The sequence below is a fragment of the Castor canadensis genome, chromosome X (assembly GCF_047511655.1).
Source record: "Castor canadensis chromosome X, mCasCan1.hap1v2, whole genome shotgun sequence".
Classification (NCBI taxonomy): Eukaryota; Metazoa; Chordata; class Mammalia; order Rodentia; family Castoridae; genus Castor; species Castor canadensis.
Window position 1 is genome coordinate 4,374,832 of NC_133405.1, and position 224,303 is coordinate 4,599,134.

At 43.7% G+C, this 224,303-nt stretch overlaps 2 protein-coding genes across 17 annotated transcripts; one reads left to right on the forward strand and one right to left on the reverse strand.

Annotated features, from left to right (window-relative positions):
* The first annotated feature begins 36,943 nt into the window (after positions 1 to 36,943).
* On the forward strand, positions 36,944 to 131,877 carry Cd99l2 (CD99 molecule like 2). 6 transcript variants are annotated; one of them, XM_074062429.1, is made up of 13 exons: positions 36,944 to 37,186; positions 53,966 to 54,118; positions 84,845 to 84,910; positions 94,892 to 94,956; positions 95,937 to 96,024; positions 108,468 to 108,539; positions 108,662 to 108,748; positions 111,158 to 111,223; positions 123,809 to 123,847; positions 124,646 to 124,765; positions 128,631 to 128,648; positions 129,856 to 129,921; positions 130,869 to 131,877. In XM_074062429.1, exons 1-13 carry the CDS (start codon positions 37,120 to 37,122, stop codon positions 130,931 to 130,933), a joined length of 972 nt encoding a protein of 323 aa, XP_073918530.1. In that variant the 5' UTR covers positions 36,944 to 37,119; the 3' UTR covers positions 130,934 to 131,877. The 6 variants fall into 6 exon arrangements, with proteins under 6 accessions (XP_073918530.1, XP_073918527.1, XP_073918529.1 ...); XM_074062426.1 differs by lacking the exon at positions 53,966 to 54,118 and adding an exon at positions 49,606 to 50,065 and having other exon boundaries at positions 36,948 to 37,186; XM_074062427.1 differs by lacking the exon at positions 53,966 to 54,118 and adding an exon at positions 49,606 to 50,065 and having other exon boundaries at positions 36,964 to 37,186; positions 94,892 to 94,957; positions 95,950 to 96,024; positions 130,869 to 131,876.
* A 2,904-nt stretch (positions 131,878 to 134,781) lies between these two features.
* Positions 134,782 to 214,217, reverse strand: Mtmr1 (myotubularin related protein 1). Of its 11 annotated transcripts, none has more exons than XM_074062415.1 (18): positions 213,904 to 214,216; positions 208,155 to 208,260; positions 197,674 to 197,697; positions 197,067 to 197,093; positions 195,525 to 195,575; positions 191,266 to 191,341; positions 184,915 to 185,009; positions 184,452 to 184,559; positions 181,224 to 181,325; positions 180,836 to 180,919; positions 180,248 to 180,397; positions 179,157 to 179,345; positions 169,603 to 169,788; positions 168,850 to 169,056; positions 152,946 to 153,038; positions 145,089 to 145,202; positions 142,018 to 142,194; positions 134,782 to 137,281 (listed from the first exon to the last, which is right to left on the reverse strand). In XM_074062415.1, the coding sequence occupies exons 1-18, from the start codon at positions 214,059 to 214,061 to the stop codon at positions 137,117 to 137,119; spliced, it is 2,112 nt and encodes a 703-aa protein (XP_073918516.1). In that variant the 5' UTR covers positions 214,062 to 214,216; the 3' UTR covers positions 134,782 to 137,116. The 11 variants fall into 11 exon arrangements, with proteins under 11 accessions (XP_073918516.1, XP_073918515.1, XP_073918524.1 ...); XM_074062414.1 differs by having other exon boundaries at positions 195,522 to 195,575; XM_074062423.1 differs by lacking the exon at positions 180,836 to 180,919 and having other exon boundaries at positions 195,522 to 195,575; positions 213,904 to 214,217.
* Between the last annotated feature and the right edge of the window lie 10,086 nt (positions 214,218 to 224,303).

Here is a 224,303-nt window from a genome sequence, read left to right on the forward strand (position 1 = left end):
TGTGTGAAGTGTGCCCCTGCAAAACCTCGAGCCTGCCCATGGGCTTTGGGCCCCTCAAAGACCAAAACAACCAAGGTCGGGGGCCAGGGCTGCTGCTCCACCTTGTATCCCCATGGCACCTGCCCAGGGCCTCACGCTGAGGGCCTGCCAGGCAATGCGGGCTGAATTGAATCGCTGATAAGTGCAGGCATGCCAATGAGAGTTTGCCTTGGTGGCCAGGCAGCCCCCCTCCCCCGCTGTCCTCCTCAGGGCTCAAGGTCATTCTACACTCCCACCTGCAGGTCAATGAATGGACGGGTCCGGTCCCGCATCAGCTGAGTGGGTTGTGACATGGCTTTCAAAGTCAGCCACGAGTAATCACTGGCCGCTAACGCTGTCTGGAGCGCTCTAGGAGAAGCTGGGTCCATCCAAGGTCCTCTGCCTTCTTCCAGATGTACGAGGTGAGGAAGTGAACAGTACTCTAGACGCTTCTAGTGAGCGGTAGGAGGATAGTGCTACGCAGGGGACAGCAAGACATCTGGCCTGTCACGAGTGCTCCAAGGTGGGCAAAGTGACCTCCAGGAGCGTTCTGGCCGTTTCCAAGAGGATAGAGCAGGAGTCGGGGGTGGGACTCTGGGCTCTGCATGGGAGAGAATTGGGCACCAAAGAGTACCAGGCTAGGTCAAAGCCTGCTCCAGGGTATCACCTGAGCACCCACAGTGATGTGACTCTCTTCGTTGTGGACATACACGCCATGTTACTTCTGGACTTGGCCTCATCTTGCCCTGCAGGAGTTAACGCAGCCCTGTCTGCCTAGCATTCAAGAGGTCCTGGGTTCAATCCCCAGCACCGCAAAAAGGAAAAAAAGAAGACAGAGCCCCTTCATCATGAATTGATTCCAGGGTACTGTAAGGCCCCCTTTTAGGAAAATGAGGACGTTCACCATTCAGCTGAGTGGTGCAAAAGGAAGTCTTGAGGTTGGAACCAACCAGGGACATTTGAATTCTCAAGGCCTCCTGCCAACCAAGGCCACCTTCCTGAAGGCGAGAGCGATGACATTTGAGAATACCTGGGGTTGAATGGGACCCAGGTGGATCAGTGCACAACCAGCTCAGGCTCCCTTCAGGTGGGACAGGTTGGGGATCTTCACAGTGGACAGCCTGGCTTGCCAGGTGGTTAGAACATTCATTGGAGTTTAAGGGCAAAGGTTGCCTTAGCAATCCAGAGGACATGACTACACTTCTGCCTAGAGGTTCTGGGCCAGGACTCCCATGGAAGAACCACTCAGCCAAGGCGAGGAGCTGCCATCCAGGGAGTCTGGGCTCTTGCTTCCCTTCCGTCCTTCTCTTCCTCCTGCTCTGGCCCTTCTGTTTCTGCCCCACGGTCCCACCACCCCAACTGCGCGATCCTCAGGTCTTGGCCTCTGAGCACCATTTTCTGCCCCTTTTTTGTGGCCTCACTGGCTTTTCCCCAAACAGTGCCTCTCCTGCATTCTGCACCGTCTGTGTCCATCAGGTTCCACTGTCACCTTCAGGTCAAAAGAACGTCTGGCCTCCCTCTCTTCCCTGCCTCACCCTCTCCAGTAGTTCTTCCTCCTAGTCTTAGTCTCTGCCTGAGGTTTGGCCATTCTGGAAAACACCAGGCCCCTTCATCCTCACTTCCCTTTGGTGTCTAAGTGCCACACCACAGAGAGAGTTTCCCTGACCTTGGTCATCCCTGAGGCATGCCACCTCCTCCTACCCTGCCACCGCCTTAGTCCCTACACTCCTTCCCTCTTCCTGACCTCTGGCCACAGCATCCTAACTGATCTCTGCCTCCATTCTTGCCCCCCACCCTGCCTGCTTCCCCTCTCCCTCCCACAGTCACTGAACTGCCATTTCATCCAGCTCACACCTTTCAGCGCTCCAGTCACCACCAGGGGACCCACCCCATCCAGCCCCTCACTCCTCTAGGACCTGCTCACCTCCCCATAGTCAGCAGTGGTCCCTGGGCCTCTATCAGTTCCAGTTTGAGAAGCACCAACCCAGAGGAAATACCTCACCCTGCTCCACGGAGAGGAGAAATAAAGCCTATGTCTCTTACCCTGCACAGTGTCATTTGCCACCTTTGCCTAGCCACACACACAGTACAGAGGAGGCACAAACTTTCCCCAAGCCAGGCCTCTGGGCCACACAAAAGGAGCTGGCCAAGGTCTTCCAGGATGGCAAACTGACTGGCACCACCAGTGTTAAGAAGTTCTACGGAGAGGTGCTTCAGTGGATACAGTTGGCAGTTTCAGTGGGGTCACAGCTGAGATGGCCTTTGTGGCCAGGGGATCAGTGCCATATGGGAGAATCTGGCAAAAACAAGTAAGTATGTGGGGGATTAGAAGAACCAGGTTTCTCACCATGGCAAAGGGAAGTGCAAGCGTGCAAAAGCAAGGTACAAGAATAAGCTCTGAGTTCCAATGGTAGGAATTCCTGCCTGTAGGTAAGCGGCTATTTCTTTGCTGTGTCCATACATGGTGGAAGGAGCAAGGGAGTGCTCTGGAACCAAGAGCACTAATCCCATTCATAGGTCTCCCCATCATGAGCCAATTACCACCCAAACACCCCAACATTTAATGCCATCACCTTGGGGGCTATAATTTCAGCATATGAGTTTTGGGGGTACACATTCAGATTATAGCAATGTGTGCGTTTATGTGCACATCACTTCCTAGGTCTGTCACTGAAATGGTCTCGAAACAATGACCCTCCAGTAGCAATGAGCACACCCTGCACAAAGGTCATAGTTTCTAAATAACATTGTCCACTAAAAGGAGCCAAGGGTCCTCAGAGAAATCATTGATTTTCTGGGAGAGTGAAGTTGCAAGATGAATCTGGAACATGTCATACAGCCAAGGAAGTAAGGCCATGTTTAAAGAATGATGGGGCCATGTGAAAAGGACACAGAAACCAGGACAATATGAGCAGCAAAATAAATAGTGAGGGGCTGGAGGTATAGATCGTGGTAGAGTATATCTGTAGAGTGGGCAAGGCCCTGGACTGAGCCTCAGCACAAAAACAAACAAACAAACAAATAAGTCATGATATTAATGAGTTATATACAATCCATGGAGTAAAGTAGAAATTCACGAGCCCATGCAAATATAAACAAAGAAATAAGAGAGAAAGGAAAGCTCTTTCTGCCACAGAATGCCTGCTGACAAATGTAGAAGGAATGATGTCATTGGCAAGCCTGGTGTTGGACAAGAGAGCCTTAGTTTGAGACCACCCTGGGCTACATAGCAAGACCCTGTCTCAAAAAGAAAAGAAGCTGGAGGAGAGGCTCAAGTGGTAGAGTGCTTGCCAAGCAAGTGTGAGGCCCTGAGTTCAAACCCCAGTACTACTTTAAAAAAAAGAAAATGAAGGAAGGAAGGGAGGAAGGGAGAAAGAAAGAGGTCTTAAGGCATGGCTTAAAGGGTGGAGTGCCCACCTAGCAACCCCAGAATCATCAAAAAAAAAAAAGTTGAATGAGGAACAGAGGACCAGATAGCTGTATCTCTCCCAAATACTGTATTAACTACTTCTAAATTAACAAGTACAAATGCCTTATTAATTGACCTTACAGTGGCAAAACCTGGCAAGCAGCATTTTAATCAGTAATCAAAGTTAATGTTATCAGGAATGGGCCAGGTCTGTATCTTATACTTCCTGATATTGAAATTAGGCCATAATTCAGCAGCTTCCCTGTTACTGTGCAAGTGGTTTTTCAGGACGCATGTGCAGACCTTGAGAGCCTGGTGGAATCAACAGTCTCCAATGAGTAGAACCTGAAGAAAAACAGAGCCTTCCAGACCTAGGTTAGAAGCAAGGAATGCTGGGAACGGCTGCAGGACAGGCCAGACTAGAGGTGAGAGCACAAGTTCCATCTGGTTAGGCTTATCAGGTGGAGACTATTCAGCCAGCCCTCTATTTCCTGTTACCCTGGGCTGCTTACATTCCTTTGCAAGGGATTTGAGGTCCCTCCTCCCTCTTTGTTTGTTGACCTAAGATAAAGATTTTTTTAAAAAAACAATATTTATTAGGATATATTAGTTGTGCGGGGGTTTCACTGTGACATTTACACATATGCTTATGACATATCTTTATTAGGTTCGTCCCCTCCATCATTCTCCCTCATCCCCCCTCTGCCTTCTGAGAACAATTTTAATTGTTCTACTTTGATACATGAATACAAAGTACATAACTACATCAACTATATTTCCTCTCCTTCACGCTCTCTGCTTACCTTCCCCCCAAAGCTCTTTCTTTTTGCAAAAGAAGCAAACAAAAAACATCACCATAGTTATTGGCTTCAGCGTGTGCATTGGGCAGCGAGCCCTTGTTCAGTATTAGTCACTCCAGAAGTTCCTAAAGAAACATCAACCAAACCCAAATCAAGGGGCATTCTACAAAATAAGCAGACTGTTCTCTTAAAAACTGTCAAGGTCAAGCTGGGCATGGTGGTGCTCGCCTGTAATCCCAGCTACTCAGGGGGCTGAGGAAGCAGGATTTTGAGTTCAAGGCCCAGCCAGGGCAACAGTGAGATCCTGTCTCAAAGCAAAACAAAAACAAATAAGGAAAGATCCAGAAACTATTACAGATTGAGTGACAACTGCATGCAGCATATGGTCTAGGATTGGAGCCAGGGCCAGAAAGGAAACCAGAAAAAAAAAAAGTTATTGAGCTGGTTTGTGTAGCTCAGTGGTAGAACACTTGCCCAGCATGCACCAGGTCCTGGGTTCTAATCCCCACTACCACCCAAAAAAGTTGTTTGGTGTTTGTGTTTACTCCATTTTTGGACACTCAGAAAAGTGGCCAAATTCCTCCTGCCTCCCCCTCCCCAAAGATATACATGCAGCAGTCCCCAAAATCTGTGGCTGGCTGCAGTGCCTACGTGGCGAAAGAGACCTTGCAGACGTGATTGAGGTTAAGACCCTGCGGGGGGGAAAAGTATCCTGGATTGTTTGGGTGGGCCCAACATAACCACAAAGGGTCCTGGTAAGAGGGTCAGAGTGAGAGATGTGTGACAGGAACAGAGGAGTGATGTGGCTACCAGCCCAGGCATGTTGGCAGTCTCTAGAGGGTAAGGGGGCAAGGAAATGGATCCTCTTTTGAGATTCATTTAGGACCCATGCTTTGAAGGGCCTTCTCACTTGACCCCTCACCCCTAGTAGGCACTCAGGAAAAGTTTGAACTTACCCAGTCAGAGGGGCACTGAGGATAGGAGGGCACAGCAAATGTGAGGCCTCCCAAGTGGGCCTCCTGGGGGTCAGAGAGGGGGATATTTTTTTTTGATATTTCTTTTTTTTTAAATTTTATTATTCATATGTGCATACAAGGCCTGGGTCATTTCTCCCCCCGCCCCCACCCCCTCCCTTACCACCCAATCCGCCCCCTCCCTCTCCCCCCCACCCCCTCAATACCCAGCAGAAACTATTTTGCCCTTATTTCTAATTTTGTTGTAGAGAGAGTATAAGCAATAATAGGAAGGGACAAGGGTTTTTGCTGGTTGAGATAAGGATAGCTATACAGGGCATTGACTCACATTGATTTCCTGTGCGTGCGTGTTACCTTCTAGGTTAATTCTTTTTGATCTAACCTTTTCTCTAGTTCCTGGTCCCCTTTTCCTATTGACCTCAGTTGCTTTTAAGGTATCTGCTTTAGTTTCTCTGCATTAAGGGCAACAAACGCCAGCTAATTTTTTAGGTGTCTTACCTATCCTCACCCCTCCCTTGTGTGCTCTCGCTTTTATCATGTGCTCAAAGTCCAACCCCATTGTTGTGTTTGCCCTTGATCTAATGTCCACATATGAGGGAGAACATACGGTTTTTGGTCTTTTGGGCCAGGCTAACCTCACTCAGAATGATGTTCTCCAATTCCATCCATTTACCAGCGAATGATAACATTTCGTTCTTCTTCATGGCTGCATAAAATTCCATTGTGTATAGATACCACATTTTCTTAATCCATTCGTCAGTGCTGGGGCATCTTGGCTGTTTCCATAACTTGGCTATTGTGAATAGTGCCACAATAAACATGGGTGTGCAGGTCCCTCTGGAGTAACCTGTGTCACAGTCTTTTGGGTACATCCCCAAGAGTGGTATTGATGGATCATATGGTAGATCAATGTTTAGCTTTTTAAGTAGCCTCCAAATTTTTTTCCAGAGTGGTTGTACTAGTCTACATTCCCACCAACAGTGTAAGAGGGCTCCTTTTTCCCCGCATCCTCGCCAACACCTGTTGTTGGTGGTGTTGCTGATGATGGCTATTCTAACAGGGGTGAGGTGGAATCTTAGCGTGGTTTTAATTTGCATTTCCTTTATTGCTAGAGATGGTGAGCATTTTTTCATGTGTTTTTTGGCCATTTGAGTTTCTTCTTTTGAGAAAGTTCTGTTTAGTTCACTTGCCCATTTCTTTATTGCTTCATTAGTTTTGGGAGAATTTAGTTTTTTAAGTTCCCTATATATTCTGGTTATCAGTCCTTTGTCTGATGTATAATTGGCAAATATTTTCTCCCACTCTGTGGGTGTTCTCTTCAGTTTAGAGACCATTTCTTTTGATGAACAGAAGCTTTTTAGTTTTATGAGATCCCATTTATCTATGCTATCTCTTAGTTGCTGTGCTGCTGGGGTTTCATTGAGAAAGTTCTTACCTATACCTACTAATTCCAGAGTATTTCCTACTCTTTCCTGTATCAACTTTAGAGTTTGTGGTCTGATATTAAGATCCTTGGTGAGGGGGATATTTTGATGTCTAGGAAAGGTATCTCAGACCCGAGCTCTCTGTCCATTCAGGAAGCATCTCGAGCCTGCCTTGCTAGCTTCCAGCAGTTCAGACACCTGCTGGGCCCAGGCTGGAGGCCTGCAGGATCTCAAAGCTCCTTGTCAGCGACCCTTGTCCTGCCCTCCTGCCAACATAAGGACGGTCACACGATGCCGAGCTGAAAGGCCCTTCAAGTGACAGTTGAGTCCCCTTTTACAGGGTGAGAGTCCGTGGTCCAGTCCAACCTCTTCACTTCCCAGGAGGGCAAACAAAGCCCCAGTAGGGGAAAAGACTTGCCCAAGATCTCAACCACTCTATGATAGGGCTGGATCAAGAACCCAGACAGCTGGGCTTCTATAGTCACTGCGCTTTGGCTGGCCTGAGCAAAGGAGGGGAAGAAAGGGGACCTCTTGCATCCTTGGGTATATCAGAATGTAGGCAGTGGCTTAAACAGCACTTACAGTAAGGGAAAAGTTCTAAACTGTGATCATGCTGGTGACTGCACAATCTCTTTGGAAAATTCACAATGAAACCTATATTTTTCCCCCGCGGAAACTGCTGGAAGCGAACGTTGTATTGTTTTTGCTTAGGGATGGAGGTGTGATTCAGTGATAGTATACTTGCCTACCATATGCAAGGACCTGGGTTCCCACTAAAAAATAATTTTGTCTGGTGAGGTGTAGGTTTAAGAAACCAGGCCCCAGCTGGGCATGGTGGCACATGCCTGTAATTTCAGTTACTTGGGATGCATAGGTAGGAGGATCAGAGTCCGAGGCTGGCCTGGGCAAAAGTGCAAGACCCTGTATGAAAAATAATTAAAGCAAAAAGGGCTGAGGTTGTGACTCAAGTGGTACATTACTTGCCTAGCAAGGATCAGACCCTGAGTTCAAACTCAAACTGCCAAAAAATAAAAAATAAGAAAGCAACAACCCTTGGCAGCCCACCAGGGACTGCCTGGGGCAGACGTTACCCTGCAAGCCCATAGCAGCCTCCTCTCTACCCTCAAAGAGAGAGAGATGTGACATCAGAAATAGCCAGAATGCCAGCGATACCAGGGAGTGACAGGGATCGGCACTGGCAAGAGGAACAGACTAAGTGCCAGGGACTCCAGAATGGGGAAAGCACTGAGAGTGCCAACCTCTAGGGGAGTGCCCTGCCCCCAGCTGCCTTGAGGGTTCTGCGGCTGGGCCTCCCCTGCTGCCTTCCTGCCAGTCCTCCTTCAACTCAATCCATTACCTTCTGTTTACAGCCTCTTCAGACAGTTTTCCTTGGCTCAGTGCCAAGCCAATTTGAATTAATTTTCCAAGCATGACCCTGTGAGTCACTATATCAAATGCCTTCCAGATAGTTCTCATTGCATCAGTGTGTTTGGCCAGCCATCTGCAGTCACGATGAGATGCCCAGCCCAAAGGAGTGGGCCCAGCACCGGTGACAACAGCCCCAAGAAGGATGCTGGGGCAGGCGGGGCACAGATGGCCTTGTGGCCCCCACACCTTCCTCAGGGAGTGCGTTTGTGGCAAATGAAAGAGGAAGATAAACTGAGGAAGGACTGCTCAATGATTGGTCCTCGTTTTTTTTTTTTAAATCAGTTTTATTGATATAGAATTCATACATCGTTTAAGGTAGACAAGTTTTTTAAAAAATATCTTCACCAGCAGCCCTCACCAGCAATTTTAGAACATTTTTGCCACTCCTCAGAGAAACCTCATACCTTTTAAGCTATGATCCTCCTGTGCCCCTCCCCCCAGCCCTTGGCAGCCACTAATCTTCTTGTAGGCTCTATAAATTTCCCTATTAGGGACTTTTATTTGAATGGAATTGTACATGTGAGCTTCGTTGGTCAGCTTGTAAAAAGGAAAATTCCCAAAGGGGATGGGAAGATGGGGTATTTTAAGGAGAGGAGGGTGGCCAGAAAAGAAAGGAGTGGTCAAGGTGACTGTTGTATGGATCCCCCACCCCAGGTGTGGTCCAGCCTAACACAGCCCCGGCCTGCCCCCAGCAAAGGACCAAGGCCCAGTTCCCTCCAGACCTACCTGTCCCAAAAGGAGAGGAAGGAGAGCTCCCTGTTTCCTTCTTCCTCAAACCCCAAGAGAGGCCCACACTCGCCCTCAGGCACAGGCCCAGCTGGGGACAGCCGCCTGCCTGAAAGCCACCTCTCCCTTTTCTCGAAGAGCCATTTCTGAAGGTGCTGCCACCGTGTTCATTTCCTGTCAGCCTCCCCCATCGTCCCAGGTTGGCTCCTCTCCAGCACACAGGAGCATTGGCAGCTTCCCCACTCAATGCCCCTCGCTGTGGGGTCAATAAAAGCCGGGCTTCTCAGGGCTGCAGGCTCAGAGGTCGTCTGGCCTCTCTGGGACCCACGCGTGGCAGAGCAGCCCGCAGCAGCTATGCTTACCTGGCCAGTGTCCTGCTCCTGGGAAAGTCCTGTAGAACATTCTCCTTACCTCCAGCTGCCCCTGCCTCCCTGTAACTGTTCCTGTGCCTCCTGGATTTACTGCTCAGACCTTCAGGGTGGGGTGGGGGTGGGGAGAAGGTCACTCCATTCCTCCTTCAGAGGGGAAAGAGAAATGAAGACAGATACTGGCCCACCTGAGTCTTCAGAGTTACCAATGACCCCCCATGCTACAACCAGAAGTATACCGGAACTGCCTCCGTTAGTACATTATCTACCTATCTATCCATCTATCCGTCTATCGATCGATCGATCGATCGGTCTATCATCAACCCATCATCTAAGGATCTGTCATCTATCTGTCCATCTGGCAGGAATTAGTTCACGAGATTATGACGCCTGAGCTCCTTGATCTGCGTGTGGCTGCAGCACCAGGAAAGTCAGTGTTGTAATTCAGTCACAGCCAAAAGCCCAACACCAGCAGCACCAATGTTCACGGTAGAAGATGGATGTCTTAGGTCAAACAGAAAGAGATGGATGTTCCACTTCCTCCACATTTTTGTTCTACTAGGGCTCCCCGTGATCGGGGGAAGGTGGAGTTTTATTGCTCAGTTCACCAAGTCAAATGTCATCTCTTCCCGAAACATCCTCGCAGACACACCCACAAGTGATGTTTTACCAGCTATCTGGGCATCCCTTAGCTCAGCCATGTTGATTTGTAAAAGTAACCATTATGGTCACTTGTGCTTTTGATGTCCTATCTAAGAAGACATTGACTACTCCCAGGCTGCCATGACCAGCACCTTTGTTTTCTTCTGAGGGTGCTACAGTTTTAGCTCTTACCCTTGTTTCCTGTTTCTGATCCATTTTGAGTTAACATTTATATGTAGCATGAATGAGGGGGTCAAAATTATTCTTTTGCATGCATACATCCAGTTTTCCTAACATCATTTGTTAAAAAGACTATTCCTTTCCTGTGGAATTGTTGTGGCACACTTGTAGAGAATCAATTAACGTAAGGGTTTACTTCTGAATTCTCAATTCTATTCTTATGCCAGAACCATACCCATGCAATTGCATTCGGGTTATTGAGATGATCTAACAGCAAGGAAGTATCCTTTTAGGATATATCCTTTGAAGCAGGAGGTTTTATTTTTGAGATGGGTATCACTATATTGCCCGGGCTGTTTTTGAATTCCTGGGTTTAAGTGATCCTCCTCAGCCTTCTGAGTAGCTGAGACTACAGGCATGTATCACTGCACCCAGAAAAAATGATTATTTTATTTATTTAGGAAGTACTGGAATTTGAACTCAGGGCTGCACGGTTGCCAGGCAGATGATCTACCTCTTAAGCTGCATCCTCAGCCCTTTTTGTTTTCATTATTTTTCAAATAGGGGCTCATTGTTGATGCCTGGGCAGGCCTGGACTGCTGTCTTCCTGTTTATGCTTCTTGAGTAGTTGGGTAACAGGCACATACCATCAAGCCCACTTGTATTGGTTGAGATGGGGTCTCGAAACGTTTTGCCTGAACTGGCCTCAAACCCCATTCTCCTGATTGCCCCCTCTTGAGTAGCCAGGATTACAGGCATGAGCCACGGCACCCAGCTTAGACATGTTTTTAATTTTGATAAAGTCCTGTTTATTTTTTCTTTGCTTGCTTGTACTTCTATCGTCATATGGAGGAAACCATTGTCCCTGTCACTAAGATTTACTCTTCTATTTTCTTTTAAGACTTTTATAATTTCATAGTTGTTGTTCTCATAAGGGTGGCTGCTTTCATTTACATTTTATTGGGCACAGACTCATTCCCTAAGGCTGTTGTTTCATTTTGAGTTTCCTTTTTTTTTGTTTGTTTTTGTTTTTGTTTTACATGGTGCTGAGATCGATCCCAGGGCCTGGAGCTTGCGAGGCAAGCACTCTACCATTTGAACAAGTTCCCAGCCCTCCACTTGCAGTTTCTGAAAGTGAAGTTCAATCCATGTTCATTTGCTATAACCTAATTGAGAGTTCTGGGGAAAGCAAGGCCTATCAACAGCACCTGAGACTCCTCTGTATGGCACCCACGCACCTTTGAAGGAGGGCCCAAACACAAAGATTTTAATCACCCCAGCCGCAGCCCTGGCCCTTTCAAATGAAGAGATTTTGGTTCTGCAGGGAAGGTGGCTAGTTGAAGGTCACACTGCCACCAGGTTCCCAGCTGGACTCCAGTCCCTGCTTTCTCAATCTAAATCCAGATTCTTCCTAGAAAGTTTCCCATGACACCCATCTGCAGTGAAAGACACAAGAATCAGCCGGAAACAGAAGGCCAAAGGGGAGAGCAGGACAGTAGGTGAGCTCACAGCAGATGGCTCAGGAAGTATCTGTTTGCACTAAGGAATTGACCACAGGAGAAATTACAGGCCTTTTAGAAAAAATAGAAGTCGGGTAGGTTTGTTATAGTGTGGGTACTTCCTGAGAAAGGAGGCCCTTGAAGAAATCATAAAAGAATTGAGATGGTCTCACCTACCTGGAAGGTCTAAGAGGAAATTCATGGTGTTTTCCAGGCTGCAGATACTGCGTTTAGAAGCTGTTGTGCAGTTGCCCTGGACCCAAACAAGAACGAGTGAAATGGGCTGGTCATGGTAGGAAAGATTTCAATGAGATCCAAAGAGATCCTGGAAGCAGGGCTGCTAGTGAAGAAGGTTCTCTAGTAGTCACCTTGAAATAACCCATCCCCTGAGACCCCGTCAGACAGGTCTTCATCTTCTCTGGGGCAGGGACCAGCATTGAGCCAGGGGTTACTGAGCACATAGGATGTGCTGAGCGATGTCCCCAATTCTGATCCCTCTAGGCACCCGAGGCTGTGAGGCACGTGGGCAGGCAGCAGATTTTACCCCGTGGCATGTCCAGATGTGAGGATCATGTACAGAAGACAGAGTCTCCTCCCTCCCCTTGACCTCTCAGTGTCGTCTGCTGGGAGACGCTGCATAAAATACTATCCGAAAGGAACATCATTGCTGTGAATAAAAGCGTTTCAAGATGCACCCTCCCCCACCCGTCCTAATCCCTGGAGCCTCAGACCTGTGACCTGATGTGGCTAAAGGGATGAGATTAAGATGAGTTTAAATTACAGATCTTGAGGAGGAGAGATTATTTGGGGTTTTTCAGGTGGGCTCAAGGTCATCACAAGAGTTCTTGGAGGGTCACAACAGAGAAAGAGATCTGAAAAGACCATACTGGTGGCTTTGAGAAGGCAGAAAAGGGCCAGGAGCCAAGGAATGCCTAGAAAACCTTTCTTCAGATCTGATTCACATCCCATGTGATTTGCCCATTTAATGTTTATAAGCCAGTGATGTCTAGTCCAGTAAGAATCACAGCAGCATCACTACCGTCCCTTTTAGAACATTTTCAGACCTACCCCGAAAAGAAGGCTTCAGCTATCACCCCCCGGCTCATCTCTCCACCTAGTCCCGCAAGCACTGATCTATTTCAGTGTGAAGAGTTTCCTGTCCCCGGCCTTCATAGGAATGAAATCATACAACAAACGCTCTTTCACGACTGCCTGCTTTCTTTTAGGAGAACGTGGTCAAAGGTTCCCACGTGTTGTAGCATGGATCAGTACCTCATTCCTTGTGATATTCCATGGTGTGTATGGACCATAGTTGCTTATCCATTAATCAATCGGTGGCTGTTTGGGTTGTCTCCATCTTTGAGCAGTCAATGGACAATAAAATCAACATAGTAGAGAGCAAAGAGAATTACATTTATTGGGGACTAATTAGGGTTGCAATCCAGGAAAACTGATTTGAGCAATCTTGAAAATATGTTCTGAAGTTTTATAAAATGAAGTCTGCTTTTATAGATTTAAATTTCAAGGGTGGTGGTGGTAACTAAGTCATTTGTCAGTCAGGAATCACGATTGGTGTTGGCAAAAGTTAAGCTGTCTCGTAAGAAAGGGATTGGGAGCAGTCTTGAACTCTGGGTGATTAGGGCAAGGGTCCATCATATGGAAGGCCAGTCCCAAATCCTGGGGTGGGCATGTCTGCAGCCCTTTCAAACGTTCAGCTATGAGCCAGGTGTGGTGGTGCGTGCCTGAGATCCCAGTACTTGGGAGATGGAGGCAGAAGGATCAGGAGTTTGAGGCCAGCCTGGATTTCATAGTGAATTCTGGGCTAGCCTGAGCTACATAGAGAAAGCCTGTCTCAAAAAACAATACCAAACAAAAATGTTCACCTCTGAGTATTTATGAGATCTGATTAACAGTGGCCTCCCAACTCCACTGAAGTGCTCCAAACCAATGTTCCTCCCCTTTGATATTTTCTTTTTGCAGGACTAGTGTACCCAATGCTACAATGACACTCCTGTGCAAGTTTCACTTGATCTCAGCTCTGCCTGCCTGACTCAAGTCAGGCAGGAGATTGTTTCATGGTGTCAGCTAGCATGGCAGCTCCACTGAACCCACTGGCCTGTCCTCAGCTCTGGAGAAGGTGGCTTGTCATCCCAATGTCCTAGCTAGTAGAAGGGAGAGAAACTCAGTTCACTCTGGATGGAAGGGACTGTTACCTCTGCCCCAAGGCAGCAAGATATTGTCAAGAATCTTTAGAAGGAGTGATGGGCTTGAATCATGTCTCTCACAAAGAGATGCTGAAGTCCTAACCTCTGGGACCTATGAATGGGACCTTATTTGGAAATAGGATTTTGCAGATGGAATCAGGTGAAGGTAAGATCACGCTGGAGTAGGGTAGGCCCTAGATCCCATGGTTTTTTTCCTTGTAAGAAAGCCCAATGAAGACACAGCACAAGGACACAGAAACCCACAATGAGGAGGCCACATAAAAACAGAGGGACAGAATGGAGCGATTCAAGCCAAGAGACACCAAGAACTGTCAGAAACCACCAGAAGCTAGGAGAGAGGCTTGGGACACATCCTTCCCTGGGGACTTCAGAGTGAGTGTGACATTTGGTGAACTTTAGGTGGATGAAGAAGCAAACACTGCCCAGACTGTAAGCCAAGCACAGTTGAGGGCACAGAACAGAGAAACTCATAGACAAGCCAAGAGACACCTGGGAAAGAGCCAGGGTGGCCCTGGCCAAGGTAAGACCACAAAGCAGGCTGGGAGTGCAAGTCCGTGTTCTTCCCCTCTTCCCCTTCCCTTCCAATCCTGAGCCTAGGATGGTCCAAGGCAGGGAGAGGTTAGAAGCAAAGGCTTCTGGGAGTTCTCACTTTAACTTTTCTCTAGGACTCTGAGGCTATTCTAAGTTAGCAGGACTTACTTGGAAGGAACTGAAGAACAGAATAGCACATGACTAAATCACCAGATGGGGAGTAGATCCAGCAGAGTAGGGGTGTGTGTGTGTGTGACAGGGTCTGGCTATGTAGCCCAGGCTAAACTCAAATTTGAGTTCCTCCTACCTCAGCCAACCAAGTGCTGGGATTACAGGTGTGACCCACCATGTCTGACTCAGGGTAGGGTTTATAAAACAGTGGAAGTAAGCCAGGCTCAGAAACACAAAAGTCACATGTTTTCTCTCATATGGGGAAGATAGATCCAAAGACAAACATATACACAAAATCAAGCATGATCACATACAAACTCAGTGTAGAACATGTGTGTAACAGTGAACGTACTCTATGGAACTCAGGGAAAGAGGGAAAGGAAAAGAGAACGATAGAGCATCAGTGATATCATAAAACATAAGGTGTGAAAGTGGAGGATATAAGGATGTGTATTGAAAGCTGTTGAAAATGGGGGGGTGGAGGTAAAGTATGGGGAGCCAACAGGTGTATCAAATAAGCTGCGTGTTTGAGTTTGGCACAGTCCCAAACTGCAGAAGGGAACAAGCATAGTTATGCCCAGCAAAACTGCACTCTTGATTGGCCCAGCCTCAGCTGCAGAAGTGGGCAAGATGCAGTACAGCTGTTTTTTCCTTTAATGTTTACGTTTGGAGAGAAGCTGTCACAGGTTCCTCCTGTCCCCAAGGATAGCGGTATCACACCCCATTCCCTCCCCGAGAAATGCCTCTCCACCTCGTGTTGTGACTGTATATAATAAGCTCACTGGAGGTGGAGAGGATTGGTGTGTTTCAATCTGAGCACCCAGGCTACCTGGCCCCAGCTTTATGCACGTTTGGTCTTCTGTCTGTTGTCCTTTCTGCATCTCCCGTCACCCCCAGTTAGATTTCTAGGACAAGCTCATGTGGGACGCAAGAGTAAAGGGATAAGGGAGAGTAATGGAAGGGGTTGAACAGACCAAAGTAAAGCTCACCCACAGAGGGCATGCATTGAGACACCCCTTTGAACAGCAACTCAAATATTAATTATGAAAACCAGGACTGGGAGGGTACTTAGTGAGAAAGGGGGAGGGTAAATGGAGGAGATTTAGGTGAGGGTGTATGGTAGATGGACTTCATATCCTTATATGAAACAGAACTAAGAGACCTCTAGCAGTTGCTTTAAGTGGGGCAGAGAGGGGGCTGATGGCGAGAGATGATGGGGGCAATGTAAATAATGTACAATATAAGTCTACTTGGAATTGTCACTACGAATCCTCCCCTGTATCATGAATATATCCTAATAAAAATTTATTTAAAAAAAAAACTTTTTAGCCAAGTGTGGCGGTACATGCCTGTAATCCCAGCACTCAGGAGGCTGAGGAGGACCAAAAGTTGGAGGACAGCCTGGGTTACCTAGTGAGTCTGAGGCTAGTGAGACCCTGTGTCAAAACAACAAACAAACAAAGAATACGCCTTTTGACCATGTTCTGCCATGACATGCAGGGTCCACGGCACTGTCAGTTGCCCGGGCACAGTTGGGTAGGACAACCTGGCTCACAACCCCAGGCCAAGAGAGCAAACTCCTGTACACTGGGCAAGCAACATGCCTGCTCTGAGGAGCATGGCCGCCTTCCATGTCTCCTGTTATTCCCTGGAACATTCCAGCAAGTCACACAACAGTCGGGGGGCACTGCTTGTAGCAGAACTCAGGGCAGCATACCGTCTTCGGCAAGGAGCATGTGCACACTCTACGCCTGACTCCTGAGCCCAGACCTCGACTGCAGTTGCTACTCAAAGTGGCTCACGTTGGGGCGGTTGTGCTGATTTCTTAGGGCTGCGGTAGCAACTTACCAACAACTTGGGGGCTCAGGGTTTTTGCTTGTTTGTTTTGTTGTTTTGGTGGTACTGGGGTTTGAACTCAGGGCCTTGTGCTTGCTAATCAAGTGCTCTACCACTTGAGCCACGCCTCCAGTCCTTTCAGCTTTAGTTATTTTTTAGGGGCTAGCTTCAGACCATGATCTTCCTACCTATGGCCTCCTGTGTAGCTGAAATTACAGATATGAATCACCAGGCCCAGCTTGTTGGTAGAGATGGGGTCTTGCTAACTTTTTGCATGAACTGATCTCAATCCCTCCAATCTCTGCCTCCTGAGTAGCTGAGATTACAGGTGTGAGCTACTACACCCAGCCAAAAGCATCAGGTATTTCTTCTCTTACAGTTGTAGAAGTCAGAAATACAAAATCAGTTTCACTGCGCCAAAACCAAAGTGTCAGCAAGGCTGCCAGCCTGCAGGAAAACCATTTCCATGCCTCTTCCAGCTTCTAGAGCTCCATTCCCTGCTCATGGCCCTTGTCTCCATCTTCCACATCACCTTCTGTGTGCAGTGCCCTCTGCCTCTCTCTTACGAGAACTTGTGATTCAATTTAGGGCCACCAGGTAATCTGAGGTGATCTTCTTACCTCAGTGGCCTCAGGGGCCTTGCCACACACATTACGTTCATCATTCTGGCTCTTAGGAGCCTGAGGAGGATCTTGAGCTCAAGGCCAGCCTGGGTAGCATATGGAATCCAACCCTGTCTCTAAAACCAAAACCCAGGGCTGGTTGGGTAACTCAAGTGGTAGAGCACTTGCCTCGTAAGCATGAGGCCCTGAGTTCAAACCCCAGTCCCACCAAAAATAAAAAAAAATAAAACCAAAGCCAAAAAGAAACAAAAAATACTCTTAACTAAATCTTCTTCACAAAGGCCCTTTGGCCATCCATGTAAAGTCACACTCACACACTCTGGGGGAGCCATTCTTTGGCCTCCTATAGGAGTAGAGGAGAAACTGTCTGCAGCCTCAACCTTTACCTCCAAATGGCAACCACAGAGACTTGGGGATCTCTTGAGAGGCCCCGTTCTGCCGATCTGACTTACGGTTCACCCAGGTGGATGGGAGCACCACTCCTGGGGCCAACAGCAGCCACCAGTCCCAGGTCCTCTGGGCCATGAGTCAGTGTTGCACTCCTTGATGACTGCCCATTGTTGGGGCCACCTGCTTTCTTTTGCTGAGGTATCATGGCAATTTGCAGCAGGTGGCAGAGCCCTTTAGAGACACAGAAGAGTAGGCCACATCTATCTCCCAAGGAACACCCTGCTCTCAATGCCTGGACTTCTTCCAAGGGCCAAGTGGCGCACCCTGCTGGTCTACCTGACAACTAGAACGAACGAACTGCTCCACATTACGTCCTGATTAACTCTGCTATGGCTCCCAGTTACAGTAGCAAGATCAAGTTCCATGATTCCCATTTGCCTGAAAACATTCTATGATCAGGCCCTGTGGAGGGGCTCAGCTCCATCTCCACCAGCACGTCCCTTTACTCCCTAAAGTCTTTGTTCCCACCTCCCTGGATCATTCTCGTCTCCATGCAGCTGTGACCTTGTTTGTTTGTTGGTGCCATTCGCTCAGGTTGGAGCGTCTGCACCCGCTCCACAAGTTCTCCAAGCGCAGACAGCCTTCAAGGCTCCACTCATGGGAGAGCAGTGAGGAGGTAAGACGTACCTCCTGGGCGTCAGGCCCTGGCTAGATCCTGTAGCAAAGCCTGTAGTCCTTGAAACAACACTGCAAGGTGGGAAGGACCACCCCATGGTCCTGCAGACATGAACGTGAGAGCATGACAGGAAGCAAGTTGCTCAATGCCACATAGCTAGGAGAAGGAGTGTGTGGCCGGCCGAATAGTGACCGAAAGGGTGTCCATGTCCAATCCCCCAAACCCAGTCAATCCTAAATGTAATCCCAAATGTCCTAATGAAAGGGAGGGGCTGGTGGAGTGGCTCAAGTGGTAAGAATACCTGCCTAGCAAGCGTGAGGCCCTGAGTTCAAACCCCAGTGCCACCAAAAGAAAAAAAAAAAAGAGGATGAAATGGGGGCACACGGAGATTAGACACAGCAGAAGAGACAGAGACAGGAAGGTAGAAATGAGAAGTTAAAGTAAGGCGAGGATGGTCCATGAGCCAGGAGTGAGGCAGACTTTAGAGGCTGGGAAAGGCAAGGGGGCCAATTCTCTCTGCCAGCCCCCCAGAAGGAACACAGCTCTGCCGGCACCTTCATTTTAGCCCCAAAAGATGCATCTTTGGCTTCTAGAACTGTAACAGAATCAATGTGTATTTCTTAAACCATTGGGTTTATGGCAATTTTATAAGTGTTGTACAAAACTGATACCGAACTGGACTGTGAACTCCAATGGTCTTGTGGGTCCAGAATTATTTATTCTCTCCATGTGACATCCCAAAGGCCATTTTGTCTAGGATAATTTGCCCCATTACCCTTTCCGAAAGCAATTCTCCCTTCTCTGTCTTTGCATACTGGAGTGTCTTATTCACATAGAAAGCCTGCCTGGCCACACCACCAGAAGGCCTTCAGGAAGGGCCAGGGCTGTGTGCCTATGTCCCAACAACTGAAGAGGGGTTTTCAAGGGTACAACGGCTACATCCAGCCTGGAGGCCTCGTGGACATTGACTGGTCTGAATACCTGGACACCAAGGTTATGTGAGAGATGCTCATTTCTAACACAAAGGGAAATCACACAGCGAGATGCAATTTTTTTTAATGGACATAAAACTCGTATAAGAAGAAATTGGCCTTTTTTGAGATTCTGACACATGCTACAACATGGATGATGTTTGAGGACATAATGCTCAGTGAGATAAGCCAGGCACAAAAGGACAAGTACCAAGCGATGCCACCTCTGTGAGGTCCCTAGAGTAGCCAAATCCATAGAGATAGAAGGTAGAATAGAAATGACCAGGGGCGGGAGCGGTGGGCAATGGGGACTTCAGTGTTTAATGGGGACAGAGTTTCAGTGTGGGAAGGCAAGCAGCTCTGGGAATGGATGGGGGTGCAAATGTCCTTAGGGCCACTGAACTGTGGTTAGAATGGTAGCTTTTAAATTATGTATATTTTGTAGCAATAAAGTTTTTAAAAGACAGCATTCACCATTTAACTGTTTTAAGTGTAACATCAGTGGCTTTTGTACATTCAGAGAATTGGGTGATTACCACCAGAATCAATTTTAGATTTTGTTTTGGTACCTGGGATTGAATCTAGGGTCTTGTGCCTGTTAAGCACACAGTCTACCACTGGCTATACCTCCAAATCCAATTCTAGAATATTTTAGTCATGCCAAAAAGAAACCTTGTTCTCATTATGCAGTCATTCTTCATTGTCCTCTCCCCTCAGCTCTTGACAACCACTAATGGGCCTTCTGTCTCTATGGAATTGCCAATTCCATATGTTTCACATAAACAGAATCACACAATCTGTGGCCTTCTGTGCCTGGCTTCTTTCTTCAAGGTCCATCCATATTGTGCCAGTATGTCCTTCTTTTGTTATGGCTGAATAATACTCCATTGTATGGAAAGACCACATTTTGTTCATCCATCTACTCACCCAACCACCCACCCATCTATCCATCTACCCACCCACCCACCCATCCATCCATCCACCCACTCACCCATCCATCCATCCAACCACCTACCCACCCACCCATTCATCCACCCATCCATTCATCCATCCATCCACCCATCCCTTGATGGGCATTTGGATTGCTTCCATTGTGCCTATTTCCAGTGATGCGATTGTGAACAGTCATGTAAGAGTATTCGTGCAGACAGAAGGGTTCGTTGCCCTTGCTAATTTTTCATTTATTGTGATGCAGCTTGCAATAGAGTGCAGTGTAACCACTCTAGGTCTCTGAGCTGATGGAGGAAAAGGGCAGCCTTGAAACCAGACCCAAAGACAACTGAAAGCATCTCTTTTGAGCTCATACTTCAGTTCTCTCCCCTTCCCAACTGCTAGGGGGATGGTTATGGTGTCACAAAATTGAGAATCAGCTTGTGAAAACTCTGCCCTGCTGCTCCCTTGTATGTGACAATTTGTCCATGTTTGACTAGAAAAGCTATGTACTACCTACTCCTCATCCTAGCGCATTCAGGATTCTCTTTGAAGACATGCCACCCCAGATCAGGGTCTTTCCAAGTGCAATCTGAAACAATGTCTTCCCTTTTACAATGTTTGCCCTTTGAGCTTGTGCTTTTCCAGCCAGGAGTGAGGCTTAGAGAACATTGAGCAAGCTGAATGGTTGGAGTTGGTTCATTCATTTCTGTGCCCATGACTAGCACTGATTCCTGGCCCACAAGTGGAATGCTGACCAGGGTGGGCTCCTCATGGGGTACAGCAGAATTAAAGTCAGTTTATTCTCCCCACTTCTCTCCTCTGACCAGAGGGGCAAGAAAAACCCCATGTCAGAGCAAATCCTCTGATAACCCTTTACTTCTCTAAACCCTTGCAGGTGTTCACTTACTAACATTGAGACAGGCCCTTATCGCTCCTCCAAAGGCTGGGCTGTTGGAAAGCACATCAAGTTTGTTGGGCCAGTGGCTGGTCGCCCCTGCTTCTGTGCTCCCTTCCTTTCCTTCTTTCCCTTACTTCCCTCCTCTCTCCCTTCTTCTTCTTCTGATGGTACTGGGGTTTGAGCTCAGGGCCTCACACTTGCTAGGCGGGCGCTCTACCACTTGAGCCACTCCCCCAGCCTGCCTGGACCTCTTGGTCTTCCTGCCTCAGCCTCTTCAGTGCTGGGATTATAAGTGGGTATCACCACACCTGGCTTTCCTATGGTTTCTTAACTAGTGCAAACTCGCTGCTGAGTCCACACTATTTGGTTTGACTCAGACTTAGCCGGATGACCTGGTACAAGGCAAAAGGCATCCGGGTAGCAGAATAGGTAATGCAGATGGACATACTGTTCACAGCTCTGTGATGGTGCTGAATTCACATGAAGGCCAGAGGCCTGGTTTCTATTGTTGATGCCTTGCTGGGTGACCTTGAACAAGTCTCTCCCCCTTTCTGGGCTGCACACTCTTTATCTGTGGAGGCTAGGATTGACGCAAATGACTCTGAAGGAGCCTCCTGCTCTATTGTGCTGTGCTCAGAAAGGCTCCCGTGTGCCTTTCACAGATCTGAATGAAGGAGTCTGCAAAGGCATGGATGACATTGAAATGGCAGCATTTCATTTTCAAGAGATGAAGGGTGTGTTGAGAAGTGCACTTTAGAATTGTGCTGTCCGGAAGGGGTGGGCTGGGCCCCCACGCAGCAGCTGGGTCCTGGCTTTGATCTGTACCAAATCCCAGGAGAAATTTCCTTGTTCACCATTCATGCAGTTTCTAAAGACACAGCGACACTTCTTTTGACAAGTACAAGCTCCTGGCAGAAGCTCTCACAGCTTTGCTGTCTCAGCTCCCACCCACAGGGCCAGTGTGGAAAGGTGGACAAAAACATCCTGTCTGCTTCAGGTGGGCCACAGGTGGGGTATGGCAGACCCACACAGTGTGCCTCTGGGTTCTGGAGCTCTGCCTTTCCATGCTACCCTGGTGCCAGGCCTGGGGAAAGGGACGGGGGATGGGGCCCCTCCCTGCAGAAGCAGTTCCTCCATAGTGAGGTCATTCTGTCTCCTAGAAAGTTCCACAGCCCTTTACTTGTCCCCTTTATCTGTGTTTTCACAGGTTAAGAACAGACAGGACAGATAAGCCCCCGCTTCCCTGAGTGCCTCCAGGATCCCCCCAGTCACCCCTAAAGTCGTCTTTTCCTTCTGCCTAACTGTTCCCTGCACTCATTCCCTACAGGAAAATGCTGAGCGCACTTTCATATCCCAACCACTGGTCCTTGGAGCAAGTCCAGATTGTCAGTGTCTCAGAAAGGCCACTGGTCCCCAGACAGGACATGTATCCAGGCACTGTGGGCAGACCAGGAGGCCACAGGACAGAACAGGTGTCTCTCTAAGAGGTTAACCATGCAATGTGTCCACGGGTCTTCCAGCTGTGACTCAGGAAGCATCTGGAATGAGGTGGTCATCTCATCTTGTCATGCCTCCTCCCCTACCCACCTTCTTAGCCAAAATACTAATAGTTGAAACAAGACAAAAGGGAAAGCTGTCACTTGTGAAGAGCTTACTCTGTGAACCCTACAACACGCATTTGTCCTCCTGAGAGGAAGATAAGCGCAGGAGTACGCAAGCCAGGCTCCCTAGGTTCCTGTTCTGGCCATGCCACTTATAGGCTAAGTGACCTTGAGCAAGATAATTTATATGCCTCACTTTCCCCCATTGTAAAATAGATATAAAACTTCTGCCTGTGTGTTTTAATCTGCTCAGGATGCTATCACAAAATGCGAAAGTTTGGGTGGCTTAAACAAGAGATTTATTTCTCATAGTTCTAGAGACTGGAAGTCCAAGATCAAGGTAAGAGCACATTTGGTTACCCTGAGGGCCCTCTTTCCAACTTGTAAACACAGGCCTTCTTGACTCATGTAGTTAGAGCAAGCACTTTGGCATCCCTTACAAGGGCACTAATCTTACCATGGGGGCCCCACCTTCATCACCTAGTTACCTCTCAGAGGCCCCACCTCCCAGCACCGTTGCATTCAGAGGCAGGGCTTCAACACAGGAATTTGGGGTGACACAAACATCCAGGCCCTAACACTATCTCATAGCATTTTTTTCTTTTGTTTTTTTGAGATGGGGACTTGCTGTGTGGCCCAGACTGACCCCAAACTGGCCATCTTCCTGCCTCAGCCTCCCAAGTGCTAGGACTACAGGTGTGTGTCCTCATGCACTGCTTCTCATAGAGTCTTGATGAGAACTGAGAAGTTACAGTCCTTAAAACCCGTGTTCAATGTCCATATGCAGGACGTAGTCAATACACACTTACCAAGTGGTTCATTTTTAAAATAGTAGCTTTATTAATATATAATTCAGATACCACATAATTCACTTTTTTGGAGGAGTTGAGGGGGAACAGGGTCCCACTATTTTGCCAAAAGCAGCCTGGAGTTTGCTATGTATTCCAGGCTGGCCTCAAACTCATGATCTTCCTTCCTACCTCTTGAGTGCTGGGATTACAGACATGTGCCACTATACCTGGTTTAATTCTGTCTTTTAAAGTGTATAATTCAATGGGTTTTGAAAGGAATATTTAGAAGGTTGTGCAACCATTACCTATCTAATTCCAGAACATTTTCATCACTCTAAGAAGAAACCAATGCCATCACCTGCTAATCCCCCCTCACGCCCCCAGCACTAGGCAACCATGAGTCTGCTTTCTATCTCTAGGATTTGCTTATGTGGATATTTGGTATGGACAGAACCATGCAATGGGGTCTTTTGTGCTTGTTTTCTTTCAGCTAGCATCATGCTTTCAAAGTTATCTATTTTATGGCATGCATCCTTCTTTTTATTGTCTACTGATATTCCATTGTATGGATAGGCCACATTTTCTTTATCTACTCGGCTTCTGAGCATTTGAGGTGTTTCCACTTTGGCAATTATGAACAAACCTGCTGTGAGATTCATGTACACATCTTTGTGTACATCCCTTCCTCTGTTCCTCCTTTCCTCCCTCCCTCCCTCCTTCCCTTCCTCTGTTCCTCCTTTCCTCCCTCCCTCCCTTATTTCCTTCCTCTGTCCCTTCTTTCTTTCCTTCCTTCCTTCCTTCCTCTTCTTTCTCCTCCTCCTTCTCTTCCCCTTCCTCCTCCTCCTCCTTCTTTCTTCTTCTTCCCCTTCTCCCCTCTTTCCTTTCCCCCCAGTGCTGAGAATTGAGGCCAGGGCCTTCCCCACCTAAGAGGGGAATTTCTGGCTCATACATGAACTCCACAGTGAACTTGAGGAAGCGCAAGCTGTTTGCCACAGTGGCTGTGTCATTTTACATTCCTGCCAGCAGTGTACAAGCACTCTGATGTCTCATTCTCACAGTGCTTGCACTTAGCTATTTGATTACAGCCTCCCAAATAGCATGAAGTAGGACCTTGTCCTGGACTAAGTCTTTCCTTTCCAGGGTCGCTATTGGCTTTGTACAGGGGCTAGGGGGAAGATGGGAGAACTGGGGAGACAAGGCTTTGGAGAGAAGGATTTGTTTGTGGGTGGTCAGCAATAAAGGGGAGAGTTGGTCCAGGAAGGGAGAACTCCCTGGACTGAGCCCCAGAGGCATCAATGTACTCACTTATCAGAAACCCATGAGGGGTGCCAAAGAGTGAGATTTGGGATACCTGGAGCCCCTCTCTCAGTTGCTTGGTGTTCTCTTGAAGACAAGCTAACATTTGTAAGCTGGGGAGTACAAGGAAACAATCCATTACAGGATGACCACTGACTGCCCTAAGGAGCCTGGGTTTGTGGTGACAGCCCTGGAGTAATTCCCATGCATGACAGAGATGGAGAAACTTAGGTGGAAGCAGTAAGCCGATCCTCAGCGAGGTACTTTACCTTAATTCTTTTCTATAGTTCACTGCAAGGTAGTCTTGGAAAAATCCAAAGGTCAAAGGTCAGAGTTTCATGCTCTTCCTTTTCTTTTCTGTTTTTCTCTGTGTTTTTGAGATTGGGTCTTTGCCTGTGCTGAACTCAAACTCACGATCCTCCAGAGTGTTGGAGGTAGCATAAGCATGCACCACCATACCTGGCTCAAAGGTCAGAGTTTCTAAAGGAAATTCCCACAGAAATAGGGATAAGGGACGGTGCTGCTGGCCTCCCTGTGCCCCATGCCCAAGGTCCAGCCCCATGCTGGAGTCTGATGGAAAGAGTGGAGGTGTGGGACCGGCAGAGGAAAGAGTGACCCAAGTACCAGGCGCACCAAAGATTCAAATGTGCCCTCCTCTTCTGCAAGCCAGCTTGGCCAAGTTCATTTCACATGAATCACTGGCATGCACAACTCTGGAGATGGCCAAGGGACACTGTGCCTCTGGCTTCCAGAAACTTTCTTTCTAGGTAAAATTCACCTTCGGGTATTTTTAAATTGATGATTCATTGCTAAACAGACTGGTAATATTTGTTGTCCAAGGGCTCTGAGAAAGAAGTACATGTAGACTTTGGGTTCAAGGAGCATCAGCATTTGAGTACCAGGAAGAAAAGGCTAAGTAGAGGCTCCACAGGCACCAAAACCACAGGAGCAAAGGCAAGGGGCCGTTCAGGACAGTGAGGTCACATGGTGGGCCAGACGAACTGAGACCAGGAAGGCTGAGCTTTGAATGGCAGGCCAAGACATGTGGCTGATCCTGTAGGCAATGAGGAACCAAGGAGACAGTATATCTAAAGGAGGAGATGATTGTGGCTGTGGACGCTTTGAAACGAGTTACCAGTCAGTCAGGAGGGGACAGTGACCTATCTGCTAAGGACCACGATGAAGATGAGTGCTCCTGGGGCTCTGTCAGAGACAGCCCCAGAGTGCATGGAGGCACATGAGGACAAGTGGTACCTGCGGGGCTCTGTTAGACCTGTGCAGACACCGGAAGGAAGGGACAGGAAGCAGAAAGCTGTGATGACAAGCTGGCTGAGGTGAAGGATGATAGAGAAGAAGGAGACATGGGTGTACGGAATCTCTCTTTAGGACTCTGCCTGAGCAGAAGGAAAGGGTATGAACAAGACCTCAGGGAACACTGCAAAGAAAGGCTTCGGAGAGCCTGTGGCCAGTGGGCTGGCTCTGAAGCGATTCCAGTACATTCTAGAGATGCTAGGCAGAGGCAAAGCAAGGCGAGGAGGAAGGAGGTCTGCCGTGAACTGAGCAGGTGGCAGGGCCTAGGAGTCCAGCTAGTGATCCTGCAATCAAGAAAAGCAGCCTTCCATTTTCTCTTGAAAAAATGCTTTCTCTAGAGGATCACATTTTAACAGCTTTTTATGATAGCCAAATATACATAAAATAATATTTATCCTTTTTTTTTGCAGTATTAGGGATTGAACCCAGGGCCAGGCAAGTACTTTACCACTTGAGCTATACTCCCAGTCCAATATTTACCATTTTCACTATATATCAGTGCACAATTCACTGACATTCCACTACTGATGAATAGATTAAGAAAGTGTAGTGTTTATACACAATGAAATTTTATTCAGCCACAACAAAGAACGAAATTTTGCTATTTGCAGGTAAATGGATGGAACTGGAGAACATCATCTTAAGTGAAGTTAGCCATGTTAGAAGGCTAGTGATTGCATATTTGCTTCCATATGTGGAATATAGACAATACGAGTGCAAACAATATTATATAAACATACAAGTATATATAGAACATGTTTCCAAAAGTGGGACTGGTAGAGGAGACTAAGGGAGAAGGAAAAGAAGGACAGAAAGCGAGCGAGTAACAACGAACCCCATCACATCTGTGTAGGAACAAGTCACAACCAAGCACACTGCAAGCTGTTAAACACAACAGGATGGGGAAAGGGTGGGACATGCAGCGCAGGGGCTTACACTGACTTAAGCACAATCATGAACGGGTTATAATGCCAAGGCAAAAATCCCACCGACCAACAAACAGACACCTAAATGATGAAGGAGACGAATGAAACACAGGTCACACTAAGAGAAGGTCACTAACTGGAGGGGGAGAGTAAAAGAACTCCCTGGCGTTAATTGCACTCAGAATGTCGTGTACTTGTAACCACCGTGTATACCAAAAGCCTTTGAATCATTCCCAACACAAACTCTGTATTCAGTAAATAATCACTCCTTGTGTCAGTCAGCTTTTCACCACTGTGTCAGAATACCTAAGATAATAACCCAAGGGGGGAAAGATTGATTTTGGTTCATGGTTTCAGAGGCTTGGTCCATGGAAGGCTGGTTCCATGGTTTCCGGGCCTGTGGGGGAGCATAACCTCATGGCAGAGGGTACAGTGGAGCAGAGCTACTCAACTTCTGATGCCAAGAAGCAGAGAAAAAGGGAAGGAAAGCGTCCAGGGAAGTTATCCTTCAAAGGCATGACCCCACTACCAGCCTACTTCCTCTGACTAGGCTCCAACTCCCAACAGCCCTTTCAGCTATAAACTCATCAATGGATAAAGCCATTGGTGAAGTCAGCACCTTCATGATCCGATCACATCCAATAGCACCACTAGCTGGGGACCAGGCCTTCAACACAAGAGCCTTTGGGGGGACACTTCTTCTAGAAGTTCCCCTTTCCCCCTCTGTCACCCCCCCAGTTACCTCATCCATTTTCTGTGTCTGAACATTTGCCACCAATGTACCATATATAAGTGGAATCACACAATAGATGTCCTTGTGTCATGCTTATTTCGAAATACAAAATGTTTTCAAGGGCCATTTATGTTGTAGCACATATCAAAATAGCATTCGTTTCGGTGGCTGACTAGAGTGCTATGGTGTGTATGTGCTGCATCTTAGTTATCCATCCAGTCGTCAGTGGACACTGAGGTTGTTTCCACTTTTGGCTATTGTGAATAATGTTCTGAGGACCTGGATGTACAAATATCTGTTCAATTTCTTGCTTTATTTTTTGAGACAAGATCTCTCTATGTAGCCTTGGCTGATCTTGAACTCTTGATCCTCTTGTGTCCACCTCTTGGGTGCTGGGATTACAGGCGTCCACCACCATGCCCAGCTTCCCTGCTTTCAACCAGAATCAATTAGAATTGCTAGTAATTGCCCCCTGTGGTAAGTTGAACACTGTCCATTAAAATTCATGCCCACTGGAAATCTCAGAATGTGCCCTTACTTGGAAATAGGGTCTTTGGAGAGGTAATTATCAAAAATGAGATCATACTGGATGAGCATAGGCCCTAAATCCTGTCCTAATAGGAAGACCATGCAAAGACAGAGGCAGAGACCGGAGTGACACACTTAGAGGAAGGAAATGCTTAGCAGGTCTAAGCCCTTCCTTGCAGACTTCTGGTCTACAGAACTGTGGGAGAAGAAATTTCTGTTGTTTTAAGTCTCCAAGTTTGTAGCCCCATCATGGGAGTACTGAAATGATTAAACATCAGACTTGTCAGGTGCTTGTCACAGCACCAGGCTCTTTGCCCAAGGCTTCTGGAGACATTGGGAGTATTCTTTTCTCTGGTGCTCACATCCACAACACAAAGCAGACTCAGCCACCACTTGCCAGTGTGCCCTCTCCAGCCCCTGTACAAGTTTTCTGGGGCCTTGTCAGCTTACACAGCAGGCACCTGGCTCATGTGTCCCGTCAGAGAAAGTGGGGTTGGCTGGGCATGAGTTTGAACCTTGGCATGGCCCTGACTTGTTGGGTGAGCTGGCTAAAGTCACTTTCTCTCTCTGAAGATTTGTCGTGTCCTCTGTAAGACTGTGACAATAATAGAAATGTTACCCTCTTCCTTGGATGCTGGGAGGACTTGACAGGATACAGGGTGCTTCCAGTAGTCAAGTGAAGAACACATTTCAGGCAGGAGAGAGAGCGAGTGTGCAACAGTGCCCACTGCTGCTGAGTGATCAGTAAGGAGAGGACAGAGAAGGGACAAAGACAAAGCTTGTGGCAAAAAGCCAAATGATATTTGTTTCTGTGGGTCATGATAAAGGAGCGGTAGATGACACAAATGCATGGGAGTGGCTCCATGCCACTAAAATTTTATAGACGTTGAAACTGCATGCTGTCATTTTCCCATCTGACAAAGAAAATTCTTCTTCTAAGTTTTCTCAATTCCTCTAAGCTTGTGTTGGGGGGACTAGGCCCACTGGCCTGAGTTTGCCCAGCCATGGTTTCAACCTTTAGACAAACACAGATGGCTTCTCCCATACCAGGCCAAGTACATGCCCTTGGCAGGGGTAAATTTCATAGCTTCCCTGGTCCCCAAGAGAAATGAGAACACGTGTCCATAAGCAAACCTGTGCACACGTGTTCGTAGCGGCACTACTCACAATAGCACCACCTGGAAACAACGCAAATGTCCATCTGTTAACAAGCACACACACAAATGTGGCATATTATACAGGCAAATATTATGCAGCCATAAAAACAAATGAAATCCATGAGACATGATATGACGTGGTGGACTTGACTTGATTGTGCCCCTAACGGTTCATGTACTAGAAGCAGTGTGGCAGTGTTGGGAGGTAGTGGGACCTTTAAGGGATGGATAATTAGGTCATTGGGACACTGCACTTGGAAGAGATTAACAGAATTTTCATGGGACTCTAGTTAGTTTCCATCAGAGAGGTTATAAAAGAGCAAGCCTGACCAGCAAATCTCTCTGGCTCCCTGTCTCACCATGTGCTCTCCTCCACATGTGCTTCTGCCATCATGACGCCATCTGTCATAAGACCTTTTCAGAGACTGAGCCAATAGAGCCACCTGATCTTGGATTTTCAGCCCCTGAAATTGTGAGTTAAATAAACCTCTTTTATTTATGTATTATCCAGCCTCAGGGATTTCATTTTAGCAATAGAAACAGACTAATATGGCAGAACATGGATGGGCCTCAATAACATGATACTCAGTGGAAAAAGCCAGACACAAAGCTGCATGGCATATGATTCCCTTTATGTGAAATGTTTAGAATACACCACTCATACACACACGGAGATTAGAGATTGCAAGGCGCTTGGGGGAGGGGGAAATAACAGTGACTGTTTAGTGGGTAGGGGTGTGATTTTGGGGTGATGGAAATGTTCTGGAGCTAGATAGAGGTGAGGGTCCAAGAACACTGTGAATAAAAAATGCCACTTAATTGTAAACTTTTAAAGGGTGTGTGTCGGTCAGATTTCCATCACTGTGACAAAATACCCGAGCAAAACAACTTTAGGAAGGAAGGATTCATTTTGGCTCAGTTTCAGAGGCTTCAGTCCGTCATGGTGGGGAGAGCACAATGGATCAGAACTGCTCATGTCTTGGGGGACAGAAGGCAGAGGGGGAGAATGGCTATACTAGTGGGCTCTTTCCTTCCTCCCATTTTATTTCATCTAGGTCCCCGGCACACATTCAGGATGGGTCTTTCCCCCTCACTGAGTCCTTTCTGGAAATGCCTTCAAGGATACACCAACAGGAGTGCTTTACTCATCTCGTTGGGGCTGCTCAATCCAGTCAAGTTGACAATCAAGATTAGCTATCATAGGCCCAGTGTGGTGGTGCATATCTATAATCCCAGCTACTTGGGAGGCAGAGACAGGAGGGTCAGGTCCAGGCAAAAGTTATCCAGAACTTCTCTCAAAACTAAGCTTGCTGTAGCAGTACATGTGATTCAGGCCCATGATCCCAGCTACTCTGGAGGTTGGGGTAGAAGGATTGTGGTCCAAGGCCAGCCAGGGCGTGGCTGAAGTTGTAGGGTGCTTGCCTAGCAGATGCAAGGCACTGAGTTCAACCCACCACACACACAAATTTTATATTCCGTGAATTTTACCTTGATTGCTAAAAAAATGCTTCCTTGATGATTCTGTCTCCTTGCTATGGTTGAGAAGCAGGGGACCAGTGGGAGGAGAAAGCAAATTTCACAGAGGTTGCCCTCAAAGCTCCTCTCAAAGCTTGGTGTTAAGACAGGACCAAGCACAGGGTCTGTGGGAGTGGGAAGGAGAGCCTAGAGGCAATGGAACAGTCTGGTATGGCCTGGGGACAGCCGAATGACGACAAGGGAAGCAAGTCCAGACAGGTGGAATGGTGAGGTGAGGAGGAGGTAGCAGGTGGGCAGAAGGAAAGCTAGCAGGTGACCAGTGAGCTAATGTCACACAGGAAGGCAAGGGCTGTCCCACAGCTTGTAGGAGTTTACACGTACTCGGGTGAGATGGATGGAGAGCCTTTGACCAAGATGAAAGGGGCTCTGAGCAAAGGAATGACAGATCTACATATCTTTTAAGAAGCTCCCTCTAGCTGCCAGGCAGAGAACTGGCTAGAGGAGGCAGCTATGTAGCTTTTTTGTGTTTTGAGACTGGGCCTCAAAGACAGGGATGAGGGCATTCACCCAAGACTAGAAGGTGAACTCTCAAGACTTGGTACTGGCACAAGCGGCATCAGGACTGGGCTCAAGGCTGCCCAATCTCTATGTAGCCCAGGCTGCCCTCAAACTCACCATTCTTGCATCTCAGAATCCAGACTTCTGGGATTACAGGCATGTACCACCACACCCAGCCTTAAAAAAATCATTTGGGAACAAATATTTTTTTTGTTACTAATAAGATGCTATAGTCTACATTCATGTTCTATACCTTTTTCTTTCTTTCTTTCTTTTCACCAGGAAGTTTCTTTGCCTGCTTCCACAACCTAAAAAGACTTAATGTGCAGAGCCCAAATGTTGCTTCTGTGGTTTGAGTTTCCCAGATGCTTGAGGGAGACTTCACAGTTAAATAAAGCCTAACTTCGTATTTGGGAGGCAAATGTTAAGTCTTATTCCTAGTGATGTCAGGATTCAGAGTAGAAAATGTTGCCTCAAAAATCTTACCGAGACATATGGTATTTTTGCCAAGTGCTTATGCAAATTCTGTATTATGTCGACTGAACACTAAAAAGAAGCTGCAGAAGAGCCTCTCACATTAGGAAAACACGCAGGTCTCTGAGGTGCTGCCCTGCCTGGCTTGGCACGCAGGCTTCCTGAAGTCGCGGGTGCTCTGCATACAGATTGCCAAAGATCAGGACGGCCTACTCATGGTAATGAGCCCTGAAATGAAGTAGGGACCCTCAGGCTTCTTCTGTCTCCTTCTTCTCCTTCCAGACTGTTGTCATAGGGCCACTGTCGTCCCTCTTGGCACCACTGTGTGGCCCATGGGGTGTTCAGAAAGCCCTTCACCAGCCACATGGGAATCCTCAGAGCAATTCAAAAAGATGTGATGATTTGGGTGTCCTTGGGTGTGGGCATTGCAGTACCAAATTTTCTGGGCAAACGATCCCTGTGGCTGACTGTGAAGCCACTGCTTCTGGCTGGCAACCTCGGGCTGTCGTGTCTCTCTCCAGGGTGACCCGGCAAGCTGCGCCCCACCCCATTCTCTCTCCCACTCTCCCCAGCTTGGCACTCCTGGGTGGCTCTGTCACCTGGAGCAGCCTGTCCTTGCCGTTTCTTTTTTATTTTCAGTTCTGGGGCTCCAACCATGGGATCTCTCACAAGCTAGTAGAGTAACGTTTTCTAAAGCAGACTCTGGGGTTCTCTACGCCAGAGTCCTGACGCTCCTTGGAGAAGGACATTCATGAAATGCCAATAATCTGATCTAGTCACCCTGCGGTGCCACCCCAGTCCGTCTTAAAACTCTTGGTGGTTCAAAGTTGCTTTAGGAAAGTCTAAACTTCACCTAATCTACAAGTGCTGCGTGACCTGGTCTTGACCAAATGAAATTCCTTAAGCCCACACGAGTCGGGTATGGGCCTTTGCCTCAGCTGTTCTCTGGGAACGACTTCCCATGTGCCCGGAGAGCCCACTGTCGCCATCGGTCACTTCTACCCTGGCCCTCCCTCTCGCCAGGACAGAGGCTACTCTTGAACCATCTGTATCCTATGGAGTTCCAATTGTCCACCTTCTGGCCCCGCTGTAAAACACCACTTGTCTGTGAACTTCCTCTTTTCCCATGCTCTGAGAGTCGGACCAGGTCACACACACAGCCCCTCCCTTCTGCAGCCACCACCACCTCCACCCATCCATTCTGCGAATCCAGCCCCCCTAGCCCCAGCCTGTCCCCAGACATGATGCTGATCACTCCTGTAGGCTCCTGTGGCTCCACTGCTAGCTGGTAAAACCCTTCAGCAGCTTCCCTCTGTTCTCAGGAGCGAATCTTTGCCATGGGCACAGCATTCAAAGTCCTGCCTGACCTTGCCACATTACAAAATCCCTGAGAGGAGAGAATTAGACTTCTTCCAGTACAAAAGAGTTCCATTTCGGGGCCTTCTGTTCACCAGGGGTCATGTGCCCCCAATTCCCACATATCAGGGCTCTAGCAGGCTGAGTATTGCTGGGATAGCCCCGGTTCCCATGTTTGTGAATTTCACCAAGTAGATTTCTTTATTTTCTTTAAAAAAAAATTGGGGATCAGCAGGCTTACCAACTTTTTATTTTGGACAGCAAGTACATTAAAGCAAAAAGCTACCATCTTTTCATGAAATAAAGGACTTTTGTATACCAACAAAAGTTCATGATTTCAGAATAAAGGTCAGTGTCCTCTAGTTCTGTCAGGAAAAACTTATAACAACAAGCTTTTTGTTCCTACAAGGCTGGCAAAGCCTTGAGTGCAAAGTCTGGCAAGGGGGGAAAGGAAAGGTTGCAGACAGAGCATGGGGTGCCCCCTCTCCAGATAGCCAAAGCTGTTGGTATTCCCATGGACAGATGGACAGAGGAGCCTTCTTCTCTTGATTGTCCCACACAGTGGGGAGCAGGTGGGACAGGAGGGTGCCCTTCTTCCCAGCCAGGGCCCTGGAGGGGTTAGGCCCAAGGCTGTGGGAGGGTAGGGGAGCAGGCGGGAGAACTGTGGAAGCTCTGAGCACCCCATAAGCTGCTTTATACCCCTGTTGACAAAGGGCGACCCTATGTTGACATGCCTGCCCCATGTGGACTCCTTCTTGGTGCTGGCTCTGAAGGGACAGTGGTGGTGGTAGCAAGAATGGGGAAAGATGGTTTTGACAGGGACAGTGGTGGCTTCTGGACTGGCATCTTTAGCTCTGCTAGGGCAGTGGCACAGCCCTTCCCTGTCCCTGGTGTGCAGGTCCCCTGGGAGGGGCTGATTTGGGCCCTGGGCAAGGGAGGCTTCATGCAGAACACGCCAACAGACAGTATGGAGGAAGAAGATTGTGCAAGGAGGGGTTTTGTGACAGTTGGGAGCACAAACAAGAGCCCTGCCCTGGGGGAGCCATGACACTTTATTCCCTATGGCAGGCTGCCGCACCAGGCACCCTCAGGTAAAAGCTGTGCAGGGCTTCACAACACACTGCCTGTGGAGATGGTGTGTGATGAGGGGCAGAAGGTTGGGGACTGGTGAGACACCAGGCTGACCCTCAGAAGCCTAGTCCTCCCTTGGAAGTCACCCTGTGCCAGAGCTGGGGAAAGGTGGGCATTTGAGGAGAGGGGCTTGTTGGGCCAAAAGCTTTTCCAATTGGTGGCTATGGAGGATCTCGGGGAGATCTAAAAGGTTGAGGACAAGGGGATGGTGAGCAGACAAGGTGGCTGGGCAGGGTATCGGTCCCAGAACTCAGGTACGTTGGCAGGGGGAAGTAGGTGCATACATGTAGGGGGCACCCATCATGGTTTCTCAGTACAGGACAGCCTGCAGGTAAAGCATGTTCATATTTGCTTGCAAGTCAGCCGGGTAGGAACCACCTGATTGAGTTGCTCACCAAGTTCCAGACAGGTCCTCCACCTGGCAGTACCAGCCTCTCAGACTCACATTAACCTAACTTACAGAAGACCAAGAGACCAAGTAGGTTCCAGGTGAGTCATTTTGCAAAGGGAGAGTAACGTCAGAGGACAACTGACCTTGGGCATTTGCAGTGTTTTGATCAGAGTGCTTTTTTCTGTTTTGAGTAGGTGTCAAGTGGCCTGTGGTAGCATTGTCCTCCTCTCCTGGTTCTTGTTCCTGCACCAGAGCAGGTCATCCTTTGTGTTCATCTTCTGTTCTAGGGGAGCATACTTTTTAGGTCCTAAATCATCATCTGTCAATATTCATCCTCACCAGAGTTCAATCTGCTAAAAGGAAGGCCAGCAAACTTTTTCTGCAAAGGGCCCCATAGTGGCACTGGGGGCCCCGGGTCTGTTGCAAACGCTCCACTCCACTGCGATAGGTCAGCAACAGCCACGGAAAATGCAGAAACAAATGGGGGCGTGGCCTTGCTCCCACAAAATTTGAATTTTGTGTTATAACTTTCCAGTGTCACAAAATACTCTCAAGATTTTGCATCCCTTTAAAAATGGAAAGCCTACTCTTGCTCAGAGACTGCACAGACAGGTGAGTGGGCTAGATTGGGCTTTCCAGCTGCAGTGTGTGAACGTCCCCCTAGCTACAGGACAGTCCCATTGTGCACTACACTGTGCAAGCCTTTTGCTGCTGTGTTTTAGGCATCTCTGCTGCCCACTTACCAGTTCCAGTTCCAGCCAGGTGTGACTGTGCTTGTTGACTGAGATGGCCTCAACAGAGAAGGTGCGGGGATGGTGCAGAGCACCTAGACTTAGTGGGAAAGTCGGGGGTATGTCCACAGCCAGGAAGACCATAACCTCCCAACCTCTCAGTGGTATTTTTTTTTAGCTGTTACAAGACTAACAAGTGAGGCTCCCTCCCCTGCCACTGTGTGCCAGGCTGCCCGCCTTCACCATCTCATTACCTCCTGTGGGTCCAGCCAATATCTGAGCCATGTCACATGTTCCTAGCTGGCTCCCAGGCTGGGCTTCCTAGTTAACTCCCCTGCCTCTTTTTGCACCTTGGGATTGGACCCGGCTACCTCCTCCATCTTGAAGAACCCCGACTTACAAATTTCTCCTCCTTAATTATTGAGGTGATGCACAGGGTCATTGGAGGAATTGAAAAGAAGGCTTAAGTGCTGAAATAGGCGACGCGTACGGTGCGAGTTATCAACTCCCAGCTATTTCTGTCACAATGCGCACGCCCTGAAAATCCGCAGATCCGCTCCTGACATGCAGTTTGGTTTCTTGCAGCCCCAGGATTCAGAGCAATGGATGGTAGCTCAGGGGGCGGCGGGAACTACCGAGGGGGGTCCCCAGCGGGGGTACAGGACACTTTGCGGGGGACAAAGTGGCAGTAGCCACCCTCTAAGGAGGATGTGGCCCAGGACAGCTTGTGCCGCATAACGGCAGGGACAGGGTTGACGCTGTCACTCAGGCACTCCGCTTTCTCTTTGTCCTCAAAAGCTGGTCGCAGCTGGGGCTCTTCTTGGCAGTGTTCACTTCAAGGTTGCAGTGGGCATTTTGCTGCTCGCGACAGTGTCGGCGTCTGGTTTCCCCCGCCCAGGAGATGGACTCGGTTTGCGGAGGGAGGTTCACGGGAAAGGACTGCGGAGCGTTTGTTGGTCATGGGGGGCACGTTTTTCAATCGACTCTGCAGATGTGAACTTGCACTTTCAGCGCATTCATCACAGCCCCGGGAGTGCTGACCCTGTCACTAACCCCAAGTCTCCCGGGCTCCTGGCACTGCGGCTCGGGCTGACCCCTCTCGCTGTCGCCTGCCCCGGCGCCCCGGGCCTCGGCCGCGTTCCCTGCAGACATACAGCTGTTTGTCACCGCGGCCAGCCACGAAAACCCTTTGCCTTAGTCCCGGGCAGGGCTCCACGCAGCTTCCTGCGGGGACGGCGGGTGGGGCGCGCTCGGGCCTGGAGAGGACCCTAGGGAACAGCCTTTTGCCAGAGAACTGGGCCAGAAGCGGGAAAGCCCTGTCCAAGGTCACCGAGATGGCAGGACGGGAAGCAGCGGGCTTGTGAGCCGCCTTGGGTCCCGCTCCGGGCTGGGGCGGAGTGGGCACGTGGGTGAAAATCACTGAACTTTGTCGCCGCTGCCGCCTTCTGGCCACTGGCGACTCACTGCCCCCGGCTGCAGAGTCCCCTCCGAGATTCGAAACCCGAGGACCCGGGTGGGAAGGGGTCTGCGGCCCGCGAGCCAGCACGCCATCCAACCCCCGTCACTCAACCCACTGCAAGTCTGCGGGCCCCGCCTCCCCGCAGTAGCCACGCCCTTATCCCCGCCCTCGTCCAGTAACCCGGCCAGACTTTGGCCCCGCCCCCGAGACTGCAGTCTCACCCCGCCCCCCGCCCCCGTCCCCACCCTCCTCCCGCTTCCTGCCGGGCCCGAGCCGAGGCGCCCACAGGCGCCCGCAGTCAAGCGCGCCCCGCCCCCGCCTCGCGCCCTCCCGGGGCCGCGCTTTGCGCGTGCCAGCTCTGGGCGGGGCCCTGCAGTGGTGACAGGGCTCCTCCTCCTTCCCCGCTCCTCCTCCCCTCCCCCTCCCGCCCTCTTGCGCTAACTGTGCTCCTCTGGGGCCTCTCCGCCTGCTCCCAGCCATGGTGGCCTGGCGCTCAGCGATCCTCTTCTGCCTCGCTTTCTCCTTGGCCACCCTGGTCCAGAGAGGTAAGGGGGGCGGGGGACATCCAGGGATCCCGCCCTGTGTGCCTAGGAGTCGCTCTGCGCATGAGTGCCCCAGGCCCTGGCCTGTGGCGGTGGCGGCCAGCGACCCTGCGGTTAGGGACTGAGGACCCGGGTCCACCCGCGGGAGCCAGTCCGCCGAGGTCGGTGTAGTGGGAGAGGAGGGATGGGACTTCTCTTGGTGGTGGGGTACAAACAGGGGAATGGTGCCCGCTAAATCCTGAACAAGCAGATGTCACTCCTGGTGACAACAGCTGCCCCCAGAACTCTGCCTTAGGGAAAACGTTGGAAAAATAAGTCATTTTCAAAATCTGCTGTAAGGCCACCTGCAGCAAAGCACCTGGGGAGCTTCTGGGAGGCTTCCAGCCTCCATTCGTCGGGGACTGGGTGGGGGTAGTGCAGAGGGGGGCTGACATGTAGATCTAACCAGCTCCCTACGTGCTTCTGGTATCTGCTCCTGCTTCCCAGTCTTTGGTCATATTTTGCCTAAGAGGAGGGAGAGGAGGATGAGGGGTAGGAGAAAGAGAAAGATTTCAATGAATCAGGGGAACAAGTTTCTTATACCATGTACAACTCAAAGTGTGGTCCAGGACCCAGACACAGAGGCATCATCTTGGAGCTTGTTAGAAATGCAGCATCTCAGCCCTGCCCCTGACCTACCAGACTGAGTCAGTGTTCTATTTAACGTTTTAATCAGATCCTGGGTAATTTGCAGGCACATTCAAGTTTAAGAAGCATCTTCTTAGAACAAATGCACTCTGTGGTTAAAAATAGGGTCTTAAACATGTACCAGCAGAACCTTCTTATACTTATTTATATCCTATCTCCACCTCAAAAAGAGTTTGAGGAAAACACTGTAATTGAGCACAGAATTGTACTTTGAGCATCCTGACAATTGAAGGCACATCCAGCTAGTGAAAAACATGAGTTAGGAAAAACAGAAGTTTGTCCTAGCACTGAGTTCTAGTAAGATTTATGTCACATTTAAGGAACACTGGAAAATAGTGGACAGTAATAGCCAAGTTAGATTTGCCAAAGATGAAGGAATGCTTTTCACGTGGGTAACCCCTGGAGTTACATTCTACAAAGGTATCAGGCTCTGTTCCAGGAAATGAGGATGCAGAAGTGAAGTCTTTGTGGAGCTGACCTCCTGGCCGAGGTGGAAACAAGCCCTAATGTCAAATCTGGATAATATATTGCTGGTGCTATGAAGAAAAGAAGGCAAGCTGTAGGGATAGGAGTTGTTGAATTTGCTCTTTCATTTTTCCTTTTGTGAATAATTTTTTGTGGGGGTACTGGGATTTGAACTTAGGGCCTCATGCTTGCTAGACAGGCATTCTAGCACTTGAGCCACTCTGCCAGCCCAGGAATAAAATTTTTATTCTGTCTAATATGCATTTGTGGGGAAAAGTATACCATAGTACTCCATTATCTTTGGGGGGGTTATGTTACAAGATATCCAGGGGGATGCCTGAAACTACAGATAATTTTTTGCAGTGCTGGGGATGGGACACAGAACCTTGTGCATGTTAGGCAAGTTTTCTACCACTGAGTGACCCAGCTCAGAAACCACAAATAATACCATGCCTTCTACATACCATGTTTTTTTTTTTTGACCATATATGAGGCAGCAGAGCTAATCTGCCCTCCTATGTTTTTAATTCCCTGTGTGTCCTTTGCATCCCCGTTCTTATATTTTGGAGCCATTATTAAATATAATAAGAATTATTTGGACACAAACGTGGCAGTACCTCCATAGTTGGTCTGATAACGAAAACAGCGGCTGAGTGACGACGTAGTGGGTAGCATATACAGTGTGGATACGCTGGACAAGGGAGTGATCAACATTCCCTTGGAGCAGATGATGCAATATTTGGGCACGTTACTCAAAATGGTGCACAATTTAAAATACAAAATGTCTATTTCTGGAGTTTTGCATTTCCTATTTTCAGTCCATGGTTGACTGTAGATAACTGAAAATGTGTAAGCAAAACCTCATGAAGGGAAGCCATAGATAAAGGGGGGACTCTTGCAATCATTTGATTGAATTGCATCTAATGACAGGGACATTTTGAAAGTGGAATATGAATGTCAAGTCTGAGATTTGTAGTTGATTTAGAAGGTGCTAGAGAGGACTGAGAACCAATGCAACCATTTTATAGATGCAGAAACAGGGAGAGGTGGAGTAACTTACCTCAAGTCACACAGTGACTAATTGGCAGTTAGGGTTTGATCCCAGGCTTCTCTGACTCCAGGGTCACCCTGGCCTCTAAGCACTAGGTAGGCATGAAGCCTTTACCCTGGAGGCTACCCCTTCTCCCACTTAATGGCTTTGGGAAAATGAGTTCTCTAAACTTGTTTGCTCAGTCCATATAGTGTCACATAATTCACAAAGGTGTCTTGAGGGGACCAGGACTGTGTCATTCTTAGATCTGCAGCCTTGCCACCAGCTATCATTTCCTGAGTGCTTGCTGTGTGCCACCTGTATCACATACCTTGTTGTTATTTGCCTCCACAATTTTCCAAGGTAGGTATTATCTCTGCCTTCCAGATGAGAGATCCTGGTCACACAGCTGAGAAGAAATAGAGCCAGGGTTCAACCTGGATAAGACTGCCATTCAGTAATTCTTTTTTGTTTAAATTAAGAAGGCTAGTCCAAAAGAAGCTGAGAAACTCCAGGACCTGGGCAGTAGCAATGTCATAGGTGTTGTGAACATGAACTAAGAAGGCAGGTGCTCAGGGAGGCACCGGCTGGCCCTCCTCGAGCCCTAGGGAATAGGGTCCTGGGTGGGTCTGCCTGAGTCCCGCTTTATTCTTGGCTCTGGTTCTCAAAGTCGGGGGTGACTGAGCAACTCCACCAGGCCCCAGAAAGCTCACAAGACACCAGGGCATGGTTTGGGCAACTGTTGCAGGCTCTGGTGCGGAGATAGGCATTAGACTGCCAAGAGTTTAAAGGGCGGTTGACAAGTCATTCTTGGTCTAATTACAGAGGGGAATTCAGTCACTGCCTATTTTACTGCTTCTGAAAACTTCTGAGGACAGGTGTGTCACCTGTGTGTGCCTACAAAAATGGGAAGGTGCTCTTTTGAGCAGCAGGAAGAAGGATCACAGGATATAGGTGGGGGCTAATTGTAGCGGAGCCTGCATTTCACAAAGGCCTTCCACGTGACAGCTCCTCAGTGCCTCACACACATTAACCCTGTATAACCCACCTGTGAAAGTTAGCACTGTGACCCGCACTGCCTCCCCAAGTCCATAGTGATGTTTTGCAGATAGCCCTGAAAAGTAATGGACCTGTTTCCTAACGTGGAGAATGTGTGTCCAGAGAGCTTGAGGAACCTACTGGAAAGATCACACACAGTCTGTAGTAGGACCGGGTTTGGACTCAGGTTCATCTGAATAACCAAAGCAGGGCACAGGAATGCAGATATCTTCCAGAACCCAAGTGTGCTGGCAACCCACCAAGCACCCACTCCCCACAGATGTCCCGCTACAGCCTGCCCAGTGCACGGTGATGCCCCGCCATGCACGTAACTGCTTGCTGCCAGTTTCCTCTTCTGTGCAGGGGATAACAACACTGTCCACCTCATGGGCTGGTCACTAGGATTACATGAGTAGCACAAAGCACTTAGCACAGTGCCTGGCCCCCTGTGAGCTCTGTCTTAGTGATAGCGCTCAGTACTCATATTTCCCAAGATGCTCCAAGGCACATTTTAAAATGCGTGTTCCAAACCTTGAAAGCATCACTTGTATACAGTTTCCACACTTGGCAAATCCGTTGAGACAGAAAGTGGATTCGTGGTTGCCAGGGAGTGGGAGTGTCTGCTTAGTGGTAAGGGATTCTTTGAGACAATGGAAATATTCTGGAACTAGCTAGAGGTGATGGTTGCACAACTTTGTGAATGTCCTAACAAACACGCACTTGTCCACTTTAAAATGGTGAATTGTATGGTGTGTGAATTGCGTCTCTATTTAAAAAATTCACTATGTCACCTGAGCAAAACAAGCGCGAAGCAGTAGCTGCACGTGATCCTGGCGTGGCCTTGGTCTTCAGGCTCAGCACTGAGTGCCTAGCTAGAATCCAGCGAGGAACCCGTGGGCTGACTCGGGGCATTGGGTCTGTGCTGGAAGAGTCCCACGTGTACCTGCAGGGTTGGTCCCAAGTTATGTTCCAGAATGTGGGAAGCTGAGATCATGGGACCAGGGAGAATTACTCTTTCCTGGATAGTTCTGGGGAAGGGTCACCATTATGTGTGCCAGTTAGTCACAGCACAGGGTGTGGGGACTCTGCTTTTAGTCTTACATACTTTGATTGGTTTTCTCATCCCTCTGATGCGCTGGACACCAGGTAACCATAATGCATTTATTTTTAAGCACATAGAAGCCATTTGAGTCAGCGCATGTGGACACTGAGGAAGGGCTGCAGTTGCCCCGGTAGAGATAATGATAAGGCCTGTTGTGACTCCTCAGAGGGGCTTGAGGGCAAGGAGCTGGGCTTGGGCTTGGTGAGTTTAGGAAAGATACCTGCCAGACACACTGACTTCCTGGTCCCCATTCTGTTCCCTGTTGGTGTTTGTGCTTTTCCTTCTGTCTACTCTTACTTTTGGTACTTTGCATGTTTGTTCCTCTGCTGTTACAAGGTTCCTGATCCCAAACCCAGACTCAGCCCTTCCTGAGGCCTACTCAGAGTTTCCAGAAAAGCAAATCTTGGCTTGCACATAAAACCATAAACACAAATCATTCCTGTAGACAGGTGTACCCCTGCGATGTCCTAGTTCCTGACCTCGGGACGGTAAGCTCCATAGCAAAAGGGAAGTTTGGGAGATACCAGAGGTATTAAGGTTGCTAAGCAGCTGACCTGAAATAATGTTAGCCTGGTCAGGTGTGGTGGTGCATACCTCTAATCGCAGCACTCAGAAGGCTAAGGTAGGAGATTTGAGAGTTAAAGGCCAGGCCAGGCTGGGCTACATAGCAAGACCCTGTCTCAAAAATCAAGGCTTATGTAGCTCAGTGACAGAGCTCTTGCGTAGTATGTGCAAGACCCTAGGGTCTCATCCCCTTATCTATTCATAGTTTGCTAAGAATTTTGGAATTATTAATTCCTTATCAAATATTTCTTCCTTATTAGCATATTATTGTTGTGCTGGGGATACATTGTGACATTTACAAAAGTGCTTACAATATATCTTAGTTAGATTCACCCCTCCCCCCATCTTCCTCCTTTATCCTCCCTCCTGCCACCCTTAGAATAGTTTCAACAGGTCTCATTTTTCCACGTTCATACATGAGTATATAATATTTCTACTATATTAACCTGTCTACACCCTTTTCTTATATCTTCCATCCTCCCACTGGTACCAATCTCTAGACAGGACTTGTTTTGCCTTCCTGTTTTTCATTTTTAAAAAAAGACGTTTTTTTTTTTTGTTTATGATGGTTATACAGGGAGTTTCATTATGACATTTCACGTATATCTATATCATATCCCAAATTGGTTCATCCCTCCATTTTTTCTCCTTTCTACCTTAGTCCCCTTCTTATGGTGATTTCAACAGGTTTGACTGCTCCATATTCATTTTTTTATAGAAAGTGCACCAACCATATTCACCTTGTTTACTTTCTTCATTCAAGTGTTTCTTCTGTGGCAACTGAAAGAGTCACAGGCAGCCAAGTGTGATAGTGTGTGTTGCAGGCCAGCCTGGGCTATATAGCAAAAACTTTTCTCAAAAAACCAAGGGCTGGTGTCTGAAGTTCAGAGGTAGAACACTTGCATAGCATGTGCAAGGCTCTGGTTTTCATCACCAGCACCACCAAAAAAAAAAACAGGTCAGCCTGGCTCATCTAGGTGGACCCAATGTAATCGCATAGGTCCTTTAACTATGGAAGAAGGAGATGGAAGAGTCAGTCAGAACCATTCCATGAAAGAGGGAGATTTGATTGGGGCATTGCTGGCTTTTGGGGGGGGCAGGATTAAAAGGATGAACATGGTCTCTAGAGACTGGAAAGGACAAAAGCACAGCTTCTCCCTTAGAGCTTCCAGAAGGCCAGCTGTGTCAGCACCTGGCTCTTAGCCTAGTGAGACCCAGGTTGGACCTCTGACCTCCAGAACTGTGAGTGTGTTTCTTTTTAAGTGTTCAAATTTTTTGAATTTTGTTACAGCAGAAAGAAGCCACTAAAATAGAAGCTACACATTAGATATCAGTATCTGTAGTTACTTCTGCCTCACTGTGATGAAATACCTGAAGTAAGCAACTGAAGAGGAGTTCTTTATTTTGTTTGATTCACAGTTTCTGAGCATTCAGTCCATGGTTACTTGGCTCCATGTTTCTGGGCCTGTAGTGAAGCAGCAAATCATGGCAGTAAGAGTGTGTGGCAAAGTCTGCTTCCCTCATGGTGGCTGGAAGTGGAGAGGGAACACAGGAAGTGGCCAGATGTAGTCCCCAAAGATAGCCCCCAGTGACTTACTTCCTCCAACTAGGCCCCGCCTACTTTTCATCAGCTGCTAATAATGCCATAATTTTATGAATCACTCATGAGACGACTCCATTGATTAGGTCAGGGCCCTCAGGATCTATTGGTCTCTGGAAACACCCCCCAGAGGTGGGCTTCCCAATCTAGCATTTCTCAGTGCAGTCAATAGACAATCAACATTAGCCATCTCAGCATTCTTTTCATTGTTCACAAAATGAGTATGCAAGTTTCCTTACATTGTTCTAATTTCAGCCATTGCATCAATTGCTAGTATGCTGTATGTTCCAGACTTTGTGCTTTTTTTTTTTTTGTGGGACTGGGGTTTGAACTCAGGGGTTCATGCTTGCAAAGCAGGCATTCTACTGTTAGAGCCACAGCTCCAGTCCTCCATTCAGGATTTTAACATAAATGTTCTTGGTGCAGCAATGGATGTTTACAAGTCTGGTGGAGGGCCTGGGGGGGCAGGAAGATTTCTGTTGCTTGGGTTTGGTTCTGGACTGCTTCATGAACAGACTGGAGCCTATGCTTCACTCTGGAACAGCTCAGACTGTAGGCCACCTGTAGTGGGAGCCCATTGGCTGTCCCTGCTATTTTTCCCAGCGTTTCTCCATCAGTCACTGAGGTTTACACACTTTTGCACTTTTCTGGATAGACGCTGTTGAGCAGTTTCTCAACCACAGTGCTTTGCTTTTTGTTGGTGGTGCTGCTCGGGTTTGAACTCAGTACTCAGGGCTTCATACTTGCTAGGCAGGCACTCTACCAGTTGAGCTAAGCCTCCAGCCCAACCAGGGTACTTTTGAAAACTGGCCTGGGGTAGAGTGTGTAGCTCATTGATAGAGCATGTGCCTGGGGGAGCGAAGCCCTCACTTTCATCCCCAAGACTGAAGGCAAAAAATTAGAAGGAAAAAAAAAAAAAGAAAATTGAGCTGAACAGTTTGTTGGCAAGGGGTAGGATGAATGCTTTCTTGTGCACCGTAGATGTTTGGCAGCATCTCTGGCCTCTATCCAGTAAATGTCAGTCAGTAGCACCCTCCTCCCCAGTCTGCCAACTGAAAATGTCTGCACAGTGCCCAGGGTCTGTTGAAGGGCAGAATCCCTTTGGTTAACCAGCACTGCTGTAGACACACACATACACGCACACACACACACATACACACTTATACATATCTATCAACATCTCACATTTATATCATATCTATATCAATAGAGATAACTCATAGAAACAAAAGCTCTTTGAGGTCCTCAATAATTTTTGAGTATATAAACAGTCCTAAGGCCAAAAATTGCTGCTCTAGGGTTTCTAAATTACACAAGAACATGTAGCATATCATAGTTGTAACACATGTGAGATGTGTCTTTATGTGTGTGTGTGTGTTTGCCGCTGAGGATGGAATCCAGGGCCTCCTGCATGCTAAGCAAGCATCTACGGCCATGCAACACCCCTAGCCCTCGACAGCTATGGTACCACTTCGTAATTACACTGTCTGTTATCAGTGTTCCTTGTGAGTCCATAGAGTTTTCTGTCATCATCACTTTGCCTCAGACAGATGTGTTGGAGGAAATCAAACCCCAGGCATTCTTTGTGGACTAATGTCAGCTCAGCCGACTGTAGGAATCCATCCTAGAGTTCTCAGTGAGCTTTGAGCTCATCCTGGCTAAGCCAGACCGGCCTTCGCTATCTCTTCAGGTTAATTATTTTCAGCCTAGACTTCCACAGCTGGCTCATCTCTGCTTTTTCATGTTGAGCCGTAAGTTTCCATTTAAGGTGGCAACCTTGCCTTCTTAATACATTTGAATTTCCGAGAGCCAATGAAAAGAACTATCCAAAGAATTGCTCAGGCAGCTCACCAAAGAAGAAATCAAATTGGACAATAAACATATGAAAAAATGATCAACCTCATTAGTAACTGGAAAGATGCAAATTAAACTGTAATAGGATAAAATTGCATACCATCTACTAGACTAAAAATTATAATAAAATCTGACAGTACCAAATGCTTACATGATTACAAGAGTAATATGCGCTCTTTGTGGTAAATTTGGAAAATGTAGAAACGTATAGAGAAAACAGAAACCCTATAAGCCAGGGATAGCCCCTTCCCATGTTGGAGTGCAGTGTTTTAGTAATTTTTCCCTATACCTCAGGGATGACCCCATTCACATGTTGGAGTTCAGTGCCTCAGTAACTTTTTCCTATGCAGAAATACTTCAAATTACTGATATCAAACTGTGGATATAGATTTCTTCCTTATTGTGAAATAGATACAGAGAAATGTGTAGTATAAAAGAAGTATAAAGAGAAGTATAAAGCAAAACCTGTCACCACCGAGGCAGAAAATGTTGAGAACACCTGGGTGACCGCATGTTCCCTCCGATCACAGTGTCCATTCTTCCCCCGGAGGTAACCACTATCCTGGTTTTTGTGCATTTTCTTGCTGTGCTCTACCCTTCTACCACCTATGTATGCAGCCCAAAATAATGTCATTTTCTTTCAGTGCTGGGGATGGAACCCAGAGCCCCACAAAAGCTACGCAAGCGCTCTACCCCAACCCTGTTTTGCCTGTCTTTTAACGGTGTAGAAATGAATTCCCATTGTATGTAACCTTCTGGATTTTGCATCTGTATTATATGTGTCTGAGTTACTGATAACTTGTTGTGTGTAGCTGTAAATCTGTTCCCTCTCATTGCTATGTTTTTTTTATTCATATGTGCATACAATGTTTGGGTCATTTCTCCCTCCTTCCCCTGCCCCCTCCCTTACCTGCCCCCTCCCTCTCCCCCCCACCCCCTCACTACCCGGCAGAAACTATTTTGCCCTTATCTCTAATTTTGTTGAAGAGAGAGTATAAGCAATAATAGGAAGGAACAAGGGTTTTTGCTGGTTGAGATAAGGATAGCTATACAGGGAGTTGACTCGCATTAATTTCCTGTGCATGTGTGTTACCTTCTAGGTTAATTCTTTTTAATCTAACCTTTTCTCTAGTTCCTGGCTCCCTTCTCTTATTGGCCTCTGTTGCTTTAAAGTATCTGCTTTAGTTTCTCTGCATTGAGGGCAACAAATGCTAGCTAGTTTTTTAGGTATCTTAACTATCCTCATACCTCCTAAGTGTGTTCTTGCTTTATCATGTGATCAAAGTCCAATCCCCTTGTTGTGTTTACCCTTGATAATGTCTGCATATGAGGGAGAACATACGATTTTTGGTCTTTTGGGCCAAGGTAACCTCACTCAGAATGATGTTCTCCAATTCCATCCATTTACTTGTGAATGATAAGATTTCATTCTTCTTCATGGCTGCATAAAATTCCATTGTGTATAAATACCACATTTTCTTAATTCATTTGTCAGTAGTGGGGCATCTTGGCTGTTTCCATAACTTGGCTATTGTGAATAGTGCTGCAGTAAACATGGGTGTGCAGGTGCCTCTGGAGTAACCTGTGTCACAGTCTTTTGGGTATATCCCCAAGAGTGGCATTGCTGGATCATATGGTAGATCTGTGTTTAGATTTTTAAGAAGCCTCCAAATTTTTTTCCAGAGTGGTTGTACTAGTTTACATTCCCACCAACAGTGTAAGAGGGTTCCTTTTTCCCCACATCCTCGCCAACACCTGTTGTTGGTGGTGTTGCTGATGATGGCTATTCTAACAGGGGTGAGGTGGAATCTTAGCATGGTTTTAATTTTCATTTCCTTTATTGCTAGAGATGGTGAGCATTTTTTCATGTATTTTTTGGCCATTTGAATTTCTTCTTTTGAGAAAGTTCTGTTTAGTTCACTTGCCCATTTCTTTATTGGTTCATTAATTTTGGGAGAATTTAGTTTTTTGAGTTCCCTATATATTCTGGTTATCAGTCCTTTGTCTGATGTGTAGCTGGCAAATATTTTCTCCCACTCTGTGGGTGTTCTCTTCAGTTTAGAGACCATTTCTTTTGATGAACAGAAGCTTTTTAGTTTTATGAAGTCCCATTTATCTATGATATCTCTTACTTGCTGTGCTGCTGGGGTTTCATTGAGAAAGTCTTTGCCTATACCTATTAGTTCCAAAGTATTTCCTACTCTTTCCTGTACCAACTTTAGAGTTTGGGGTCTGGTATTAAGGTCCTTGATCCATTTTGAGTTAATATTGGTATAGGGTGATAAACATGGATCTAGTTTCAGTTTTTTGCAGTCTGCTAACTAGTTTTCCCAGCAGTTTTTCTTGAAGAGGCCGTCTTTTCTCCATCGTATATTCTTAGAGCCTTTGTCAAAGACAAGTTGGTTATAGTTGTGTGGCTTCATATCCAGGTCCTCTATTCTGTTCCACTGGTCTTCATGTCTGTTTTTGTGCCAGTACCATGCTGTTTTTATTGTTACTGCTTTGTAATATAGTTTGAAGTCAGGTATTGTGATACCTCCTGCATTGTTCTTTTGACTGAGTATTGCCTTGGCTATTCGTGGCCGCTTGTGTTTCCATATAAATTTAACAGTAGATTTTTTAATCTCTTTAATGAATGTCATTGGAATTTTGATGGGAATTGCATTAAACATGTAGATTACTTTGGGGAGTATCGACATTTTTACTATGTTGATTCTACCAATCCACGAGCATGGGAGATCTCTCCACTTTCTATAGTCTTCCTCACTCTCTTTCTTCAGAAGTTTATAGTCTTCCTTGTAGAGGTCTTTCACATCCTTTGTTAAGTTTACACTTAGGTATTTGATTTTTTTTGAAGCTATTGTAAATGGAATTGTTTTCATATATTCTTTCTCAGTTTGTTCATTATTAGTTTATAGAAATGCTAATGATTTTTCTATGTTGATTTTTATAGCCTGCTACCTTGCTATAGCTATTGATGATGTCTAGAAGCTTCTGAGTAGAATTTTTTGGGTCTTTAAGGTATAGGATCATGTCATCTGCAAATAGGGATATTTTGACAGTTTCTTTACCTATTTGTATTCCTTTTATTTCTTCTTCTTGCCTAATTGCTCTGGCTAGGAATTCCAGTACTATGTTGAATAGGAGTGGAGATAGTGGTCATCCTTGTCTAGTTCCTGATTTTAGAGGGAATGGTTTCAGTTTTTCTCCGTTAAGTATAATGCTGGCTGTAGGTTTGTCATATATAGCTTTTATAATGTTGAGGTACTTTCCTTCCATTCCTAGTTTTCTCAGAGCTTTTATCATGAAATGGTGTTGGATCTTATCAAAGACTTTTTCTGATCTATTGATGATGATCAAGTGGTTTTTGTGCACATATATTTATTATATATTATGTACATGCATGTATATGTACACATATATGTTTATAATTTTAGTTTGAACTGATACACGTGAAATTGTACTTAGTCATGGAATATTATGTAATGTTTTGACACATGTATACATTGTGCTCTGTTGGAATCAGGATAAGCACATATGTTCCCACACACATCTCTTTATGGTGAAAACATTAGATCTTTTTTTCTAGCTTTTTTTTTCTGTACTGGGGAATTGAACCCAGGGCCTCATGTATGCTAGGCATGTGCTCTACCACTTCAGCCAGTCCCCTAGGCCTCTTCTAGTTTTTTTTAAATGTCATCATCTGTACTTGCTCTGCTTCATTATAGAACACCAGAATGTCATTTTGGTTGTTTTTAATGGGAAGGTTTGTTCAAATAATCTGTCTGTCATTACTAGAAACAAATTGATATGTCTTTACCCTGTTTCTGTATGTAACCTTATATTGCGAGTATTTCCTTAGATGATTAAAGCTGTTTGAATATATGACTTCTGATGAATTTTTAGGTTGACGCTCTTTGCTGTTACACACAACAGCTCATTAAATAGCTTTATACGTGTTTGGTGAAGGGTAATGGCCTCTAGTTACAGGGTAGCAGGGAGTGGTTGGAGAAAATCTAAACCTTACTCAGTGCTCAGCAAATATTAACTCATGTTATCGTTTTTATCACATGTGCACACAGGGTGGCCAAGGGTCAACTGGAGCAGTCCTGCCTGATGACCCTGGCCTGGAGGAGCCAGGTAGAGTCATGGGTAGCAGAGTACTGTTGGGACAAAGTGAACCAATTCAAGAACAAGAGATTGCCAAGACACCCTGTGGTCACACTCCCTGCGCTGGAGCTGGTCCAATCCCAATGAGCACAGTGATGGGAGACTTTTCTATTGCAACATGGTACTGTCCCAGAGTGCAGCAGGACCACGGTGGGATGGCGTGGTTATTTTTGCATCACTGTGACCAGATACCTAACAAACAACTTAAGGGAGGAAAGGTTTACTTTGGATTACAGTTTCTGAGGGTTCAGTTCATGATCGGCTTCACTGATTCTGGGCCTGTTGTGAGGCAGAGTATCATGGTGGCAGAAAGGAAGAGCCAGGGACAAGATAGCCCTCAAGGACCTGCCCTCAGTGATGTACTTCCTCCAGGTAAGTCCCATCTCCTAAGGTTTCCAGAACCTCCCAAATCATGCCACCAGCTGGGCCCAAACCTTCAGCACGTGAGCCTTTTGGGGGAAAGCTTCATATAAAAAGCATAACACCCAGCATGGTCTGTCCCCTCCAGGAAGCATCAGTTGAATGCTGTTTATGTTCTGAGTGCCCGGTGGTGGCAGGCCACTGGAGAGGATGAAGATACTGGTCCTTCTTCTGGGAACTCCCAGTCTGTGGGGCGAGAGTGTGGGCTCTTCTCTGCAAGTTGAGGATTGGCAGGGGTGGGGATAAGACAGGGATTTCTGGAGCTGAATAGAGTCTCTACAGTGACCAAGCTGGGACGGCACCATGTCAGAAAGGAGGAGCAGCACTGAAGTGATGGCAAAGGGCTGCTTAGCAGGCTCAGAAGGTCTGGTGGAGCTGGAAGTCAGGCCAGGACCAGGAAGACAAGGCCAAGACCAGAGAGTGGAATTTCCCCTGCAGGGCAGTTTCTTGTCCAGCATGGGATGAGCTTGCCTTTAGTGAAGTGAGAGAATGGAAGGTGTTGGAGATGAGGAAGAAAGTGAAGGGACCATGGGCATGAAACAGGCCATCATGATCTGGAGTGGAGAGAACTCAGCCACGGCCAGGTAGCTCCACTACTTTTCCCCCACCTATTTTAAATTAGCATATGTTAATTAACAAAATAATGGGTTTCATTATGACATTTTCTCCTATGTAAATTACATACGTTGATCGTATAGCTCTCTTGATGACTAGGAGAGAATATTCTGGAAGCTAGGAGAAAACAGCCCCAAGGAGACAGGAAATGGCCATTGCCTGCAGCCTCAAGAGAGGAAACCCCAACCCCTTCTCAGCGCCTCTCCATACCCCCCGCCCTGTCAAAGCCCTGGCACTCAGTAATCTGCTTTTCAGCAAGCATGGGTGCCCCATTCTAGGCTTACCACATAAATGTAATGCTACACTATGTGGCCTTTTATGGAAGGCGTCTTTCGTGTAGCAGCAGGTTTCAAGGTTCTCTACTTCCTCATCTGGTGGCCAAATTAAATTCCACTGAATGGATAAACAATTCCATTATGCAGTGCTCAGGTGATGGGCATTTGGGTTGTCTCTGCCTTTTGGCTGCTGTGAGCATTTGTGGACAGGTTTTTATGTGGATTACGTTTGGGTAAACTTCATGTACACTTAGGGTTTACTTAGACAGTACCACATCATATGGGAACTGGTAAACTTTGCAAGGAACTGTCAGACTGTTACAAAGCTGCGGTGCCATTTTACAATCCCACGGGCAGTGGGTGAGTGTCTCTCTAAATTCTCACCGAGCCTTGTTCTTTTCCATTTCTCTTTTGATTCCTTCCCAGTAGGGAGAAGGGATAGCTCGCTGTGCTTCTCATTTGCATGTCCCTGGTGACTACGGAAGTTGTTCATTCTGTATCTCAGGACTGCAATGGACTAGGACACGTAGTAGGTGCTTATAAATGCCTGTCAAGAATGGAGCTATGTAAAGTTTCATCTTGAGCCAGTCATGGTGGTATGCACCTGGAATCCCAGTAATTGAGGCTGAGGCAGGAGGACCATGAGTTTGAGGTTAGCCTGGGCTACATAGTAAGACCCCCTCTCAAAAAAATTGTTTTGCCTTATTATTTTGACTTCTTTCACATTGGTAGCTACTTCCTTCTTATTCCTAACTAGGTCCAGTTCTTTTCTCCTTTTTTCTTGGTTAGGTTATTGAGATGATTGGTATCTTTTGGTGAACATTTTTAAAAGAACTCTTAGAAGAAAAGAAGTCAGATTCACTGCATCCTTCATCATGACAGTGTGGAGGGGAAAAGTATGTGATCTAAGTTGTCATTGTCACGAAGAAGCAACATAAAGACATTGTGACAGATGTCAGTTCTTGTACATGAACGTTCATAGCTTTATCTGTAATTGCCAAATACTGGAATGAACCCACATGGCAGTCCCCACAGAATGCGATTCAGCAGTGAAAAGAGACTACCTGTTGATACACACAGATGTATGGTGCAGGAGGAAGGCACATGCTTCCGTTCATGCGATGTTCTTGTAATAACTTCATTATGCACATGGACAACAGATTGGGGGGTGTCTGGGCTAGGGACAGGCACAGGGGCCAGGAGAGAGGAGAGGAGGAGAGAAGTGGGTGTACAAGGTCAGCAAAAGGAGTCCTGGTGGTGCTGTGAACTGTGCTGGTGACGGTCACATGAATCTGCACACGGGATAAATGTGTGGAACTTAATAGCCACCCAGGAAGAAGCACAGTTAAAACTGGGGGAGTCTCCGTCGGACGCATGGTTGTATTGATGTCAGTATCTTGATCGTGATAATATACTATTAGCTTGTATAATATGACCTTTGGGGGAACTGGGTCAAAGTGTATGAGAAGTGTCTTTATGACTTCTTACTCATCTGTGTGGGTCTGTAATTATCTCAATGTTTGGGGTTAAGCTAGGGCCGTAGCTTAGTGGTGGAGTGCTTCCCTAGGATGTACAAGACCATGGGTTCCATCTCTAGGGCTGAAAAACAATTTGGGGTTTAAAAACATAGCCATTTAGAGCTTTGTATCTCTCAGGAATCCTTGTGGAGACAGCTACTTAATAATATAAAACAACCAAGCAAGAGGCAGTTCAAAGCAATGTCCTCAGAGAAAGGGAAGCCGGGAAGGGGATGGTTGGCTGTGAACACTGCAGTGTTTAAGCAGCTCTCTGGCTAATCAGTCAAGTAGACAGAGATGCCAGGCGGGCAGCCATTTTAAGTGAGGGGACCACTTTGGGAGCATGGGATGAACATGAGGGATAGCATTCTGGGGAAGCCAGCATTGAAGAGCTGGTCACATGAGTGAAGGAGACTGAGTGAGACAGGACAAGAGCCAGAGGAGGAAAATGTCATGAGGATTCAGGACAAAGTATTTCAAGGACTCTTACTCAGTGGCATCAGATCCAGAGGCCTCAGCCTGCCATGTACAAATCAGGGTGTGGTGTTCCTCCTGCAAGCTAGCCTCCGCTGTGCTCCCTGGCGTGGTGAATGGTGTCAGCATCGTAGCCTGTTGTGCAAGGGACAGATGTAGCCCATCCTCATCACCCTCTCACCTCTGCGGCCCCTCTTAACTATCCCCACTGTGCCTCACCAATGTGTCTCCTCTCCTTCCCTGGCCATTCTTTGTCGCTGCGGACTCCCTGTGGGCTGTGAGGAGGTAGGCTCTTGCAGCACTAAGGCCACTCTCAGTAGCTTCCTGGTCCTCTGCTCCCTCTTGCCTGCCAGGCAGAGCTGTGACTGCTGCTATGGTCACAGCTTGTTTAAATGTCTCTGCACTAGACTGAGATCAAGAACTCTGGTTTTCTCACTCTTCTGTCTCCCCTAGTACCCAGTGCCTGGTAGACCTTCAATGTTTGGTAGCTAAATCCTGTGGAGCTGACATTCTGCTTCTAGGGCTCTCTAAAGAGCATTCACTGCAGGGTTTCCTTTAAACGAAAGCTCCTTAGATGTTTGCAAATAGAAAGGGACTTGCAGAAATTTGAATCACAGCTGCGGGGCAGGGACTTACATGCTGCTGTTGGAAGTACACCCTGTTTCTTGTTTGTGCAGTCAGGCCCAGACCCTGGTTGGAGGCCAGGTGTATTTATAATGAGCCCAACAACTGACCTGCCTCTCCTCCTTGTCTCGCCCTTGTCACAAACTTTCTTTCCTTCCTTCCTTCCTTCCTCCCTTCCTTCCTCCCTCCCTCCCTTCCTTCCTTCCTTCCTTCTTTCCTTCCTTCCTTCCTTCCTTCCTTCTTTCCTCCCTTCCTCCCTCCCTTCCTCCCTCCCTCCCTCCCTCCCTCCTTCCCTCCCTTCCTTCCTTCCGTCCTTCCTTCTTCCCTTCCTTCTCTATTTTTGACAGGGTCTCACTATGTAGCTCAGGCTGGCCTGAAACTTGCAGTCCTCCTGCTTCCATCTCCTGAGTGCTGGGATTACATATGTGCACCACCATGCCTGGATCCTGGGTTTCCTTTGAGGGGAGGTGTCCAGCTTCTCTGCAGTGAGGGTGCAGCAGGTAATAAGGGGAACAGTTCCTTAGTTACTCTCCTGAGTTCCCCTCCTTCCCCTCCTTTTCTCCTCCCCCCAGTGGAGGGGTGGTAGAGGGTCTCCAGCCTCCACACCTCTTGGTAAGGGGTTGTGCCTGAGCTTGACCCCTTTCCATATCTTTTCTTGTTATTTTTTGTATTGGATACATGTCCTCTTTAAAAATGGGTGGGGAGCACTGACAATTTTGTAATGTTACATCCTTTTGTCTCTAAACTGGCGTGTCTTTTCATTTGTTCTTTTGTGTTTTTTCATAGTGATTTAGTTCTTTCTTCACCCATATCTAGTCCAGCTCTTTAGTATAGTTACATACTGTAAAATGCTCACATGTTCCCATATTCAGTCATGTTCTTTGGTAGTGTGCTCAAATTTTTATTCCCATGGTTCTAGAATGGTTTTTTAGTATTCTTTTATTGAGGCGTAATTCACATATGGTAATATGTGAAGGTATTAAGATCGTTAGGTTCAATCAGCTTTGATGAGTGCCTATCAAGACAGAGCATTTTTATCATTCCAGAAAGTTCCCTTACACCATTTCCCCCTGCTCTTGTCTAAGCAATCAGTGAATTTCATAGAAGTGACACCATACCGTATTATTTCCTTTTTTTTTTTTTGTGATAAAGTCTTTTGTGGTTTTGGGGGGCAGTACTGGGGTTTGAACTCAGGGCTCTCTACACTGAGCCACACCCTCAGCCCCTTTTTGCTTTAGTTTTTTTCCAGATAGGGTCTCAAGTTTTTGCTTGGGGCCAACCTTGAACTATGATCCTCCTACTTCCACCTCCCATGTAGCTAGGATTATAGGTGTGAGCTCTACACCCCATTATCCCCCTTTGTTGCTGAGCCATGTTCCTGATGCTGGATGTTTGGGTTGTGCTCAGTTTAGAGCTATTGAAAATCAAGCAGCTGCGCATATTCGTGTACACAGTTTTGTATGGGTACAAGTTTTCATTTCTCTTGGATGAAGCCTAGGAGTGACATTGCTGTCTCACGGGGTCTGAATATGCCTAACTTTGAAGAAACTGCTGAGTTTTCCAAGGTGGTTGTGTCATTTTATACTCCCACCAGCAACAGATGAAATTTTTATTCCTCCGTCTTACCCAATATTTGGTGGGTCACAGCTCCCCTGGCTTTGATTTTTCTCTTGCGCTGATATCACCTGTGCTCATTTTTCTGGAAGGTCATCTTAATCTTTGGATGGCCTATGTCCTGCCAAACGCCTCCTGCAGGAGGCGTCATCCTTAGGAATGAGGCTTCTCCCTTTCTGATGTTTTCCAGGGCCTTCGAGAGACAGGAGCTACAGATGCAAGATAGCAAGTCAGGACAGCTTCCAGTGTGGTGTGAAAGCTTTGATTCCCTGTCCCTACTTCTTTTATTCTGCATTGTTTTCAAAGCAGCAAATAACAAAAGTGTTGGTTCCTGGTTCCTCCAAGCCATCCGATCAAAGAATATTAACCTTTCAGCTTAAGCTTTACTGCACGTCCAAGAATAACTTATTTACGAGGAAATGGGACTGTTGACATTTTACATGATTTTAAATGTTAAAGATCTTTTTGTGGCCACGTGGGACTGAATGGAGAGTCTGTGTGAGACATAGGGTGGGAGGAAGGGGTGGAAATTGTTGCTGGGTCCCCCATGCTCAGCCCCCAGCCAGAGCGCCAGATGGGTGCAAGTAGTACCATCTCTCCTTGCTTTGCCCCACTCTTCCTGAAAGTGTGTGTGCTCTTCCCTGCTTGTTAGTCTTCAGGAAAATAACTGATTGATACATTTTCTTCTCTCCCAGAGCAGTGCAGGTCCCGTAAAGGACTGTTAGGCTGGTAGGATTGGGGATATGGTACAGTGGACAGGCCTGTACAAGGCCTGTCACAGCCCTTGTTGAAGGAGGCACAGGTGTAGGGGTTGATGTCTTTCTGGTGGTACTAGTGCCAGGGAAGGGGGAAATAGGTGGCAAGGACGTCTGTTGTGAGCAGGCATTAGAACATGCTTCATCAATAAAACCTGTCATTTTGGGCTCTGTCATATTGCCTAGGTTATCTTGTTAATAGCTATGACAGTGGCACAGAGCAGGACACAGATTTGCATGGTGCCAAACTTCTGGGAAGCAATTTCATAAGCTAGGGGGCCCTGCCTCATTTTGCTCCCACCTCTGAAAGTATGACTCAAAATCTTTGGACTCCAATTTGTCCACCTGTCATTGGCTGTCTGTTAATCTGTCAGAGATGTGTTGCAGAAACACACATATGCTTTTGGACAGGTATATTCCAGCCTGGGAGGGAAGCACAGCCTGTACACTTGTTGACTTTAAATGTCTTTTTTCAGCAGAACTTATCATTGCCAGAGAAGCGGGGGTGGGGGTGGGCAGAGCAGGGAAGAAACCTAATTATGCAAATTTTGATCTTAAAGCTTTATTCATATGTTTCCTGGCAGGCTGTTCTTTAATCTCAAGAGCAAGATTGCTCAGAATTACCATATATTCTAGTTAATTGCATTAAAATTATAGCAAAGGTTGTTTTTGCTATAATCAAGAGTGATTTTGATTAATACTTAGGAAATCAAATGCCTCACGAGCAGTGGGAATGAGAACAACCTTCTCAGTCAGCCGTCCATCCTTTTCCTTCCTCCCCTTCTTCTAAAAGGCCAAAAATACAAACATATTTGAAAGGATTTTTAAAAATCTGTTTGCTTAGATGGATAGTCATTTTGAAAGGCATTGTCAAAGAAGGAGCCTGATTATTTTCCTCTCTCCCCTGTGTGAGGGCTTTAGACTAGGTCTTTACTGCGGAAGGCAGAGAGAGGGCCTGCCCGGAGGTCTTGGACAGAGACAGGAGCACATGCCCTCCAGGCTGGTGGTGGACTGGCCAACATTCAGGGCTCTCTGAGGGTCTTTTCTATTGGATCAGTAGAGCACGTGGGGCAGATGCCCTGGCAGAGAAGAACACATATGAGAAGGCTTTCTTGCAGAAATGAGGTACAATCCAGACGGAGATGGACTAGAGAGTGAGGTCTGTGCGCAGTGCTTAGGCAAAGGTCGGAGTGGGAAGCGCGATTAAGTGGAGTTGACTGGCTGCTCTGCTAGGCTGGTTGTGGGTGGCGAGGGAAAGGAGAGGACTCAGGTAGTGGGCATGTCTGGCATGCACAGCAGGCACTGGAGGTGTGGTTCCCCGCAGGAGGTGATGGTTCCTCCAGGTCTCCTGGTGCACGCGCTCACTCTCAGAGCGACATTCCAGGAGGTTCTTAGGTGGGGCACAGAACCCCCGCTTTCCTCCCAGTGATGAGAGAGGCCCCACTCCACAAGGAGAGGCGTTTCACATGACCAGCGCCCACCCAGGGCGCTTCAGGACGAGCTCAGTCCAGAAACGTTCAGTGACTGTCATGAAGAGTCTCACTCACTTGACTGTGAGAAAGGGCCTCCATGGGTCCTATTTAAAGGAATGAAGTCATCATAGGAAACCACCTACACCCCGGATTATCTGCCCCCTAAAACCCAGGCCGAGATGGTAGAGTGAAGTATGTCCAGGGAGCTACCGAGCTTTTGGGGTTTTTATCGGTGCGTGGGGTTGAACTCAGGGCTTTGCCTGTGGTAGGCAAGCTCTCTACCACTGAGCATAGTATATTCCTAGTCCTAGCCTTAAAAATAGATATGTTAGATTTATAGGAAAACTGTGAAAATGGACTGAATTCTCACATACCCCCTCAGCTTCCTCTGTTAGTGACATCTCACAGTAACATAGCACACTTGTTACAATCAATAAGCCACTATTGATGCATACTATTAATTGAAGTCCATATGTTATTCAGATGTCCTGAGTTTTCCTGTAATGTCCCTTTCCTTCTCCTGGATCCCATCCCCTACCTGGGCATTTTTAAAGAAGTAACGGGCTGAACGGTTAAGAACTCCAGTACTGGAGTTCCTCGTGTCTTTGGGTTCTGCATACATAGCTGGAATTGGTTTCCTTAAGTTAAGCTTTCTTTTCTTTTTCGATGGAATTTCACTCTGTAGGCCCCACACTGCTGGGTTCCAGTGATCCTCCTGCCTCAGCTTCCTGAGTAGCTGTGACTAGAGGTGTGTGCCACCACACCCAGCTTCTAAATTAGGTTTTTAAAACAATTTCTGAAATTTCAATATAGAGGTTTTGTCATCTTTTCCCTGTTGCTATTATATTTGATTGAGTTTGAGGTGACTCAATTCTGTTTCCAAGTCAGTCCAAGGAAAAGTGTGTTCCTGCTTGGGATGGGAGAACCTGTTTCCTGAGGCCACCGTGTTAGGGAAGCCTTGTTTGCTTCTTAACCTTTCCCTTTCAGCAATCTGCAGAGAGTGGAATTCATCTCCTTCTCAGCTTCTAGCCCACCATCACCATGGTGAGTGTACAAGGTCCCTTTGCCATTTTGTTTTCTTAGTTTCTATCCCCTTCCATTCTCTAACCCCTCCCCCAATTAAGCACCCATTCTTGTTTGTTCCAATTTTTTTGCCCTGTGGTGAAGTGCGCATAACATAAAGCTTACTATCTTTACTGTTTACAGGTGTACAGTTCCATGGTATTAAGTACCTTCTGTTGCTGTGAAGTATTTGTTCTTGATACATGCCATTAAGCCTGCACATATCCCTCTGAAGTATGTAGAGAAGACATGGGACTTACGCAAATGGTACCGTGCCCTTCTGTTTCTTGCCACTTGATTCAGGAGTAGGTTTTGTAGCTCCTCCCCACATTGCCACACCTGCTTTGCTTCCAACTGCCCTGAGGTATGCATGTTTGTTTGTAAGTGCTCAGCATTGGGCCCTCACTGCTCTGCCAGTCCTAGGCAGCCACCCAAGCTGTCTCTTTGTTCCTCACCCCACTGCTGGCCAGCAGTAATCTTAACTGTCCCTCAAAAGCTCACCTGTTGTAGACTTGGTCCCCAGCTCATGGCGCTAGTAGGTGATGGTGGAAATTCTAGGAGGTGGGGCCTAGATGGAGGAAGTAGGTCACTAGGAGCATTCCTTTGTATTTGTCCCTGACTCCTGGCTTGCTCTCTCTTTGCTTCTTAGCCACTGTAAGGTGAGCAGTGTTCCTTCACCACACCCTTCTGCCATGGTATTTTGCCTCACCACAAACCCAAAGCAATGAGGCTAAGTCACTATGGGCAGAAACCTCCAAAAACATGAGACAAAACCAGTCTTTCCTCCTTTAACTTGCTTATCCCAGGTATGTTTTGTCACAGTGTCAGGAAGCCACTAACATAGTAAGCAACCTCCTGTGTGCCCAGGAGTGGGATTTGCAGTCATGAGGTAACATATGAATCCTTGTGAGTGTTGCCAGGTGGTTTCTAGAGTGTCTATCCTGGCTCCTGCTCCCACCAGCAGGGCTCATGGATTGTCATGTTCCCATGTCCGTCCCAAATCTTGCCCCTACTCATCTTTCTAATTGTTGCCCTCACAACTGGTATACAGTCTTATCTCCTTGCACTGTGCCACCACAGTGCCCATCTGTGGTGCCCTTCATAGTGCTTTCTGTACAGTGATGTCTTGTTATCTCCTAGTCTGAGTATTCTGCTCAAATCATGGTGCCATTTGCCCCCTGTCCTCCTCCTTTCCAAACTGCGTTCTTCCTGCTTTAGAAACATCTCTTAAAGTCACAACTTCTAGGAAGCCTTACTGGATTAACCCCGTCTACTTCTTACTCTTGATTATTCCTGAGACTTCAGGTCATGTGTGATTATACTGCTTTCCTAGGGCTACTGTAACAAAGTACAGCCAGGATACCACATTAACAGAGTACCACACAGCAGCATTTGGTCAATGACATACTGCATACACAACAGTATATATCATAGCTTAGCTGTAGTGTAGGCTATACCATCTAGGTTTGTGTAAGTACACTCTATGATGTCCACAGTGAGAATTGCCTGATAACACATTTCACGGAACTATTCCCTTTGTGAAGCAACATGTAATTGTACCACAAACTGGGTAACTTAACCCGACAAAAAAAATTGGGTTCTCACAATTCAAGGCATCAGCAGGCCACGCTACTCTTGCTCTCTCTTAGCCTCCAGGTAGACTCCTTCCTCTCTCTTCCTTGCTTCTGGTAGTGGCCGTCAATCGCTGGTATTCCTTAACTTGCAGCTGCAAATCTCCAGTGTCTCTGCCTCCATTTTCTTCACATGGAGGTCTCCCCTGAGTCTCTGCCCCAATTTCTCTCTTGTAAGGACACTACTCACTGGAGTAAGGTCTGACATGTTTGTATCTTAACTTGAGGACAACCACAAAGATGCTCTTCCCAAATTCAGATTCTGGTTGGACATGGATTTTGGGGAGACAGTACAGTGATCTGGACAGATTTCATTTCAACAAATAGAAGTACACCAAAAAACCACCAAAGAACATTCATGCTCCAGTGATAAGCCAGTGTTACCAGACACACGTGGAAAGGCAAGGCAGGCATCCACTGAGTTCTCACTCCATCTGCCTTTGATTGGTTTGTGCTCTGGTCTTCTCATCTGAAAACAGGAATGTGGTCAGTCTCCCTTCACGTAAGTGCCACAGTAATCTGTAAGATTAGAAATTTAAGTTCCTTACGGATAGAGTTGAGCCCTCCTGGAAGCCCCTGTCTGTATTTTGGGTTGGGGGTGATCAAAAGATGTCCTCCTCAGTAAATATAAAACAAGACTATGGTGGTTGGACTGCTATCATTTGTCACCTCACCTCGCACAAATGTCTACAAGTACAATAATTGGAGGAAGCTGTGCAAATGACAACCATGGTAGAATGTTCACAAATGCCACCGTGTAGCCAAGGCCTAATAATATACTAGGTGTGAATTATGGACCATAATTAAGGCCTTTGTCAGTCATATTGCCCAATTAGAATATACATAATTATAAGTAGGACTCTTTTTTTTAGAAAAAAAAGAATAATTGCTTGTTGAAAGTGTGACATTAAAGAGTTAGCAGAATAGGATCTGGAAAGATTTCTAAATGAATGCTACCAACCTATTAAGAACAAAGGTGGGCACTTGGCTTCTTTCAAACAGATGTCAGCAGCTCTGGCAACTTCTCCAGGGCAGGGGATATAATGTTCCTGTTATTCCCTGGCCCCGGGATGGTGTCTGGATGGGAGCATGTTCATAGAAGAAAGGGACTAGCAGTGTCCTTGTTACTGCTGTGACTAATCGCCATGACCACAGAGACTTAAAGCAACAACACATACATTCCTGAACATGCTGGGGATTGAAAGTCTGGCAAAGCCTCACTGGGCTAAAGTCCACGTGTCAACAGGCCTATATTCCTTTTGGAGGCTCTAGAGGTGAATCCAATCCCTTACACTTTCCTTCTCCCGTTTGCACTCCTTTGCTCATGCCCTCCTCCCTCATTCGTCTTTCCTTATAGGGACCCTTGGCTCCTCAGGGTAGTCGGGATTACCTCCTCATCTAAAGGTCCTTAGCTTAAATGCATTTCATGGGCATTTTTATCATATAAGTAACAAATTCACAGGTCCTGGGAGTTGGAATGTGAGCATCCTTGAGCCATTCTACCCAACACAGGAGTACTGGGTGTTATTACCTAAGTATCATGTCTGTCACATTTCCTTTTATGAAAAAAAAGAAAACGAGGAACCTCAAATACATCAGCAAGGCCCCTCAGAGACCCTCAGACCCTCGGGGACCATTGAAAGGTTCGGCACTGGTTTTCTGAGAGGTGTGTATTTTGCTGCTGTTTTTACTGGCTTCATTGAGGCAATAAGATGCCCATGTTTAAATGGAGAGTTTGGTCAGTTCTGGCGATGCATGCACATGTGAAACTAGCACTAAAGTCAAGGTCACAGACATTTCCGTCAGCCTCCAACGCTTCCTCACACCCTGGTAATCCCATTCTTCCCTCCTCCCTGTACCCAAGTAACCACTCATCTGTTTGCTCTCACGATGGATTAGTTTGCATTTTCTAGAGTTTTGTAGAAATGTGATTGCACAGCACACCACATAGGCTTTTTTACTTTGGCTTCTGTTGCCCAGTGTAATTCTTCTGAGATTCATGGATGCTGTTGCATGTATCAGTCATCCATTCCTTTTTCCCTCAGATGGAGGGTTTAATGTCGCTAAAAATGGTGGGCTGGGTGACTTCATTCGACAAGCACATTGTGCAGTGGACCTGTGTGACAGTGGCCCTGCTTCAGGTGTCCTAGCCTCAGGCATCCTGGGCCTCCTTTGTTCAGAGAAGTTAGAATTTGGCTTGCCAAGAGCTTCCACAGGGACATGGAGGAAATGGTCACCCATCTGGCAGGGTGGGCCCAGGGTTCCCAGAGGACATGATGCTCGACTTTGGCAATAATTTTTCCTAGCCATGGAAGGCAGAGAAAGGTGCTCCAGGCCCAGGAAGTGGCAGGTATCCCTCAGGGAATCACCCCAGATGGGGCATGCAGAGTGTGTGCAGTACAGAGTGACAGGGAAGGGTGTAGTAGAAGTGACAGGTGGGCCTGTGGGCCAATCACTAGGAGTTTCCCAGGGCTGCTGAGATAAAGTGCCCCAAACTAGGTGTTTTGAAGACAACTTAAATTCACTTTCTTACATGTCAGGAGGTTAGACATCTGAGATGAAGGTGTGAGCCAGGCATGCACCCTGTGAAACCCTGTAGAGGGGAACCCTTCCTGCTTTCTGAAGCTCCTGGTGGTGGCCAGCAACCCTCTGTTTCTTTGGCTGCCATGACATCACTCCAGTCTGTTTCCATCTTTACACGGCCTTTTCCCTTAAGTATCTCTCTGTCTTCTCCTCTTCTTACAGGATACCAGTCCTACTTAGGACCACCCTAATGGCCTCCTTTTAATTCGATTACCTCTGTTAAAACTTTATCTCCAAATATAGTTATATTCCGAGAGTACAAAATTCAGCCTATAACAAAGGTAAAAGGTGTCACTCTTTGTCTTTGCTGAGAAATGACTTAATTTCAGGATTAGCTTCCCATAAGTCACCAGCCAGCCAGCACCCAGGGAATTCCTGAGCAGTGTTGCATCGTGTTATGAGTGGTAATAATTAAAGGAGTCAGAGTGGAGCAGGGGGCGTGGAGAAATAAGATAAGCAGGTAGTTTCAGATTAAGTTAGTTCAAGAGGCATGCTCTTGGGAAAAATGCTTGGCAGGCTGCTCGTTTTGCAAGTTGGGTGGGAGTTCAAGTGTGTGTCCCCTGGGCTAGCCTTTGGGCTCAGGGCTAGAGAGGGGACTGGTCCCTGGCTGCCTTCATGGGCTTCTGTGATGGGGGAACTTCAAGAAACCACGCTGAAAATACTGCACCCTGTGTTTGGAGTTGTGGAGGGGACACGTAAGGAAGGGCTTCCCAAGGAGGTGCATCTTGGCTATGGGACTATAACTTTCTGGCTTATCAGACATTTTCTGGTACTTGGGTTCTGCCCTTCCTTTTGGACATTGTGCTGAAACGTCCCTTGGGCACATGCTTCTCAGATACATCCAGGCTTGGTGGTGGCAGCAATTCCCTGGTGGAGGCCAGGACCCAGGCTGAGTGTGGTGCACTGGGCTGTTCCAACCTGGAGGAGACCCCTTTTGGCAGAGTCTACCCTTGCAGAGCTGCCCACTGAGAACTGGCCAGCCTTGACCTCTGAAGGCCCTTGAAGCTCTGTGGTGAAGGGGAGGGCTGTGCACATTTAGGGAGCCCTGCGTGCCAAGCACTGTTTTATCACCCCACTGGTACAGATGGGGAAACTGAGGCACTGAGCAGTAAAGTAGGGGGTGTCCTCTTGGAGTGATGGTTACAGGCCAGTGTGAATATACTAAAACTCACTGAATTTCATACTTTAAAGAAAGATGCTTTTTAAAAAGAAGGAATCTGAGATGGTCTAGAAGAATTTGGTGAGGGGAAATGTGAGCGGGATCTCTAGGCAGAAGCCCCCATGAAGGCCGTGAGTGAGGGAAGAGCCTGCTGAGGTCTAGTGACCAAATGAATTCCAGCGTTCTGGGGTGTGGTTAGGGAACTGTCATCCTGTGCCAAGCTACTGTGGCTACCAGTCCCAGCTCCCTGAATGGCCTCCCACAAACAAATCTCCACACAACAGAGGGATCTTTGAAAAATGTCAGTTTTGCAAAATGCGCTTCCCGGACTGTGTCCTCAGAGCTGGCCCCTTTCAGTGGAAATTTAGTGCATGGATACCTTCCTTGCCTGCCCACCTAGACAGGTTTGCAGTCCTGTCAAAGGGTGTGGGGAGAAGCTTTTCATGCAATCAGGAGTAAGCAGTTCGAATGCTTGACCCAGGAAGCTAGCTGGCGAGAGCACACAAGGGAGATATGAGGATAGGTCAGACACCGAAGAAACTAGCTAGCATTTGTTGCCCTCAACGCAGAGAAACTAAAGCAGATACTTTAAAGCAACTGAGGCCAATAGGAGAAGGGGACCAGGAACTAGAGAAAAGGTTAGATCAAAAAGAATTAACCTAGAAGGTAACACCCACGCACAGGAAATCAATGTGAGTCAATGCCCTGTATAGCTATCCTTATCTCAACAAGCAAAAACCCTTGTTCCTTCCTATTATTGCTTATACTCTCTCTATAACAAAATTAGAAATAAGGGCAAAATAGTTTCTGCTGGCTATTCACAATAGCCAAGTTATGGAAACAGCCAAGATGCCCCACCACTGACGAATGGATTAAGAAAATGTGGTATCTATACACAGTGGAATTCTATGCAGCCATGAAGAAGAACGAAATGTTATCATTCGCTGGTAAATGGATGGAATTGGAGAACATCATTCTGAGTGAGGTTAGCCTGGCTCAAAAGACCAAAAATCGTATGTTCTCCCTCATATGTGGATATTAGATCAAGGGCAAACACAACAATGGGATTGGACTTTGAGCACATGATAAAAGCGAGAGCACACAAGGAAGGGGTGAGGATAGGTAAGACACCTAAAAAACTAGCTAGCATTTGTTGCCCTTAACGCAGAGAAACTAAAGCAGATACCTTAAAGCAACTGAGGCCAATAGGAAAAGGGGAACAGGTACTAGAGAAAAGGTTAGATCAAAAAGAATTAACCTAGAAGGTAACACCCACGCACAGGAAATCAATGTGAGTCAATGCCCTGTATAGTTATCCTTATCTCAACCAGCAAAAACCCTTGTTCCTTCCTATTATTGTTTATAGTCTCTCTACAACAAAATTAGAAATAAGGGCAAAATAGTTTCTGCTGGGTATTGAGGGGATGGGGAGGAGAGGGAGGGGGCGGAGTGGGTGGTAAGGGAGGGGGTGGGGGCAGGGGGGAGAAATGAACCAAGCCTTGTATGCACATATGAATAATAAAAGAAAAATGAAAAAAAATAGTTTCTGCCGGGTATCGAGGGGTAAGGGGGGGAGAGGGAGGGGGCGTAGGGAGGGTTAAGGGAGGGGGCAGAGGGAAGGGGGGAGAAGTGACCCAAACATTGTATACACATATGAATAAAAGAAAAATTTAAAAAAAGGAAGCTAGCTGGGCTCATTGATTGCCGTGGTTGGCAGGATGCCCAGTTTAATCTCTGAGACCTGTGAATATAGTTCCTGACACAGCAAAAGAGACTTTCAGACAAGATTACATGGATCTTGAGATGAAAAGAGTAGCCTGAGTTATCCAGGTGGGCTCAGTGTCATCCCAAGGGACCTGACAAGTCAAAGAGGGAGACAGGAGAGTCACAGGAAAGACGTGATGATAGAAGCTGAGGATAGAGTGATGTACATTGAAGGCAAAGCACCATGAGCCAAGGGATGCAGGCAGCCTCCAGAAAGCAGGAAAGGCAAGGACACATACCCTCCTCCCTTAGAGCCCGAAAAACAGCAGCCTGCTGGTGCCCCGATTTTAGCTCCCTTCAAACTTCTGGTTTCCAGGGTTCCAGGAGCATATAATGGGTGCGGCGTGTTGTCTAACATTGGCTTCTGTGTGCGCGTCTGCAGGTTCCTGAATGTACTAGTTGGGGATGTAAAATGTGATGTCCACGTGCAGGCACGTGTGTCCTGTACAGGTGTGTGTGGGGTAAACTCACTTGGCTCTGTGGATGAGGTCTTGAATGGTGCCATGCCTACTGCTGAGCTGGCCTTCATGGGGAGGTGCCCGCTGCCAGGCCTGGCTTGGTTCCTGCTGAAAAGTCACATTTAGGCTGCAAAGAGGCTTGGGAAGTAGACAGCTTGGTTCCACTTTCAGGCACACAGGAGACTTTCTTTGGGGTCTTCTCACTTCCCTCTCCAAACTAATCAGGCATGTTCACCAATCTCGTCGTACAGGGCACTTGTCATTTCTAGTGGAGTTTTGTATTGCTTTGTTGTGCCTTGAGAATCTGTATATCCTTAGCACCCACCCTACCCCTGGGCCTGTGTACAGAGACTCAGGCACAGAGTGGTAAAAAGGGGAAAGATCAGATGCCCAGCTGTGGTTTTATTTCACATGTTATTAAACAGCTTGTGTGATTTCTTTCCCTGTGTACAACTGGCTGATTTAGGGATTTAGGTGGCCAAATCGAGCTGACACAGGTCTGGTAGTATTCCTTGAATTGTCTGAAGATGGAGAGACCATGGGGTCTTCATTGCTTTGAAGATTTGTGTTGTGGGATAAGGCAGATTGACAACTTGTTTCAGATAAGCTAGTCTCAGAAGGAGGTTTGGGAGCAGGGGGTGTTTATGTCACAGGGCTGGCTCATTTTGTGTTTGGCCCTGTTCACCAGATTGCTTAGTCAGTGTTTGCTGAGTGCCACGCAAGTGTCAAGGCTGGCAGGTCTTCATCCCTCACTGTGTACACAGCTGTGGTGTTCAAATGGAGCTGTTGATGGAAGTTACGGCCAACCAGTGGGAACCATGTGGGAAGCAGGTGTGAGCAGGCCACTTCCTGGCACAAGTTCACGGAGGAAAGTTGCACAACTCAAGGAGAAGAAGTGGATGTGTGGTGGAGGGACAGTGCTGGCAGGCAGTGAACCTTACTGCACGATTCACATGTCTGAAGGACTGTCACAGGCAACAGGGGACAGGCTTACTCTTTGTAGTGCCGGTTTAAGCCTCTGGCTAGCTTTGGGGTTAACACAAAAACAGTTCCCAAAAAGCTGAGTCTTCAAATGAGTGAAGTTCAAAGCACATGCCTGGACCCCAACCTCAGGCAATCTGGAAAGAGAAAAGGTTCCAAAACAGCCATCCTGAGTCTCCACCCCCACCCGGACCGAGAATCTCTGCAGTATGCGTCAGGGGCGAACTTACTGAATTCTAGGGATGGTTAATTAGATACCACTTCAGGTTCTGTCCAAAGTTAATATGCCCTATGACACTTGCTTCATCTCTGTGAAGTTTTCTATTAAGAAGCCATCGATTCCTGTAGCTTTTTATAATTTTTCAGTTTTTTAAAAAAAATTGTAATACAAAGCACATAAAACTTACTTTCTTTTGAGACAGGGTCTCGCTGTGTAGCCCAGGCTGGCCTCAAACTCGCGGTCCTCCTGCCTCGGCCACCTGCGTGGCAGGGATTATAGGTATGAAGTGCCACACTTAGCCCAATTTACCACCTCTTACCATTTCTAGGTGCATGGTTAGTCATAATAAGTATATCCACATTGTTGTACAACCAGTCTCTAGAACTCTCATCCCACCTTGTAGAAATGAAACTGTTCCCACTAAACACCAGCCTCCATTCTCTCAACCTCAGACCCGGGCAACTCCCAATTCTACTCTGTCATTCTCTGTCTAAATAAATTTCTCTATAAATTTGACTATTCCAGGGACATCATGTAAATGCAATCATACAATATCTGTCTTCTTTTTGTGAATGAGTTATTTCACTTAGCATAATGTCCTCAAGGTTCACCCTTGCAATCAGTTGCTGTATTTTTATTTATTTACTTATTTGGCTTGAGATTAAACCCAGGATCTCATGCATGGTAAACAGGTAGTCTACCACCGACCTATGCCTCCAGCCTACTTTCTGCTATTTCATTTCTTATTCTTTCCTGAATTTTTCTAAGGTTTACACAGTAAACATGCGTTACTTGAACGCAGTCATATAGGTTACATCAACTAGCAAGGGGCCTGGTACAAGGGGTTGCCACGGGGGCCACACCAGGCTGGGTGGCCTTGCAGGTCATTGTTAGGCTTGAGGTTTATAATCGGTGTCCTGGGAATGTCTTTGAGAAGGGAAGGTGAGAGACTGGGATGTTAGTTTAGACAGGAAGAGAGTGTCTCCCTGCCTGTAGCATGGAAGACAGGTAGGATGCTAGTCCCCGCCCAATCTGTTCCAGAAGGCCTATGCTGATGGCTCTGTGATGGCTCAGGGGACAGATGCTTGCTGCCTGGCCTAGACATGGAGAAGCAGGTGGGCCTCAGGCATGTTGTAGAAGTGGAATTGATAGTCCTTGGGGATGGCATGGCTATGGCTATTGCACATGAGGGAGAAGATGCCCAGGAGGGCTTGTAAATTTCAGGCTTGGACAACAGGGTGGGTGGCTGTGCCATTCAGTGAAACAGATGGGGGACTTGGGGTGGAGGGACAAGCTCAAGCATTTGGCTGTGAAACACTGGTGAGGAACTTGAAGGGGAGGGAGAGGAGTATCAACAGCCATTTTATAAGTGTGGTCATGAGGAGGAGGAAGAGAAAGCAGCAGTTTTGAGATGGGGACATACAGTCAAGGAGGGTTTTCTAGTTCAAAGTGGGAGAGTTGGGCGTGTTTAAAAATAGATGAGAGGACACCCCCCAAATTGGTCTACAGACTCAATGCAATCCCTATCAGAATCCTAGCTGCCTTTTTTTTTTTTGCAGAAATGGACATGCTAATCCAAAATTTGTATGGAAATTCAAGGAACCCCAGATAACCAAATCAACTTGAAAAACAAGAACAAAGTTGGTGGATTCCCACTTCCTAATTTCAAAACTTACTACAACATGACAGTAACAGAGAGAAAGAGAGTTGGGAAGAGGATTATTCCAGTGATGGGGACAGATGGGGTCAGTTCAGGACGTGCTTCCTTGGAAGCACCCTGGGTAGTAGGACCTGCAGGACTGGAATTGTGGAGACAGGTCCATCAGGGACCAGCATCTCTCTGCCTTTGTAGTGTCCTGGCCAGGTGGCATGGCTGAAATCTTGATGGGACTTGGCAAGTGTAAAATCAGATTCTCCATCAGAGTCTGCTCACGAATATTAGGAGGGGAAACCCTTAGTTAATAGTGGACCTTGTGACATGTTTGCTTTGTTTTGCCTTGCCTTTGAGAATGTCTGGGTGAAATGAGTGTCCTGTTTTTGTTTAACAAATTTGAAACTGAACCCGAAAAACATCACCCTTTTAATAGATTATCTTTATCTCTAAAATGAGTGGATCAGAGTCAATGATCCCTGAGGTCATGGTACACTCTGCACTGACCAGACCAAACTTCTCATTTCCCAGGAGAAATTACCAAGGGTAATTTATGCTGGCTGCAGGAGAAAGAAATACCACATGCATTTTTATTAGTTGCGAGACGGTGGTTTAGAAGTGCGGGGATGGCCCTGTCCAAAGCCCTCACATTCTTGTGCCTTGGTTTCCCAGGCTTATGTCCTAACAGTGGAACCTAAGGTTCATCAGACACTGGATGAGTTTAGATTACATGAGGCTTTGTTCTCTGCACCTATTAAGCTTTTGAACATACAGAGGACTCTCCCATAAGCGATGTAAACTGAGGACCTTCTACTTACTTGTTGACCCAGCAGATTATACTGAATACCGTATATAATAAAATGATAGCTGACGTCTGGGGGATTCCTGTGTCAGATACTGTGCTGGAGACTTCATGGAGAATGACTAATCTATCCTCGCATTGATCCACTGAAGTAGGTTGTGTTGGTACCTCCAGTTGAAAGATGAGGAAAGCTCAGCCTTGAGCTATCAAGTGTTTTCCCAAGGTTTCCCTGCTGCATGCCAGAGCTGGGATCTACACTCAGGCTGTTTGGCTTCACAGCAGTCCTGATGTCCTCAGGTCAAAGTTGCATCAGAACAGATGTGGATCAGCTCTCCGTATCTCACTTGCAGCGTCACCTTTGGCAAAACACTTGATAGTTTGTATTGCAGCCCTGAGAGCAGTCATCATGAGACCCCCCCATGCCTTCTGACGTACCACAAAGTACCTTATTTGTCCATGTGGTTTTATTTCCACCATGTTGTCACCTTCTTCTGCAGGGGAAGGCACAGTCATCAGCTATGAAACCTTCATTTTACATGTGGACAACAGGTCACCCTCTGGGGTCAAGTGATTGCTCTCAATCCCCCCTGCCCCCTCAGTGAGTGCAAAATTGTGATGATAACCCACATCATCTGGCTTGGGGACCATTTCTAGTTCTGCTCCTATAAAGGAGCAGTGTTATCTCTGAGGTCCTAGAGTACACGGCGATAGCTCCTCCATTTTTCGTTGAGATATAAATCACAATGCATATGTGTCTGTAATTCAGTGTTTTTAATAGGCTCAATATGCTGTGCAGCCATTGCCACCTAATTCTAGAAAATTCTCACTCACCACCAAAAGAAACTCCATAGCCATTAGCAGTCCCCATTTCTTGCACCCTCGGCCCGTGGCACCCACTCCACTAGTCCTTTCCTAAGCAGACCCCTAGCCCTCGGCTCTGACTTCTGTGGAAAAAGCATATTTAGAACATCCATTGTAGACCTTTTGTTTCTGAAAGGAAGAAAGAATTTCTCCCTTCAGTTACACATTCATTAGTGATGTGACCTACATGATTTACAAAGCAAATCCTTCCCCCACATTGACAATCAAGCATCATACATAGGACGCTGAGATGCCTCCTGCACTGGATCTGAAGGGCCCCTTGTTTATCAGGTTCTCCTTTCCTCCACAGCAGGAAGTACAGTGAGGGGCGCCCAGTGCACACCTACAACCAGCTGCCACCGCCTACTGCTCAGTGGCTGCTCTGGTTGGGGTTGCCTTGGTGGCAGAGGCTGTTTGGGACTGCAGTGCTTATTTCTGCCTTCCAGTGAACTACTGCCTTCCTCATTATTGTCTCTCTGGGAGTGCTTTAAATATATTCGTGAAATGACTTGGAGTTCAGATGGCAACAGCTAAATCCATTTAGTGACTGAAGACGCAAGCCATCTTCACTGTCCCTTCTTCACCCAGAGGATAGTAATTACTTTGCATGCTCTGAGGCTCAGAATCATACATCTATCAAGGCAAATGTGTTCAAGTGTAGACTGAAGCAACAAGAGTTAAACTGGTGCAAAAATTCAGGGAAATTGGGAACTAACAGAAGTAGCATTCTTGATTTGTTCCCACTCTCTGTAGTGTGAGGGTTCAGAGGGCTGCCCACTTGTTTTTGTTCAGAGAGATTAATTCTTTTTTTCTTTTATTTATTTATTTATTACCATATTATTGCTGTACTGGGGGTACATTGTGGCATTTACAAAAGTGCTTACAATCTGTCTTAGTTAGATCCACCCCCTCCATCTTTCTCCTTTATTCCCTCCTCCACCTTTCCTAGAACAGTTTCAGCAGGTCTCATTGCTCCATTTTCACACATGAATACATGGTACTTCCACCATATTCACCCTCCTTCATCCTTTCCTTGTGGCCTCCCTGTTCCCCTTGTACCAACCTCTGTACAGGACTTGTTTTACCTTCCTGTCCTTTATTTTTGTAAAAGACATTTTTGTTTATGATGGCTATTGTGTGTGTGTGTGTGTGTGTGTGTATTATACCCTGAATTGATTCATCCCTCCATTTTTCTCCTTCCTACCTTACTCCCCTTCTTATGGTGATTTCAACAGGTTTGAGTTCATTCTTGTACAGGAAGTGAATATGCAAGTATCACCCATCTTCGCCTTCCCTTAACTTCCTTCTTTTAACCCTGCCCTTTCCGTTAGCGCCCTCCCCTTATCGCGATCTGTTTTTCATTCATGTCCTTTACAGGTGTTCGGTGGTCGGTGGGAATTTTGCCTTGGCTTTATAACCCGTTCATGATTGTGCTTAAGTCAGTGTAAGCCCCTGCGCTGCATGTCCCACCCTTTCCCCATCCTGTTGTGTTTAACAGCTTGCAGTGTGCTTGGTTGTGACTTGTTCCTACACAGATGTGATGGGGTTCGTTGTTACTCGCTCGCTTTCTGTCCTTCTTTTCCTCCAAGGGTATCTACTCTTAGCAGTTTTCAAGAGCGTTTCCATGGTGAGCTCAGAGGTGCGAGCTTGGTGCTCTGCCCTGCAGCCTTTCCCTTTCCTAGTTGTGGCGCCAGAGAGCCCTGGCAGAGCAGCTGCTTTGGGTGAGGTCTTTATCCTGTGGTGGAGCAGCCTGTAAACCGCTTGCTTTGGGTTGAAGCAAGTTGGGGCCCTTCCCCTCCATCAGCACTTCCATCTCTTGGGGCCTATTTTATTTTATTAAATTTTTACTTTATTCATATGTGCATACAATGTTTGTGTCATTTTCTCCCCCTTCCCCCACCCCCTCCCTTACCCCCTTCCCCCTCCTTCTCCACCCCACCCCCTCGCTAACAGGTGGAAACTATTTTGCTCTTATTTCTAATTTTGTTGTAGAGAGACTATAAGCAATAATAGGAAGGACCAAGGGTTTTTGCTGTTGAGATAAGGATAGCTATACAGGGAGTTGACCCACATTGATTTCCTGTGCATGTGTGTTACCTTCTAGGTTAATTCTTTTTGATCTAACCTTTTCTCTAGCTCCTGGTCCCCTTCTCTTATTGGCCTCAGTTGCTTTTAAGGTATTTGTTTTAGTTTCTCTGCATTAAGGGCAACAAATGCTAGCTAGTTTTTTAGGTGTCTTACCTATCCTCATATCTCCCTTGTGTGCTCTCGCTTTTATCATGTGCTCATAGTCCAATCCCCTTGTTGTGTTTGCCCTTGATCTAATGTCCACATATGAGGGAGAACATACGATTTTTGGTCTTTTGGGCCAGGCTAACCTCACTCAGAATGATGTTCTCCAATTCCATCCATTTACCAGCAAATGATAACATTTCGTTCTTCTTCATGGCTGCATAAAATTCCATTGTGTATAGATACCACATTTTCTTAATCCATTCGTCAGTGCTGGGGCATCTTGGCTGTTTCCATAACTTGGCTATTGTGAATAGTGCCGCAATAAACATGGGTATGCAGGTGCCTCTGGAGTAACCTGTGTCACATTCTTTTGGGTATATCTCTTGGGGCATATTTTAGTCTTAGTCCTTGAACCCAAGTACTCAAGAGGCTTGGGCCACAGTCAGGTTTTCCATGTCATGATTTGGTCCCTGAGATTGGATTTTGATTCTGGCTTTTCTTAGAGTTGCCTTTCCTTGAATTGTTTAGTTGTCTCAGTGTTGACCAATCTGATTCCTTTGTCATAACTAGCTGCATGTCCTTGGAGTTGTGTAGACACAGACACTAGCCCAGATAATAGGCAGGTGTATGGCATTGTGGCTTTTGTGGTCACACTTAAGTATAGCATGGGTATTTACGGAGCCTCCATTAAGGTAAATGAATTGAAAATCCAAGATGGCATGTCTGTGATTTACCAGGATTTTCTAGGATGTCTCTGGTAGTCTTCCTAGTCACGTCCTCAGAGAAGAGTCAAGATTTTAACATTGGAAAACTGAAGCAGGTTAGGTATTTATTCACTTAGGATTTATACTGGGCTCTCTTCCAAAAAACCTGAAAACTGCTTACATGTGCAAAGTAAAAAGGTAGACTGGAAGCCATCCTTAATGAACAGGGGGAATGGACGTCACTGGTCACTTGAGAGGCACTGATCTCCCCACTGAAAGTGTTGGCCACCTCTGCAGCTCCTAATCCAGCAGCAGATGGCAGCCATATCCCTCCGCCGGTGTGAGTTTGCTCTAGGCATGAAACCCAAATGCGTTGTCACAGAGGGATATGAGGTCCTATGTACTGATAGGGGACAGATCAGATACGGCCACCTGAATAGTCATTGAATTTGAATTCATTTTATTTTGAATGGCTCCGTGTGGCTAGTGGCTACGATGTTACACAGGGCAACTCTACAGAGGATGTACCTGACACTTACCTGGACCAGGTGCTTTCAGGCTGAACTGAGTGGAGTGGGCAGGAACAACAGAAGAGAAAGTGATTAGTTCATCAAATCCAAGTGAAAGGCTCCCTAAAGGTCTGTGCATTAAGGATGAGACGGTCCCGTCAAGGGTATCACAGGTGCAGGCTCACAGCCAGCTCATGGTGTGATTTTCTAACGAGGGCCAACCATGCCTTGTTTTACGGCCTTCATTAAAATGCAACCTTAGCTTCCCACCCCAGTCAGTAGCGGGTCAGGTTGCAGTGTGAGGTCAAGCTTGTGTTCACTCCCAACAGAAGAAAGTCTGCTGGAGGACAGACCCTGGTCACTGGGGTGTCTGTCAGTAGAACCAGGACTTTTCTCATGCTGTAGATCTCAAGGACACACACGCACAGACCACAGGGGACATGTCCAAAATTCTTCTCTAGCTGAAAAGACATTTCCAGACAGTTACCACCAGCTCACTAGGTGCTTTTCCCACTAAAGAAATTCTTCGCGGCCCTCTGCAGTGGGGTGAGGTAATTTCTCTGCCCAGCACTTGAATACTGACCTCCCAGGTACAGAGAACGGAGGTGGTGAGCTGAGCCTGGCACCAATCAGCTGCTTTCTAAAGTGTGTTGGTGCCAGAGGCAGGCCTTCTGGGTTTCCTGCCTGCGTCCAAAGCTGACTCGTTCAGTTAGAGCTTGCCCGGAAGGAAGGGTTCTGGAGCATGAGGCTGTTGGCCACCATTTGAGATGTGGTGTCTCTTGTGAAGCTGTTTGGTCCTCTCTTGATTTTTGCAAGTATGCTCTGTTGTAGGCTTTTGTTGTCGACTTGCAGTACTGGGGACCAAACCCAGGGCGTCATGCATGCTAGGCAAGCATTCTACCACTGAACTACACCCCTACCCTTGCTGTAGGCTCTGAAGTATTCTGTTTTAAGACTGGGTCTTACCATGTAGCACAGGTTGGAACTCAATGTGTAGCCCAGGCTGATCTTGAAGTCATGATCCTCCTGAGTGCTGGGATTACAGGTGTGCACTGCCATGGTTGGTGAAGACATCTTGATAGCATGGACTCTAGCTTGAGATTGAATGGTTTTATCCATAGATGATTTGATCCTATTGAATCTAAGATCAATGAACAATTAATAAATAATTCAAAATTGTGTCATGTTGCTCTTAACTCTTTACCTAATGACATGTAGCAGGATATACCAGCAAACAGTAGGGCTTGTTGAAGCTACAGGTATCTTATTAAGTTTTATTACTTGTGCAATACATTCTTTGGGAGGAGGTGCTCTTGTGATTCTTGGGTGAGAAAGTAGGAATGGAGTCTTGGAGGCCCAGTAGGATGGCAGGCTTTTGGTTTTGGATTCATACAGACCTTTTCATTATCGCAAAAGAAATACATGTAAATGAGTCAGAACCTTTCCGACTCAGCTGCATGACCGTTCACTCTATGGAAGAGCCATATTTCGGTTAAGCTTTCTTCCTTCTGCCCACCGTTCTGTTTGCATTTGTTGTGACACTGTGAGCAGTGTCACAGTGGCCATGTTTCTTTAGTACATGTTCCAAGTGTTTTTTTTTTGTAACAGCTCCCTAGAAGTAGAATTACTGAGTTGAAAACTGCATATTTTAATTTTTATGTGTTGAAATAAGTTCAAACATATAGAAAGCTTGCAAATACAATACAAGGAATTTGGTTTCTTCCCCTAACCACTTGAGAATAAGCTGGTGACCTGATGGCCCTGTCAGACTCCCTGGCCTCAGTACTCTGAGAGGTAATTCCCACAACAAGAACATATTCACAATGCCAGTGTTGGAGTGAGCAAACTGACCTTGATACATGACTACTCTCTATTCCTCAGACCCCCATTTGGATCGTACCAGTTGTCCCAATCGTGTCTAATGCAAAGAGTCACAAATATCATTCCAGATTCCCCAGTCTTGTCACTTTTGCTGCGTCTCCCTCGCATGCATGTGTATATCTCCACGTATTTCCTGACCCTTTTCAGAATCGGCTGCAGATATCATCTCCCAGACCTCTGGAGACTTCAGTGAGCATTTGCTAAAAGCAAGGATGTCCCTCTCCTGACGGTGGGGTTTCCTTTAATATCAGGGCCTGGCAGTGACCCAGCATTTCTCTAGCTGTTCCAACCATGGCCTTTGTGGGTTAGCATCCGATCCAGGGTGTTAGTCGTTGTCATTCCCCAGTCTTGTTCAGCACTGACAGCAGTTGTTCCGTTGTCCATTTTATGAATGTCTTTCACACACAGTCCTACATTAAGTGTCATCTTTTCTACTTAGTGTGCTTCTTGCTTCTTTTTCCCCTTCGGTAACTTTTGTTGAATTGATTGAGTTTGATTCTGTTTTCTTGAATCATTTTTGGGTTATATGTCCTGTATCTGTTTATTTAATGGGTGCTCTTAATTTTTTGCTAGATACAAATATAAACTTTATTTGAGAACAGTTAGATTTGCAGAAAATTACAAAGCTAGTTTCCCCATTATTAACATTTTACATTAGCACTGTGCACTTGTCACAATTAAAGAACCATTTTTTTTTTGGCGGTATTGAGGCTTGAACTGGGTGGAGCCACTCCACCAGCCCTTTTTTGTGAAGGGTTTTTTGAGATAGGGTCTCAAAGAACTATTTGCCCGGGCTGGCTTTGAACCATGATTCTCCAGATCTCTGCCTCCTGTGTAGCTAGGATGACAGGCATGAGCCACCGGTGCCAGGCTCAGAAAACCAATATTGATTCCCTGTTGTTAGCCAAATTTCCTTAGGTTTTATAGAAAGTTCTTTTCTGTTCCAGGATCCATTCACACCCACAAGACTTTCAGTCATTCTCTCCTTAGGCTCCCGAGGCTGTGTGACTTTCTCAGACAACCTTGACAGGTTTGTTTTGGTGCGGGGAGCTGCTCAGGTATTTTGTACAATGCCCCCACTTGGGATTTGTCTGTTACTTCTCTCCTGGTCATATTGGGAGTCAGGTGCTGGGGGAGGAGGACCATGGTGGTAAAGTCCATTCTTATCATGACTCTGCCCTGTTGATAGTGACTTTGGTCACCTGTGTAAGGTAGTATTTGTCACATTTGTCTACTGTGAAGAGTAAAGTGCCTCAAGCCCCCACCCACATACTGTATTCTCTGGAAGGAAGTCACCGTGTGCCCAACAGAGGGAGTGAAGAACCATGCTGCACCTCCACGAAGGAGGAGTACCCACGTAAATGAACTTGAACTCTTCTGCAGGAGAGGTTATACATGCTCTCCCCTTATATCTTTATGCAGTCACTAACTTACATCACCATAGACTCGGGGTATTTACTCTACACCGAGTTATAATCCGATATGACTTTTTGTTGTTCACATTGCTGTAGCCTTAGCCACATACACTCATCGCTGTGAACTTTCACAGTTCCTTACCTCCTGGCACCACGAGATGCTTCAGTCTGTACTGTGTATTTTCTGTCCTGCAGTGAAGTCAGCCATCCGCCAAGGAGCTCTGGACCGTCCTTCCTTCCCCCTTCCCTCCTTCCTTCCTTCCTCCCTTCCCTCCTTCCTTCCTTCCTTTCCTCCTTCCTCTCTTCCCTCCTTCCTTTCCTCCTTCTTCTCTTCCCTCCTTCCTTTCCTCCTTCCTCCTTCCTCCCTTCCCTCCTTCCTTCCTTCCTTTCCTCCTTCCTCTCTTCCCTCCTTCCTTCCTTCCCTCCTTCCTTCCCTCCTTCCTTCCTTCCTTCCTCTCTTCCTCCCTTCCCCCCTTCCCCCCTTCCCCCCTTCCCTCCTTCCTCCTTCCTTTCCTCCTTCCTTCCCTCCTTCCTCCCTTCCCTCCTTCCCTCCCCTCCTTCCTCTGTCTATTTCTCTCTCTCTCTTTCTTTTTATTTCTTTTTCGATTTTAGGCAGGAGCGCTCTATATGACCTGGAACTCATGACCCTCTTGCTTCCGTCTCCCGAGTGCTGGAGTTACAGGCATACCTGGTTTCATTGTGGTTTTAAGTTATAGTTCTGGAGATTTGAGAGCATTTTTTCATTTATCTGTTGGCCACTCATGTCACTTCGTTGGAGAAATTGTCTACTCAGGCCATTTGCACATTTTTTGGTACTGCTTTGCTTTTCCTTTAAACACCTTTGCGGCCAGGTTGTTTTCTTGCTATTGTTTGAGTTTCTCATATGTTTTGGATGGTTGGTATGCCAGATTTATGGCTTGTAAGTATTTTCTCCCAACACACGGGTCACCTCTTCATTGTTTTCTTTGCTGTGCAGAAGCTTTTGAGGTAGATGTAACCCCATTTGTGTGCATGTGCTTTTTGTTTCTTTGCTTTTATGGTGCTAAGCACATCCTAAGCAAGCACACTCCCACTCAGCTATACCCTGGCCCTAGTTTGCTTTCGCTTCCCATGCTTTTGCCAAGGTCAATGTCTTGGACATTTCCCCTCTGATTTTAGTGGTTCTGCAGTTTCAGATATCACATTTGGTGTATTTAAAATCCAGTTTCACTTGATTTTTTTAGTAAAGCGGGAGAGTTTATTGAGATAGAAAAGTAGCAAAGAGCAGAGCTCCCAGAGCTGGGACAGATCCCAAGAGAGGGTGTCAGAGGAGTGACATGGACAGGTTTCTATCCATTTTTTTGAGTTGATTTTTGTACATAGTGTGAAATAAAGACCCAATTTCATTCTTTTGTGTGGACATCCACTTTTCCCAACACCCATTTCCCACTGGGTCCCATGCTGTTTTGATTACAAAATGTTTATAATTTATAGGCCGAATACCCCTTATGTATGGTGCTTGAGAAACAATTTCAGACTTTTTGGATTTTTCAATATTTGCATAGACTTTAGTGGTTGAACAAATCTCATCCGAAAATACAAAATGAGATGTGATAAAATCTGACACATCCTCTGAAAGGTTTCACATTTTGTAGCATTTTGAACTTCAGAATTTTGAAGTCAAGGAGTGTGTAGCCCCCAGCTTTGGTCAGTGAGCTCGAGATGGCTTTGACTGTTCAGGATATTTCATGGCTCCATACAAATTTTAGGGTGTTTTATATTTCTCTGAAAAATGCCTTTGGGGCTTTGATAGGAATTACATTGAATCTATAGGTTGCCCTGGGTACAAGGACATTTTCACAACAGAATATATGTTGCCATTACTTATGCCTTCAATTTACTTCATCAGCATCCAGCTCTATCACTGCCCTGGTTAAATTTATTCCTAAGTACTTTTTTTTCAGACAGGTGTCACTATGTTGCACAGGTTGGTCTTGAACTTGTGGCCTCCAGTGAGCCTCCTGTCTCAGCCTTATAAAGTAGCGGGGACTGCAGATACGCACAGCATATTCCTCAGTATTTTTTCGTCCATGATTAAAAAATTTGTTTGTGCACATTAATTGTACAAAACAATGGGTTTCACAGCCAGGCACAGTGGCTCATCTCTATAATCCTATCTCCTCAGGAGGCAGAGATTGGAAGGATTGTGGTTCAAGGCCAGCCTGGAAAAAAGTTAGTGTGACCCCATCTCAACCAACAAGCTGGGCATGGTGGTGCATACCTGTGACCCCAGCTACTCAGGAGTCCCTAGGTAGGAAGATTGCAGTTCAAGGACAGCACTGGAAGGGCAAAAAAAAAAAGAAAATGCAAGACACTATCTGAAAAATAAATAAAGCAAAAAAAGTTTAGGGGCATATGTCAAGTGGTAGAGCACCTCTGTAGCAAGCACAAGGTCTTGCTTTCAAACCCCAGTACTGCCACATAATAATAATAATAATAGATTTCATTATGACATTTTCATATACATGCACACACATATATATGTATATAAAATGTACTTTGATCATATTCATTTCCTCCATTCCCTTTTCTTCTATCACTTCCCCCAGTCCCCTTCTTATCCCAATAAGCCCCTTTCTAGCTGGGAGTGGTGGTACAGGCCTGAGTTCCAAGTACATAGGAGGCAGAGACAGGAGGATCACAGGTTTGAGGCCAGCCTGGGCAAAGTAGATGAGACCCTGTCTCAAAAAAATACAAAACAAAAGGATTAGGGGCTCAAGTGGCAGAGCACTTGTCCTGCATACATGGGCTCCTAGTTACTTAGTCTCCTTCTACTTCTCTCTCTCTCTCTCTCTCTCTCTCTCTCTCTCTCTCTCTCTCTCTCTCTCTCGACAGGGTCTCAGTATGTAGTCTAGCATGAACTCGAACTTTTTGACTCTCCTGCCTGAGCCTCGCAAGTGCTGGGATTACAGGCTTGTGTCACACACCCAGCTTCATGTGTTTTCTTTACATCTGGATTCTGCGTCTGACAGAAGCATGCCGTTTTTGTCTTTCCATCTGTCTTCATGCAAGGACGTAATTTCATTCCTCTTTATGGGGACAAGTACTCCACTGCGTATAGGTACCACGTTTTCTTTATCCATTCATCTGTTGATGGGCACCTAGACTGATTGCATAGCTTGGCCATGTGAACAGCACTGCAGTAAACACGGGTGTGCAGGTGTCTCTAGTGAATGCTGACTCACATTCCTTCAGATACATGCCCACGAGTGCAAGAGCAGGGCCAGAGGGTAGTTCTAATCCCAGTGTTTCGAGGAGCCTCCATACTGCTTTCCACAGTGGCTGTGCTAGTTTACATCCCACCAGCCGTGTAGAAGAATTTCTCCCCCACCCCACATCCACGTAGGCGTTTGCTGTTTGTTTTCTTCATGATCGCCATTCTGATTGGGGTGAGGAGTCTCAATGCCGGTTTGATTTGCATCTCCCTGGCAGCTAAACAGGCTCAACATTTTTCATATATTTATTGTCCATTTGTGCTTGTATTGAAAATTGTTCAATTCATTTGCTTATTTATTTTTTACTTTTTCTGAGCTCAGATCCTCGCACTTGCTGGGCAGGCTCTCTGTCACTTGAGCCACACCCCCACCCTTTTGCTTGTTATTTTTCAAATAGGGTCTTGTGTTTATGCCCAGGCTGGCCCGGACCATGATCCTTTTATACTTTCCGCATAGCTGGGATGACAGGTATGTTACCATGCTCACTTTTTATTGGTTGAGATGGGGGTCTCGCTAGCTTTTTGCTCCGGCTGCCTTTGAATGTGATCCTCCCAATCAATGCCTTCCAAGTCGCTAGGATTACAGGTGTGAGCCACTATGTCCGGCTACATTTGTCCATTTACTAATTAGATTCTTTGTTCTTTTGGTGTCTAATTTTTTGAGTCCTTTCTATATTTGGATGAATAGCTGACAGACTTTCTCCCGTTCCTAGGGTGTCTCTTCACTGGGTTGTTTGCTTTGCTGTGTGGAAGATTTTTAATTTGATGTAACTCCATTTGTCAATGCTTGTTCTTATTTCCTGAACAATTGGAGTCTTTATTCAGAAGGTTATTGTCTGTGCTTATATCTTCATGTGTTTTCCTCTAGTCATTTTAAAGTTTCATTCCTTACATTAAGGTCTTTGATCCATTTAGAATTAATTTTCGTACAGGGTGAGAGATAACTTCCGTCTTCTACATGTGAATATCCAGTTTTCCCAACCCCATTTGTTGAAGAAGCTGTTCCCTTTGTTGAAAATCAGATGGCTGTAGCTGTGTGGGTTTATTTCTGGGTCCTCTATTCTATTCCATTGGTCTACATGCCTGTTTTTGTTAGACTATCATGCTATTTTTATTACCGTTACTCTGTAGTATAATTTGAAATCAGGTATTGTGATAACTTCAGCATTAGTTTTTTGGTCAGGATTGCTTTGTATGTTCAGGGTTGTTGGTGCTTCCATCTGAACTTTAGGATTTTTTTTTTTGTATTTCTGTGAAGAATGTCATTGGGATTTTTATGGGAATTGTATTGAATCTGTAGATCACTTTTGCTAATACAGCCATTTGCAAAGCAATGATTCTGCTGACCCATGAACACAGGAAGACTTTCCATCTTCTAGCATTTTCCTCAATATCTTTCTTCTCTGTTTTATACTCTTTATGTACAGGTCTTTCACCCCTTTGGTTAGCTTTATATCTAGGTATTTTTGAGGCTATTATGAATGGGATTGTTTTCTTGATTTCTTTCTCAGTAAGTTTATTATTGGTCTATAGAAAAGCTACTGATTTTTCTATGTTGATATGATATCCTGCCACTTTTCTGAAAATGTTTATTCAATCTAAGAGTTCTCTGGGCCTTAGGGTCTTTTATTTTTAACAGATCTTACAGTAAGGTCCTTGATCCATTTTGAGTTGATTTATGTGTAGGGTGAGAAGTAAGGATCTGGTTTCAGCCTTCTATATGTGAATATTCATCATCACATCACCTGTGTATAGGGATAACTTCTTCCTTTCACGTTTGTGTTCCTTTTATTTCTTTCTCTTGCCTTATTGATCTGCCTCCTGTAGCCACCCTTAGGCCTCAGGACTTTTTTCCAAAGACTCTGTATTAGCACTTCAATCTCATTGCTCATTAGAGATCTGTTTTAGTTGTTTATATCCTCTTGGTTCAACCAGGCCATACGTGTCTAGAAATTTTGTCATTTCTTCTAGATTTTCTAATTTATTGGGATATAAATTTTCAAAATATCCCCTCATGATACTCTGGATTCTTATGCTATCTGCTGTAATATCCTTCTTTTTGCCTTTATCTCATTAGGTTTTCTCTTTTGGTTAGTTTGTCTAAGGTTTTCAATCTTGTTTATCTTTTCAATGAAACAACTTTCTGTTTCACTGAGCATTTGTATTCTTTTAGCCTCTATTTCATTAATTTCTTTGCTGATCATTTATTATTTTTTTGTAGCTACTAATTTTGGGTTCAGCTTGTTCTTGTTTTTCTAAGACCTTGAGTTGCACTATTAGGCTATTTGTTTCCGTTTTCTCTGATTTTTTAATGTAGGCACTCATAGTTGTAAATTTCCCTCTTAGAACTGCCTTCACTGTATCCCAAAGGTTCTAATAAGTTGTTTTCCCTTGGATTTGACTCTCAGAATTTTTAAACTTCCCACCTATTTCTTTTTCGCGCATATACAGAGGGCTGTGAACTGAGGACCTCATGTTTGCTAGGTAGGCACTCTACCACTTGAGCCATGCCCCCAGCCCTTTTTTGCTTTAGCTATTTTTGGATAGAGTCTCACACTTTTTGCCTGGGGCCCACCTCAAACTTTGATCCAGCTTCCTCCTATATGCTGGCATTACAGTGTCAGCTACCATGCCCAGCTTATTTGTTGAGATGAACTCTCACTAACTTTTTGCCCAGTCTGTTCTTGAACCATGATCCTCCCAATCTCTGCCTTCTAATTAACTAGGATTATAGGCATGCACCACCATGTCCAGGCCTCCCCTCATTTCTCCAGTGATCCACTGATCATTCAAAAATGTATTGCTCAATCTCCATGTCTTTGCATAGTTCCTGTAGTTTTTCTTACTATTGGTTTCCAAATTTATTCCATTATGATCTGATAATATACAAGAAATTGATTTAATCTTTTTTAGTTATTTATTTATTTTTTTAGCAGTACTGGGGTTTGAACTCAAGGCCTCACACTTGCTACATAGGCACTCTAGCACTTGAGCCACTCCACCAGCCCTCTTTTTAAAAATTTGTTAAGACTTGCTTTATGTCCTAAAATATAATCTATTTTGAAGAAATTATATTAGCTGCTGAGAAGAATGTCTGTTCTCAGCTGTTAGATGGAATATTCTGTAGATGTCTGTTCAGTCCATTTGATCTATGGTGCTGTTTAACCCTGAAGTGTCTTTGTTGATTTTTGGTTCAATTTTCTAGCTTTTTGAAGTATAGCATTAGGTCAATTGAAATCTTTGTCTTCTTTGAGTAGGTGTTGATTGCCGTAACTTCCTGTCAGGACTGCTTTTGCTGCACCCCATAAGTTTTGATATATTGTGTTTCCATTTTTGTCTCTAGACATTGTCTGTTTTCTCTTTTAATTTACTCTTTGGCTGATTGACTGGTCAGGAACATGTTTCACTTTCCCATATTTGTACATTTCCCAGGATTCCTCTCATTATTAACTTTAAATTTCATGCTATTGTGGTTGGTAAAGGTACTTGATATGACTTCAATCCTTCTAAATTTGTTTGGACTTGTTCTGTAGCCTGACGTATGATCTATCCTGAAGAATCTTCCATGTATATTTGAGAAGGATGTGTAATCTGCTCCTGTTGGATGGAAGGTTCTCAAAATACTTGTTGAATGCATTAATTTAACGTGTAGTTTACATCCAGTGTTCCCATATTGATTTTCTGTTTGGCTCATCTGTTCAATGTTGAAACTGGGATATTGAGTCTCCTACTATTGTGTTATAATCTCCTTTCATATCTATTAATATTTGCTGCATATATTCAGGTGCTCCAATGTTGGGTGCATGCATATTACAACCATCGTAACTTCTTGATGAGTCACCCTCTTATCATTGTATAATGATATTCTTTCTTCGTTTTTGCCATATTTGACTGGAAGTCCATTTTGTGTGATATAAGTACAGCAACTCTTGCTCTTTTGGTTTCTGTCTGCATGGATTGTAGTCTCCCATCCTTTCAGTTTCTGAATGGAAATGACCATGTCAAGAGCATACTTCAGAGCGTTGAAAGTGTAGGTCAGTGCTAGAGCACTTGCTCAGCATATGAAAGGCTTTGGGTTTGGTCCACAGACTTGAGATAACCAGAGATAGAGGCAAGAGAGACAGAGAGAGGGACAGAGGAGAGAGAATAAGAGTATTTCACTATTACTTTGTTCATGCAAAAAGAGTTAAATTAAAAACTTGTTTTTTATTTGTAGGATACGGGGACTTTGGCGATGATTTTAACCTGGAAGATGCGCTGAAAGAAACTTCCTCAGTAAAACGTAAGTAATAAATCAAAGCACTTATTAAAAGCAAATGATAGTGATTAATTCATGACACCCACTCAGAATGTTCCCTCAAGAAAAACACTGGGTAGCCTGTATTTCACTTGATCAGATGAAGCATGGTTGTTATAAATTACATCATTTAAAAGAAGATCGGAACATGTAAAGTTGAGAATACCTAACGATGTCCCTAAGAGAGAACTACTCAGGCACTGTGGGGTGTGTTGATCATTTAATGTGTACTGGAGTCCTGAGCGAACGTCTCTGTTGTTACTAGCTTTTTCCAGCTGCCACAACTAAATACTGTAACCCACTGCATGGCTTAAGAGAACAGAATCTTATCCTCTCATCATTCTGAAAGACACAAGTCCTAAGTCAAGGTGTTAGCAGAGCCACACTCCTTCGTAAGACTCCAGGGAAAGACCCTTCCCTGCCTTTCCAAGCTTCTGGTGACCCCAGGTACTCCTTGGCTTGTGGCTACATGAACCCAGTCTCTGCTTCTGTCTTACACGGTGTTTCCCTTTCTGTGTCAATCTGCTCTTATAAGAACCCTTGTTACTGGATTTAAGGCCCACGTGAATAATCCTGGATGATCTCATCTCCAGAGCCTGCACTTAATTACATCTGCAAAACTCCTCTTCCCAAATAAGGAAATATATATGATATATGTAAAATGTGTATTTACACACATATACATGTTTATATATACACATTTGTACCTTATTGTTTTTAACCGCTGCTTAACGCACTACATACGCATCCAGCAAATATCTGAGTGCTGGCTGTGTGTCAGTCACTGTTTTAGACACTGAGGAGGTATAGTCAGGAGGCAATCAGGCACAAACCTGTGCCTCTGGGAGCTAGGATTCCAGTGACGTGGATTTGGCCATAGCAAATAACAACATTTCCTTACTGGAAGACACGTGGTTTGTTTCCTTTTATGTAATTACAAATAAGGCTAACGTGAACATTCTTGTCCATGTCCTTTGTGCCTAAGGGCAGTGAAACCACTAGGCCAGAGGGTATGTGTATCTCATATCTTAATAAATTCTGCCAAATCGTATTCCAAAATGGATGTGCCACACGCACTCCCACTAATTGTATGGTGACTTGTGTGACGCTCTCAGCACAGTACTTAGAACAAGGTGAGAAAAAGCATTAGCTGTTACTCTTCTTCAGCTGACTTGGTTGGAAGGACAGGCCGTTCCTGGGCCTCAGGTGTGAGAGCCAAGCATACCTGAGGAGTACATACCTGCCTAAATTGACTGCCAGACTCAACGCAATGCCTGCGCACATCCCAGCTGGATGTTTGGCAGACATGGGTGAGCTGATTTAAACATTCCTGCAGTGTCTTAGTTCGTTTTCTCATTGCTCTGACAAAATACCAGACATAAGCAGCTTAAAGGGAGGAATTATTTATTTTGCTCGTGTGAGTGTTCAATCCTTGTTTGCTTTGCCCCATGTGGTCAGGTAGAACGTCATGCTGGCAGGACAGGGTGACTGGGGAGGTTCTTCACCTCATGATGGACAGGAAGCAGAGAGAGAGGTGCCTGGGACAAGAAACGGCCCTCAAGGACATGTCCCAGCAACCAACTTCCTTCAACTAGGCTCCGCCTCCTAAAGTTCCCAGAATAGTGCCACTAGCTGAAGAGCAAGTTCAACTCATAAGCCTGTAGGGACATTTCATATACAACCCATAACATGGCAATTCGAGGGACCCGGAATAGCCGAAATCATGTTGAAAAAGAAGCAGTTGAAGGATTCACACCAGTTTCAAATGCACCAGAAACCTACAGTAATCAAGGCAGTGTGGCCTTGGATAAAGATGGACACAGTGATTGCTGAAATAGAATTGAGAGCGTAGAAATGAGCCTAACGTCTATGGTCACTTCATTGTTTTGACAAAGATGCCACGACCATTCAATGGTGAATGGACAGTCTCTTCAACAAATGATGTTGGGACAACTGGATATCCACATACAGAAGAATGAACTTGGACCCTTACCTCATACCACATGAATGAACGCAAAACTCACCGGAGACATAACTGTAAATCTCTTAGAGGCTAGTTTTTGTATGTGGTGTGAGGTAAGAGACTAGGGCACTCTCAGGTCTTTCCTGAGCGTGCACACAGTCCTATGTGTGCAGGTGACCTCTTAGATCGCCAGGAAAATAAATACTCTTAATTTATTAGCCATGTTGGTTTCAATGAAATCACTTAATGTCTCCAAGACAAATAGGACAAAGACAAAACAAAAATCATAAGTATAAACAGACTCTCAAATAATAAAATTTTAAACTTCCCAGCTGGGACATTTTTTTCCAGTGTTGGGAATTGAATCTGGGGCCTCATGAATGCTAGACAGGTGCTCTACCGCTGAGCTATACCCTGGCCCTAAGAGGGGATTTCTTTAATATTAGTATCCCTTTCTGAGTCATTCACCAGACCATGTGATCTTCCTCATTAGCACTCATCAGCCAACATGTCTGGGATGCTTAAGACCCCCAGAATGTCACATCTATGTCTGACTGACAGCCTTCAAGATCACAGCATAGTGCACCCTTTCCTCCAAGCTTACATTTCCTGTAACTGAGGTTTCGAAGAGGTGAGCCTACCCAACTCTCCTCATTTGAATCATTTATCCCTAGGAAATTGTTCTCCTTTCTACATTGTGCATCCCTCCTCCCATCTAAAAAAATCTTTCAACTGTATAGGTCAGGGGGTTGCAAAATGACCTGTATCTGTTGGTTACCAATGTTTCCTGGGTACCTGCTCACTGCCAGGCACCGTTCTAGGTGTGGACAAGGTCTCTGCCCTTACAAAGGTATTTTCACCAGGAAAGGACAGCCAGTACACAAAAATAATTTCCAATATTGCTGAGTTGGAGATAATACAACAAAATGATACAGCAAGACCCCAAGGAGGTGGTTCGGGGCAGCTCCTTTAGATAAAGTGGCAAAGGTGTCTCTGAGGAGAAGTGACAAGCAAGGAGCCACTCAAAGGGTGCAGAAAGCACTGTCACAGCCAAGGGATCGAGTGTAAGAGCTCTAAGGTAGAAAAGAGTGGCTCACTGTCGTGCCTGAAAGGCAGCCTGTGTGGCCAGAGTGTGGACAATGTTGGAGAAAAGACAGAGAAGTGGACCTGGGACACACCATATAGGATCTCACAACATGGGGGAAGAACCTTAGGAGATTTTTAAACAGTTTTATTGGGACATAAGTCACACGCCATGTAATTTGCCCATTTCAAATGTGCAGTCCAGTGGCATCTTGTGTACCCACACAGTTGTGCAGCCATTGCTACAGTCGGTCTTAGAGCATTTCATTACTTAAAAAAGAAACCCCAAACCCTTGTCTTAGTCCCTTGTCTGTTGCTAGAACTAAATACCACTGACTGGGTAATTCATAAAGAATAGAGTTTTATTTTAGCTCATGGTTCTAGAGCCTGGGTAGTCTGAGAACATGGCACTGGCACATGAAGGCCTCTCACTGCATGGGAACATGATGGAGGGTGTCCCATGGCAGGGCAGAGGAAGTGAGCCAAAGAGATCTGCTTTCATAACCGTGCCACTCCTGGGATGACCCCTGAACCGGTCATCCCTCTGATGGATTGATCACCTCACAAAGATCTTACACTGCTGCACGGGGGACCGAGTTCCCAAAACATGAGCATTTGGTGGGCACGTCAAACCATAGCTGTCGCCACCAATCCCCCAATTCTTCCTGCTCCCACCCTTCACCCTTCAGCAACCACCAATGTCTGTGTGCCATGGATTTCATTATTCTGGATATTAGTAGAATCCTTCCATGGACTTTATACCTGGCTTCGCTCACTTAGCGCAGTGTTTCCAAGGTTTGTCTAAGCTGCTTTCAGAATTCTCCCTGCCTCCACCCACCCCCCTGCTCATTGGCTGTTGTGGGAGAACAGACTTCTACTTTCGTGAAATAAAACTTTTTATGAGCTAGGCACGGTCCCATCTACTTAAGCGGCTGGGGTGGGAGGATCACTCGAGCCCCCAAGTTTGAGACTCGCCTGGGCAACGTAGCAAGGCCCCAACTCAACTAAACAAACAAAAAACCACTACCACCACAAAAACATTCTTCTGGATGTCTTCATTTCCTGGGAAGGCCATAGCTACTGTTCGGTCTGTTTGGCTGCGGTAACAATGCTCACAGTTCTGAAGATGGGAAGTACAAGTTCAGGTTGCCAGTAGATTCAGTGTATGGTGAGGATTTCTCTACTTCATAGATGACACCTTCTATCCCTGTCCTCACGTGGGGGAGGGGCAAAAGGCTGCTTCAGGCTTCCTTTGTAAGATCACTGATGCCATTCACGAGGGCAGACCCTGTACCTAATCACTTCCCAAGGCCCCACCTCTTAAGACTGTCACCGTGGGGGCTAGGTTTCAACACAGGAACTGGGGGAGGCACCCACATTCAGGCCATAGCAGACACCAGCATTGAACACAGCAGGGGAACCTGGGAGTGTCCGTAACCTTGGCACAGCAGCACGATGCAGGGAAACACTGCTGACCGGAGCACCTACTGCCAGAAGCCAAGAATCTGTCCACTTGAGAAAGGCCTCACAGAGCCTGGCTTCTTTCATTTAGGAGTCTCACTCCTTTGAAGAGGTGACTGCTACTCTTAGTCCTTGCATCTCAATTATAGATGATAAGAAGTTCCATTCAAAGATTCATGTCAAGAAGATCTGTAGTTAATAGTTTGTAAAAAAAAAAAAAAAGACAAAACCAAAAGAAAAGTACCTAATTCCAAGCTCCTGTTCCACTGCTTGCTGCAGGCTCAGACTGTGACTGGGCAGCTGGTTCTGTGCACGTGTAAGGACTGCCCGCTCTTGAAGTAGCACCTGCAGATCTTCATAGAAAGCAGACTTTTCCAGAAACTCTGTTTGACAGGGCAGTGCTCCACAAAACTATGCTAATGCAGACTGGGCTACTCTGGCACAGTGTAGATTAATGGGGTACAGCTGAGAGCCCCAAATAAATCTTTGATGTGTATAGTCAGCTCAGTTTAAAAAGACAGATAGGTAAATATTTTGCACAATAAATAGCTGTTTGAGTCATACAGTTTTTAAGCTAGCATTTGCATAAGCAACAGTAGCTTATCTGAGTTGCTTAAGTAATGGTTTGAATAATGTGATCCTTCTTTCATACCTCTCTGTATCAGCGTAATGTGCTGTGCATACAGAACCTGGGTTGCACAGGTAAGCTGCACGCCTTCATTGACAGGTGCAGAGTCAACTGGAAATTAGACATACAATCATCTCAAAACTGTTGATGAGCTAGGTTAAATCTACATGCATGTATAGTATAAATAGCATGTTATCACACATCGTTCTTTTGGCATAAAAGTCCACCCCTGTGTGGGCTTCACATTAAGGTGCCCAGAAGGGTGTCCCGAGCCTTGTAAGTGCTGCGCCAGCATGATCACTTGAAGGGGAAGACTTTCCATGCTATCAACTTCCATATTTCCTTTTTTTCTTTCTTTCTTTCTTTTTTTTTTTTTTTTTTGGCAGTGCTGGGGTTTGAACTCAGGGCCTCACACTTGCAAGACAGGTGCTCTACCACTTGAGCCACTCCACCAGCCCTTTTATGTGATGGGTTTTTCCAAGGTAGAGTCTCGTGAAGTATTTGCTGGGTGGGGCTCAAACTGTGATCCTCCCGATTTCTGCCTCCTGAAGAGTTAGGATTACGTGTGTGAGCCACCAGCGCCCGGCTCATAGTTGCCTTTTTACAGATCTGACTGTGAGAAAATGTGCATGCAATTGTGGTATGTTCTCCTTTCCAATCCCTCTCTTTAAAACAGTAAGAAGTTGATGTAAAATTCATATAACATAAAAATTAACCATTTTATTGAATTTTAAAATGTTCTTGTATATGTGTATCTGCTGCCTTGTATCCTTTCACCTACATTTGTTTGGTGATATTGGAGGTTTGAACTCAGGGCCTCATGCTGGTAGGCAGGCACTGTACCATTTGAGCCATGCCTCAGCCCTTCTTGCCTTTGGTTATTTTTTCAAATAAGGTCTCGCATTTTTGCCCAGGGAGGGTATGAATCACTGTGCTAGCTTATTTTTTGAGATGAGGTCTCCATAATGTTTTGCCTGTGCTAGCCTCAAACCATGATCTTCCCAATCTTCACCTCCTAAGTAGCTGAGATTACAGGCATGCACCACCACATCCAGCCCTTGACGTACATTTTAAAGTGAACAGTTCAGTCGCCATCTAGCACATTCACAATGTTGAGCAGCCGCCATTTCTATCCAGTTCTAACACATTTCTATTTCTCCAAACTAAAATCGCTTCCATTAAGCAGTTTGTCCTCATTCCTTCCTTGCCCCAACCCAAGGCAAACACCAGCCTATTTTGGTGTATATGAACCGTCTACTCTGCTTATTAATACATAGTCCATGTGTCATACAATGACATTTTGTTCAACAATGGACCGCATATACAAAGTCATCTCACGCATAAGATTACCTGGGAGCAGAAAGCTTTGTTGCCTAATGAGCCCTCCTGTTGTAGCCTGACACACCGCAGGTCAGTGGTAAGGACGGTGTAGACACCTGCCGTGCTGCCGCTCTTGTGCATGTGTAGCAATGCAGTATGCACAGTATGTAACACTGATAATGAGCTGCCATTGCTGGCTATGTATTTCCTGTACTTTTAATCATTATTTCAGAGTACGCGCAATCTTGGAGTAGGAAGCTTCCATGCAGTCTAGGGGTGTAGTAGGCTATACCATTGTTTTGCGTAAGTGACACTGTGATGTATGCAGAATAACAAACTTGCCTGATGATGCATTTCTCAGGATATATCCTCCTCATTAAGTGACACATGACAGGTATGGTGGCTCAAGCCTGTAATTCTAGTTACTCTGGAGGTTGAGATCAGGAGGATCATGATTCAAGGCCAGCCCAGGCAAAAAGTCCATGAGACCCCATCTCAACCAATTTTTAAAAAGCTGGGCATGGTGGCCCATGCCTGTCATTCCAGCTATGTGGGAAGCATGAATAGAAGGATTTCTATCCAGGCTGGCCCAGGCAAAAAGCATGAGATCCTATCTGAAAAATAACTAAAGCAAAAAGGACTGGAGGCATGGCTCAAGTGGTGGAGCTCCTGCCTAGCAAATGCAAGGCCCTGAGTTCAAACCCTACTGCTGCCACCCCTCCAAAAAAAGAAAGAAAAACAAATACAAAAAGTGTGCCATATAGGTACATGACCCTTACATCTCTGGCTGCTGTCATGTAGCATCATGTTTTGCTGATGAAAACTACTTGGAAAAATGTGAATCTCTGCTGAATATGTCCAGCTATTTTCCTTGCCATTAGTCTGTAAACACTAGACACCATAACACATTGGAGTAGGGTTTACAAATAACCCGGAGATGACGTAAAGCATAGAGGAAGATGAGATGTGCATGGGTTATACCCAACCACTACACCAGTGTATATAAGGGCCTTGAGCATCCGCAGGAGTGAGGTGGGTCCTGGCATGGGTGCTGTGTTAGTCGGTTTCCCATCCCTATGACAAAATACCTGACACAAACAAATTTAAAAAGGAAGGGTTTATTTTGGTTCATAGTTTCAGTGGTTTTAGTTCATGGTTGTTTGGCCCTGTCACTTTTGGGTCCATGGCAAGGCAGAGCATCACAGTGGGATTGTGGGAGAGGAAACTGCTCATCTCATGGTAGCCAGGAAGCAAAGAGAGGGAGAGAGGGAGGGGAGCAGGGTCTAAATATCCCCTTCAAGGGCAGCCCTCTCGTGACACAGTTTCCCTCCACTAGGCCCTACCTCCTGAAGTTTCCACTGCCTCCCTATAGTGCCACCAGCTAGGGGCCATTTAACACATGGGCCTTTGAGGAGCTGTAACAGATACTAGGGGCCAGTTCCACTTCATTTGTTCTTATGTCTGAGTAATATTCCATTGTGTAGCTTGTTTATTCATTCAGCACTTGAGGGACTTTTGCTGCTCCCCTCTCTTAGCTACTAGGAATAGCGTTACTGTGAACATGCTGTGTACTTGTACCATTTGAGAGCCTGTTTGCAATCCTTTTGGGTGTCTGCCTCACTGTGGCTTGCTGGTTCCCATGGGTATTGTACGTTGGACTTCTTGAGGACCTGCCAAATGACTTTCCACGGTGGCAGAAGCATTTTACACTCCCCCTAGCCATGTAAGAGGGCTTCCATTATGACTGGCACCTTGCCACCCTTGCCAAGGATTGCTATTATGTTTTAACCAGTTTGTGGGGCTGAGGTGGAGCCTTGCTGTGATTTCATTTGCATTTCCCTAAGGATTAACAATGGGTTAATTTTTGTATATGACTTAAGATAAGATCGTCAGGCTAGTTTGGGAGGTATTGGTATGCTGACTAATTATTGAGTCTTGTTTCCTATGAACATGGAATTTTGTTACATTTACTTGAGTTGTCCTTTTCTTATCAGTGTTTTGTAGTTTTGTGTATTTCTTTACTCTTCCTTGGTTAAATTCATTCCTAATACTTTGTTTTTTTCAGTACTGGGGATTGAACTCAGGACCTCACACATGCTGGGCACTCTAGCACTTGAGCTATGACCCCAACCTTGGTTTTAGTATTTTTATTGCTATTATAAATGGCACTATGTTCTTTTTTTTTTTTACAGTTTTTTTATTCATAAATGGCACTATGTTCTTAGTTCCTTTTTTGATTGTTGCTAATGTCTAAAATGCAACTGATTTTTATATATTGATATTGTATCCTGCAACTTTGCAAATGAACATGCTGGAGGTGTGGCTGAAGTGTACAGCCCCTGCCTAGTAAGTGCAAAGTTCTGAGTTCAAATCCCAGTACACCAAAAACAGCCAACACCATTTCATGATGAAAACACTCAATAAACTAGGAAGAAAAGGGAATGCCATCAACCTGCAAAACAGCATCTATGAAAACTCTGTAGTTAACCTCATACCACAATGGGAAGTCCTGAAAGCTTTTCACCTAGCATCAGCCGGCGATGAGGAGATGCGTTCCCACCACCTGTACTCAATGTTGCAGTGCAGGTTCTACTCGGCACAGTTAGCCAAGGGGCAAAACAGAGCATCATCCAGACTGGAAAGAAGAACTCCAACTGTCTGTGAAATCAAATGACACGATGTCACATACAGAAAGCCCCAAAGCTCTCTATGGTAGCCATTTGCTCTCCATTTATTTCTGGTTTTGCTTTTCCAATAGTTAATAATTACTGAGTGCTTGCTGTGTGCCAACCTAAACCTGTTTTATCTTCGCCTTTCCTATTCATTAAATCTTCTTTCCCTTGACTTCTAACAATACAAGATATGCAACATAGTCATGATGCTTGGGGAAAGAAGCAATTAGCAAACTCTTGCACATGGTGTAATTCTTGTGAGTTACATCCATAATTTGAAAGGCATATGCTTGAGCCCAAAGTCTTAATATTTATAATGGTAGCCATACTTACATAAAATGCTGTGTGTGTGTGTTTTAGCCACTTTCAGCTGATGAAATCCCCCCGACCCCCGCCAGTCTACCAGGAACGTAACTTCAGCCCATCCCTCAGCGTTATTGTGTATGGGGAAAGTGCTGGGTGCACAGTGTGGAGCCAGGGTTTGAAGCTATCAGAGGTGGCACTCAAACCATGCAACTCGGGAACACATGGTCACCTCCAACAGATGTAGGCTCAAGCCCCAGCTCCACGTGTCACCAGGTCACATGCAAGACCACCCATCTTACCACTCTCATTCCGCTCAGAAAAATGATCAGAATCCATTGCATTTGAAGCTGCATGGTTTTTGTCATTCTTCAGAGTGATTTGGAGGTCTCAGCCTAGATGAGCCTAGAGGAGTAAGGCCAAGTTCACTCTCCCCATGGCGCGACTTCCCCAAGTCAGGACGCAGCTGCTTTATTATATTATTATTGTTGTTATTTTACCAAGTGTGTCCCTTTGCTGTCCTCCCTCCCATTTAGAGAGATGGGATCACTTCACGACAACCAGGAAGCCAGGAACAACCAGAGCTCCAGCGCACCCTGCAGGTAACTTGACTGTCCTGAGGAGGGCAGTGAGGAAGAAGCCTGTGGAGCTCCCTCTGGGAGCTCTATCTAGTTTTAAGCTCCATGTATGCAAAGCCAACCAAAGCTTCCATTGAACACGGAACTGAACTCAGTACAGTACATGCCTAGCTGGTCACTGTGCCTGGGAAAATTCTAAGAGAAAATGCATTTGGCCTTGTCCTGCTCTACCATTTCATGTTCTAAACTGAGGGACGATGCAGTGGGTTGGGTTTTGGAAGCCCATAAACACTTTCTTTAGGCACAGGGAACATTTTGGAAAGGCATTTATATTATAGTAACATCTTTCAGCAAAGAATTTGGAACTCAGTGCTTCTTTATGGCTCTTTCCTCTAATTGCTTGAGCTTTTCTCCACATGGGCCATTGGCCATTTGGACATCTTCACCTAGGTAAAGAAAAACTTGCCCTTATTGTTGGGGACTCAGCCATTGCTCCCATCAGTGACTCATTACCAGTATACAGGAGCATGGTAATAATGCATTCCATGTAGTAGACAGCTACCTTCTGTCCAAAGTGACAGTGATGACCCAAGAGTGTCACTGCAGTGTTTTGATTCCTCAGGATGCCTCCACATTTCTCTACCCAAAGGGGTGCTTTGTGGCCATGTGGCCCCCTGTGATTGACTCTGTGCGTCTGGTTTTGAATCTCGGGTCAATACCTGTAATCAGTCAACATACTGTGAAGTGCTCTGGCTGCTGGCTTAAGCAAAGCATACTTAGGAATATAAACTGAAAGCTGGTCACACACTGCAGACTCAGAAAGCTGTGACTTGCTTCCATCTGTCGGCATTTTCACTATCAGCGTCTGTGCAGAGTCAAATTCCAAATTAAGTGCTTTGCCTTAACTCATTATTTGTACTGATCAATTGAATCCAGGGGTGGTGTTTAGATTTTTTTTTTTTGTGCCCAGTTGTTAATCAGTTGCTGTTTCTTTTATGTTTTGGGTCCCACCGAAGTTAACGATTTTGACTTGACTGATGCTTTGGGTGATCGCGATGATGGCCGCAAGAAGCCAAGTGCAGGAGGAAGAGGTAAATCCTGGCTGCTTGAAACCCTGCTTGGGTTCTGTCTTTTTAACTATAACAGCCCCATGAGCCACTCATGGTTTGGTGGGCCCAGGTCACTTCAGGCCGCAGGAGAACTCCAAAATGAAGGTGCTCAAACATTTTGGTCTCAAGACTCCCCAAATTATTGAGAATCTCAAGAGCTTTTGTTTAAGTGGGCCATATCTATCAATATTTATCACCTAAGAACTTAAAACTGAAAAACTTTATTAAACAATCTATGTAAACAGCACTAAAGCTATGGCTTTAGTTTACACATTAATGTAAATTGACTTTTGGTTTTTATTACTGTTGCATTTTGAGAGCTTTTTAAACATTCTAAACACTAGTCCTTACGTAGGTAATTTGCAAATATTTTCTCCCGTCCTGTAATTGATGTTTTTGTTCTCTTAACAAGGTCTTTTGCAGAGTAGACAGTCTTAATTTTGATGATGTGCAGTTTATCTATTTTTCCTTTTATGGGTCCTGTCATGTCTGGGAAGAAGGAAGTCTCTGGGTAATCCTCAGGCCATAGATCCCTTTTTTCTTTCCTCAAAGTTCTCTTTTTGGCCTATGAACATCTAATTGCTCCAGCACCATTTGCTAAGAAGACTCAGTTGAATTGCTTTTGAACTTTAAGGAATCTATTACAATATACCTTTTTGTTACATCTGGTGTTCTTATATTTCGTTGAGGATTTTTGCATCTATATTCATAACGTACACAGTTCTGTAGATTTTTTAGGATACCTTTGTCTGGTTTTCACATCAGAGTAGTACTGGTCTCAGTACTGATTTTGAAAGTTTTGTCTTTGATTTTCTGAAACACTTTTTGAAGGATTGGTCTTTATCCTTTAAAATTTTTGTAGAATTCACCAATGAAGCCATATGGTCCTGGGTTTTTCTTTGTGGGGAATTTTTTGATTATTAGTACTGTCTATTTGCTTGCTATAAGTCTTTTTCAGATTTTTAAATTTAATTTCTTCTTGAGTTAGTTTCAGTCATTTGTATCTTTTAAGGAGTTTGTCCATTTCATTTAGGCTATCCAATTTGTTGGCACACTTTTGTTACTAGCATTTCCTTTAAATCCTTTTTTATTTTTATTAGGTCAGTAGTGATGTCTTCTCTTTCATTTCTAACTTTAGTAACAAGTCATCTTTCTTTTTTATTTTTCAGTCCAATTAAATGTTTGCCAATTTTCTTGATCTTTTAGCAAACCATCTTTTGTTTCATAGACTTTCTTTGTTCTTTTTCTGTTCTTCATCTCATTTATTTCGACTCTCATATTTATTATTTTCTTTCTTCTGCTTATTGTGTTTGCTCTCCTCTTTCCATTTTCCAAGGTGAGAGGTTAGGCTAGTCACTACAAATCTTTCTTCCTTTTTAATGTAGGCATTTACAGCAACGAACTTCCTTTTACACATGACTGTGGCAATATCCCGTAAGTTTGGGTGTGATGGATTTTTGCTTTTATTTTTGTCAAAATATTTCTTAATTTACCTTTTGATTTCTTCTTTAGCTTGCTATGATTATTATTATTATTAATATTATTATTATTATATTTGCAGTGCTGGGGATGGAACCCAGGTCTTTGTACATGCTAGGAAAGTGCCACAACGCTCAGCTATAATCCCAGCCATTCCACTTATTTGTGGATTTCGCCTTTTTCTATCAATGATTTTTAATTTGATCAGAAGGTATGCTTCACTGATTTAATCCTTTGACAAATGTCAAGGCTTGTTTTATGACATAGCTGAGGGTCTACCCAAGAGAATGTTTTATGTGCATTTGAGGAGAATACAGGTTCTGCTGTTGTTAGATGGTGTTTTCCATATCACTTAAAACTCAATGGCTGATTTTGTCGGTCAGGTCTATATCCTTGAGGATTTTTGATCTAGTAATCCAGTTAATTGCTGAGAATTGGGTTATGAATTCCCCACTATAATTGTGAATTTATTTATTTCCCATCTTAGCTCTATCACTTTTTGCTTCAATATTTTGAGTCTCTTGGTTTTTGGTGCATCCAGATTTAGGATCATTGTGCTTCCTGGTTGATTGATCTGCTTATTGTTGTGTTGTGTCTTTTTTCTCTAGTAATGTCTTGTCTGTGACGTCTTTCTCTAACATTAATATATTTATGTTATTTTTTGATTAATGCTCAAGTGTATATGAAGACCCCCAAACCCCAAAGTGATTGCTATTAAGGTTAAGTGAACTTTTCCTATTCCTCGAATCCCACTGAGCACTCTTACCCTATGAATGGAACATTTACCCACTTTCAATTCGTAATGTTCTTATACAGTCTGTTTGGAAAATGTTAGGGTCCTGAGCTGTGTTGAGCTCCCAATGATGAGACCTTTCCTCATGCAGTAGTTCAAGGTTACCTTTATTAATATCACCAGTAAACTGAAAGGCAAAGTCTTTACATGTTGGGTAGCTATCATGGTTATGGATTCACATTTTTCAATGTTGTAATTTTTTTTTCAATTAAAAAAATACATTCTTTTTTTTATTTGTTTATTCACATGTGCATACATTGTTTAGGCCATATCTCCCCACTACCCCCTGTCCCCTCCCTCTCCCCCCCACCCCCCTCGCTTCCAGGCAGAATCTGTTCTGTCCTTATCTCTGATTTTGTTGAAGAGAAGACTAAGCATAATAAGAAAGACAAAGCGTTTTTGCTAGTTGAGATAAAGATATCTATACAGAGAGATTCCTAGCATTGCTTCCATGCACAAGTGTGTTACAACCTGAATTGATTCATCTCTACCTGACCTTTTCACTAGTTCCTGGTCCCCTTCTCATGCTTTAAGGTTTCTGTATTAGTTCTTCTGCAGTAGGGACATCAAATACTTTCATGTTTTGGGTTTCTTACCTATCCCCATACCTCCTGAGTGTGCTCTCCCCTTATCATGTGATCCAAGTCCAACCACATTGCTGCATTTGCCCTAGATCTAAAGTCCGCATATGAAGGAGAACACACAATTTTTGGTGTTCTGAGCCTGGCTAACCTCGCTCAGAATGATGTTCTCCAATTCCATCCATTTACTTGAGAATGATAAGATTTCATTTTTCTTCATGGCTGAGTAAAATTCCATTGCATATAAATACCACATTTTCTTAATCCATTTGTCAGTAGTGGGGCATCTTGGCTGTTTCTATAACTTGGCTATTGTGAATAGCGCTGCAATAAACATGGATATGCAGGTAGGTGCCTTTGGAGTAACCTGTGTTGCATTCCTTTGGGTATATCCCCAGGAGTGGGATTGCTGGATCATATGGCAGATCTAGGTTTAGATTTTTAAGAAGACTCCATATTTTCTTCCAGAGTGGTTGCACTAGCTTGCATTCCCACCAGCAGTGTACGAGGGTTCCTTTTTCCCCCACATCCTCGCCAACATCTGTTGTTAGTGGTGTTTAATGATGACTATTCTAACAGGGGTGAGGTGGAATCTTACTGTGGTTTTGATTTGCATTTCCTTTATGGTCAGAGATGGTGAGCAGTTTTTCATGTGTTTTTTGGCCATTTGAATTTCTTCTTTTGAGGAAGTTCTGTTTAGTTCACTTGCCCATTTCTTTATTGGTTCATTAATTTTGGGAGAATTTAGTTTTTTAAGTTCCCTATATATTCTGGTTATCAGTCTTTTGTCTGATGTATAGCAGGCAAATATTTTCTCCCACTCTGTGGGTGGTCTCTTCAGTTTAGAGACCATTTCTTTTGTTGTGCAGAAGCTTTTTAGTTTTATGAAGTCCCATTTGTCTATACTTTCTCTTAGCTGCTGGGCTACTGGGGTTCTATTGAGGAAGTCCTTGCCTATCCCTATTATTTCCAGAGTATTTCCTGCTCTCAAAGTTGTAAATTTTTTGAGGCTCAGATTTTCTTATTGTCTTACATACTGTCAGTTGGTTTCCTTGAAGTGACAAACTCTTTTTATCTTCACAAAATTTTGGCAAATATTCAAATCTGAAAAACCATAGATTGTCCCTAATTCTTTCAAGTAAACTTGGCTTTCCTTGAGGAAAAAATTGTGACCAATTCAACTCAAAACTGAAATAAGGGTTTGTAAATGTGGTCTGTGTTAGAGTACTTGCCTAGCATATGCTAGGCCCTGGGGTGCATCACTAGCCCCAAAATAGAAGCAAAACTGAAACAGGCATATACGTGCTTTTCTAGAGTCACCTGTTATACATGGTGTGCAACAGAAGTGCTTTAACCGCCCTCCCATTTCATCACACAGAATGTTAAAAAAAGATGTGTGCTCAAGGTTGAGCTTGGAAAAATATTTTTCTGCTCCTTGATATTTCTTTTGAATGGTTTCATAAGCCATTACCATACATCGAGTGGGCTAAGATCACTGCCCTTCCACTCTGTTATTTCCCTGGGGTCCGGAGCATGGGGCCTGTTGAGCCCCATACTCTGCCCAGTGCCTCCCACAGAGCTGAACTCCAGGTCAGTTGGGGCTGAGGTGTCCTCTGAAGTCTGAGGTTAGGTTAGCTTCCTGTTGCTGCTGGGACGAATGACCACACAACTTGGCTCTTAAACAGCACAGATTTCTCTTATAACCATTGAAGTCAGAATTCCAAAATGCACGCTGGGCTACAATTAAGGTGCTGGCAAGACTGCGTTCTTTTTGGAGGCCTTTGGGGAGCATTTATTTCCTTCCCTTTTCCTGTGTAGAGCGCCACCTGCAGTTCTTGGCTTATGGCTACTTCTGTTTTCTAAACCAGCAGAGTAGCATCCTCCAAGCTCTCTCTGATTCTCACCCCTGCTTTCCTATCAAGTGTTCCTCAGACTCCCCGCCCACCTCTTTCCCTTTCAAGGACCTTGGAATTGCATTGCCCACCCCCAGATCATTTAGGGTAATCTCCCCATCTCAAGGCCCTTGGGTTAATCGCATCTGGAAGCCCTTTTCTTGTGTAAGATGACGATGACGGAGCTATAGATTCACGATGATTGGCAGAATTCATTTCTCGGAAGCCATGGAATTCGTGGCTGCATGCTTCCTCAAGGTCAGCAAGAGAGTAACAGTTTTTGCTGCAATTGTGTTAGCTCAGGGAAGGCCTAATGCCTTCTTTTCAAGGACGTAGCGACTATACCCGGATCACCCACAATATTCCCCCTTATGGGTCATTCAGTCATACTGCAAAAACCATGCACACCTGCCATGTCATAAGCCCATCACGAAAATGACATCCAGCCAATTCATGGGGCCCTCCTCACTCAACGGACAAGGATTATACAGTGTGCGGGAATATTGACGACCAGCTGAGAATTCAGCCTACCCCATTCATCTAGGAGATTCTATTTTTTAGTTTTGTTTCTGTTGTTTGTGACAGGGTCTCACTATGTAGTTCCGGCTGGTCCAGATCTCACCATGTAGCCTAGGGTGGCCTCAAACTTCTGATCCTCCTGCCTCAGGCTCCTGAGTGCTGGGATTATAGGCTCAGACATTCTTAAATAAAACGGGCATTCTTTTTTCACTACTGTAGTGAAGAAGCTAATGACTTCTGGTACCTTTCAGTGCCCCTGCCTTGGCTCATACGAAGAGCCAGCAGGTTTGCTTACAATGGTAAGCACATTGCACCACGTGCAAATGTCAGCCCAGCCAAAAGATCAACAAACATCTGAGGATGATTATGAAAACAGTGCTGACCTCCTGGACCTCCCTGAACCCCCCTCAGGGCATCATGGAACCACTGTCTAGAAGATGACCTTACAAAACTATGTGGCATCTGGACATCTTGCTTCCTTCACGCTAGCGATCTTGCTAGCGTTAGCATACAGTGAGCACACATTGCAGCAGAAGCAGGAAGGGTGCTTTAGATGGCTTCTGTCAGATCAAGCTCTCCCCTTACACTCCCACTCTGCACAGTGGCATGCTTTACCTCAGCCTTTGTGAGGGCAGCTTGAGAAAAGCTTTGAGTGAGCAGCTCTACTTTAAGAATTTTCCATCCAGTTGTACTTCCACGTGTGTTCAGAGGTACACTTGAAACGACATTTGTAACTTTCTTAGGTCTTGTCCCAGCCCCACATTAAACCCTCGAATCCCACCAGTGAAATACATAAATTCTAAACCACTCATGCTCTGAACATAAAGATAAGGTAGATCTCTGGAAGTGACATGAGGATAGCAAAAGCAAGTCACACAATGATGAATCCATTTGCAGCTTTGTGTAAGGATCTGAGCACGGGGACACACAGGCATTCAGACAGATGTGGAAGGATACATAGAGTAGCCACATCTGGGGATAGATTCAGGCTCGCGTCTGTATTTCTTACAATTCTGCACCATCGGTGGAATATATTTTTACATTTAGCACGTGTGACCTTTATAATAAACTTAAACTTGAAGCACTGAGAAGCCTCTGGTCACAAAACAGAACTCTAGATGACTGAACTGGGGAGAGCCTTGATGCTTATCCTTTGCTCGTTGTCACATGAGAGGGACTTGCCCAAGGTCACGCTGCAAGCCGGCAGCTCGCAGGGATTCTGACCTGACCTTCAGGCCTTTCCCGGCACAATGTGTTACCATGAGACGTGTGTGCACAGGGGCCTCCGGTGAAACCCACAACTGAGTTTAAGATGCTTGAGCGCCTCAGCCAGAGAAGCCCCGTATTTTGGATGTTACTGCCCTTACAAATATACACTCTTTCATTCTGCAGGTTGCCTTGTCACTGTTGTTTCCTTTGCTGTGCAGAAGCTGTTCTGGTGCAATCCCATTTATCTATTTTGCTTTCGTTGCCTGTGCTTCTGGGGTCATACCCCAAAAGTTCTTTGCCTAGAGCAGTGTTGAGAAGCTTCCCCCCTACATTTTCTTCTAGTAATTTTACAGTTCCACGCCTTACATTTTAAGCCTTCCATCTGTTTTGAGTTGATTTTTATTTGGTATGACATAAGGGTCCAATTTCATTCTTGTGCATATGGATATTCGGTTTTCCTAACATTGCTTATTGAAGAAACTGTTCTTACCCCATTGTGAGTTCATGACACCTTAGTCCATGATGAAGTGACTTTAAACCTGTGGACTTATTTCCCAGATTTCTGTTCTTTTTGACTGGTCTGTATGTGTAGTTTTAGGACCATACCAGGCTGTTTTGATTACTGTTGCTTTGTAGTATATTTTGAAATCAGATCCTTTGATGACTCCAACTTTGTTCGTCTTTCTCAAGATTGTTTTGGCTATTGAGAGTCTTTTGTGGTTATGTATGAATTTCAGAATTGTTTCTAATTCTATGAAAAATGCCATTGGAGGTTTGAGGAGTTTTTTTGTAAGACAGTGTCTCAATATGTAGCCCAGCATGGCTTCAAAGTCCTGCCTCAGTCTCCCAAGCAGCTGGGATTACAAGTGTGTGCCCAGCTGTTGTTGGAGTTTTGATAGGGATTACACTGAACCTGTAGATCATTTTGGAGAGTTTGGACATTTTAACAATGTTATTAATCCATGAACATGGCATACGTGTCTATTATTTGTATCTTCAATTTCTTTCACTAATGATTTCTAGTTCTCACTGTTAAATTTATTCCTAAGTTGTTTTTAATATTATACAAATGGGATTGTAGTTTTTGGTTTCCTTTTTGGAGAGTTTGTTGTTAAATATAAAAATGCTACATATTTTTATATATTGAGTTTGGACTTTGCAATTTTACTGAATTTGTTTATTCTAACAGTTTTGGTGAAGTCTTTAGAGTTTTTTATACATAAGATCATGTCATCTACAGACAAAATTTAACTTCTTCTCAGATTTGGATACCTTTCCTTCCTTGTCTAATTGCTCTGGCTAGGACTTCCTAGAATGGTGAGAGTGGGCATCTTTGCCTCGTTCCTGATGTTAAAGGAAACGATTTCAGCTTTTCCTGAGTATGATGTTAACTATTGGCTTGTCATACTGAGTCAATATTATCAACCCTTGTCATATTCAGTTACATTCCTTCTATAACTAACTGGCGAGAGCTTTCATCAAAAGAAGATGTCGAATTCTTTTAAATGCTTTTTCTGTGCCTATCAAGATGATCACATGATTTTTATTCTTCATTCTTTTAATGTGGTGTATGTATCATGTTTATTGATTTAAGTATGTTAAACCTTCGCGTACCCCAAACACAAATGTCACTTCATCATTGTGTGTGATCTTTTTAATGTGTTGTTAAATTCTTTTTGCTAGTGTTCCAGTGAGGATTTTTGCATCTGTGTTCATCAGGGATATTGTTGTACAGTTTTCTTCCTTTGTGGTGTCCTCATCTGGCTTTGCTATCAGGCCTCATGAAGTACAATGAGAGTCATTCCCTCCCCTTTATTTTTTGGAAGAGTTTGAGGATTGGTGTTAGTTTTTCTTGAAATGCTTGGTAGAACTCATCAAGGAAGCCATCTAGTGCTGGGTGTTTCTTTCGTGGGAACTTTGTGATTATTGATTCAATTTCCTTAATCATCGTTGGTCTCTTCAGATTTTCTATTTCTTTTTTATCTCTCGACGTTTCCATAATGCATATAATGTCCTTTGATCATATTCACCCCTCTATTATTCTTTCTTATCCCCTCCTCCCTCCCCCTTTTCCCTTCCCTTGCATTTCTTTATGTCAGTCTTCATAGGTTGTCTGTTTCTAGGATTTTATCCATTTCTTGTAGGGTTTTCAATTTGTTGGAATGTAATTGTTCATGGCAGTCTCTTAGGATCTTTGTATTTCTGTGGTATCAGTTGTATACATTATTTTGGGGGGGGGCAGTACTGGGGTTTTGAACTCAGGGCCTCACACTTGCTAAGCAGACGCTCTACCAGTTGAGCCACTCTGCCAGCCCTGTGGTATTAGTTGTGGTGTCTCCTCCTTGATTTATAATTTGAGTCCTCTCTTGTTCTCTTAATATACTTAAAGATTTTTCAATCTACTTTACCTTTTCAAAAAATCAACTTAGTGTCACCCTCCCTCTTTCCCTCCTCTCTTCCTTTCTTCCCTCCCCCTCCCTCCCTTTCCCTCTCCCTTCCTCCCTTCCTTCCTTCTTTCCTTTCTTCCTTCCTTTTACTTGTGATTGAACCCAGGGCCTTAACCATGCTAAGCACACATTCTACCACTGAACTACATCCCCAAGCCCCCCTAACTCTTAGTTTCATTGATATTTTCTGTTGTTTTTCTCAACTCTTTTTCTTTTTTTGTTACTGTGGTTGCTGGGGGCTGAACCCCAGGCTTTAAGCATGCAAGCACATGCTCTGTCACTGAGCTGCACCCTTGCTGTCTCTGTTTCATCTATTTCTGTTCTGATGCTTATTATTTCCTTCCTTCGAACAACTTTGGGCTGAAGTTGTTCTTGCTTTCTTAGGTCAGTTCCTTGAGATATAAAGTTGGGGTACTTATTTGACATCTTTTTCTTCTAGATAGGCATTTATTCCCTCTTAAGATTGCTTTTGTTGCATCCCATATTTTTGGTAGTCTTATTTCCATTTTCATTAGTCTTAAGATATTAATAATTGGTTTTTATTTTTATGTCTTTTTGACCCATTGTCTGTTTAGTACCACGTTTAATTTCCACATATTGGAGTTCCCAATTTTTCCTACTATTGTGGTTGAAAAGACACTTGCTATGTTTCAGAATTTTTAAGACTCATTTTGTGCCCTAACATTTGATCTATCCTGGAGAATGTTCTACGTGTGCTTGAAAAGAATGTGTATCCTGCTGCCATTGGGTGGAATGTTCTGCTTATGTCCGTGGTTTCCTTCTTAATTTGTGTCTGGATGATCTACCTGTTTTGAAAGTCAGTTCTTTTTTATCTTCTTAATAGGGTCTTTTGAAGAGGAAATGTTTTAATTTTCATGGGGTTTGATTACCAAGTTTTCTTTTTATGGCTCATGGTTTTGTTGTCCAGTGTATGAAATATTTACCATGCCCTTGTTCCTGAAGAGTTTTCTCCTGAATGTTCTATAGTTTTACATTTAAGTTCAAAAAGCCATTCATTCTGTTAATTTTGTATCAGAAGTGAGGATTAGGATGAGACTCACTTTTTTTATTTTCAATTACTCCAGTACCCTTTGCTGAAAGAACTATCTATCCTTCATTCGTTGACTTGCTTTTGCGTGTTTATCAGAAATCACTTGAGCATATTTGAGGTCTTTCTGAGCTCTTCATTCTGTTCTGTTGCCCTGTGTCTTGATCCTCTGCCACTGTCCTGAAAAGTGTAACTACAAAGTAAGCCTTAATATTGGAAGAGTGATTCCTCTCACATTACCCTTCTTTTTCAAGATTTTTAAAGCTATCCTGGGGTTTGTAGCTTTCCATAACAATTTTAGAATAACTGTCTATATCTAGAAAAAGATGGTGCTGGGAGGTTGCTAGGACTTGTGCTAAACACATAGATCAGTTTGGGGAAAGAGTGTGACATTTTTACTCTGCCAAGGCCTCCAATCCATGAACACAGTATATATCTGCAGATAAATTTATGTTATTAGAACATTGTCAGTTTTAGCATATATGTCCTGCACGTGTTTTAAAGTGTGTGCTTAGGTATTTCATTTTGTTTGAAGCAATTCCAAATGTGCTGTTAGTTTTGGGGTCCATGTGCTCATTGTTATTACTTCTGCTTGGTGCTGTTGGTTTGTATCCTGAGACATTGCCGAATTCACTTCCTAGTTCTGCACTTCTTTGTGCATTCCTTGGAACTTTCCATGTAGATGAGCATAGCATCTGCAAGTAGGAACGATTGATCGCTTCCTTTCCAGTGTGCATAGTTTTCTTACTGCAGTACTAGAACTTCCAGCCCTAGTGAAGCCATGCAGTCTTTCACCAGGAACTCTGATGATAGCTGTCAGTGGTTTCTGGGTGATCTTCATGAGTTGACATAATTCTCCCTCATTCCTAGTTTCATGAGATATTTTTTCACAAATGACAATTAGATTTTTCATGTCAATAGACATGATTATGTGGGTTTTCTTTTTTAGCCTGTTGATATAATTGTTTTTCAGATATTTTTCCAGTCTTGCCTCTCTGAAATCTCATTTCTTCATGGTGTGAAATTGTGTATATGTGTGTGTGCGTGTGTGTGTGTGTGTGTGTGGTACTAGGAATCAAACCTAGAGCTTCATGCACGATAGGCAAGTGTTCTACCACCGAGATATTTCCCAACTTGCTAATATTTTATTAAAGATTTTGCTTGAAAGTACTGGCCTATAGGGTTTTTAAAATATGATCTTCATCTGTGTTTGTTACCAGGGCAATACTGGCCTCATAAAATGAATTGAGACATATTCCCTCCTCTATTTTCTGTGAAAGAGTGTGTAAAATTAGTGTTAATTCTTTTTTGAATATTGGGTAGAATTCTCCAGTGAGATGATCAAGTCATAGAGATTTTTAGGATCTTTTAAATTAAAATATTTATAGGAATAGTCAGGGTGTTTATTTTGTTCAGGATGAGTTTTTTTCTTGTAGTAAACATATATAACATAAAGTTTACCATTCTAACTATATTAAGTGTATGATTCAGTGATGTTAAGTCTATCCGCAATGTTGGGCAACCATCACCAGGAGTTTTTCATCATCCAAAACAGACCCTGCACTGATTAAACAATAACTCCCCTTCTTACCCCAGTCCCTACTAACCCCTATTGTACTCTGTCTTTGTATTGTTGTTTGATCCATAGAGATTTACCGAGGCCCTATCCAAAAATGGCAACGTGTGTTAAATGGCTGTGGTCAGTTTGGGAACCATATTATTGGTGTATGAGACTCATTGAGGCTCTCCCCACACAGACATTGCTGCTTTGTTCAGGGTACTTGCTATGTACAGTACTGCCACTGCTTTTCCCCTTGACTGCCTTCACTAGCAGGAACAATTATGGCATACTCTTCTAAAGTTCAAAGGAAGAAATTGTTGGAAAACTCACGAATGCCATGTAATTGATGTGAAACAAGTCCATATTTTTAAAGAAAACTAGTTGCATCCAAAGGCCTAATATTTACCATAGTAACCACACTTATGTAAAATAGTCTGCGTGTGTTGTAAACACTTGTGGTTTACAAGACACTTCCATACTCCACAGGGTATAGAACCTCAGTCTATCTCTGAGCAGTATTATCTGTGCTCCAGGTGCCATCTGGACAGTGGTAACATCTGTGGCTTGGTGCTCTCAGGGGGCATTTTCAAGCTCTAGAACTCTCTAGGCCATGAGGTCATCTTCAGCAGACCTAACCACAGGCTCTATCTCTGCCACTGTCCTGGTCACATGTCCCTCAGTCCCCATCCCCTAAAGAAAAGTGAGCAGTACCCACCTCATTTAAACCTTTTCCACCACTTTGCCATCTGTCTCCAAGTGATTTTTTAGAGGTCATATAGAGCTGCAACAACCAAGACAAGAGCACTGTATCCATGGGATGACTTCCCTAAACTACGATGCGGGTGTACATTATGTTACTAAACACATGACCCTGGCTATCCTCCCTCCCCCTTTAGAGAGATGGGACCATGTCACCACGACTACAACCAGGAGGCCAGGAACAACCAGAGCCCCAGCAAATCCTGACGGTAAGGTGACCACTGTGAGGAGGGCAGTAAGGTAGGATCCATCAAGCCCGTTTTGGGCAGTGTCCGAATGAGTTATTTGTAGTTTCACCAATTAACTGTTTCTTTTGTTTTGGGCCTGGAAGTCAATGACTTTGACTTGGCGGATGCCTTGGATGATCGAAATGACCAGGATGATGGCCGCAGGAAACCCAGTGCAGGAGGAGGAGGAGGTAAGCCCTAGCTAGTTGAAATCAAAGGTCAGCTCTGTAGCTCCTGGTAGGTTCTATGTCATTAACTACAATAGCCCACAGAGCCACACAAGGCCTATGGCATGTCAAGCCATAGGAGACCCTTGAAGCAGTGGTGCTCAAACATCTTGGTGTTAGAACTTCCCAAACTATTGAGGAGCTCTAGAACTTTTATTTATGTGGACTGTATGTATCACTGCTTATTATCTGAGAACTTAAAACTGAAAAATCTTTATTAATCAATCTAAAATGACTATCACTAAAGCCATACCATTAATGTAAATAGAACATTTTATGAGAAATAACTGTGCTTGGCAAGACAAAAACACAATTCAGTGAGAGAGTGGCATTATTTTATGTTTTTGAAAATTTCTCTAATATCTTGCTTGGTAGGAGAGACAGCTGATTCTCACATCTGCATCTCTATTGGTCTGTGATGACATTGTTGTGGTTGAAGTATATCAAGAAAATCTGGCCAGGCCAGGCATAGCGATTTATGCCTGTAATCCCAGCTACTTGGTAGGCAGAAATTGAGATGATTGCAATTCAAGACCAGGTCAGGCACAAAAAAGTTAGCTAGACTCCATTTCAACCAATAGGATGGGCAGAGTGGTGCATGCCTGTCATCCCAGCTAAGTGGAAGGCAAAAGTAGGAGGAGCAGGGTCCAGGGCAAAAACGCAAGACCCTGCCTGAAAAATAGCTAAAGCAAAAAAGTTGGAGAAGTGATCCAAGTGGTAGAGCTCCAGCCTAGCAAGCACAAGGCCCTGAGTGCTGCAAAAAAAGAAAAAAAGAAAAAAGGAAACCTGGCCTCACACAGAAGCAGCTGGAAAGGGGAGAGAGAGATTTGGGGGGACTTTTCAGTCAACGTGGGCCTTCTTTTTTGATAGGACACCAAAACTCCACCAGTGGATTTTCCAGGTTAAGTACAATGTAGAATGTGAAACTCTATCAGCGAACTTTGCTCACTCAGTTTCATTGAATCCCTCTCTTGCCCTTTCAGTGGACTTTTAGCCATTTGGGGTTTTGTAAAATTGCACATTTGGAAAACATTGATGTCCTGAGGTTTTGCAAGCTTCAAAATAATGACACACTTCATTAAGCAAAGCCAAGAGTCACACTGGGTAATATCACCACCATTCTCTTTGGAAAAAGTCTTTACGTACTGGGACTCTATTAAACTCACAGTAACTATGCTGAGGATTTTCTCAAACTCCTAAGCTCACTCGAAATCTTATCATTGACAACAGTACTACTAGTGGCTTTCCAGCATTGATGGGCTCATCTCATTCATGCTCGTTCATGCAACATTGACTAGATATTCAGGTTGGCATGACCACAGTTATCCTGTCATTCATTCAGTTCAGTAAGGGTGGTCTCCTGTGCCAAAAGCAGCTAAAACCAGTTAGAACTGGAGCATTCACACAAGTGCTTTTGTGAGTCAACCACAGAACTTCAGAGTGCAACAGAAATGTTTAAAGCCCTCTTTCCATTTTGTAACAGAACATTCGAAGAGCTGTACTCAATGGAGGAGTGATAATTAATAACCTTTCTGCTTCCTGCATTCATTTTCTATGATAGTATAACAAATTGTTAGAAACTTAGTGAATTAAAAAATTAGTGAGCTAAGACAACACCCATACGTCAGCTCAGTTTCCTACAGTCAGTTAAGTATGTATAATTTTCTGTCCAGGGTCCCATGTATCTGCAGTCAAGGCACTGGCCAGGACTGGGTCTCATTTGACCTTGGGTTCTCTTCCAAGCTCTTACGACTATTGAGGGAGTGTATATTTCCTTTCAGACACAGAGTAAATGATTACTTGCCTCTTCAAGACCAGCAGGAGAGAGGGTTGGAAGAGAGGGAGATAGGGAGGGAGGGAGGGAGGGAGGGAGAGAGACAGACAGACAGACAGACAGACTGACTCAGTCTTTTGCTTTGGGGGTCTGAGCTCAGGGAAGGTCAAAACCTGCTTTGAACGGGATCACTTGATGAAGTCAGGCCTACTCAGAATAATTAATAACACTTTATTAATGTACCAAATTACCTTTGCAAAATCTCTTCACCTTTGGCATGTAGTATATCATAATCACAGGGGTGTTATCCACCCTGTCCATGGTCCCCTCCCGCTCGGAGTGACACGCATGTACACCAGCAGGGGCAGTCTTGAGGGCCTTCTTGGAATTTTGCCTTTGCCTATCAACCTTCAGCAAGGCATTTTTTGGTGCTGGTGCTGGCCCTTGTGGATGCTAGCTAGGCACATGCTCTTCTGCTAAGCTATTCCCCAGCACCATGAAGGGCATTCTTCAGTGAAACTGGCAACAATTCCTGAAAAAGAAGTTTCTCATTGCTAACATTTTCTTCTGGCCTTTGACATGTATTAAATCTTTTCCAGGTTTCTCAGACAAGGATCTTGAAGACATTGTAGGTGGTGGTGGATACAAACCTGATAAGAATAAAGGTAGGAGTATCGATTTCTCAAACCATGCACCTTATTCTGATAAAAAAAAATCACCATGTGAGTTGAGCCATTGCTACTCAGCCTTGGGGAAATGAGAGGTAGGATGAGACATCTCAGCTTGCAACTTGGCATTCCCTTGGAAGGAGTGAGCCGGGCAGCTTGAGGGAGACATTTATATGCCATCTTGGAGAAGCTACACCTTTGTCCTGCTCCTGCTTAAGCCCCCGTGCTGCCTGGACTAGAGTCTCCATGCTGGCAGAAGCCAGTTTGTGAGGCTCTGCCAGGGACAGTGACTGGGCAGGGCACTCATGGAGAACTATGGGCCGTACCTCAAAGAGCCTGTCTCACGCAGTGGAAGAGGTCAACCTTATCATCACAAGCACTTTTAAGAGGCCCGCAGAAAGTCAGGTATCTTGGTATTTTGAAATAGTTTAGGGCTTGCAGGAAGTTGTAAAAGTAGTTCAGGAGAGTTCCTGTGGCCTCTTTACCCAATTCTCCTTGGGGATTATGTCTCACATTACACAGCACACTGCTGACATCAGTGCGCCATTGTGAAGTCACTTACAAACCTCATTCTGATTCCATCAGATTTTGCATGCATTCGCACGCACACGTGCATGTGTGTGTGTCTGTGAAATTTTATCATGAGTGTAGATTTCAGTAACCATCACCAGAAACAGAGGATGCAGAATTGTTCCACCACCATGAAGAATCCCCCTCGTGGTGCCGCTGAAAAATCATGACCTCTACAAAGCCACATAGTTTAAGTTCCCCCCAAACTACTAACAATTTAAACCTTTCATTTTATTATACATCAAATCTGATCCTACGTATGGTGGGAGTGTCGGCCAGACTTGTCGATGTGGCTATAACTTGGTATGGCTGTAACTCATGGTTGTAACTTGCTGTGGTCCCGTGTTCAAATGGTAAGCTGTGGTGTGTGTAACTCTTTGGTTATTACCCGTTGTGATGGCAGGTTGTCGTAACAGGGTCTGGGGGTTACAAGCTGTAAGTGTATCTAGCTGTAACCCTGAAATATTTCCTGTAGTTCAGGCTATGGTAGAAGCATTTGCTTCGTTCCCTCAAGAACTGTGCTTTTCATATGGGAACACTACTCTCTTCTGATTAAAGCATACCAGTCACATTTGTCCTTCGAAACACCTTTGCAGATGGTTTCATCTCTAGGTAAAAGCCTCTAAATGAAACTCACAGGTGTCAGGAGAGTAAGGAACATTTAAAGGGCAAACCCAGCAAATTAGCCAATTACTCCTGGGTGACAAATGGTATTTTCAGATGGGAAGATGAGGACAGTAGTCGCCAGTGTGCGCACGCGCACGGATGAAGTCCGAATGACGTGCGGGGGCTTTCTTTACTAAAAGTACTTGTTTTAGCAAGAAAGAAGTATTAGGAAATTCTTTAGTTAGGCTCATATTGGAACTTCTCTTGTAAAGAATAATCAATTGTTAGCTTCAGTTATAGCCTCTGCCATTATGGCTGTTGGTAAAAGCAGATCAAGAGGCCCCTGCAGAAGGACAAGTGTGAACATGAAACATGGTTGTGACAAGCACGCCATGGGTCCTGAGACCCCCCCCACCTTTTACACAGAAACAGCTCATGCTGTGAGTAAACATGTTTAAATAAATTACAAACTTCAGCATAAAAAAGAACCCAATTAATGCATTTTCCAGCCTTAAGTCTTAGGGGCATAGATTGAGCTGTACTTCTGGAGTATATTTCTGAAGAATGTGTCATCTGTTATGTATTTTGCCTCAAGAAACTCTTTTACTGGCCCTGTAGGAGTCCTATATTTTATCTGGGTGAAAAAGACAGTGGTTTGTCAATAGGTCCTTTTGCCTTTCCCTAAAAGGGTGACCATAAGCCCTCCTCCTCCACCCTCACTGCCTTCCTGCCCAGCCTGGCCTAGGATGCTCCCTATTTCTGCCAAAGCCTCCTGCTTTCCCTAGCACTTTGATGGACCAAAAAACCTGAAACCATTAACTTTCACCTCCTCATTATCCCCGTCTTTACCTCCTAGTGCATGTCAGCCTCTGTTCTCACTGTGGTTCCCACTTACTGCCTGATGTCACAGCCCTCTGCCCTGTGTGACCTCTGCAGCACTGGACTTTGATGGTTAACTTCTCCTTAACATTTTTTTCTCCTGTGCCCTTCGCATCTCCCTCACTAGGCTTATTCACCAGTCTCGTTCACTTCCTGGTAGGCATCCAATTCAGTGTGCCTTCATCCTACTGGGAAGACAATGCCAGTTTTCTAGCATGTGTCCTTATCTACTTGGGCTGTAGTAACATAGTATCATAGTCTGGGTGGTTTATACAATAGGCGTATGCTGCCTGGTTCCGGGGGCTGTAAGTCCAAGGTCAAGGTGCCAGCAGATTGGGTTCTTGGTGAGGACTCTCTTTCTGGCATGTACATGGCTGTATTCCCACTGCAGCCTCACGTGGTGGAGAGCAGAGAGGGAGAAAGAGAGGAGGCAAGCTCTCTCATGGTTCCTTCCCATAAAGGCCCTAATCCATCCTGAAGGTTCTAGCCTCATGACCAAATCACCTCCCAAAGACCCCTCCTCCTAGGAGCACCACACTGGAACTTAGGGTTTGAAAATACAAATTTAGGGGCGGGGATACAAGCATGTATGTGTAAACACATAGATCTGTACTTTTGTATTTACCATTAGTAGTTACAATTAACCTAAACATAACTTTCTACTTATGTCTCCAACTGTAATCCAGTACTAAAAAGTTTTTTGGTCTTTCTTGCTCGCTTACCTGTAACTTCCCTCTCTGAGAGTGAAAAACTGGGCTTCTGTAATCTGCCATTCATTTCCTTTATTGCTCACGTCAGGCATATTTATATAGAAGGAGCAGAATTGTTAACCAACACCCCCTTTGGGACATAGCTGTACAAACTGCAGTCCAGTGTTTGGTTTTTTGTGTCTTAGTCTTACAGTTGTCACTTAAAATACTGCGTTCCAGCTACCTAGACCATCTGCTCCCATCCCACCCGATTCTGTACAGTGAAGGTGTGGATAACGGAGTCCTGTTCGTGCGTCATGGTCTTCATTCCATCTGGATTCCTCTACCCACCTCGTTGATATTTATTTTGTTCTTGTTGTTCTAGACTTTCAGTGCACTCTTTGTGACATACAATTGTATGGGTTTTGACAAATGCGTAAAGTTTTGTGTCTACTAACAAGGTATGAGCCAGAACTGTTCCATTACCATGGAAGTTCTTCTTTTCATCCAATATGCATGTAAAGTTCTTAAAAGTGTTCTCATCGCTCCGTAGCTTGTTCCATTTCAGCACTGAGCAATGCCCCGTTGTGTGGGTGCATTGCTGTTTCTCTATTTACCTGTCAAAGGGCACCTTGCTTGCTTCTAGTTTGGGGTGAATGTGAATAAAGCTGCTACAAAACATTACATACGAATTTTTGTTCTGATGCAAGCTGTTTGAATTGTCTTGTCTCCTTCATTGAAAATCAGCTGACATAAATGGAAGAGCTTTTATCTGCACTCTCAGTTCTTCTCTCTTATACTCTATGCTTCTCCTTCATCTGATACTAGATTGTCTCTGCTGGGTATGTGTTTATCTTCAGGGCCACCAGGGCGATTAAGCTCTGTGTGGTGCCTCAGTTCCCCACCTGCTATTAATTCTCTAGCCAGGTGACTGATTGGTGGCCTGCTCAGGCTAAAGGAACCATGGCCCTACCCTGTTTTTTTGCTACCAAGGTTGCCACATTAACTGACAGACGAAGCTCCAAGTCAAGTGGGCCTTTGGGCAGCTGCAGCACAGTTGCTGGGTTTTGTGGCCTGGGGTAAACTATCTGCTAAAAGTCCCAGGAGAAGGTGCCACGAGAAGGGTCCGTGGGCAGAAATGCCAGACCCAAGCTATTCTCACTGGAACTGAATCAGCATTTGGAAATGGCTGTCTTTGACTTTGTGTCCAGGTCTATAGTCACTTTTGGGGGAGAGGAATTGTTTATCTCACTCCCTCACACCAGAAGTCCTCTCCCTTTATACCTTTTAAATCTGGAATATTCTTTCTCTTTCTCTCTCCTCAAACCTAGGCATTCATCTTCCTATGGACTACTCTTTAGCTGGTTAACTGGTCTCCTCATTCCAGTGTGTCCTCCATGCAGCTGCCAGGGAACCTTCTGATCATAGCACTCCTGTTTAAAATGACTGTTTAATAACGAACAGACAAATGTCCCAAATAAAACATGAGCATTAGGTGTGAATGGCTAGTCCACAGAGAAAGTCACATGGTGTTCAGGGTCAGTAATTTTCAAGGAAACACACGCTAAACCTGCAGGGAGATGCAGCCTCCCACGCGGAAGAGCTAAAGTTACAAAGACCGGCAGTACCAGCTGTCCTCGGGGGTGTGAAGCGGTGGAACTCACACATTGTTGGAAAGCAGTGAACTTTCTTGTCAAACTGATCCTAGACCTACCTAGTGGGCCAGAAACTTCAGCCCTATTCAGTAGACCCGAGAGCTTTGTAGCAAAAAAAAGAAAAAGGAAGAAAGAAAAGAGGAAGGGAGGAAGGGAAGAAGGAAGGAAGGAAGGAAGGAAGGAAGGAAGGAAGGAAGGAGGGAGGGAGGGAGGGAGGGAGGGAGGGAGGGAGGGAGGGAAGGAAGGAAGGAAGGAAGGGAGGGAAGGGAAGGGAAGGATAAAGAGAGGGAGGGAGGGAGGAAACAAGAAAGGGAACCTGATGATCCCTAGAGCCACCTGAACTGTGGGACCATGACCATGGAATGACATGAAACCATCAGGCCCTCGCTGCAGCTGGCAGGGGAAGGGTGCAGTTTCACAGCCTGGAAACTGATCTGTAAACCCAGCTCTCCTCCGGGTGAGCTCCAGGGCAATTGTGGAAAAAGGGGAAAGAAGTAATGAAGCTTGTGTGTGGCCTTGGGCTATGTCCTCTATCCGCTGGCACCCTGTCCTTGAGGGTGCTGTTGTACTTGTGTAGCCGCTTCAGAAAAAGGGTGCCTTCCCTGGACCTTCCTCTGGTCTTGGCATCTGTTCTCAGTTGTTAAAAACGTGGAGGGGTAGAATGGTGATAAATTGACACAGGGAACCAAATGGGTACGGGCACTGCTGGGCCGAGAGGAGGGCATGAGAGAAGTCATGAGCTGCTTTCCCTTCTCCATGGCAACAGCCTCCCTTCTTTGGGGCAGTCCTCTTGCTGTGCTCCTTCAGGCTTGGTCTGAGGCAGTATTTATTTCACCACTCTGGCCAATTGCTGGACCCTCTCAGTACTCTCAGGGCCTTCCCTGCCTTCTGGTCTGCCCTAAGGTAGATGTTTGATGTCTAGCTCTTTCAAGAGGCAGTGCTGGGAGCCAAGGGTAGTTGGGAAGGACCTCTCCAGGGTAGCCTTTCTTCTATTTCAAGTGCAAACCCTCCCTGTATTGCAGGCACAAACTAGAGGGAAGATGCTGGAACTTTCCCTTTAAGGTCTAACATGGAACTTGCATTATGACATCCAGACATCCAGTGCTTTTCTTTAGGTCACCACTGGCTTAGCAGTCTACTGATCGCCTGTAACATCCATGGCTCATGGGTGGAAGCACTGCCTCATTTTTCTCAATCAGAAAAATTTGAAAATGTTAGAGGCAAGTCGAGCACATTTTTGTTCCCAGATAAATGGGGGTTTGTGATTTATTTTTTAATTTTTAATGTTTTGGAAGTACTGGGGTTTGAACTCAGGACCTCATGCTTACTAGGTAGGTGCTCTGCCACTTGAGCCACTCCACTAGTCCTTTCTTTGGTTTTTTAATTATCATATTATTGTTGTGCTGGGGGGACACTGTGACATTTACCAAAGTTCTTACAATATATCACAGTTGAATTCACCCCTCATCTTTCTCCTTTATGCGCCCCATTCCTGGAATAGTTTCAACAGGTATCATTTTTCCATTTACATACATGGAACTTAATGTACTTAATATTTCCGCCATATTCACCGTCCTACACCCTTTCCTTATATCCTCCCCCCTCCCACTGGTCCCAACTCCCAGAAAAGACCTGTTTTACCTTCCTGTCCTCTAGTTTTGAGAAAAAAACACCTTTTCATTTGTTTAAGATAGCTATGCAGAGAGTTTCATTATGACATTTCCATGTATATATGTATTATAACCTGAATTGCTTCATCCCTCCATTTTTCTTCTTTCTACCTTAGTCCCCCTCTTATGGTGACTTCCACAGGTTTAAATATCGAGGCCCTTACTTGTAACGAGATCCGACATTCGTTGGGGCATGCCTGGGTACCCACCTGGGCTGTCTGGAGATGACCCCACGTGTGGATGGGCGGGGTGCCCCTCTGCCTCGCTGGGATGAAGGAAGAAATAGTACTGGCTGGGCCCGTTGGTCAGGTGTGCCTTTCAGTGCTGGTTCTGCAAATGCAGCTGGCCGTTCCTCAGGAGGTGCCTGCAGGAGCCTTCATCCTTGATTTCATCCCTGGCCTTTCAGTGGTGCCTCCTGTGTTCCACACACTTACCCAACAGGAGCTTAGACCCAGCTGGCTGCTTCCTGAGCTTGAATTTTCACTTTTTGGGTTATTTCACAATGCCACAGATGGGAAACCTTGCCTCTGTGCTAATTCTCTGCTTGGAACCACCAGTCTTCTGGCATCTTCCAGGCCAGGTTCCCTATTGAGTCTTGGACTTTTCAAATTGTGGTAAAATATGCCACATAAAATTTGCCATTTGAAGTGTACAACCATCACCACCATCTGTCTCTGGACATTTTTCATCGTCCTGCACGAAAACTCTGTGCCCGTTAGGCACACACTGCTTGTTCCCCTCTTCATCCTGCCTTTCCTCATTTCTATTCTGCTTCGTATGTCTATGCGTTGGACAGCTCTGGAAAGTGCATACAAGTGGACTCAGACAGCATTTGTCCTTTTGTGTCTGGCTTAGTTCACTCATCCTGATGTCCTCAAGGCTCATTCATGTTGTACACCACGTGCGTGGTTTCCTTTGCCTGCCTGGGTAATAGTCCCTTACATGGACAGACACATTTTTTAATCCATTCTCCCTACTGAGTCCTTTGAAGAAAACATTTCCATTTTTGCTGTATTTGTTGTCACTATCTTGAAATATCTGGACCCTCTCATGGTCCCTTGCTGTTATGAACTCAATGTTAGGTGTCTCCCTTATTCATAGGCTGAAACCCTAACCCCAATATGATGTATTTGAACGGAACCCATTGGCCAGTGGCTAGGGTTAGATGAGGCCCTCGTTAGAACAGACACAGAGGCTACTTCCATATTCTCTTCAGCTTTCCTAACATGTAAAGGAAGATGCTTCAAGGGTGAAGAACAGGCCCCCGAGAGTTCTGGGTTCTGCAGTATGAAGAGACTTCAAATCCTCCTTCCCGGCCCCCACAGCACACGGGGAATGTGGCATAAACACAAGGGTTTGCTCTAAGATCCAAGACAGTGGGGGTCTTCAGATTCATAGCAGACTGGGCAGGGTACCGTCCTGCAACATAGAGGGTTAATGTTCTCAACTCTGAGGTGAGGAAAGGCAAGGTCTGGGCCTTGGAGCCCTTCTGGAATGGCGAGGAATGCTTTCCCACTGGTTGCATTTTTGTGCACTATTTTCATTTCTGTCCGACTGCATTGGTGAGTCATTGCAAGCAACTTTTCCCCTCTTTTTGTTGTTTTCAGACAGGTCATGCCATGTAGCCCAGTCTAACCTTGAACTCTCGCTTCCCCTCCTGCCTCAGTGTCCTGAGTGTTGTGATAACAGGTGTGTGCCCAGCTTTATTTATTTTTTTATTTTCATTTTGCTCTGCTATTGTCACTTGTTTAGATGATGAAATACTTACTTTTCTATTTATTTTTTCACTGTTATTAGCGTATATTCGTCGTACAGGGGAGAGTTGTTGTGACAATTCCAAATAGGCTTATATTGTACATTGGTTATCATCGCCATCATCTCCCCTCAACCCCCTCCCCGCCCCACTTACAGCAATTGCGAGAGGTTTCTTTGTTCAATTCTGTGTAAGTGTATGAAGCCCATCAACCATTTACCCTCCCCCCTCCTACAGGTACCGCCCCACACTGTACCTATCTTACAGTCCTGTCTTTCCTTATTAATTTCTAAGTCAGTGTTCAAAGGGGTTTCTCGATGTGTCCCTGCTTTTTGTATACTTTACTTTGGTCTGTTCAGCCCCTTCCATTGCCCTCCCTTACCTCTTCCCTCCCACCCCCCACATTATTGAACAGCTTTCAGAACACAATGCTGTGTCCTCTACCTGCACGGATGTTATGTATTGATAATGAAAACACATTTTTAAAGCAGCTGAAAGCCCTGGCTGTGTCTCGTTGGAAGTCTAGAACACTCACAAATGTCCTTAAACACTTGCACCCCTCCAAGCAGCTCTAGATATAATTGTCCTACAGTCACATGACCTTCTGTCTCCTTGGCAACCAGATGCATCAGGCCCTCACTGTAAGCCAGGAGTGGGGCTGCAGTCAGAGAAGGTCTGCCTTCCCCAGGTATGTGGCTTTGTGGGACTTCAAATTGCAGTACGTGTGCATCACTGTCCTTGTATTTGAGATGCGGAGGGTATGACACCTCTGTTGACAATGGGGCTTATTCACAATGTCTTAGTCTGTTTTCTGTTGTTATAGCAGAATCCTTGAGACTGGGTAATTAATAAAGGAAAGAAGTTTATTTACCTTGAAGTTTTGGAGGTGGAAAGTCAAGACCAGTGGCTGCATTATAACTTGGCAGAAAAGCCAGAGGACAAGTGGACACAGGGTGATGACAAAACTGAGGGTGGTCTTACTTATACCAGTCTGCTCTTGTGGCAACTAAAAAGGGATTAATCATTCCTTTTGACCTAGTCTTTCTCTCACTCTTTCTTTCTCCCGGTGGGACCGAGGTTTGAACCTACGGCTTCCTGCTTGCCTAACTACCACTTGAGCCATGACCCAAGCCCTCCTAATCACTTCTTAAAGGCCCCGCCTCCCAACACTGCCACAATGGCAATCAAGTTCCAACACAGGTTTCCAAGGGCACAAAACCCACCCAAACCGTTGTGTGTGGTCTCCTCATTGTGACAATGCCTCCTGTTCTACAGGGTCCCTATGGGTGTGGGAGTTGGAGTGGGTGTTCAGAAACTTGGTGACCGAGAGCAGTGGCTTGCATGTTGATGAGGAATCACATCCTGGACTGCTGACATTACTGGAACGACTCATGCCATTCAGCAGCGCATTGCTGCCCCATGGCCCCAGCAGCCTGTGAAAAATGACAGCCGATCTGACCATCAAAGGCCAGAACTCCCCGACCTGGCGTGGGAGGAGTTGCTAAACATACTGTGCAGAAGTTAATGACACGTAACCCAGTTTTCCAGGGCTGGGCACCTCCATGTCCACAGACCCCAATAAAAGTTTGAGGTCTTGGGACCCCGAGCGCAGCACTCCCTCTTGAGCCTGCCCACCTCCCATCTGGAGGGTGCCCTTTGACTCCACCTTTGCGTTGCTTTGCATTGAGAAACTAACTCTAGCTTAAGTCTCTTGTCTGCCCCTCAATTCTTTCTGTGATCAGATCAAGAACTTTCTGGCTGCCAGACATGGTAGACCAAATCCAGCAACACTGTCACTACTGGACCTGCTGTGACAGTCCCTGCAACTGTGGCAGTCACTGTAGTTACAGTAGGGGTCCCTAGAACTATGGCAGTTCACAAGGCTGGCTGTGCTTATAGGTAGCTATACTGAAAACAAATTTCAGTGTGAGAGACACTGTACAGGGACATTTCTGGTATAATAGGGGGCCACCATTGTCTATTTGGTTTATAATTGCGAACTCAGAAGGCTTGTGGGGATACAAAAAATATTGTTCTAGAAAATGAAGATTCTGCCAGTGACATGTGAACTGGAATCTTTGAACCATCCCGCCTCTCACTGTGGGAAGAGAAGTGATTAGGTTTGTACAGGGTGTGCATACTTAAGACTTCAAAAATGCTACGAAAGACACTTCTTTGTCTCACCCTCTAGGGAGAACCACTGGAGTGCTTTCTCTTTACATTCGTAACCGTGTGTGTCTGTTGTCTATAAAAATGGAATCAGGCTATCTTTTTCAAAGGAGTTTTTATCAGATAATGCTCTGGAGATCTTTCTCTGTCATTAAACTGTTCTAAAAGATTATGCCACAGATGACCTAATGTCAGGTTATACTGTGATTTACATAGTCAGCCTCCATTGCACTTTCTTGATATGTCCTTTGAAGCACAAAAGTTTTGAATGGTGGCAACATTCAATTTATCTGTTTTTTGCTTGTGATTTTAGTTCTGAGCTTTTACTTTTGATATTGTCTTATCCATTTTCGGCCTTAGGAACAAGTTTAGAAACTCATTCCTTACCGCTAAGATAATATAAAATTTCTTGTAGTGCTTTTATGGTCTCATCCTCTTATTTTTATCAGGATTCATTTTCATAGACAGTATTGAGTTGGGTAACTTTACTTTATGCTTTGTGGTTCGCCACTGTCTCAGTCTCATCCTTTGCACAATACTTTGTAGGGTAGCTGGGTTCAGCCTGTGACCAGAGAAAGTGAGCAGAGCCAGTACCCCAACAGGGATCAAACCACGACTTTGGCTTGGCTAACTCCAGCAACAGGCCCAGGTGGCTGACTTTAGTTCATACCACTAGATGGGACAGAAGGATTTAGAGTGACTGGCTTTCTATCTCCCAGTAGTTCTCTAGACTCATAGGATGGATTGCCCATGGGATGGGATCACTGTTTTGGAGGGCAAGAACCCCATCTTTTGTCACTTAGAACAACTGCAGGTGGTCAGATGGTCTGGAGCTACCAGACGTGTGAAGTACTGAGCTTCAGAATCGTTTTGACAGCCTGGGAAAATGCCAAGCCTTTTCCTCGGATGCCCCTGGAGGGAATTAGGCAAGGGGCATTCTGTTTACATTTCAGTGACCCCGCAGCTCCTGTCTCAGCAGCCCTACAGATTGTGCCTTCAGTAGCCAAGTGTAACAAGGGGAGAAAGACAGAACCACACCTGCACTCTGCCTTGAGGTGAAAGAAACAAAAGATTGAATCACTTAGAGTAGTACAGAACCCAGCAACCTAATAACTTCAACATGTCAACAGAAGATGCCTATGTGGATTTTCACCCTCACACTTGACCACAGCCACCTCCTGCACAGCCAAGGGGACCATTGACAGGCCAGTGCCATCAGACTCCAAGCACTCACTACTGACGCATTAATGCGCACTGTGACTCCATCTTCCTTCCTGCTTGGCTTTCTCCAGCAACAGTGATAGTGCTTGTGGAAAATGCTTTTGCTCAACCTGACGTGGCAGTGCACGCCTGTAATCCCGGCACTTAGGAGGCTGAGGCTGGATGATCATGAGCCAGCCTAGACCACCCAGTGAAACCCTGGTTCAAAAAAAACTACCCCAAAAAACCAACAACAAGAAATGCTGGTGATCCTTGTTTTGTAAATAGCCAATCAGGAATGCTTATTAAAAAATATTGGGCTAGTGGAGTGGCTCAAGTTGTAGAACACCTGCCTAGTAAGCATGAAGCCCTGAGTTCAAATCCCAGAACTGCAAAAAAAAATGCTTTTAGCTTGAGGATTCAGGTGAGAACATAACAAACCTCATTTTCTCCCCCAGACTTTTTTCAAAAGCAGACTTTATTTTTTAGAGCAGCTTCAGTGGAAAGTACAGAGAATTCCTGGGTTCCACCTTCTCCCCCACCTCCGCCAGGAACAGCCCACCCCCAGGGTGGTGCATTTTTCCACTCCATGAAGCGACATTCCCCCTCCCCTGGACTCTTTGATTGCTGAAGGAAATGTCACAGCTCATGGCCTGCAACACACTCAGGGACGTTCTCTTAAGAACCCTGGGTCCTGGGAACACTGCCTCCATCCATTAGGTCCTGAGCAGAGGGCGGCATGAAGTTTGGACTCTGGGCTGAGTAGCATCCCAAACCAAATGGTAGCAGTGGTTTGCCAGGGAGTTGTCTGTGTGTGTTGCTGAAGTGTGTGTGTGTGTGAGTCTCGTCACACACTGCTTCGTGTGACATCATCGTAGTAAGGTGACTGGTTCTGTACCACACTCCTTCCTGTTACCCACTGAGAAGCACATCTAGCCATCCCTCGTCCGTGTGGTGTCTCTGTGATATTTCAGTCACTCGAATGTGAAAACAGTGCATGTGGGACTGTGACCTTGAATTTATTTATGTTCCAAGGACAGCTCCAGCTATAGTTGGGCCTGACATGGGTCAGGCCGGAGACTGACCTGAACTCATCTCTGCCACCTGCATACCAGCCCCTCCCTGCCAGCCTTCGCGTTGTCCTCGTAAGGTGGAGATGCCAAGTGTAGCTGCCCCATGGGACAGCAGAGATAAACTCAGAGGCTGAGCCTGCAGAGTGAGGCATGGGGCTTTCAGTGGCTGTCACCTGGGCTTTGCAGGTGACAGGTCTAAGAAAGCAGGCCTGGCTACAGTCTAGTAGAAGCCCACTGTCATGCCTTGCTGTGGCCCTACCCAGACGCCGCTGGTCACAGGGTCACAGCAGACACTAAGTGCTTTTTTCCTTTCTCCAGGTGACGGTGGATACGGCAGCAGTGACGACCCTGGATCCGGTGAGTGTCTGTGCCCCAAGGTTTCTGTTGGAAACCACAAGGAGAAATAGTGCTGGCCTTCTCTGGTCTGAGTTGCTCCGCCCCACCTGCTCCTGAATAGAAAGCTTCTGTTAGTCAGTTTTCCGTAGGTGACTTAAAAGGAGAAAAGATTTGTGTTCACTCACAGTCTCAGGTTTGAGCACACAATTGCATGGCCCTGTGCTTTAGGTTTGTGGTGAGACAGAAAAACATGGCACAATCCTATGGTGCAAGAGAGGCTGCTCGCCTTGTGGCAGCCAGGAAACGACAGCTTTTGTAACAAAGTCCCTCCCCTGAAATCCATTAAGCTGTGATTCCATCAATAGATTAATCTCTTGAGATCAGGGGCTTCATCACCTCCCACAGCCCCATCTCTGAACACTGTGGCACCAGGACCACGCCTTCTACACATGAGCTTTTGGGGACACTTCAGATCCAAACCATGATGGTTTCCAATAGAGAACTGTGAGGCCAGTGGCAGAGGGGAGCAGTTCTTTAAGGGAACCATGAAGATCTAGATGCTGGGGTAGGTGGCCAAGGCCTGGCTGGGTCTCATTAAGAGGGATGAGTTCCATGTCTGCCTTTCATGCTTCTCAGGAGACCAGAAGCACTTGGCAAACCCAAGGGGCACCGTGTCTGCCATCCCTCAGATATAGATGGCATAACCCACCCACAGGAACGTGGAGATTATGGGCATCTGAACCAGCTTAGCTTAGGGCTAGTAGTGAAACACTTCACCTTTGAGCCCAGCTCTCCTCCATTCTCCCTGTTCCGTGCCAGGCATGTCGGCGGAGACTGGCACCATTGCTGGTGTGGCCAGTGCCCTGGCTATGGCCCTGATTGGTGCTGTGTCCAGCTACATCTCCTACCAGCAGAAGAAGTTCTGCTTCAGCATTCAACGTAAGTGTACCTGAGCAGGGGAAAGAGCACAGGCACTCACATGCCTTCCATAGCCTGCCTGAGAGCAGCTCCCAAGCAGGCTTCCTGCGCCCAGCTATGGGATGCATTTGTGGAAATCCAAGGGGACAAATGTAGACCAAACTGAAGTGGCTGTCAGCCTGGAAGAGCAGATGGGGCCAGACCAGGTACCCTCAACTTTCCAGGGTCACCAGCTCCCAAGGGGACAAATCTCAGTGGCCATTGTGATGTTTCCTTCCCGTAGAATGGGAGGGACCCTGGAGTATCCCTATAGCCTCAGCTCCCACCCAAGAGGATGCTGGGCATTGGAAGCCCTGGGTCAGCAGCTCCCCCTGCTGCTAACTAGAAGGCCATGGTCTCTGGGGGGTCTCATTGACATAGCAGTGAGTGCCATCAGGCAAGCCAGGGCTCTGAGTGTTCTGGCAGTGTCCCCTTTCCGGTCCTGACCTCCTGAGAGGTCATTGCCCTTATGAGCCAGACGGTCCAAAATGAATGGAGGAATGCAAGAGAACAAGACTGTGTCTTTTGTCCCTGGCATTTACCTGCTGGACAGGTTGGCTTTGTTTTAGGCTGTAGTCATAAAAGGGATTTATGGTGAATTAAATAGTTCCAGAGGGGCTCCTGTTTGGAAGTCCACTGGTTCCCCATGTCAGGGAGTCCACGGGGACGCTGCTGAGGGCGGACAAGAGGACCACGTTTGTGGGTTTTACTAACACAGCATTGCGTGTCACTGTTGGCTGAGTGGCTGTCAAGTTTCTGTTCAAGTGACAGTACGTGGCTTAGCTGGAGTCGTTCCCTTTCCTGTCCTTCCTCAGTCCCTTTGATGTGATGTTAAGCTTTGGACCCACCCCCACGAGCCTTCCCTGCCCTTGCTCTCAGCCTTTGCCATTAATTCTAGCTTGGAGTTGAGCTTCCCAGGAAACTCACCTAGGTCCTGGGGGGCTTTGAGTGTGGGTTTTGCCGAAGTCCCCAACTGTCCATCTGTCTGTCATATTTGCTCGTTTTGCTCTTGTAGAACATTCTTGACCAGGACTACCACGTACAGGGACACAGCAGTTCTCCAGGGCACCGTTCATATCATTGTCACTGTGCTTGACACACCATTGATTCAGAGGCATGACTGTAGGGTGGTGGGAATGGGGAAGCATCAGATCTGGGGACTAGATTGCTCTTAGAAGTGTCCCCCCACACTCAAAAGCAAAAGAACTCAAAAGGGAGACCTCGCTGGGGGAGGGGCCGGGTTATACGTTCTATGGTGGATGGACAGCTTTCCGTCAGCCTCCCGGGCTGTCCCTGGAACGAGGAGCCCGGGATGAATGGACAGATAGTCATTGCCCCTGGTACCCAGCCTTGTTCTTGGAAATAAGAGGAAGCACCCTCATCCAGGGTGTTCCTGTCCTGGAGACCTGGTGGCTGTCCTACCAGGCCCTCCCCTCCAGTGGGCAGCTGGCAGTGAGATGGGGATTCCTGGACAAGGACTCATTATCATGGTTATAGGCCAAAGTTGGGAATTGCTGAGAGAACAATATGGCATCTGTATGACTGATGAAACTAATTGGTAAGCAAAATGCCATTTAGCAAGTAACTATTAGTTTTAAGAAGTCCCATGTGCAACTAAGTATGTCCTCACAAAGTCGAGAGAAGAGGGATGGCTGAGGCCTGCTGTTGTCACCCAGAGGTCTTACTCCACCAGGAGGTCATATTCGGAGGTTTTCTTTGGCGAGGAAGCACCACATCGGATACACCGTTGCCTGGGTTTCCCGTCATTTCCCCTCACATACGGTTGGGGAAGCAAGGAGAGGAGCGGCTGCTCTGGGCTTGGGCCTTAGCCATGAAAGGCTTGTGAGCACCTCACACCCAAAGCCCTCAACTGGGAGCCAGCGGGGTCCCCAGCAGGGTTTGCCAAACCAAACGTGCAAAGCCCCTTTTCCCTGATAAGGTGACACTCGGGTTCCGGGCGGGGACAAGGACACAAGATGCCAACAGGAAGACGAAGGGGCAAGCCACTTCCTGTCAGCTGAGGCCAGGGTGGCACAGACAGGATCCCAGGAGAGCCTGAGCTCAGCCGTCATGCTGCCCACCTGGTTTGTTTATCAAACAAACCAGGCCCCCACTTGCAGACTCCAGACGAGTTTACGCGGTGCTTTTACACCCGCTCCTGGAACCTGGAACTCCTGAGAGGCGGGTAGCAGGCCGCAGCTTCCGAGTTACAAGGGCCCCATGAGATAAGAGATAAGAGTCGTGTCCCTGCCTGAGAAACCCACTTCAGAGCGGCGCCTCCGGCTCCCATGGGGAGAGCGAGCCTTTCAGCTCGGGCTCATTCTCTCAGCACAGCCAACGTGTTGTGTCTACACTTGAGGGTAAATAGGTTGGGGCGTGGGAAATGAAGGGCCGTGGAGCAACTCTGGGTGGACGCTGACCTCCCCGAGCTACCAAGGGCCAGAACTGGGCGAAGTGGCACTGGCATCCGTCCTGTGCTCCCAGATCACGGACACCCAGGGCCGTGCCTGCGGGTGAAAAGCCAGCCCTGCACCTCAGCCTGGCACAGGCAGGGCGACGGATGGCCCAGAGGACTTAAGCTGAATGGACAGGGTGGCCTGGCCTGGGCCCTCTCTCGCCGAGACCTCAGCTTCCTTCGGGCTGTGGACAAGTCATGAAAAAAGACAGAGATGCTTTGAGGGCGCTCAAAGCAGTAGGAGCCCATGGTGGGGTGGGATAAGTTCGTTTCCACAGCTCCCAATTAACACCCTGATGGGGTGAGCTTGTGTCCGTGGGGGCACTGAGGAAAAGGGAGAACCAGCCTTGGCCTTTTCACACTCACTTCCTTCGTCAAACAGACAGGTGTGAGGGTTGAGTGAGCCAGCAAAGCCCCATGGGGACCTCACCTACACTGCCCTTCCCCTGCCTCGTGTCTGCTCCCCAAGCAACAGGCCTGCGGATCCTGGGCGGCCTCCAGGCCGGACGGTTTCTCCTCCTCCTTCGCCCAGGGGGACCTGTTTGAAAGTGCCCGCGCCTCCCCATGCCCCCTACCGCCCTCAAAGTCATGGCCAGGCTCCGAACTTAGCATCCTAAGCTCAGAATTTAGGACTCAGCAGTCAAAGCCCTTGTGCTTTGGTTCCTCCCTGCCCACAGGGGCCTTTTCCACACACGCCATCCTCCATTCTCTGTGCCCTGCTGTCTCCAGAGTGTGGGCTTTGCTGTTCCCTGCCTGCCTCCCTCCCCTCCTCCTTCAGGCCCTTGGGCATCACCTCCCAGGGGCCTTCCTGCCGGTCAGCCTGTGGCCACAGCAGCGGTGCTTCTGTTGCTGCCACAGCGCCCCCTGCTGGTCTCGCTAGAGCCTGAGGGACCTGATTGGCCAGTCTGTTTATCTGTGACTAGACCCCAACCCACATCCCTGCGGACTGTTCATTCCGTGGGGACCTGTGGGTGCTTCGTGCATTGGTGCGTCCCTTGCTCCTAGCCTAGTCCAGGAGCTGGAAGGTCCTGAGGATGTCTGTAGTGGGGCTAAGTTCTTAAGAAGCCAGGGCGAGACCTCCCAACCCCATGTTTCCGCTGAGCCTCTGCCCAGAGTTAGCCTTAACCACCAAGGCGTGGACAGCAGGGAAAACAGAAGAGAAATCGCCCAGAAGATGGCAGGTGACTGTTAAGTGGGCCTATTCCCACCTCGATGCCCCTCCAGTGCTCCCAGCTTCTGCTGCTAGGCAAAGGGCCCCCCGTTGGGGACCCTTTGGCTTCCCCTTCTGCCCTCAGTGCCGAGGGTCAGTGCATCTCACATAAAGCCCGAGAGGCTTGTTGCCTGCAGCTGAGTTCTCACTCCGGGGTTCTAAGCTTCGTGTCTTGCCCTCAGATGCAGCAGAAGGTCAAGGTAATAACGTGCTTTGATTTACTCATTGTTCCTTGTGCTTTGGCCTGGGATACCTCATTATCCGTTCCCCAGCCCCTTCCCAGCCGCCCTCCCTCTTCTCGCTGACCCTCCCCGCCCCCTTCTGTGCTACTCATCGACTTGGCCGTGACCACACCATCTTTAGCTTTCCTTGGTATGTGTGTGAGAATGCCACCAGCCAGACCTCCTGTCCCCAGACCCAAGACGGCTAGGGTCAGGGTTGTGCAGGATGGGAGGAGCAACTAGAGAAAGAAGGCAATTCGGTGCCTACCAGGTAGGCAGCTGGCAGTGAGTTGGAGGCCCAAGGGCACATCTCCCGCCTCCACCCACCAGGCGCTGAGGCTATCACCTATCTGTCTTTGCATAGGGACCAGCCACCCCTGCCAAAGAATAACGCCAGCATTTTTCATGGGCCCTTCTGGCTTCCAATTGGAGCCCAGCAGCTACAAGGACAGGCAGGAGCCTACAGCCCAGGCTAGCTAAGTGGCTTGTGCCAATGTCGGATCAGTTGGCCACTTAGAACCACTGCCCGGTTTTCCTGCAGGCCCTGTGTTATTTCTCCAGGGAGAAGCACGTCGGTGCAGGGGCCAGTCAAAGCCCAGATCCCAAACAAGACGAGAGCAGCTGTCGGTGGGCCCTGGGCCCCCCGAGCTTGGGTGGGGACAGCAGTTATCCCTGCTGCCAGGAGAAGCCAGTTGCCCTGTCTGTGTAGGTGCTATTGGGAAGGCCGTTTGCTGGCAGGAGGCCTTGCTGGCTTCTCCACCGTGAGCCCCTGCTGCCATCTGCCCCTCCCTGCCTTGCATCCATCAGTCACTCCCATAGCACTTTGGCTCCTTTCCACCTGTCCAGTCCCTGGGCCACAATGGCCCCATGGGTGTGCTGAACCTGCTATCCGGTGCCCTCTCTGCCGGGCAGAGCTGCTGTCTTGATATGGTGGCGCTGCTCTACAGGGACAGGGCTTGGGCCTCTGGCGTGCGATACCATTGTTTGTAAGGACAGTGACGAGAACTCCTTGGCGGTGCGGTCCAGAAGGACAGCCTTCATTTGGAGGATAATATGCAGGTGGCCCAGGGGCAGGGGGCTGATCTGTGCAGATTTCACCATCGTAGAGGCGCAGTCGGGAGTTCTCGATCATGGGGGCCCCTTTGCTTTCTTAGTCATCATTTACTCTGTCCTTTGCGCTGTGCAGAGGGACTCAATGCAGATTACGTGAAGGGGGAGAACCTGGAAGCTGTCGTGTGTGAGGAACCCCAAGGTGAGTATTTCTTTGTCACTGTCCCTTGCTGAAGGCCTCCCTCGTGGCCCCAGCACTGAGCGGAGCAAAAGGTGCAGGGGCCCCGGTGTGCCAGCATTTGTCCTGATAAGCCAGCCTGCCAGCATCTTGGGACAGGGACACTGCGATGACAGCCAGGGCCATCTGGGCACTGTTGCTGCTAGCCTCTGTTCCTGATTCACCTGAGCTAGAGCACTGGTTGCTGTGCTCCCTGCAGGCAGAAAAGTACCCATCCTGGGCACATTAGGACACAGCTGTGGGAAGCTTTTCCCCTGGACGGGTAGCGTTTTGATGTGCCAAGCTCCAGAGACAACAGGTACTTGGTTCAAACTCACACGTCCTCAGCCTTTCTGTCCTGTGGTCATGGAGCAATTGGAGGCTAGGCCGTTACCTGGAATGGCCAACCCCCTGAGGAAGACAGGCCTGTGACCCCAGAATGCAGCGCAGAGGCCCGGCAAGGCTTGTGTGACGAAGGGCAAGGGGCTCCCATCAGCTGAGGGCGGTAGCTGGGGGATGGAGGAACTCAGCCCCCCGTGCCATGTACTGGGCAGCGCTGTTCCCACACCACTGCTACGGTGGCCATTGTCAGGGAGTGCTGACTAAAGCAGCCCTGGATGCAAATGTGGAGTGCTGGCTGCTAAGGTGGCGTTCACGGACACAAATCTGATGTTTTAGCCATCACTGGCAGAGTTCTTTGCAGAGCAGTCTGGCTTCCTCCGTTTCTCCTGTTGACCCATCCAGAACTCCGTACCCAGGGCCCAGGGTGCTCCAGGTCGTGAGCAGGGAGTGGGCCTCAAAGTGAGGTTGGCCAAGACGGACACCACACGCAGGGGACCAAATCTCTGTCCCAGTGAGGACTTGGCTGTGTCTTTGCACCTTCTGTGCGGGATCCTGACGAGCCCCTCCTAACGGGCGTCTTTCTTCCCCAGTGAAATGCTCAGCGCTGCAAACGCAGTCAGCAGAGCCTCCGCCACAGGGCGTGGCCCGGATCTGAGGGGGACCCCGTTCAGCAGCAGGCGCACACGAAGGGTGCCACCGCTTGTGACCCAGCTCCTGATTCATTTGGATCCCCAACTGCTGTGTTGCTCTTCCCATGTCACTGGCTTCTCATTGCTCTGAGTTTTCCGGACAGCTCTGGGTGTTCGTGAGTGTGGTTCTGTGCCCTGCTGCAGGAAGCTGAGGGGACTTGGTGCTGACACTGCAGACCCAGCCTCGGCAGATAGCCAGCACCAGCACCGGAAGCTGCTGGGTCACTGAGTTCCCAGAGCCAGCTTGCTCCAGCCTTAGTACGGGGAGGGCAAGACTGAGGTGAGGGTGGACGAGAGGACGCTGGGGACAGGGCCAAAGCAGATCATGTCTGCCTAGGTGATGGATCTAAACCCAGGACAGTGTAAGCCCCTACCTCCATGCTAGAGCGCTCTGGCGATGGGCTCTGGCGATGGGCAGCCCCCGGCGGTGACCTCTGAAAGCTGTTAAGTAGGGGGCCCAGCTAGCACCTGGCTCACTTGGTGCCCCTGCAAGGAGCAAATCAGTCAGCACCAAGCGACACCCCACACGTGCACTTAAGGACACACACATCCACACTCACACATGCACGTGTGTGCACCCACACACATATGCAACACCCGGGGTTTTTATTTCGGGCTTTCTTTTCGGTGCCGGGCTTTCAGAGACGCCTCACGGTGCCCCGCCCTGAGGGTTACGAATCCGGAAGTAGGAAGCGGTCACCTGAGGGTCTGATTCTCCCTGGATTCCATAGAGGAGACGGGTGACCCCAGGCTGGCCTGGTTAAAGGTCTCAGGAGTCATTTCTGCATGGAAACGGGTTTTACCCTGTGTGTGATTGGCATGGGTAGGAAGGGCCACAGGTGTGAGAGTGGGCATGGGACCCAGAAGCGTGCTTGCCCTCCGATTAGCCATGGGGGTGGGGTGGGGTGGGGTGGGGTGGGAAGGGATGCTGGCGTGGCTGCGCGGGATGCTGCTGCCTTTGTCGCTCTGTAGTCGTCCTCCCTGTCTGCTCTGATGAAGGGCGCCTCAACCATGCTCACCGGGTAACACAGAACGCAAGGATTACCCTTCACCTGGCCCAGAGCCGCCTGGTACCTCCTGGTTTGGGCTAGAGCAGAGCTGGCTTCCTAGAAGGTTCCTTTGGCCCTTGGCCCCAGCAAGCTCTGTGGTTGGGGGCTGAGCTAGTCTAGACCCCCGTGTACTGATTGATAACCTCTTTGCCCTGTCAAAGAGCACTTGTGAAAGCAGAATACAAGTGACTGCACAGGCAAGACCCTGTCCACAAAGCCACAAAGCCACAGGCTTCTTTGGACTGCATGATGGCCCCACACATTCCGCAGGCTGTACATCGGCTCCTTCATGTCTGCTGAGCTGGGATGAGGCAAGTCCCATTTCCTAAGAAAACCACTGAAATCCAAACTGACCCCACTTGCTGTCTGATGCATGCGTCAAGTGTGATCATTGTTTTAAAAGCCTACTCACAGTGGAGGGTCAGGTGGTGCCATGTCTCCAGATGGCCTGGCTGGCCCATCCCCACTGTGTGTCTGTGGGCTCTGACACGCCCCCTCCTCCTGCTTGGCCATTGAAAGGGAGATGTGGCTTCAAGAAGCCCCCTTCGTTCTTCAGCAAGGGAGGCACTGCTTGCAAGATTTGCCTGTTTCCAGGCCCCCCTACCCTCCTGGCCAGTTTGTGGTCGATTTTTGTCAGGTTTGTACCTTCCCTGACACCAGGAACATCAAAAGATGATGGCTCACACCCTGGCCAATGCTGGGCTGGAGGAGACTATGGATCTTTGCATCTCTGACCTGTTGCCACCTAGATGGGGTGACTTAAGGATGGTTGTCCAGTTTCCCTTTATGCTGAGGCCAATCTGATGGCAAAGGCCTCAAACCCCTGCAGCCATGGTGTAAAATAAATGCTGTCTGTGAAACCCTTTTCTCAGTAGCGCTGACTTCAGTGAAAAGAGCCCTGTTTTGCTCTTCCTTAGCTACCTCGGTGCCTTCTGCACAAAGCCCTTCGGCATAAAACCCATCACTGGCCCGCAGGCACTAAATCAGAGTGCCTTGACGGGCCTGGGCGGGCCCTCGCCCCCCTCACCCCCTTCACAGTCTCATCCCAGGGGCCCAGGCTCCTCTTTCCCGCCAGCACTTACCCTTGCTTGGGCACTGGGGCCTGCAGAAACCTCTCGGGCTCTCCTTGTGACTGTGTCCATCATCTGAAGGTGGCGTTAGCCAGCTTGGGCCTGTCCCAGATGATAGGAAGGAGAAAGTGAGCCAACTAGAAGGGCCAACTGAAAAGATCCGACCTCCATCAGCCTAACTGGCAGAGAGAACTCTCAAACAAAAGTTCAGCATTTACAGTATGAGCTCTGAGCGCGAGCAGCATGGCCTCATGGCTCATGAAAGCCAGCTAAAGGAGCAGAGGTTGGGTGAGGAAGAAGTGCTGGAGACTGCCAGAATCCCCTGTGCATCTTTTCACGTGCCTGTGTTCAAGTGTGAATTGTGAACTGTCTAGTGTTTGCATTAAACAAACAAAATGGAACCCAATAGATCCTTGTGTTCACATGGTGTTAAGATACTTCCGGTGTCAAGTGATGCTAACCACCTTCTGCTACGCTATTCTGTGATGTGGTGCTGTCCTCGTTCCCCTCCTGCCCAGCCAAAGGTATTTTTCCAGGCGGTTAGTTCTTCTGTTATGCCCCCCTAGGAACAGCCTAATGTCAGGGCTATCTTTAGGTGTCCCCTCCCCTTCATTGTACAGGAGCTGCAAACATCCTGGGGTTTGGAGGCCTTCTTAGGCATTCAACATCAGTTACCCAGCCCACTTGCCACACAGCATGAGCACCTCTGGGAGGATGGACATTGGCCACACTGCCCAGGCAGCTTCCAAGCCCACCACTGCTGCGTCCTCCTGAAAGCAAGCCAGGAACCAGTGAAGCTCCTAGTCATGTGCAGTTGTTTCAGGCAGAAAAAGCAGAGCAGGAAAGGGGGCCTTGCACCTGTCACTTGTAGCCCTGTGGAGAGGCCTGTTTGTTTGGAATCAAGTCCCAAAAGTCCTTGTCCTCAGCTCACAGCTTGACCTGTGAACTGCGAAGACAGCTGGACTTGTCAGCATAAACAAGCTTCAGAGACCCTGGGCTGTGGCTGGAGAGTTTTTACATTGGGGTCAGTGGCATTTTCTTTTCTTCTTACTACACTTGTAGTGGAATAGGACAAAAATCTTCAAAACCCAGGCTACCATGTCACTCTCCTATGCAAAAGCTCTGCACAGTTAGTGGGGATCTGATTGAGCCTTCATCTCTGGTGTTGCTGCTGGGAACACTACCTGGAAGGTGGCCAAACCAGACATCTCTACCTAATACTGGGTCTCTTACTCACCCAGCAGTGACTCCCATGGACAGGGTTGGCGACCCTAGGCCCTTACAGAAAGGTGACCCACAGGGTACAGTGTGATTTCACCCCATCCCTGAAAGTGTGTGATCCGTAGACCTGGTGAGTGCCTAAGAGCACACTGCACTGCACAAGGAGGACCCATTGCTTCGGCTCAGGCGTCTCCAGGCTGTTCTGTGTCTCTATGATTTCCTCAAGGCTATGCTGAGGGTTTCAGAGTTTAAAATCAGAGCACTTACCAGCTCCGACCCAAACACTCACGACTCATGATAAGTTACATTTACAATTAACAAATAAATCAAATCACATATAGGCAACTTTACATATATTAACTATGGTTGGCACATAGTAAACATTCAATATGTGTTACGTTAGTCTTACTAATTTTCCTCAAGGGAAAAACCTACCGAAAATCCTTTAAAAAGAGAGACCCCAAAAAGACCAGGGAGCAAACATATTATAATTTTAATTAGAGATTGAAATACAGTGCATCAGATGAGGCAAACACAATATTGTATCAGTTTTTAAAAACTTGAACCATAAAAGTGTTACATTCTAGTACACTTAAATAAAACAACAAAAGGATTGCTTAGATAACAAAAGTATACTTAAGTTGTTTTACAAACAGTTCTGTACTAGGAACATACAAAGGGAAGTGCTCTGTTGTGCTTTAAAATTGAATAAGAGTTTCTAGGGATCCTGTTGACAGGCCTCTGCCCCACTCAAAGCGAGGGAGACATGGCCTGGCCGGGTACCAGCTCCCCACCCCACCAGTGCCAGACCAGCTGACTCCACCATGGAGCAGCCTTCATGGTTTCTCTGGTTCTGTCAAAAGTATCATTCCATCCACACTACATTTAACAGTCCTAGTGCAGCTGGGGGATTAAGTGATATTTCTGGGGAAAAATGGGAAATTGTCCCCATTTAAAAAAATCAGTGTGTCAATGAATACTACTTTATCCATTTTGTTTTTGTATTTTTTGTTGTTTTTGAGAGAGGATCCTGCTATGTAGACCAGGATCCTCCTGCCTCTGCCTCCCCAGTGCCTAGATTACAGGCATGTGCCACCATGCCCAGCAGTTTATCCATTCATAAATGAGCATTTGGATATGTTTGGAGCATAAATCAAAAGCTGTTATCAATTAAACTATGATTGAGAAACAAATCCCCCAGATGATATAAATGGAGAGTTGATTTTAGGTTATCAAATAAATATTGAATAAATGTTTAGAATCTTATGGAAGGACAATTTTCTGTAAGAATCAGAAGGTTCCAAGTTGTAAAACAGCTATTCTCTATGTATTTGATTATAAAAAACCTTTTTAAGAATATATTTTCAAAAATAAGGTCAGTATGTTGGACACTGCATTGCATCCAGTGATTTGACCCAGACCAGAGGAGAACACAAAGCAGCTGTGTTGGGGCTGGTCCTGGGAGCATCTGGGCCATCTCTGATTCTGAGGGAAAGTTTGCCTCCCACCTCAGGTGAGGCCTGGCAATGTAGACACAGGCACAGGGCAGGTGCCGGCATCTCACACCAAGGAGCTAAGAGGTGATGGTAAATTCTTTCCTGAAAGGATTGATGGAGTCACAGAGCTCAAAGTCACTAAGTGAAGGAGCAAAACTGCAAAGAGAGGCCTGACCAGCTAAGAGTGACTCAGAAGAGAAAACCAAGGCAAGGGAGTGCTATGCTTTTCCAAATCGAAGCCACAATACAGTGGCTGCTTTAACATATGGACAGATCATGTGAATAAACTGAGGTGAAGGGACCATGATAAAATGAGTGCCTGTCCACCCAGGCACATCACAGGTAGAAGCAGACTTGCTGTGATACAAATACCTGGCATCACAGGAGGGAGGGTGCCCGGTCACATGGCCCCAGAGTACTTAACAGACATTGCTCCTTGAAGGAGCTGTGTCAGATGGAGGCCAGCACCTGTACAGAGAAGCCTAAGTCCTCAGTTTACCTGCAGCGGAGACAGGGGACTGAGCATGCCAAATTTGTGCCATGCTGCGGGGAACTCACTACTATTCCTGTCAATGGACTGGGTCACCTCAGGAGGCAAGTACCAGAGTTAGTTTGAGGACAGTAACACATTGCCATTGAAATGGCATATCCAAAACCTTGTTTCAAATGCACCACACAAAAGCTAGCATGAAGTTTGCTGGGAAAGAATTTCTCACACAGTACAGTTGAGTAAATGCCTCCTCAGGCAATTATTCTAAACATAAAAAAGGACATAGGAAAATAAAGGTATGTTTCTCTTTTTAAAAAATACCTTCTATGTACACAACAGTAATTGGTACAGGAGGACCCTTGCATAAAGGTAGTTGTAGACTAGATGGAAATGGTCTGTTCCCCAAACATTTCATTTAAAAACAGCTCTCAAATTGTGGCAAAGAGTCGAGAGAAGCCACTGGCTGGCAATGTGGTCTTTAAGTGAATGGTCTGTTTCTAATGAAGGACTAACTTGGAAGGAAATGACGTGAGATGCTCTTAAGCTTAAGTACTGCATTGCATTCACTCTACTTTCTCCCAAGCTGCCTGGACACGAGGAGGCAGCTCCCCTGTGAAACTGCTGACAGGAGGGTAACGGGCTGTTCACAAAACAAAAAGCACTTGCTGACAGTGGGAGCTGTCACCTAGCCACACAAATGGTCCCTGGGTCTAACCCTAAGAGATAAGATCACAAGCTATAGCCATAACAGCAATGGCCAGGTCCCTGAGCCACTGGGCAGATGGTGGAGCGGCAGGATGGCCTGAGATACTGGCCCTGCCCGTCATACCGAGGTGTGGACGGGAGTGGCCGAGTGGGAAGGTGAGGATCCCCGCTCAGAGGAGGATGAGACAGCACGTGCAGCCACTTCCCGCTGCAGCTCCTCCACTCGCTTCTGCAGCTCAGCCCTGACAGCCAGTAGCTCTTTGAGATTCTGGTGAATCGGCATCTGGTGGCAAGCAGAGACAAGGCTTATTAGCAAGCTGTTGTTAAAGTACTATTTGTTCTTAACACAAAGTTTTAATACCTCGATCCTTAGCTTCATGGTTATTTCACCACCCAGTAGCCTCCGTGGCCAGAGTGTCCTGGACCACTGACCCATCCTCCACGTAGTATACAGGCATCCCATTTCCACAAGCTAGGAGTTTGAACTGTCTCCCAGGCTGTCCTGCAGCTCCTGGGGACAAGCCAGGAATGAAAGGGGCACCATGAGTGGGCCTTCTTTGCCCAATGTTCTCTTTGTCCAGCTACCACTTTTCAGGAGAAAATGCACAGGCTCAGGTGATACCTCAAGTCAGCCAAGGCTTCCAAGTGCAGGCTCAGAAGCAATCAGCCTTCTGAAGACCATCAGCAATGCAAACAGCTGGCTCCGGGCTGCCTGGCTAAGTAGTGTTTACATGTAGATGCCCCTCTCCATTCTCTCTGTACTTGTGCATTTTTATAAGTAGCTACACTGACTAAAGACAGTTCTGAAAAATCAGCACTTTCTACAACTTAGTGTTAATTTTCATTGATCAGAGCAGGAGCTGGCAGAAGACCCCGAGGCAGGCAATGTCAGGGTAGAGGGAGCTGACCTGGAGGCAGCAGCTACTCATTCCCCAGCATTACAGTGCTTTATCACAAGTTTCTTTTAAACCTGTTGATGGTGGTGGGGGGGAGAAACACAGAAATGAGATGATCCCACTAATTTTCATTCTTAGCACCCTGCTCACCAAGCTAAGAAGAGCTCCTCAGAACCTACCAGGATACCAGAGACTCAAGGCAGATTTCCATAATGGAACTCTCAGGGCTGGGGGTGAGGATGAGTGGGGAGGGAGGTCACTAGCTGGACACTGAAAGAAGCATAGGGAACCTCCTTTCATCCCACATCCATGTGCACACAGCAACTAGAGGGCTGGGTCCTGTGCCTCAGGCAGACCATGTAATTCACCCCATAACATGCCCCAGTGGCTCCTTCCCCTGCCCTCCCAGTAACATCCTGACCCTGGCCTCTAGGCTCCAGCCTGCCTCTCGAGCTTACCTCTCACCAAGTTCTACCGCTACTTGCTCAAAGACTTGGAACTACACCATGCTGGGTGCCACTGTGATCATTCTTCGTGGAGGGATGCCAGAGACAAGAGAGCAAGAGTGACAGGAAGAGCTGAAAGGACTGAGTGAAGGCACACAGGTGTCTCCAACACAACAAAGTGCTCTGTATTTTGTATTAGCAGCAAGAGGCTAAGAACAATCTGCCCAATAGCAGGCCACAGGAAGAAGGGAGAGGACAGAAATGTCAGAGTTCCTTAGCAAAGGCTGATCCCAGAGGCCATTGTGAAGTAGGCAACAGCTGTGCTCTTACCTTTAGGATCTATTTAGTATTTTCCTTGTCTGTCAGATCATTTGATTGAGATGAGGGAACACGTTGCAATCAAGCTTTCACTTTACACACACACACACACACACACACACACACACACACACACATACACACACACACACGTGTTCTCAGGAGCAGGGCATGCTGCGGAACATATAACCTTATACATGGGTGGCTCATAGCTACTCAAATACACTGCTATCACCTTGTGTCTTCACACAGGTTTTTGGGTATTTTTCTCACATAGCAGTTTCATTTGCAACTAAGCAAAGGCACGCCTGAACGAACAGAAAGCCCAAGGCTTAAATACAAGTCTGGATAGAGAAAACTCCAGTCGTGTCTGCCCCATGGGCATTAGCATGGAAAACACAAACCAGTAAGGCCCAAAGAAAAGGATGCCAGTAGCCCTTCCACCTCCTTCTCGGAGAGGAGGCCTCACGGACCTGTGCCCCTGCCTTTTCTCCCTGTACTTCCTTCTCCCCTCGCTCACACCTGGCTTACCATACAGCACCCCACACATCCACACCGTCTTCCTAAGCATCTCCCTGTCACAGTGTTCACTGCATTCTACTTTCCATTCATCCTAGTGCTGCCACAGGGAACCTTCTAGAAAACGTACCTGGCCTTATTGTGTAAGCACTTATTTGCCACTCTAGCATCCACTATCACCAAGACCAAACCACTCCCCAACATGCTGTGTGCCCACTACTTAGGAGGTGGCTGATATGTGACTGCTGTATTCAGGATAAAAAGCCATGGCCCAGGGACTTCGGAGTTCTCAATTCTGTGTAGCTCTATGTAGGGAGAATACAAACTGCTGGACCACTCACCTACCACTGTCCCTGCACTGTGTGAGGAACTTGGTTTGGATTCCTGTCACACTTGTACCCGTTGTGAGGTCTCAGTGAGGCTCATGACCTTGCCCTGATCAGTCACTGCAGGAACAAGATAGGATTAGGTCCTGGCTGGGGGCATCCTACAAATACATGTACCAGGCAGCAAGATCCTGGTGAATTATGGCTTCTCTGGCCCTTCCCTTCAGCCTCTGCATTGGGGGATTTTCGTGAGCATTAAATGAAATCATGTGCACAATTCCCAGTGGCAGGTACAAAAGACCTCAAGTGACAGCAGCTGTACTATGGCTCCCACAATCACAGTCATCTCACTGAAGCCTATTCTGCTTACAGATCTCTCATACAAGCTATAGGCTTTAGGGAAGATTTGGTGCCCGGTCCACACAAGTCTGCAAGAGAGAAGGAGTCAGTGGGATGCACAGCTGGGCCTGCAACACTGGCAGACAGAACCAGTGCAGCAGAAGGGATCATAGCCCAGAGCCACTCCCACCTGGCCCAAGCACCTTCCCTGCTTGTCACATTCCTTCAAGTCAGCAACCTGCTGAGCACAGAGTGAGGACAGAGGGTGGCTCCTGCAGTACCTGAGACGCGTCATTAAACCAAAGGCACTCAGTTCACAGAGAAGCTCAATTGTGTGTTGCAGAAATGTTAAAGACACCGCACCAAGTGTCCTCTGAGTCACCAAGACCTGGTAACTCTAAGTAATTTAAATAAGAGTAGTGACTTTCTGATATTCTATAGCCCACCTTCCATATTGCTAAAGCAGATGAAACAAGCTGCCCAGGAAAGAAATCAGTCAAGTGCTTAGTGCAGAAATACACAAGGACAGTTAGGAGGAAGTTGCTGGAAAGGGTGAAGTGTGGGCTTTGGTTGGTAAATAAAGCTGATACTACTGCCTGGAAAGAGGTGCTCATGAGGCCCATAACAAGGCAGCTGAGGTCAGATAAAGCAATTTTAGAGCCAGGACTCCAGTGACAGGATAGAAATGTGCTCTGCACTTATACTTCTGGGGAGCTTGGAGGAGCCAGCTGTTTATGAATCCACTAGCATGGGAGGAGAGAGGCCAGCAGAGGTGCAGGCTATGGAGAACATGAGGCCTGGATCTTAGGCCTGGCTCAAAGATGAGAATAAGTGCTGGGATCAGCACTTATCACAGAGTTCTAGAAAACACTCCTGAAGTCCTAAGCATGGCAGACCCAAATTACAGAATATAGAAGAAGAAAGGGCTTTTGAAGTTGAGGCCATGTAGAACACATGGAATGAATGAAACAGGAAAGCATCCAGGAAAGAAGCTGTGATCAGCTTGGGCTGTGGTGTCAAAGCACAGAGGATTCAAGAAGGATATGGGAAGCAGCTGCTTGGGGCAGCAGGGTATGCATGGCAGAGGAAGCCCACAGGTAACTCTACAAGTGAGTGCACATTCCAAGCTGAGGGAGGGTTAGAAAAGTGGCTGTATCCTCTGGAGGTCCAGTTCTGGGCAAATGAAAAAGAAAATGAACAGTTTGGACTTCTCCTGATTAGTAGGGCTTGGGGATGAGAACAGAGATCATGAAGACACTGAAAGGGAGAGATGAAGAAAGAGGAGGAGGAGGACGAAGAAAGGAAGGTTTCCTTAACCTTGGCTGACAGAAGCAGTGATGTTAAATGATGCCCTAGCAACATACTCCTAGTAGTTTCCCATTAAGCCTTCACAGTATTAAACTTGAGGGAAAAAAATCTCAGCAGAAAGCTCTCTGTCCACAGAGGTGAGAGCTTCATTTGTCTTCTCTTCCCTGACCCCCGACCCCTTTATACACCGTCAGGCCTGGCTGTCCATGTGGAGGAGAGTGGGGGTGAGGGGCAGAGGATGGGGAGTGCTCGAGGAACACTATAATTGGTGGTGCCTGACCTGCAGCCAGAGCTCAGTCACCAAACACAATAGGTGGACAGACTAGACTGGCCTTCACTGTGCACCATATTCTGTTTTCTCAACCTCAGAAAAGGTAACTGTGAACTAGTGTGACAGGGCAGGGGAAGCTTTATCCTGTTTTCAAAGGGCCTGCTCTATGACTTAGCACATGCCCTCTTTCTGTTGTGATACCAGAGTCTCTGAGTGAACCTCAACACATTTTTCACAGGCCTCTCTACCACCTCTACAGGTAGATAGCTATGCAGACGTAGGTACTGTTCCACCCATAACACTCCCAAGCACCTTATGAGACCTTATAAGAGCCAAAAGCAGTAACAGATGCTACTTTCCTACACTTTTTTCCATGAAAGGCAGACATGAAAGATTTTGAACTCTAACCCAGAAAATGGCATTGGGTTGGTATATGAGGGGCACCTACTGGAACATGACCACAAAGGATGGAACTCTGGCAAAGGCAGAAGACATTTAGTATGTTAATACCTACCATGGCATACATCTTTTATAACATCACCTTTACTTGGAAAGAAAGACGTACTCTTATGAAAAGAAGAAAAAGAAAAAGATACCTGTGGTCTCATCCGTGGATTCCATCGTACATAATAGTTTACCCATAATTCCAAATGACTCAGACTAGCAACAGGATATAACACATGGTTTTCATAATTCACAAAGAAGGGATTCAAAAATTCATCTAGTTGGCTATTAATATAAGACCATAAAGATATAGTCTTTGTACATATATCCTGAAAAACAAAAAAGGAATACACTGAAATAATCTTTCTTTATAGCCTCAAGAATTAATATTACATAAGGGAAAGGATTTGAATAATGAAGTAAATTCAAACACTGAAAAAAGCCTGAGCACTTACTAAACCCCACCCCCATCTTCCCACTGTGAATGGCCTCCATGATGTCCTGGAAAAACATAGGCAACATCTGGCAACTGTGTCTATGGGAAGGCAGAATAAGAACTTTTTAATAGCCATAGGATGATAGGGCCCATCAATAATAATTACATATTTTATTGTGGCTTAAGATTTCCTTTTGTGACTCTTCCTATTGAGAAATATGGGCAAAATTTGTAGTTAAGATCCTTTACAAGCTGGGTATGGGTGGCACATGCCTGTCATCCTAGTTACTCAAAAAGCAGAGACAGAAGGACTCCAAGGTCAAGAGTACCTTGGGCAAAGTTAGCAAGGCCCTATCTTGAAAACAAAATAAAAGCAAATGGGCTGGGAGCATGGCTCAAGTGGTAGAGTACTTGCCTAGCAAGCACAAGGCCCTAGGTTTAATCCCCAGCACTGAAAAAAAAAATCAACAAAAAAGTTTGCAATGAAAAACCATGGCTGTTTGCCATACCATGGTGGCAAGGTGTAGAAGCTTCACAAATGTGTGTACTTCATTAGTATATCTTTCCATCAATTTTACAGTACACCATTTAGAAACACTGTAACTATTTATATTTCTCATCTAAATTAAAACATCCAAATCTGTAGGTATACTAGGGCAGGTAAACATTAAATAGTGGATCAAACAGTGAAAAGTCCAATAAGCACATAGTGAGGGCAAGTGAATGTTTTACTATTCTGTTACTCAAGGACTGCCTATTTACCATGAGCTGTCTTCCCACAGGAACATTAAACTATGGTCATTTCATTTTTCTAGTATATTGTATTTATAAGAAAAGTACCACCAATAATTCAAAGGATCCAGAATAACCAAGGTAATCTTTAAAAAGGAAGAAGAAAGCCAGAAGACACATACTTCCCATTTGCAAAACTTACTAAATGCTGTAATAGTCAGTATCAGTGATGCTGGCATAAAGATAGACATGTAGATCAGTGGGAAAGAATACAGAGTACAGAAATTAACTCTCACATTTACAGTCCAAGACAATCCAAGGGGATTCCAACAAATAGTGTCTTTCCAACAAATAGTGCTGGGGAAACCAGATGGCCAACATAAAAGAAAGAAGTTGGACCCTTACCTCATACCACATATAAATATTAACTCAAAATAGATTACAGAACTAAAATAAGAGCTAAAACTGTAACACTCTTAGAAGAAAACATAGAATCAAATCTTTGTGACCTTGGTGGGTTAAGCAATGGTTTCTTAGGCATGATACCAAAACCACAAACAACAAGTGAATAAAAAATTTAAAACTTTTGTGCTTAAGCAATGGTTTCTTAGGCATGATACCAAAACCACAAACAACAAGTGAATAAAAAATTTAAAACTTTTGTGCTTTAAAGGACACCATAAAGACAATAGAAAACCTACAGAATGAGAGAAAAAAATTGCAAATCATCTATCACATAAGGGACTTGTATATAAAATGTATAAGGAACTCTTACAACTCAATAATAAAAAGACAACCCCAACTTAAAAAATGGGCAAAGGATCTAAATAGACATTTCTCCACAGAAAATGTATAAATGGATAATAAGCACAGGAAAAGACACTTAACATTATTACTCATTAGGGAAATATAAATCAGAACCACATCATACAACCTACTAAGATAGGTATTATTTTCTAAAAAAGAGAAATAGTGTTGATGAAATGTGGAGAAACTGGAGACCCTCAGACATTGCTGAGGAGAATGCAAAATGGTACAACTGTTTTGGAAAACAATCTGGTTGCTTCCTCAACAGGTTAAACATCTGTTGAATGGAATGGTCCAGCCATTCCATTCCTGGGTACATTCCAGAGAGAAGTCAAAGTATATATCCACACAAAGACTTGTATATAAATATTTATAGTAGAATTATCATCAAGAGCCAAAAAGTGAAAACAATTCAAATTTCTATCAACTTGATGAATGGGTAAATAAAATATGTTCTAGTCAGGTAATGGAGTATTGCTCAACCATAAAAAGAATGAAGTAGTGGCATATGGATGAATCTTAAAAACATTATGCTAGGTGAAGAAAGTCACAAAAGTGCACCTATTGTATAATTCCATTTGTGTGTCTAGAATAGGCAATTCCATAGAAACAGAAAGTAGATTAGGGGTTGCCAGGGGCTAGGGAAAATGGTGAGAGACTACTAATGAGTATAGAGTTTCTTTTGAGGGTGATAAAATTTTTGAGGGTAATGGTTGTGCAATCTGTGAATATACTAACACCACTGAATTATATACTTTAGATGAATGAGTTTTATGGTATGTAAATTATATCTCAAGAGAGCTTTTAAATGAAGAATAAATCCCCCCTCCAAAAAAAAAAACTAGTTAAAGCCATAGTTTATGAACTTCATTCTTCTACTGCTGGTTTTTTGTTTTAAACACCTTTATTGACATGTAATTCACATACCATAATATTTATTCTTTTAGTTTTTTCCTTTGTTATTAAGAAGTTAAAAGAGCCCCAGTACACTGAGCCACAGAAGTGTGGATTTTGTCCTACTCCTTAGAGCCATGGGCTTGCTGGATCCCAGCCCCTACAGAGTAAGTGGCTCGTATTAGACACACATGCTGGGGCTGCAACGACCCTGGGAGAAGATCTAGTGCAACCTCTCCCCGTCCCACAATTAACAGACAGCAGCAGGACCAGAGCCAAGTTCTCCTTCCACTGAGGCATCCTTCCATTACTGGGGAAGATGCCTGAGCAACAGGGGAAGCAAAAGACACTTACTTCTTTTAATCGCTGTTGTTCACAGTTGCACAGAAAGGTCCCAAAGAGACAGCTATAAAGGTGATCCAAAATTGTAATCAAGAACAGTTCATTAAACTCGAACGCTGAAGGAAACTTAAATGGAGAGAAAATAAGGTTTAGTCTTAAAGTCCAATTTCTAAAACAAAGTGATACCACTTATTTGTGAAAGATAGGTAACTACAGTTTGGAATAGTCAGATTAAAAAGCAGAGTGAGCCCATGTAAAATGTAACTATCTAGAGTTTCAAGTTCAAACTAATAGAACTGGCTGAGAAATAACCAGAAGCAACAAAATTGTGCTCTTCAATGCCTAAAAAAATTATGTAGCTTCAACTTCTCACATGGTAGAACAGAGCTCATATTTACTCTTCTGTCAGAAACAACTAGAAAACTGGATAAAATGTATGAAGTAAATGCCTTCAGGTATTGGCAACACAGTACTGGGACCCCCAAAAGAAGGAAAATAAATGAGGGGAGCACTATTATCGTACCAGCTTCCCATCTGGAGGTACACTGCAGGCTACAGAACAGGGTGGAGGAATACCAGGTTCAACATATACCAAGTGACTCCCCAAGAAGTGGAAAATCTGAATAGCTCTATTTCTATTAGATAAACAACTCACAATTAAGAACGTTCCCTGCTATGCAGAAGCTCTTTAGTTTGATGCAGTCCCATTTGTTTCTTCTTTCTCTTAGATGCTGAGCCTTTTGAGTTCTACTTAGGAAGTCGTTCCCTCTACCTATCTGTTCCAGCATATTTCCTACTACTTCCTGGAGTTGTTTCAAAGTTCCAGGCCTTATATATTAAGGTCTTTGATCCACTTTGAGTTGATTTTGGTACAGGGTAAAAGACAGGGATCTAGTTTCAGACTTCTACATGTGGCTATCCAGTTTCCCCAGCAACATTTTTTACTATTACAAGCAATGAAAGCAGTCATAAAGAACCTCTCTACAAAGAGCCCATGATGGATTCATGGCTGAATAATCAAGGCAGTACTGAGCAAAAAGTCCAATGCTGGAGGTATCACAATACCTGACTCCAAACTATACTACAGAGCCATAACAATAAAAACAGCATGGTATTGGCACAAAAACAGACAAGACCAATGGATTAGAATAGAAGACCCAGACACAAACCCCCGCATCTACAGTCAACTGATCTTCAACAAAGGAGCCCAAAACACATGATGGAGAAAAGACAGCCTCTTCAACAAATGTTGCTGGGAAAACTGGATATCCACATGTAGAAGACTTAACATACACTTAAAACGCTGGTGGAGTGGCTCAAGTGGTAATGCACCCGCCTGGCAAGTGTGAGGCCCTGAGTTGAAATCCAAGAACTGTTGAAGGATAGGAAAGTAAAATAGGTCCTGTTCAGGATTAGGTACCAGTAGGAGAGGGAAGGGTGAACAGTGAGGGTGAAGGAAGGCAAATATGATGGATGCATATGAAAACATAACAATGAAACATGTTTTAAGAAGGGGATAAATGCATGAGGGAGAATGAAGGAAGGGGTGAATCTAACCAAGGTATATTGTAAGCACATATGTAAATGTCACAATGAAACCCCCTGCCCACTTAATACATACTAATAAAAATGATAAAGGAAAAAAAAAAGAACTTTCCCCAAAACATAACCCTCCAAACAAACATCCTTAAATCCTTACCAATAAGTGAGCAAATTGAACCTGACAGTGTATGAAAAGGGTAATACAACATGACCAAATAGGGTTTATCTTGGGAGTACAAGGCTTGTTTAACATTTGAAAATCAGTGTCACATGTTGGTGGGAATGTAGACTAGTACAACCACTCTGGAAAAAAATTTGGAGGCTACTTAAAAAGCTGGACATCGATCTACCATTTGATCCAGCAATACCACTCTTGGGGATATACCCAAAAGACTGTTACTCCAGAGGCACCTGCACATCTATGTTTATTGCAGCACTATTCACAATAGCCAAGTTATGGAAACAGCCAAGATGCCCCACCACTGACGAATGGATTAAGAAAATGTGGTATCTATACACAACGGAATTTTATGCAGCCATGAAGAAGAACGAAATGTTATCATTCGCTGGTAAATGGATGGAACTGGAGAACATCATTCTGAGTGAGGTTAGCCTGGCCCAAAAGACCAAAAATCGTATGTTCTCCCTCATATGTGGACATTAGATCAAGGGCAAACACAACAAGGGGATTGGACTATGAGCACATGATAAAAGCGAGAGCACACAAGGGAGGGGTGAGGATAGGTAAGACACCTAAAAAACTAGCTAGCATTTGTTGCCCTTAATGCAGAGAAACTAAAGCAGATACCTTAAAGCAACTGAGGCCAATAGGAAAAGGGGACCAGGAACTAGAGAAAAGGTTAGATCAAAAAGAATTAACCTAGAAGGTAACACCCACGCACAGGAAATCAATGTGAGTCAATGCCCTGTATAACTATCCTTATCTCAACCAGCAAAACCCCTTGTTCCTTCCTATTATTGCTTATACTCTCTCTACAACAAAATTAGAGATAAGGGCAAAATAGTTTCTGCTGGGTATTGAGGGGGGGGAGCGGGAAGGGGTGGAGTGGGTGGTAAGGGAGGGGGTGGGGGCAGGGGGGAGAAATGAACCAAGCCTTGTATGCACATATGAATAATAAAAGAAAAATGAAAAAAAAAAAGTAATGACAAGTGAAATGTTGCAGGATTACCAAGGTTATTATGTTTTCCTTCACTTGTGTGTGCATGATACACTTGGTTCCATAATGCTACCCAGGAATAGATCTTGAATTTTAAGACTGCTGTGATGGGCTCTAAAAGAACAGATTATAATGTCAGAACACTTAACTATTTGGATGTGACTAAGCTCATTTTGCTCATCAATAAAGTGTATTCTAACATTCAAAAAAAAAAAAAAGAAAATCAGTGTCACAAAAATATCAATTACTGTAATTCACTAGATTAACAGAAGAAGGATGGGAAACCACATGACCACCTTAATTGTTTTAGATAAATCATAATGGAGTTTGCAGAATTCCAATGGAGATTATTAGCATTGTCAGCAGGTTCTAGCCAGCAGCTGTCATTTAGCAGCCATGAGACATCTGGTCATGGTAGTAATGATCCCAGCAGCAGGCACATACTGAGTGCCTACTATATACCAGAATTCTAATTTACAGACCCAGTGAAATGTCCATTACCTACTGACTGAAGGAAAGACAACTAAAAGAAAACCAAATAGAACTAACAGCAAAGTTGCGGGCTGGGAATATCGCTCACTGATGGAGCACTTGCCTACCATGTGTGATGCCCTGAGTTTGATCCCTAGCCCCACAAACAACAAAACCTAGTCTTGTCACAGTGATTTCTACTCACAATCATGACTAATCCTGACACCTCCAGAGCAACAATCATGTTTGTTCATTGTAATGTTCGCTTTTAAGGTGAGCTTTAACTATTTCACTAGACTAGCAACAAGCTTTTTATTAAAAACAACAGTCAATCTAGAACTGTCTGAACTCCACCTAAAACTCTGATTTTCCTCATCAGGTTGTTATACTGGAGAATGGAAAGAATTAAGCACAGCTGTTTCGGATAAAGATTTGCCTCTCTATCTATGGATTACACTCACAGAAACACCCAGCTCTTCAAAGGTGCCCCAACAGAATATCACTTCTTTAGAAACTTCTGGAAACTAGCTGTGGTGCATGTTCTTACTAGCATTTTTGTACCGAGACGAACTAAAGCAACAATGTGATGTCTCTGACTAAAATGGTAACAGCAGCTACTGGTTAATCTTCAACTAGGCCTTCAGGGATTGTCCCTTGCAATTCCAACAATGGTCTCATGTTCCAAATGGCTGTTTTTTAAGTGGCCAAGCACAGAATGTCTACTTTTCCCATCATTTTTCTATGCCTCTTAGTTATACCCTATTCATAAATTATTGGCACAACGGGATTTATTAAGTAAACATATAACATTTATGTATATTGAATCAAAGAAAGGAATGGCAGATCTAGGGTTTGCCTTATGTTTTATTTTCAAATATTTAAGAATAAACATTAACAGGACAAAATTTATTGACACATTTCTTAAGCCATGAGTGCTATGGACTATTTGTGGCCCCCTAAAATTCATACATTGAAATTCTAACCCCCAAGGTGATATTCTTAGGAAGTGCTATTTCTGGGAGGTAATTATGTCATGAGGGTAGAGCCCTCCTGAATAGGATTAGTGCCCCTATAAAAGAGGACCAAGAGCATTCCCTTGCCTCTTCTGCCATGTGAAGTTACAATAAGATGTTTATTTTATTCTAAGATTTCTAACAACTTTACACTGATCTATGAAGCAAGAAGCAGGACCTCACCAGACCTAGAATCTGCTAGCACCTTGATCTTGTGCTTCCCAAACTCCAGAATTGTAAGAGTTTTGTTGTGTATAAGCTACTCAGTTTATGATATTTTGTCATGCAGCCTGAACAAAATAAGACAATGACTGCTCATACCTAGCCCCTGAGCTTGCATTTTGGAACTGGGAACTTGGGTGAGCACATGCTAGTGCTGCTGACTATAAGCCTTATTATGGCCAACTGGGTTGTAGGTAATGGTAGGGCAAAGTGGGCAGGGCTCAGTCCAAGCCCATCAGCAACCATGAAAATCAGAAAGCAAAGGTTCCCCATCTACTCACGTTGGGTTGCTGGGGTCAAGATTGCCACTGATGCTCAAGGAGCATTGCAGCATTAAATTCACCTTAGAAAACAGCTCATTAGGGAAGTAGGAGCAGTTAGGGTAATCCAAATTAAAGATTCAGTTTCTCCAATTTGCAGTTTGCTTTGGCCTCTTCACCTGGATGCTATACCATTTGCCTAAGAAGTATAGTCTCAAAAATTCCATAGGAATCTAAAATAAAATTATGTACTCTTGAGCAGAAATATCAATGGCTATTAAACCTATGCAAAAGGATGAAGATTCTATTAAACCATGAATGTTATAGAATGTCTGAGACTCTAAACATCCCTGCAAATATTTTCCCTCAGTTCTTTTTGTAACAGTTTGCCCATAAACTGTTCATTTGTGGACAGTTCACAAATGACTAGTGAACTGTCTAGTTCATTTTATTGTGAGATTTCTAAGAACTTTATAGTGATTTAGGTTGCAGTAGGCAACCTAAAATAGGCTAATCTTGTTATGTGGATGCACCTTTTATTAACTTGCTACATATAGCAATAATCTGTTGATTAACCGATAAAGACTGTTCATTGGTCTGTCCTTATAATGCATTAACAACATTATATTAACAGCACACAATCATTTCATGAATATAATCTTAGAGAAGTGAGAAGTGTCTAAAACATTCAAATCCAAACCTCTTATTTCCTTTCTTAATTATTTCTACTCTTCAACGGAACTGGAGAAAAGCGCACAACAGGTTCTGCTTGGAAGCGAGGAGGGAGGAGGGGAAAGGGTGGAGGCGGGGGCGGCAGGGGGGAGAAATGACCTAAACAATGTGTGCACATTTGAATAAATGAATAATTTAAAAATCCAATAAATAGTACAAGAATAGCAGATTATACATGAAGATAAGCACTAAGCAGTATGAATGGAAATTGAAGGGAGACACACACACACATACACACACACACACACGTACCCCTAGGCATTTTGGAAGAAATAAGCTATTTTATGTCCACAAAATGGTGGCAATCCCATTATATGCATCAGATTTTTTTTTTGCATACAACCTTTTAAAGCAATTTTTCTAAAATGTGCTTCCTACTTTCTTGTCTTAATGTGAATGTAGCAATAATTTAATTTTGTCATTGGCTCAGAACCTATACCAATAGCAACAAGTGTAGGATACTATAAAAGAGGAAGACTTCTAGTCAGCTTCCATGCCTTCTGAGCCTGTGTTTGCTGTTACCTGTCATTTGGGCATGCCTGTGACCATACCGCTCTTACTCCTGGTCATCTCTTTAACTGCCTACTTTTTTTTGGTGGGAATGGAATTTGAATTCAGGGCTTCATGCTTGCAAAGCAGGTGCTCTACCACTTGAGACACACCAGTTCATTTTCCTTTGGTTATTTTGCAGATGGGGTCTCATGAAGTATTTGCCTAAATTGGTCTTGAACTGCAATCCTCCAAATCTCAACCTCCCAAGTAGCTTGGATTACAGGTGTGAGCCACCAGCACCTGGCTAACAGGCTACTTTTAATGCACTGTGACCTGGTACTCAAATAACATGAGACCTCAGTCAGTGTGCTGATGCTGGATCTAAAAGTAAGAGTTCCAAACAAGGGCTTCACACTCTGTGGCATCTACTTTGGCTGTTCGGAACCCTCTCCCTTTTCCTTTCTTATTTCTTAACCTAGCTCTATGTTCTCTAGACCCTTGCCACAGTGTGGCCCTGTGAACCTGCAAAATCACCTTATCAGAAAAGGAGCACCACAGGCTCCACTGTAAACCCACTGACTCAAATTCTGCATTTCATTAAGAACCTCGGAGGATTTGTGTGTTCCTTCAAGTTCTGGCAGGATGGTCTAATACAGTGCTCTCCAACTTGAGCATACAAGAGCATCCCCTGGCAGGCTTGTGAAACCAGAATGCTGGGCCCCACCACCAGAGCATCAGCCAGTCTGCAGTGAGCCTAAGAGCTGGCATGGCTTCCAAGCTCTCAGTGAATGATTCTGGGGAGGAGTCCTCACTGAGGCAGACAGAGGCAGCAGAGGCAGCGTCTGGTTTTCAACCTTCTTTCTTCCCAAACACACACTCCTATCACAGGACTAATAGTTGATAATTTTCTGCATCAAGGAGGTAAATGCTGTCTGAAAAGGCTCGAGGGTGACTGTGAGAAGGCTGCCAGCAGGATAAAACATGAGCAGCAAGGCTATTGGAAGAATCCTTGCAGATAAATGGCAGCTTTCAGGCTGGTTCCCTTCCCTGTGACTGAAGAAAGGCAAGGCTAGAGCAACTCACACAGGAATAGGAGGGAGAGCAGCCAGGCCCTGGTTCTCTGTCCCCTAACTTACCCTTTACCCCAGCTAGGCTAGACAACAGGCACTGAAGAAGACTACTCTCTTGCCTCAGCTGGCTCCGTTCTCTCTCTCTCTCTCTCTCTCTCTCTCTCTCTCTCTGGTTCCAGGTCCATTTCCCTGGCATCACCTCCAATCCTGAGGCTAAAACCTGAAATTCAGGCTTGGAAATTGAAAATTAAGGAAAAAACAGAGTGCACACTATGGCCTTTGAAGTGAAGAAACAGAGTCTAACATAGGGAAGGAAGGTTCCAGCATGGCTCCTTTGCTTAACAAAGCCCTGTACATTGGGGTTTGGGAACTAAGCAAAAGCTAATGACAAAATGCTATGTAGCTTCATGGACATACATTTCCCTCAGAGATCCTGAGGTGTGAGGGGTTGTGGCCTGGGGCAGATTGTGGAGATTCTTGGACTCCTCCTCTAACCCACTGACTGGCAGTTCAGCAACATCCCCATTTCTAACACATGGCCAAACCTTAGATTTAGGGCTCAGCAGGAGACCAAGCAGGTTTCCTTCATCTGAAAAAAATGGAGCAATAGAAGCAGAACTGACTGAGGAGTAGGACCATGATTTACACAGCTGGTTGACAAAAGCCATTTGCAGAAAAAAGTAATTTTGGCATGAAATAGGCTGTTTCTAATTTTCTGTTTATACTTTAAGGAAATTAGAATCAACTTGCATTAAAAAAACAGAGTCATAATTTTCATACATACAAACACTCATTGTGAATGAAACAGTAATCAATGTTTAGGTAATCTTCAGCTGTAAGATACATTTGAACCAAATAATAGGTCAGATATATACTTGAAATCTCTCACCTGTCTTGTCATTTGCCAAACACAGTCAATAAACTGAAGAAATATAGGGGATCGGTCAGCATCTGCATGGTTGTCATCACCATGGCCCACTCTCTGAAAAGAAACAAAAGATTCAGTATCTTCATGTATGTCATGGTCCGCTCAAAAGTCACTTAAATTGCCTGGTAGAAGAACCAAGTCTCATCAGGCCTAACAGAATTCCTGGCACATCATAGTCACTCAATAATATGCACCAAATTGAGTTGATTTCCATTTATTTCAGCAAACTAAATTTCATTTTACAATATTTATACATGGTGACTGTTTTATAATTTCCTTTTAATATAGCTGATATCAAGAAATGATAAGCAACTGGATAGTAAAATTTTCATTTCCAATAATGGGGTTAAGATCAGCAACTACACCAAGTGCACAGTATCAACGTGAGAGTACCAACTAGTAGCTCAAAAAGCACAACATGAATGCCATTTTCTCTAAAAGTTAAAAACACTTTTTTCTATTTTTCAGAAACATCAGGAAATCTGAGAATCAAAACAATGATTAAGATCATACAAGTTTTAAATAATTCTACATGATTCAGAGACCCCAAAATCTCATTTTTGAAGTGGTAATGGGGTGAAGTCTTTGCTCAAGGAAGTCCATTACACCATTTGTACTTGTGATATATTAATAAATTCATTCATAAAAGGTAATATTTTCAGCCAAATAAACAAGATTGCTGAAACACTGAAAATGCTAGGAGTAAAAAGACAGTTAGAATGAGTATTCTGGCCAGGAGAAAGTGGACGGATATATTTTATGCACTAAAATGAAATAACTGCCAAGAAAGACTACTATATCCAGCAAATTTAGTCTTTAAAATTGAAGGAGGGGGACTGAGGATGTACCTCAGTGGTTGAGGGTTTGCCTGCCATGCACAAGGCCCTGAGTTAGATCTTCAGTACCACAAAAAACTGAAATAAAGATTTTCCATGATAAACACAAGCTAAAGCGATTCATAACCACTACACCAGCATTGTAGAAGATACTTAAAAAAAACTACCACACACAGAAGAGGAAGAAAGAGATATACAAACACAAGAACTCAGGAAACAACAAATCTCACTAAGAGAACAGACTAATAAATGAGAAGGAGAAAAGAATCAAACATTAACTCAGTAAACTAGCAAATTTCTAAGATGAAAAAAAGGAGAAGTTAGTACATACCGTTCAATAATAAGAGCAAATGTAAACAGTCTTAGGTCTCCAATTAAAGACACAGACTGGCTGAATGGATTAAAAACCAGGATCCAACTGTTTGCTGTCTACAAGAAACTCACTTCACTGGACAAGGCAAACAGAATGAAAGTGAAAGGATGGAAAACAACATTCTAAGTGAATGGGATTTAAAAATAAGCAGCAGTAGTTATACTCATATCTACAAAGCAGATTTCAAGCCAAAACTAGAAGAGATTTTTAAAAGGTCACTACAGTGCCAGGTATGGTGGTACATGCTTATAATCCCATCTATGTGGAAGGTGGATATGGGAGGATTTTAGTTTGAAGCCAGCCTGGGAGAAAGTTAGACCCTATCTCAACAAATAATCTGGATGTGGTGGTGCACACCTATGATCCCAACTACATGGGATTTGGAGGTAGGCCAGTCCTAGAGTAAAAACGCATGAGACCCTATGTGAAAAACAAACTAAAGCAAAAAGGGCTGGGGACATGGCTACATAAGTAGAGTGCTTATTTAGCAAACACAAGGCACTGAATTCAATCCTAGTCTTGCCAAAAAGATCACTACATATCAATAGAGGTAACAATCCATTAAGAACATATGACAACTGTAAATATGTATGTACTGAATGTTGATATACACAATTTCATAAAACAAACACAAGTGGACGTAAGAGGACAGATAGGTCCAGACACAATAATAGGATATGACTTCAATGCCACACTCACATCAATAGATAGACCATCCAGACAAAAAAAAAAATCAACAAAGAAATTCCAGAGTTAGAACAGGAAGGTAGAACAGGTCCTGTCTGGGGATACCAGTGAGAGGAGGAGAATATAAGGAAAGGATGTAAGATGGTAAATGTAAAAAAAATGGAAAAATGAGACCAGTTGAAATTGGAGATTGATGGGGGGGATGAATCCAACTATTATATATTGTAAGAACTTTTGTAAATGTCACAATGTACCCCCAGTACAACAATAGTATGATAATAAAATAAGTAAAAAAAATGTTTAAAGCCACCCAAATATTGAAAAAAAGAAAACATTCCAGAAAAGCTTAATGGGACATAGTCAAATTCTTAAAAAGTGTTAATGGCTTTTCTTGTGTTTAAGAAAATATGACTTAAAATGTACAGTTTTCACTTTGTCCCATAAAGCAAAAAGCATGTCTTTTCTTCTATATCTCTAATAAACTTGTACTTTATGTATATTAGTTGCAGAAAAAAATTACTGCTAATTTTAAACACAGGAAACTCCCAAATTAAACTGCAACACATATTAAATGTACTTAACAGACATCTACAGAACATTCCATCCAACAGCTATGGAATACACATTCTTCTCAGAAGCCCATGGAACTTTCTCCAAAATGGAGCACATTTTATACCATAAAAGTAAGTCTTAAAAAATACCAAAAAAACTGAAATTATCAGTTAATAATCAAATTAAAATTAGAAATCAAATAATAAGAGAAACTACAAAATTAGACAAACACACACAGAGACTGAATAATACACTTTTGTTTTGTTTTTTGAAGGTACTGGGGTTTGAACTCAGGGGCTCACATTTGCTAGGCAGGCACTCTACCACTGAAGTCACTCCACCAGCTCTTTTTCTTTTATTGAGATAAGGACTTGATATATAGCATAAGCTGTCCCGGAACTCACTATGCAGCCCAGGCTGGCCTCAAACTCATGACCTTCCTGCCTCAGATTCCTAAGTGCTGTGATGTGCCACCATACCTGACTGAGCAATACACTTTTGAATGACCATTGGGCCACTGAGGAAATCAGTGAGGAAATTTTAAAATTCCTAGAATCAAATGAAAATGAAAACACAACTTACAAGAACATGTGAGATACAAGAAAGGCAGTTCTAAGAGTGATGGTTATAGCTATGAGTAGTTTTATTAAGAAGTCAGAGAGGCCAGGCATGGCAGCACAGGTCTGTAATTCTAGCTACTTGGGAGGTAGAGACTGGGAGGATGACTGGAGTCAGCCCAGGCAAAAAGTTAGCAAGATTCCCACCTCAATCAATAAGCCATGCATGGTAGTGATCACCTAAGATTTCAGATACATAGACGACAAGGTACATGGGAGGATCATGATATGAGGCCAGCCCCAGGCAAAAACATAAGACCCTATTTTTTTTTGCTGCAGAGATTTGAACTCAGGACATGCACCTTGAACCACTCCACCAGCCCTTTTTTCTTATGGGTTTTTTGAGATAGGGTCTCACAAACTATTTGCCTGGGCTGTGTTCAAACTGAGATCCTACTGATCTCTGTCTCCTGAGTAGCTAGAATTACAGGCACGAGCAACAGGTGCCCAGCAGTAAGACCCTATTTGAAAACTAGCTAAACCAAAAAATGGTTGGGGAAATGGCTCAAGTGGTAGAGCGCCTGCCTGGCAAGCTTGGGACCCTGAATTCAAAACCCCAGTACTGAAAAAAAAAAAGCTAGCGAGATCTCAAATAAATAACCTATAAAAATGCACCTCAAGATTCCAGAAAAACAAGAACAAACCATACACAAAAAGGTAGATGAAAAGAAATAAAGATCAGGGCAGAAAATAGTGAAAAATGGAGAACATCTTGGTGAGCATGGGACAGTTCACCTGAGGAGACTGTGAGTTTTAGGTCCAGCTGCAGCTTCAAATCACATGTCATGGAGGGATCTAAGGTGGCGACTAGAGTGCAGAAGCAGACAGCGTGAGCTCTGTAAATCAAAACTTTTGCTGAGAAGCTGGAGCCACACTTGGTGGAAATAAACCACCAAAAAGAATCAAAACTCCAGCACCCTGAACCCCTAGCCCATACAAAGCGTCTCCACACCACATTACACTGAGAAAGCAGGAGGGCTCCCACACCACCAGACGCTGGGGGGTCCAAACCTGCTTGGGAGACACAGACCAACAGGTGAGCAAATAAGTGGCACAGGGTATTCCCACAGCTACCCCTGGGATAAACCAGCATAGCCCCCTGGGCAGACTGACCTCCACCTTGCAATAAATAAATAAATAAATATATAATAAACAAGGAAATGAAAAGGACATGCAGCAGAGGGGGTGGGGTGCACTGAGTGCACCAGAAAAGGGGGTAGAGGCAAGGAGATGATCTCCATGTGACCTTTCAGTAAACAAAGACTGGAAAGGCAGAAGGGCTGACAGTGGGTGGGTGATAAGTCGCTGCCTGAAATAGGGCAGATGGCAGTCCACAAAGCTCATCTCCTGAGCCAGTGAGCAACATCCAAAGTCAAACAATGTTGCAAAATTGAAAAGCAGTCAGCAAACCAGCATAACAGCTGACAGCAAAGAGGCAGCTGACATATCTCTGACCTTGCCCCAGAGAAAGGGCATAAGGCAAAGAAACAAGCCCTCAGTAAACCAATACAGCAAAAACCCAACTCCAAAGCAGGACGGCTAGTGGACCACAGAGCTAATCTCCAGAACTTGAGGACAAGCCACACCTCACTGAGGGAGGAGCTGACTAAGCAGCTGCCACTGAAAGACAGGAAAAAAAACTGGCAAGTCTCCTCAACCACCTGGCAAGACTAAGACAGAGCTTCTGCTTAAATATGAACACCAGGACTGGATGCTGAAGGAGTAACACCAGAACAACTAAGACTGAAATTCTATTGTTCCTGAACCTGAATTTTTTTTAATGTGTTTGTTTGTTTTGTTCCCTGTTTGTTTGTCCACCACCTCTCCATGTTGATTTCTCTGGTTCTTTCTTTTTTTTCTTTTTCTTTCTTCGTTTTATTAGTTTTACTATTGTAAGTTAGCTAATAGTAAGTTTCACACAGACCAGGGACAGAAACAGCACCAAGTGGAGCGATAGGAAGACAAAAAAGGTGATGGAAACCATTCTCTCCCTCCAAAATAAATTAATACAGGATTCAGAGGGAAATGAAGAAATCGGATACCCAGTTCCAGACTCTAACAAAACAAAGATAAACTATGCCAAGGAACCCAACGAAGCCCACAAGAACACCCTGAAGAAGAAATCCTGCAAGTAATCACTGAGAATTTCATGGAGATGTTACTAGACATGGTAAACCAAAACATACAGGAGGCACTCAAGAAATTCCAAGACATCAAAACAAATGATGTCTTTTTATGAGAAGACATAAAAACAAATAAATGAACTCATAGGAGCTTTAAATAAATACCAAAGTGAAACAGAGAACACCATAAATAAAGAGAAAATGAATTAAGGACGAAAATTGACAATATTAAAGAGGAAGTGACCCCATGATATGGAAAATCTCAGAAAAAAGAATGTAACAGAAATACAAAACACAATGGAAGGCGACTCCAGCAGAATAGAACAAGCAGAAGACAGAATCTCAGAACTTGAAGATAAATGGAAATTAAAGAAAAAACTGAAGAGCTATTAGTCAAACAACTCAAGACCTATGAAAGGAATATGAAAGAACTCACTGACTCCATCAGAAGACCAAACCTGAGAATCACGGGCATTGAAGAAGGAGAAGAGGTGCAAGCAAAAGGAATGTGTAATATATTCAACAAAATAATAACAGAACATTATCCAAATCTAGAGAAAACTATGCCCATTCAGGTACAGGAAGCCTCCAGGACACCAAACAGACTTGACCAAAATAGAACTACCCCACAACATATTATCATTAAAACAACAAGCACAGAGAATAGAGAAAGAATATTGAAGTCTGTAAGAGAGAAAAAACAAACAACATACAAAGGTAAACCCATCAAAATCACAGCAGATTTCTCAACAGAAACCTTAAAAGCAAGTAGAGTATGGAGTGAGTTCTTCTGGAAACTTAATGAAAATAACTTCAACCCTAGGATACTCTACCCAGCAAAGCTATCGTTCAAAAGAGATGGAGCAATAAAAGTCTTCCATGACAAGCAGAAACTAAAACAATATATGACCACCAAGCCACCATTACAAAAGGTTCTTCAAGGAATTCTGCACACAGAAAATGAAAGCAAACAAAACCATGAAAGGACAGGCAGTACCAAACAAAAGGAGAAGAAAAGGCAAAAAAGTAGAGAGTACCATTGATTCAGCTGCACACAATCAAACCCTTAAACAACAAAAACAACTAAATGACTGGAATCACCACATACCTATCAATACTAACAGTGAATGTTTATGTACTTAATTCCCCCAGCAAAAGACACCACTTGGCAAACTGGATTAAAAAGGAAGATCCAATAATCTGTTGTTTACAGGAGACCCATCTCATTGACAGAAACAAGCACAGGCTTAGGGTGAAAGGCAGGAAGAAGATTTACCAAGCCAATGGCCCCCCAAAACAGGCAGGAGTAGCAATACATATCTCAGACAAAGTAGACTTCAAACTTACACTGATCAAACAAGATAAAGAAGGACACTCCATACTAACAAAAGGGGAAATACACTAAAAGGAAATAACAATTATCAACCTATATGCACTCAACATCAATGCACCCAATTTCATCAAACATACTCTGAAGAACCTAAAAGCATATATAAACTCCAACACAGTGATAGTGAGAGACTTTAATACCTCCCATCACCAACAGATAGGTCATCCAAACAAAAAATCAATAAAGAAATTCTAGAACTAAATCACACCATAGATCAAATGGACCTAGCTGATGTCTACAGAATATTTCACCCAACTTCTGCACAATATACATTCTTCTCAGCAGCCCATAGAACCTGCATCAAAATTGATCATATATTAGGGCACAAAGCAAGCCTCAGTAAATATAAGAAAATAGAAATAATCCTATACATTCTATCTGATCACAATGCATTAAAACTAGAACTCAACAACAAAAACAACAGTAAAAAACATGCAAACAATTAGAGGTTGAACAATACATTGCTCAATGATCAATGAGTCATTGATAAAATAAAAGAGGAAATTAAAAGGTTCCTGGAAGTTAATGAAAATAAAAATACAACCTACAGGAACCCATGGGACAGAGCAAAGGCAGTCCTAAGAGGAAAGTTTATAGCCATGAGTGCATATATTAAAAGGACAGAAAGATCTCAAATCAATGACCTAATGGTACATCTCAAACTCCTAGAAAAACAAGAACAAGCAAATCCCAAAACAAGCAGAAGGAGAAAAATAATAAAAATAAGGGCTGAAATCAATGAAATAGAAACAAAAAAAAAATAAAAAGAATCAAAGAAACAAAAATAAGATTGACAGACCCCTGACAAACCTGACTAAAATGAGGAGAGAAAAAACCCAAATCAGTAAAATCAGAAAAGCAAAAGGGGAGATAACAACAAACACCACGGAAATCCAGGAAATCATCAGAAACTACTTTGAGAGCCTGTATTATAATAAATTTGAAGATCTTGAAGAAATGGACAGATTTCTAGATACTTATGACCATCCAAAATTGAACCAAGAGGATATTAATCACCTGAACAGATCTAGAACACAAAATGAAATTGAAGCAGCAATAAAGAGTCTCCCAAAAAAGAAAAGTCCAGGACCTGATGGATTCTCTGCTGAATTCTATCAGACCTTTAAAGAAGAACTGATACCAACCCTTCTTAAACTGTTCCATGAAATAAGAAGGGAAGGAACACTGCCTAACTCATTTTATGGAGACAGTATTAAACTCATCGCAAAACCAGGCAAAGATAACTCCAAAAAAGGAGAACTATAGGTCAATCTCCTTAATGAACATCGATGCAAAAATCCTCAATAACATAATGGCAAATCAAATCCAACAACACATCAGAAAGATCATTCACCACGACCAAGTCGGCTTCATCAATACACAAATCTATAAATGTAATGCAGCACATTAATAGAAGCAAAGACAAAAACCACTTGACCATCTCAATTGATGTAGAAAGCCTTTGACAAGATCCAACACCACTTCATGATAAAAGCTCTAAGAAAACTAGTAATAGAAGGAATGTACCCCAACATTGTAAAGGCTATTATATGACAAACCTACAGACAACATCATACTTAATGGTGAAAAACTGAAAACATTTTCACTAAAATCAGGAATGAAACAAGGGTGCCAACTCTCCCCACCCTTATTCAACATAGTACTGGAATTCCTAGCCAGAGCAATTAGGCAAGAAGAAGAAATAAAAGGAATACAAATAGGTAAAGAAACTGTCAAATATCCATATTTGCAGATGACAGGATCCTATATCTTAAAGACCTAAAAAACTCTACCCAAAAACTCCTAGACACCATAAACAGCTACAGCAAGGTGGCAGGACACAAAATCAACTTACAAAAATCATTAGCTTTTCTATACATCAAAAACGAACAAACTGAGAAAGAATATATGGAAACAATTCCATTATAATAGCCTCAAAAAAATCAAATACCTAGGAGTAAACTTAACAAAAGATGTGAATGACCTCTACAAGGAGAACTACAAACCTCTGAAGAAAGAGATCGAGGAAGACTACAGAAGGTGGAGAGATCTCCCACGATCATGGATTGGTAGAATCAACATAGTAAAAATGGCTATACTACCAAAGCAATCCACACGTTTAATGCAATTCCCATCAAAATCCCAATGACATTCATCACAGAGATTGAAAAATCTACCCTAAAGTTCACTTGGAAACACAAGAGACCACCAATAGCCAAGGCAATACTCAACAAAAAGAGGAAACACTGTAAGTATCACAATACCCGACTTCAAACTATATTACAAAGCAATAGCAATAAAAAACAGTATGGTACTGGCACAAAAACAGACATGGAGACCAGTGGAACATAATAGAGGACCCAGATATGAATCGACACAACTATGCCCACCTTATTTTTGACAAAGGTGCCAAAAATTTACAAGGGAGAAAAGACAGCATCTTCAGCAAATGTTGCTGGGAAATTGGTTATCCGTCTCAAAAAACTGAAACTAGATTCATGTTTATCACCCTGCACTAGTATCAACTCAAAATGGATCAAGGACCTTAATATCAGACCCCAAACTCTGAAGTTAGTACATGAAAGAACAGGGAACACTCTGGAAGTAATAGATATAGGCAAGGACTTCCTCAATACAACCCCAGCAGCTCAGCAACTAAGAGAAAGGATGGATAAAAGGGACTTCAGAAAATTAAACAGCTTCTGCACAACAAAAGAAATGATCTCTAAATTGAAGAGACCACCCACAGAGTGGAAGAAAATATTTGCCAGCTATACATCAGACAAAGGACTGATAACCAAAATATATAGGGAAGTTAAAAAACTAAGCTCTCCCAAAAGCAGTGAACCAATAAAGAAATGGGCAACTGAACTAAACAGAACTTTCTCAAAAGAAGAAATTCAAATGGCCAAAAAACACATGAAAAAATGCTCACCATCTCTAGCCATAAAGGAAATGCAAATCAAAACCACACTAAGATTCCACCTCACATCTATTAGAATAGCCATCATCAAAAACACCACCACCAACAGATGTTGGTGAGGATGTGGGGAAAAAGGAACACTCATACACTGCTGGTGGGAATGCAAGCTAGTAAAACCACTCTGGAAAAAAATATGGAGGCTTCTTAAAAATCTAAACATAGATCTTCCATATGATCCAGCAATTCCACTCCTGGGGATATAGCCAAAGGAATGCGACATAGATTACTCCAGAGGCACCTGCACACCCATGTTTATTGCAGCACTATTCACAATAGCCAAGTTGAGGAAACAGCCAAGATGCCCCACTACAGACCAATGGATTAAGAAAATGTGGTATTTATATACACCATGAAGTTTTACTCAGCCATGAAGAAGAATGAAATCTTATTATTCTCAAGTAAATGGATGGAACTGGAGAACATCATTCTGGGTGAGGTTAGTCAGGCTCAGAAGACCAAAAATCATATGTTCTGTCTCATAAGTGGACTTTAGATCTAGGGCAAATACAGCAATGTGGTTGGACTTGGGTCACATGCTAAGGGGAGAGCACATATGGGAGATATTGGGGATAGGCAGGAAACCCAAAACATGAAAGTGTTTGATGTCCCCACTGCAGAGGAGCTAATACAGAAACCTTAAAGTGACAGAGGTCAATATGGGAAGGGGATCAGGAACTAGTGAAAAGGTCAGGTAGAGATGAATCAACTTGGGTTGTAACACATTTGTACATGGAAGCAATGCTAGGAATCTCTCTGTATAGCTATCCTTACCTCAACTAGCAAAAATGCTTTGTCTTTCTTATTATTGCTTATGTCTTCAACAAAATTAGAGATAAGAGCAGAACAGGTTCTGCCTGGAAGCGAGGGAGGGTGGGGGGAAGAAGGAGGGGACAGTGGGGGCGGCGCACAGGGGGAGAAATGGCCCAAACAATGTATGCACACGTGAATAAATGAATAACAAATTTAAAAAAAAAGAAAAATGGAGAATAAAAGAACATCATGGGTTAATGAAACAAAGAATTAGTTCTTTGAAAAGAGAAATAATATTGACAAACTTTTAGCCAAACTAACCAAAGCAGAGAGAAAAAACATAAATTGATGAAATTAGAGGAAAAAAAGAAGATATTACAACAGATGCCCTGAAATCCAGAAGATCATACAGGAATATTTTGAAAACTTACATTCCAATAAATTGGAAAAACAAGAAGACAGCTAAATTTCTAGACACATATGAACTGCCAAAATTGGACCTAGCGTGTATAAAAAAACCTAAACAGATCTATAACAAGCAATGAGATTAAAGCAGTAATAAAGAATTTCTCAACAAAGAAAATCTCAGAACTGAGTCGATTCACTACTTAATTCTACCAGACGTTTAAAGAATTAAAACCAATGTTCAAGCTATTCCATAAAACAGAAAGGGAAGGAATGCTGCCAAATTCATTTTCTGATGTCAGTGTTGCCCTGATACCAAAATGAAATAAAGACACAACAAAAAAGGAAACTATAGCCACTTTCCCTGGTGAACAAAGGTGCAAAATTCCTCAATAAAATACTTGCAAACCAAATTCAACAACACATTTAAAAGCTCATACACTATGATTAAATTGGTTTCATTCCAGGGATGTAAGGATGTTTCAACATACCCAAATTAATAAATGTAATACAGTACATAAATAGAATCAAGTACAAAAATCACAGGATCATCTTAATAGAAACAGAAAAAGCCTTTGAGAAAATTCAACATCACTTCATCATAAAAGCCCTGAAGAAAACAATAAAGGATCACACCTCAACGTAATAAAGGCTATATAATGACAAACCTGTAGCCAACATTAAACTGAGTGACAAAAAACCAAAAACATTTCGTCTAAAATCAGTAACAAGTCAAGGGAGTTCTCTCTGTCTTCTCTTATTCAATATAATGCTTGAAATCTTAGCCAGTGAAATACAGCAAGAAAAGAGATAAAAGGGATAGAAATAGGAAAGGAAGACAGCAAATTATCCCCATTTGCAGATGACATGATTCTATTGTATAAATACCTTAAATACTCCACCTGAACACTCTTTAGATAAGATAAATACTTTCAGAAAAGTAGCAGGATATATCAACATATAAAAATCAGTAGCTTTTCTATAGACCAATAAAGAATCTGCTGAAAAAGAAATCAAGAAAACAATCCCACTGACAATAGTCTCTGGTCAGGCATGGTGGTTCATATCTGTAATGCCAGCTACTCAGGATGTGGAAATTGGGAAGATTGCAGTTTGAGGCCAGCCAGAGCAAAAAGTCAGTGAGACCCTCCCCCCATCTTAGTCAATGGTGGTTCATACCTGTGGTCCCTGTAATGCAGTATGCTATAGGTAGGAAAATCATGGTCTGAGACTAGTCCTGGGAAAAAATAAAGCAAAAAATGGCTGGGGAAATGGCTCAAGTGGTGGAGTGCCTGCCTAGGAAGTGCAAGGCTTGAGATCAAACTGTAATACTACCCCCCAAAGTTACCATTTTAAATGCACAGTTTAGTAGCATTAAGCACACTCACACTGTTGTATACCCATCACCACCATCTATGCCTGTAAGTATTTATCGCCTCAAACTGAAACTCTGCCTCTATTAAAAACTAACTCCCCATTCTCCTCCCCCAGTTCCTGGATGCAATCATTCCACTTTTTGTTTCTATGATTTTGACTATTCTAAACATTTCATATATGTGGAAAATAAATAGTGTTTTTCTTCTTTGTGACTGACTTCTTTAACTTGGCATAATATATTCAAGTTTCTTTCATTTTGTAACATGTGTCAGAATTTCCTTTTTTAAGATTTAATAGTATTCCATCACACAGCTAGACACGTTTTGTTTATGTATTCATATGCTGACAAATACTTGTGTTCCTTCTACCTTTGAGATATTGTGAATAATGCTGCCCTGAACACTTTACTTCTTATGGATATATACCCTTAAATGGAATTGTTGGATGATATAGTAATTCCATTTTTCATTTTTTGAGGAATAGCCAAACTGGTTTTGCATAGTGGCTGGATGCACTGCCTTATTTTGTACTTTCCCTATATAGAATAATCTGTAGAAACTCATCTTCACTATGTAAGGCACCTAGGGAGTAGCTCTGCACTGGTAGCTCACAATGCAGGACTCATCCTTTCTTTTAACAGATATCCATTGAACTCCTCTGGTGTGTGTCAGCTGTCATGGCTGGCCCTCAGGATTTCAGGCATTTTCATGGAATCCAGTAGAGGCTCAGTCCTTAGCTAAGTACTTGAGATACCAAGACAAATTAGGCACCATACCTGTGCTAGATGACTAATTCATTAGTGGTCTGGTTGAGGGAGAAAGACTTGTAGGTAACAAGGATAATAAGGTATTGCAAGGGCTTTTGAGTATGCAAAAGGTACTGTGAAGGTACAAAGCAATGAGTGAACCACCTTCAGATGGGGCTGGGGAGGGAACAAGGGGGAAAGTCACACAAGTAATAGTCATGGTGGAGGGCTCACTTAAACTTTGAATGACAGGGAGATGCCTGCTTCTTAGTATACAGGAATCTATTATAGACAGTGAGAATGTGGTGAGGACACACAGGGAGCTCTAAGTTGCTGGGCATGGCTGAGGCTCAGGGGATGAAGCCAGTGGAAGACAGTGAGAGAGGTGAAGCTGAAGAGAAAGGCTAAGGCCCAATCACCAAAGGCTTTGAGTACTCTTCTGAGGAGCTGTCCATGATACTGTAAGCCACAGAAAGGCACTGAAGGATTCCCACTGGGCAGTGGCAGTGTTAGATCTGAGTTTTGGAATACTTCATCTGGCTACAATGGGGATGGTGGATAGGGAGAGGACAGGATGCAGAGAGATTAGTTAAAGGACTGCCTAAGGAAGAAGGTGAGACCTGAATTAAGGGGGGAGCAGTGGGAGTGGAGAGGAGATGACGGATTTGAATAAACCTGTTTAAAGTCAAGGGACTGGCTGAGATCACTAAGAGACTAAACACACACTGAAAAACAACAATTTAAGGACCAAGCCTTGGAGCACCCCAACATTATGAGTTTGGAGAGATGGGGGAAGATCCAAAAGTAGAAAGTTGTAAAGAGCTGGCAGCCTAGTGAAGAAAGTGCTTCCAAAGGAAGGGAAGGGTCAACAGCATCAAATATTCAGACTAAATAAGGGAGGGACTTGGCAAAGTGGCAGTCATTGTGACATGACCAGCTACAGGGGAAGAGGGCAGTGTGAGAAGGAAGCCCAGATGTAGTAAAGACAGACTAGAAGAACTTACTAGATAAGTAAGTACAGACAACAGTTTTGATGAGTACTATTATAAATGGAACAGGTGATTGGGTGATAGCTGGAGGGAGTTATGGGGCAATAACGGTTATTTTTCAGGTATAACAGCATTTTTCTATACTAATGGGAATGATCAAAGGGAGCCTGGAAATGGAGGCAAGATACAGGGAAGAACAGCTAGCAAGTTCCACGATAAGGTCTATGAGGCATACGATGGAAGCAGGTGGGCAAGGGCAGGAGTTGGCCTCAGAGGCTCAGATGGTTCCTACAGAAACTGGAAGTAATATAAAGTAAAGGGACCCAGAGGGTGGGTGGTTGCAGGCTGAGGACCACTGTTTAAATTCTGGCTCCCCTAACTAGCTGTGCAGTCTTTTGGCTGATAGACATGTGCACAGACAGCCCCACGCTGCCCTTCTGGTACAAGCCCCATGCAGCTTTCTTTCTCTCTGGATATACAGTTTAGGGAGGAAAGGTGGAAGACAGTGGCTTCTGAGTCTTTAGCAAAAGCCAGGTATAAACATTTGGAAGACTCCATACTCTCTTTCCTCCCCACTTAGCCTGGCCTTTGCTGAGGGGAAGAAGCAAATGCATTCATGATGATGTTTAAAAATATCCACAAAACTTAAACTGACCTAGCACTTGGCAACAGCCAGGTGCTACCATAAGAACTTGACATATCCAAACCCTTTCTCCAGACCACACCCATTTCAGAAGGGGGAAAAACCAAGGATCTGACAAGAGCTCCTTTAGGGCATTCAGCTCAGAGGCTGTGGGCCTACCCCTTCCCGGGGAGGGCTTCTGTCCAGCTCTCCTCCCAGAAAGTGCTGTTGCAGTAAGTTCACCTGGTGCTCCCATGCCAAAGCACTGAAGTGTATGCACTGCCTATCCTGCACTACACAGTGAGTCTCAATGGCACTTTTCAATACACAGCAAAGACAAACCTCTTACAGCTCAATAGGCTATAAAGACTAGGATTAGCTGCCAATTGCACTAAACACAAACAGCAGCCCACGAATGCCTCACCAGATGACCCAGCAATTCTACTCCTAGGTATATACTTCTTAAATTGAAAGAAGGTTGTTGTGGGCTGAATAATGTAACCCTCAAATTGAAGCCCAAATCCCAGGTACTTTAGAATGTGATTGTACTTGGAAATAGGGCCTTTACGAAGGTGAAGTTAAAATGAGGCTACTAGAGTGGGTCCTAACCCAATGACTGGTGTCTTCAAGAGACACCACAGACATGTGGCAAGGAGTAAGGTTTCAGGAGAAACCAACCCTTCTGGCAGCTTTATTTGGGACTTCTAGCCTCCATAGCTGTTATAGAATACATTACCATGGTTTAAGCCGGCCAATTTGTGGTACTTAGTTATGGGGATAACTTGCACACCTATGCTAGGATAAGGTTGAAATAGTCCAAGTGTCCATGTACAGATGATGCATAAACAAAATGTAGTACATATACACAAAGGAATGTTCTTCAGTCATAAAAAGAATGAAAAATTGGTATGTGTTATAATATATATCAACCTCAAAAACATTATGCCAGTCATAGGATAAATATTGTATGATTCTACTTATATTAGGTAACTAGAATAGGCAAATTCATACAGACAAAAATCAGATTAGTGGTTGTCAGGGATTTAAGGGAGGAGGAATGTGGGAGTGACTGCTTAATGTATACAGGGGTTCCATTTGAGGTAAGGAATATGTTTTGAGACTAGACAGAGGTAATGGATACACAACACTGTGAATTTACTATAGAACACTGAATTAAGCACTTTAAAGTGGTTAAATCTACGTTACATGAATTTCACCTCATTTTTTAAAAAAGGCATAACTACATTTTTAAAAAGTCCTATCAGGAACATACAATGTTGATATCCATGGTAGTCTATTATGGCAATTCAGGTCATATACACACGGGAAAGCCTGCAAACACATACAAACATGTATGTACACATGCATATGACAGAGCAAAAACAGTTAAGCATAAGCCTCACTGTGTCAACTTACCAGTGCAAACCTATGCCCAAAGCTTATCCACTCCTTTTCTATGAGAACTTCAAATCCTTTAATGGTCCGGTAATAACTGTCCAACATCAGCATTGCCAGAGAGGTGAGTTGAGCGGTTCGGTCCCAACCATCACTGCAGTGCACCACCACGGAGGTTTTCCCAGATTCAATTTTATCAGCAATTCTTACTGCCCCAGCTAGAAGCATCTTCAGAACAGAAGGCACATTAGACAAGGCTACACTGAATTTCAATTGCTGCATAAAATAATTCTGGGAAGGACTTCGGAAGTTCAGGCTAATAAACCACTCAAGAATGCCATGTAGGAGCTGGACATGCAGCTCAGTGGCAGAGCACTTGCCCAGCATGCAGGAGAACCTGGGTCCCATCCCTGAAAAAAAGTGTCATGCAATCAACTGAAAAATCACTAGGAAATATTAACATCATATAAAAAAGCAAAAAATTCTTAGATTAAGAAAAATTAAGCAATAAACAGGGTTCCTTATTAAAGGATCACAAAGTTCTTTTTAAAACCTGACCTGAGGCAAGCATTATCCCCTCCTTCATGATGTCACAAAAGCCCTCCACAAAGACCACAGTCCAAATGCTGCTTGTGCAAACTATAAAAGCTTACATACACAGTAGACATGCATTTAATTTGTAATGTTGAAAAACCACTCAGAGATAGAGATATTTATAGCACAGATGAAGAGATGTCTTAATGAAAATGCTAATAAAACACTGGAAATCTTTACCCTAATATATTCCAGCCAGTGCGTTCCATCCACATTGGATAGCCACCGTGCCTCATCAATGGAAGGGTATACAATCTCTTTTAATTTTCGGAGTGACTCTCTCATCACATGAATATTGTGGATTTCTAAGAACACGAGTTCTGCATTTGGGTAAGCACTTTCACTTTCATATCCTCCACCCTTTGCCTGTAAAAAACAAAAGATATGCATCACTTCATCTGGAATGAACTTTTCTATTGCTTCTAGTACTGCCACACATAGATCACTAAGAGATAACAAACCCATCTGTTAACAAATCTATATTCTACTATGATTGTCCAAGAGCCACCAGAACAAAGTACCAAAAGTTGGATATCTTAAAACAACAGAAATGTGTCATCTCATAGTCTGAAGGCTAGGAGTCTGAAATCAAGGTGTCAGCAGGGCCACGCTCCCTCAAAAGTTTCTAGGAAAGGATACCTCCTTGGCTTTCCTAGCTCCCAAGAGCCCCTGGCATTCCTGGGTTTATAGACACATCACTTTAATCTCTACTTCCATCTCCCCTTATCCGTAACTCTGCTTGTTTTCTTATAAAACCTTCCTCACATCAGATTAGGGCCCACCCTAAACCAATATGACCTCAGCTTGACTTGGTTACAATTTATAAGGACCCTACTTCAAAACAAGGTCACATTGAAAGCTACTAGGAGTTAGGACTTCAACACATCTTTTTTATGGGGACATAATTCAAGCCTTAATCATCTTCCTTCACCTATTATGGTTTCTAAACCAAATGTATAACAACTGATTCTTACTCAAGGAGAATGAGGTTTTAAAAAGTTCCTTCTGTTAGTGCCATCTATCTGAATAGAAAAAGTTGTTCTGCCACAATGTTTCTGTATAGTTCTCAAACCATGAAATTTGTCTAAGCAATTTAAGTAAAATAAAATCCAAATGTATCAAAAAAGGGAATATGGTTTGATATCCCTTTGGTGAGTTCATAATAAAATGTGGTCTGTAGTTAGCTTACATTTTACAGAGGTCAACATTCAAAACATATCTATGGTGAGGATATAGAGGAACTGGAGCTCTAACACATTGCTGGTGGAAATGTAAAGTGGTACAGCTGCTGTGGCAAACAGTCTAATGGGTCCTCAAGAAGTTAAACATAGAATTACCATATGATCTAGTCATTTTATCCTGAGTATATATCCCAAAGAATTCAGAACAGGGATTCAAACAAAAACTTGTACACAAATGTTTACAGCAGCACTAGTCACCCTAGCCAAAAGGGAGAAACAATCCAAATATCCATCAAGAGATAGATGGATGAACAAAACGTGGTCTATCCATACAATGGAATATTATTCAGCTATAAAAGGAATGAAATACTGATGCTACAGTATGGAGAAATTCTAAAAACAGGTGAAAGAAGCCAAACACAAAATACCACATATTGCATGATTCCATTTATATCAAGTGTCCAAAACAGGGAAATCCATAAGGACAAAGGTATACTAGTGGGTGCTGGAGGCTGGAGGAACAGAATGGGGAGTGACTGTTAATGAGTACAGGGTTTCCATTTAGGGTGATGAGAATGTACTGGGATAAGACAGTAGTAGTAATTGCACAACACTTTGAACTGGAAGTCACTAAATTGTAAACTATGGAATGGTTAAATGGTGAGTTTTATGTTATCTGAATTTTATCTCAAAAAAAAAAGTAAACACCTGTGATCCAAAGAACACAGTATTAATTTAGTCTCTAACCATTTACCAAGTGAATGTGAATGGCCAGCCCTGAACTAAGTCCTGGGGCAGCAACAATGAACAAAAGTGGAGACTCTGGTCCTCCAGGCCCTGCAAGTCTAGGAGAGTGGGCAAAGGAGAACATGGTCGAGGACAGCACAGGGCTGTAGGTCCTATGCTATAGGACAGCACAGGAGGCACCAGGTGCAGTGGTCAGCCCTGCACATCAAGAAGGGAAGAAAGGAGAATCAGGGAAGAAAGAACAAGAATACCCAAGGCAAAAGGGCCATATATATAGGTGAATACATGGCTTCTGAGTGGGAGATAAATTCAGCACAGAAAATGCTAGGGCAGTGGGGAAAACAAAGAATGATGAGGCCAGAGAGCATGCCTGGGCCAGATGTCAGGAGTGAAGACAGCCAGCCAGTAGAGGAAGAAAAGACTGGAGGAAGTTAACCAGCACAGAAATGGGCAATCATCTGGCTGAAAGAAGTAAGTCAGAGAGACACCAAATTTGAGATATTTAAAAGACCGGACACAGTGGCTGACTGGAGAAGTGGAAGTGGCAAAGACAGGTTACACCCATGATTCTAAGCTGGGCAACCCAAGAGATGATGGCATCATTTATTGAAATACACATTACTGAAGAAGGAGCAGATTCTATGGGGGAAGAGAGTTTGGCTTTTAGTGTAGTCAGCATCAAATGAGGCTGTAAGAATATTCAACTGGAGATGTCTAGAGACAGCGGAATAAATATGAAATCTCAAGACCGTGGGAAAAATATTAATATGGAAGTCACTGGCACTTGGATGGATGATAAAGGCAGACAAAGGCATGCTTCATGGTGCTCCCCACAGTGTATAATATGAGGAGAGTAGCATAGGACAGAAGCCTGAAGAAATTTGAGGAATCTAAAGAAAAGGGACAGAGAGAAGAACAAAGAATGAGAATATGACTTAATGAGTAAGGTCCTTTCAGCAGGTAGGAGAGGCTAGGGAGAGAACACAGGGCCTAGGGAGAAGGCCAACTCTTCCACTGCAACAGGAGACATGATGGGGAGGAAGTTTCTCGTCTGAAAGTTTGTTCTGTGTGAGGAAGCAAAGCCAGCTGTTGCAAATGGAGGGCTGGAGGACCATATACTTAAAAAACCAGAAAGGGGTCAAAATGGCCCTTGTGGAGAATGGGGAAGCTAGTTGGGGAAACTTAAGAGGACTCCCCAGCAGCATTGAGGGCCCAGCTGAGGCTAGAGCACATAAATCTGGAATGACTCCAGTCTACATGCTGTGGGCCTTCTGTTCTAAAACATTCAGCAGCCCAGGGTATGGTCATGAGAAAGGCAGACAGGAAAACTGAAGTGAGCCAGGCAGGAATGAGTTCATTAGACATCTACTTTGTGCCAAAGCAGAGGAATCAGCCTTGGGTAGTCAGTGGCCAGGGGCAAGAAGTTCCATGAGGTAGTGAGTGAGTCTCATGGTTATTAAGCCCGTCTGCATAAAGAAAACATGAACCAGGAGAATATATTAAGGATAATTTCTTGTCTATAAACAAATTATAAAAAATACAAACCAGACGAATGCTATTAAAAATGAGGTTATGAGCTGATTGAGGTAGCATATGCCTATAATCTCAACTGCTTGGGTGTTGGAGATAGGAGGATCAAGGTTCAAGGCCAGCACAAGCAAAAGTTAGCAAGACTCTATTTAAAAAACAATCCTACCATGATGTTACACGCCTGTAGTCCCAGCTACTCAGAAAATGGCAAGAGGAAGATCACAGTCTGAGGCTGGCCTGGAAAAAAGCAGGAGACCCTATCTGTAAAACAAACTAAAATCAAAAAGGACTAAGGGTGTAGCTCAAGTGGCAGAGTTGGCCTAGCAACTGTGAGGCCCTGAGTTCAATTCCCATGAGGGCTAAAAGTATAAGGTTATGGAGTTAAAAGGGCACTGCATGCTCTGTGCCACGATGCAGGGAACAAGCACCTGGAGATCTCAAGACAGAAAGAAGGAGAAGGGAGTGAGAAAGGAACCCCATCTATATCCTGGCAGGAGCAGAGGGGTGAGGTTCAGAGGGTTGTGGAAAACAAAGAACTTGCTGGTCAGACTTCTCTCCACAGGGTTTAACAAAACAGGGTTCTCAAGAGGAGCAAGTGAACTTGAGACACTGTTACCCACATATGCCCAAGTCTATAAGAAGCTTATAGTGGCAACGGGACATTATCAACCCTGTGGGAAACAGAAATCTGCATATCCCTTGGGAAGCAGCCATCTGGATGGACTCAGGATCCCCTGATTTCAGAGCAGCTGTTCAATGGCTGAAGACCTGCCAGGCCATTGCAACAAACTTGTCTATAGTCTGCAGCAGGGATGGCTTCCCACATGACAAAACAGCAGCCTCAGAGAGAACCGTGAAGATGCACAGCAGCAGAATCGTCTGCCAGACTACAAGGCCTGCACATCCTACCCCCACCCCCTGGCTTCTAGCCTCCTTGCCCCCATTCCTTGCTCCCACCACTTGGGATACTGAATCCTTCTTTAGGTCTCAGAGAGGACATTTCTGTGCTTGGCTTCTGCTCCTCAAGGCTACAATCACCACCCAAAACCACCTGCTGGGCACCAATCTCAACCACAACCCTGACCTTTTTCTGAGCTCCAGAGCCTTGTCTTTCCCACCCAGGATTCTCAAATGTAACAGGTTACAGCTAAATCTTGCCATCCATATTACAGGTTCTGAAAAACAACTCCGACTTAAACATCTTTCATGTTGTCACTATGCCTCCATAATGGAGTCAGAAAATTTTAATGTAACATGCAATGCCACTTGCCATTAGGTCCTCTAGCTAGTGATGGTCCATGCAAAGAAAATCCTGACTGCCAACCAGCACTTCATCTCACAGCCTTGAGACAGCCATTCATGTACCTGGTCCAGTTCTGGGAATGTACATATACACAAGATCCTCATGGTCCCTACTGTCAAGAACCTGAGGACCAAATAGCTAGACAGCCACTAAACAAGGAATCAGAAGTATGCCGAGGTTCACAGAAAAGGACGTGCAGAGTACCACAGAACAAGGAGAGATCTGCTCATCTGGAAGGACCTCTCTGAAGAAGTGACATTTAAGGTGTCAACTGAAGGACAGGGGATTCTTAGGTGAGCAGAGGTTATATGAGCATAGGCAAAGGTTCTGAGATGACCCTGGGATGTGTTTATGGAACTCAAAGGAGTTTCACACAGCTAGCACATGGACCTGGAAGATGTGGTGAGACAGAAAGGAAAGGACTCAAGGGTGGAGGGCTTTAGAGGTCCTGGTCAGCAATCTGGAAGTTACTGCCTCAAGGCTCTGAGGGATGTGCACAGAGCTCTGTACATAGATCACTCTGCAACATGGTGACAATAATGATGTAGTATATACCTGAAAATTGCTAAGAGAACAGATTTTTCACTTCAAAAAATAAGCATGTGAGCCAAGCACTGGTGGCTCATACCTGTAATCCTAGCTACTTGTGAGGCTGAAATCAGGAGGATCACAGTTCCAGGCCAGCCTGCGCAAATGTTTTTGACAATCCATCTCACAGAAATAAAGCTGGGCTCATGGCATGTGCCTGTCATTCCGGCAAGGGTGGGAAGCTTAAAATAGGAGGATCATGGTCCAGGCCAACCTGGGCAAAAAGCAAGAGCCTATCTCCACAATAACCAGAGTAAAAGGGGCTGAGGGTGTGCAACTGCGAAGCTGAGTTCAACCTCAGTACTGCCAAAAAAGGAAAAAGTATGTGAGGTCATGCATAGGTTCTCTAGCTTGATTTAACCATTCTATAAGGTATACATATTTCAAAATATCATGTTGTACACCATAAATTATACAACTTTGTCAATTAAAATTAATAAAAATAGGGTTGGGGGCATGGCTCAAGTGGTTGAGTGCCTGCCTAGCAAGTGTGAGGCCCAGAGCTAAAACCCCAGAATTGCCAAAATAACAATAATAATAATAATTTTTAAAAGGAAGATCACTCTGGTTATAATGTGGAGAGTATATTGCAGAGTTGAAACAGAAGTCCAATTACAAGTCCAATTAAACTACTACAATTGTGGTAGTTTAGACAAGAGATGAAGGGTCTTCTAAAAAATAGAAGCAGAAGGAATGCTCCCTAATTCATGAGGCCAGTAGTGCCCTGATAACAAAACCAGACAAAGACAGCACAACAAAACTACAGACCAATATATGTTATGAATATCATTCTCAACAAAATACTAGCAAACAAAATTCAGCAGCATGTTAAGGAAATTACACACCATGACCAAAGTGCGATTTATCCTAAGAATATAAAAGGGGTTACATTAGTTTCCCAGAGGTACTGTAACAAAGTATCACAAACTAGGGGACTTAAAAAAAACACAAATTAATTCTCTCCCAGTTCTGAAGCCTGGAAGTCCAAGATCAAGATGTTGGCAGGGTTGGCTCCTTCTGGAGGTGCTAGGGGAGAATCTGTTCCAGGCAGACCTCTTTCCTAGCTTCTGATGGTTGCTGGCAATCCTTGGCCTCTACCTCTCTGCTTCTCTTGCCATGTAGCCATCTTTCCTCTTTGTGTGGCTGCATCTCTAGATGGTCTTCTTGGAAGGATACCAGTCACTGAATTTTTTTAAAGCATTTTTATGAGCATACATTAGTTGTACAGTGGGGATTCATTGTGATACTTCTTTTGTTGTTCATTTATTCACATGTGCATACATTGTTTGGGTCATTTCTCCCCCCTGCCCCCCTTCCCCACCTATCCCCCCTTCTCCCCTCAGTTCCAGGCAGGGCCTGTTCTGCCCTTATCACTGATTTTGTTGAAGAAAAGACATAAGCATAATAAGGAAGACAAAGCATTTTTGCTAGCTGAGTTAAGGATAGCTATACAGAGAGATTCCTATTATTGATATTTCTGAATATACTTACATTGTATATTGGTTAGGTTTGAGATTTAAGGCCTACTCTACTCTAACATGACCTCATCTTAACTAAATACATGTACAGAGACACTATTTTCAAAAAGGTCATTTTCTGAGGTTATAGGTAGACACAAATTTTGGGGTGACAATTATCAAACCCAATGGTGAAAACCTGAAAGCTTTTCCCCTAAGATTAGGAACCAAAGATGTCTTTTTTTATTCCTATGATTCAACATTGTGCTAAAGGTTCTTGATAGGGAATCAGGTAAGAAGCTGTGAAAGGCACTTTGATCAGAAAGGAAGAGCTCAAACTCTCTATGTGCACATGCCCTAATTATATATGTAGAACTGATAGGCACTTGCATAAATAAGTGGCCTTATGTATGTTCTAGATATTTGCACTGCTATAGTTAAAATCAGTCAAGACATGTAATTTGGTGTCTTTCTTCAATGAACTGACTTTGCACTACTAGATATTTAGAAGACTGTTTTCACAAATACAGCTTTTCTCACATTTTATAATTCCTTGGGATAGTACTACCATGGTGACAGGGAGGATTCAGAGATGGAGAAAAACTGACACAGCAAATGATGTGCCAGACATGGGGACTAAGGAGGACTTACCGATGAATGATGCCTCCCTAAGCTGAAAAGTACCCCTCCAAAGACATCCACATTAAATCCCTGGCAACTATGAATGAAGAAACAGTTCTTTGCAGATGTATTAAGGATCATAAACTGAATGGATAATCCTGGATTATCTCAAGTAGGCCAAAATGCCATTACAAGCATCCATGGAAGAGATACAGAAACACAGAGGAGGAGAGGGGGAGGAGGTTACATGAACATGGAGGCAGAGATTGGAACGACGTGGCTACAAGCCCAGGAATGCTGGGGTGTACATGAGAAACTGGAACAGGCAAGAAACAGATTTTCTCCTAGAACCCATACAGGAAGTATAGCCCTGCCAGAGTTTGGATTTGTGGCCTCCAGAATTGTGAGATAGTACCCTCCTGCTGTTGTAAGCCACCAAGATTGTGGTGGCTTATTCAGCAACATCTGGAAACCAATACCTTCCCCATCTTCCTCCCTGCCTTATTCTTCTCCCAGCCTTCCCCATCTCAGTAAGCGACACCACAGCTCATCTACTAGTGAGATACCTGGGCAGCCTCCTTGACCACAGGGGGTGAGCTTATTATGTACTGAAGACTAAGGATGTGCCTGCCATCATGCAGAGTCATTTAAATGCTCTATTCTCACATAACCCTCAACATGAGACACTGGTATTATTTCCCATTTTGCAAAAGGGAAACCAGAGGCTTAGAGAAAGGTTAAGTAACTTGCCCAAAGTTCTACAGAGCACCAAGTGGCAGAATCTGGAGGAAAACCCAGATGTGACTGAGCCCAAAGCCCTGGGGTCTGACCACTCTGCAACACTGTCTCTTAGATTGGCTTGGGTTTACTGACGTCCTGGGAGATGAAGTAACTGCCCAGGGTCCCACAGAAAATAACCAGGTTCCTTCTATACCACCTCCTTAATGCTACAGTGGATAACCAAATGTGGCAGTTTGTACAGTTACCTGTTTGATATGTGTCTCTTCGACTAATCCCGACAGTTGGCCATATTTATCCCCAGTGCCTGGCACATGGTAGGTAATCAAGTATGAGGGAAGATGGCTATTTATGTGCCTAATGGTTTCTTTGATCTTCAAAATAGAAAGTAATGACTTCTACAAAGAGTGAGAGGGGAAGATAGGAGGTTGGCTCTCTGGAGACAGTGGTCAATGATGGCAAAATCACTGAGAAGAAAATGAACAAGCTGACAACAGAAACAAAATTTGACTCAAAAGCATTGCTGAGGTGAGACACTACCTCTAGACATCCTCCTTCTTGTCATTTTTGTGAATGACATGCCCCATCACACTCTTGGATAGGTGCTCATGCTGTCTGGAATGTCCTGCCCAACTCTCTGTCTGCTGACCATACAAAGATCAAGTGCCATCTCCTCTGTGAAGTCCTAGGTAAGCCTACAGCAGAGCTAGACATTTCCTCTTCAGCCCTCCCAACACACTGAGCTTACACCTTCTTATTGCACCTCATCTTGTCTGCCTGTTTCACTCTATTTCAAGGCATCTTGCCCCTAGTAGGGGCTTATTAGATGTGTGCTACCCAACTGTCATTTTATAAGTAGGCATGAGATGATAAGGGCTGTTGTCACCTTTCTAGTACCTGAAATTACTTGAGGAGAGGACAAAGTCCTCTGCCAAATGCCTGCCTGCAGGAACAAACTATAGGAAACATCCATGGAAAACAGAAATGATTCAAATCAGAACCCTGTCTTATTTGGGTAGCAGATATGGGAGACTTGACCTGAAATCTTTCACTAGATACAAAACCCTCAACCACCTTCAGCTAGTGGGGATCAAATGGAAGCCATCAGCAGAGGTATTTGTATCATGTTATATTGTCACCTGATATACACTATCACTGCTTAATGTGATTTATGTAAACTTTCTATATTTGCACAGTTTCGTATGGTTGAATCCACTCTAAGAGCTTCATGCCATATATGAATTAGTCAATTAATCACTATATTTCTTAAATTAGAGTGATTTCAAGGGCTTCGCAATCATTTCATTAAGATACTTAATGATTTAGATAATTCTGTATCTCTGCTTAATTGATTCATCAGAGAGAATTGTGGAGAAGCAAAGAAAGACACAAGATCACAACCCCCATGAGATGCCAAACACAGCCACAGAGTATCTGTGGGGAGGGGACAGCCATAGACCACCCCAAAAACTCAAACTTCAGGTGGTGAGGAATTCAATGGGCTGCTTCAAATGCAACACAATTTATAGAAAGTATGTAATAGTCAATGCCTCTGTATCAAGAATGTACCTTGTTAGTATCAGCAACACTGTTTTGTCGGGCATCAAAGATGATAAGTTTATGTGACTGTGCATTAGCATCCATTATTGTTTGCAGGTATTTTTCATCCTCTTTGCAGCGTTTGTCATTGGGACCCACCAGTGGCTGGCTACAACGGGTAATTGTTGCCTGACTTTCCGGATGAATCCATGATAATACCTAGTGTTTTTGAGCAACAAATATTAACTATTTGTTATCAAATATTATTTCAAAAACATTCCATGCTCTAATTACTTGGTAGGAAAAGCACAGTCTCTCCTGAAGATTTTCCTCAAAGCTAAGAGTTGGCAAGCCAATCATAGCACTACAGTGGCCAAATGACTCAATACTAGGGTCAGGCTGAAACAAATCTGACTAGACAAGCTCTAAACTCTTTTTACCTCTAAAATTCTATGATTCTAGGCAAAACAAAACCTAAGTCCAACTATTACTAAAATCTAGCCCCATTCCTACATGACTGACTAGTTTTATCTTGTCTCCTAACTTAAAATTGTCTTAGTATCTCCACAATAACGTAAGCGGCAGGATGAGGGCAGAGTGACTATTCAGTGTCTTATAAAATCTAAAACCCTGCCACCAAACCTCCCATTTTCTTCCAGTGGCCAAGTGCCTTAGGATCATAACAAATGCAAACTCTGGGCAAAACCATCACTTCCTGCTGGCCACAACTGTTTCTGTAATAATGTCCCTCCCATGTAGCTATAGCACTCCATTCAGCATGAAGAATGTATTTTCTCTATGGTGATCAAACTAGTGATATGAATTGCTAATGCAACAGCATGCTCTTTCTTGCTACTCCTTTGTTATTCTTGACTACATTTTGAAAGCATAACTTAATTGACCCTTGCACTTAGAAGGAGGAAATTATACAAGGGGGAAACATAGCAAAAAGGATGTTTATATAATTAGGTATTCCTTAAGAATCAAAGGAATGTTCGGGTTTATAAGATTATTTTTCTACTTTTCATTTTGTTTGCTAGTTTGTTTTCTGTCTTGCATCTTTCCCTATTAAATCTAATATAGTATATATTTCTACCTAAATGACAATGTTTATTACTTACAGGGACTCTGCCTTTTGCTCGAAAGGCTGCTACTTTTGAAAGGTCATCATCTTTTACACTAGTTGGCACAACAATGACAGCGGGGTAGGTATCGCAGAACTCATAATTACTGTTTATTTTGGATATTTTCCAACTCTCATTTGGCAAGCCCTGTAGGATGTTAGAAAAGAAGGAAGAAGGGGAAAACATGAATTTCTCCTTTGCAAAAGTACAAAGTATGAATCACATCTATTTCTTATTTTCCACAAAAGTTGATAATTTGTTCATTGTTACTTAAGTAACAATGCTTCTTATCAAAGCGACATCAGTGGTTTGGATCCTCGCTCATCAACTCTTTATCAGGTCATCTGATAAAAACCACCTGGAAGATTTGGTTGTTAAAGCCCTGTCCTTAAGCCTACTTGCCCTCCAAAAGATGAACAACCAGTGACAAAGTCAAAGGTTTGGCATAGGAAATGGAGAAACTACAAGTTAGAAAAGCTATGCCTATGGACAAAGTTTCTTCTCCTCCACTATACTTCTAAACTTTTGGAAGATAAAAAAAATGGTTAAGCTACTCTTTTTGGTTTGATAAGCAACATACTCTACCTGTCTCTTATATTCAGATACTGGGTCATAAACTTTCCAGCCATTAATTGGAAACTTTTCTTTATAGTTGAATGCAAATAGTGCCTGGATAAAAAAAAACCCACAAAACACATGTCAGTGCTTATTGTCATATAACAAATATTAAAGCTCTTTTCATTCTGATATGAGCTGAATGCATTGAGGTTTCTATTTTAATTTGCAAATTTTAAATTACAAATTAGCAGCTTCTCTTAATCACTACACAGAACTGCAAAATTCAAATATTTTAATATTAGTTACCAACATAGAAAAAAGATAAAGGAAATCTCTAGAGAAAGGAGTAATTACACACGAAATTACTTGGACCCCAATAAATTCATGCAGAAAAGGTTTACTTTGGTGTACTTACCTGTCCATTAGAAAGAGGAAATGCATGCTTGTTGAGGTTTTCAAATATCCCAAGTTTACGCTGCTCTTCCTGTTTATATGCAAGCCGCAAATTCCTCATATCCTAGTAAACAATTAGTAAAACTCAGCTAATCAATATGTATTGAGCACCTATGAGCCAGACAGATACCATTCCCTTAACTATGTATTTTAATTCATGTCTCATTTTATACTCTGTCATTCTATTGGAAAGCAATTTAACAAAAGTACCTCCAATGAGATTAAAAAATAAGTAAGGCAACTGGAATAAAGGGGACATGTGCAGGGGAGAAATCAGAATAAAATGTAAAGAGTAATGTTTCTATACAAAAGCTGTGTCATTAAGTCCTGTGCACCTACTTGCTAAAAGTGTGCCATGGAATTTTTTGTGTACTTTAAGCTTCTAAAAAAGCAACTATAGCATTCACTCCATCCATAAAAGAGAAATGCAGCAGATGCTTCTGCCTGAACACTCAAAGAAAGGGCTGTGTATCACATAGAGACCATAGCCCTCAGTAACATCCTCTCAGCAGAATAATGCTGTTTTATAATATCACAGTTTCTTAAAATGCCCCCCAAAGCAAGATGATGACCAAAGATTCAAGCACAAATCAGCAGGAACAATCCCACCAAAGCCTGCTCTAAAATGGTATCATTTTCTCCCATGATAATGTTTTAAGCATTGCTTCCCAATCTTTTAAAATTTATATCCCTGTCAGTTAAACACAAAAATCTCATTCATCTTTAACATTACATGAAATCTAAAAACAAACATGACCAACCTCAAACAAATTCAAGCAACAATTTGGGAAGTGAAGTTATTATGGTATCATTTATAACAGCAAAATAATGGCAATAATCCAAACGTCCATCAACAGGAGCCACAGTTAAATAAACTACAGTACTACTAATGGAATACTAAAGAGTTGTTAAAAACAGGAAGCAGAGTTGGCAAGAAGCAGTTTGGTAGAGTGCTTGCCCAGCATTCACCAGGCCCTGTGTTCGATCCACAGTACTGCTAAAAAAAAAAAAGTAATAAGATGCAGCCTTGTATGTACTGATACAAAGACGTTTCAATGCATATTGTCAAGGGGAAAAATAATGGAGCAGAACAGTGTATGTACAACACTGCCACTGCCATTTAAATTATCAAAGAGTAGACATGCATGCTTCTGTGCACAGGGTATCTGTGAAAGGGTACATTAAGAATTGGAAACTGTAGGTGCCTGCAGGAAGTGGAAAAGGGTGGCTGGGTTTGGGGGGGTGGGGAGACTCACTTGTTAACACCTTTTGTAATTTTGAATTGTGTATCACCCGTTAAATAAACAAATACCACATCTTGCAAGTCTCTTAGGCATGAGCTGAGAGGGCTGGGAGTCTGGCCTTCGTAATTTTAGGCTAGAAAACATTTAAATCAGATGTTAGAAAATGCCCACCCCAGTCATTAAAACAGCCATAAGACACCTGCAAGAGCAGCATAACATTCTGTCATGCCCCCCCCTCCAAGCTACAGTGGTGACGCACACTCCTTGGTATCCAACTGAGCTGACTTGCTGTTTAGGACTGCTCTGAGAGAAAAGAATTCCAAACCATGGAAGAGCATGTACAAAGATCCTGCTGTGGGGCACTGGGGGTGTATGTAACTCAGTGGTAGAGCACGTGCTTAGCATGTGTGAAGTCCTGGGTTCCATCCCCAACAACATGCATGCACGCACACACACACACACACACACACACACACAATCTTGGTATGTGCATTAGGAATTAGGAAATATGCACAAGGCAAGTATGAGCAGCCAAAGAAAAGCCAACGGGACTGGGAGGCAAAAGTGAGAGGGGGGCAGGCCAAGACAAAGCTGCAGAGGAAAGTGAATCAGGCTCAAACACCTGGGTGCTTGACAAGAAATGCTTCCTGTAGCCTGAGAATGGGAAGGTACTTGAGAGTTTAAGGGATTGAGGGTGTACCTCAGTCAGCGGTACAGCACTTGTCTAGCACGTGTGAGTCTCTGGGTTCCATCTCCTGCAACCGCCCCCCGCAACACACACACTCAAAGAGCTATGAGTAGGGGAACTGACCAAGTAAGCCCTCTACTTTAAGTTCTGTAGCTACTTGTCATTATTCTGCATGTGCAATCCTGCCAGGGAAGGACAACTGCAAAGTACCAAAGGGGACAACTGCCATGTAGTATCTAAAGTGAGTCTAGTAAGCCAGGAGATTCATGACCTGTTAGAGTAAAGGTCTGTCTGAAAGAAATGGATTCAACTGCAGCCTAGAGCCAACCAGGGGGAACTGCCCTCAGAGGTTTGATCAAAGCAAACAGAAGGGCAGGAATCCAAACCCCAAATTTGGAAGGGGCCTTGATTCTGCAGGCAGGATCTCTTTCCTAGTACTTGAAGAAGGTTATTCTAAACTGTATTACATAAGGTAAAGTCACAGGGAATAAAACATATCCATTAAGAGTATTTCTTAAGTGACTATTGATTATTAAAGTTATCATACATATTTCTTAACTCCTTGGAGGAAGGACAAAAATAAACAGCTCAAGGTGAACTCAGGGCCTCACATTTGCAAAGCAGGGACTCTACCACTTGAACCTCACCTCCAACCCCTTTTTTTCCTTTAGTAATTTTTCAGGTAAGGTCTCACTTTTTTTTTTTTTTTTTTGCCCAGGGCCAGCCTCAGACTATGATTCTCCTATTCTCCTACCTAGGGTCTCTCATGTAGCTAGGATCACAGGCATACATTTCTATGCCCAGCTTATTGAAATGGGATCTTATTAACTTTTTGTCCAGGCTGGCTTCAAACCATAATCTTCCTGATCTCTGCCTCCAAAGTACCTAGGATTACAGCTGTGAACCACTGCACCTGACCTAAAGGGTAGTCTTAAAACAACAAACTGGGGGAAAAAAGTATTGATCTCTGCTTTCCACAAGATTTCTCTGAGATGTAAAACATAATATAATGCCAGCATTTTAGTTATGTTAGGTCATGTTAATTAGAAATACTGTGACTCCAAAAATGGACTACTTTGATGGGTTATACAAAAAATTGAACTCACTGATACGAGATTTGATGAGGCCACTGCCCTGAAAACATTTGAGTTACTATCAGTACAAATTACTCTTACTATCCAAGGACCATGAAGGATGAGTCAGAATAAGTTCTGAGCTGACTGCCTCCTTTTAGTTTTAATTTGCATATGTAGTCTACCTTGCACACGATCTCTATACCACAAGAATTGTCTCCATGGCTCTGCGCACCAATCTTCTCAACTCTGCTGATCACTCCAAGGGGAACATCAAGGATGAAATGTGGGTCCTAGGTTTAAAAATTAAGATTAATACCTATCAAAGTTAATCAAGAGAGTTTTCAAGTTTGAAGTCTTTGCAGGATTATAAAACATGTTTGTTTACTTTGCATTTCCTCTTTTCCCCAGCTAAGAAACTGAAGTCTGATCTATAGCATACCTTATGAGGTATACGTTGAAAATACAATGAAATATCCCCTCCAAGTAGGCATGGTACTTTAAGTGCCTGTTGGTCAAGATACAAGATCTGTTTTAAAACTCACCCTCTGGTTACCTCTGGTGATGGGATTTCAGGGGACTGTTTACTTTTCTTCTTTTACTGTTCAGAAGTTTCACTTTTTTAATAGCACACTTTTAAAAACTCACCCTCTCTACATTTTTGAAGTACATCTTAAAGTCCGTCACTGTCAGAGTTCCACTCACTGCTCCCATAAACGGGCAGATATACATGACATCTTTCACTGAAAGAAAAAATCCAAAGTAGCAACTACTGCCATAGACTAGTGCTTCAATAACCCTTATTAGCATGAGTTTCCAAATATATGTGTGTGTGATTCCAGTTCTCTAGGAATTTAACTTTATAGATTTATAATCAATTATTGCTTTAAATAAATGGAGATTCTACTAATAAAGTTCAATTATTCAAACAAAACTGATTTGCTACTTAATGAGGTTTTATATTAAAGGCCTCATAATAAGTTACATTTTGTCATTTTTTCCAGTAGTTACCTGAGTGATAAATTGATCATATTCAAAGCATTAATTAAGCTCTGAAGACACTAGACAATTATTTCATAAAGTAACTTTTACTTAAAACTAATGAAAGCTAAGAACTAGCCCCTAAATACCTCCAAGGGAAACTGCTTTACACATAACAAAAACTAAAGCTACATTATTGAAGTTGGGTGTATAGCTCAGTGGTAGAGAACTTTCCTAGCATGCACAAGACCTTGGTGATCTGCAGCACTGGGGAAAAAAAGACTTGTTTCAAATTCCTTATCAGCTTCCTTAGCAATTTTAACTTTCTTTTTGTTATAAATCAAGTGTATAACACACTTAATTCCTATGAGTGTTAAGAAGCTCACATTTATCATAAAGATCCCAGCTCTTCATCTCTTTCCCAAAACATCATTCCATTGAAATGATAGGAACATACATAGCTATGAATGAGTGGGTCAATTAAAGGTACTAAAATTACCACCCAGTCAAATTCTCAAAACACTTTCATTAAACTTTTCTATCATTCATTATGTACTGAATGTCTTTGATTTCTAGGATTCTGGGTATAATTGGACATAGTTACTGCCCACAAGCAGACTGAGATCTGTGAGATACACAGAAAATCACTGTAATACTATAGCCTAATAAATGCTACAATAATGATATGGACACAAAGTAACAAAGCTAAGAAAAGCATCAACTTCAGCAGGAAAGAAGGTAGGGGAAGAAAGAGAAGGAAGAGAGGAAGGAAAGAGAGTATCAAGTTGTTAGAGGTTAATATGGCTGCATCAAAGGGTGCAATGAGGATAAAGGGTCATGAGGTCAGACAGGTTGGCAGGGAGTGGATGAAGAGGTGCTTTTGTGGAATGCTAAGGCATTATTAGTAACCCATCCTTAAAAGATAAACAACAGTGTAAACAAAAACAATGTGTTGTAGGCTTCATAACATGAAAATAAAATGGATGACAACAGCATAATAACTGGGAGGGGTCAAATGGAGGTATACAATTGCACAGTTCTTATCCTATACATGAAACAGTATAAAATCACTTGGGAAGTAGACTGTGATGAGTTAAAAGATGTAAGACAACCAATAAATTAATGGAAAGGCTTTATAGCTACTATGCAAACATAGGAGATATAATGAAATCTTTAAAAGTACTCAATTAAGCCAAACATGGACAAAAAAAGAGGAAAAAAAGAACAAAGAACAGGACAAAAAACCCAAATACAAAAATGGTGGGTTTAAATCTAATTATATGAATAATTTTATAATGTGTAAATGGTCCAAACACCTAATTAAAAGGCAGACATTGACAGATTGCAGACAAAAGCAAGGTCTCAACTATATGTGGCTTAAAAGAAACCCACTTTAAAGATAAAGACACTAATAGTTTGAAATCAAAAGGATGCAAATAGGTATATCATGTTATACTAATCAAGAGAAAGCTATAATATCTATAGTAATATCACACAAAGTGGACTTTAGAGTAATGACTATGACAGGAATAAGTAAGTCCTTTCATATTAATAATGACATTAATTCATCAGAGGGAACATAATAATCCTAAACATTTATGTACTTAATAACAGAGCTTCCAAATAGATGAAACAAAACTGATAGCAATGCACTAAGGAACAGATCCATCCCCAATTATAGTCAGAGATTTCAAAATGTCTCTGCAATAACTGACAGAAGTAGAAAATGAGTAAGAAAACAGAAGATTTGAACAACACTATCAACAAACAACCTAACTGACATTTATAGAACACGCTAATCAGTAACAGTAGAACATATTATTTTTAAATATGTGTAGAATATTTTAAAAGACCATACTGTGGGCCATAAAAGAAATCTTTATAAGTCATAAAAATATATTTTCTGAACACAAATGATATGAAATTAGAAATCAATAACAAGAAAATTTATTAAATTCACAAACATGGAAATTAAACAACACTTTTAAAGAAACCAAAAGTCAAAGAAGGAATAAAAAAGAATAATCCAGAAGCACTTTGAGCTGAGTGAAAATGAAAACACAAAGTCATAATTGATGAGATGCCACTAAAGCAGCACTTGGAGGAAAAACTACATGCCTAGGCTAGAACAAAAGTCTCCAATAAAAGACTACCACTCCCACCAAAAGAAATTAGAGAAAGAGGGAATTAAACACAAAGTAAGCAGAATAAATACAAGAGGGAAAATAAATGAAATAGGAAACAAAATAATGAAACCAAAAGCTGATTCCTTCAGAAGGTCAATAATATGGATAAACCTCTAGCCACAGTGATCAGGGGGATTAAAAAAGAGAGAAGATACACTATAATTGCAAAACTGGGAAAGGTGATGTCCATACAAATTGTACAGATGTTAAAGGAACAATAAGGGAGTATGATTAATGACTTTTTGACAATAATTTTACAACTTGGATTAAAGTGGTAAATTCCTGGGAAGACATAAACAACCAAAGTTTACTTGAGAAGAAAAATGAAGCCTAAATAATCTGATAGTTACTAAAGACATTAAATTTATAGTTAAAATCTTCCCACAAAAAAAACTGTAAGTCAAAGTGGCTAAAACTGTTAACAAATGTTTAAGCAAGAAATAAATTCTCCCAGAAAATGGAGAGAGAATAATTCACAATTCATTCTATGAAGCCAGCATTACTGATACCAAAACCTGACAAGCCATTACAAGAAAATCTTAGACCATATCTGTCATAAATACAGATAAACACTTCTAAGTAAAATTCTAATAAATAAAAATCCAAGAAAATCCAACAATATATAAAAAAGATTACACCTAATAAGCAAGTAGAGTTTAACCTGGGAATGCAAAGTTAATTAAACATTTAAAAATTAATTGATATAGTCCACCATATTATAGGCTAAAAAAGAAAAATCACATTATATTAATTGATACAGAAAATGCATTTGACAAAACCTAATATCCATTCCTGATTAAAAACTCTCAGCAAACAAGGAACAGAAGGGAACTTCCTCAATATGAGAAAGGACAGCCACAAAACCCCACAGCTAACATCGTACTTCATGGTGAAAGTGTGAACACTTTCCCAAGATCAGGAACAAGAAAAGAATGTCTGCTTTCACCTCTTCTCCTTAACATTATACTGTAGGTTCAAGCAAGAGTAATAAAGCAAGAAAAAGAAATAAAAGGCATTCAGATTGGAAAGAAAGAACTGGAACGTTCAATTATACATTGCTGGTTAGAATGTATATACTAGTACAACCATTTAACAATTTAGCAGTGTGGGAGACCAGTAACTAAATAGACTGAGAAAGAACTTTGACATGTGCAAGGCCGTGTCAAACACCTTTGTGCTAAGAAGGCAAGGCCCCGGCACAAAGGAGGTAAGCAAGGTTCAGCAAGGCTGCCTTGCAAGTAGGGAGACTGAGGCTGTGGAGACAGACCTTGGCATGAGAACGGCTCTGTCAAGTAGGGCCCCTTGGCTGATAGGCACAGACCCAGCCAAGGGGAGGCAAGGTTCAGAAAGGCTGCCTTGCAGGGAAAACAGGGCATGTTGATGAAGTCAGGATAGTCTGCAGTAAATAACAATATACCACAGCTGCACTATTACTGCTGCATACACGACTGGACCCATGAGAACTCGACCTGCCTTTCACCCCACTTTCGCACACTTGCTGTATAAATAAATGCGCTTGTAGGTGGAGGGGATCACCGGCATCTCTCATTAGGAGTGCTGGACTCACCCGGTCCCAAGTTTTTCTATATGTCTGTCTTTGTTCTTTTTTTCTCAATCCCCAGTTGCTCCCAGTCAGGTCAAGGGAACTGCTCACGCTGGCCGTGAGAAGCAATTTCTTAAAAAGTTAAATATACACCTATCATCTGACCCAGACACCCTATTCCTAAGACATTTATCCAAAAGAAGAGGAAACACATGCCTAATACAAAGACTTGGACATACATCCAGGCATGGTGGTTCATACCTGTAATTCCAGCTATTCAGGAGGTAGGGGTAGGAGTATTGCAGTCTGAGGTCAGCCCTGGGCAAAAGCAGGAGATTCTCTAAAAAGTAAACTAAAACAAAAAGGGATGGGCACATGGCTGAAGTGGTAGAGCACTTGCCTAGCAAGCAACAGGCCCTGAGTTCAAATCCTGGACCACCAAAAAAAAAAAAAGGAGAAGACTTGGATGTAAATGTTCATAACATATTTGTTTATAATAGTCAAATAGTAGAAACAACCCAAATATCCACCAAGAGACGAATGAGAAAGCAAGTTGCCCTGAATCCATACAACTAAATACTATTCAGCAATAAAAAGGAGTAATTGCTAACCCATGATACAATATAGACAAATATAAAAATAATTATTTAACCAGGAGAAGTCAGACGAAAAAAAGAATACATGCAATGATTTCCATTAAACACTAGAAAAGATAAATTAGTCTATAGTGTTTGGGGATGGGGAAATGAACAGGAATAGGGACTACCACGGGGCCTAAGGAAACTGCTTGGGGGTGATGGATATGTTCATTACCTTGACTGTGACAATGGCTTCCCAGATAAATACTATGTCAAAACTCTTCACAGTCTGAAAATGACAAACTAAAATAACAATCCATAGAGAATACAGTGACCTATTTTAATACTTTGCCTCAAGGTACACATTTTATTTAAACTAGGGGTTAATTTACTTACCCTTTTCAGGCCACTGGAGGAACTTAAAGCATACTTGCATTGCTTAAGGATATCCTTAACATGTAACTTCAAGATATTTTCAACAACTGGAACAGGAGTGAGGCAGATGGGAACCTCCCTCTCCCAGAGCTCCATTTCCAGAGTGAAAGGAGAAACAACCAACCGCTCCTCCTCACTAAGACAATCATGACCCTGTAATCCAAGCTTTATACATCTCACTGCTAATTCAAATGTGAATCTGACATATGAAGTGATCAACCACCTAGATCAGCTCTAATCTCTTCTAAATGGATTGTGGCCACTGATAATGATAAAGTGAAAAACTCCCTCTTCACATTGTACATTGTAAGTTTGTGTAGTTTACTCTCTAGAGAAGAAGCAAGGGCATGGCATAACTGGTTTGCATTTTAAAAAAGTCATTCAGAAGGCAGCATGGAATAGGGTTAGAAGAATATCCAAAAAAGGAACAGTCAGAGAGGCCAGAGGACCACCAGTAGAGAACCAAGTCCCAGAAGCCAAGAAAGAAAGCGTTTCAAAACCTAAAATGGAGAATCAAGAATGCTGATACCCAGAGCCACGAACTGGGACATTCGGCAGTAGTAATTATTTGAAGGTTCTGTCAGGTGAGAGCCCAGCCACTCAAATGTTCTTGATACAAGATGACCAGACTCTGAGACTGAACACACATCTTTGGGAGGAAGCCATGAAGAAAGAAGGAAATAGACTAGCAAAGCAGATTATCCAACCCAACCAAGTGATGAGATTAAAAAGGTGGTACACAGCAACTCCTCCCATACACTGACTGCCCCCTGAAATCCCTGACAATCTACTATTGAAGGATTTGGGACCCCTCCCTTATGTCATCATAATCCATAACTGCAACACATATCGTTTATTTGCACTAAAATTGTATTTTTTGAAATCTCATAACCCACTAAAATTTCTTTGCCAAGTTCTCAAACTGTTATTAAAATATGATAAGTGTCTTCTACCAATACATTTTCTTTATGGTAAAGCATCCCATAAGTCAGTGAACTGGCATTATACTGAGTACCTAATCAATTGTTTATTAGGAACAGGCAGATCCCTCTTCTGTTGGTAACGCCATCTAACAATGGACTGAAGCTTACCAGGATCCTCTACATTCTTTCATCTCTTAAGGTCAGGATAACACTAATAATAAATAGACCTAGTTTATTTGTCCCTCAATTAAATCGGTTTGGAAGATCTCTAATACATATATCACCTATGCTCAAAATAAGGAGCCATTTCATTTTACAGAATTCTATAAGCAAAGTATGTACATTAAACTTACCAATGGCCTTAATTGATTCTCCTGAGAAAAGTGGAGCTTCTTCCATCTGTGCCAGCTTGTTTCCATCCCTTAGAGCCTGGCAAGAAACCAAACAGGAGCAAATCTCACTTTTCAACTATCTAGCTAAAGAATTTTGGTGTTCTGTGCTCTCTCTTATAAGGCTACAGAAGCGTGCAAAATATATGCCTCCCCTTAAAAGACAATTTCAAAGCTCAGCATCACAGGACATCATGCTGCGTATTCTAGCAAATTGTTACAACATGTTTACATTTCACAGTTAGAAAGCATTAATACAGAATGGCTTGACATGACAGATAGATACCATATCACTACACAAACAGCTATTATAAGGTGCCTTCAGAATTTGGAAATAAGGTCAGAAAAGGTTACCCTCTGAGCATGAAACTAACACAAATAAAAACATTACATGTAGGTGCTTAGCTACCTGTAGAAATGATCAGCCTATGAGACAGTCTGGGAAACTCACAAGTCTAATTCAAATAACTAGAGAACAGTCTCAGGACAGTGTGTAACTAAGGAAAGCCCTAGGCTTTTGCACTGTAGCCCAGCTACATATATGTGTACATGACCACAAAGTACATGACAAGGGACATGGAGAGTGGGATTGTCACTGTTTACCCAATCCAGGCCACAAGAGACTATGCTGTCCATTTGGTAGGCAAGAGTACAGGTTCAGCATCTCTGATCTGAAAATTCCAAATGTCAAATTTTCCAAAATCTAAAACTTTTTGAGGGCTGACATGATACCGTAAGTGGAAAATTCCACTCCTGACTTCATATGATGGGTCTCAGTCAAAATGCATGCATACTAAAAATATTGTATAAAACTTCCTTCAGGCTATGTGTATAAGGTGTGTAAGAACACGAATTTCATGTTGAGATTTGGGTCCCATCCCTATGATATCTCATTATGCATATGAAAATACTCTGGTCCCAAGCATTTTGGATAAGGAATACTCAACCTGTATTCCAATCTCTATTATGGAATGAGGTGTGCTCACACTCACCAAGAAAGATGCTAGCGAGTTACTAGGTTTCCTTGCTACTAGGAGAAGGATGCCTGGGATGTCTGGTGCATTCCATGCCAACATTTCCATGACCAGACTAGCATGGTGGCCAATAGCCAGTCTCTTGTAAACTTCATTGGATAGTGCCAGATAACACAGGAGAGGTCAGGAAACAGTGTGCTTGAACTACAAAGCTAGGGACTGGAGCCTGAACTTGGAGTCTATTCTAAGGTACTGCCACCCTGTGAGATGCTACTAAGGAAACCAGTCACTTTCTCCTTGGCATGTGTGACATCATGCATCCTGAATAATAAGGTGATCAGAGCCCTAGAAAGTCCCAAGCTTTGTTTCATACAGCATTAATCTCCCAAGAGCTATAAATAGGTCTTAAAAAAGAAAGTCTGGGAAATGCTGGGTTAAACAAGTTAGGCTGTATTATTAGTGAGACAAGTCTTTAGTGTGTTAACGTACACCGAATCAGCAAGAGGGAACTAGAGTATAATGCATGTTTCATACCTATGTAATCAGGGACTGCTTTTTCCAAGGAATACCTGTTAACACCAGGAGGCCACTAGTGTTCAGTGGAAAACAGGCTGGATAATACTAAGTTTTCAGAATAATGTCGTAAAGAAAAATGTTTGAAAATGGATCTTTTGTAATTCTAAATTATTGAAAATAACAAACAATAATTATTTCTCACAGATATAAGAATATTTCCACGTTTTATTAAAGGGACTTAAAGGCCAATTTACAAACACAATACACTAAGTAGTTACAAAAAAATTTTATAAAATAAAGGAAAATATCAAATATAAATAGCAAACCCAGTGCTAAATATTGGTCAGGAGTATATCTGTTTTACTGGGAGGGCAGAAAACAACATGGTCCATCCTTTTCCTTATCAAAAGCTGAATGGTTAAAATAATATGCACTAGGACTCATCAGTACCTCCAAATAATTTACTCAATTTGCATTTAGTACAGATTGGCTAAGACACAGCTCAGCCAAATTTTTAAAGGAATGAACACATTTAAGGGGACATATTGAACCATTTGTCATTTGTGTGTGTGTGTGTGTGTGTGTGTGTGTGTGTGTGTGTATTACTGGGATCAAACCCAAGGCCTTGTGTGTGCTAAGCATGTGCTCTACCACTGAGCTATACCCCTCAGCCCAAGATTGCTTTTAAGACTTTCATATAAACTTAATTTTCTTTTTCCATTTAATGTTTCCATTTTTATAGTGATTTCCATTATATATTTTTTTCTGTTACTGAGTATCACACCCAGGGCCTCAAACATGATAGACAAATGCTCTACCACTAAGCTACAAACCCAGCCCCATTTGTAGATTCATTTTTATACTGTATAGCATACTTTTAAATGGTTTTAGAAACATTAAAGATCACCAATACTGATAGAAGCCTTATATTGAAAAGTCTTCTTTAATTTATTGTCTGAACTAGTGACTACTTTTACAGCATAGTCACAAAGTGAGAAAGCTCCTTTAATCAATGTTAGAGTTGTAAATTACTTCAAATGTTACATTGTTAAGCCTTATTGTGATGGTCAAATACTATATACTATGTAGACTTAAATTCCTTAACTTACTTGAAAATAAATGGAGATAGGTTATTTTGAAATATATTTATGAAAGCAAGATGTCCTAAGCAACAGAATCTGAAGAGGGTTGGGGAAGATAAGATTCCTGTTCAGCTTCAGAGCAAGCCACATTGAACATCTTAAAGTCCTGATGAATGAAATGTTGCATGTGGGGGACAGCCATTATTCTGACCATTTTGAGAACGCATAGGCTCTCAAGCTGAGGCTGAGGATCTAACAGTTATCATCTCTTCCCATAGCCATGATCAAGTGTAACTGGAAACACCTGTGCATTTATATGAGGTATGACTATATTGGTGAAACACAGTGAGGCAAAATCCTCACCGTGACCATTAAATCTTGGCCATGTTTTTAAATGACGAAAAGCAACCATCAGAATAAAACAAAAAATGACCACACTGCTTCAGACTTCCCCATGGGAGGTGCACTTGCAAAAGGATCACATTTAGCTTTAGCATAGGTACTCAAGAGAGCAGTTTTTAAAGGCTCGGGTTTTTTGGTGAGTACAGTAGATTCCCTTTATGGAGCTGGTGTTAGGAGAAGAAACTCACACTTGTGCTATATTAAGGTTTTCTGCAACTACCAGGTTGCACAGGACATGATTTGACCCTTGATTTATCCAACTCATGTACAGCACAATCAAAGGATGGAATAAATTTGATCTCATAAACAAACCCATCCCTCTTGGTGCCTTTGCCCAAAATTACCCAGCTGAGGAATTCTCCCTGATGATCTATCTCATCTCAGCCTTACACCTGCAACCCTAAAGGTCCAGCTGAAGTCTCCAGCTCCCTGTCTTTGTCCCTGGGGGCTCCAGTCCACTGAGATGACTCTGGCCTCTCTACTACTTTTCTCCTCAGCTTGACTCTAAGCTTCCAGGTGGACAGTCTATGTAACAGCTGCATGCTCAAAGCAGTGGTTTTCAAATAAAGTTCTTGAAGGTGCTTCTGGGATCACCAAAGGAGGGTGGGGCTGGGTGACAGAAGACAAAAGCACTGTGAAGCACCTGGAACTTGCCAGGCATCCCTGGAGCTGCTATTCTACAAGTCTCACACATTAAGTTTCTACATGCGCAGCAGGGAAAGCACTGCTACTTTTGAGACTCCAGAGACAGTTCGGAGGTACTGAGCAAAGAGTAAGCATTCAAGAATAGGAATGATTTTGTATTCTTACCAATAAATATAAATATATGTACTCATTCCACAAATACTTACAAGGTACCAGGTACTGTGCTAGGCATGGACCATGTAAATTTGAATAAAGCAAAGTCCGCACCCTCAAGGAGCACCTGTGGCATATGTGTCTGTCCCCTGTAGGTCTTTGTAAAGGCACTTCAGAATCCAACAGTGATGGAGGGTCACTAACCTCATCAATAACCCTATCTGGGGAAACCGAGAAGCATAGGTGAACAAATTTCTAGTTCACAAAATGTTGGATAAACCAATTCTTGCAAATAATGTCATAATGGAATCTACCAAATTTGGAAAGTAGAGCACTACTGAGTGGTAAAAGCATTTGGAAAGCTTGGCTTATCATCTAGAAATCTAGTATGAAATGGTTTCTAGGTACATGGTCTGTAGCTACAAACAGATAAACATGTAGAACTTGCCACCTGATCAGCTTCAGCGTCAGAAGGATAGCCATTGTGTTCTTCCTGTATCTCCTGCACAGCACCAGGTGCATGGACAAGAAAAGGCAGAGAAGAGAAAGAGAAACACGTGCAAACAGACAGGTGAAAGGACAGAATTTCTTTTTTAAAGAGACAGTAAGCATGTAAAAGTCGACACACCTTTAATGGCTTTGCAAATCACAACATTTGCCCCTTGGAGTTAAGGAAATAACATGTAGGCCATCTATAGCATCCTTGGCCTAAAATGCAGTATCTAGTCTGTGCTTGTATTGAGGTAGAAAAATGAAAAGCAAACAAACATTATGGGTTTCAAAGAAGGTACTGTCTGTTTAAAATCAAGCAACACTGTAGCATGTAGCAAAAACCAAAATAACAATGCTCATCATGTGCTCATAAAACATAAAGCATACCACAGAAACCAGGTAAAGGGCAAAGTCAAGCCAAAATACAAAGGTGGTTCAGAGAAAGGAATTTTAAACACAGTATTTGTATACTCTAAAGAACTATTATATTGCCCAGGGGTAAATTTCACTGCACACATGCACATAACACATGCTGGAGATTTTATAAAAACATACATATATATGTGCCTGTTTCTTATTATTTATTGCTAATTAAACACTGTGACTCAGAAATCTGTATTACATTAAATATTTCTAACTGCAGTATCAACAACATGCTTCAAAGAAACAACTAAAGGGTCACATATCCTTCAATTGTTTTCCAATCTCTTTAAAGGTATAGTACTCTCAACTTCTTCATAGAATCAATTTTTATTTGAAACTTTTTAAAACTGGACTTCTAGTTCAGTAGGTGGTATAAAGAATATGAATACTTAAGATGGTAAGATTTTACCCTTTTAAAAGTGGTGGCAAGTCTGAGGCTGAAAATACTAAAATTTACAATAGCTACATTTTTACTTTATGAAACTTTTATTCCAATGACTATATGTTCTTAAACAGGCATCTAGAAGAAGTAGCAAAGCTTTAAAAGAATTTACTATTTCTCACCTCTCAATTTTGTCAACAAAGTATAGTAACTACTTAACACATTTTAAAGTCTATCATCAAATTAAATTAAGTGCACAGTTGGTCCAGCTGCCCTTCGAAGCAGTGGAATTTTTAAATGCAGCCAGTTTTTTGAAATTTCCATTTTTTAAATAAAAAGAAAACAAAATCATTATTTGATTTAAAAATAATGAATTTAGTGAATATACCAAAAAAACATACAGCATTTCAAAGTCCATGCAAGTGTAAAGCCAAACACTAATATTTAACAATGTGAATCAATGAAAGACAATAATTCCCACAAGCAAAAGAAAACATGGTGAAAACAAGATTAAAAAGGTTAACAAGAATTTTACTTAACCTAGTTATTTTTGTACTACTTTATTGGCTTCATTAAGATTAAATACTTTAAACTGAAGTGATTAAAATATACTGTCAAAGTCCACATTGTTTTTATTTAATGGAAATAGGTTATTTTTCAATGTCTGATACTAAGAGTTAAATGCATGCATATTACCAATCTTTGTCTTGCTTTATGAATATTCTGAAATAAAGGGAAGGAAAATCATGAGTAAAAGATAAGCTATAATCCACTTTATCTGTATTTTTTTTTAAATATTAACTGGGTCTGATTTTGCTAAATTTTTCTTCAAGATTAGCACTCATGCTTTTAAATTCAACATGCAAACACAAGTATGACTCAAAATCTTACTTGGAAAGGATGAACAGTAAGTCACCACTCTTTTTTGGTCGCTAAATTCTTTATCATGAATCATACAATAGGCAAGGTTATAAGAGGCCTCTGTAAGCCTAGACTTACATATAACCCCAACCATGAATATCCTTTTGGTCAGAATTCATGTAGGACAAGGAAAGTCAGTATTGCATATTGGTAACAATTTTAGCACCCTGCCTTCACACATTCTGGCTTACTGCACACAAAAACACTGTAACAAATAAAGCATTTCTAGTGAACACTTAAAGCTATGACATAGCAGAGCAAATTGATCTGAGTGACTCAAAAACCAGTGAGAAGGTAAAGAACACTAAAGAGACTAAGTGTTCCATAAAGCACAGACACACACAAGTAGGAGGCCCATCTGCTGAAAGCCAAATATCCTTACCCTTATATCAGGCCTCCTGAAAACCTGTCAGTTAAAATACAGAACATCATCATCATGGACATGTTACTATTGACCTGTGAAAGATGCCATTAAGTTCAACCTCCTATTCGCTTAGAAGCATCATAATCCTCTAAATAAAACTGAGGAGATCAAGCCTAACAAGTTTTATTAAATATCAAACCAATCCTAACACATTTGTCCTGTAATTTTCAGGGAAGTCTATGATTTGGAGAAATATATCCCCCTTAGGCTAAGACAAACTACATTATTTTAAACACAAACACCCCTGTCAAGTGCTGTTATAAGATGTCATGAATAGGCTGTATTTGAGAAGTTCATTTGTGTTTCTGCTTGGAATACTGAATGCATTTTCCACATAAAAATGACAATAGAAAAAGGCAGTTACGCTCCCAAACCAGCCTATAAAAACAAAACACAACAAATCACAGAAACCCCCACACTGGTTCCACAGCACAGTTCAGCTATATTATTAACTAATGGTTTCCTGAAACTGAGGTAATCACAAAGCTTAACCTGATTTCTATTGAATTTACATTTCCAACTGGGTGCCAGTTGCTGGTAACTCACACCTGTAATCCTCGCTACTTGGGAGGTTGAGATCCAAAGGATCAGGGTTCAAGGCCAGCCAGGGAAAATAGCTTCTAAGACACCCACCTCCCCAGCCAATAGCCAAAATAACCAGAGCAAGATGAACTGGAGGTGTGGCTTAAGTGGTAGAGTGCTTGCTTTGGGACCATGAAGACCTGAGTTCAAACCAAGTCCCACAAAAAAAAAAAAGAAAGAAAGAAAGAAAAAAATTACATTTCCAATTCATATGTGGGACTTCAGAATTAAATTTCCAATGTGGTCACCCCACTGGGAGCAGGATGCCTGCTCTAATGGATAACGACAGTGAAGGGGAAGCTCCAGGGACTTGGAGGTAGTAGCTGGTCCCGGAGAAAAAGTGAGGCCATGCTGTGTTCAACTAAGACACTGACTTCAGCAACATTACTCCTGTGCCTGTAAGCCTGTGAATCTTAATTGAACATGCAGCAGCTGCATTAGGAAGTCCTTGGTCAAACGAGATAGCCAAAAAATGAATGAACTTTTGAAATGCAAACAATTGTGATAGTCTGGGGAAGATGTTACTGGTCTCCATGCCCCTTTCCAAAGTCCACATCCTAGCATTCTAACCAATGGATGCACCTCAATTTGGTCCTGCTCTTTGCATACTTGAACAGGTGCTCATGTCATGTTTCTACAAGAATAATTTGCTTGTTTTGTATTTGGTTTTTACACAGACATTTTTGTAGGGTGATACTGTACAGTAAATGAGCATTTGTATGTGTTTTCTACATACATTGCCATATTTAACACATTCAACAATACCCATTATGTAGATAAGGACACTGATGCTCAACAAGACTAAATAACTTGTTAAGCAGCTGGTCAGTCAGTTATAGGGCTGGATTCACAGTAAAAAGTGCTCCAACACAAAATTTTATAATCATTTACATAAATCACATAAGACAATTCTAATTCAGATAAATACCACTTCTTTATAAATGAATTATCTTTGAGCTTATGCCTTAGTAGCTTCTTTTCGAGAAAAGAGAATATTGGGGTAAAAACACTATTGCCTTCTGTCTTAGGTATAAAGCCTACCAATAATTTTAATTTAGTAATCAGATCGGTACAAAATGAGTTTTACAAAAGAGCTTGATCGAACAGGGAAGTTTGAACTATTCAGTAAGGAAATGATTCTTCTTTCTAAAGTAAAACTAGGCATGTTTGTTGGAGCCTCAGCCACCAGAAGTATTTACCAGCTTGACCTAACCTGTCAGAGGCCAAGGACAGAATTAAAATCTCAAATAGTAAAATAATCTTCCCTATGCACTTTTCAACAAGGTCATCAAAACACAACTCTGGCTCTGGGAAATTAGACACACCTGAACTTTGCCTGATCTGGTAAGTCAAAACCTGACAAAAACAATCACTCTGTAAAGCCCTCCAAGAAATGGGATGAATGAGGTGTGTACTTCCATCCTGGCAGAAGTATGCCAGCACAATTTCCACTTAAAAAAGAATAAGTATTTTTGTAATTGAACTAGACGGTAATTCTTGATATACTTTTCCGTAGGTAAATTCTAACATCTTTATTAGCCTAACTGATTTTTCACTTATGCGATACCTTATGAATCATTACAAATCCTAATAAAAATTTATTTTACATTCAGTTTAGAATCATTCAGCAGTCTGCACAAGTCTTGAATTTTTAAGATTAAGCTTTTAATCTTGAGATAATTGTAGAGTCACATGCAGCTGTGAGAGATAAAGCAGACTCCATGTAGCAGCAGTCACCCTATTTCCTCAATGGGAACATACTACAAAACTACCGAGCAGTATAAGAAGCAGGATGTTGACACTGACACAATCAAGATCCACAGATATTTCATCACCTGCCATTGCCTTTTACAGCCCTCCATCCACTTTCTTAGCCCCCAGCAACCTTTAATCTGTCTTCATTTCTGTAATTTTGTCATTTAGAATGTTATATAAATGGAACTATACAATATATAATCTCTTGGTTGTTGGCATTTTTACCCAGTGTATTTCCGTTAAGATTCCTTCAAGTTGCTGAGTATATCAGTATTTCCTTCCTTTTGTTATTGAGTAATATTTCATGGTATGGGTGCACCCTAGTTTAATACCTGTTGAAAAAGATCCAGGCTGCTTCCAGTTTCCAGCTATTATAAATAAAAGCTGGTATAAACAGTCATGTACAGCTTTTTCATGTGAACATAAGCTTCACTTCTCTGGGACAAATGCCCAAGAGCACAATTGTTGGGCCACATAGTAACTGCATGTTCAGATTTTTTTTAAGAAACTGCCAAACTGTTTTCCAGAACGGCTGAATCATTTGACATAACCACCAAAAGATAAATGATTCAGTTTCTTCACATCCTTGCCAGTCTTTGATGATATCATTTAAAAAAAAATTCTAATCATTCTGATAGATATGTAGTGATATCTCATCGTGGTTTTAATTTGCATTCACCTATTTTTTTTTCTTGCAGTACCGGGGTTTGAACTCAGGGCCTACACCTTGAGCCACTCCACCAGCCCCTTTTGTGATTTTTTTTTCGAGATAAGGTCTCACAAACTATTTGCCTAGGCTGGCTTCAAACCACAATCCTTCTGATGTCTGCCTCCTGAGTAGCTAGGATTACACACAATGAGCCACCACTTGAGACACTCCGCCAGTCCTGCATTCACCTATTGCTAATTATGTTGGCTATCTTTTCATGTGCTTATCTGTCATCTGTATATTCCTCTCATGTCTTTTGTCCATTTTCTAAATGGATGGTTTGTTTTTTTTTACTGTTAGATTTTGGGTTTTTTTTAGGATGTTCTAGATACTAATCCTTTGTCAGATATGAAGTTTGCAAATATTCTCTCTCCTGTTCTGTAGCTTGTCTTTTCATCCTCTTAGCTGGCTGGATATGTCAGACCAAACATTTCTTAAATATTTATCAATTTTTCCTGTTACAGATTGTGCTTTTGGTATCAAGTCTTAACAATTTTTGGCCCCATGTACTTGAAATTTTTTCAAAGTTTTATTTATTTTTTTTTCATTTTTCTTTTATTATTCATATGTGCATACAAGGCTTGGTTCATTTCTACCCCCTGCCCCCACCCCCTCCCTTACCACCCACTCCGCCCCCTCCCTCTCCCCTCCCCCCTCACTACCCAGCAGAAACTATTTTGCCCTTATTTCTAATTTTGTTGTAGAGAGAGTATAAGCAATAATAGGAAGGAACAAGGGTTTTTGCTGGTTGAGATAAGGATAGCTATACAGGGCATTGACTCACATTGATTTCCTGTGCGTGGGTGTTACCTTCTAGGTTAATTCTTTTTGATCTAACCTTTTCAAAGTTTTATATCTTTAAGTTCATTAATTTTGTATGATACATGTGACTTAGGTTAAGGTTCAGTTTCAAATATGCACATACTTGTTTTGTTTTGCCTACAAAAGTCCAATTACTCAAGTAGCATTTGTTGAAAAAACTCTTTCCTTCATTGAATTGCTTTTGTGTTCTCATTTTTAAAACTTAGTTGAGCGTATTCTGTGGGCCAATTTCTGGATTTTCTGTTCTCTTTCACTGATCTGTGTATCTATACCTCTGCCATGGTCTTGACTACTATATCTATACAATATGTCCTGAAATCAGTAGGCTGATTCCTCTGACTTTATTCTTCAAAATTGTTTCAGCTATTCTAGTTCTTTTCTATATGAACCCTGGTGATCAATGGGGTGACAGATGTCGCAGTCAGATCGCCCTCACATCCATAATCTTTTCTATACCTACAAAAAAGTCTCTCTAGGATTTTGATAGGAATTGTGCCAATTCATTTATCAATTTCAGAAGAAGTGACATCTTTGTTACATTCAATTATTATGTTAAATACATGAGTCCAGTATTGTCTCCATTAATTTAGATCATCTGATTTCTTTCATCAACAGTTTGGTAGTTTTCAGCATATTAGTTTTATTCATGTTTGTCAGATTTATACCTAAACATGTAATCTTTATGATACTAATGTTTTAACTTTTGGTTGCCATGTGTTGCCAGTACACAGAAATACAAGTGATTTTTGTATATTTATTTTGTGCTTGTGACCATGCTAAACTCATTGATTAGTTCTAGGAGGGTTTTCGCTTGTGTTTTCTTCCTTCCTGATATTGAAGATTCATACCTTCATTGCTTCCTTTCTATTCAGAGAACTTCCTTTACTAGTTCTTTTAGGATAAGTAGGCAGGTGGCAAATTCTCTTCATTTTCCTCATCTGCAAATGTCTTGATTCCTAAGCATATTTTTTACTGGGTTGACAGTTTTTCTTTCAATACTTGAACAATGTGCCCCTTCCTTTCTATCTGCATAGTTTCTGCTAAGAAAGCCATTGCCACTGGTATTAATTTTCCTATGATGTGTTATATTTCTCTTATTGATTTCAAGATTTCTTTTTTTTTAATTTTTCAGAAGTTTGACTATGATGTTTCTGGTGTGGATATTGGTAGGGGTGCAGTTTCTCTTGTCAGCGGTACACTTGGCTTTGTGAATCTGTAGGTTTATGTCTTTTCCCAAATTTGGGGAGTTTTCAGTCATTATTTCTTTGGGTACTTTGTTTAGTCACACCCCCTTTCTCTCCTTGAGGACTTTAATATCACAAATGTTAGCTCTTTTGTTATGGGCTCACAAGTTTCTGAAACTGTTCATTTCTCTCTTTCATTCAGATTTATTTCTATTGATCTATGTTCAAGTTCACAGATTTTTCCCTCTGTCAACTTTATTCTGCTTTAGCACACACCCATCGAGTTTACTTTGGCTACTGAATTTTTCCAGTTTTAAAATTTCCAGTTAGTTCTTCTTTATCTCATATTTCTTTGCTGAACGTTTTCTACTTCATTTCTCTATTTTTTCATTGCTTTAAGCATGCTTGTAATTGTTCATTAAGGCGACTTTACAAATTTTTACACATAATTCTAACATCTCTTGTCATCTAAGTTTTGACATTTATTGATCTTCTCTCTCTCTCTCTCTCTTCCCCCCTTCCACGCCAATGGCCTAAGCAATCAGCCTACCATAAGCTATATTCCCCAGCCCACATTGATTCTCTTTTTCTATTCAATCTGAGATCTTCCCCATTCTTGGAATGCCAAGTCATTTTCAATTGAAACTTGGACATTTGGGACATTACGTTTGAGATGGTGGGTATTATTTAAACCTTTTGTTTTAGCTGGTTGTCTTTCACACTGCTCCAGCAGCAGGGGGAGGGGAGACACTGCCTTATTACTTATAGGCAGGTTAGAAGTCTAAGTTCCCACTGGGTCTCCGCAGACTTCAGAGGGTAGAAAGCTCCTTATAACCTGGCAAGAATGGAATCTAAGTTTACCAAATGGCTTTGCTGGTAGGATGGGTATGGGACCACCTTTTTTTCTGTGGTATTTTGCTGGAATAGAGTGATTAGTGTGTAAACGTTTTCTTTTGGTGAGGTCACCCTTTTCCTGGTCCTCCTGCTAGACAAAGTTGGCTTTTCTTATTTATATCTACTGGTATTTCTGAGTCACTCTCTTCTTCAGCAATAAATCTGGGATATATGTGGCAAAACCAAAACCCAGAGTCCGAAGGTGTGGCTCAGTGGTAGGGAGGTTGCATAGCATTTGTGAGGTCTTTAATTCAATCTCCAGCACCACACCAAAAAAAATGGGGGGGGGGTCTCGGCATGGTGGCTCGCACCTGTAATCCCAGCTACTCAGGAGGTAGAGATCAAGAGGATCAAGGTTCAAGGACAGCCATACACAAGAGGAAGAGAAAGAGTAGGAGAGGAACAGAGAGGTGATGATGATAATGATGGAACCAAAAGAAGCAAGATAATCACATTAAAAGTATAGTGTCCTAATTTCCATAAGGCCAGCCAGAATCAAACCCTTTTGAACAAAACATAATTGACAAATGTTCCAGAAACAAAGGCATTTAGATGCTTAAAATCTATCCCAACCCCTTTTTTCCTTAGAGATAAAGAAACTGTCCTCGGAGATTATACAAGGTCACAAAGCTAACCAATACTGTTTGTACTACTCCATTAGATTCCCTTTTCCTGGCTTTTTCTAGTTCTACTTTCAAAACAATAGAAGTTGTGATCAAGTGTCATTTCTACTAATAGTTACTAGAAACATTTCATTACAACTTGTAACTATATTATTTCGTCTAATGTATAGAAGATTACAATAAAATCTTGTTAAAATTTTTGACAAATTCAAAGGAAAGTTTTTTGGTTTTTGTTTTTTTACTGTCTGTTAACCGATTAAAATGAAAGTGACTTAACTGGGTGTGGGAAGCAAAACATTTTATTACATTTCTTCAATAGTCTATTGATCTAATCTTTAGAGTAACTTGGTATTAAAGCATGCATTTCTTAACTTAGTTGATCCACCATTCTGTATAATAGCTATCTATCTTTCAGCTGTGAAATGTTTACCAAATATGTTATTTCAAAATACTACCTCTACATGTTTGGTTTGCTGTCTCTGCATAGCACTTCTACCAATATTAATATTTGTTGTTAATTAATGCTATCTTATTTTAAGGCATACATGTTAAGTGAAAACAGTCAGAAATTGCATTTTGCTCTGATAACTATAAAAATTATGTAGGAATAAAAATTTATCTTTACATTGATTTAAAAATCCACTTCTTTTGTACACTTAGTCTGCTCTAAGCAATAACATCCATTAAATCATAAGCTTGATGTGCTAGTTTTCTAAGTAACAATAAAATAATTACATAACCATTAAAGTATGTCCATAGTCATATCATCCAAACTCATCTCAGATGAAACCAGTGATATTCTTACCACACTTTAAATGATGTGGCCCTGGTCTGACTGACAGTTTATGACTACTGAAAGAATAAATAATTGTTCTCAACATCTAACTTGAATTGCTAATTATTCTGGTTTGTAGTAATGCATCAGAAATGCTTGGTCTTATCACCAATTTAAGCAGGTACAAATTTAGGAAGACTAGTTTTCAGATTTTATTGTGCATAAAAATGAGCACTGATGCGGGAAACACAAAGGTCACCTTTTGAAAAACAATGGACAGGGGGAAAAGAACAAAATTTCAAAATCACTCTAGTTTTTTTCAATAGGATGATTTGAGTTCAAATCCCAAGTTTAATTTAACCTCTTTAGGAGTTGGTTTCCATCTGTTAAATTATGTTTATAATGATAGCTACCTCATTTGGTTGTTTTAAGGCTTAAATGGATGACATGTCAAAAAAGTATTATAGGGCTGGGGATGTAGCTCAATGGTAGAGCACTTGGCCTAATATGTGCAAGGTCCTGGGTTCCATCCCCAGCACCACAAAAATGTGTTGTAAAACTGTGGAGCCTTGTCTGTGCTAGAGGATTGATGAAGATGATATAGAAAAACTCTCAGAAGCCTACAACTCAGAAGACAGTCAGCATTTCAAATAAGATGCAAATGATATACCCCATATAAATATGTTCCTAATTAATTCTTGACTTGGGTTTAACCTGTAATGAAGCACCCCCAAATTAAAGTGTATATTTCAAATAAGATACTTGCACAATAGACAATTTCAAACATCATTATCAACTAATCACTGAAACTTATATCCTCAAGGAATTGCATCTGGATTTTTAGGGCCAACCCCGTACAGTGGCTCCCATGCTAGAGAGGTCTCAGAGGCCCAGCTTGGTTTCCCTGATTCTAAGAATTACTTTATAGGTAGCATGTACAATTATCCTTGTGGTCCAGAAATATTTTGTTTCCTTAATGTTTTAAAATCTCTCTCCTAAAAGAAAGCATAAAAACTCCAAAATTATGAAGTTAATGACAAGTCTGGAGATTTGGCTCCAAGGCAAATATAACAAAGACAGTTATGAAACATGCTATCTTACAATAATTCTTCAAATGTTTTAACTATGATCTAATGTAAGTACTTAAATTTTAATTTCTAAAATATAGAAAATCCTTATTCTTATGAATAGCACCTATTAAACTATTCCAACATGAGTTAATTCTCCTTTGCAAAATTTATAGATTAAAATTGATAAAACCTAATTGTTTCATTTTTAAGTACAGATTCAGTCTGATCTATTAATGTGAATATTAGAAAGCGATGAGCACAGTTAACAGTCAATCTTTTTTTTTGGCAAAGTCTCACTGTATAACCCAGGCTGGCCTCAAACTCTCATTCCTCCTGCCTTAGCCGCCAAGTGCTAGGATTACAGGTGTGCACCACCACACCTGGGAATATTCAATCTTTTATACAACTCATAATACTATTCAACCATAATGAAAACCATTACATTAACTCATAATTGTCAATAAAGAAAATCACAACAAAGGTGTGAATGCTAGCTTCTGCTACCATGGGTCCTTAAGCCTCTCCTTCAGTGGAGGAGGTAAGGTGGAGGCAATAGGGCAACTGGAACAAAAAGGATCTGAAACTATTTTGTGGCCCGCTACCCAGGTATTGGTGACGCAGCAAATGCTTCTCCCAACTGGACACAGTATGTCTTTCTAGCCAGGTTTTAAAGACCAAGAGCCCCAGGTGCTCCTTTGAGGGCAAACATGAAAATCAAGTAACAAGGGACACTATTAAGAGATATAATGTCATTCTTCTAGCGAGCAGATTATCTAATTTGTAGTAATCCATAGCCAAACCTTCCTTTGGTAGATATAATCAATAGCATATGCTGGCTTAGATGAAGAGACAGCACCATAGCAAATCACAATTATATGGTCTCTTGAGTCCATTTATGTCCTTGTTACATTATGAGCTAAAGAGGAACTGAGGCTAAAACCCCCAAACAAGGAGCAGCTATTTAGAATTAATTAGGATCTCTATTGTAGTTCCTGAACTATTTGTAACATTTGATTCCCGACAAGAACCTTAATTTTGAGAGGCTGTTAACTGATACCAAATGTACTTCACTCATGCTTATGAGAAAGAAATCATGTCTCCCTAGCAGACAAAAATGACTATGATAAACTGAAACTTCCATTCAAGCAAACACCACAACTGAAATATAAACATGGTTTCACTTAGTGCACCTACTAATAGTTTACTGACATTAAAATGAAGTCTTTATTTAGCCTGAGCAAAGATGAAGTGATTTTTGTTTGTTAATTGATTCAATAAATATTTATTGCACATCTATTATTCTCCCTAATAGTGCTGGGAAATCAATCTCTACCAATAAAGAGCTTACCACTCTTAACTTTAGAATAAGCAGGGAATCCAACTTTCAAAAGAAATAAGAGATTTTCTCACTTCAGTAACTTCAGGACTGAAAAATGAGCCTGCCTCATTTTGAGTTTTGCCAGTGTTTTTGCATTCTAATATCACATGTTAAGGCTTAATATTCACAAGTTGTACCAAAATTTAAAAAACCAAGTTTGTTATGAAGTACATCAAGAAGTTTTTCTGAAATACAGAATAACAAAGAAATACATTAATTTCTTCTTGTTTGTTTGTTTGTTTGCTTTTTTGAGACAGGATCTTGCCATGCAACCCCAGGCTCACCTTGAACTCACTATGTAGTGTAGGCTGACCGTGAATTCACAATCCTCTTGCCTCAATCTCTTGAGTGCTAGAATTACAGATGTGTGCCACCACACTCAGCTATGTATTTATTATAATAAAATGGAATTTGATTTTTTAGAGACTGACCAAGATCTTCCTCTCATTTATAAAACTATGATCATATATACTGGATACTAGCAAACTTTCTTTTCTAAATTTCAGATTGAACAACAGAGAACCTTTGTCCTCATTCCCAAGCAAATGGCAGTTAAGCATTGAGGGGCCACTCCCTTGAATTAAAACTGCAAAACTTCTTGGCTGCTTACGATACTGAAAATGAATTAAATACTCAATGTCACTTACCTTGTAATCTCTGGATACATTTTCTGATGTCACTGAACCTGAAATCTGACTAGAAATTGTAGCAGCTATAAGCTGTTTACACCATTCAACATGTGACCCTGTAGGACTAAAAGAAATAATGTGATTAAAAAATGCTAAAACATAAGCTTCTGGTGAGAAAAATGAGCACTGAATAGAGATATATACATATTTTTAGATGAATGAACTTTTAGAAAAAATATTTGGTTGTCTTTACATATAAGCACTGAAATACTGACTGAAAACTAGGAAATAAGATTACATTCCTGCTTAATTTCAAAAGAATCAACCAAATTTTTTCAAAAAAGATTTAAGATTCTAAGTGCTACTTGAGCATGCTATTTTCTAACACTTAATAGAACTTTATCACAATTATCTGGAAGAAATATTCTTAATGTAATGTACATAGAAAATTAATTCCAAAGTGAAATATTTACCTTACAACATATGATTTTCAAACATTCAATCAATTTCATGTTGGCAGTTTCAAATCTAGAAAATAGTGTACTTTTGGGTGAACCAAAGAGACCCTTAATGAGCAAAGTGGATTGTGATTTTATAAAGAACAGACTAGAAACCTGGCTTTTGTGTCTAGTAATAATGCTACCTTACATTTCTATAAGTACTTCAACATTTTACAAAAGGTTCTTCCAGTTGTTTGTCAGAGTCACATAACTATGGCATAACAAGAGGTCAGAACAGGAACTAGCCAACTTGTTTTTGAGATGAGAAAATGGAAGCACCAAGGCAATAGCATGCCTCACCCCCCCATTAGGAAGTGGCCAGCAAAGCCAACACTGACTGGCTCACTGAATTAAAGCTAGTACTGCCAATGCTTGCCAATTGCCTCATATGAAAACACAACAGTACAAAGAAACATGGCATAGTGCTCTAAAGCAGTCACATGTAGCCTTACCAAACTTCACAGTGGCCCATTTTGCAGGTCCGAAAAATTAAGCCTCCAGTTTTGTTCAAGTCTCATGACTGGTAAGTGGCTGAGCTATGCTCCCCTGACCTAACAGACCATATAAGCAAAGTAGGCAGTGAATTAAAAATTGCCCAAAGGAGCCAGGCTCCTCTCCTGATTTGTCGAAACTGACAAAATCAAGCAAGAGGGCTAAAAACGCTTATGAAAGTTTACCATGCAGGTAGCTTTCACTGTTAAAAAAAAACTGACATCACTAAATTAAATCTATACTCATGTGTTTGAAGGATAACAACCCTTGGAATCCCTGGGAAATATAGTAAATGACCTAAACAGTAAAATAAAGAAAACTGAACATTATCTAGACATTAGAAGTTTAGTATACATATTTAGAATATATTAATACATGAAAATATGCTTTAATGAAGGGAAAACATTTCACAGGTATGTATTTTTGGTGTAAATTCAGAGAAATGCATTCTGATAAAAATATTTTTATAAATACCTCCATATTAAAAATTACAAAAACTATCAACTAACATTGACAAAGATTTTGTATGACCTGTAATCCTCACATTTGGTTAAACTGAAAAGACTCAGTGTAAATAAATCAAATAAAACCTCATACAATCAAAAAAAAAAAGAAAACTGATGCTCTGTATTACTGATCTTTGTAGTCTCTGATTAAGAGAGGCCCATGGCTAACTGTGTGGTTGAAAATATAAGTAAAAATACTTGCTGAATGGGCAGAAATTCCTATGATATCTCTAACCCTAGAAGTTAGAAATCTAACTAAGAAGAAGGAAGGAAAAGGGAGAGATTTTAGTTTCCCTTTTAAAAGCTGTTGTCACCTTTATTGCCTGCTTATATCCTTCTTTTTGTCATAATGGTCTTTCCTCTGTCAGCAACCATTCCTGATTGCAAATACAGGAAAAAACTGTAGAAACCCAACTGTTGGCCAGGAGTGACCTGTTGCTACCCTCTGCCCAGATCTTTTCCCCTCTTCCACTGAGAAACAGGTTTCTCTTTATTTTGGGGAACTGCACCTCCCACTTCAGAGGATTCTGAAGTATGACCCTCCCCCCCCCACTTTCCTCCTCCTACTCTCACTGCTAGGTGAATTATCCAGGCCCAGCCAATCCCAGGTTTCCTCTTGGATCTTGAGCTGTGTGGACTGACCTCAGGGCTGCTGGAGGCCAATCCACACCCCCACAACTTTGAAGAACTCACAGAGACAAAAACCAAATAAGAAAAAACAAGAGATATGGAGTCCTTGTAATACTGGCCCCACTTGTGCCCATAGCCATTCCTCCCAGGCTAGAGCAGCTATGTGAGCCAAAATATCTCCTTTGCAGCTTTAAACTAGAGTGAGTTGTGTTTTGTCACCTACAATTAGGGAGTTTCTAGATTTGAGTTCTGCTTCTGTCACCAGCTAGCTCTGTGACCGTCAGCAAGCCACATCCTCTCACAGGACCACAACTTCATCATCACTATGGGAAGAACAGTACTGGAAAGAGAAGTGAGGGCTCTTAGCCAAGCCCATAGAACCAAATTCCACCACAGCAGTCACTACTCAAAGAAAAACTGTCAAGATACCAGAACTGAGCCCTCTCCCTTCTCTTTAGTCTATGCAACTACCCTCCCTGCCCTACCTGCAGGCTGAAACCCCCAGCTCTGTTTCTCTAACCTGGTCCCTCCTGATCTCAATTCCCACACCCTCATAGCTAAAGGCTCCACCAGGCCATGGCCTCTTCTCTGCTAAGTATCTGAAACAGCCACCCTGCTCTATTATTACTCCAATGCTTTTTTTCCTGAGTCCCATCAATCTTCTGTGTTCTACTCCTACCTCATAAATTGAAGCCTCATCTAGATGCCAAAGAATCCCCAATTTAGTTCTTCAGTCCAGATGCCACCCCTGAGTCCTAGGCTCATACAAGCCAACTGTTCTTTGACATCCGCTCTGGGACATATAATTGGCATCTCATAATTGCTATGTTCAAAGTCCAGACTTCTCCATCTCAGCAACACCATTTTCTGCATCTAAATACCTTGGTATCCTCCTTGATTTTTCTTTTCTACCCAACAACTAATCTTCAGCAAGCCCTATTGGCTGTACCCTGCAGGTCTTCTTCAAATTATATCTAGAATTTGACCACTTCTCCTCCCCTCCTCTCCATCACTCTCACCTGGGTTATTACAATAGCCTCCTATTTGCTATTCTTTCTGCTTCAAAATTTTCCCCTATTGTCCACACAGCACCATGACAGCCTACCCAAATCTATACCAGATTATGTCCCTCCTGTCCCTCCAAGGGTTCCCTATGACCTCCAGGGCTCTCCACTAGCCGCCCCTGTGACCTCTCTGATCAAATCACTTACTTCTTTCTCTCTTCTTCCCTCCTCCATACTGACACCTAGTTTCCTTGCTGATACTTGAAAACTTCCCTTACATTTCCACCCAGGGCCTTTGCCTGAAATGCTATCATTCCAGATATCTGTATGGCTGCATCCCTCTCTTTGTCAGGGAATTACTCAAATGGCACCTTTCTGAGTTAGGCTTTCCCTGATCATCCTACCTAAAATTCCAAGCACTGCTCAAAGCACATACTTCCTATTCCCTTCCCAGCTTACTTTTCTCCCTAGCACCTATTGCCATCTAACAGAACATATTTTACTTGTTTTTTGGCCCTCCCTCTCCCACCACACACTTCATGAGGGCAGAGATCTGCATTTGTTCCCTGCTACACCCTCAGGCCCAGTACAATGCCTGACCCAGAGGAGGCATTCATATTTGCAAAATAAATACATTAGTAATTAAGCTTTTTGATAACCTACTAATGAGCTCTCCACCTCCATTCCATTTTCCATACTACTGAGTGCAATTGTTCTAGAATGTCAATAGAATCCCGTAGCTTAAGTGATTGCAAGCCTTTTGTGGTCCCCAAAGCTAGGGTGACCAAATAACTTCTCATCCAATCCAGGACAAAAGTAAGTGTTCAAGAAGGATGTTGCTAATAATTACACTGATCCAACAGGTAAACCAGAACCCATCCTGGGCAAAATGACCTACATGGCCCACCCTACTTGTAGCTAAGGAGGTTGTTAAACATGCAAAATTCCAGGCTCTACCACAGAAGTGAATGAGCTAGATTTAGGGTGGGGCCCAAGGATCTGCATTTGTACTTGAGAGGATTCTGATTGATGCAAGTTATGCAGAACTACACACACTCTGAGCAGCATTCTCCATAATGGGATGGTGGCACAATTTCCTAAGAAGGCTGTCTTCCCACAGGTAAGAGGTCTTCTATTATCCCCTATTTCACCACATTGCTGTCCCCACCACATGCCCTGCTAGCTTCTATTCATTCTTCACCATTCGGTTCAGATGTTAGCCTTCCTCAGCAGATCCTAACTTCCTTCTTATTCTACCAAAGCTTCCACTACCACAGAATAAATCGAGTACCACCCCCATACCCACAGTACAGTGGATCACCACTGAGGTTGTAGATCTTTTGAAAAATACTACTAATTCCTGGGCCTCCCAAAGCTTCCTGAATCAGAATCCTTAGGAGCAGGGCCTGGCCACTTGTAGATTTTCAAAAGCTCCGAAGGAAACCAGAATATGGGCCTTATGTTGGGGTGACACATTCAGGCTTCCTTCAGCTCCTTGGATGATTGAGACACACACCTCATCCTGAGTAGACTCCTGGGTTCGCCTTTAGCCTGGCACTTATCCCATTCAATTTGAACTGTTGGTTTATTTGCAGTCTCCACAAAATAGTAGGCCAGAGAACAAAACCCATGGGGTGCTAGTGCCTGGACCACAAAGAGCCCAGGCGCTGGGGCTGGTGAGTACTTGCAGATGAGTGCCGCCTTAGCTGTGGCTAACTTTGCAGTGAAGCTGGTCTGTCGGACGATTAACTGATTAAAATGCAGAGTAATTACAGGGAGCTGGAAATGGTAAGGGAGTGCTTCTTGTCGTGCCTTTGGAAACTCCCAAAACTTGAGCACTGTGTGACTACTCCGGGCAGGAATGAATGCCTGCCACTGGCTGAGCAGCATCACAAGTGTCAGGATTTGAAATAAAGGGCCAGCATGTGGGGAGAGTGGACGCTGAGGGACAGGCCTTGTCCTCATAGGATGGGGCGGTGGCGTTTCCCTGTTGGACATGGCTGGGTTTTGCCTCAAAATCATTTCTTAGTTCTGCCACTGCCTGGGAAGCACAAGCTCACGTGTGCCAGGAACAATGAACCTGTCCCCTCAAAGTGTGGAGAACTGAAAGTAAACGATTCTGTGTTCTTGCCCCATGAGCAGTCTGGAACTTTTCCATCCCAGCTTTTCAAACCCTCCATCTGCTCCAGCTGCCTCGCCAGGCGGATCCAGCTCCCCCAGTCCCCTCCCCCACCCCCACATTAAAGACCCCAAGCAGCGGCAGGGAATTTGGGTCTTAAAAGCAAAGAAGGCAAGATGATACTTTATAACGGAGAGCCCGGGTGACAGCTCCCCTCGGAGGGCTCTTGGCCCGGGCAAGGACAGACCAGGGGTCGCCAGTGAAACAGTAGGAAGTGGCGCGGAAGCGGTTTGACAGCTCCAACGCCCCTCAGGGAGCTCCCGGCTCGCTAGGCGGAAGTGAGCCAGGTGCGCGGCCCGGGCAGTCCCAGCGCAGCGGCACAGGATTGGGGGCACGGGACTCCGAGGGCCGAGAGGGGGCCGTGGAGGGGCCTCTCGCCCCCGCCTCGCCTGGGCCTCGCGCGGGGTCCCCGGGAGTCGGGACGCGGCAGGCCGTGGCAGCCCGGGTCCCGCTTACCTGTCCAGCGTCTCCACGCTGGGCTGCCGGGAGCCAGCGTAGGCGCCCCCGGCGGTCCGAGGGGGCCTCCTGCCTCCCGCCGCCCCTGAGCCCGGGCCCCCAGCGCCCTCGCAGCCCGCCGCAGCCGCGGCTGCCGCCGCCGCCACCGGCCTGTCCATGGCGTGCCGAAGACCGGCCGAGCCCTGTCACCGCCGGGAAGCCGCAGTCGGGGGGGTGGGCGGTAGCCGGGAAGGTTCCGCCCCTCGCCTCCTGCCGCCCCGCTCGGCCGCCCGCCCGCGTCAGGCGGCTGCCGCCATTAGCTGTCACCTGGCGGCCCCGCGTTACCCACAAGGCCGCGCGCGCTGGGGCCGGGGGAGGGGGCGAGGCCCGGGGGCGGGGAGGGCGGCAGGGGGCGGGCACCTCGATTGCCCTCAACCCCGCCCAGGCCCCACCTGGCGCCGCCCACAGGGCCTGCGATTTGCAAAGTAAGATGAGCTGCTTGAGCCCCCTGGCCGCATAGCAAGCTGATTGGGTTTGGAATCTGTGCTCTGTCGTCAAACTAGGTCGACTACGGAGAGGTGGGGTGTAAAAAAGAAGATATTGGGGAAATTCCAGAATTAAAAATTAAAAAATTATTTTCCCCTTGGTTTTCATTCCCAGGGAAGTTTCTAGGGGACAGTGAGGCTCCTTGGGTGCCCCTGGTCCTGACATCTTGAAGCGTGAATAATTACATGGATTTTGGCAATTCTGTCCTTACCCCACCGTTCTTCCCTTTACCCCCAACCCACAAATCCACCTCCCTGCCATCTGTAGGGCAACCACGTGTTCCAGTGCCGCCCTCGGAACTTCCGCCCTTAGTTGTTCAAGAGAAACATTTAACTTGTTATTAAAAATCACCACTATGAACATCAAGGCAATATCTGATGATAAAGGAATATAGGACACTTGCTTCCTGGGTTCCACTTATTACCTTGCTCATTTTGCTTGGGTTCCACAATCCAATGGCTTACCCACTGAGCTCCCCGCCCCCCTGATTTTGTTGACACTGAATATGGGAATCCTGAGGCTCTTTGCCTGTGACTGTAGTGGATACGGACAGGAGACCTCTGACCCTACTCTGGGTGAGGGCATATAAAGAGAAAAGTTAGTTCCCTGATTAAAACAGACCTGCAGCCAGAGAGTGACCACACCTACCCCAAGCTCATCCTGTTCTACTGGCTTAATAACTTCAAACGACCTTGAGAATGTGATGCTTGGAGTCCCAGCAACTAACTTACATCCATGAGTGGGTGGACCTGGGATGAAAGGATTGACAGAGTGAAGAAGGCTTGAGAGGAAGGAAGTGAAATATCTGGACACTCTAGAAAACTGCAACCTCCTGTTTTTCCAAAATTCTTAAGTCAAATGTTTAACACACAGTTAGGGACTGGACGGTTGTGTCCTCCTCAAGTTCATGTTGAAGCTCTAACTCCCAATGTAATGGTGGATGGGGATGGAGACTTTGGGAGGTAATTAGGCCCAGACGGCAGGACCCTGATCTGTATGAATTAGTGCCATTATAAAAAAGGACACCAGAGTGCTTGATCGTGTATTCTTACATACATACACCAAGAAACCCATAGATGGTAATAGTTCAGTGGTACAGTGTGTGCTCAGCATGTACAAGGTCCTAAAACACAAAGCCACGTGAGGACACAGCAAGAAGGCAGCCATCTATAACTCAGGAAGGAGCCCTTACAAGAATCCAACCTGAAAGAATCTTGATCTTGGATTTTCCAGTTCCAGAATTGGGAGAAAGTCAATGTTTGTTGTTTAAGGCCCCAGTTGTAGTATTTTGTGATGGCAGCCCCATCCAACTAAAACACCCATTTTATTCATGTATATTAGATGTACAAAGTAATGGGTTTCATCATGACATCTCCATGCATGCATATACTGTGCTTTGATCATACTCCCCTTGTTACCATTTCTTATCCTCCTTCTGCTTTCCCTTTCCACATCTGTAATACTCCCCCTTTCACTTTCATTTCCCCCCTAGACTCTACACATAAGAGAAAGCATGCAATATTTGCCTTTGTGAAACTGACTTACTTCACTTAATGTGATGATTCCCAGTTCCATCCATTTTCCTACAGTGTAACATAGTTTAGTTCTTCTTTATGGATGAATAAAACTCCAGCATAAACATACCACATTTTTTATCCATTCTTCCATTGATGGGCACCTAGGCTGATTCCATGACTGTTGAATGTTGCTAGTAGTGCAGCAATAAACAAAGGTGTGCAGATGTCCCTATAGTAAAATGACTTTCATTATTTGAGTTATACATCCAGAAGTGGTACAGCAGGATCATATAGCAGTTCTGTTTTTAGTGTTTCGTTGAACCTCCACACTGATTTCCATAGTGGTTGCACTAATTTACATTCTCACTGACAGTGTGTAAGTCTTCCTTTTCCCCTGCCTGCTTGCCAGCATTTGTTGTCTGTTTTTTTTTTTTTTTTTATTCATATGTGCATACAAGGCTTGGGTCATTTCTCCCCCCTGCCCCACCCCCTCCCTTACCACCCACTCCACCCCCTCCCTCTACCCCTCACCCCCTCACTACCCAGCAGAAACTATTTTGCCCTTATTTCTAATTTTGTTGTAGAGAGAGTATAAGCAATAATAGGAAGGAACAAGGGTTTTTGCTGGTTGAGATAAGGATAGCTATACAGGGAGTTGACTCACATTGATTTCCTGTGCATGTGTGTTACCTTCTAGGTTAATTCTTTTTGATCTGAACTTTCCTCTAGTTCCTGGTCCCCTTTTCCTATTGGCCTCAGTTGCTTTTAAGGTATCTGCTTTAGTTTCTCTGCGTTAAGGGCAACAAATGTTAGCTAGTTTTTTAGGTGTCTTACCTATCCTCACCCCTCCCTTGTGTGCTCTCGCTTTTATCGTGTGCTCATAGTCCAATCCCATTGTTGTGTTTGCCCTTGATCTAATGTCCACATATGAGGGAGAACATACGATTTTTGGTCTTTTGGGCCAGGCTAACCTCACTCAGAATGATGTTCTCCAATTCCATCCATTTACCAGCGAATGATAACATTTCGTTCTTCTTCATGGCTGCTTAAAATTCCATTGTGTATAGATACCACATTTTCTTAATCCATTCATCAGTGGTGGGGCATCTTGGCTGTTTCCATAACTTGGCTATTGTGAATAGTGCCACAATAAACATGGGTGTGCAGGTGCCTCTGGAGTAACCTGTGTCACAGTCTTTTGGGTATATCCCCATGAGTGGTATTGCTGGATCAAATGGTAGATCAATGTCTAGCTTTTTAAGTAGCTTCCAAATTTTTTTCCAGAGTGGTTGTACTAGTTTACATTCCCACCAACAGTGTAAGAAGGTTCCTTTTTCCCCGCATCCTCGCCAACACCTGTTGTTGGTGGTGTTGCTGATGATGGCTATTCTAACAGGGTGGAATCTTAGCGTGGTTTTAATTTCCATTTCCTTTATGGCTAGAGATGGTGAGCATTTGTTTATTCATGTTTATTCATGTGGTTTTTGGCCATTTGAATTTCTTCTTTTGAGAAATTTCTGTTTAGTTCACTTGCCCATTTCTTTATTGCTTCATTAGTTTTGGGAGAATTTAGTTTTTTAAGTTCCCTATATATTCTGGTTATCAGTCCTTTGTCTGATGTATAGTTGGCAAATATTTTCTCCCACTCTGTGGGTGTTCTCTTCAGTTTAGAGACCATTTCTTTTGATGAACAGAAGCTTTTTAGCTTTATGAAGTCCCATTTATCTATGCTATCTCTTAGTTGCTGTGCTGCTGGGGTTTCATTGAGAAAGTTCTTACCTATACCTACTAACTCCAGAGTATTTCCTACTCTTTCCTGTATCAACTTTAGAGTTTGGGGTCTGATATTAAGATCCTTGATCCATTTTGAGTTAATCTTGGTATAGGGTGATATACATGGATCTAGTTTCAGTTTTTTGCAGACTGCTAACCAGTTTTCCCAGCAGTTTTTGTTGAAGAGGCTGCTATTTCTCCATCGTATATTTTTAGCTCCTTTGTCAAAGACAAGTTGGTTATAGTTGTGTGGCTTCATATCTGGGTCCTCTATTCTGTTCCACTGGTCTTCATGTCTGTTTTTGTGCCAGTACCATGCTGTTTTTATTGTTATTGCTTTGTAATATAGTTTGAAGTCAGGTATTGTGATACCTCCTGCATTGTTCTTTTGACTGAGAATTGCCTTGGCTATTCGTGGCTTCCTGTGTTTCCATATAAATTTCAGCATAGATTTTTCGATCTTTTCAATGAATGTCATTGGAATTTTGATGGGAATTGCATTAAACATGTAGATTACTTTTGGGAGTATCGACATTTTTACTATGTTGATTCTACCAATCCATGAGCATGGGAGATCTCTCCACTTTCTAGAGTCTTCCTCAATCTCTTTCTTCAGAAGTGTATAGTTTTCCTTGTAGAGGTCTTTCACATCTTTTGTTAGGTTTACACCTAGGTATTTGATTTTTTTTGAAGCTATTGTAAATGGAATTGTTTTCATACATTCTTTTTCCGTTTGCTCATTGTTAATGTATAGAAATGCTAATGATTTTTCTATGTTGATTTTATATCCTGCTACCTTGCTGTTGCTATTGATGATGTCTAGAAGCTTCTGAGTAGAGTTTTTTGGGTCTCTAAGGTATAGGATCATGTCGTCTGCAAATAGGGATATTTTGACAGTTTCTTTACCTAATTGTATTCCTTTTATTCCTTCTTCTTGCCTAATTGCTCTGGCTAGGAATTCCAGTACTATGTTGAATAGGAGTGGAGATAGTGGGCATCCTTGTCTACTTCCTGATTTTAGAGGGAATGGTTTCAGTTTTTCTCCGTTAAGTATAATGCTGGCTGTAGGTTTGTCATATATAGCTTTTATAATGTTGAGGAACTTTCCTTCTATTCCTAGTTTTCTTAGAGCTTTTATCATGAAATGGTGTTGGATCTTATCAAAGGCTTTTTCTGCATCTATTGAGATGATCAAGTGGTTTTTGTCTTTGCTTCTGTTAATGTGGTTTATTACATTTATTGATTTTCATATGTTGAACCACCCCTGCATTCCTGGGATGAAGCCTACTTGGTCGTGGTGAATGATCTTTTTGATGTGTTGTTGAATTCGGTTTGCCATTATTTTATTGAGGATTTTTGCATCAATGTTCATTAAGGGGATTGGCCTATAGTTCTCCTTTTTGGAGGTGTCTTTGCCTGGTTTTGGGATAAGTGTAATACTGGCTTCATAAAATGTGTTTGGCAGTTTTCCTTCCCTTTCTATTTCGTAGAACAGTTTAAGGAGGGTTGGTATCATGTCTGTGTTCTTGATGATAGCCTTTCTGACTGGAGTGAGATGAAATATCAATGTCATTTTGATTTGCATTTCCTTTATGGCCAGGGATGTTGAGCATTTCTTCATTCATTTGTTTGCCATTTGTACTTCTTCATTTGAAAACTGTCTGTTCAAGTCACTTGTCCACCTGTTGATTGGATTATTTGGTTCTTAATGTTAACTTTTGGAGCTCTTTATATATTCTGAATATTAATCCTTTATCTGATGAATAACTGGCAAAGATTTTCTCCCATTTTCTTGCATCCCGCATGAGCTTGTCTTAGAAACCTAACTAGGGGTGACTAGAGATGCAGAAAAGACAACAGACAGAAGACCAAACGTGCATAAAGCTGGGGCCAGGTAGCCTGGGTGCTCAGATTGAGACACACCAATCCTCTCCACCTCCAGTGAGCTTATTATATACAGTCACAACACGAGGTGGAGAGGTGGTTCTCAGAGGAGGGGGTGTGACATTGTAATCCTCGGGAACAGGAGGAACCTGTGACAGCTTCTCTCTGAACATAAACATCTTAGGAAAAACAGCTGTACTGCATCTTGCTCACTTCTGCAGCTGAGGCTGTGCCAATTCAAGCGTGCAATTTATTGGGCATAACTATACTTGTTCCCTTCTGCAGTTTGGGACTGTGCCAAACTCAAACACGCAGCTTATTTGATACACCTGTGCTCATGTAGCCCGCTCTCCACACCATTCTGTCTCTGGTAATTGTTTCTACCACCACCCCACTTTGGCTGTTCAGAAGCTTTTTATTTTGGTGCTGTTGTTTTAATTTTGGTGGTAACGGGGTTTGCTTGCTAGGCAGGTGCTCTACCACTTGAGCCACCTTCTCATATGTTTGGCACAGAACAAAGTCTCTTGCCAGAGACAGACCCCTAAATGTTGGGGCCAATCCAGAACCATGAGCCAATAAATTTATATTCATTACAAGTTACCCAGTTTGTGGTGTTTTGTTATAGCAGCACAAAATGGACTAAGACACTCATCTAAAAAGTTACCTTTAAAACATCTATTTTTAATTTTTTAATTTTATTTCGTTTATCATACATTAATAATATAAGGGGCTTTAACTGTGATAATTTCATACATGTGTATTACAACAACATTTACACTACTGTTTGACAAAACAACTGGGCACTATTGTACTAGACAAATTGATATATAAAACTAGCTATCATGGTATCCAAAAGTCATTTGGTAAAATTAAAAGTCCCAGTGATACTTTGAACAAATACAACTAAATGAGTGCATTATCAAAACTGCACCTCAATCAGTCACATAGAAAACAACATGGATAACTTAAATGTTCTTCTAGAAGTTCTCAGGAAAGTTCTCATCTACAGGTTCAATTACGGGCAAGGTTCATCTTTACCATCTATTCCTTGACATTGAAATGACCTTATCCTCAGCCTTCTGTCTGGTGTTTCTTGCATACAGAAACTGGTGTGTTCTGGAAGCTCCAGAGGCTCTACTTCCCTAAACTCCTCCAAGACAAACTCCCTTAAGGCAGCCATATTTAAGGAAGGACCTGAGGTACAGCAATGTGCAAGGGTATGAGAACGGTCAGAAATATGAAGAGGTCAAGGAGACGACACTATCAAGGAATCCAAGGGAAGAGAAAATACATCTTCAGATCAATCTTGGTCTAGGGCAACAAGGTAAAAAGCAGTGCCAGTCTCTGAGGTAAGAAGCCCAAAAGGACAAGTGACTTCAAGAAGAGTCTGTAAAATGTCCTGGGGTGGTTGGATAGATGGTTTGGGGGCTCAGGAGCAACACTGAGCTGCATATTTCAGCAGGAGGACCGGGCAGCTTTTGCAAGACCCTTGGTGGAAGGTTTTAGCAGTCTGGTTTAACTGTGAGTTATTTTTTATTTTTTCTCAGAACCCGGGGTTGAACTCAGGACCTACACTTTGAACCACTCCATTGTTACGTTATGTATTTTCAAGATAGGGTCTCCTGAACTATTTGCCCAGGCTGGTTTCAAACCACAATCCTCCTGATCTCTGCCTCCTGAGTAGCTAGGATTATAGGCGTGAGCCACCAGCACCTGGCTTGTGTGAGGAATTTTTTCTTTTTTGAATGCTAAAGATACCCATTTTCAAGTATAAGTTAAAATATCAAATATCGTACTATATGTGGATTATCTGTTTCTCCTGCTGCACTACTTCCTTGGCCGGTTCCCTCCCCTGCTCTCTTACTGCCCCATTCCATCTCTCCTGAGAGCTCTTCTGCTCTACATCCCAGGTCTTCAAATGCCTGGCTGAGTCTCTGCTTCTAGGGACCCTGATTAAAAACCAAGATTCACTTGTTAGTGACTTTTAGAGCTGGAATGAATCTTGGAAACCACTTGGCTCAAATGCTTGAAGTCACCTCACTAAGAACAATTGATACTGGAGAAGGAACCCAGAGTCACACAGTTGCAGTACCATCAATGTCTCAACTGTGTGTTCCTTTCTCTGTACTGTATATCTAAGTGCTTCATTGCAAATAGAGTGCCAGAAAATACTAATATCATTATAAAGATGTGAAGTCCTGATAAAGTCCTAATTCAAGGAAGTGAAACTGCAAAAAAAAATTCAAATTCCAGGATCTCTTTCAGTTTCTTTTTTCTTGTATTTTCTTTGTCTTTCTGCAGTGCTGAGGATCAAGCTCGGGACTTCAAGTAAGCATTCAGCTCCTCAATTTCTTGCCACCACCATAGTACTGTTTTAGGAGAACTTTATCCTCTTAATAGTTTCATTTTATTAAAATAAGCATTTTTAACAAAATAGGTAGAAAATTATGTGATCATTTACTTAAGTACTATTGAGTGCTTAATATGTGCCACTCATTGTACTAGACTTGGTGAACTATGTAGATTACTTGTTTTCATCTGGACACACACACACAGACGTTCAGGAAATCCAGTGGATTTTGTTCAGGATTCACCAAGACCTTGAACATTTACAGAAAGCCACTCTAGTTTCAATATTGGGAATAGATGTTCTTCTTAGAATAAATGATTTAATTTTTATCTTGGGGACACTGAATTATACAACCAATAATGTCATCTGTGCTTTGCTGAAAACTTCAGAGACAAATACAAGACAAACTTCTGGTAAGTCTACATGACCTTGAAGCATGAATTCCATTTAATTACCATCTATATTGTTCCTACAATATAGTAGGAGCTATATTGTAGCTTCCCTGATTTAACTCATTTATTTTTGTAATGTTTGTATTTTATAGGTTGCCTGCAATTCTTTTCTTTAATGATTTTGGATATTGTATATTAGAAAGTAAAAATTAAAGGTACAGATTTTAAGTCTTTATCCCTCATGGAGGTAATAATTTTCTAAACTGTTCAAACTCAGTTCTAGGATATAAGACAATGATCCACTATAAACAGAGACTATATAAACAGCAGCCCATTATTCAACTTAAATTAATCATTGTGGCAGAAAAACAAATCATCTTTTTTTTTTTTTTGCAACGGGGTTTGAACTCAGGGAATGAATTATGCTTGCCTGAGCCAAGATGCCAGCCCCCCTCCTTTTTTGTAATGTGTTTTTTTAAGATAGGGTCTTGTGAACTTTTTGCCCAGGCTGGCTTTGAACTGCAATCCTCATGATCTCTGCCTCCTGAGTAGCAAGGATTACAGGCATGAGCCACCAGCACCCAGCTCAAATCATCTTAAAATGTTTTGTAAACAGTTTTCAGCTGTTTCTTTCTTCTTTCCTTCCTTCCTTCCTTCCCTATTTCAGTACTGGGGTTTGAACCCAGGGCTTTGTGCTTGCTAAGCAGGTGCTCTCTGCTTAAGCCACCCTTTCAGCACTGAATGTTTCTAATTCAGAGACAGGTACCCATTAAGCTCTATAATTTTGTTCAGTTCTGTCATGTTTTGTATTACATTTTGGTAATAGATAGTGGTTTCTACTGAAAACCACAGTCTAACTCTTCTCAAACATAAGTATTTACAATAATTATGAGGGCCAGATGTGGTGGCTCACACCTGTAATCCCAGCTACTGAGAGGTGGAGATAGGAGGATTGTGGGCTAGCCCAGGAAAAGTTAACACAAGACCCCTATCTCAAAAACAAAACCTAAAAAAAAAGCAAAAAGAGCAGGGGTGTGGCTCAAGTGGTAGGATACTTGTCTAGCAAGCATGAGGCCCTGAATTCAATCCCTAGTACCAAAAAGAAATCATGAGTCCTAGTAGATTTTATCAGTCAAAATAAATCAAGAGACATGGGAGTGAGAACATGTACTATTTCCATCTGTGCTGGAATATCTCAGTTAACATAACATCCTCTAGTGCCCTCCCTGTGTCACAAATGACAGGATTTCACTTTCTATCCATTCACCTGTGGATGGACATTTTAGTTGATCCCATATTTTGTGAATAATGCTTTAATAAACATGGGTGTGAATGTTCCAACATACAGAAATGATATTCAAGGAGATGGAAATGCTAATTACTCCATTTTGATCATTACACATTGTACACATGGAGTGAATGATAATAGTGCACCCTGTAAAAAGGTACAAATATCCTATGTCAGTTTAATTTGGGGGCCAGTACTGGGTGAAAATGTTCCTAGAACAGGAAAGTTTTCTCAGCTCTCTGAAGGAAAACAAAGCCTTTGCTGGTTTCTTCCTACCCTGGCCAACTTCTAGGAGCCAACTTGACACCACTGAGCACAGAAGGGGGATGGGGGAAGACCCAGTTGGTCTTCTCTGAGGCTTTCTGCCTTTGCTATTATTCACTATGAGTTGTTTTTGACTTTCTTTAGAATTCTTACAGGCCGGGGATTCAGGTATGCTTCTCTAGGAGCACCTGGGAGTATCACATGTCTGGTGCTGGGAGTGGGGCTACTACTGAGGTGAAGTGACTTTGGATTATACATACAACAGAGAGCGCAATGCTGGTGAGCACCACTTCTTAGAACATTTTAACCTTCTTTCCTGTCCCCTGCTCTGCAGCCCTCTGCTACTGTGGTGTCGTGGGAGGTATGTAAGAACATTGAGGTAATCAGACCTCAACCACTCACATTTT

What these genes read in the sequence shown, in the direction of transcription:
- Cd99l2 (XM_074062426.1), top strand. Translation starts at nt 49,672, where the DNA reads ATGGGTAGCAGAGTACTGTTGGGACAAAGTGAACCAATTCAAGAACAA. An exon ending in CAGTGATGTACTTCCTCCAG is followed by an intron (nt 50,066 to 84,844) that starts GTAAGTCCCATC and finishes TTTTATTTGTAG; the next exon opens with GATACGGGGACTTTGGCGAT. An exon ending in GAGCTCCAGCGCACCCTGCA is followed by an intron (nt 94,957 to 95,936) that starts GGTAACTTGACT and finishes TTTTATGTTTTG; the next exon opens with GGTCCCACCGAAGTTAACGA.
- Mtmr1 (XM_074062414.1), bottom strand. Translation starts at nt 214,061, where the DNA reads ATGGACAGGCCGGTGGCGGCGGCGGCAGCCGCGGCTGCGGCGGGCTGC. An exon ending in ACTTCAAAAATGTAGAGAGG is followed by an intron (nt 184,560 to 184,914) that starts GTGAGTTTTTAA and finishes TTTTAAACCTAG; the next exon opens with GACCCACATTTCATCCTTGA. An exon ending in TATCTGAATATAAGAGACAG is followed by an intron (nt 180,398 to 180,835) that starts GTAGAGTATGTT and finishes AACATCCTACAG; the next exon opens with GGCTTGCCAAATGAGAGTTG.